At 40.6% G+C, this 288,358-nt stretch overlaps 4 protein-coding genes and 1 long non-coding RNA gene across 19 annotated transcripts in view; 2 read left to right on the forward strand and 3 right to left on the reverse strand.

The window, feature by feature from the left end:
* Positions 1-1,786: 1,786 nt before the first annotated feature.
* LOC113981928 (phosphoglucomutase-like protein 5) lies at positions 1,787-17,502 on the reverse strand. The gene is made up of 6 exons (XM_027709633.1): positions 17,194-17,502; positions 10,570-10,732; positions 7,917-8,063; positions 5,444-5,569; positions 2,840-3,030; positions 1,787-2,009 (listed from the first exon to the last, which is right to left on the reverse strand). Exons 1-6 carry the CDS (start codon positions 17,452-17,454, stop codon positions 1,851-1,853), a joined length of 1,047 nt encoding a protein of 348 aa, XP_027565434.1. The 5' UTR covers positions 17,455-17,502; the 3' UTR covers positions 1,787-1,850.
* A 20,163-nt stretch (positions 17,503-37,665) lies between these two features.
* LOC113981888 (COBW domain-containing protein 1-like) lies at positions 37,666-58,642 on the reverse strand. 5 transcript variants are annotated; one of them, XR_003538554.1, is made up of 15 exons: positions 58,473-58,642; positions 57,329-57,415; positions 56,341-56,437; positions 55,033-55,124; positions 53,280-53,339; positions 52,195-52,232; positions 49,228-49,274; positions 48,369-48,455; positions 47,536-47,580; positions 44,963-45,019; positions 42,975-43,026; positions 40,955-41,023; positions 40,799-40,864; positions 38,888-38,998; positions 37,666-38,197 (listed from the first exon to the last, which is right to left on the reverse strand). XR_003538554.1 is itself a non-coding variant. In XM_027709563.1 (15 exons), the coding sequence occupies exons 1-15, from the start codon at positions 58,576-58,578 to the stop codon at positions 38,124-38,126; spliced, it is 1,107 nt and encodes a 368-aa protein (XP_027565364.1). In that variant the 5' UTR covers positions 58,579-58,642; the 3' UTR covers positions 37,666-38,123. The 5 variants fall into 5 exon arrangements, 4 of the variants coding, with proteins under 4 accessions (XP_027565364.1, XP_027565367.1, XP_027565365.1 ...); XM_027709563.1 differs by having other exon boundaries at positions 38,888-39,017; XM_027709566.1 differs by having other exon boundaries at positions 38,888-39,017; positions 56,341-56,490; positions 58,473-58,492.
* Positions 58,643-66,193: 7,551 nt separating this feature from the next.
* Positions 66,194-154,353, forward strand: DOCK8 (dedicator of cytokinesis 8). 5 transcript variants are annotated; one of them, XM_027709558.1, is made up of 49 exons: positions 66,731-66,771; positions 79,889-79,977; positions 86,402-86,504; positions 90,026-90,201; positions 92,542-92,613; positions 95,818-95,941; positions 96,161-96,373; positions 96,907-96,992; positions 98,154-98,220; positions 98,471-98,620; positions 99,236-99,316; positions 100,030-100,189; positions 100,800-100,939; positions 101,169-101,262; positions 102,413-102,575; positions 107,338-107,455; positions 108,995-109,065; positions 109,628-109,766; positions 111,274-111,375; positions 112,102-112,197; positions 114,205-114,439; positions 115,385-115,549; positions 117,311-117,486; positions 119,328-119,423; positions 120,293-120,388; positions 121,176-121,325; positions 123,771-123,884; positions 124,883-125,038; positions 127,854-127,993; positions 128,570-128,739; positions 130,065-130,210; positions 130,914-131,096; positions 131,727-131,862; positions 132,451-132,538; positions 134,227-134,323; positions 135,613-135,747; positions 137,711-137,863; positions 138,963-139,121; positions 139,898-139,998; positions 140,446-140,638; positions 145,237-145,380; positions 146,234-146,365; positions 147,378-147,512; positions 147,696-147,785; positions 148,247-148,483; positions 149,101-149,244; positions 150,283-150,389; positions 151,258-151,425; positions 152,037-154,353. In XM_027709558.1, the coding sequence occupies exons 4-49, from the start codon at positions 90,074-90,076 to the stop codon at positions 152,098-152,100; spliced, it is 6,114 nt and encodes a 2,037-aa protein (XP_027565359.1). In that variant the 5' UTR covers positions 66,731-66,771; positions 79,889-79,977; positions 86,402-86,504; positions 90,026-90,073; the 3' UTR covers positions 152,101-154,353. The 5 variants fall into 5 exon arrangements, with proteins under 5 accessions (XP_027565358.1, XP_027565359.1, XP_027565360.1 ...); XM_027709557.1 differs by lacking the exon at positions 79,889-79,977 and having other exon boundaries at positions 66,194-66,771; XM_027709559.1 differs by lacking the exons at positions 66,731-66,771; positions 79,889-79,977 and adding an exon at positions 80,851-80,893.
* LOC113981889 lies at positions 79,448-80,689 on the reverse strand. Its single transcript, XR_003538555.1, has 3 exons — positions 80,465-80,689; positions 79,737-79,923; positions 79,448-79,637 (listed from the first exon to the last, which is right to left on the reverse strand). It is a non-coding gene; the product is annotated as an uncharacterized LOC113981889 (long non-coding RNA).
* Positions 154,354-173,219: 18,866 nt separating the features above from the next.
* The window catches only part of KANK1 (KN motif and ankyrin repeat domains 1), a 122,110-nt gene continuing 6,971 nt past the window's right edge, over positions 173,220-288,358 (forward strand). The window contains exons 1-9 of one of the 7 annotated variants that reach the window (XM_027709582.1): positions 173,220-173,293; positions 197,138-197,268; positions 244,085-244,201; positions 268,723-271,377; positions 281,043-281,261; positions 282,089-282,197; positions 283,218-283,427; positions 285,015-285,102; positions 287,809-288,040. In XM_027709582.1, coding sequence (XP_027565383.1) covers positions 244,165-244,201; positions 268,723-271,377; positions 281,043-281,261; positions 282,089-282,197; positions 283,218-283,427; positions 285,015-285,102; positions 287,809-288,040 — 3,550 coding nt within the window. In that variant the 5' untranslated portion in view covers positions 173,220-173,293; positions 197,138-197,268; positions 244,085-244,164. Of the gene's footprint in view, positions 173,294-189,086; positions 189,131-197,137; positions 197,269-244,084; positions 244,202-244,941; positions 244,997-267,645; positions 267,772-268,722; positions 271,378-281,042; positions 281,262-282,088; positions 282,198-283,217; positions 283,428-285,014; positions 285,103-287,808; positions 288,096-288,132 lie in introns of those variants that run through there. The other 6 variants (XM_027709581.1, XM_027709583.1, XM_027709584.1 and 3 more) reach the window with 6 other exon arrangements.

Below are 288,358 nucleotides of genomic sequence, written 5' to 3' on the forward strand. Positions count from 1 at the left end.
CAAGAGAGACTTCTAAGTCGCCTTCCAGCAACTAAGGGAGTCTACAAGAGAGCTGGAGAGGAACTTTTTTACAAGGGCATGTAGTGACAGGACGACGGGGATTGGCATCAAACTGAAAGAGAGTAGGTTTAGATCAGTTATCTGGAAGAAATTCTTTACTGTGAGGATGGTGAGGCACTGGAACAGGTTGTCGAGAGGAGCTGTAGGTGCCCCATCCCTGGAAGTGTTCAAGGCCAGGTTCGATGGGGCTCTGAGCAACCTGGTCTAGTGGTTAGGTGTCCCTCTCCATGGCAAGGGGTTTGGAACTAGGTGGTCTACAGTGAACTACATGACAACATGTAACTTTTAAAGCTTCAAGAAAACAAAGACAACCACAAAATGAAATAAAAAAAAAAATTCAAGTGTCCTGGACACAGACTGCAAACTTCATAACAATAAATATTTGTAAAAACAGATGGGAAAATATTTACATCCTTCCATCATTATCAATTGCTCGGTTTTATTTAATAATCAGGCTTAGCTCCACAGAACTAAATAAGGCAGTAATCACCACAGGATGATCTTTGCACCAGAAGGTCAAGTAAACATTGTAAAGAACATAATTCAAACAGTCACAGTGTTATTGAAGGGGACCTCAGTCCATGCTTTCTGACATATTTATCAAACTTCATGACAAGAAGACAGACTAAAATATATAAATGTCACTGTTCCTTCAAGTCTAACAGGAATTAAGATATGATGGTGTTCATATACAAAATGAACTCTATTTACTTTATATCATATTTCAATATAACATTATATTTGTCACTTAAACAATGAGATTTTTGGATCTCTGAGCTGAATAAACAAAATACATCATACACTGACCTAACAGTATTTGCTTAAACTAGATGATCTACCCACAAGCAAGGAACATTTTCCTGAAGACTCTGTCAAGTATTAGAGGATGTTGAAAGATCTGAATTTAGTAACTTTTTGAAACTTCCTGAATAGGCAAACTGTAGAGAGAGCAATCAACCCTTTCATACAAGCAACATTTAATTTTAAAATTACTGTTTCCTGATTAGACACATTTAATGGGGGCAGCAGATCACTCTTGTCTTAGTAAAGCTATGCAATCAGATCTACATTGAGACACAATGGATTTAGTGAATGCTTTTTTCACACAGAAAATATACAGCAATAATATTTAGCTTAGTCATCTTATCCTGATATTTACAGAAAATTGAGGCCTGGATGAGACTTGTTCCAAGTTCAGCTGCTAACACAAGATGCTCATCCAGCAAATCTTTAAAGAGTAGACCAGACTTATCAGAAACAGCTTTAGATATACTTTTAATCTGTCTTGAAACTGGGAATGGATTTCATGACTGCCTGCAGTCACCTCTGGGACATTCTGTATTCTAACAGATCATATATTTCAACAGCTTAAATGAGAGAGGGGGTTTGGTTTTTTTAATACTTGTTGAGTACTGAATTAGTAATTTATCTGTTTTAAACTTCCATGACTTTCATAAGAAGGGGTGCCTGATAAACTGTAAAACATTATTTACTAATAAAAAGACTCAAGTTTTTTGGAAAAGGAATAACCAGTCAAAGACTTGTACATTAGATTTAACCTATTTATTTCTTTTCCAGACTGAATTAAACTCTTTTCATCCAAGTTAAGATGGGAAAAATTAGTCTAGATAAAATCAAAATGTCATCAAACTAGTTAAAACCATAAAGCACATAAAGCTGGTGAAAATTAGAAGCTCTTATCAAAAGACTTCACAATGTTGGAATTGCTATGTAATAAAAATAGAGATAACTAAAGTAATGACCAAGGTGATACAAATAAATGTTTCATCTTACTTGTCCAGGGCTGTGCTGGTAGGCATGCTCCTGCCAAATCCTCGGACACCCATCTGACAAAAGTAAGGAATGCAAGGCAGATTGGCAGCAATTATAGCCAATGAATCTGACGCGTTCACAAAGAAACCATTTTGGCCAAGAATCATGTAGCGGTCCTGGAGAAGAAAAGACATTAAAAAAAGAAATTATAATTCCATGTATTGTGGAGATGTAATTTCTTTTACTATCCAATGCAGGTAGAGAAAAAAAGGAACAGGCTTTGGCTTACTCGCATCCCTCTTTGGGTAGAATAATTCATTATCATCATCCTGGCAGGTTTACAATCTCACTATCACACCATCACTCCCTCCTGCCTTGCAAATCAAAGCTCCAGATCAGTCTCTAGCTCCAGCCGCCTACATGTCACTTCAGTACTTCTGTTCCTGCCAAGGGAACGCTTGTGTAGGAGAATCTTTTTGCCAATGACACACACTACTAGGTGAGTAGGAGGGTGTTTTGTGTTTGCTGACAATAGAAAACAGATTCTGTTCTTCAGAACCTTTTCAACCTTCTCCCACTGTGTCAGGGCAAAAAGTTTCTGTAATACTTTGCTGTTTATAACGTTGATTATATGACATTAAAATTAAATAAACAGAGATTATGATTCAATGCTTTATTCAGCTAAAAATCCCTTAATTTATAATGCTAACCAAAATGGACTTAATGTCGTTAGGTCTTACTGTGACAAATCCATATTATGTATATATGCTGTCTCTTTCTAAATAATTCTGCCTTCAAATCCTGCTTGATTTGCAATCATCTGCAGAGGCAAATTGCAACATATGTGTCTGATTGATGGGTTGCAAATTCTACCATCTGTACCTGAAAGTAACACCACTTTCAGCTTAAATCCATTACTGAAAAGCAAATAAATTATACTTACATGTCCTATATCTGACCTCAGACAAAACAATAGTGAAACCTCAAGACAGATCAAAATACTTACTCCATCAGCATCAAAAGCTGCTCCAAATCCATACTCTCCACCTTTCATAGCCTCCAGCAAGGCAGTTGCATATGTTAAATTCGGATCAGGAGGCTGTCCACCAAAATCCTCCAGAGGAATACAGTTTATGGCAGAATTTGCAGGAGCTCCCAGCTCATCACACAAGATTCTTCTCACATAAGGTCCCATAACTGCAAAAACAGAAATCTGCCATGCAATCACAAAAGCGTATGCTTGACACTGGAATTTTTCACAGCACTATGGAGAGCTGATACAAAACATGCTTTACATAGCAACTCTATACATCTGTCCTAACAATAAAACCCAAACTCTTATTTCACAGAGAAGCATGTGATTGTTCTTCTAGTAAATAATTAATTTGTCATTCAGTATAAAACACATAGTTCACCTCTACAGGAAGTGAAAAAGTAATCACTGAATGGGGAAAGATGCAATTTTTATTTATCCATTATTAAGTAAAGAAATTATCATATGCATAAAGGGTTTTTTCTCACTAGCATGAAAATAAAACGCTATTCCATGATCCTGGGATGCAAACAACAGTTTAACACATAATAGCAAGAAAAGTAAACAGCAGGGGAATGCAAATGGGAAATACACCTACCTTAATGTTCCCATTCATGTGAAAATTGCAATAGATTTGGACATCAAAGAATTTTAGTATATTTTAGTTGCTACCATGCAGATAATGAATAAAAACTTTCTCAAAACTAACTCCAAAATACTTCTTTTCTTTTTTTTTTGTTAAAGATATGGCCAACTAAGACCCCAGTTTGTGCTATTATATATCATAATTATTGTACGCATTTGGTGACTAATCAGTCGCTAACTGAGCACTCTGTGAACAGGTGCCTCAGAGGTGAAAAAATATGAGTGACTGGTCTGTCTCTCATGCCCTCTCCTCCTCCTACCTTACTCCGAGATCTTGCTAACTGGAACTGTGACCAAAGGTAAAACTAAGTGAGAACCTTGTTTTCAAGAAAATTTAACTCTGTATAACATACCATGATTCAGCTTCTTATCAAAAGTAGACTCCTGACAAATTACTCTTTTTTTATGCCAGTGTTAAAATACCAATGTCTGCAGCATAAAAACATATTCCAGAGGCGCAAATCGAAAACAAATTTCTGAAGACAGCTTTTCAACATACATATGTGGTCCTCTCTAATGTTCACTACGCTGTGGCTAGTGACTCACTTTTGGCTAATGCATCTCATCCAGAAAGTCTTTTGATCACATGCCATCAAGAGAAGGGCAAACCCCAACTACCTTTGATAGATTGCTCCAATGGTTATTCACCGTTACCCACAAATATGTGAGCGACATTTCAATCTGGATTTGCCTGGACTCAACTTCTCTCTCTATTGATTCTTTTTGGTATTTTTGGGAATAACAGACCGAACAATAATTTTTCTGCAGAAAAAAAACCCAACAACTTTCTTTGTTGTACAAAGAAATAGTCTTGTATACACTTAATCTATGTGTACTTTATATTATAGTACAGATATTACTGCACCAAGATGCAAGGTCATAAAGCTTGTAAATAAAGGTCATTACCTTGTAAAAAAAGAAACAAACTCAACTTAAACAAACTTAGGCCTTTAAAATTTTTGTTTACATCAGTTTTTCTAACCCTAAGACAGACTATGCATCTCTTTGGCTGCAGGTAAAAATTTTTAACACTTAATAACAGCCTGGCAAAACAGGGTGTTCACACTGATTGGATGCAGACTATAATCCTTGGCCATGGCCTGTGAACTGGGTGTTCACACTGACTGTGAACCCACTATGATATTTTGAAGACTATCACACCGTATTAGAGGCCAAGACTAAAATGCTTTACATAAGTTTTCTAAGTCTATACAGCTCCCTTTATTGGCTGATTTTTGTAATCCCATTAAAGAATGAAACCTGTTTTGTTTGATGGAATTTGCTTTCCATAAGATGATGTTGAACATTCTTACTTATGCTCCTATCCTTCAACTCATTATCCGTAGAAATCTTTATTTACATTTTCATACTATAGCCTAAGATAGATCTCATGCTGATCTATGTCTTCCCAAGTGATACAGATTATATTTTTTTTAATACTGGTCCCCTTGCTGTTTTCTGTGACACTTTCAACTTGTCTGCAGTACACTGAAATCAGTGAGACAGAGGTCTCAGCCAACTCTTTAAGGGCTCCTGGGTGCAATTTATTCAGACTTATCTAGTTTTATAACATTTAGAATTTGCTCTTAGTAGAGGCTCCTTGGTCACTGGATACTGCAACATACTTCATCACCCTCTCATGGCAAGATTACCTCATCCTGCTTCCTTCCAAATGCAGAAAGAGAACTTTAATTGGACACATATGGCTTTGCTTATTTATGAAGTAAGATAAACTCCTTTGCCTAGTAAGGGATCTAACCCATTGTTAAGATTGCCTTTGTTGGTAGTATAAGGTTTAAATCCTTTCTTATTACCCTTAACATGAGATAAAAGTCTGACTTTTATATGCTGTACTGTTACTGAGAAACCATTGCTGTGTACCATTTTTTATCAGGAAATTATTTCTGTCCTGACAGCCACTTAAGTTCATACCTCCATTCATGGCATCAATCCTTATTTTAATCTGGTTGGGTCCAGTCAGCAAATTTCTGATCGCATTGAAGTCAAAAATACTTCGAAGGAGATTGAGGTAGATTTCCACAGAATCCACAATTTCCACTAGAAAAATTACACAGAAAAAAGTGATTACAGTTCACACATGGGAAAATCTCTCTTCCAGCACAGTTCCACCAGTCACGTAACTCAACTGATGTCAGAGCCCACAACCTCTACATAACGTGGATTTGCTCTGAAGCCCATAGAGGCAAAGTCAAAGACTCCTGCTGCCTTCAGTGTGGCGACCATTAAGCTGAAAAGATAAACAGCTTTGCCTGCTAAAAAAACGCAGAGATAATGTAAGTTGACAGTTTGTATTTCACTGAGAACATTAAATAGAGTACATTCTATCAAAGTAAACTCTTTATATATCATTCACTAAGCCGCTGAAAAACTTTCCAAGCTAAATAGGTTTATTCTCAGAGGATGAAGATGTCTGTGACAAATTGACACCAGACATTCTATTCTTCTAACAGCAGTATCCATCTGCATCATTCCATCAAGAGAGACATACAGCCTATTCTTCTAACTTCTGGCACCAGGAATACCTGTGTCCATTTTCTTGGCAATCTAACATTATACTTTTGCATTGTATGCCTCACATACAGTGAGGCTCAGATATAACATCTGTTTTTCGGTAAGGCCTTGATAACTTGAATTTTAAATTCATAAGCAGAGCACTACTAGTTCTTTTGGATGTAAAACATTAAACTGAAATGTACCAATGAAAAGAAGTCCATCATAATGAAAGCAGTTACTAAACAACTGTCAAAAGCCATGCTTCTCAGTCATCTTGGAATGAATTATTTTTCCTGATTAAATTAAAAAGCATATATTATAAAAATGTCCTTTCATCTGGTTAAATAAGTATCTTAAAATATTTTAGTTACAAGTTAAATTATTACTTAGAACATCAGCCAGTTTTGCTCAGAAACACTAACCTTGCCCTAATGCTCTTCTTTCAGGTAACATGAAAAGGACACAGACATTTTTTGAGCCTGAGTAAAACATTTAGAATAGATTGTGACAATATGCTTGAAGGAAGAAACAAAAAAGGCTCTCAAGAATGAAAAACAATCTCTAAAACCTACTTGAAAATTAGTCAGTTCTATGGTACATGTTGAAAGTCTTGAGCTTTCACTAAAATGATATCATTGTATATCTTCTATGCCCTGCTCCTAGCAGTATTTTAGTAGGCTCTAAGCTTTACACATATGAACAAATGTGCAACTGCAGTGGAGCTGCTCACACACGTCAAGACAAAGTGCATATAGGATTAAAGTCCAAAAAATTATTTTAGCTCTTGCCAAACCCAACTCAGTTGCTTCAACACCTCTGTAGGCTTTATTCACAGGAATTAGTTCACACAACAGAAAAAGTAGAAGTTTTAAATACATCAGATAGTACCTTAAATTACGTTTTAAATTACTTTCATTCTTTCTGCACTTTCAACCTGCATTCAAATCTGTGTAAACTACACTTACTCTTGCACTTATAGGCCAATTACATTGCTTCAGCAGGGTTCCCTGGTAGCTCTACTGTCTCAGGTTGATGTATTGTTGGAAGACAAGACTGGGAAATGTTTTTTTCATACAAAAACATACAGAAAAATTGCAACTATTTGTATGCACTTTTATACTAATGTGGGGGAGGGTTGTCTCATTTTCATTTAGAAACATACAATTTGGAGAGATTAAAAAGCTTGAAAAAAACAAAATTTAAAACTCTGGCAATTTTTTGATTCCAGGGTGGTGCTGGAGCTGAATTTTCTTTGTCTGCCTGAAAAACCCAAATGTGTTCTTTGCAATAAAATAAAAAAAACCAAAAAACACGAAACGCCATGAGGATTATCAGAGGGCTGGAGCACCTCTCCTATGATGTCAGGCTGAGAGAGAGAGGTAGGGTTGGTCAGCCTGGAGAAGAGAGGGCTCTGAGGAGACTCTATAGTAGCCTTCCAGCATCTTAAAGGAGGCTTATACAAAGACTTTCAACACAAGCAAATAGTGGTAGGACAAGATGGAAGGGTTTTAAAGTAAAGGAGGAGAAATTTAGATTACATTTGATGAAGAAATTCTTTACTGTGAGGGCAGTGATGCACTGCAATAAGTTGCCCAGAGATGTTCTGGATGACCCATCCCTGGCAGTGTGCAAGGCCAGGCTGGATGGAGCTCTGAGTAAGCTGTGGAAGATGTGCCGGCCCATGGCAGAGGTGGTCGGAACGAGATGATCTTTAAGGTACCTTCCAATAAAAACCATTTTATGATTCTATACTGACTTTTATTTTAATAACTTTTGGTAAGGCATTTTGAAGAACTAAAGTTTTGGGTTTGTAATTATGCATTATAATTCTGCAGCAATACTAATATTTAGACTCAATGTATTTAGCATTCATAAAAGCAGACATTGCTACCTCGGAAAGGCTTGAATTTGTTCTCCAGATCAAATTCTTGTCTTCCCAGACGTGATAAATCAACTCTGAGATCAGGACAAATTGCGTATTCCTCCAAAGTTTTGCTGATTTGATAGATTTTTTCTGAAACCATATCTGGAGCAGGTCCTAAAAGAGAAAATGATGTGGTGGGTCATTTCTGTTAAATGAAGGTTCCCTATTTTAAAAGTAAGTGCTATAGCAAACATTTTTCAGAATATATTGGAGTTAGTATGGAATAAACACAAAGTACTACAGTAAATACAACACAAGCTTAAAACATTTTTTGAAAAAATGAAACATGGAAATATAGTGCTTTACACACAACATTTTGATTTACATAGAGTATTTAAATCAATCATTACCCAGGAGCAGGGAGGATGAGGGAAGCAAAAAACACACAGTCATCTTTCTTTGGGTTTATTGCTCAATGACTGCCTTTTTTTTACTCTTCATAGAATCTCAATGTAGCTATTAAAGGAATGCCTGTGGTTCAGCAGCAGTTTCTGTTGTTTCATAGCACTTCCTGCAAATGCACACTTCTGAAGGTCTGCTAGTTTGGTGTTCTACGTTATTTCATTAGAAAAAATTATCACTTTTAAATGCCTTAGCAGTTTGACAGTGGTGCTGTATTACAGTTTTCCTCCAATAGCTTAATAAAATTTATCTCTGTCGGAATTTAAAATACCTTAATTGCTCAACAATTAGCAATCTCAACCTGAAATAATTATGTCATTCAGAAACAGAAAACATACCTTACTTGTGAATTACTTTCACTGCCAAAGCCTACTTTTAAAGATTTACTGTGAGCCAAATAAAAGTTGCAGGCTTGATGCAAAAGTTACTAGATGAATTATGCCACATGTAGTGCAAGTCCTTTCTGGCTTATCTGACTCTTCATAGCTTATCCTAAAGCCACACTTTCACTCTAAAAATTATTTCCTTTAGTCTCTTTTATGTGTTCTCTCTCCTACGCCAAAGTGCCTTTGAAGATTTTTTCAGTGCTAATTTCCCATTCCTTCAGCAATGCTGCTATATGCAGTGCAGCTTTGCCACGTAAATTAGTGTGTTCCATCTCAGATGCAGTGTACCAGATGTTCCAAACCAATACAATAAGTAACAGTCACTTAACTCTTCATTCAGCTTAGAATACTACTTCTTACTCATCTAATTCAAACCCATCCAAAGGGGGAGGACAGGTTTCATTAGCTCCAGATCATCCTTGATAGATGGATGTCTTGTCTATTGATATTTCCAGCTAAGGACATCCCACAGTGTCACCCTACGTTTTCTTCTACAGCTACAGAAATAAACCACTTCTGCTTGACCTGGATCTGCAAAATAGACTGAGAAATAATGTAGAGCAACGATAACCTTCCCTAGGACCTTGTTGCTGTGTCTAGCTATTCTCTTACTTCAAAAGCCTTACCTAATTGTCATCCCACATTTTCTCAGCTGTAACTTAAACTAATTGCTTTTCATTATGGCCCCAGTGATTAACATAAATACTTGAACCTTGTGATTTTTGTTTGAGGAATATTTCATATATAAAGCTTAATAGCCTTTTTGAATTCTCTTTCTTTAAAAAGGCAAAGCACACTAAAAAGACTTTCCCACCAACTGTTTCCCATTTATCATAGAGATTTTAGGTATATGTGGTGTTTTAAAATTTATAGAGTGCTAATGCATCTAACAGTTTGGCTCTGGTATGTGTGCGCTGTGACCCCGGCTTTCTCACTGGATGCCCTTATGCAGTCCCTCTAATCTCTCTGGGATACAAGCCTATTCTGTTTATAAAATCCCATTCATTTAACCATGGACATTTTTCAATTAAACAAGGGACAAGGGAGAAGCACCCTCTTCTCAAGTTCACCCACTTCCAAAATGGGGAAGGAAAGATTTTAAAAACACTTTCAGTTCAGTTTTTTCAGGCAGAAAACACTCTATATGTATGAGGTATACAAGGTGTCAGCACCTGCCACCATAATGTTTTATGGGTGTACACAGATATATAATATAAAACATACTGAATGTGTAACATACCTATGTGCGTTAGCTTATCAGTTTTGGAAAACAGGACATTAGCTATATACCCAAATTCCGTTATTCAGGGGTGGAACTGCAGTAGTTAAAATTGTACAACCCTCTCCCTGGGTAAGACCAGTTACTTCCTGGGTAAACATAAGAAGTGCTTTCTTCCATACAAGACAATGAGTTATACTGCTTACAGCATTTCTGAAATTACATGCTTTAAAGTAAATGCCAAGACAAGCAACACAAAATATGAGCAGAACAGAGCTCCCTCATAAGTATCTTTATGAAAGTATCTTTATACAGAACTGTTACAGTGATCTGGGAGACTACATAAAATACCGTAAAAACAGGATAGCAAACCTCTTGTTTATAGAAATCTTACAGCTACCACAAGGACTTCAGTAAGGATTTAATGCTTATTGTACAGACCCATGCAGACAAATACACTCCTATTACTGAAAAAAAAGAAAAAAGAGATGCCTATGTTCTTCACAGTTTTAACAGAGAAAGTGAAAAACACATAAAGGCAGCTAAGTTATCCTTGTCAGCATATTTTCAGCATACTAAGATGCAATGTTGTAGTATGTTGCTAAACCCATACCTCCATTGGCAACTTCAAACTTGACTCCAAATTCTCCTCCAGGTCCTCCAGGACTGTGGCTAGCTGTCAGAATAATTCCACCAGCTGCTTTGATCTTTCGGATGATACACGAAACAGCAGGTGTGGATAAGATACCATTCTGTCCAATAACTAATCTGCCGATCTAGGTGGAAAAAAAAGCCAAAGTACTCTGAATACATTTTTTAAAATTAATATATAAACACACACATATGGGCACTTATGTACAGAACAGAAACGGTAAAGTCCTAGTATGGAACATATTCTTTTGCAGAGAAATATACATACATGCGTTGGTTGCATGCTCATCTGACAAAAAACTGACAAAAAACATTGTATCCTGGCACATTTAACACCAGTGGTCTGTGTACTGACTGTAAAGCAAGAGCACAGTCATGACAGTGATCTGCAAAGCTCCCAAGCATAGCACTGGGCCATGATCCTGCTATCAAACCTTTCCAGGTATCCTCACAAATCAGCAAACCCCCTCAGATACCAATATAGTTTAGGGCTGACTGTGTCGATGCAGTTTTCAGGTCTGGGGCTTTAACCAGCATGAAAGAGAACAGCCTTTCAAAGAGCAGCCTTTCAGTGCAACCACAAGCATCACTACACACTAGGACTGGCAGTCTCTTGCAGTTACACCTCTATTGCCAAGGCACCGTTGGATGTCCTGCTCCATAAAAAGCATTGCTCCTCCTTCAGCCATCAGTAACTCCTGGGCTATTCCAAATGAACAGGGCGTGTTTCCCCGGGCAGAGCTGAGCAGGGGAAGTTCCCACCATTCTTAAAGTTAAAAAAGACCTTATAGGTGGTGTTATTAAACACTGACTCAATGTGTTTGGTATTATGTGCAGTTCCACTGCAAGGTTCCAATTTCAAAACCTTGCCTTCATCCCCTATACAGATACTACAGTTTCAGCTGAACATAAATAATCCAGAAGCCAACCAGAAATGTATTTACAAAGAAATACAAAAGAGTTCCAATTTCTGGGAAACAGGCAGACACAAAAAAGCCAAGAGAAGGGGAGGTTAGTGTCACAGATGAGAACTGATGCAGCTGCATATAGAGCTGAAAAGTGTATTGCTAATGTTTTTTAATAACATCACTATAAAAAATAACCCCACCCCCCACCACTACTGAGCAGCAGTTTGGGAAGGGGCAAGGAGTGGGTAGAGGGGGCAGAGGGAGAGGCAGAACACTGAATTCTTTCCACTCCCCATCTGAAAACAGACTGGGAGTTTAACTTCAGTTTTCATTCTCAAGTTTGAAGGAGATTTGATAGCTCTGTGTGGTAAAGCAGCAGTACACGAGGAGCTACTTTTCTCCTTTCCATAAAGAGCTGTTCCTTCACATACAGATGACCTTCCGGTCACTCATGTGAAGCACTTATTTACTCAGAAGTGCAGTTCCAAATAATTTCAGAAAAGCAAAGGATTAATAGATTATTTATTCAGCCTACTTTTGTGAACTATTTTAGTTAAAAAAAAATAGGATTTCTACAAAGAAATTATCAACTTCTAAAGTAAGCACAAGTTACTTTTTGATAGCTCTCACAAAGCACTGGCTATGGTTAGCCATTTCTCTTTCACCGAGAAGTAAAAGATCTGCTTTCAAATTTTATAAAAATGCACAGAAAATGCATTCTATTAACTGAGATTTCTACCTCAAGATCTGAGGATACAATGATTGATTGTCCACCTGGTTTTCTTTTCACAGTTTTTGCAGCTAATTTTGAAGCCTATGGATTGTTGCTGGAAAACAGGAGAGCTATCAAAATTATAAATACAGTTCACGTAAATCTTCAAGGTTCATTTGACTTGTTCTTACTACTATTAGAAAAATGTTTTGTTTTACTGTCTTTTTTTCTCCCAGGTTGGAACAAATCCAAAGGAGAGAGGAAAAAAAAGTTAAGAAACAAAAAAAAACCTATTTTGGAAAGAAAAACATGATGAAAATAAATACTAAAAATGTTTGGTTTGAATATTGTCTCTCCCTTTTTTAAACTATGAAGCATGTAGAAAGCTAGAGCAATGACTCAATCTTCCAAATACAGCTGTCGGAAATGGGTGCCAGCTCTTAAAACAGCATTGTGTATGGGTAAGCAAAAAGAATATGACAGTGATAACATTTTACATAATGCTTGAAAACCACAAAACTAAATCTATCCCAAGGTACTCAAGTATAAATGCTCTTATACTTGCCTACAGGCTTATCATGAGTACATTTTCTGTACCTCTAAACTAGTGAGTTTAAGTTTTTGCCTTTGTGCACATCAAAACTGTATTTTTATAAGTTAATACTTAGATTATTCAGAATGCATAAATTACCAAGCACCTACCATATTTCATTTTTCCTGTTCAACTGGAGTGACACAAACTAGTTTACCCATTTTTCTGGATGCCAAATATTTATATAAACATGAGTAATTTGATTTGCCCTCAGCATTTCTCAGAAGGCTATCATTTCTATACTACTTAGAAGTATTTATTATACTAATTTCTATACTATAGAAATACTGCAATACTTAGTATTTCAAATTAAGGATTTTGAAGTCAAATTACATGAATGATACACTGGTATTTTATTTGCAGTGACTACTATAAAGTTTCACCTTACATTAAGGTCTTCCGTGCTTTTACAAAACTCCCTGAGGACACTGCAGATCTTAGAGGTGTAAATGTGCTACCCATCTTCCTCTGCTTTCTTTGTTTTGGTGGCAAGAATGTAGAATGTCATCTTCTCTTGGCTCAGAAGCTCTTGATTTTGTCTCTGAACTAAATACTAAATGGACATTTAGTTAATTCTTTAATTAATTTAATTAATATCAGATTTTATAGACTTCTCACAATCTGGGCAAAACCAGTAACCAAATATTATCCACACACTGACTCACAATTAAGGTTTCAGTAACATTGTTCTGAAAAACTTGGACAGTTTCATAGCGTGGAAAGATTATCTTTGGAATTCAAAAACTTGCATGGCTACAAGATCACAGGCATGTAATGTCTCTTCTAATACTTTGTCCCTAAGCCACATTATAATTTGTCACTCTACGTTTAGTAGCAACAGCAGAAACAAAGATCCTCAGCAAATGGTTACGGCTGAAAGAATAAAATAACAAGTACTTTACAAGAACATTTTTATGCAATATTACCACTTGCAGCTGTGCATTTTCAGACAATTCCGTTGATTGTCATGGAGTCACTTAAAGCTTTTTTTAATTATTTTTTCAAGTAATCTCTCATATGCCTCAGTCAATTATACTTGAAAGAACATGAAGCAAGCAAACTACATCCTGAACAACATGGGGCTGTGTCTTCCTATCATTTACTATAGTACTCTAAAGATGACTGAGCACTACAATTAATGTAGAAGCAAATAAATCAATCACATGTGGCCAGGAAAGGAGGCCAAGATTCACATGGAAGGCCACGGAAAAATAAAAACAACACGGTATTATATAGAATACAACTGTAAAACTCAACTCTCTGCCATCTCAAACTTCTACAGCATTACTAGTAATATTCTGCAATCTCTCTAGCATGTCGTCATGACTTTCCATAGTCAGTGTATGATCATCAGCTTCTGATCTGAGACTCACAAATAGCAGCTTCTCATTTAAACCTATCCTAAACTTTGCATCAAAAATGAGACACCCTATACAGCTGGTGGGTCTAATGAAATATTTGCATCTAATTAGTTGAGGAACTGTATTGCAACTGCTGGAGCTTTTTACCTCAGTTCTTCCAGACATTAAGGCTGAAGGATGCTACTACTGGCAGGACACAGGTGAAAAGGGCAACAGAGCCTCAGATGCTGTCCTACCACTACTTTGTAAAACTGCTTGTTGTAACCCAGAATGGTACAGAATCTCTGTCTGGCCTTCCTCAGTCCGCCCCACCCTCCCATGACATGCAGTCCCTTACCCAAACGTGTTTGCTACAGCCCCAGCTGTGTGCCCCATTTAAGGGTGACCCTGATTAGCCACCTTCAGCTCTGAACAGAAAGATTTGTGGGCGCATGTGCTCCTTGCAACTGCAGAGCATGGACCAGTGGAAGTCTACACAGGCTATAGCTATGGAGCATGTACCTTCAGCCCCGAGCTGGAGGGCATGAGCCAGTGGGACTGAGGATGAGAAGAAGGCAGGCCAAGCACTGGCAGCTGACTGGGAAGGGGACCTCATCTCATTCCTTGTACTGGAGCCTATGCCAATTGTGCTAGGCTGTTAACGCAGGGGGAATGTGGGATGAGTCACCAAGTTAGAACAAGAGGAACCTAGCAACTCTAAAGGGCAATACATTTACAGTTGATAATAGAAAGCCATTTTTATTTTTGTACTCAGCAGGTACAACTAACAGTTACACTCAGTATGTGTCTCCCAGGAAGGAGATTCAAGTTCGGTTTCTCAGCAATATGTGGCTATCCCTCTCCTAGCACTCAGGGTGGCTTAAGGTTTTCAACGCAGCTTCAAGGCTTCCACATATTTCATCTAATCCTGCCTACATCAGTTCACTTCTTTCCCTGTGATAGGGCCTACATCCCTTCTAGTGACAATAACATGACCCAAAGGGAGAGATCTTTGCCCTCATGGGTCTTTCCTTCCTCTCTCCTGACTTATACAGCACAGCACTAAACAGTGCCATCAAGGAGGTTTAGATATTTTCCCACCAGGTGTATTTTAACAGCCAAAAAACAAAACACACAAATAGTACTCACTAAATAAATGTGAGGCTTATGCATTTACAGTGTGCTTGAGAGAAACAGAGGGTGAGCAGGGTGAAGATGTTAGAGAAGGAAAGAAGCATTAGCAGATGGAAATTGGAAGCCTTTTCAGTATCAGTAGCTCCCCACCAGCTGGCCTACAAAATTTGTGAGGACTGTGCCATTAGTAAGAGTATCATGAATGAATTCAAATATTTGTGGGAACTGTGAGCAGAAAAGTTTGGGGATTGGCTTCAGAAAACATTAGTGAGAAACTGTTTCCAAGAAACTTGCAATAAATTAAGAAAGTAGAATCATTATTATAGCAAGGTGCCAGAAACGTGAAACTGGAACTCTCCTGAGGTCAGAAAGATATTCAAGGAAGAAAGACCAAGATGGGAAATGTGACAGAAGCAGCAGGAAGGAGGCAGGCTGACAGAAAAAATTAGTCAGCATAACCTGGTTGAGAAGCCTCTGCTGTTCTAAACCCTAAATTTCTTTTCTTTTTCAGTACCTCAGTCCTTGTGGTCACCCTGCAGCTGTAACCCACTCTTGTAGCTCCTGCCAATGTGCAAGGACAGGTAAGGATCTCAGCCTCAGCAGGGCGGTTCTTACCGCCAGACTCTTGCTTTAATTGTTGCTGCACTTTATCCCATCTGTACTACCCTTGCCACTGTCCTCACTTTAACCAGTGTCCCCTGACAGCCCTTCTCACACCCGGGGCCACATAAACCCTGGCATCTGCACCAACTCCCTGTGTGAATGGCTGTTTTGCACAGGGAAGCCAGCATGTAACATAAACAGTCTCTCTGAAATCTCCAGTATCACTAAGCATCAGCTTGATACTATCAGTGTGTTGAGAACATGCTTTAGGAATAATTTTAAAATACTCATTATTTATATCAGACTGGGTAGTTTATATAGCTTGTATGTGACAACAAATCAGCAGGAAAAATTTGGACACATACAGAGATTCATTTCAAAGTTGAAAGAATGAGCTTTTGAAAAAAATTAAATTCCCTACCAAAAGAAGATCTATAAAACCATATCACTCCTTTTGCCAAATCTAGAGGATCAACTTAGCCATCATAACAAGCGATACTAGCTTCAGTTCTGCTTTGAAGTGGGAACTTCAAGCCTACATTATCTGGTATTTCCAGCTGTCTGTACATATATATCCACACACGAATGTGCATGTACCTAGGAGAAGACAACAGTTTTCTCCTCAAGTTCTTTCCTATTTTCAAAACTGCAGAAGAGAAATCTGTATCCCATGTGGCCACAGAGGTTTCTGCGACTGCTATCTTCTTGCATTTTGTAATTTGTTTGCAAGTGCACAACAGAAAAGAATGATTATTTTCTTAGGATGCAGCCAAAATGCTGAACTCCTCTTCCCTCAATAGTACCATTTTCCTTGAATATTTCTAAAATATCCTGAGCAGCAAATACATTTCTGATACCTTTGTTTCCCACGCACATATTTTTAACTCTTGCTACATTTTCTCCTTCAGAGTGAACCCTATGTTTCAACTGCCATTCCTTCCTCCTTCTAAAATAAAGTGAAACAGCACGGCACGGCTGGCAGTCCCCTGAGGGTGCCACCATCCCCACCGTCAAACCCCGACGGAGCCACCACCCATGCCAAAGCCCAGCAGAGGGGACACAGGAGCCGGCACGGGGCTGGTTCGGGCACCTGACGGGTAGAACGCCGAAACAGCCGGACGCGAAGTTCCTCCTGGTTTTATTTGTATATTGAGCGCTGTCCGGGTGACGACACTGGAAGGTTCTCCCCGTGCTCGGGGGCTGCCCCGCGCCTCCCGCTGCCAGGACCGCTGGTGCGGGCACAGCGCGGGTCCCGCTGCTGGGAGGGGGCGAAGGGGAGGGCGAGGGGGCCGCTTACCCCGTTGGCCGCGGCCATCTGAACGACGATCTCGATGGCCGTCTTGCTGAAGTACCTGCCGTCGCTGCCCACCACCATGGTGCAGCCCTGCCGGTCGCGAAGGTCGACGGAGGAGAGCAGGCTCTGTACGAAGTTGGGCAGGTAGTTGCGCTGGCTCTCGAAGAGCGCCGTGGGCCGCCGCAGCCCCCCGCCGCCCGTCGGCCGCTGGTCCTCGTAGGGCGCTGTCTGCACGGTCAGCACCGGGATGGGGGTCCGCTCCATGGCGGCCGCCGCCCGCCCGGCTGTGGCTCCGCTGGGGAGCGGCAGCCCTCGCACAGGGTGCCGAGCAGGCGGAGGGGAGCCCACAGACGTCTCCCCGGCGGGGGCGGGCCAGCTCAGCCCTCGGCGGCCCGTGGCGGGAGCCCGGCGCCGCGGGGGAGCCGGGGCGGGCGCGGGGTGCGCACCGCCCCTTCCCCGCCCGCCCCGCCGGGGCCCCCGCCGGCGCCTGGCCGACAGCGAGGGTGCTCGCGGCTCGAGAGGCCGCTGCCATCACCATGCGGCGGCCCCGGCCAAAAATAACCCTGGAAAGCGAAGCCGGGAGCTGCGTCTCCTGCCAGGGATGTAATTGGAGGCAGCGAGGAGCGGGAGAGCCAGCGCCACACACTTGCTCGGGGGGATCACGGTCTGTCAGCGCTGGGGCCGTCCCCCCGACCCCCGCCGGCCGCCGCCGGGCCGCAGGAGCCGCCTACCTCCGGGCATGGAGAGCAGCCGGCGGCAAAGCTTAGTTCAGTGACGTATGTGTTCATTCTGCTTTAATTAAATGCAGAGGTGGTGGCCCTAGTGATTGTGAGGATGCCTGACGTTTCCCTGTATAAAGGCTGTGTTTACAGCTATCTGTAACTGTCAAACAGCAACAGAATTTTGCCATCCAAAGGCTGTTTTCACACTGCACCCACACAGGATAACCCTGTTGGCTGGAGAGTTGGAAAAAATAAGTCATGTAACCTCCATGTCATTCTTGTGTTAAAGAAATCCCGTGTACACCTGCACCTGAGCAGGCAAAACCAATTTTGTAAGGCATTTTTCTACTCTCTACGAAAGAGACTGCTCATAAACTGCTTATAAGTCCAACAGATTGTCATGGCTCAAAAAGACGACACGTTAACTGTGTGACAGGAGGTGGCTGGGCAAACATGGGGTAAACTGCTTTTCTCTCTTACACAGACTAAGAGCTCACTAGGAATCAGTGAGCGTCACCTGATGAATGGTAACCAGAGGAATTCAGTCATGGTTTTGAACCCTATTTCTGCAGACTCTTTGGTGGTTCATAGCAGATAGAGTGTGACAGTTTCAGATACAATTGTCTGCTACACATCCATCCCTTTGCCAGGACCACTGCCGTCGCAGTAGAACACTATGCTTGCTACGGTAGGCAAGGCCCAACACTTTAAATAAAAATTTAAATAAAGTTTAAATAAATTAATCCACTGAAGCAGATACAGGAATTTTTAGCTCCGTTGACAGAACACTTTTATATGGGGCTGTATATTCTTGCAGAGAATCAGAGCACATACAGGGAAGACGTAATCTCTTCTCTTTGTTAGGCCTGTAGTTGTGATTCTGGCTTCCTGTACTGATTCAGAATGCATTATAAAAAGCCAAAGGAAACAAATTGGCCCTGTGGAAATGCCAGATCTCATATTTGTACTGTAAACAAGGCACAGCTATAGTTGAGATTGCTATATCTTAAATAATTTTGGGCACTGCCAGCAGTGAAACCATGACATATAGTCTGCATTAGTGAAAGCTGAAATAGAATCAGATAACTGCTATCTACCACAGCAAGTACCCAATAAGGAAACAGCAACAAAGATCAGAAACATTAGAAAGAAAAAATTATAAGATCCAAATGCGAAATAAAGGAAAACATATGACCAAAGTAAGAAGAAATACGATAGTCTTTGAATAAAGAGTAGACTGTATTTTTCATATGTATTGGGGAAATGTGTTCAGCATTTGAAAGAAAATATATCAGTTTGAATCAATGTTAAAAAATCTGCAAACATTCCCAGAATATACATTTAAAAGGGACAATCAGTGACAATTTTCCAGAACTGTTTGTCTCAACTCATATCACTTATGTAAACAATGCTGAAGAATAATGAAAAAGTGTGTTTTACAGTCTTTTCAAGCATTGTCTTGACAAGGGCTCTATCAGAAGTGTAATGGGTTTTTGAAATGAGCACTGTAACTTTTTTTAGTTCAGACTCAAGCTCTGCTTGAGATAAGCCCAAGCAAAAGTATATGTGACCCCTCTTTCACTGTGATTCCTGTAATACTTTGCAAAACTCAGTTTCATAAAGTCATGCTATTTCAGGAGGAGCTCAGATTTTGTTTTTTAAAAAAATTACCAGCTTTCACAGTAACAGTACAAAGCATGAAAAAGTTAGTGTAGAGAGCCTGAACATTTTAGTATAAAAGCTGAAAAAAAAAAAATTCTTACTTTTTAAAATAAATTCTTCAAGTTCCCAGTCTCCCATTATGTTGAGACATTTATCCATGTAAAAGTGCTTCAATTTCTCTTTTATATCAACACAAGTCCCACAAGCAGTTCTACTCTCAGCAGATTTCATTGAAAAGTGAAGGTCTCTGTAAATGGCCAGTATTGCAGTGCATTAAGTGATTACTGCTGTGTGTCTCTAACAAATGACTAATTATCAATGTGGGATGATATTAAAAGTCTGGAATGTCTTGTTGGAAAACAACAGCTAAATTTATTCTTCATATTACCGTAGTGTGTTGTGAGTTAGTTTTCGAGAGGTTATTAAAGTAAAAAATAACTTAATGTAGTGATAAGACACATGTTAAATTTGTTCATTTCCAAGTAAAAAATTAGCTTTCTGACTGCCAGTTTTAGAAACTTGCTGTCTAGTTCAGGAATATTTTCACCCCTTTTAATTCTTGAGCTTTAAAATGTTTACCATAACTCATTTGTCTTATGATAACAAGGCAATGTTAATTACTTTAAGAGCTATAATTTTTATGTTTGCTTATCTTTTTTTTTTTTTTTACCAGCACTGTACTGGTGTCTTTCTTTGTTCTGTTAGGTCCAATTTTTTCATGCACTGAACTGGGAATTGGGTTGTTGCCTGTGTTGACTCGAAGGAAAGAAGTCTGTCCCAGAGCAACAAAAACCCTTTATAGCCACACAATTCTGATTCAGTTATCTGGTGACCTGAGGTGTCTCCTCTGCAAAATGGCAGAAGATACTGATGGATCTTCTTAGATTATGGAAGCCAAGCCCAGCTCTGATTTGATGCTAATATAAGAGAACTTGCTGTGGAGCTGAAGCTTACTTTCTGTTAAGGAAGAATATTTTGTATCAGCTTGCAAATGTTACAGCAGAACTGAACTAGCACCATTAACTGAGCAAGTTAACTAAGCAAGCTCTTTCAGTTTAACCATTAAGCTCATAATGCATCACTAGTATAGTACACCTGAGTTTTAGATGAAAACATATTTTTACAGTTGTTTCATGTAAAATGTCTTTCAGATAGAAATATGGATACTCAAAATTAATTCAGCCGTTCCCCATGGTGCTGTATTTTGAAGTTCAAATTCTCATTCTACCACTGAACAGGATATTCCAGTTCCTCTTATAGTGCAGTTATCATTTGAAGAATGGCATACACTTACTATAAGATGACGATTGTTAACCTGAGCTATTGAAAAAAGCATTTTGCAAAAAATGCCTAAAAGTAAATTGACTTATCTAAACCACTCCAAGAATTACAATACAATTAATATATTGTTTTGCTAATAAAAGCAAAACCAGTTTTGAAACCAAGTACTTCTAAATGAGGCATTTCTACATGTGAATACTTTGTTTGCAATGACTTTGTTTCAAAATGTAAATTACTTAGACTTTAAAAAAAATCTAGAAGAGAACAAATTGAAAAATTTGTAGGTATTTTGACTGACTTGATCTGTCTTGTCTTTCAGCTCTCAGATAAAAGTCTTTCTATGCAAGCCTTTCTATTATGGTTAGAAAAGGCAGAGAAATTGTATTTTACATTTTTATAGGAAAGTTAGTTCCCTAGTAGTGGAGCTTTATTGAGAAGTATGATCTCATGGATACCACAACTCAGGTTGTTTTCTGGAAATTGTACTTAGTCACCACAGTTGTAAGTCTCTAATTACTGTGAAATTGTTCTAAGGAACATTTTCACAGAAACTTGCATGCAAATTGATTTACAAAACTCAAACAAGAAAAATTCCCTGAAAACATATTTCTGATAACTGATAATTGATTTACTGCTATGTCAACATCATTGCTATGTGATGTTGTATAAGTCAGGTCTGACTTACAAAATTGCCTGTTACTATTCATCTAATCAGGACAAACAAGGAAGGAAGGGACTGAGGAAGGGAAACTGGATAATCATCAATCATTAACCTAACAGAAAAAGCAACTGTTGTAAAAAGAACATCCTCCAAAATGTCCAAATACTGCAGAAAGTTTATTCAAATAATTTTGTGCATAGCAGAGAAAATCAAGACAAATTTCCACTTCAAAACTACAACAATATGCTCACTCAAATTAGATATCTTACAATCACTAACTAATTTTTTATTTTCCAGTGTTACTGACAGACCAGTCCCATCACTCTTGTTTTCAATAAGTAATTCCACAGAAATACTCATGCAAGGGCATTGAATGCTAGGCCAATGTGGGGAAGAAGCAGAATCTGAACATGGACCCAAGCCATGGTCTCTGTCCCCACTCTAGTCCTGCCATGAGTGGAGCAAGCAACTGACTCTTTAATTTGCCTTAACAGCAGCTTGGAATGTGACTCACCAACATGGGAGAGGAAACAAAATGTAGTTCCTAGGAGTCGAAGTAAGCTCATTCTCCAATCATGCAAGGGGGTATGCAATCCTTCTCCTCTGAGTATGTCACCTCATTAGGAAGAGCACCATTCTGCTTATTGACACAGCTTGCTTTGATCCACTACCTGTTATACATTCTTTGTAGATTAAGGAAAATAAAAACTGATAAGTTGAAGTCTTACTCCACGTGCTAGATTTGCTAGATGGCTGTGTGGACCAAACCAGGCACTGCTGTGCAATGACTTTTGCTGGATATCTGAACTCCAGGACATAGTGAATACGCTTCTGAACAACTTCTCATTAGGCAGCCCATCTGGATTGGCACAAGGGGATCAAGGGTGGAATAAATGCTTAATTGATAAAAATACTGTAAGTAATATATGGTTCAAGTTTTTCCTGGTATTGTTCAGTAACATTTGTTTAAGATCTGCTAGATTCAATCAGTCAAATGAGCTGTAAAATTCGTATAATTGTTTGGGCTCACACTAGCGACCAATAGAACTTAGGACATTTGCAGAGTGCATCTTCTGGGAAGAAAATCTGATTTTTCACTTGAGTTTATGTTGGGAATTATACACAGACAGGAGGGGTTTTTTTTAAATCTTTTTTTAGTGGGGATTAAAAATAAATTAATACCACAAATAGTAGCTTTATTTGGGAGTTTTTGGGGAAGACACGATATGTTTAAGTCCCTCAATTCGCCAATCAAGTTAACTGGCGTTTTAGAAAGCACTTTGAGACCTAGGGATTAAAAAGCCCTATTTTAAGCAGGGCTCCCAAACAGAATTCTAGTGATCCTTAAAAAGTGTCAATATTATGGTTTTGATCACTTTGCATAGTTGCTTAACGGTTTGCTTTGGGTGTTTTTGCACCCACTGAAAAATGAATAGTTAACTTCACTATATGGGCTGTGTCTGACCTGGACAAAGCACATGAGATTTTTCTCTTTTTAAGATTTCTCCTCTGCCTCATGTCAAGGGTCAAGTAATTTTTCAGCATACATAATCTAAATTCTACATGAGAAATCGATTTTGCCAGGGAACTTGTTGTATCCTCTGACAACAGCTGATGAAAAGAAGAAAAATTTCTCACAGCAACATACCATGTCTGCTAGATAACCTTTCCACATCCAAGTGAGTCTGATTGTTTCTTTGGCCACGAATGAGGTTAGACAGACATAAAAGCAGTGCTTTAAAATTATACAAATAATCCAAAAGGAACTACTGACTAAGGTTCAAACAAAAATCAGACAAAATGAGCCAAAGGTGTAATTTCCAGATACCTCAAGAGATTTGGGTCTGAGCCCTGGTTTGCAGCTGAAAACCCCATGTGGCTGCAGGTGCCACCGTGAGGTGTGGAAAGTGGTCGAGCAGAGCCTCCTTCTGTGGGGATATCTTCTCTGTCAACCTCTGTGAGGCTCTGCCTACAGGAAAAGGCTGATTTCATTTTCCCTTATGTAACGTACCATATCCTTTGGCTCATCTCTGAGAAGTTTGCTCTCACTTCTCACTACCTGCAAGCCAGGAATGGTGCTTGGTTAGGGATAACCATTTGAATGTTCACCTTTGGAAACTTTTGTCAGAAAAACTAACTTTTTGTTTTGGTGTGTCTTCCATTCCTGGTCTTGTCTAACCTTTCATGTAGTCTCAGATAAACCCAGGGTAACTTCAGATTTTCTTATTTATATTCTTATATTCCATGGAAGTGTAAGTGGAAAAAAAATTTGATGTGCTGTGGAAAATAAGTGTGGCTGTACTTGGCAGTTGCAATAAAAAGATAGCTAAAGTAAAATAATAAATTGCAGGTGTGAAGTAGGGCATTTCCTTTAGATTGCCAGAGACACTGAGTTAATGTATATATTTATACCTGTAGTCCACACCTGTGCCGAGGTCTTCAGTGCCTACTGCTGCAAAAATGAATCTGTCATGGAACTGGCTTGAACAAGTCTGTTGTGTTTAGACCACAATGCATTTAGAGAATTAACATTCTGGCTTACTTATTCTAGAATTACCAGTTCTTTTTCCCAGGATGCTCCTCTTGCCCAGAAGCGGAGGGTTTTTTCTACCTACCTCTTTTACCAAGGGTGCTGGTTTGACTTGCTCTTGTTGACCTTTTGTGGTGGCACATCCCCCACCCCACCCCACCCCTGTTGCCTGTCAGGTTTTACTTTGAATCAGATTATGTCAATGATGCCAATTCCCATCTAGTCTCTTCCATGGCCACATGATTAATCAGCAAACACCTACCAGAGTGGCAATGTCCTGGGGCTTCTAGACTTTCATTTTTAGGTTTTCTCCAGTGTTGAAGCTACCCCTGCCTTAAGACAAAATAATTCTTCTGGCATGATTTGGGCCAAAGTTTACAAGCTTGTCTTTCAGTATTCCTAAGATCACATTCAAGTGGAAGGTGCTGGAAGCATACTTAACAACATATGACAATTTCTTCTTTACAATAGCCATTGTTAGAAGAGGCTCACATAACTTTGGAATTGGGTCTTTGAGGACCCCATACACATTTTATTGGTGTTATCTCTAAATCAAGGGTGTATTATGGCAGAGCAAAATTTCTTACCCATCCTACCCTTTCCCAGCATCGCTGTATGCATCCTTTCCTGCATGCCAAACCTTGGGTAGAATGCGGCGTCCCAGGTTTAACATTTGTGATTTTCCTGATTCTGTCAGTGTAATTGCCTTTAACTGGTGCAAAGCAGGGGTGCTTTATTTGACAGTTCTTCGAAGAGCATAAGCTGATGCAGCTTTATTGATATATGCAGAGCTAAGACAAGCAACAGGAGCTGTAAACCTCTACACCATGAGTAGTATATTACAGATGAGAATATAGACGATTACACATCCTGTACATCCGGTAGCATCAGGAATAACTGGGGAGAGTGGGGAGAGCAATAAACTAAAAAGATGCTATAGAGAAAATACTCTGTCCAGTTTTTAAAGAACATGGTTAAAGTTATCCCTCTTCCTACAGTGGTGGGGGTGGAAAGCTAAAGCTTACCTTCTCGGGCACCTTTGACATCAAAATTCAATCTTGTAATGATGTCAGTGAAGTCCTTCAAAAAATGTAAAGTCAGTATTCTCTCTGTTTTAGAAGAAAGGGGAAAGAATTTGCAGGGAAAAAAAAATGTTACTGTGATTTTAGACTGAACCATCAGTAAAGGGATACAGGTTTTTTTAGTCTTCATAAGTCCTTTATTATCTAGAAAGGGCATAAAATTAAAATCAGACATAGAATTTCCTAGAAGACTAAATCCATATCATTGCAGAGCTAACAAACAGTTGCTGAAATAAATGTTACCACTAGATGACAGCAAATACCCGTTTACTGCGACATTTTCCTACCTGTGAGCAGATCGATTACTAGAAGGCAAAACCAGGCAAAGAAATGGAGGAGCTGGGATAAATCCCCTTTTGGAAACAAATTCTGTTTCTCATGGAGACAACAGTTCTTCATTGAGTAAAATTTACTTACTGGGTAGTAAATTCTTTATTTCAGCCCAAGTAACATGTGGATTACATGTGGATTTTGAGGAGTTGTCCTCTGAGATATTAGGCTTTCTGACAGTCTTGTTTGCAAACCAGAACTCCAGAAACTGTGTCAGTTTGGATTTTTACTCACCTTCCTCCAATTCCTTCTAAGGCAAATGCTGATCCCACAGGCATGTTTTTGGGAACAAGTAGCAGCATTTTTACAAAGAGGCAAATAAAAACATTATGATTTAAGCAGCTTTATTTATCCAGGCTACTATTTTTAAGCAACCTGACCTAGTTGAAGATGTCCCTGCTCAATGCAGGGGGTTGGACTAGATGACTTTTAAAGGTCCCTTCTGAACCAAACTCTTTTATGATTCTGTGATTCTATGGTTATAACTGAGTCCTCCTGGAAAATACAGTTTAAATGTCACATGAATGTCCAGCCTTGGTTCAGGTAGCCCCCCAATACATTGATGGCAGCAATATCAGTCTATGACAATCAGGTCCCTTCCCTGCCATTAGAATGGCATTAAGTTGTTATACAAACCACATTTTGGACCAATATTTATAAGTAAATACAAGCAGCAAGTGTTTTATGCATTTCTTAACAGGCAATACTCATCCTAGACTGCTTGATCTGTTACAGTTGCATTCTTTTCCCAAAATTTCTGTGGATGTCAGTGGATGCAGGACTGAGATCATGGTGCACTGGAGCCCTGATGCCTCGAGCAGGCTGTCTTGGTGAAGCTGCTGGCCACAGCCAGACTTGGACTTCCTCTTTGTTCTCTTTGCCTGCATGTTCACGGCTGGAAGAACAACAGACCACGTATAGGGCATTAGGGTGTAACTTTGTCGTCATGTAGTAAGTATGCCACTGCCACTGTCAGTAACAGGCCATAAGCTTTGAACTGAGTATGCAGCACCTCAGGGCTGACGTTTGTCACATCTGGTCTGGCAAATTTTTTCTTGACCTGCCTAAAGCTTTGTGTTCTTTGGTTTACCTGTGACAGCAGTTTCTCTAACTGGCCATTGATAAATTGCTAATGTGTTCTACTTTTTTATTCTTATGTTACAACCATAGTTTTTTACAGCTGCCATTCTGTGTAGGATGAGGTATTTATGGCTGTAATGCAATGAAGCAGGATAGAGAAACATGACTGATATAGTATCAGTGGCCTTGAGAAGTAGAGACAAGGACCTGCTGTAGAGTACAGGCATGGGGCGAGTAAAAAGGGGCACAGGCACTGGAATGCCACTGTTATAAACAATTCACCCACAAACAGTGGACGCTGGTGTTGTAGATGACGGGAAAAGATGACACAAACACAGTTTTCGTGTTACATCTAATCCAACATGTCGAGCTAAAGAAACGAGGTGCTGATCTAAAGAGACGGGGGAATCCACGGTTGGATGGCAAGGTGTCGGAGCCTTAAGCAGCGAGGCTGGTCAAAAAAGTCAGCATAAGGAGCGACTCGGACCTGGAACTGGTCAAAAAGGTCGGCATAAAGAGCGACTTCTTCGGACCCTTGAAGTGTCGTATAGGACGAGTTCCACCGTTACATGCTGCCGAACCCTGAGAGGCTGCAAGAGCGCGCTAAAAATAGGTATGGAGAGGGAAGCGGCATATAGTTTGTTTTCTGAATTTTTGCAGAAAAAAGGTATTAAAGACATAGATCTAAAAAAGGAATTACCAGGGTTACTTGCTTTCGGGTATGCTAAAGGCTGTTTTATCAACCCGCATACCGTACATTCGTTAGAAGAGTGGCGAAAGTTTGGAGATAAAATATGCGAGGCTGTCTTAGATGATGATAAAGTTGCAAAAAAGCTGGGAAAGCTTTGGAGGGTGGTAAATGATACATTGTTGCAACATGAGGCAGAGAAACGAGCTGCAGAGCAGGCTCGGGGTATGCAGCAACAAAACAAAGATTGGTTTTCTATTACCCCGGTTCCCCCTGCAGTTCAATCAGTTATGCTCCCAGCACAGCCGTCTGCTCCCCCTCCTAATGAAAACACTGTAGAAACTTTGTCTGCGACCTCTCCTGCCCCTGCCCCTGTAAAGCTTTCAAGCGAAAGCGCTGATCCATGGCTGGAGCCGCCCCCTCCTGCTATAGACGCTAAAGAGCCTGTCCCTGAGGCACTCAGTGACTTGGCGGAGGCCATAGCTAGAGAGCGGAGAGAAACTTGGACAGCGTTTGCTAAACATTGCCTGTCAGAAGGCGATTCTCAAGGATTGCAGGTGGCAGAAGGCATGGCATTTCCAGTGATTTATAATCAAGTGCCAGGGGAAGGAATAAATGTTACTATTACTCCTTTAGATTGGAAGCTTTTGGCACAGCTCCGGAGCACTGTGAGTGAATTTGGTTTGCACGGGGAACCTACTAAACAAATGTTAGATTATTTCTGGGGAACTCAACTTTTGCTACCCTCAGATCTCCGTTCCATGACGAGAATGATACTTACAGAACACCAACAACTTTTGTTTAATGCTTATTGGTAAGCGTATGTTAATGAAAGTGTCGCTGTAATCAGACAACAGGGAGATCCTTTGCATGGTGTTACAGTAGATGAATTGATGGGAACAGGTCTGTATACCCGGCCTGAAGCTCAGGTACATATTGGAGCCGATAAAATAAAAGAGGCAATGGACCTTATAAGGAAGGCATTAAATAGAGTTAAAGAGCCAGGGGGAGTACCATTATACATGAGTTTAAAACAAGGAAGGAATGAGTCTTTCGGTGAATATGTGGACAAATTGACAGCTGCTATCACTCGAGCAGGAGTACCAGATTACATGAAGGGAACTATGTTAAAGCAGTGTGTTTTGCAGAATGCTAACTCAACAGTTAAAAAAGTAATAAACACATTGGGTCCTTATTGGACTATCGAAGAATTATTAGACAAAGTATTACAAATACCTACAGGAGAGAATGCATTTGTAGTCAATGCTATTCAAGATTTAGCTAAGGGGCTTAAGGAACAGGCTCAAAGTTCCCAAGCTCAGGTTTTGGCAGCTCTTGCACCCCTTCAGGCAAAGGCTAATAACTCTACAGAAGGAAAAACTCGATTAAAATGCTATCGATGTGGAGCTATTGGACACATCCGAAAAGAATGCCAAGCGACAGGAGTTTGGTGCCAGCAGTGCCAAAACTCCACCCACAACACTTCTGCTTGTCGACGCCGTTCGGGAAACTTACGACGGAGCGCGAAGAATTGCAGTGGCCGCACGCGGACACAAGTCGTCGCTGCAGCACAGATAACCCCAGCCAACAGTTTTTCACCAAACAATCCATTTCACAGACAAGACAACAGCTGCAACCTGTCACAGCCAATGCCACAGCAAATACTCTCGGATTGCAACCTGCCACAGCTGGTAGCCTCGGATTGGATTTGGCCACAACAGTAGAAGTCACCTTGCTATCCACCCAGCCTCAAAAGATTCCCACCGGTATCTACGGGCCTTTGATAATAAATAAACAAGCGTTTGGTGCACTAATAATTGGAAGATCGTCAGCTAGCCTTGCTGGTTTATTTGTGCTGCCTGGACTCATTGATGCAGACTACACTGGACAGATAATGGTCATGGCATATACTATTTTTCCACCTTTGAGAATTCCTAAAGGACAACGTATTGCTCAACTAATACCTTTACCTCAGTTATCAAAACCTTTGACCAATGACCGACAACTAATGCAACGTGGAGATCGTGGATTTGGTTCTACAAGAGGACTTACCTTATTGACACTAGATTTAAGTGAGAGACCAAAACATAAAGTTGCAATTATTTGGAAAGATCAAACAAAAACACTAGATGCTCTACTAGACTCAGGAGCAGATTCTAGTATAATAGCACCTCATTGTTGGCCAAAACACTGGCCTCTGCAACCTGCTACTACAACAGTGACTGGCATTGGGGGTGCCTCAATTGCTATGCGAACTCCTACTGTAAATATAGAGGTGGAAGGTCGTGTGGCTAGTACTGTCCTGTCTGTTGTACAGCTTCCACCAACAGTACAATGCTTAATAGGGAGAGATGTCTTAACACAAATTGGAATGAAACTCTCCAACGATTACCCTTTGGGGGAATAGCCATTGCTTGGTCTTTCCCAATTCCTATTACTTGGGTTGTTGATACTCCAGTATGGGTTAAGCAATGGCCTTTAAAACGGGAAAGCCTGGAAGCTGCTCATAAATTAGTGCAAGAATAAATTGATCAAGGACATTTGAAACTTTCTACTAGTCCCTGGAACACACCCATATTTGTAATAAAGAAAAAGTCTGGAAAATATCGATTATTGCATGATCTGAGAGCAGTTAACTCACAAATGGAAGCCATGGGGGCTTTACAGCCTGGACTACCAAATCCTGCAATGCTTCCCATGGATTGGTCTTTACTGATCATAGACTTAAAAGATTGTTTCTTTACAATTCAATTGCACCCTCATGATACTAAACGTTTTGCTTTTACATTACCTGCTATCAATCGAGAAAGGCCTGATCAGCGATTTGAATAGACAGTATTACCACAAGGAATGAGAAACAGTCCTACTTTGTGTCAACTATATGTAGACAATGCATTACAAGCTTTACGACGTCGATGGCCTGATTGTATAATTTATCACTACGTAGATGATATATTGTTCTGCCAGCCTGAAGAGTTCGTACCCCAGCAAATACAAATAATTCGCAAACATTTGGAACAATTTAAATTAATAATAGCAGAAGAAAAAATTCAAATGACAGAACCATGGAGATATTTAGGTTGGACTATCTCTCGACATGCTGTTATCCCACAGAAACTGATATTTCAATCAAAATTGCGCACTGTAAATGATGCACAGAAACTTCTTGGTGATTTACAATGGCTACGTCCTGTTGTAGGAATCCCTGCTGACCTTTTGGCTGAATTGCGACCTCTATTAAAAGGAACAGACCCAGCAACCAAAATTACTGTAACAAAGCACCAACAAATCATACTCCAACAAATTTTAGACTGTGTCACTCAGGGCTGTGTTCAGAGACGGCAGTGGGATCTACCTTTAGAACTTACCTTTTGGGCTGATAAACGATATATTTTGGGTGCTATCACACAATCACAAACAGAAGCGGGGGAGGATATAGGGGTTTTAGAATGGTTATCAACTAGCATACAACAGTCTAAAACACTTTTACAAAAAATTGAAATGTTGGCAGCCCTGATAAAAAAGGGTAGAGAGCGTGTGTTACAGATCGATGCTCAAGAGCCTGCACGTATACGATTACCAATGCAGAAAAATGATCTTGATTGGTACCTACGTACTAATGAGGATCTTCAAGGAGCATTAATAGGACTGACATGTCCAATAATTACCAGTAGACTAAACAATGTCCCTATAGCATGGATTGGCTCCTGACAATGGATACTGAAGCCTAAGAAACAGGAACAGCCAATTCCACATGCACAAACAGTTTATACAGATGCTGGAAAGAAATCTCACACTGCTACCCTAACCTGGCTAGAGAAAGGAGAATGGAAGCATGAAATCATAACAGGAGAACCTACAGATTCATTGCAAACTCTAGAGTTGTTAGCAGTAGTCAGAGCATTAGCCAGCATGAATAGACCCCTTAATATTGTTACTGACTCTTTTTATGTAGCAGGGGTAGTTAACCGAATAGAAGGGGCCCTAATTAAAGAAGTCCAGAATAAGAGACTCTTCCAATTATTTTGCCAATTATGGTTAGCAGTAACTAACAGGGATTATGACTATGCTGTCATACATGTACGAAGCCATAAATGGGACATTGGTTTAGGTGAAGGAAATGCTAGGGTGGATAAACTAGTTTCTATGGCTACAGAGGATGAGGAAGAATTTATCAAAGTGCAGAAAGATCATGAACAATATCATCAAAATGCTAGAGGGCTAAAGAAGATGTATGATATCACCTTAAATGATGCTAAAAACATTGTTCGATCCTGTCCAATATGTAGTAACCATAATAGTGGGGTAGGATTAGGTATGGGAGTAAATCCTAGAGGGTTAAAGAGTAATGAGATCTGGCAAATGGATGTTACACATTATACACTTTTTGGGAGATTTAAATATATACATGTGTGTATTGACACATATAGTCATTTCATGTGGGCTACAGCTCAAACAGGGGAAAAGGCTTTACAAGTAGAGACATCTGTGTGAATGCTTTGCTGTAATGGGGAAACCACAACAGATAAAGACAGATAATGGACCTGCCTATGTGGGTACTAGAGTAGGCCAATTTTTGAAAAAGTGGAAAGTCACTCACCGCACAGGTATTGCTCACTCTCCCACAGGACAAGCAATCATAGAAAGGGCTCACTACACATTAAAAATGTATCTTGAAAAACATAAAAACATTACTGACATTAAGGAGAGATTAAGCAAGGTACTGTTTGTCCTGAATCATCTATGTATTTTTGGAGATCAAAAAGATCCTCCTGTAACAATTCATTATACATTAAAACAGGATACGAAGAAACCTGAAGAGGGGTGGGTCAGGTTTAAAGATCCACGTACAGGGATATGGCAAGATCCAGCAAAAGTACTCTATTGGGGAAGAGGTTATCTTTGTGTTTCTTCGCCACAGGGACCTCTCTGGATACCTGCTAAGTGGACGTGAGCTGCGTTGAACGTTTCGGATACCACAACTTCTAGCAGCGGAACGCACCAGGATAGAAAAGAAGATTGAGTGTCTCTTGTTGCCACACATAGAGACCATTGCGACCTGGGTGCCTAGAAGCTTGCGAAACCAGATATCACAAACACGAACTTATGAACAGTATCTGTTTCTATTGAATGACTTGAATAAGTATATAGAACGAAACTTTGGTAGACAGCATTGTTTTACTTGTAAAGAAGTAGGGTGTCTGGCCTGGATTGCGATACATTGCTCTACTTGTAATAGCAAATGGTGGCTGAGTCAATCACATCTGTCTGGTATTTGGTGTCCTGGTTGTGACTTTAGGACCTATATAGAGAGCTGGCACTATGACTTGCAAGAATTAACAGGCCTACAAGTTGAAGACGCTTTGCAATTATATGAAAGTAGAGAACAGAAGATATTAGGATATCTTCACTGGCATACGAAACATATTAAAAAACCCTTTTGCATTAGGAAAGGTATAAAAATAATAGCTTCGCACTGCTGTAAGAATATACCTTCTATAGTACGTCCTCCAGGTCGACCTTTCAAAGGACGACCACAGAGGTTTCTTACGCGACACATCAATACCTGGAGCTAAAATGTATTTGTGGGTAATTGTGGCTATCATAGTAACAATGACATCTGGACACGCTAGCATTCCTATTGGACCCAGAGAAAACATTTGGGTAACGTTTGCCAACCAAACAGGTCAAATGGATTTTTGTCTTAGTATGGCCAAAGCATCTGATCCTTTCCAAACATGTTTGATTGGCATCCCTTACCTTGATACAAGTGATTTTACAGGATGGGTTAATTCTAATCCCACCAAAATTGAGGTGGATCGTGCATGCAATGTAACCAAAGAATGCACAAACGGCACCAAAGGTATGACGTCTCTTTTGTTGGTAGCTAATCTAAACAGGACCATGATAGATAGCCCTAGTGAGTTACAACTATTTGGAGCTGTGTATGGAAATGACTCTTGTTTTAGACTCAATATGAAAAAGGAAAAGATCTTTTTACAATGGCAGCGAACGATTGGAAATGTATCCACCACAAACATAACAGCACAAAATCCTCCATATGACAATATGACCTGGTGCCAAGGCTACGTCAAAAGTGTGTCAGTCAGTGTGACAAAGCCAAAATATTTACCACCTGGTTATTTCCTGATTTGTGGAAATAGAGCATGGTCTGGCATTCCTAGGTATCCCATTGGTGGACCATGTTACTTGGGAAAATTGACAATGTTTACACCTACTATGAGACAAATAACGCAACTGAAAAGGAAAAATGTTCGGAACAAACGAGAAACTGAATTTGATAGATACTGCAAATCAGTAGAAAACCAACCCATTAAATTTTGGACGCCTACGGCAAACTTCTTTGCATCCATATTTGCCCCCATTGCAGCAAAAAAGGGCCTGGTTCTTGTCCAAAGAACAGCCTGTTGGGCAAGGAATCAAATGAATAGAACTTTGAAAATTCTAGGAGAATTGGCTCATGACTTTGATGAAATAAGACATGCTGTTTTACAAAACAGAGCAGCTATAGATTTTCTATTGCTGGCTCAGGGGCATGGATGTGAAGAATTTGAAGGCATGTGTTGCATGAATCTTTCTGATCACTCTCAGTCCATCTACCAAAAACTTAAAGAAATGCAAGGTCATCTGAATGACTTTGAAGTCCAAAAAGATCCTGTTAGGGAATGGTTAGTAAAATTAGGCTTAGGACCATGGCTCACTGAGATCGCTAAACAAGCTATTTCGCTTTTGCTAATACTGCTGGCTGCTTTATGTGTCGTTCCTTGTGTTTTCAAATGTATACAGAACATGCTAACGAAGGCAATGAATGATGTGTTTTTAACATTGTCAAAACAAAACGGGGGAAGTGTGGAAAATATTGCAGAAACCTGGTTATTAGAGAGAGGGCATGAGAAAGATTCTATAGCTCTGGTCTCACGCTAAAGCAAGGAAAACTATGAGAAGGTCACTGTTCACTGTGTTTGTGAAACTGCATTGTCTAAGAAACTGTGAAGCTGCATTGTCTGATGTGAAGCTGCATTGTCTATGAAAATGCATACGTGATAGAAAAATTAGAGCAACAGGATGGGAAAGGTAGAGAAAGTAGCAAAGTAGCAAATAAAGTAACTATAAGTATGAGAAAGAAGCAGCATTTGCGCAAATAAGATTTAGGTAATTAGAAGCCAATTATGAGCCTATGCTAGTAATATGTATGAGGCTAATTATTAACCTTTATAAGCACGAAGCCTATAGCAATAAAGTTGGATTAGATGTATCACAAAAACTGTGTTCGTGTCATCTTTTCCCGTCGTCTACAACACACTGGGACCTGTATATAGTGTATATAATGTATGTATAATTTATATAGTAAATTTGGATGCAGTGTGAAGCTGCAGAGCAGTGCAGGATCAGCACAGCATGGTAGCAAATATACAAAAAATGATGCCCAAGTGGATTTTAGGGAGAAAGAAGAAACAATGGACACTGCTTGGGCCAACACTCCTGGTAGCAGGAGTGCCCCACAAGGAGAGGCAGGTGCTGCTGCCGTGGGCTTTGCAGGGCACCTAGGCTGATCACAGCAGCAGAGAAACAGGGTGGCTCAAGGGGACAGCAAGAGGCTGGGACCCCAGCGCCATTTGTCCTGTCCCCTCTAGCCACATCCTGCCTACAGGGATTGGGATGGGACATGCACAACAACCTGCTCCAGTGCAATGAGAGGTTATACATAAGGATTAAAAAGTAAGAATCTAGTGGCAATCTACCAAATTCAGAACTGCTTAAATTTTAAAGGGCATAATAAAACAGAAAAATTAAACCTCATCCATCTCCTTGGGCAACTCCTGAAGATTAAAACCAACAGGTGATATAAACAAATGGCACAAGAGTTAGTGCAAGGGCAACATTTCTGTTAGTTTCACATTTAACAGAGGTTACAAAAACATGTGGAAGGTAGAATACTGTGGAGAAAAACACTGTTATGGAAAGTTGATTTCTGTAGACATTTGATATTCTTGAAAGCACAGTGGTGATCAAATCATTGCAATTTGCCTCTAGGACAGAAATGCCTCTGCTAAGCAACAAAATGTGTGGGATTTGTTGATAAGATCATTTTGTACCTATTACTTCATGTGTCTTGGTGGAGGGGCACGAACCGCTATTATCCTGGGAGATAGGTTCAGCCTGCTCCCTGCTACGACCCTCTTGGGACCTGCAAGGTGAGAAATGCTAATGCTTTTTTTCACCAGACTCCTCCTCATCCCATCTCGAGCATCCCTGAGCTGCCCCACCATCCATGCCACCACAACCTCAGGACAGGACTGAGTGGTGCCAGCCTGTCCCCTCCAGCCTCCTGCACACTCTCACCTTAAACCAATTCCAGTTCCTTGGAGAAGGGCATCCTTGACATAACTCCCAGTAACACAAATATTGCAATCAGTTCACTACAGGTAGCTTTTACTGCTGTCATTTACCTTTCCTCCTCTTTCTGTTTAGGCATGATGCAAAGCAAGACTTAGGACCCCAGGCTGGACATGAAGAACAGACCAGAAAACACTGGTAAACAAATATCCAAGAAAAGAAAACAGTGGTCTTCCTGGGAGAAGAGGATAAAGATGAGGCCTTTGGTTGTGACATCAGTATCATTATGTGTCAAGAGAATGGAAGACAAAGCACTGGGCCTCCTGTCAGCTAGCAAGTACAAGAGGTGTACATACTTCCACCCTGCCTGGGAGCTGCTTGCTCTCCATCCCAAGGGATCCCTGGAAATATGAAGGCAGTTTACAAGAGACAAGCAGAGACAAAGCTGTGCACATTGACTAAGGATTCTCTGACACTACCGCTTGCAAGGAAGGCAGGTAAAGTCCTAACGAGAAAGAGTAGCATCAAGATGAGCTTTACAGATTTCCGGCTGCAGAGATGCCCCACTACAGCAACAACAACAAAAAAACCAACCTAGTGTATTGACAGTCATTGTGGGAAATTTTAGAGTGTGTTGGAGTGTGGGACTGGTAAGTAAATAGTAAAATATAAGCATCTAAAATATGACAGTGGCATTTGCCCTTATGACTCATGGTTGAAGATCTTCTTATTAAATCTGAACTTTTTTTCAACAGAAAGTTAATGATAGCTGGGCATTTCAGAGACTAATCTTTCTAAAGAGAACAGAGTTCTTCAATTACATGAGGCATTGCTAAAGATAGAAGGTATTTGATTACTTTCCCTATGACAAATAGTAGAATTTAAAAAAGCAGCAAAAAACACAAATGCATTATCCATAATTATTCAATCAATAATACTGATGGCAATCATTTGACAAATTTTCATGCAGGACTGTGTCATTTATGCAGTCCAAAACATATATCAGTGTGAGAACACATATTAGTTTTCAAAATGAAGAGATGCAATTGTTAAGGTAAACTGCCACAGTATCACTCAGAAATATACCCACTTCACTCAAATGCCACCAAGCTCTGCTAAACAGAAAGGAACATTGTAAGCAGGTTGTTCTTTCTTTATACCTTGCTTTAGTTTAGAGAAAATAGTTTCTGGAAATTCCTTCAAGCTATCTAAAATTACTTTTAATGTGAGGAATGAAGTCATGCCTGCTAACATATCCACAGGGAGACTGAAGAGCTCTACCTTAGTTAAGAACATGACAAATATTTTAACCAAATGAAACACCAACTCCTGACAGCAAGAGACTATTGTCTCCTTCCGCAGCTCTTTCAAAAACAAACTCCGAAGTCATATATTTTAATAAAAGCAAAATGAAAAACTTCAAGACTGCTGATAAGGCAATGGCCCCCTTTCTTTTTTTTTCATGTTGGGTATGGGACAAGGAACAGATCTCTAGTACCTAAAACAAATTTCTACTTATTTAGACATCAGCAAGCATTCATGGAGAACTGTGTAGTAAGACTCCAATCTTCAGAATTGCATCTCCTAGTGTTTTGCTTAGAAACATTTTTAATTCCACATTATCTTTTTGCATTCACTCATTTTGCTTTCACTCAGCTGTAGTCAAAATATCTCTAAAGTTAATGGGGAAGGAAGAATACTGGAGATGGTACAGGGCAGGAAGTTCAACTCTAAATTGTAACGAGTACAGAGATAAAAAACATCAAACTAAGTTTTCAAAGCAGTGTCACAGAACCCCATAACAAATCACGCAGGGCAGCCTGGACAACACAGTGAAAATGTGCTGCTGCTGGTCCCCCAAATCCTGCAATGGGGGGGTCATGGCCTAGAAGATCTAAGAGTTCAGCTACATCCTTCAGCCCGTTGACTATCTGACCAAAAACTGCACTCACAGCTTTTATGCAGATAGCATATATTCCACGTGGTCTTGAGCCTCTGCTATCTATGTATTTTTAGTTTCATATACACAACAGGTTTAGTGGTACCTGGGATGAATATTCATTCAAAAATCACAATACAAGTGGAAAGAGATGGAAGACAGTTTAATAGTAAACACTAAATAAATTTTTCTGTGATTACATCACTGGCAATAATCACTATTGCTTTATTTCAAGTAGTAGAAGACAACTAGGGAAAGCACTAGGCTTCAAACACTTTTACCATATCGCTATTACAATATTTCATGTATAGCATAAACAACAGTCTTTTGCCTATCTGCACTTCTGCACAGGTGCATGATGTTACTGACATAACTTAAGCCAAATCCAAAATGGTAGAACTGTGTTTGATTCTAGACCATAGGAGCTAATGTTTAAAAGTAGTCAGTCAGCTTGGATTCTTAGGAAGACTTCAGGGTTTAACTGCTGTATAAACTGAAAAAGGACAAAGAAACTGCTATATCCCATGTCATTCAGTCTTCTCTGTCATAAACAGATTGTAGGATTAAGAACAGACATTAAATCTTTTTTGTAGTTTGATGTCAACTGTTTCCTTGTTTTTCTCTTACAGTGGCTATGAATACTTCTTTAATGGTCTCTTTGTCCAAGTTCCTGCCTGTAAAGAGAAATAAAATATCTAACTGTATTTTGAAGTGCATTAGAAAAAAACGCATGCAAGTAGCAACCTGCCAGTCTTCTCAGCAAACAAAATATTTATTATACGAATGAATGAGAACAGCAGTAATAAAATTAAGCTGCGGAAAACAAGATAACTTTGGATTTTACAGGCAACAGCAGACTTCAAGCTGTACAAGGGAAAGGAGGAAAAACTGGGTTATTTTTGATCATAAAACACTTTGCAAAGCAGAGACTAGTAAGTAGAAAATAGAACACAGCACATTATTATGAAGCTTTTGAGAAACAAAACTGATTTTACACATTTTAATGGCTATAATCACCTTCCTTACAGTTACTGAATATTTGATTCATTCAAACCATCCCAATCACCTAATTTATAATTACGGATTTTAAAAATAACATTAAAGATGCAAAAATAATTTATAACTACATAGAATTTTATTTTATTTTAATGTCACTAAAACAGACCATGTAGATCCATTTCATCTGGAATATTAAAACTGCAGGAAATTTTGATGGATAAATCTTTGACTGGAGGTTATGCTGAATATACTGCAATTATTCTGGCCAGTTTAATCTGGTTGCTTTTCATTGGACAAGTCACAGGACTGCCTGTGAAAAAACAGCTTCTTAAAGTCAAACAAGGAGATGTGTAATTTCCTCTTACCAATTAGAACCAGTCTATTTGTTCTCTTTTCATCTTCTTTCCAGGCTACTTTAGTCTCTTCCAGATCATAGAGCTCATGGACACCTTGGACAATCACCTGATGAGATTTGCCTTGAACAGATACCAGTCCCTTATCACAAAAATAACTGTTAGGATATATAAACAAACCTTTAAAAATAAAGTGTGTAAGAGGCAGGGGAAAAAAACCTTTGAAACTAGTCCCAGCAGGGAATAATATTTTTAGCAATATGCACCTGTTAGTCAAAATAACCATGTATTATCATCACATCTACTCATAACATACATTCTTACACCTCCTTATTTTGTTAGAGACTAATAACTACACTTCACCATACTGTGCCTTCTATCCCTCGTTTGGTCAGTACCTACCATGCTTGGGCAAAAATAAAATGTCATCAGCTACTACGCCACCTTGAGTATATATATGGTGTATGACATGGGAGCCCATGAAAGCCTGACTGACAGCAGTGATGTAAAATGAGCAAAATGCTTGATTTCAGATTATTCTGATTAAGCTCTTATGCTCAACTTTTCTGAAATACAGTCTTTGAATACTGGAGAAAGAAATGAAGTAAAACAACTAGTAAAAGAATTAGAAGAGATTACTGTCAGAGTGAGTCCATTAACCCCCATATCAACTGTTCTATTAAAGCAGTTTTCATCACTTCATAGTAAAACTTCCTGAAATATTCTAGTGGAACACATTCTGTAAAACACGTCTTATACTTCCCCTAAATAAAAAAAGGTTAAAAATATTTAATATATAAAGGTCTGCATTTGGCCTATCAGTTGGAATTCTATGTCTATTACTGCCAAAAGGACTATGACTGCAGATAAAATATAAATATAAAAGCAACAAACTTTGGAACCCATTCTGTAATTAATTACTTGGGGGTCATTTGCTTTGCCATATGGGACAGCTGGCTCTATGACAGAGCCAGCACACAGCTTATCACAGGTCTCAGATTTCCTAAAGAATTACTTTGATACCAATGCTCAGTACAACGAAAACGTACTTGCACATGGCATTACTATTTTCAGATGGCTTAAGATGCATCAGTGGCTATTTTCTTCTATTTATCAGGAAGGGGAAGGCAAGGATATTCTAATTTTGTTGCTGAAAGAGCAAGAAAACAACCTGCCTTCCAACGAAATGAAAATAATTATGTTGCTATCTATGATGCACAAGTCTTCTCAGGAAACAAATCAGAGCATACTTTCTTTTATTTCCTACAGCCTACCAAATGACTGAGTTGATTCTCATTTTTTAATTATTTACTTGGCTGCTTGGTATAAGGAAAATGATAATAAATCCTGAATTGTCATCTCTACTCTCAAAACCATGCAGGTGAGAAACTTATGAAGTGCCCACGAAGATGAATCTTTACGAGATGCATCTTTAAAACTACAGTCTGACAATATTGTAAGAAGTTGTTAAGTGTAGATCACAACTAGTATCGCACTCCTACGTTATGCCAAATTCAGCTTCTGCATATTATTGCAACAATAATAATTACACCTAGCAATCTATAGGACCAATCTATGGTATCCAAACCCTAGATATATGAGATGGATGGAATCTTTCAAAGGAATGGAGATGAAAAATGAAAAGTAATATAACCATGCAGTTATTAACTCTGCCACTGATGTTTGGGACTGTATGTCTGCTCTCTCTATCCAAAGCAAATAGGATCAATATTTGCTTTTATGCCAGCTGTCTCCTTCTGAGTTGTCCCTGGAACAATGACAACTAGCTATTCCCTACTTCATATGCTCTGCTACAGTGATCCAGTAACACCTTTGAAAGGTCTGGTACTGACAAAACATTGCAGCTTCAGTTTTTTAGTAAAGAGGAAAAGCAGAAAAAGCAGCTGATAATTTCTAACTAACCTTCAGTCTTATGACATCCATGGTGCGTCCAGTCTTATCTTTCACATTCTTTTCCCATAGAAGATTCTATGAAAAGAAATGTTGTTTCCATAAACAAAATGGCACTGGATGATATCTACAAAATGATTTTTGAGTTGCCAGTGATGTATTACTTACCTGAATAAAGAGATTTAAGTTTTCTTCTTTTATATTTCCTGGAACTTCAAATGTTACTGTAGTTATAGCCTGCAAATTGAAAGATCCACTTATTATTACCTATTAAACTGAATAAACATCTCCTTACAGTCATTTCAAAAGGTGTTCTTTGTAACTTGGCCTCATGAAAAATAGCAACTATATACCCCTGTCAAATTAAAAAAAAGAAATCTCTATCTCTGTTCTGCTCTAATTTTCTAAATTATGCTCTATCTTTTGTTATTTGTTTGGGTGTGCACTTAATGGCCATACACAATACTTTGAATAGTTTAATGTCATTAGCTTCTAAGATGCAATGTTTTGCTGTAGCTGATGTTTGTTCTCAAAGAAAGCCTAAGAATTTTAATTATTGGAGGCTAGTAAGCTCTATCTTTCAAATATGGATAAGAATGCTATTTTCTTGGCATACTGATCTTCATGACAATTCTGTCAGACAAAAAATAATCAAGATAGTTTTCATCCATCTGCACTTGCCTCTCATGAAAAGCTTTTTACAAATAGACTATGTAGGGATAGATTCGGAAAATAAACATATCTGAAGTTATGTTTTGTTCCAAAGCAACCACTGGCTTACTGCTCAGGACTAATTACTATCAAAAGAGAATATGAAAGTAAAACATATAGTTTAAAATTAACAATTTATTTAAAAAAGAAATAAAGTGTCTTATTTTTGTCACTATAACCTCTCAATGGCATGGAAGAATTAAGAATAACTTTCGGTACAACTTAAAATTCTTTCAAACAATTACTTTCAGCTGACTCACCTAATTTAAGGAAAAAAAATAAAAGCAACAAGCAGCCAATGTTTATCTAATGACCAAGTAAAGTAATCTAAACCACCAAAAGCCAACACAAGAGCAAACACAACAGAAGTTCACTTGCTCCACACATAATGTAGTTTGCTTCTGTTGACCTTCCACATGAAGATAATAAGCACACTCTATCAGCCAACAAGGACTTGCAGCCTACCATGAGAGGTGTTCTGCTCTCATTTATGCCTCCTCTGTCTCAACAATCATCTTGAATATGTGGGTGTTAAACTAAATAGAGATAGTAACAATAAACTCTCACTGTTTCCTACTGGTTGAATGGCTCCACACTACAAAACTAACAATAATCTCCTTAATAATACAAGGACGCTGTAACTTGTAACATTCAGGAAGGCTTCTACCTAACTTTTTTAACTACTTTAGGGATCTGTTAAGACTCTATAACTGAGCATAATTAAAGACTTTTAATGAAACAAAACTATGAACTTAAGACTGTCATAGCAATTATAGTTAAGCATGAAACTGATTTTATATTTAATTTTTAGTTCCAAAAGGAGATTAGATTTGCCTTTTCCTGTTTTCAAGACTAGTAACTTCACAGTCAAGATCTGCAGTTCAAAAAGAAAAATGCAGGCATTGCATGCATCATATTTTAACCTTAAAATTAAATTTAATCATAGCAAGTTTCCAGAAGGAAAGCACGCTTTTCTAAGATAATTTACAAAAATAAAAGTTTTTATTTTTTTGCAGTCCCTGAAGGAACTGTTACCTATGGGTGAACCCCACCCATCTGGGGATACCCCAGTGAGGACTGTGACCCACAACTGAACCACAAAGATTTTGTTTTGGACAGAAAACCTACAAGATGAAGACTGGCTATAAATTTAGGATTTGTTTCTACAAATATTAAAAACAGTAGTGCTATTTATTTCAGTAATATCCTCCATGTGAATCAGTGAATGATGTGACTGCCTGGAGCAGTAGAAGCCTCAAGCTATTTTTGAAAGTAAGACAATATAGCCATTTAGAATCTTGTCTAAAACAAAGCACATTCTTTTATGTATCCTAAGTAATCTTCCAAATATCTTAGAACACATTACTTCCTAACTGAAGCCTTCTGAAAAGGTATCATAATTAGCATGCAAAGCTTGCAATTACCTTGAACAACCTTGTTGTTACAGAAACATGGAAGGAGTATTTTTGGTAATTACCTTATCCAGATGCGCATGTGTTGTCTTTACATGCTCAAGCTTTTTCTGCAAACTGAAAATAAGTAAAGTTAAATGTCACATTTGAGTAAAGGCGGGCAAAGTGTCATTTCAAAATTTTAAAAACTCCAGTATTGCAGAGCAAAACTAAAGTATCAAAAATAGACTACATACTCAGAAAAAGCTTCAACTGTTAATTCCATTTTAATCTCAAAATAGAAATGTTTGATCATATTTGTTTCATATAGTTAACTATTTGTGTTAGAAAACTAGGTTCTTTTAAAACATAAGCAGAATCAGAGTCCTGATGTGCAGTATTTTTGGTATGAAAAATGTGTATACTTCAATGAGTACAGCACCATGGATGTTCCTTTGTGTAAGAAGATTGCCCATAAAAATGCCTCCTCCTAATTTGATGACTGTAAAATTTAAGAAGCCTTTAATGGTGGAGAAAAGAGGCATTCTCTGCTACTGAAGTAACATTTCACATTCCTACTTCTCCCATCTTCCTTGCTTTGCTGTCTTCTTCTCATACTGCCCTCCACGGAATCCAGAATTCTTGATCTGTTTCCTGTGACTTCAGGGGATGTACAGACTGCAAGGTTCAACCAGTACAAATATACTGATCAGATGTTATACCTGTCTGCTATGTTGGCAGAAATCCTTACTGCAGTATACAGCTAAAAGAACAATTTTATTAGTGTACTGGTTCTGTATTTATAAACTGATACCAGGGTAAGCAATTTTGCTGTACAGAGTTCAACCATAAAATAAATTGAACTTCATTTAAGCAGTCTACAACCTTCTTGGTGCTTTTAGAATGTGTCTTTAAATGTTGACATTTTAGAGTGTTTCCTTTGTTTTAATATCACATACCAAGAACCTCTAAAGGAACTATGAGTGAGATATGAGAGAAGACTAGACTGAGGAAAGCAAGAAAGGTTTGGTTTTGGTTTTTTTTGTCAGCTACTTAAGGACTTCCTCAGATTTGTAGAGTGCAGCATTTCCTAGTAAACCTTGCAGACCACCACCTAATATTACAGGTAATCAGATCCAGCTGTCAATTGACATTATCAAGAACAATTCTTTTCTGGTTCACATCTTCTTACTGCTTTATCCCTCTTGTGTGGCTCCAGGATGACTCAATTTAGTTAGCTGACATAATGAGTACTCAGGACATGGGTTTATGATCTGGCTTATGAACTAATATCTATCTATTGCCCTTAAAGGATATATTAGCCTTCCTTTCTTTTGGATGCCTAGTCTGTAACTTTCCTGATGTTGCCATTGGTACCAATCTCAGCGGGCCATTTAAGGAGCACAAAAGAAACAAACACTACTTTTCACTGATCAGACAAAAGCCAACGCCAGTAGAAAAAAAAAAAAAAGACTAGCACTTGGGATAATACTGCACCAGTTCACAGGGAAATCTCTAAGCACCTTATCTACTAGAGGTTACTAACTTGCATGTCCTGCAATTTCTCCCTTCTGCAAGTAAGGAAGTGGCTACGTTCCCTTACTGAAGTGAACAGTCTGCATCCAGGAAGAAAAATGAAGCTGATACTGCCCTCAGCTGCACATTCCTTCCTTTCCTTTATGATTACTCCAGTACTTCTCATTCTCTTTGCTGAACAACTTAACCACACAAAATGAACAGAAAACCCTTTTCCCTTGCTTCCAATTTTACTTTTGCACCCATCCAACATGCTGAAGCATGCAGTTGGCATTAAAAAAACCCAGGACCATGGAACATAGTACCCAGAATTTGCAGTGCCTTTGTTTGCTGTGGAACCTCAGTTCCTCATTCTTTTCTGTGAAATCTGAAGAGGCCTTCAGGTCATCAAGATGTCACTTTAAAAAGTGACTAAACTAGAATTTTTAACAAAAACTCAGATGTGAATTTGAGCCAGGATTTGAGGGTGTCTATTTCATACATGTATTTATACAATGGCTATTATTTCTCATAGAAGACAGCAAAATTATCACCCTACCTTATTCCAGATAAACTGTCAAAAGCATGTAGGTCCAAGACATTGGAGAGATCAACTCTAAACAGAGGGAAAAACGAAAGCTTTGTATTTTGGATGCATTTAAATATCATGTATACTTAAATAATAATTTTTAAAGGGTTTCACTGAAGCTTATGTTTGTTTTTCTGTCTATCAGACTAATTCCATACATAGTTAGCCCTATTGTTGGATGTAGGTGGTTGGTTCTGTTTCCTGCAAGGAAATGCTGTGTTTATTTACACAGTAAGTACAGAAACAAAATTTTTAAAAATACAGGAAAATATAAAATATTTCCAAGCAAGATGATAAAATCCCCTATACTGGATGCCTGAAAAAAACCCTGATTTTCCCTAAATGGGAAAAGGAACCCTGACGCTCTCAAGACAGACACAAACCCCTGGAATATATGTAGCTTATACTGACATGCTGTTAGCAAAGAAAACTGAAATAACTATGAGGCAAGTGCTCTTAAGTGGAATTTCAACTCTAAAATCTGAAGCAGACAAATGAAAAATGTAATACAGAACAGACAACTCTGATCATATTTGCTTGTAAGAACAGCTATGTATAAACTTGGATAAGAAACTTTTTTTTTTACAAAGAAATACAGACTACAGGTTTCACTGCCAAAAGGAACTGATAGCTTATCAAATGCAATTAGTGACATGTGGCTAAACAAAAAGAAGATGAGAGGTTTAAAAAAGCCACCTCCAGAGCACAGCCAGAATTATTAACCTTTTACATTCAACAGCAGTTTTACAAAGCAGTTTCTAAGATAAAAGATTTATAACGTAATACACATAAACAATTCCTGTGTAAAATTCATGACCAGCTCAGTGCCAGTTGTTTGTTCTCAGTAGCCTTCTGAAAAATCATACCAAAACTCTCAAGAAAGTGTTATGTTAGCCCCTTTTAAATGTGGGCTTTTGAGGGACAAACTCCCCTAATTAAAAAAGATGTGTTCTCAAATAACATTTCAATAAGTTAATTTTGTGCTTATTTCACTTTTGGAATGTTTAATCATGGAAGAGACATCATGTGTCATTTACTAAAGAATATTTACAAGTAACAAAGAGTCATCAATGAGGACTGAATCTGAGGCCCACTTAATCTCATATCCAAAATTTAGTGCTGGCTGGCATCAGATACCAGAGAATATGTTAAGACATCTCATACTGGATGTCTTCCTAACAGATATTTAAGACACAAAGCATGATACCTTCTTCAAAACTGGTCATTCCTGATCACTCAATAACTGCAAGTTCCTTTGCCTACATTTTCCAAGTACATTTGACACTAACTTTAAAAAGTGAAGTATATTTTATTATGTCTACGATTTTCCCTTTAAAAGTTGCTTGAATCAAGAACCTGTATTATGGAAATATTTATCACAATGTAGTCAAATAATTGATGTAAAAGTACACAAATCAGTCCTAGCAGTCTGAAAGATACACTGCTCTCGTAACATTCCTGGGAGTACAATATCCATTTAACTCCTTATTAAGGAAGAAATCTGAGTCAGAATTTCAATTAAAACAATTAAAACTGGTGCAATGATTTTCCTCATTCTTATAAACTTCCTTCCACTGTTTTCAAAGTAATTTTGCAGTAACAACTTATTTGCAGCAGCAATCATGAGAAAAATATTTAAGCCGACACAACAGAAAGAAAACACTATGTTGTGTATGACCCATTATTAGCTCATAGACACTGTGGCCTTGCAAGCTGCTCTTCAGTTATAAGACCTGGTTAACAGTGTGCCCTTGTGGCCAAGAAGGCCAATGGCATCCTGGGGTGCATCAGGAAGAGTGTTGCCAGCAGGCTGAAGGAAGTGACCCCAGCCCTACTGAGGCCACATCTGGAGTGCTGTGTCCAGTTCTGGGCTGCTCAGGACAAGAGAGACATGGAGTTCCTGCAGCAGGTCCAACAGAGGCTACAAAGATGATGAGGGGACTGGAGCATCTCTCTTACAAGGAAAGGCTGAGGGAGTTGAACCTGTTCAGCCTCAAGAACAGATGGCTGAGAGGGGCCTCATCAATGTATAAGAGTATCTGAAGGGAGGGTACCAAGAGGATGGAGCCGGGCTCTTCCTGGTGGTGCAAACAATAGGACAAGAGGCAACGGGCAGAAAAACTGATGCACAGGAAGTTTCACCTGAACATGAGGAAGAACTTCATTACTGATTCTTTACTGAGCACTGGAATAGGTTGCCCAGAGAGGCTCAAGAACCCTCTGGATACAATCCTGGGCCATGTGCTCTACGATGATCCTGTTTGATCAGGGAAGTGGGACCAGATGACCCACTGTGGTCCCTTCCAACCTGACCCATTCCATGAGTCTGCAATATGAAAACTAACAAAAAAAATATAAAAGAAAAATACATTTTTACTTATTTAAAAGAATTCTTTTATCTGGATGTTTATTCATAAAATGAATATTGAATTAAATATTTCTAATTCAATAGTTTTTCTTTAAGCAAGCTGATCTAATAGAACACTTAAAACTGTCACAAAAGAAGCAGGATCTAGTACCTAGTAATACTGGCCATTTAATACCTTGATCTTTGTGTCTCTAGAATTTTAACAAGTCCATTTATTGACCTAAAATAAAACAGAAAAACCATTAGTTAAATGAAAATACAACTGTGATATACTGCTTGAATATGTTAACAATGGACAGCACCATGCAAAATAGCACCCCAACTCTGTTATCAACTTGTAGGTCAAACCAAGACAATTGGTTTGACATAATTGGTTTCCCCTCAAAAGTTGGGAAACTACAAGTTCTGACAACAAGGTACTACCAGTGAGAATAGCATTTTCTTATCTAAGGCTCCTCAGGATATGCTGTGCTGGGTCTAAGCCTTTTTTCTTTCAGATTTCAAACAACTATACAGCTGTAAAGTATTTAAAAATTTAAATATTTTATTTGGGTTGTCATGGTATTGATAGAAAAGGGTCATGTCTTTGATTACTAATTTGATTCAGACTGGTTCAGTTTGGTTCCTCTGCTCCCATGACAATTGTTTGTGACTTCCTTGATATATCTTTGCACTTGCTAGTGAACTCTCATTTACCATCAGGTTTTTTTTCCCTGATGCTAATTCTGAAAAATGGCAACAGCTGCCCAGAAATGTAAAAGTACAGATACTTAAGACAAAGGCCTGTACTTAGTAAATAACATCAAATCGTAGCTAGAGAGACCAACTGCTAAGGCTGTGTAAGCTCACAGAAGTATTGAAATTCCATTAGAAAGAGACAGTCTTTTTTCCCTTACAAGCTAACAATTTGTGTCAATGTAATCATGAGATCTAATTTCTGTACCAACAGCAAGAAGTAACTATGTTTAAATTAAAATAACTGTTATGGTTATGCCAAAAGCTTCATACCTCACAGATGTTCTGACTTTATTCAATTCTTCCCCTGAAACCAAATCTGTTTTATTGATGATTATAAGATCAGCTAATGCAACCTGCCTGTGTATTAAGAAAAAAAGACAATATGAACAAACATTATATCTGTAAGGTAGAAACATCATCTCTCCCATGGCACCAAAAAATAAAATGAACTTTGTTAGTACAGAAGGGCAAGCATTAATCAAACTAGAACGTCATGGAGCATGATTAAAGTACTACTGGCTTCTCCTTAAGGTGTTATTCTATGTCCTAAGAGACCAAATCAAAGCTTGCTAGATTTTTTGTTTCAGGGTGTTTTTTTCAGGGTTTTTTGTTTGTTTGTTTGTTTGCTTAGAGGGTTTTTTTATGTCATCTAATCCAAAGTGCTTACTGATCTAACAACTTCAGAAGTTCCTATCTCTCTTGCATGCAGTCTTTGTAAAGTGATACTTTAAGTCTCTTTGCTTTATGAAAACTTCAGTTGTTACAATTATACTTAATTATTGTGGCTCCACATCTATCAAAAAATATTCCTCTATCTCCAGTTCTACTTTGAGCATCAGATAGATCCTAACATGAAATTTTTTCTCACCCCCCCACACACAGGTGTTTTCCCTTCACTTATGCAAAATCCCATCACTTCTGAAGTAGAAGAGTCAGATCTTGGCAGAAAGATCAAATGGAGCATGAAGTCACTTTTCTATATTCTACCTCATTACACCATAAACCAACTTTGGTTTAAAGCAAAGGAAGACAAAAAAGCCTTATAACAGAAAAAGAAGCCACTTCTGATGAACTTCTATACAGTGCAATTCCTAACTTTGATACATATAATTCATTTCTACATCCATACCGAGATGCTTCATTGACAAGGCCTTCTGGCTTCTCCTCTGTCAAGTGCTAGATAAAAAGTAAAACAATTGGATTAATCATATTCTAATTACATTTAAATTAATTTGAAACTGAGGGAGGTCAAACCCAATTCAGCTGAGGTTTTTCAACAAGGTATTGAGGAAGATGGCATCTATAATTTTCCTGAAAATTATGGTGAAAAAGTATATTTATACATTCACCAATACAGAAGCTTATAATTAATTTTATGAAAACTATTCTAATTAATTTTATTATTATAATGCAAAAGAGTTGAAAAACTGTATTATATTTTAATTATTTTTCAGCTTTATAATGCAGTAAAAAAGTCACCATAACATACAGTAACCATGAAAAAAATGAAAGTTCAGTAGTTTCACAAATGAGCGTGACCTCAACTATCTGTTAAAAATGGGTTAGGCTTGCAGTACAGTATTTCATATGCATAACTTTAATCACACTCCTTTTCTCTGAAAGAGCTGACAAACTTTACTTTGCCAGCAAAAACTGGTAACTCTTTTTCCAGGTTTGTATGAACAAACCACTACTCCTTGGCAAGTCTGCCTAATATGAGAAGCTTCTGGTCATGCCACACGAGTTAAGTATCATTTGCAGTTTCGTGCTCCACTTGTCTGCCCAAGGTAATGTCCTCACAGAAGAATCAGTGAAAGGGAGAAAAATTCCTGCATCTCAAGCAGTAGCCTGAAGTTTAGCAATATAAAGCCTTATTTAATTTAGCCACAGCAACAGACTATGCTGAAGCAGCAAAGGTTTAGCTTCAAGTTATCCTCTGCCCCTTAACATGGAGGCAGCAATCTACAGGAGAGAAATGTTGCAGACATCTGGAGGAAGTAAAACTTTAAACCAATGCTGTACCATTAGTAAGAACTCACCACTTACACCTCTGGGAAGACTAGAGTACTTGCGTTCCTTCATCAGCTATAAATGCACCAGGAATATTACTTTAAAATTTGACTTTCAAGATACAGAAATACCAAATTAAAGTGGAATTAATTGTCATGGAAGATATATAGACTAAAAGAAGAAACCCAGAAAACTGCTTTTTTTTCTTTGAGTGGAATTATCAGGTATCTAACAATATTTGACTTGAAAAACAAAAATAGATTATTGAGTGAGTCTGTCACCTTAAAACAAATTAAAATGTTTCCTGATTGTGCACAGCCTAAGCAGAGCATAACTACAAGATGTCTCTCAGGAAACTTCTCCTCTGACCTTTTCTTTGTATTCCTCTGTGTATTGATTCTATTGAATTAAATGTTGTCAGATTTGTTGTCCTGAAAAGAACAACGTCCATAGTCGAGATGTCAAGTCCCGGAAGTAGACAAATGCAACTTCAAGTTGTCCAGGTGTTTGCCCTCGATTAAAAAACTGAGTATTTCAGATTGCTGCGTGACAAATTCATTACAGTGATAACCCATGATATCAATTACCACTTCAGTTTCAATTTAGCTGACTGGTCACACGGCTATTTGTCAGCTTTTCTTTTGATGGGTTAGTTCTTCAAAGCATGACAACTTAAATTGCAGCCTATTATCTCAATATCATTACCTGTACGGCTTTCAAAATTCTTTGAATCACAAGCTGCTGTTGAGGTCAAGCTTTGCAACCAGAGGAATTGCTCAAGTTAGCACATCCTTTTTACAACGCAAAAGTTGTTTACTTGGTATATAACTGAGAAAATCTGGAATTCCTACTATTCTGAGTAAATGTCAGTGTTTTACAGGCTTCCTGACTAGATAATGTAAGAGGTTTCAGTGAGCTGTCAAAGATAATAGCACATCGAAAAACTGAATGTTTCTAAACATTTTTGTGTTGTTTCAGATATATTACTTGAAAGTTTAAATATTTTTTAAATTATTTTTCAAACAATAACAATGTAGTGCTGCTACGTGCAACATAATTATATTTGATTCAAGACAACAATTCAGCATTGCATGAAAAGAAAGACAAACAGAACAACATTTTTGCAAGTAAAAAAACACATCTGAATTAGTATGTGGGCACTCAGCTGAAATGGGGCTGACCTAAGACATGATATGATTTCTTGATTTCTTGTGATAGTTGAGCTGACTTAGAAGATGGTTCTTGCTTAAAAGGGCAAATCAGCCCTTTCCCCCATGTAAAATACAGAAATATTAAAAACACTTCCATAGCATGACAAACTTTTCATATCATGGAGGCATCTTTTCTTGTGGTTACTTTTATTTTGAATCCTGCAAAATTAATACCCAATCAAGACAGTAATTTCCAAAGTTATTATGTTGCTAATAACTATATTAACATGTACCTATTATAAAAAAAAAGCTGAACTATTTGATTTAATCATAATTTTTGTTGTTAATCAAGTTCACTGTTCTATATGTCTGTTTTTACACTATACTTTATATAGATTACTCTAATGCCTGCCCTTTTTGTCTGCTTCCGTAAAATGAAATAATCATTTCATACAACTCAGTACCAGGACACTGGTGCTCTCATGACCACAACTGGCATTACATCAACACCCTTCCCAGTCTAAGCCCTAACTCAATTGTTATCACATTGGTATGCCTGTCTCAGTCCTCCCCTTTCAACTAACATGGACCAAACGACACTCTGCAAGACCAATTTCTTCACTGTTTTTACAGTAAGTCAAATGCCTAATTGGAATAAAAGCAAGATTCCTGAGTGAAGTGACAGAACTAGAAGGAACCACGTACCTAGCAACCTGACAACTCTTAGCAAATATTAGTTGTGTCAGTAAGAATCTAAATTCCTATGAATATCAGTTATCCCTTGTTCCCATTCAAAACACAGTACTAATGAAACACATCCTCATTCACAGTAAGAATTACAGCTACTGTAAAAATTAATTCATCCACAGGAACATTATCGCAATAGATGTTCTAACGCTGCAGTTTTAAATCATGTAATAAATCCAGTAACTTACCTGCAATCCATGCTTTGCGTCAACAACACATAAAATTCCTAAAAGAAAATATTAAAATGGAATAGAAATTTGCTGAAAGCAGGTGATAGTTTTAACAATTTGTAAACTTCCTGTACAAAAGAAACAATACCAGCACATTTACAATTGGTTATAATAAAATGGAAGCATTGAAAATATCTGAACATTAGACTTGTCACCCAAACATTTTTTTATTTGTCACTCATATCTGTGGTAACAAAATGTCTACAAAACCAGGTGAGATAAATTCTCACAAAGTGGATGCCTCTTTTTCCACAACAGCAAATTGGCAAAGGTATGCTTTTACAGGATATTGAAACAAATTAAGAGGGCTGTCTGAGGTATGCAGATATTCTGATTCTAAGTGACCAGGAATTTGCAAGTCTCTGGCAGAACTTTAGGAAGCTCTTTCTTACTCAACTCAGTGTTTCCTTCCTTGGGTAAATGGGTATTTCACAGACTGACCAAAGCATTGGTAGGACACTTGTTGGAGCCAAAAATTAAATATTTTTTCCTATATTAAAAAAATGCCCTTTAACTACATATAGTGATGATTTATATTTCAGTAAATGCAGATTTTTATTGCAACACAGCAAATACTAGAGCTAACAAGAGTCCAGTAGGCAGAGAAAGCAAAAAACAAAAGGCAGAAGCATCCAGATGTTGACAAGTCACGAGTTCAGAAAAAAAGGAAACCACTTAGGAAACATAGTGGGGGGGGGGGAGAAAGAAAAAGGAAAAAAGCATGCTCTAATATTACTCATAAATAATGTTTTATAACATGTAGCTAATGAGGATCAAGAGACAATTAAGATCTCTCCATATCTGATCCCCTGGTAAAGCACTACAAAACTTTTGTTGGATTTAGCAAACTGAAACATCTTGTCAAGGAGACAAACAAGCATCAGAATAAGCAAGGGTATCTCTGTGGTCAAAACAGATGATATGAGAACCAAGTTCATGCATTTCAAACATTTTCTGAAACCTTGCCTTAAATGCTAAGACTATATTACACCAAACGCAGATATGGAATGCAAATACATGGGAAACCAGCTTGCACTTCTTACCATCAAGATAGATGTCACTTCCCAGTTCAGAATCAACCCAGAACATGGAGGCCACAGCTCCTAAGAAGTGCAGTATACACACAGTTGCAAAATTAAGATTTTCCAGTAAACTACCATCATGCAGACATTTAACAGAAAAACTGCATTTGTAGTGCTGTACTTGAAATCACTCTCTTCAAACTCAGAAAGCATCACACCCTGTGTCAAGCCACACATTTGACCTAACAAAAGCTACCAAAGCATTGCACTGGTGTGCACATCCACAGCTATGACTACAAAAAGCTTTAAAAATCTTTAAAGTCTTCCTCATTTCTAAATAGTCTGTACTTCCCCTCTTCATCTTTCAGCCACTGTTTATAGGTCATGGCACAGAGACACACACGTCCACTCCCACCCCACTAGCCGAAAAGGAGATATCCACTGAATTTCCATGAAGATGAGGTGCTTCTGAATAATGAAACACACAGTACTCTGTCTTTTTTTGTACAGTAAAATGGTTAATATTAAATTGACAAGTCAGGAGAAAAAAAACAATTAGCAAGTATTTGGACAAGAGGGACCACATCCTATCAAAGACCAGGAATCTGTGACCTGACACCTGTAGACTACACATGGCCTAGGAGTAGGCTACTCCTGTTTTCTGCTAAAATAGCCCTGTAAAACAGATTCTAGTTCCAACTCCTCTGCCATGGGCAGGGACACCTTCCACTAGACGAGGTTGCTCAATGCCCCATCAGGCTAAGACTCTTGAACATGTCAGAAGAAAAAAGAAATAAAATCAGCAACTAAAGTCATTCCAACACCTAAAATTGCCCACCTGAAGTGATAAGATGCAGTCCTCCAAACATCACTCTGTATCAACACAAATACCTGTCAGTTGTTCACAGTGCTTACTCATGCAAGATATAGCCAGGGCAACAACATGTAATGGTTTTCTGGTATCTATTGATTTTTTTTCCAAAATGCTTAATAGTTTTCCAATTTGATTCAAACAGAATTTGTGTGTAACATAGGCCAAATCAATGTCCTGTCTTTTGAAGAAAATTACTTTACCGTGACAACTATTTAGCTTTGAGCTGAAAAGCATCAGTCTCCTAAAGGGGAAACAACTGGATTTCTGATAAGAATTTCCTTCACTCTCCATCAACAACACATTTTTAATTGGGATGGTTTGGATAAAATAGTTTTAGATAGTTATTATTAACATGAGCTTAAGTTTAAACACTTTTTTATAATAAATATCACTAAAGAGTACACAAAGACCTGGTAAAATGTATTACTGCTCTGTAAGAAGAATGTATTGGTCTGTTTCACACTGTATTTTAGGACTTCACAAAATATAAGGCCTATCACAATCAGTGTAACAATACACTAGATGATAACAATTTATATTTTAAAAGGAGCAATGTAGAACATTAAAAGTCTACTGAAAACTACTAGTTTCAGAGGGTGCTCCGCTTCTCTAAGACCAGTGTCTTTTCTTGACAGAAATATATTTTAACTGGATTTCTGTTAACCTTTAAAGTCAATTAGGAGCAACTTCAACAAAACAAAACACAACTAAACAACCCATCCACAACCCCACATCTGCCCTTATCCAATTCATTGGAGTCTATACAGCAATCAAAGCATATATGCCTGACAACTCACCACTTTATGTTACATTTTGCAAAGTGAACTGACTGGTGAGCAAATGAACATTCCATAAAAATAGAATAATTATCATGGTTATTAAAGTCAGAATGTGAACTACCTGGATCTGCCAAACCAGTTGTTTCTAACAATATATAGTCAAATTTTCCTCTCCTTTGCATCAAGTTCTCAATAGCCTTCACACCGTTGTCCCTGTAAGAAGAAACAATTAAACCTGAGAACAGAGAAAACAAGCTAAAACATGCATTAACATGTATCTTCTGATGCAGAACACAGTGTTAGTATCATCAAAGCCAAAGTCCTGAGTCAGGACTTACAGTCTACAATGAAAATTTAGTCATCATACTGCTGCTCTAACATTAGGCAAATTTTAGTTTTCTATTTTATTTTAGTCCGAAAATAGTATTTGCCTACTCTCACCAGGCATAATAAAGGTGACTCAAATGAAGATTTATTTTCAAACACTGAATACTCTGTAAAGAACAGCAGGGACCTGTGTAGATATGTAATATATTTGGGTTGGCAGCTGAGATTACAGAAAAAAGGGATGGGGTGGAACTGAATCATGTTCCTCTTCCCACCTTTCCATCTCACCTACAGCAAAATTAAGATGTGCCATCTACTTAAATCACAGCTGATGAAGTCAGCCTGAAGCAGAAACGTATAGCATAAGAAACGATGTATACAGAACATAGTAGCAATGGTACCCTTCCTTACACTCCAGCAGAACACAAAGCAATAGGATCTTCTATTTTCCACTTATTATCTATTATTAGTTTAGGCACAGGACCAATTCTTCCAAATTTTTAAGACAAATATGCCATGACCTTTATTATAAGGTTAGCACAAACCATCTAGCATTCAAACAAACAGGGTTAAAAACATGCCAAAGAAACAAATACTTTCCTGCTTTTTAACATGACCATCAGTTTACAATTTTGAATATTGTGTTTCATTAGGTCGCAAAAGGTTCTCCATTCACCCCTTCTGATGTATACAATATGCAAGTATTAAGCACCATACAGAGAAAGAAACACAGAGTAAGTATTTAACGTGAAAACTGGAAAACCTGAGTCCTAATTCCAGCCTCCTTGAATCTTTAGCTCTCTATATATGCAAGCACATAATACTAACAGAAGAGGGATAGCTCTCTACTCTCCAATACCCCAATAGTGTATGCATCAGTATTTAGATTAGTTTTCTAGAAGACACTAACTCCACATCAGTAAGGCAACAAAAGGAAATAAATTTCTATCTCCCTAATTCCAATTCTTGTTTCATCTGACAAAAGAAGTCTTAATCAATACTACCTACCGTCAGTTTTAGGAACTAAATCCTGGATATCTTTTCCTTTCCTCAATTCTCCCCAAGACTCACTGTAAGAACTTGTACAACACTCATTCCTTACTTTACTGAACAGCACAGGCAGCCATTTCTGAGCTCCAGCCATTCTTCATAGAGTTCTCCCCCTTGACTGATTGCCAGAGATTTCTCCAAGGCACTTCCTGAAAATACAAGTAGTACTATATTTTTAATCTACAATCTTGCATGCCAATGCCTGTAAGAGAGAGAAAAAGATTCAAGTTGGTACACATTACTACTCTTGAATTATATTCTTTTCTTCTGAGACCACGTTTCTGACATGTGCTTCAGAAATTAGTATTTTCCATTTTATGACAAATTTAAAAGCCAAGGTAAATTTAGTTCTACAAAGATCAAAACTCACAGGATGATGGTACATCATAAGTGCCACAAACTTTGCTAAAAGAAAGGGAATTTAGCCAGTGCCTCCATATCAAATAAAGGATCTGTCTCTACATTTTATTTTAGGCTCCAGGACCAGAAAAACAGCATGCATCTTTGCTGATGAAAACGAAGAAACAAAGAGCCCAGCACCAACACAGAGCAAACTGTAAGCAACTCTAACTATGGCACAGATAGGAAATTATAGCCATAGCAATTAAAAATCCTGAAAGCAAAGAGTTCAAAGAACCATAGATACCAAGCACACATTTCCCTCCATTTCTTGGTCTAAGATAATTTGTGATCTGTAAATGCCTGAGGGGAAAGTAAATAAAAGAAAATATTATCTACAATCACATTATTTTAATTTCCATTTGCTTGAAACTGGGTTGGAAAAATGGAGGTATAGCACTTCCAACAGGGTGATATATTCATTTACTTTACTCTGAGAGCCTGAATTTAAGTGCAAAACAAATTAATGCATAGCACTGTTTTGGGAACACCAGCAAAAAGATTTTCTGCCCTTCTGAAGACTATGGGGTATATCAATAATTTCATTAATGGATTTCAAATTACAATGGTCTTGATTCCAGCAATTTTATATACTTGTCATTTTGTAGCAAAAAAAGAAGGGTTTCTACATGTTTACATACCTTCTCCAAATTCATTCAGGATAACTGCTATTCTTTTATTATGCTGTTCTGTCAGTATGTAATTTAGAAGAGTGGTTTTCCCAGCTCCTAGAACACAGACCATATTTCTATTAAAATGTAAAAAAAAAAAAAAGCTTAAATTTTCAAATAAAAAACAAATACTGTTATGCACATGAACACTCCAGGCAAATCTCTTCTGAAATATTAGTTCTCATTCTAGTATCCTACATTCTATTGTAAGGATGTAAAATTAATTCATAGTGATATTTGACCTCATGGACCCCATGGACCCCATTAAATCTCAGTCTTAAATCATGCATTGTGTTCCATTCACTAAGTGTCAGTGCTTGATAAACTTGAAGTCCCCTATGAGCTTGGCAGTCTTTTCCTAGAAAACTAACTTTTGTGTTTTTTCTTAACAAGAGGCACACTTTATCTTCTCCCTCCCATTGCCTTTTCTGACCAACTCCTCTGTCGTCAGCAACCACATATGTGCCACTGACTGCCTTTAAACAGAACACTGTTAAACACACAACCCATAACCTCTGCAATACCACTTTACCAACGGTTCCATCCCATGCACAAAAATCACAGAATTGTTACGTCTGGAAGGGACCTAGGCTAGATCATCTAGTTCAAACTGGATGATCATCTCATGTAGGGGAACTTGGTAAGGCAATCTTCTTTCCCTGCCCTTAGGGTTTTCCTGAAAGAGCTGGCGATCCTACATTTAACCAGATCCTTACCGTCCACAACTGTGACTGTGTAGCATACAGTAACCGTGTTGGTCTGAGGGAGAGACGCCGAACCTCACTTTTTCAGACTACAATTCAGTCTGCATTTAATCGAGCCAGACATGTTACACCATCCTGACGTTGAGTGGTCAAAAGCCATTTGCCAATCGTGACCCGAACGAGGCGAACCGTGAACACAAGGTGCTAAAAGCAGCGCTCAGAATCGTCCTGCAAACACACCTGTGGCGGTGGGAGGGCCCCGTGCTGCTCCCCCGGCCCGCGGAGGGGCGGAGGCGGCCGCGGGTCCCTCTCCCTCGCCGCCGCCGTACCGGCCGCGCTGCAGCCCCGGCCCCGCTCGAGGTTCCCCTGCCCGCACGCGGTCCCTGCCGTTCGCCCCTCACGCTGCTCACCCAGGTACCCCGTGATGATCGTCACCGGGATCCTCCTGCTGGGGCCCGGCTCGGTCTCCCCCGCGCCGCCGATCGGCACCAGGTCGGGGCACTCCTCGTCCTCCATGCAAGCGGAGCGGCCCGATCCAGCCAGGCCACCACGGCCGCGCCAGTGATGCCACCCGAGTGACGTCACGCCCCCTGCGGCGGCCCCGCCCCCGCCGGACTCTGCTGCGCAGGCGCAGTAGGGGGGCGGGGCGGTGCTGGGAAGAGAGATGTCGGCTTAGAGCCTCGGAACGGGTCGGGTCGGAAGGGGCTGCCGTGGGACGTCTGGTCCTGCTTCCCTGCTCGAGCACATGGCATGGGCTTGCATCCAGACAGTTCTTGGAGATCGCCAGTGAAGGAGAGTCCACAACCTTTCTGGGCAATCTGTTTAGTGCTTGGTCACCCGCACAGTAAAGTTGTTCTTCCTCATGTTTAGGTGGAACTTCCTGTGCATCAGTTTTTGCCCTGTGACTGCTCTCCTATTGTTTGCACCACTGAGAAGAGCCGGGCTCCATCCTCTTGGCACTATCCCTTCAGATACTTGCATATATTACCGTGGTCTGCTCTGAGTCACCTTTTCTCCAGGCTGAACATGCCCAGCTCTCTCAGCCTTCTCCAGTTGCTTAATTATCTTAGTAGGCCTCCACTGGACTTGCTCCAGGAAGTCCATGTCTCTCCTGTCCAGAGGAGCCCAGAAACTGGACACAGCACTCAAGGCCTCACCAGGGCTGAATAGAGGGGCAGAATCAGCTCCCTCGACCTCATGGCAATGCTCTTCCTAATGCATCCCAGGATACCATTGGCCTTCCAGGCCACAGGGGCACACTGCTGCTCATGGACAGCTTGTTGACTCCCAGGACACCCAGGTCCTTCTCTGCAGAGCTGCTTTCCAGCAGATCAGCCCCAAGCTTGGTTCAGACACACTAGGAGCACTGAAAGCACCAGCCCCCGTTGGATTAACAAACCTGGTACAGGTGCATGCGCTGTCTTTTATCTGTAATCAAATAAAGATAACCAATAAGTTTGCTGGCTTTCTCTGTTCTCCATTAGGGACCGTGAGGGGGCACATCCATGTATAAGATGTAGCTATTGCTAATTTTAACAGTGTTGTGCATTCCTCAGGTTTTTGTGGGCCATAGCTTCAGCCAATAGGTCACGTATCTTCCATTTCTCCATGTCAGAAGGTGTAAATGTAACAGCGTTGTGGGAGGCACAGAGGAGAGGTTGGCCTGGTGCATGCTGATACATGCATATGCCCCAAACCCCAGGTGGGGTTCTCTGCTCTCAAAATAAGGCCCAGTAGCCCTGGTTTGAGTATTGTTATGGTAACGTATGCAGGGCTTCATCATGTTTGTATGTTTATTGGCTTGTATGGCAGTAAATATACTTAGTATTTATCCTTGACTCTTCGTCTACTTGTGTAGGTTAAAATAGTTAAAACTGATAATTTTTTATGACATTCCACTCTAAATAGTTGGCCTCTACCTTAGTCATTCTAATAACAAGCATGTGAAAGTACGCTTTAAAAAACTGTAAAAATATCTTTTAAAAATTATAAAATAACTTATTTAATCCATTGATTCAGCTTGTCTTTGGAGATACAACTGCATTTATTCAACAGAAATGCCTATAGCTACATGACTGTGCAGATAATAAGTTCAAAAGCAAAGTATTAAAATCTCTATTTGTGGGAGAAATGGGATTTTTTTTTTTACATGGGTTGTGGTTGAAATAACTCATGTTGTCTTTCTGCCAGCTCTATGTCAGCAGTGGCACCAAGGTGAAACTTTTGAGTTTAGCAAGACAACAAGGTTAGGTGTCTTTAGTAAATAACGGTGACTGACAAGAATCAGCTGTGGAGTTCCTGTTCCCTTAACTGGAAGATGGTAAATCTCAATCATTCATTATAGGGTCTAAGTATATAGTCTGTTGATTTCTAGACTTTTAGGTCCAATACATGGTCACATTTCCCTTTTTGCATTCTTGTTTCAGCCACTCAGGTTATCCTCTTGTATGACACATCCTATTTTAAAGGAAAAATCTTATCAGCTTCTCAAAGCTGTATGTATTAGAACCCGGGCTGATGGTAGTTTTTGCTGTCTTGGGACTGCACAGCTTTACATAGTTCTATTATTAAGGAACTGATTATGGAAAATTACAAGATTTTCACTGCAAGAAGGCTATGGGGTAAAAGAGGAAAAACTCAGAAAGGCATTGAGAATGTGCAGTTTGGCATTGCAGAGCATATAAAAAGAAGGGTGTTGTAAGTTGTTTTAAAATTGAGACAAGTAATACTGAAATTTCAGTTACATGTCAGTGAAACGTTGGGTATTGGGAAAGAAAAAAGTGGTGAAACCTTTGTCATGGTTCTTTGAGCAGTTCTGCTTTTCATCGGCTCACATAGCACTGCTCAGTATTTTTATTTTTGAACAAAATTACCTAAAATAAATACTGGGTTTTTTGGGCTCCCTTTTGGTTTCTTTAAAGTTTATATTCAAATACTAGAATTTTGCTATTAGTATTAACTGTCATTTTATTCCTGCTGAACTGTGCAATGAAATCTACTTTGTAAATATAACTGTAAAACCTGCATATTTTCTTGTGGTGGTAGCTAAAATGAGCATAGCAAACTAAAATCTGGATGGCACAACTGAAGTGTCTTATGCCAAGATATTTGAAGACAAGACATACAATATCAAAAACCAGTAAAGTGTTGATGGGTACCAGGAAGTTGTATTTAATTATTATCTTAGATGGCTGCAATTGAAATAATCTAGCCCCTTCCCAAATACTGGAGGTCTGAGTGCAAGCAAAACCATTTGCTTCAGACTGATTTGGATGATGGACAAAAGAATTTAAGACTTTAGAGGAGAATTGGGGAAAATGGCTTTCACAAGAAAATAAGGAAGAGGATGCATTGAATGGCACCGCAACTTGCTGATTCCTGATATGGTAGCAAGGGGAGCATAATCACATCAAAACAGCAGGAGAAGAAAATCACTGGCATTTCAATATTACGTGGAATATCAGTCTTAAAGCATAATGGCTATGTGAGAAGAAGGTTCCTGTATGGTACATTGTACAAAATTCAGAGAAATGTTCCTCAGAGAAAGGAATTGCAAATTCATACAATGATACCAGTTAACCTGCAAAACAATGTGGAAACAGACATTAAGTTAAGTTTTGTGATCTCAAAATATAAGCTGGTAAAGAGAGGCATAACTTCAGTATGATTTGCATACTCCTTAGAGTAAATTTACTTCTTCCTTTTCTGTTATCTGTATTAACTATTCCTATATTAAACTATTTCTATTTTCTTATCTGTATTTCCACTGACAGTTTCTCCTGACAACTAGACTTTATTTTTCTTTGAAGAATGCAGACAATTCACATGTCATTTAAGAGAAAAAAGATCTTACTTCAGCCAGTGCACCTGCTTTTTAACACTGCTGCTTTTTAGGACTTATGTGCTCAATATGCTATTACAATGTGAAACTTAGTGAAACTGACAATATTAGAATAAAGGTATGGCTTACTGTAAAGATTTAAATATCATACATTATTTAGCAAGTTGCCTTGTACTTGAGAAGATGGTGACAGTAAGGGAAAATTTTGTTCTCTTGAGTTTTGTTCACTGTGAAGGTGAACAAAGAAACATTTCTGTTTGAGAAACTGTCTAACGTGAATCTGGCCAGTAACCTTTTTATTCCTCCAGAATTGTTTGCACAGACAAATGGAAAAAGAAGATATGCTTTCACATGGACTGTTTTTCCTCTTTTAGAGTTAAGTGTTTCATAAAAAAAACCCAGAAGCCTTCAAAATTATCTAAGTTCCTTTTCTTCTGTTTCACCAACACAAAAATGAAACTTAAACCTAGGAGTGACTTTTTAAGTCTATTTTTTTAAGGGAAGTTCTGTATTTCATTGTCAATCTATTTAAAACATTAATAGGAATAATGGAAAATTACACTTATTTTTCTGAGATTTAGTCTACCAAATTTCTTGTGATATTTTTTTAGTTAAAACAGTCTTGAACAAATCACTTAGATTTTACTAGATACATTATAAAAAATATTGAGAAAACTCCCATGGACCTAACTCAGTTGCTGGTCAAGCATCAAAGGTACATCCTCTACAAATAAGCAGGTGACTTTTAAAACTTAGGCAGGGCTTTGTTGGGATACAATCCATGAGTATGCTGAGACAGAATGTTGTGTTTAATGATGTGCATGGTGCTATGATAATCTTCCATGCAGTAGCATTCTTCGCAGGGATACCACTGCTAATTTTCTCTTTTAAGAAAAAAGATGTTTGGAAATGTGTGCCTAAACAGAAAAAAAAAATAACAATCCCCTGGTAGGTGGCATGTAGACATGGAAGTTATTGTCTCTTCCAGTGTTTCCTCTACCCCAGCCTGCAAATTCCTTCAAAACAATATGCAGCAGTAATCTTTCTGCCCAGGCACTCATACCCAACCTGTGCTGTCCTTACCACCACTCAGCGGCTCTTTGTGGCTGGGCCTGCGACTCCTCAGCCTGCCCAGGTACAGCAGCCAACTGGTCATGGAACCACCACCTCCAGGTCAGGTAGCAGAAGGAAGACCAAAGCATGGTGAAAGCAATTGAAGCCCAAGAGGAATTACAGAGAAGTGTAGCTTTATGACCGATTCTAGGGCTGAAGTGATGCAGTAAGTTTGGGACCATCATTTGGGACACGTGTGTGTGACAGAAGGATGGGGATGAGGAAATGGGGAATGTAAGCATGGTTTCCACTGTATTGTATACAAAACCTACCAACAGCTATTGACATCAAAGCACGCTAAGTTTGGAAAACCATGGCCTGTTCTGAATTGCACTGTTTTCTTTACTTTTGATTTTTTGCTGCCTTCACTGGAACCTGGTTTGATATCATTTTTAAATCTCCTGACTGTAAAGATCTTGTTCTACTTTTTGTTCTAAACGAGTGTTTAGACTTCATTACCTTGTATTTAGTAGGTTGGTTTGTTGCAGAAATTCAAACAATAGTGTTTGTTGAACAATAAACTGGAGCACTAGCATTGACAATATTTAATTGATTAAGATAGCTTAAAAAAAATCATTTCACCAACTTCTCATCTGGTAGTATTCCAATAAGTTAAAACCATGTAAACTTTCTTGATAAAATTCTTTCCTTTTTCTTCTTTTTTTTTTCCCTCCAAAAAAGGCAATGTAATTGCTGACATAATCGATGAAAAGGAGTATTTGATGACTTTAGCTGCTCATATGTTGAAGTAGGCTTCTGATAATTCGGTTCATCCAAAAAGATGAAAACATAAAATTATCTAAGTGTTTGTTCTATATTTGATGAATATATGTGCTGCTTTTGGCTATTTTGGGGGGGTTTGTTTTGTATTTGTTTGTTTGTAGAATTAATTTTCTTCATAGTAGCTGGTATGGGGCTGCTGGAAAAAGTGTTGATAACAAGGTGATGTTTTGTTATTGCTGAGCAGCACTTTTCTACTTCTCACCCCACCCCACCAGTGAGGAGGCTGGGGCTGCACAAGGGGTTGGGAGGGGAGACAGCTGGGATAGCTGACCCCAACTGACCACGGGGATATCCCAGACCATATGGCCTCATGCTCAGCCTACAAAGCTGGGGGAAGAAGAAGGAAGCGGGGGGCTGTTCAGAATGATGGCATTTGTCTTCCCAAGTCACCATTACATGTGATGGAGCCCAGCTTTCCTGGGGATGGCTGAACACCCACCTGCCCATGGGAAGCAGAGATTATTCCTTGTTTTGTTTTGCTTGCATGCACACCTTTTGCTTTTGCTATTAAACTGTCTTTATCTCAACCCACAGGTTTTCTCAGTTTTACCCTTCCAATTTTCTCCTCCCCTCCTCACCAGGGCAGAGTGCGCAAGAAGCTGTGTCAGACTTAGTTGCTGGCTGGGGTTAAACCACAACAATACACTCTACATACTAGCCAAAACTATAAAGTTTTGGAAACTACTTTTGTGTGTCTCCTCAGGCATGTTTTCCTGCATGTGGCAAAATATTTTTGAGGAATCTCTTTGTCCATGCTTACCAGGAATGCATGAAAGTGCAAAATAACAATTTGATCACTCCTAAATGGATGTATTTGTGCATGTTGGTATATTATCTGCATTGCTGCTAGCTCTATTTCTGAGGCAAGATTTAGCAATCAAGGAAAGTCCTATTTCATGCCACATGAGCTGCTGAAATGAAGCCCAAACTCTTTTTTATAGCTTCAATAAAAAATGAGGTAATGTCTTGCCACAGCCAACATTTATGACATTCAAAAGTTTTCTTGTCACCAATACACACGTCAAATCACAGCTACTGATTTAGCTACAAATCAGTGATTTGTAACTAAGTGATATTTGAGTTCAAATTACATGTAGGTAAGTGGCTTTAGCTTTATCTTGGTGACGTAAAGAAAGGATGGGTGTGGTAGATAAGCTCCATGAAATAAAGTGTCCAATTTATTCTTCCCAAAGCAAATATTTGTTAGTTAACAACATTCTATTAATAGTAGGTTTTAATATTTTCTTTCTGAAGTTTCTCTGAAGTATTTTAGGTCTTGTTCTGCTGTAGATCCTTGTGGGGGTTTTTCTATGAAAGATACCAATATTTATTTTAATTTTCAACTCTTTTTATTTAATTCTGGGTTTTTGTTAAGTCTTTTACCTCTTATGCCTCTCTACACTTCCCTAAGGGCTGTTAGCTACTGCTCTTCCAAGACTCTAGAGGTCAACATTCATGTTTGAGACCACACATACTTAACAGTGCTCTAAAGAATAGGGAATCCTACACAGTAAAAGGTAATTGTTAGTTGCACGATTTTAGGCCTTCACTCTTTGATAAGCTTCTGTTCCTTGCCTCATATACCGCTGTTTTCCTCTAGATACTCTTCAGTTTACAATGGAGATGTAAGCTATGCCTTCCAATAGGCAAATCCTAACGCTGTTGCTACCAAAGCCCAGATGTAAAACACGACAACCTAAAACTGAATTGCTTCTACTACCTCAGAATTCATCTGTAGAAACCATGTTTGGCTTCTGTTTCCCCTTTCAAATGAAGTCCGAGTTCTGCTTATCTGCGGCAGCAGTTAAATCTGCACCACGGCAGAAAGAAAAATACCAGTTAGGAAACATCACTTGGTAACCCAACCTCAAGATACTCAATAAAAATGACGTTTTTAAAAATCTGAGCAGAAAGTGCTGGTGAAGAGAGCAGCAGTGAGGCCAGCTATGTGCCAAGCTGAGCTGGTACCTGATGTTAGTACTGTGAGTTTTTCTTACACAGTTATGTGAAAGAAAACCATACACTCTGGATGCACCCATGTACTGGCAAAATATCGTCCCAGGTAAAGAGCTGACATATATTTACTTCTTACACCTTGCTGTCCCTACCTGCCCGAACAACTCCATCCCTCGGCCAGCGCAGCCAAAGGAAGGACCGTAGCGATCTCTCCTGCCTGAAGGGCGGTAGACGCGATTCTGCCCTGCTCCGAGCAGCCCTATTCAGGCCTGCCCTCCCCGATCCTGCTTAGCCCTGCCCGGCGGCCACGCCTGCTCCGCCTGGCAGGAGGGCTGGATCGGCGGCGCCCGGAGGCGGCGCGGGGCCGGTCTGGAGCCCGGCGGTGCCCGCTGCTTCCCCGCCTGCCGCCGGCGGGTGTGTGTGTGGGGGGGGGGGGGGGGGGGGGGTTGGAGGCCGAGGTGTCTGACACCCGCACTGCGGTTTCCAAAAGAAAAAGGGCTGGTGGGGATGCGTAGGGATTCCCGCAGCTGTGCGCGTCCAGAGGTACACGGCGCCTTCCCTTCCTGACCGTGCCTAAGCACTTGCCTTCTTCGCTGCTTCCCTCCAAAATGCCCACGGGCGGTTCGAAGTTCGCCTGTGTTAAAGAGGGAGGGGACGTTCCTCCTCCCTCCCAGTGCCCGTGGGCAGCCGGCAGGAGCCCCGGGGGCACAGGGTGCGCGGGATGTCGGGTGGGCGCTGCCGGCGGCGGGGCAGACGCGCTGGGGCAGAGCCCTCCCACTCCACCCGATTTCGGTGAGGAAGGTGAAATGCGGAAGTTGACACCCAGAACTGTCAGCAGATCGTCGGGTTTTTAGCCCGGAGCATGCAGCTAAGAAAAATAAATAAATGAAATAAAGCCGTCCTTCGTGCGTACAGCTGGACTCGGTCCTCATCGGCAGCCGACACCCGCGGCTGCTCGCCTGCATGGCGACGTTACCCGCCGCGGACAGGAGGGCGTTCGCCCTGAAAATCAACAGGTAAGGGGCTTTCACGATTCCTCGCCACTCTTAGCCCCGCCAAGGCAGGTGATCGGGTGGCGGGAGTAGAGGCGGAAAGGCTCCTCCCCTGGAGACCCCCGGGGCGGGAAGCCACCTGCCAGCTCCAGATAGCTGGGCTGGTCAGCCCTTGGGCAGCATCGCTCCGCTGCTGGGCTGCTCCTGCGGGGAGTTGCACCCTCGGGGTGCCCTTCTGCAGCAAGGTTTGCTCTGACGAAGCCGGCTGTGGGTCTGTGTCTTCCGACAGGGACGTGACTTGCAGTCTCACCCAGGAGTTTGTTCCCCATCTGTTCTGTCTGAGCAAGTCCCTGGAGGGGCTGCTCGCTGGCTATGAGGTGGGGCTTTGGCGTTCCCCCTCCGCAAGAAGTGGCAAAATGATCTGGTCTCTAAATTAGCACTCCTGAGAAAATGAGGGCTTTATGTAGAGCATCAATGCTGCAATGACATACATCCCCGGGTTGTTTTTTCCTTTTTTTTTCTTTTCATCCTTTTATCTGTGAAAAGAAAAAAATCCCCCGATGACTGAAAATATATCTACCTCCCCCCTTCCCTCCCTAAATCAAATAAATTAGAGCTCAGCTGTTGGAACACCATACTCTTGAGACTAAACTTGCTGTCTCATAGACTTTGGTGTCTTTTCCCAGGGAAGTGCTGACTCTCAGTTGGTCTGTGCTCTGTGGTGGCACTATGAAATCAAGACCATTATTTTGATATTGTTAGGTTAAAGGAAAAAACAGGCTTCCTTTTCAAGAGTCTTGTCATCTCGAGACAAAAACTGTGTTTCCAGGGTGTTGATGTAAGTACCAGGTATCTGAGTTTGCTGACACATAAAAGAACAAATAGCATAATGGTAATATAAACTGAGGATAAGTCTATGCCAGAGAGAAAAGTATGCAGAGAAACTCCACCTCCTCAGCAATTTGTTGGAAGACATGAGGTTTGCAGTCAGAGAGGATAAAATTAGCTCCTCTGTGATGTGCCTTTCCCATGGCAGAATATGCATCAGTGTACCTTTCTGTATCCTTTGGGAGTTATTTTTAAATCTATGGTGGAATATTCACAAGAGTGAGACCTCATATTTGGGAGCTGTCAGATGAACAGTTCCTACTACTACAGTATCCTGCCACAATTCCTGATCATTTGGAGACTTGCTTGAACAAAAAGCATAAGTAGCTGATATTTAAAGTGTTTGAGTTATTTTCTTTCTTCCTATTTTTAGGGTCAGCTTTCTGGCAGCTTTCCTGAGCTGTGGTGAGGGTCACAAAGCCTTACAAAGTAGTGGAATCATAACAGCTAGTCCAGCTTCGTTTCACAAAGGCTCACAGAAGTTTTGATAGTAAGAACTGTTGTGAAATTAAACTACTGTTATAATTTTTATAATTTCTTCTTCTTTTGAATCAATAGTGAAATATTCAGTAGTTTTCATGGCACGTTAAATATTGAAATATATTATCAGTGTGTTCTGAATATGATTCCGATTTAACCATATGCCTGTTTATTTTGCAAGTATGAATATTCTCTTTGACAGAGTATAGTAGAAAGTAAATATATTTGCTAGCAGAACATCATGTTTCCCTTTCTTCAAAAGGAGCAGGACATTTTTACGTGACTCTAATGCAGTTTGTTCTATAGAGTGATAGATCTTCGCAAGAAGCATTTTTAATGCGGTGGTTTAGATTTTTTTTAAGTAATCTTCAGAATCAAGGGAATAATAGGTCAATGTGTTAGCTTTCTTCCTATACACAAAAGACTATTTTACAGCTGTAAAATTTTGTTCCTTTCTCTTCAGAGTTCCTAACTCTACATCTTCAAAATGCAACTCTAAGTGAAAATTGAACGTTACTGGCAAGGCATCATTTACAGGAGTTAGTATATTGCCTGTATAATTACTCTGCATTCATTACAAATTTGCATGCAAACTCTCCTGGTTTTTTCCTCACCTTTTCTCTTGCCAGTGACTTAACTAAGCTATATAGTGTTTTTATGAGGAAAAACAGAATTTTAGGCTCTGTTCTGGTTCCTCAGTACAACATCATCAGCCTGCTAGTTACATAAGGTGTATGCTGTATCTCGGTGAGCTGTGATACATATCTGACCAACCTATGAACTATGCATAGCACTGTTCTGTAAAAAATTAGCAATGATGTAATCCATAATGTGTTAATGGTCTCATCATACTTTAAATTTAGTGTGTGTTATTGATCATGAGCACCAGCATTGCAGATGCTTCAGGAACAGCTGTTACATGACAAGCAACACGTTTGTTTAAAGCTAGGTCAAACTTTGAAAACAGGCCTTCAAATGCCTTCAAACTTGTGTATGCAGCCTGCCCACATAACCATGTCTTCCTATCACTTTATTCTTCCTTCCACCCATCTGATGTCTGTTGCCCCAACCTGTTGCTTCCTGCCTTTTTTAATCCTGCAAAGACTTGCACATATGTTTTTAATGCATATATGTGAGTAGTTCCTTCTGTTTTAATAGCATAGCTTTTATGAATAATGATGTTCATCTCATATGTAGAAGTGAAGGAGCAAACCTTTAGTGTCCCTCAAGTTAGGCAGCTGGAAGTCAGCATGGGGCGTGAAAAAACAGATCTTCCTTGCTGAGTTGAGTCCGAGATAGTAATTAGGTGTCTGAACTGTGTCGTGTAAATGTATCTACTTTCCAATCACAGTATTTTTACCCAGCAATCAGGAAAGTTGAAAAATAATTTTATAAACTGCTCAGAAAAAAAAACAAATCACCATTGCTAGAAGTGTGGGCTCTAACGTGTACCAGCTGAGCGGTTTGAGAGACCAGAAAAGATGAATTTTAATCAGTTTGTCTCAGCTGTGTGTTGAGATAAACACAACATTCACGGAAGAGATTATATATTTATTATTATTTTTATTATTACACTTTAGCTAGTGTAATTTACTGTCTTACCTTTTACATAGATTTTGTAGTAGTAGTTATTTGTTTTGACTTCAAGTGAAGAAAATTGTGCTTTAGGCACCTACATGGGGCACTGGTCACCAATGCTGTACATTCAAAACATTTCAACATGCAAATTCCAAAACAGAAAATTATCAAGAACAGTAATACAGCTCCCTAACATATTTAACTTCCAATCATGTGACTCCTGCAGTTAAAAACCCTCCCAACAGACATACTCCTCAACTGTCTCTATGGACAAGCATTGCCTGCATTTCACAAGTGTTATAAAACAAATTTTCAACATTTACTTCTATAATTTCATTTCCTTGTTCCTGAAATTGTCCAGTTGCCAAACAAAATTTTCTTTTCCTGTTCTAGTTTTAAGACGTGTACTTAAGGATGAGTTTATATGCATAGATTTATATTAAAAAGAACAATGATCCCACACTACCAATATTAAAGAAAACATTTAGCTAAAGATTTCAGATTCTAAGAAGCTTACATTAAAAGTCAAACTCGTACCAAATTCTCAAATTGTGCCATGAATAATTATTTCCATTAATGATGAAAATACATTTAAATTATTTCTACCTGAAATGAAAAGATGAGCTTAAATATTATATTGTACAAAGTTTCAGGTCCAAAGATTCACAAGAAATTACCCTAAATGATAAAGGCTGTTGCAAAGGAGTCAAGTACAGTGCAAGAATTGTCTCGGTGGCAGAACAGGCCATTTCCTATGTACTCTAATAGCAGATTTCTGTTCAGTGCAACCCCTTTACAGGGCTGAGGCCAGCACCTTTTGCTTGAATTTCAGTAAAATCCTAGTTATATAAATATAATAAAATGTGAATTACTTATAAGCATTGTCCAGACTCAATTGTATACACCAAGCTATTTCTGTTAATTATTTTTCTTTTCAAACTTTACGTATATTAAATAAGCTGCAGAGAGAACCTCAGTCTTTTGTACGTGTAATAAATTTATGTAGTAAGTATAAAAATCTAGTACACACACACATACATGTGTGGAATAGTAGTGGGTTTGTATTTGGTACAAATATTAAATGTAACAGATTAAAGAGAAAAAAGTAAGATGTACGTGTTTCATATGTTAGGTATAGCAATCTGTTAGTAATAGTTTATAGTAAATGGGCATTTTTCTTAGACTTCCACAAAAATAAATGAGACCATTTTTTTAAATCCTTTGGAGAATTACATGGAGTTCATGTGCACGGGATATAAAGATCGGGTTTACATCTTAGAACCCTAAAAAGGCTTGGGTTGGAAGGGACTTTCAATGATCACGTAGTTCCAAACCCCCTGCTATTGTAAGGGACATCTTTCACTAAATTGGATTGTTGAAAGCCCCAACAAGCGTAGGGCATCACAACTTCTCTGGGACACCTGTTCGAGTACCTACTCACCCTCACAGTAAAGAATTTCTTCTTAGTATCTAATCTAAACCTACCCACTTTCACTTTAAAGCCTTTCCTCCTTGTCCTATCACTACAGGCCCATGTAAAAAGACCCACCCCATATTTCCTGTAGGTCCCCTTTAGATTCTGGAAGGCTGCTATTGTGTCTTCCCAGAGCCTTCACTTTTCCAGGCTGAACAACCCCAGCTTTCTCAGCCCCTCTTCAGAGGAGGGATGCTCCAGCTCTCCTCTGGACTCACTTCACCAGGTCGATTTCCTTTGCTGTTCTGGGGACCCTAAAGCTGGATGCAGCACTCCAGGTGAGGTCTTACAAGAACGAAGTAGAGGGGCAGAATCCCCTCCCTCTACCTACTGCCCACACTGCTTTTGATGCAATCCAGGATGCTGTTGGCTTTCCAGGCTGTGAGTGCACAGGACCAGGTCATATCCAGCTTTTTATTCACCAGTACCCTCAATTTCTTTTCTGGATAACTGCTCTCAATCCATTCATTGCCTGTCTGTACATCTCTTGGGGGTTGACCTGACCCTGTTCAGTACCTTGCACTTGGCATTGTTGAACTTCACGAGGTTCACATGAACCCACTTCTCAAGTCTGTCAGGGTCCCTCCCTCTGGGCAGTATCCCTTCCATCATGTGAATCAACTGCTACGCTCAGCTTGATGTGCTGGTTGAAAAGTAAACCGGCAGGAGTAATTAACACAACTCAAGAGAGATTACAAGTCAGAGTTACAATTTACTAAAAAGATTACAAAAAATGCAGTGATACAGAATAAAACTGGTATTAAGCCACAAAGACAGATGTATAACCCCGCACCTGGGATAGGAACAGAGAACAATGTTTGTCAACCCCTGTGCTGAGCACCATGTGGCCTCCCTGGGTTCAAAGTAAAAGGAAGGGAAACCTGTCGGTCTGGACGATGGTTACAGTTCTGTTGAAGTAATGATCACAGTCTTATTGAGAGCGGCAGTCGCAGTCCTGTTGGAGTTCTGATCCTCCTCTGGATCTGATGAGTGGTACCAGAAGTCCCAAAACCCCAAAATTATATATGCTCAGGTTCAGGTGGGAATACCCTGTACCTCCCCCAGAGGGAGGAGTTTTGCAATGGGTGATTTAACTCTGTGAGTCATGGGATATTTTTGGAGTCTTTGATGGTCTAGGTCGTTGCAGCTGCCTATTATGCCAGTCCAGTAGTACCCATTAGCAGAGATGACCCCTCAGGCTGGTGTGAACTTGCTAACGCCTCTCCAGAGGGAGTTATCACAGCTGAGTCATTAGTGTGAAGACAAAGAAACACTCCTTGCAGAGTTCTTTAACACCCAGCTTGTAGCCTGAGCTGCCAGGTGTGCCCTGGGCAGCTGCTGCAAATGATCCATTGTTAACATTCCATCAGAAATGACATAGAGGGTATAGAATACACAGTTTTGGTTATACCCACATAGTGATAAACTGGTCCTGGCCCCTGTAACCAGAACATCTGCAAGCAAGTCGATGGTGCATTCAGTCCCACTGTTTATGTCATTAATGAAGATATTAATTAATATTGTTCCCTGTACTTACCCTTGAGGAACACCACTCATTACTGGTTCCCGTTTGGATATTGAACTGTTCACTGCAGATGAACCTATGAAGCGAGTTCTTTCTACTGCTAAGCCTCCATCGATCAAATACATGTCTCTCCAATTTAGAGATAAGAAAGTTATGGGGAATCATACAGAAATTCAGGTGGGTAACTTCAGTTGCTCTTCCCATGTCACTCCATTGTAGAAGGTCACTAGGGGAATCCAGTACTATTTGTCCTATTTGTTTGAGAATCTTTTAATTTGGCTATAGAAATACTGGAGTATACAGGAATATCACTATAATTTTCTTCACCTTTCATTAGCTTTTATATTTAATTTTATCAAGTTTTTCAGCTGAGTTCAACATGTGTTTCTTTCCAATTGCCAGAGTACGTATTTTCCATTTCTGGTTTATAGGGATAGATTATAAACTGACCAAAGTATCTGCTTATTTCTTCCACAGAATCATACAATAGTTGAGGTTGGAAGGGATCTCTGGAGGTTATCTTCTTGTCCAGCCCTCTGCTCAAGCAGGGTCACTTAGAGCTGGCTGCCTATGACCACATCCAGTTGGCTTTGAAGACCTCCCAGGAGTCAGACTCCACAGTTCCTATGGACAACTTTTGCCAGGGCTCAGTCACCCTCATGGGAAAAAATATTTCAGGTGGAATCTCCCATGTCTCAGGTTGTGCCCATTGCCTCTGGTGCTGTCACTGGGAGCCACTGAGAAGAGCCTGGCTCTGTCTTCTTTACTCTGCCCCTTCAGATATTCGTATACATTGATAAGACCCCTCCTGAGCCGAGCCTTCTCTAGGCCGAACAGTCCCAGCTCTCTCAGCCATTCCCCACTGGAGAGATGCTGTGGTCCCTTCATCACCTTCGTCACCCTTGACCAGCCTCTGTCCAGCACATCCATGTCTCTCTTGGGAGAGAGAGTCCAGACTTGGACACAGAACCTAGGCATGTCTCAGCAGCATTGAGCAGAGGGCAGGGATCATCTCCTTGAACCTGCTGTCAGTACTCTGCCTGCTGCACCCCAGGATAACATTTGGCTTCTTTGCCACCATGGCACATTGCTGGCTCATGCTCAACTTTGTTGAAGTTGTGGTCTCCTAGGACCAATGTGGTCATGGTCCTCTAGGACCTCTGGGTCCTTTCCTGCAAAGCGGCTTTCCAGCTGGGTGCCCCCCATCATATATTGGTGCATGGGGATGGTCCTGGTGCAGGGCTTTGCACTTGTTGAACTTTGCAAAGTCTCCATCAGTCCATTTCTCTAGCCCATTGAGGTCCCTCTGAATGGCAGCATGACCCTGTGGTGCATCAACCTCTCCTCCCATTTCTGTATCATCAGCAAACTTTTTGAGGGTACACTCTGCCCCATCATCCAGATCATTAATGAAGATATTAATCAGGATTGGACCCACTATTGACCCCTGAGGTTTACTGCTGTTTAATGGCCTCCAGCTACACTTCATGCCACTGATCATCACTAATCATCACCAGCTCTTCATGAAGTTTTCAGTCCAACTCATTGTCTGCTCATGCAGCTCATACTTCACCAGCTTTAAATATGATTTCTTTAGACAGATGAATGACCCAATCTCCTTCGCAGAAAAAGTTACTCCTGTCTTCCTGGCTTACTTCGAGCTGTTTTGTCCTAGCTTGTTACGGCATCACTGTTTTAGTGTCTTCTGGATTTGTATTGAGCAAAGGAATAGATTGTACCTGGCTCTAAAGCAGGTGTAGAGAAGGAAGAGAAGACAGGGAGCTGTGCTCCTTCATATGCCGCTCGTCAAGACCAATCCCCACTGATACCTCTGCACATGGATGCTTTACCTTCCCTCCCACCTCTATTTGGAATCAAGGCAATTTGAGTGAGCAGAAGACATAAGGAGGACTTCATACCATGGTTTCATCCCTGCTGTATCAGTTTACAAGCGCTCACTACATGTGAATGACTAAACAGCCATTAAAAGTCTCAGAAGGCTCTTATTAACCTGTCTCTCATCTTTTTGGACATTTTTACATGTGGTACTCCTCCACTTCAAGGGAGGATGTAAACTGCAAAAATAACAACTCTCTAAATCTACCACAAAGTCAAGAATTTTAAAGCACGCTAGGGATGGATCCAATCTATTCTAAATAACTCTAATATTAATAGAGGAGACTTCCTAATGCCTCTGAGGTTATCTTTTTGTTAGCCCTAGAGATAATTTGTTTGCCTTTGCTAGGGTGTTTCCAGTGAGCAGACAAATTAGATTAAATCTATGTCAGTGCAACACTTCTAAATATGTTTTATATGTTTTGAGCAAACAACAAACTTATGCAATATACATTCACTGGTCACTGTGTATAATTGAAACCAGTATCAGCTGATTTGCATCTCACATTCTGGCATTGGTAATTATTGCAGTTAAGATCAGCTATATCAAAGCCTGTCTGCATCTTCACAGCCTGTTGAATGGCACCTGAGAGCAAGCTGTGCTGTAGGCCATATGAGGTAGAATGTGTTTAGAAGCCACAAGAGAGACAATTACATGAAAGGAGGAACACTGCTGCAATATTTGTTGTGGCCTAGCCTCGGGTTGCAAGCTGTCATGTTTTACACAAGCACAAAAATAATAAAAAGAAAAGCAAACAACGTGCAAAGCCATGTTAGTCTGTGCAAGATTGTCCTTAAAATGTTTCTAATTCTGACTGGAAACTCTGTGAACATTGCTTCCTTCTCTAGCAGGGTGGATTGTAAATCAGTTCCAGGAGTAAGCTGAAGAAGAAAGCAATATCATATATCAAGATTATGCCATAGGTTATTACTTCATACTGTTGTTAGAGATTCCTGTATCTCCTCATTTTTCAAAGATAAAATTATCCAAGATGCTCTTACTACATTTGACATCGTAGTGCCCATCATGAAGATTTAATGCACAGATCTTTCCTTTGGCACACTTTGCAAAAGATTGTAACATTTCCTGCCTAAAATACAGCTAACTTTTAGGAAGTAGAAAAGAAACAGCAAGAAAATGTCCTCTTAATTACTTTTCAGAGGATACTAGTGCCTTTGATTATTCACAGTGACTTACTTTTGGTTTGTATTGCTTACCCCAAATTTTATGATTACTCTTTCCGGAGTGGTCTGCCTGCCACACAATCAGGGTGATAGTAGTCACATTTTTAAATAACGGGTTGAAGACAAACAGAGGCCCACCCAGCCATATCTGTGAAAAATTACAAGTGCAGGAAAGATAGGCTCCATAATATGAGTGTACACTTTATCGGCTGGTAGCCAGCTGTAGAAACAGTCTTTAAGAGAACAGTTGGTCATGCAAGCAGAATACTGTTGTTACAAGTGAGACAGATGTCAGTGACAGCTAGGAAGCTCTCTGACTGCATACTGCGTACTTACATAGTGTTCAAAATGTAACCCTCTATTTTCTATTACAGTTGTTAAAGACTGGTGTTATATAGTACTTGCATATCTGTGCAATCACTAGAATCAGACCTGATACATGATTAGAGAAATGAGATTTTTACTTTTTCTCTGGAAGATGGTTGGTGAGCAGGAAATAGACTTTAGGCTCTGAGCAGAAAAGCTGCATTCTAAAATCATTTTATAAGACATTTTGTCCCTCTTAGACTTCAGATATCTATCTACATGGTAAAGTTTAGGCCACAATTTAAGATTGTGAAGTTCTTTTTTTTTTTTTTTAGATGCAAATGAGAACCATTTTTATGTCCACCAAGTTCTGTGTATGGATATTTCTTATTCGTCATTCCAAACAGTTTCCATTTCTGACTATGAAGGGAAAACTAGCAAGGAAGAAATATTTAGTGTTGTATTTTATACCTTCTACCATTTTCGGATTTTAGGGTCATTAAAAATTACAGTTCATGAGCATAGGTCAGTATAGTTGTCCTTTTTTTCTGTTCTGACTTGATTTTTTTTAAATTTGATTTGAAAAACACACACCAGACTATACAGTGGTCTGTAGCAGTAGGAAAAAGGATAGTCTGTGAAAGTGCTTACTGATAACATAATTACACTGAATGCTTGCCATCATGAATTCAGTTACAGAAAAATAATTTCAGTAATTTCTAGGCTGATCCAGGCCTAGATCAGCTTTTGGGCCGAGTTCGTCCAAAAAGTCCACAATACTTTTCTTCATGACTTTTGTAGAATAATACTTGCATATGATGAATCACAGTTTTCTGAGCTTCAGTAATAATGACCTGGAGACTTCTTATAAGGGAGTCAGCACACCTGGACTTAATATTAGTATTTTTCTCCAAAGTCAAGCAAACTGGATTAGGTAAGAGCATATATTATTCCAGTTGTCACATGATCTGAGCTTTACAACCAGTATAGTACCAAAACTTCATGTTTATAACATTAGTAAAATGTAGCTTTTCTCCGAGCTTGAAATTTTCCAGATAAATCATTAAGTGAAATTCAGTTTATAACTTACGATGTAAAATGTTTTACATCATCCAAATATGTTTGTAAGGGTATGTATATAATTTCTATGAAATTTGTCCATGTAGTGATAGCCTGCAGATACAAAAATACATTCTTTTTAACAACATAATTGTTAGCATATGCCAGATTCTTTAGACATTCTTATTTTTAAAAGTGTGAGCAAAAGATCCAACTTTCAAATGTGTCTTAGTTATTACTCAGGCTCTCACTGAAGTTGAATCAAAATTCCCTGTTCTCGAATCATAGAATCATAGAATCAACTGGGTTGGAAAAGACCTCCAAAATCATCAAATCCAACTCTTGACCCAACACGACTGTGGTTACTAAAAAATAGCAGTATGTCCTCACATACTAGAAATTGGGCTAATTTTTCTTCAGGTATAATGCCTTAGTAAATTCTACTTTTGCTAGTTAAACTTACATCTCTGAATTAAAAAAAATGTTATTCTAGGAAGTAACTGGGAAAAAGAAAGAAGACAACCCTCATGGATTTCCCTTCACAGAAAGGTCACACTGAAGCTCTGCAAATTTGTGTTCTTAGGAAATGAGGGGCCAAATATTAACAGAAATTAGTTTTCTACTTCTGTCCCATTTGCATTATCTCCTCCTCTGGCTCTTCAAGTACTCAGTATTAAAGACCCATTTGTAAATTTATTGTGAATTTCTTTGAAGTTGACAGCCATGAAAGAGACAAAATAGACTTTTTTTTGATTGATAAAAATACCAACCTTAACCTTGATAAAAAAAAAAAACAGTCTTATAGGAACAAAAAGAAGAATTTCCTTAGAATAACAGTTACATGGTCTTTATTTTGGTATTTTTTATTGTTGTTATTAATGAAGACTTTTTTCACTTATCAATAGCTGTTTCTTATGAAAATAAGGCACAAGAACTATTAAACTTGGTATGGGTTTTACAAAATTATCAGCATTAGAGTAGCATTTTCTTAGTGAAGCCCTTTGAAGCTCAGATAATACATGTGAGCTGGAAGATAAGTCCTTGCACTTATTTAGTTATCACCATGTTGTGATATGGTGGAATAATTCAGAAAAAACAAAAGTCTAAAAGAGCAAACTGTTTTTTAAAATGTGTATTACTTTCAAAGGGCAGTATAAAAGAAGGATGGCACATGTAATCAGTAATGGTTTTGAAATTGCCATTATCGTTGTTGTAGAGAATCTAAGCTTTTGGAAGACTTTTAAACAGTTTAGCAAGGAACAAGGGGAAGGGGGAAAAAAAAGGAGGGGAGAAAAAATGCAAAGTTTTGCAATGGAATATAAACCTGTAGAATCATCTAGAGACTTTAGTGGCACATTTGTTAGAAAGCCTTTCTTCAGACATCTTGGTTGAAGAAAATAATGAGGCACTAATATGAGCTTTAGTACTTCAAGCAGAGAGTGTTCTGACCAACCACAGAAAATTATCCTCAGATAAACTGAGGTTTTTTAAGGCAGCAGGGACAACTAAAGAATTCTGATGTTTTCACACATTTATCTTCTATTAGGATGATTAATTAGCACACATGAGACATTAATTAGAAAGTTTGTATTGCATATCAGTTTAAGTCTGTAGTAGGATGACAGATAAGATTGATTTATACTCTCTGATTTCCAGAGGTACCACTAAACTATCATATGAAACATTATACCTAAAACCACTTTCATTGCAACAGCCATCCAGTCACCTTTGCATACACAGCATCTTCTCAAATAGCTTTTCCATGTTTTCCATATAGTGAATAAAAAGTGCATAAAAGCATTGTTCAACAGTACCAAATCATGTCTTCAGTTTCTCTGCATAGCCAGGATTTAAAAATTATTTTTTATGTGTGCTTATGTCTCTTCCTGAGGGAGAAACAGCAAAACTGAAAGGCATAGAAAACCAGTCACTTAATAAATGTCGTACATGACCTGGGACAAAAATAAAAATTGACCTCTTGCCCATTTTACTTTAAAGCATGTTGTTGACAGCATGATGATCTCAATGATTTCCTCTTGTAGATTTCTTTCTTTGTTCCTGCACCATTTCTTGTAGGAAGATTGTTGTTAAATTTCAACCATCTTGAATAGGATCTTTATTGCTTTAGCTGATACAGTCTTAATATGGTAGACCCCGAAGAAGGTGTGTGCCTGAGGTTGTACAGCCTGCTGGAACCATCAAGGAAACAGCAGCGAGTTCAGATCGACCACTGCTGTAAACAGTGACTAACAAAGCAGAGCTCTGGTGCTTTAAGGACTAATCAGAAACTTACAAGAAAAACAGGCAGTTCCACTGGCGGTAAGCAAAGGACTTCTAAGCAACATTCCCGTATTTGCTAGTTAAAGATCTGGATCATTGCCCAAAACTTTGTGTGTGTTTGCATGTAGGAGTGAAGGAGAGCAGTAGGTAATTGTTGTATTTTTCTCTTCCAGAGCTTTTTAGTTGCTTGTTTTCAGCTGTAACCGGAGCAGTTTCATCCTAGGGTCAGAAAAAGAACAAAAGTTAGTTGTGAATTTTCTGTGTCAGTGTCAGATGAAAGGGATTGTTCCTCAAGGTAGCCAAGACTGAATATTTTACCTGTTAAGTGAAAGTTTTCACTATTTTGCTTTATGATTCCACCATCTGTGTACATTTAAATGTGAATGTTTCTCTATCTTTGGGGATAGTTCTTGTACTCTCTTTTTATTCATTTTTTTCCATCTTTCCTTGCTGTCTAATTGTGTATGCAGCTTTTGCAGAAGACAACTCACTGTTCCTCAGTCTGCTGGAAGGGATTGTAAGGTTGTTAAGGATTACACTTCCTGACTCCCTTCTAATAGTAAGTAACTTTGGAGAATTTCATCCAATAGGCATGTGAAGCATACTTTTAAAATTAGGTTTTTTCTTATGAAGTTTGTGATTTGCAGTTAATAGGTGATCTTTAAAGCTGTTCTCTTTCTCTTTTATTTCTAAATTGCTGCTCTCTGTTTAAATTTTCATATTATATATACTAACAAAATACCCATTGTGCCTGCTTTTAAACTGCATATTTCAAAGACCTATATCATTGAGCAGAATTTCAATGAAACTGCAGAACCAGCTTATGTGTTATAAGCATTTATAGAATTTTAATTATAGAACCAGCAGTATTCAGCCACAGATCTAAGATATGTTAAAGGGAGAAAATAAATGGCTGTTTTATTTTCCTTTCCTGATACCTCATCTAGGCCCAACTAATAACCCAAATCTCCAAGTTCCCAATCCTTCAATGGGCTCTACCCTGAGAAACATCCCAGAATTTGACCTACTAGATGAATTTAAAGTACCTCCAGATGTAGTCTGTTGTTTTGGTTATACTGTTGTTTTAATATATTATGCAAACTCTACACTTTGCATTGGAGAGTATTTGTGAAATACTGACTCTGTTTCAACTTTTTGTTAGAAGTTGCTGAAGTTTTTCATCTACCTGTGGGACAGACACTGGTGAAATTTGGATTAAGCAGCACCAGTTTTGGTTTTGGATTTGGGGTTTGTTTTGGTTGGTTGGGGTTTTTTGGCTACCCTCCAATCCTATCTGGGTGGATCAGGAAGTCTGGTGAGTTCCAGCTTTTTCAATATTTGCATCAGAGAAGTATGTCATCGTCATTCAGGTAGGGTCATGACATCACAGAGTGGAACAATGAATTCCAGTTGATGTTATTTTGCTCCAACACCATGGTTCACACAAGGACCTAAAACCTCCAGAAGATCCATAGGTTGCTATCATCTCCCATCTTTCTACAGGCTTACAGTATTTTTCAACATGCCATGTGAATGGTGATGAACTGTGAATTCAGCAATGCCCTTTGTGAAAAAATCTTCACCAAATCTACACCTTTTTAGTTTCAGCTAGTGAAAAGGGACAGCTGTCAGTATAGATGGTCTGTAGAGCTATTGACGCTGCTGAGTCCCATTGCTGGTCTTAGAAAGGGTTGCAGTTGCCCAGATGCTACCGCTCCAGGTAGTTCAAAGACATGATTTACAACACCACTGTGCTCTTGTCACTGTGCATTCTTACTTAGCTACTTACTTGGCTACTTAGTATCCCAGAATTGTTCGGGCTGGAAAGTACCATAAAGATCATCTAGATCCAACCCTCCCCTTCATTGCAGGGATGCCACCAACTAGATCAGGTTGCTCAGAGCCCCATCCAATCTGGCCTTGAACACTTCCAGGGGTGGGGACATCCACAACTTCTCTGGGCAGCCTGTCCAGTGCATCCCCACCTTCACAGTAAAGAATTTCTTCCTTACATCTAATCTATATCTCTCCTCTATCAGTTTCAAACTGTTCCCCCTTTGTCCTATCACTATTTGCCCATGTGAAAAGTTGCTCCCCCTTCTTTTGACATGCTTCCTTTAGGTACTGAAAGGCTGCAATGAGGTCTCCCCAGAGATTTCTCTAGGCTGAACAATGCCAGCTCTCTCAATGTGTCTTTGGCTGGATAGGTGCTCCAGCCCTCTGATCATCTCCATTGCCCTCCTTTGGACCTGCTTCAACAGATCCATGTCTTTCTTCTGCTAAGGACCCCAGACCTGGATGCAGTAATAGAGGCAGGTCTCACAAGGGCATAGTAGAGTCAAAATCCCCTCCCTCAACTTGCTGACCATTTACCTTTTGATGCAGCCCAGGGTGTGGTTGGCATTCTGGGCTGTGAGCACGCATTGCCACCTCATGTCCAGGTTTTCATCCATGCGAATCCCCAATTCTTTCTCCATAGGACTGCTCTCAGTGAGTTCTTCTATCAGTTGTTACTTGTGACTGGAATTGTCCTGACCCAGGGGCAGCACTTTGCGCTTGGACTTGTTGAACTTCATGGGATTCTTGTGGGCCCACTTCTCAAGCTTGTCTGGGTCCATCTGGATGGCATCCCTTCCTTTTGTTGTGTCAACTGCACCACGCAGCTTCATGTCATCTGCAAACCTCCTGTTGATGTCCTTGATGAAGATACTGAAGAGAACTAGTCTGAGCCCTGAAAGACACCACTCCTCACTCACCTCCACCCAGAGGCTCCACAAGAGCCATCAACTGCAACTCTTTGGTGATGTCCCTCCAGCCAATTTCTTATCCACTGGATAGTCTATCCATCATAGCCATGTATCTCCAATTTGGAGATAAGATGTCATGTGGGACCACATCAAAGGCCTTACACAAACAAAAGTGTATGCCATCCATAGCTCTTTAGTTGTGGACCATTGCAGACACTCCATCATGGAAGGTTGCCAGATTGGCTAGGTACAATTTGCCCTTAGTAAAGCTGTGTTGGCAGCCCTGGATCACCTCCTTGTCTTGCATGTGCCTTAACATTGCTTTTATGAGGATCTACTCCATGATCTTCCTGGGCACAGAGGTGAGGCTTGCCAGTGTGCAGTTCCCCAGGTCTTCCTTTCTCCCCTTTTTAAAAAAAGAGAGCAATGTTTCCCTTTTTCCAGATAGCTGGTACTTCACCTGACCACTATGACTTTTCAAATATGATGGAAAATGGCTTGGCATCAACATCAGCCAGTTCCTTCCTGTTACAGTAGGAACTTTTTTCCTAGTAACTTATTAGCACTTTCTTGCTTCAATTTAAGCACGTTACTTTTTCTCTCCATGGACATGAATTACTCACTGTTTTCTTTACATATTGCTACCTTTCACATAGTCAAGGAAACTGCTGTCTCCCGTCAGTCATCTGTTTTATGACACATCTGTTTTTTCAGTCTTTCCTCATGGGTCATCCTTCCCAAAAGTTTTAGCATTCTGACTGCTGTCTTTTGAAGCCTTTTAGATTTTATTGTACCTCACTGTTATAAGAGTGTAAATCAGCCTAAGCACTGTCTCACTGGCTTAAATTAACAGAAATAACATCACTTTTTCATCGCTTGTGGTACTTTGTTAGTAAGTATCCCCATACACTTCCCAGTAAGTGGCATGCTATTTTTTTAAACAGTTAATTTTCCTTTTTGTATTTCTGCCTTTGATTTTTTTTCCTTCCTAAGTTTAGGGTTTTACATTTATTATTATTGAATCTAACTGTGCTGATTTCAGACTGTTTCTACAATACTTTAGAGAGTATTTTAGTGTGATGTGATCCCCAGCTTTTAGTCCTGTGTTATCTACATCATCATCCATGTTGTAAAATAAAGTATGTACTGGAACTAGACTGAGGAAAAATTAACTTGCTTCTCACAGTAAAATTTCTTCGTAATCTTCTTTTGAACATATGCCTTGAATATGTTTTATTAACCAGTTCTGGAAACAGCTGTGATGATTCCATGTAGCCACTATCTCTTTACTTTGCTTATAGGAATGTCATGAGGTATCAAGAGCCTTACTGAACCAGTTAAACTATCACAAGAAAAGCATTAGATTGGCTTTATGTGACTGCCCTTTGATAAATCCATATTGGCGGTTCATCATCTCCTAATAATTGCCAATAATACACCAATAATTGCCAAATTCTTTGGACCATAGTTTTCTACAATCCACATTGTCTAGTTGCACACCATGCACTTCATCATCAGACTATTAATAAACAGGCATGTCTAAGGTGATGTACATTTTAATGTTTAGTGCAATTTCATGCTCCCCTTGCTGTGGATGGAAACCATAGGGTTTTTCTCAGATTTTTTAGTGACTTGCCTTCATTTCTTATTGCCTTCTTTTCTTATGGCTTTTTAGCACATAGATAGACCTCGTTGCAGCTAAGGGTGACTGTAAAGCTCTCCTCAGAATCAGACAGGGCTGCTGTACAGACAAGGAGGGTAAAAGTATAGCCATGGCATAGATGTACTGCAGCCTCCACAAAAGCTAGGGCATGACATGCACTAGGTTAACATGGACCATGATTTTCCTGAAGGTACAAGGGACGGTGTCTAAGGTAGTTGTTTGGTCAGAAAACAGGCGTGTCACAGACAACAACCATTCTGGCATTATCAAAGAACCATCGAGAAGGACCTCTGTTTAGACTTCACTTCTCAAGTTTTCAAAAGTTTCCATGCTCGTCTCTGACTGTTACACCCACCTTTTCTCCATGTCTATGTACCTAACTTGTGCTTGTGGTTTAGTGTCTTTTAGCAGCTGTGTCTTTCAGTTGTATAATCCTAGCAGATCTAGCCAATCATTTCTGAATTGGTTCAAACAAATTTTACTGTCTTCTTATTGTATTTTGCTGTTATACTTACTCTATTTCTTCTCCCTTTCTTCCTTCACAGGAAAACTATGAAATCAATCAACTGAACTATTCCTATCTGAAAGTCACCATTATAGATTACAAAATTTGTTGTCCATTGGACTGATTTAGTTTGCAGGTTATTTGTACTGGTGAGACAGTGAAACTGATGTCAGTGCTCCTGAGAAATGTATTTGCTCTCAATTAGCTGGGCTTGCACAAGCTCTTACCAAACAGCAAATTTGGCGCTTCATCCATATTTGTGCTTCGTCTTGTGTAGTTGAAAGTTCATACAGTTTTCTCTTCAAAGGGTCTGATGACCCCATATCTGGTGTAATTCAGAGATGACATATAATTGTTTACAGCAGCAACTTCTGCAATAGACTTTTTTACATACATTAAGCCAACATCTGCTAGTGCATCCATTATTTTCATCAGCAACAGATACTTCTACACAAGGTAGAAACTGACTCTGTTTGCAGGAAATTAATAATTTTGAATAATTTGAGTTTTGTACATACATTCATTATCAGAGATTATTTGCAGTGGGAAAATGAGTAACAGTACCCCTAATATACAAGCAGGTTTGTTTCGTTTGGTTTGGTTTTTTTGATGGGTCAAAGATAATCTAAGGGCTGCACGGAATTTGTTACTTTCCCTACATGGCTTGTTGCTTATATAATTATTGAATACCCTTTTAAAAAAATCCCATTTTTGATTTTTGGTATGTCAGTGATGAGTAGAAAATTCTCTTCCAAATGGACCTTTTCTCTTTGTAACTCTGGCGTTGTTCTGTCTGCAATTACTGCTGCCTTCAGGTTGGAGTGATGTCCTGCTCACACCTGGCATGGTCTTTTGGCCTACAAGGAACTACTCTCATTTGTGCAACTTTTGTTTTCTCAGTCAGGCCTAATACCTTTAATACCTTTCATACAATACCTTCTGTGAGATGCCTGTCTCTTAACACGAGCAGAAATGCATTGAGCCAAGTTTAGATTTTTGTCATGCTTGCTAAGAAAAGCAGTAGTAAGTGTCACAGAATAGGTACATTAGTCATAGGAATCAAGAGGCCACAGAGGAGAGAAAGTGCAGACCAAGCAGCCAGACTGTCCAGTGGCATCTGGTACTTCTAAGATGTCTGTTAATGCTTCCTGGAGTTGGAAGAGTCTCATATGGCAGGGAATGTCTTTTTACCTCTCTATTTTCCTGTCTCCCATTTGACTGCCCTGGTGGGCTGCAGGCCATTATTTTTAATTGAAATCTGCTTAACTGCATTTTGTGTTAAAAGTCTTATCCTGAACACTCATGGTGAAATATGTTGTAGATGCTTTACCATTTCGTATCTGATCATTCTAAACCATATTAAATATTAATTTATTAGTTTTCATGAAAAATGACCGAGCTACTCTGATTACTGAATTTTCAGACTGGGTACATTATCATCAACCTGGGATTACTGAAGAATTCTATACTGGCCTCTTTCTGCTTCCAATGAGATTGGTTAATTAGAACTTAAGAAGACTTTCCCTCAAGTGTTCAGCTGATACAGTGTAGGCTGATTTTTAAATTCATTCTTTGGTTTGTCTTGGGCTTTTCACAGCAAGCTGCATTATTAGCCTAAGTCTGGGCTTACACTGTTCAGTGAGTGGTCTTGTCTTGTTTTTATCCCTTGATCAATTAAAATATTTGCCTCTGTGATGTTCGTTTTCCTTTCTCTGCTTTATTATCTTGTATTTCTGCTTTGCAGAAGTGAATCTTGCAAGTATTGCTCTCCAGGTTGGAGTCACACTTCACTTAAGGGCAAGGTTGTTCTTTCTTGCATAGCTTTTCCCAGTTATGAGGGTTGCAATATAATGATAGAAATCTGTTGGAAGAGTGACAGAATCTTAATTATATAGAACTGCAAATGTTTTTTAAGATTTGCATCAACTACACGATGAGAGGAGTCTAGACCATCACCAAAATACACTTCTGAACACTGGGACAGAAGACCAAATTGACTAAACTCTGGCATTTAGTATTTGTATGGGAATAATTGTAATTACAAGGATTTTTCTCTGCTTAATTAAAGGCACTCCTCTGCAGAAATAAGAAAGCAATTTACTCTCCAACCAGGCTTTACACAGTTCTGTCAACGAAGTTTAAGTACCCCTGGCTTTTCTGCACTTCATCTGGTAAGTTTTGCGTTTATCTTCTCTACACCAGTTTGGCATCTACATTGCTTGATGCTTTTAGGGTAAATAAAGTGATTTTCTGAAGTTGTCTTGCTTTCCTCTAGCTTCTGTCTGAAACTGGTAAAAAGTACTCCTTGGTGAGTTGAGGAAATTATGTATTTGAAAAAAATGAGAATGTTCCTTGGAGCCTGAAATAGATAGTCTTTCTGTATATTACTATAAATCAAAGTTAATTAGTAAATGTTGGAGTATGTTACGTTCTTTCCTTGTTAGAAACATTCAGGTTCATCAAATAAATGCTTTGTGTGGTGATCACAGGTGATTTGCAAAGGGAGGTTGTGTTGCCAGGCAGCAGGTAAGCTCCATGCAGCCTCTCACTCACACCACCGCTCTCTTCCTGGTGTGATCAGGGAGAGAATAGGAAAAGTGAGAAAACTCATGGGTTGAGGTAAAGACAATTTAATAGGTAAAGGAAAAGCCTTGTGCACAAGCAAAGCAAAAGAAGGAATTCAGTCACCACTTCCTACAGGCAGACAGGTATTTCGCCATCTCCAGGGGAGCAGGCCTCCAGCATGCAAATGGTGACTTGGGAAGACAAATACTATCATTCTGAACATTCCCCCCTTCCTCCTTCTTCCCCCGGTTTTATATACTGAGCATGATTCTATATGGTGTGAAATATCCCTGTGGTCAGTTGGGGTCAACTGTCCTGGCTGTGTCCTCTCCCAGCTTCTTGTACATCTCTGCACTGATGGGATGGTATGAGGAGCAGGAAAAGTCTTGGCTCTTTGTAAGCGCTGCTCAGCAATAATGAAAACATCGCTGTGTTATCAACACTATTTTCAGCATAAATCCAGAACACAGCCCCATAATATTTACTGTGAAGAAAATTATCTGTACCCTTGCCAAAACCCACATAGAGAGATAAGTGAATAAAGAGAAAAAAGAAGGGTAGAGGCTCAATTATCTTGACTTAATACACGGTTTGCAGGGCTAGCAGCAGGGACAGCACGCTGACTTTTTTTCAGTGCTGTAGAGGAATCATGTTAAGTGAGAAATGCCCTAATTGGCATAGATGTAATTGAGTCAACTGTTACATGTCTCCGAATCATCTCCAGCCCTATGACGCTGCCCTTATCACAAAGGGAAAAAATCCCAGATCTTTTTATTGCCTTTCAGTAGTATAAGTGTTCTACAAACATACTATGCCATAAATGAAACTAACTACAATTTTGGTACTCTTCCTCTCCCTACCCTTTTAATTTTTATTTCTTTTTGTGAGGCCTGGTAAGTAGAAGCAGGAAAAGTCTTAGTGCACCAATGAATGTGAAAGATGTAGAACACTAGATGTAAGCAGTTGCTTCCTGTGTGTTGGGGCCTCCCGCCACTACTCACTTCCTTAATCTGAAATGCTGTGATGTCTAACTTGTTCCTTGCGGTTAGAGGCTGGGTTCCTTCTTCTGCATGCAGACAACTGCTTTTGCTCCTGAGAAACTTGGTAATGTTGCGTTTACCAAGTATTGCACCGTAGACGCCATTTTGTGTGCTGTCACAATCTACATGCCTCTAATTCATCATCCTTAGAAAGGTATGTTTGCAGTAATGATTTATGGCATTTTCTGTATAAAATTGTTTTGCACACTTCTATGATGTGTGAATAGGAGTATTGGCTTCTTAGTTAAACCATTATCTCTGTTTCCTTTGAAAATTTACACCAATTGTTAGGGAGACCATTACCCTCCACCTGCATTTACTTTTTACACTATCTTTTTTACATTTGTGTATAATTTACAATAGTCAAAAGCACATATTACTAATGATTAAAGATTATTGTTAACACTTGAACTAGAAAAAGAAAACAATGAAATGCGATGGATTCGACTCATCAGAATGGAAAAGTGTGATTTCTGAAAGGGAGTGCAATGCTTAATTGAAAATTAGATTGAATTAAGCAAAAATATTTTGCATATAAAACATTACATCTTCAGCAACTGAAAAGATGTAGTATATGTACATTTTAAGCGGTTTTGCTTTAATCTTTTGGGATTTACTTTTTTAGTAGATATAAATATATACGATATATTTATTTTTGATATACTTTATATATTTTTTAATATATTTAGATCTGTAAATCTCTATATAGATTTATTTGTACATATATATACACTAACATGTAATGTTTTAGTCATTGGTAGTACAGTAGGAGAGCTTCAGGGATATTATGCTGATAATTAATTAAAAAAATAGCAGTAGCCACAGTATCATTAAATATAAAGGCAATTTTGATATCAGGGACTTCTTTTCCTCACTCTGCATCCACAGCACCACAGAGGTATTTTTTGCTACCAGCTTCAGAAGACAGCCTTGTGAAAGGTATTTGGGCTAATCAAAGTGCAAATGCAATGCAACCGTTGCTCTTTACAGACAAGGATGATTTGATAGCTAGTTTTTGCTAGAATTCTTCCTCCTAGTATAAAAGTTATTACAGTGCTATTATTCAAATGCTGTAACAAATTTTCTGTGCTCTTACTATGCTGAAGTATCATCAGCCTTTCTGGAACTCACAGAACATTAACTATACGTTTTCTAAAGCTGTAGTTTTTAGGTCTGTTTTTGACTTGTCAAGAAAATCATTGATAAGAGATTTTAGTCTCTGTACTCAACTGGACAGATGTTTTATTTCCTAAAGAGATACACGGTATTTTTTATTGGCTATATAGCAAGTAAAATAATTTTCAGTTTTATGTGAACACAGAATAACATACAGTTACATGAAGTCACATTTATGTGTATGTGGAACAACTCTAGGTACCAAATCAAACAAGATTTTCTGCCTCTGTTTTTGATACTAAAGAGATGAAAAGAACCAGACAGCTTAATAGCATGTGTGAGCGGTAGAGCTTGTACTTGTTTAACTTTGTTCTGATCAGACATTCTGTGTAAAAATGGCTAATTAAATGTAATGAGATACAACAATGCCATGTGGTGTAGAAATGGTGAATATCTCAGGTTTGCCGTAACAACTTTAGTAGCTCCATGTGATATTTTGCACAAGTACCACACAAACCCTTGACAAATACAATAAAATTAGAACTCCAATAGTATACAAACCAGTAACATTCAAAGATGTTACTGAAATAGTTAGAAAAAAAATAGAAATAATAATTTTTTCTGATTTTGAGTATACTCCTCAACTTTGTTGGCAGTTGAAAGCACACAGCATTTCTAATAGTGTCTTTAGTTGGTCCTTAACTCTGAAGAGTTAACTTCCTTGTTATTCACAGTGTGTTTTGTCTTCTCTCTTGTCCATCGGCAGCTCCCTGCCAGCTAGTGCTGCCTGTCACTGTCATTTTGGTCACCTGCCCTAATCCTTTTTTGTTCCTAGGTGAGAAGGTTAGAAGTTTGTTTCTGATGTTTAATACATAATGGGACAATCACAATAATTAAATAAATAAGCCTAAATTACACTATCAGGAAGAGCCATCTGTTGCTAAAATAAATGCCTCTTTATTTCTCATTAGCCTTCCTTTTATGACGCAGTAGACCCAGTAGATTTTGAAGGCTTCCTAATGACACAGCTGAACAACTTGGACTCAGAACTAGCACAAGAACTTGGGGATTTTCCTGAAGATGACCTGGATGTTCTCTTTACACCCAAAGAGTGCAGGACTTTGCAACCTTCTGTGCCAGAAGATGGGTAAGGAGAGTTTCTCTCCCTCTGAAATGCAGCAGGTGTAAAAATAGTTTTGAAGATGTTGATCCAAACGCCTCACTCTACCATCCATCCATCCACTTCACAGTTGATGAATGTTTGAACTTTGCCATTGATTCTGTTAGGCCTCTTTGCACGCTTAAAATTATGCAAGTGTTTACACAACTTCCTAAGCTTGCTGGTAGCAGCAGAAGTGAGGTAGGTGTAAACCAGAAATAAGAGTAAAGAAGGGCAAGAGAATAGTATGAAAAGTAATTTTTGCAGCTGTGATGCCAGAGACGGAAGTTGATTCTGATCATGTAGTAAGCACAGGATTGAGGGGTTTTACTTTTTTTTTCACTAACTCTTTCTCAGTAACTGTCTTGCTTAAATGGGGCGAAATAGTTCATACTTCTCAAGGTTTGGAGAGAAAAAAAGTGTTAATTTCTAGTGTGGAAGTCACTTTTGGTTTCAGGCTGACACTGATGAAATAATTCCACTGCTTTCAACAGATTAAATTAAATAGGTAGCATGCACTGACAGTAGCGCTCAACAGTCCTGCAAATATTTAAACTGGTTTGATAAACAGGCACATCATGGGCAACAGAATTTTTCAAAATAAGAAAATCCATAAGACAGTTTTCTGATGTGGTTTAAGCGAGGCTATCCTTTGTATACAAAATACTCTCCAAGGACTGTTTCATTGTAAATGGTACCTTTAAGTAGAACCTCAAAGGTCTATTGAATTTTGCAAGCAGTAACCATGAGATAAACTTGAACTCAGCACCAGTTTAGCTCCAAAATGTTATGTCTGCAAAAATGGCTAAGTGTGCAATGTGTTTGGGATGGGGGGCAGGCTCCTAGCAGTTTATTCAGGAAATGAACAGCACAGTCTATATTCTCTGCTGTGTTGAACCTGAACAATGAAGGGACAAACAGACTTAGTTTATGGTGTCTTGGCTCACAAGGTAGACCTGCATTCCCCTCTGTTCCTGCAAATGCTACAGGCTGCTCTAATTTATACCAGCCAGCTGTATAAATTAGAGACCTATACAACAGCAGTATTTGTTCTGTGTTTTCTGCCCAGTGTCCCAAATGCAATGAGGCTAAGCAGGAAACAAAGTTTGTATGATTTTTGCCAGCTGCATGTAAACTAGCTGAGAATCCCTCTCTAAACAAGGTCTCAGTCTGCAGGTTTCTTCTTGGCCCAGTGCATCTCTCAGGAAGTTCAGGAGAGCAAAGGCAGTAGAGATGAGGTGTCACACTAGGTCACCTGAGAATCATACAGTTCCTAGGGGATTGTCTAACCTTTGCAGAAAAGGTGATTTTCACCTGAATTTACTCATAGAAAAAGTTCCAATCTTTATAATGAATTCTTGTTTTCCTGTGCATTGGAGAGAGAGAATTGATGTGGGAGACAGTGAATATTTTGCTGCTTGAAGTTCCCATTTATTTAAATGATGAACAAAAATATTTTAAAAAGTATCCACCTTTTGAAATTAGATCTGAAATATTTTCCCTATTTCCAAGGTTACTTCCCAACATGCCTGATGTTTGAAACAGCAATTATCTGTTTGTTTTTCCAATAGGAGAACGTATAGGCTCATGCTGTACAATCAGTTTTAAGCCTGATTTACACCACAGAGACCTTAAGGGGTTTTTTTACACAGCAGCTTGCCATTTAGCTGTTCACATTGCTATCACAGATATTAGTGTTTTCACAGAAAATCCTGATCAAGGATGCGAGGATATGTTAGGGAAGATGAGAACACAGAAGGAGCATGCACCAAAGATTGCCCTACAGGCAGTGCAATCTTTTGATGTCTTTGTGCACTGAGAGCAGGAAGCAGATACCACTGACCGAACTGGGTTAACGTGCTGCCTTCTTGCAAACATACCTCCCACCTGAACCAGATACAGGAACCACGGTGGCAGGGGCACACAGCAGCCTGGCATCAGCCAAGGCTTTGTCCTGCACACATGAACCCACATCAGCTGTTACCCGATCTTAGTAATCAGTTGCAAATCTGTTACATGTTCTGTATGGAAAGTGTATTTTGCAGCAACATCAATATTATATTTATGAAATAAATAGTGTGGCACATGGTTACCTCTATAAATATAGGTTTGTGAATTTATAAACACAGTAACAAAAACATACATCAGGGAATTCATGCAGTACACAGAATTTTTTAAACCTCAAATGATAGTTTAGCAGTAAAATAAATACACAGAAGAGGACTAATAGAGAGTCCTTTTTCTGAATAGCATGTTTATATAAATTTCTTTGTCCTGAAAGTATGACTTAGGTGCTAAAATATTTACAATATGTTGCTTTTTCCACAGGGTTGAACTGGACTCACATGTCAAAGACTGTGTTCAGACATATATCCGTGAGTGGCTGATTGTGAATCGAAAGTAAGCTACATATAATTAAATAAAATCAAAAATACATTCCATCTTATTTATCAGAGAGGAGATCTTGCTGTTATAAGTAATCCTAAAGAATAATGATGTTAATCAGTGGTTGAAGACAAGAACTGACTTTTCTGTGAGCTATTGCTAAATACTGTTGCATCTGCTTCTTAATTATCAGGCACTCTGGGAATTAAGTAGGAAGAAATTCACATCAACTTATATAATGATGATTTATCTAAATCAGGAATACTAGTACTATGTGATCCCACTAAAAGGAAAGATAACAGGGATAAAGATTACATTTGCATGCTTTTCTCCTATCCATGCCCTGAAAAGTCAACATGATCTGATTTCTAATGGTGTCTGAAAACTCAAGGACTATGGGCTTTCCTAGCAGTGGCTGAGTGTATTCATGGGATTATTAGTGTTATAGCCTACTTTACTATTTTACGTAAGTAAAAAAAATTATTTCTGCATTTGAGGTCAGTGTAATTCAACACACAGAACTGCATCTGTAGTCTTTATAAGTGACTTAATTTCCTTTCATTTAGCATATTATATTATATTTTCCATTTCATATGTTAAATGTGAAAGGCACTCCCAGTCAGTGTTTTCAATGCAAGGTTGTCTGTCCCCAGACTCTTAGGGGAATCTGGGGAATGGGAATATCTCCCCTCCTTCCCCATCACCCCATCCTGTTCTTCAGAAAGAGGGTTTTGGAGCTCTATTGTTCTGTAACACTTCCGTTCATCCCCTCATGCACTCGTACCCTGTTCTCAAGAAGCAGTAGGAGCAGGTGATAGTGGAATGCTAGCACATTTGCTGCCACTGTGTTGTGCCCCTTCACCCGCCCTTGCTACTCTCTGTTTTTCTAACATAACGTACATCAGCAGTCAGTGCTGTATGGGTTGATTCCTGGTTATTGTAAAGGAATTGCATTGTTTGTACAGCTCGTGCTCCTCAGTGGAGCAGCTGCTGAGGGTTATCAAGATACTTCCTCCAGGGGTGCTGATGAAATTGATTGAATTCTCAGAACTGTTTCACAGTGAGTCACCAAAAATAGGCTCATGGGTTTTGTGGGCTCTCCATCTGTGCTGCTCTTTCACACAGCGTTGTTCTGACCACACTGTAAAGAGCCAGTGTGCAGCTTTGTTTGTGCACTTTGTTGAGTGAACAGTAAAGTAGGTAAGGTGAAAATAGAACATAGCTGGTTTTGCATTTAGGTGTACTGGTAAAAATGTGAATGGAGCCATAGAAATACACATACGTGGAAAGTTTTGTTGCGTGTTTTAGTATTTCATTCATTCAGATAAGGTAAATTTGCATTCAGAAACTTTATTTGCAGTTGACTCTGTGGTAAACATGATGATGGACTCTGCCAGAGAGCTGAGCTTTGATGGCTGTGGCTAACAATGCAAGCAAGTTATTAAAAATTGGAAAGAACAAGACAGTGTCAAATATGCTGCAGTGTCACATAAAAAAATTATAGATTGTTATTGGTAATCTCGTGTTAGTGCTTGGACACTATTCTCAGAACAGGAAGGAGAAGAAAAGATATCAAGAGAGGAGTGACAAAAAAGTAATTGTAGAAGGCTTTCCATTGTCTTGAGAAAGGCTGGAAAAACTGGAATTGCCTACATAGGAAACAGATTCATAGGATAGGTTGCTGAATGGTAAGCTATGGATGAGTGTGTGACTTTCATGCATTCATGAATGTGAAGGTTCAGAACAGGAGATTGAGGAGTCTTCAGTGGGTCGCGTGAGCAGAGGCGGTCCTTGTGCCCGAGAGCAGAGGTACGTGGCAGAGAAGCTGGACAGGTGGAGTCCATGTGTTTTTGCCAGAGGCTGCATTGGAGGCTTGTTCCTGTTTCTCCATTCAGTTGTCCTTTGTTCCTTTTCCTCACTCCATTTACTTAATTCAGTGTGTGGCCATTAAATTGACATGTGTGGTAAAAGCATGGTTTGCCACTTCGTGAGTTTTAATTGCTACCATGCTTTTCAAAATAAATAAACAATATAAATAAATTTTCCAGGAGTACTTTAGGGGAAAGGCATCTCTATTGTAGCTTGTAAACCAGAGGCAAAGTGTGAACTCAGGTACATAAATTTCTTGATTAATCATTTGCCACTGGAGATAGTGAGAAAATTATCTACACAACCTCTTTTGGATGCTTAAATATCTTAAAGTCATGCAGAATTCCTGTCCTCCATTCTGGATTATTGTGATGGCTCCAAAACAAGGTCACATCCAAGGAGAGCTGGGATTGTCTCTTTTATGACTTCAGTTTTCATTGCAGTGAACTGGTAAATGATTAAAATGCAAACAATTAAAATTAAAACACATCAGAGCATATAATTCAGTTACTCCCAAAATGTAATAAAAAAGGTGTCTCCTTGATCAATAATTGCTTATTGTGGCTTCTTTATGAAAGTACTCAAATGTATAGCCATCGCCTTGGAGTGTTATGGAAAGGAAAATGACCAAAGCAGGATCATGTAACTAAGGTGGCTGATTGCAAAAAGGCCATCAAAGGATTTAGCAAATTGTATACTAAAGTGAAAGAAACAGAACTGTGGGTGCATCTGGTATCTTTTTTTTCAGGATTTTCCATCTGCCTCAAAAATGGAACTTGAAATTGGTACCTCTCTTCAAAATTTTGCAAAGTTGCCAGCAGAGAGCGTTACATTGTGCCATAGTAATAGCCCTCTTCAAAAACGGGCATTGTTTGAAAGGTGTAGATTGTTGCCTGTGTTTAACTTGGGATGCTACCTAGGTCCAGGATAAGAGCACTAAGCTTTTGGATGTATAATTGCAGAAGCAGAGCCAGCCAAAAGATAAGTGATCCAAATCCATGTTCTTAAGGTCACTGAAATAATCACTGTGTCTAATGAGGAGATCAGGGCTGAATTTGTACCTAGGTCTGGTTTTGGTACTGTCTCAGACTCATGGTCTTTGCAAAAGTGATCTGAATGAATTTTCTTCCTTTTAAAACTGTTCTTAATATACATGATAGAGTTGCAGTGGTGCGTTAAAAGAAATTAAAGTTGTGAAATGTCACATTTTTGCATAAAAGCTGTGCTGTGTTGGTCTTTTGCAGAACAACGTTTACAATTCTTTAATATTTTTTTATTTGTCTTTTCTGTTTTATTTTCCCTTAACTCCTCCTCATGCTATCCTGAATTTCTTGGGCTTGTCCGAGAAAGGAACCAAGGGAATTCAGATACATGTAGCCTGAAAAATAGGGGATCCCGAAAAGATTTGCACAAGACGCTTCGAAAACAAACATTTGAATCAGAAACACTGGATTCTGGCGATGCAAGTTTCCAGGTACATTTTCTTAACTTTGGGAGAAGTAACCAAATACTGCAGCTTCCCTCAAAAGAATCATCCCAGGATCTCTGTAATGGCATCAAGCGGAGCACCATGCTCACCATTAGGCTTCATGGCAGAGATGGCGTTAAGATCCCCTCTGCCAGACCACCAAGAGTCGTTCCCTGACACCCTGGTGCTCAAGCCACAGCTTGCCATTTTGCTGTTTTCCAACAGGTGGGACCCCAACACGTCCATGCTCTCCCTGAGGAGGCCTCCAGGACGACCCTTGCCTCCTCTTACTTTGAGCTCCGCAGCCTGCAGCCAGACCCCCGCTTGGAGAATCTACTGCAGCACGTCAGCGCAGAGGAGTTTGAGAGGCAGAATGAGGAGGCACGGCGCACCGACAGGCACCCTGAGCTCCTCGCCCTCTACCCCTCTGTGGATGAGGTGAGCTGGGAGGCTGGCTGTCCTATTGGTCTTCCCCAGCTGGCTGTCCTGGCATGAGTCAGGTTAAAGCTGCACCACAACAGGGTTTGTGGCCTGGATAGGTGTCTCACTTGGATAATAACAGGGTGAAGGCATGTCACCATGGGCTTCTGTCAGCTGTCTTCAGTTTTTATGGGGGGGTTTGAACTTGGACTCGCAGTGTTGCCTGAGGCCCCATTATACCCCTCTCAGTGTGGGTCAAGCCACATGCTGGTGATAGGGCTATGTGACGGTGTTACCCTTCCCTGTAACTCTCACTGGGGGTCCAGAAGTGTAAATATTTGGTGTAAATGCCAGATGGGGGTCAAAATGTAAATATTTAGAAATAGTAAATCAATTATTTTTTGTCTCTGGAGAGATTAAATGCCCACTGAGTGGGGGAAGGTGCTAGTCTGTAGCAGCAGCCCAGCTACCATTACATAAAGGTTTTATCCAAGTATGTAAATTTACAGTTGTTTTGATGGAGTATGACTAGAATTACTGTGTAATTATAGGAAGATGCAGTGGAAATACGACCAGTGCCAGATCGCCCGAAGGAACATCTGGGCAACAGGATTTTGGTGAAGCTGCAGACTCTGAAGTAAGTGTCAAGCTTTGGTCACCAATTCTCAGAAATTCTCTGCCCACTGCGACACCACTGCAGGTGTCCTGTGCAGCAATTCACATGCTCACGTTTTCTTCCTCAGGGTAGCAGAGGACTATTTCTGTCCCTCTTTACAGAACTCTTTAACTTGTCAGGGTGAAAAGGAGTTGGGAGTGAGCCCAAATTATAGATTGGTTCCTACACACTACTGGACTTTTTTCATGGTTTCACCCCTGCTGGCAACCAAGCCCTACGTGACCACTCACTCCCCCACCAGTGATACTGGGGAGAGAATCAAAAAGCTAGAAAACTCATCGGTTAAGACACAGACAACTTAGTGGGAAATGCAAAAGCTTCATATACAAGCAAAGCAAAAAAAAAGGAATTAACTCCCTGCTTCCTGTGTGGGCAGGCATATCCAGGAGAGCAGGAACCCATCACATGTAACAGTTATGTGGGAAGACAAACACCATGACTCCAAATGTCCCCCCCTTTCCTCCTTCTCCCCACTTTTTATACTGAGCATGATGTCATACCTGGAATATGATGTGGAATATCCCTTTCATCGGTTGGGGTCATCTGTCCAGGCTGTGTCTCCTCCCAGCCTCCCATGCACCCCAGTCTCCTCACCATCATGGCAGTATGAAAAGCTGAAAAAAACCTTGGTTCTGTGCAAGCACTGCTCAGCAATAACAAAAACTTTCTGGTTTTGTTATTATATATTATATATATATAATATGTATAAAGTCCCTATATTATCAACTCTGTATTCAGCACAAATCCAAAACACAGCCCCACACCAAGCACTGTGAAGAAAATTAATTCTACCCCAGCCAAAACCAGCACAACTTCATACACAGAAAAAAAAGGCAAGAAAGATACAATAATTTTAACTGATATCTGAGATCAGTTTCTGTCAAATTTAGAAAATAAATGGAATGCAGTTTACTTCCATTCTTTTCCTCTTGAAATCTTATAATATAATGCACTAATAAAAAAATCCTTCACACTTTGAGAGAGCTGAGGTCTGGAACTAAGTATTTCTCCTTATTTTCTAACAAAAGTGCCAGTCAAAATATAGCCCTTTTATTTTTTTTTATTATACATAGCCACAGGAGTGCAGTATCAATCAGTGTCTTGTGTGTCTGTCCCTAACAGGTTTGATATAGAGATTGAACCTTTATTTGCATGCATAGCTCTCTATGACATAAAGGAAAGAAAAAAGGTAAGTGTGCATACAATATTTTTGTTGAGTTGTCTTGGGTTTTTATCTCTGGAGTAGTGATTTAGGAAACCGTACAAAAAAATCTGCAACTGTTTCACACATGCAGTCTGATCCAGGATTCCTTTTATTTAGTCAAGGTCACATGCTTGCAGTTTGTTTTGTAGTTCTAGATACTACTTTTAACTTGTTTTAAAATAAAATTTGAAGCACTTTTGCTCTGCAACATATTTTAATCCTTTTTCTTTTCAAGATCTCAGAAAATTTTCATTGCGACCTCAACTCTGACTCATTAAGAGGATTCTTGCGTTCTCATACACCCTCCATTGACTTGTCTACTCAGGCAAGATCAGCAGTATTTTCTGTCACCTATCCTTCATCAGATATATACCTGGTAATAAAGGTATGTTACAGTGCTGCTTCGATACTGTTCTTCCAGTTTTCAGCTGTGCCTGTTGTCTGAGTTCATGAAGCCGACAAACACAGGTTTCCTCTAGATGAGATGAATTCTGGTAGTTTTTAATAGTATGTGTGCAGGTGTCCACTTGGTATATCTCACTTTAAAGCTTAGAAGTTATATCGATACCCTGTCTTCTAGTTATTTAAATTACTTAGAATTTCCTATCTTTGCCAAAAGGAAATTAAAAGTATAGTGAAATAAGGCAGTTTTAAAAATTTTATTTACATTCTGTGGAAGTTTTTTGGCTTTGATTTATTTCTCTTTGCATCATTTTGTGTGTTTAATTCTGAAACTGATTTAACCTGAACCACTTAATTTGGAATGTGTTAATTTTCCTGATTTCAGTGAAAATGCAGTAGTAACTGATTAACAGTGTTGTCACATATATGTGTTCTACCCTCCAACAGATGGAAGACTAAGAGGTCTAGTATCAGTCACTCCATAAACATTCTGTGTTGTACATTTAGGCAGGCTCTTTCATATTGCTAGAGAAACAGTATGTTACTATTTGGGTGATATTTTTTATTTGTGAGTGTCTTATTTTCCTGGGTTTTGTAGATAGAAAAAGTGCTTCAGCAAGGAGAAATTGGAGACTGTGCAGAACCCTATATGGTTCTTAAAGAAAGTGAGGCTGGCAAGGTAAGTAAATAACTGTAAAGAATGTTTGGATGAAAAAATGCATGATCAAGGTGAAAAAAAAACAGATAAAGATCAGACCCTTTGAAATAGGACAGAATATCAGAAACACTGGAGGGGAAGCCAGTTAATGCATCCATGGTTCAAGCAGTTTGGTGTCTATGACCAACAGAAATCAGGAGAAGGGAAGGTGCATTTTCATTACTGAGCCCTTTGGAAATTAATGCTGGCAAAGTCTTGAGTCATGAAGCAGATAGGGGTGAGCAAAGGAGATGACTAGAACGTAGAATTCACAGAAATATTTGTACCTCAGAGACATGTTGCTGGTTTGGATGGTCAGACAATCTGTTGTGGTGTGTAATGGCTAGTTCAGTGCTGTCATTCATAGATAACGTGAGCTCTATTCAAGGAATTCATGGTCCATTACCTCCATGGAACAAGCTGAAACTGTTTGTTGGACTTCCATATGTCTCACCTTTAGAATATTGCTTTCAATAGCAGTAGAATATTTTTTCAGTATCTGATGAAAGACGTAGAACCTGCTAATGTTTCATGGTGATTGTTCATACTGGACTTGTGGGTCACTCCAAAAAGATCAGATGCAATAGCTGCAATTATTTACTGAACTGTAAATATGTAATTTACATTTTTATCTATGGTAACATTACAATAACTGATTGCTTTTTTTTTAACAGTCATTATTTTATTTGTCTTAGACAAAAGAAAAGATTGAAAAACTGAAAGCACAAGCTGAATCCTTTTGTCAGCGGTTGGGGAAATACAGAATGCCATTCGCCTGGATTCCCATAAGCCTAACTAATTTCTTCAACCTTTCAACACTTGAACGAGAAATACCTGACACTGAAGGTTTAAATGGTAATTGTCCAACTTTTCTAAGTAATGCGAAATGACTCTTCAGTAGGACTGAATATAGGAAACAATGTCATTCACTCTGGCATCGAGAGTGAACAACAGATTCAAAGTCACGTCTTCTCAATCTTCCTTGTCAGTGCTACAACCACTTACAAGTCAATGTCCTCACTGTTTCATCTCTGCATATTAATTTTTATGTCTGCTAAATATTCTTTATTGGTTTAGACCTGATTTTCATTGAACACTGGCTTTGTAGTAGTAAAACTCCCTTTACCACATGGAGTTCATTAGCTGTACTGGGAAATCAAAATACCTATCATCTTAGTTTCTAGGGTATTCAGGACCATTGTTCGACACTGTTGACTAATGTGCTTCATAACTCATGAACTAAAAATTTGAGTAAACTTGTGCTCTGCAGCAGAAATAATGTCACTTCTCTAGGTGTGTCCTGGCATTCCACTATTTCACATAGTCTGAAATAAAAGTGCAATGTTTTAGGTACTCTATCCTCTGATGTTGCTGGGAAGTTGTGGTTTTCTAGGTATTCTAGTAATCTTTGTACTGCAGCAAAAGCAAAAAGCAAGATGATGTTTCATTTAATTTCCATTTGAAGGGAAGGGATCCACTAGTGACAAGAGGGCAACACTGCTGCAGGCAAGAAGGCCTTCTGAGAGAAGTCTCGGCTCAGAGGACAGCTATCCAGCATCCAATTTCAAAACAATCTCTTTGACCCTTGGTACCTTCTTTAAACAGGTACTGGACTCTCTTTCTGTTTTCCTTAGAGATTTTTCATCTATGTAATGTGAATTGCGTTGGGAAAAATTACCAACTATATTTGTGTGGGGACAGAGGATAACTAGTGTCGAGTACACAGTAACGCACTTGCTTTGCATGCCTCAGGAACATGGTTCACTCACAAACCTTTTCTCAGTGCTATGGAGTATTGTTATAAAGGTACTGATTTTTGTCTTTCTCCTGGTAGGAGGGAGACAGGCTCAGTGATGAAGATCTGTTCAAATTTTTAGCTGATTTCAAAAGATCATCTTCCTTGCAAAGACGAATTAAGACTTTACCAGGTATGTAGTTAATTGTGGATGGAAAGGGTTATGTGTATTTTTCTCCCCTAAATTGTTCTGTAAATTCCAACCCCAAAATATATGTAACTTGGATTTAAAGCCAATAATGGGTGCCATTTAGGAACTTCCTGGGTTCCCAGTGTCGACCTGAACACAGATGCTTTTGAATTTTTTTTTCTGCGTGAATTAGTATGCAGAGTTATATTTAGCTTGATATTCTAAAATTATTTGCTTTCCTCACTAATTTACAGTGACATCTACTGGATGTCTTTTCTTACTGTTCAAACTGTTTGAAAACAGTACTTTAAAGCAAATTTCTAAGATCCTTGTCATTTCCCTTCAATATTTTGAAATGGCTCATATTTTGTAGAGAGATATTAAAATGTATACACCATTCATCTTAGTTTGGTATTTGGGTCAGTGTTAGTTAGCAAAGTAGAGAGGCAGAGACAGTGTTTGGCTACTGTCAAACACCTGATGAGCTTAATTTTTCATTTTATGTAAATTACAACTCAAGCACTTCTGGGTTACAGAGGAACCTTAAAAAATATGAACTGAGGGCAAAGCTGTTTTTCCTTTCCAACTGATTGCCAGAAATGACAAGTCTGAGCTCCACAAACGGTTTTCAGTTATCACAGCACAGAATTTAAACAGACAGTCTGTTGATACTTGGGTAAATGTTATCAGTATTAACTGTTTAACTGCTCACCACTTCAAGCCTGGCTGTCCTGGTGGGTGGTGTCTAATTTGGCAGAGATTAATCAGAGCAGAATCTGAGGGGAGCGGGTAAAGTGAGAGAGAACTGTATTAGACAGGAACCCTTTTATCTTTATTTGTCTCCCAGACAAATGTTGTATTATTTGTGTGTGAAAGATACTAGAATATCAACCCAGCATATAATATTCCTTCCTTTTTTCTATTTACTTGAAATAGGGTAGACATAAAAAGCCATATTTTGTCCTCATGTAAAGGGGTGTGTGTCGGCTTCTTCCTCTGTAGTCTTTCTACACTTATGCTTTCCTTCTCCCAAGATCCAGTTCTTATTTCTGCACTGTTGCTATGTAACCTCATATATTGTTTTCATCTTTCTTTTATTATACATTGATTATTTTTTATATTTTTGCTGAGATTTTGTGATTTAATTTTAAAGGAACACTTAAACTGGAGATTTCCCCAGCTCCAGAAAACCTTAGTTATTGTCTGACACCAGAACTTCTGCCAGTGAAGCCATTTCCAGAAAACCGTAATCGTCCCCACAAAGAGATTTTGGAATTTCCAATTAGAGAAGTGTATGTTCCCCATACCATTTATAGGTAAGAAAGAATGTATATTTTTTAAATTTCTTAAGATCTATTTTAAAAAATAATTGTGACTTAGATTTTTTTTCAGAAATAGAAACTAAAAATATATATAAAAAAGAAAGACTATGCATTAGGCTGACAATTTAATCTTATTAGCTATTTCAAGATAAAATACCTGCAGGATATTCCATAATGTATTTATTAATCTAATTGTGTTGTCCTTTGAAAATTTTTCTCTTTCACTTTTTCTGTCTTTCTCTCTTTCTCTTTTTCTCTCCTTCTCTTGGAGTCTGAGATTAAACTAAACTATGCAGAGTAACTCTGAATCTTAATAGAGCCACATATGAAGTGGTTTTGTTATTTTATTCCCTTTCCTCTAATCTGAAAAGTAGAATCATCCTGTCTTATTTAAGCAATTTGCTAGCATTTAATCATAACTGATTCTCATGGCCTTGTAGTGTGATACAGCTGATTTAATCTTTCCTAATTTTTTGATTGTAAGTTCTGCAAACCATTGCTATGCATGCAGACATTAAAAAGAATGAAAAATGAATAAAATAATTACCTGTTTTCTATCAACATTACCATGAATATAGAAATGTACTTGAATACTTGAATACTTGAAAACCTATAAAAATACAAACTGGCATAACAATACCTATGCAAATGTCCGGACAAATACTAGTGAAACACCTATCTTCAGTTTTTCTCCTGAATCTTTAGAAGAAATGCAAAGATTGTGTTTACTTCTTTGTTGGTTTTTTTTTTTCCAAAGTAAGGTATTTCAGAGGAAAAAGGTCTCCTTTTTTTTTAATAATAGCTTTTTCCTTTGTGATAGGAGAAGTGGAGTCTTGTGTTATAGTCTTTGAACTCAGCTCTTGCGAGCTTTTTTTACTGGTGTAATGCCATTATTTTAAATGATGCTATTTCTGATTTATGCTAGAGAGATCAGCCAGCCCACTGTCTTTGTGCTCTGTGAAACTGAGCACTTATTTTTGTTGTGTACTTATATTTCTTTAATAAAAATACTTCCCTGAAAATGTCAAAACATTCCAAGATTTATTTCTTTCATACCCTTCTATTTTTAATAGGAAAAATCATATAATTTAAAGGTTGTTTGTCATTTTATTTTCTCATTAAATATAAATGAAAATTATGCTGTTTATTGCCACTATGAAATGTTGGTGCTGAGGAAGAGGGATTTGTCACATCACTTCAGCAGTAACTCAGCTTAACCAGGCACAGGAAGTCCTCTCTTTAATGGGGAAGTGGCTAACACTTCGGGGATTTTTAGAGGAAGGGGGAAAAAACCCTTTCCTTTGCTGTTTTGTTTCATTTAGTTGCAAACCACTTAGTGCTGTGCTCAGACTTGCTGTAGTCTGCAATGTGAGCTGGAGGCCTTCTGCTTTGGTGGTAGTCATTCTACCCCATTCTTGACTAGTTTGGTATGAGGAAAGACTATTGGTGTATAATGGTCTCTCATTCCTCTTACTGCTGTCACAGCATTATCTTTTCTACCTCTCTGCCCATGGAATCCAGAGATAGGATAGTAGCCCTATGAGTCTTCTATGATCATCTCTTCAGGTGATTCAAAATTTTAGCAGCATGAGAAAAATCATTCAGATGTTTATCCAAATTATCTATAGTAAGATACAGAATATATGACACATACCCACCCTCTTGAATGTGATAAGTTGAAGTTCTGTCATTGTGCCAGGTTTCTAATCAATGGCTGACTAGAGCAGGTTTCCATATTTGGTTAACTATTTATGATGTGCATTTTAACTTTCAATTTTTTTTTCCCTGAAGATTCCTCACCAAAATTGTAGAGGAATCAGCGAATACTGAAAATTGTAACTAATGGATGTATCAGTTTTTGTTTCTAGTACCGTAAGTTTTACATGTCAATGTTAACCCATCCATCATTGTTCACCTGCAGGACATTTCTGGTTTGTATCGGTAGGGACTACTTGCACGTATGTTGTCTTTTGCTATGTTTGGAATTCTTGTCACAGTCATCAATGAACATGCCTACTATTCATTAGAAGTTTGAGATGCACTTGTTGATACCTCACACAAGGTGTAATCTAGCAAGGGGAAGAATTTTGTTATGTCACACGTATGAACAAGCAATATTTACAAATAGGAATATTCAATGAGAAGGGTCACAGACTTGAAACTCTGAATAGATTTTATTTTGGCAGAAGATAAGTCTGCATTGCTTTGCCCATGGGAAGTGATCAAATCACTGCTAAGTCCCATGAAAGTATAGGAAGGTCAGCAAATTTGAATGAGAATTATTGCATGGTGTCCTGTACGAGGCTGGGTGGGCCCTTAGCTTTCTCCGCAAGTAACTGATTCTGAAATAGCCTCTTATCTATCATACGTCTGCTGGGTCAGTCTCCAACCCACAGAAGCTGTCTGGATCTGTGTCTCACCCAGGACTCTGCTGGCCTTTGGGACTCTGTTCTCAGTGATGTTGGGTACTCTGCCATGGCTTTTGTAGACTCATGCTGACACCTGAATGGCTATTTTGCCTTTTAAGCACATCTAACTGTATCTGGAGGTAGAGCTCTGCACTTTCTGTGTGGGGACTGAGGGGAGAAATTTAATCACACTGAACAAAAGAAATTTCTGTGGCGTGTTGTTTGAATATTTCTGCTCAGCGAAGAACCTCAAGGGAAACACAATGCCTCCTGGAGCTCACTATATCCTTATGGGTATCCTAGCTGTCCTGTTATTTAAAAGACAGCAGTATTTGCTGCCCCAATGCCCCTACTAACTGCCATGTGAAATGCTCCTTGTCTTTGCTTCCTCTCATGCTTTTGGAGTTTATGGATGCTGGCAGGCAGTAGGACTTAAGCAGTGGTCAGCAGTAGGTCTACAATTCATGCCTGTGTCAGGGAACGTCTTTTGATCATTTCCTCACCTTTCTGCTTTAGAAGTCAGCCATCACTTTCATATTCAGGATATCCAGAGTCAGCATTTGTCTCTAGTCTTCTTCAGTGCTGATGTGTTTAATACACATGTAAGCAAAATCCTTAAAACTGCTTGAGCATAAATGGCACCAGCTTTAGCTTTTTAGTAGAGTACTTACTGGAATAATGCTTCCTTGGTTGTGTAGTCAGCAGAGAGCTCTCTGTGTTTTTACATATCTTTAATCTCAAGCCACGTCTAAAGGTAAAATCCAGTGCTCAGGTACATTATATGGATTTGTGACATCTTGTCCTAGGCTGCAGATTAATGAAGCAATGCCTGGATTATTCAGCCTCCCCTACATGTACTTCTTCACCTCTGGCAGATGTAATATTGACAATATCCTTCATTTAATATGTCATTCCCCCGAGTATAATTCAGTGGAGGTTACCGATATTTTTCTCTCTTTCACTTAGCTTTCCTTAACATAATCTTGGAGAGAGTTTGGCAAAGCAGAAATTGCACTTAAGATGGTAAGGAAGAAAGTACATTAGTGTGACAGGCAGAAGTACCATTCTGAAGGAAGGGAAAGGCAAGTTACATGCTAGTTTTTTTTGCTAAGGCATGCCATGGCCCATATAGGGTATGTTGGTTAAAAAAAGTAGCTTGGACTGTGTAGTATCCGTTGTGACACATTGCAATAAGGAGAATCAACAAGAGTTTTCCAGGTCTTGGGATACAATAAATGGAAAATGGACTGTCTGACTTAAGGGCAGTATTCTCCAAAGCTGCTCACCCTTGTCAGCTGACAACGGTGCTGAGGAGATGTCTGGGATAAGAACAGAGCGATTCTGTGTGCAGCTTCTGACTGTCACAAACAAAGAGAAAGCATGAAAATTCATGAGAAGTCCTCATCATTTCTCACTGAAAGCCAGCATACTTCCACCAACATTAGTCTTATTCCTTACACTTGGAGGACAGACAGTGAAAACCCTATACCAGACTGGGAAAACAAGACACTAAATAGACATAATCATGATTCCAGAATGTGTGTGTAATCGAGGCTTACCTGAAATCCCATATTTGCCATAAACTTTACTGGAGAAAAATCTTTCTATTAGCATTTTGACTCTTCTACTAGAATTGTTGGGTTTTGAACTTGGAAGACTATCTATGCTGCCAAATTCCCCACAGACATTTGAAGTGTAGTGATGTATTCACGTACAGAAGCTAGTAAACAGCAAAGTATGCTGTATTTCAAAGCATTATTCATATACATTACTTAAAAAAGGAAGTTTATAGAATTACAGTTCAAAATTTCCTATTTGTATTTACTCAGGTTCATTGATACTGCTTTTTGATTTGTATAATCTTGATATATATGCCTTTTTTTTTACTATAAGCTACAAATGTATACACTTCAGTTGTTGTTTTCCTTTTTTTTATCACCTCTGAGTGATTCCTTCTCCTTTCCAAAATCTGATTATTCACATCTCAGAAAGGAGCTGCTTTCTCGAAAGGTTCCTACTTTTCGTTACATGAAGCAAAGACAATAGTTCATTTGTAACAGGGAATTACATATTAAAAAAATAAAAAAAAGAGGGAGAGAGGAAGACTGCCTTCTCAAAGACATAGCTTACTGTATGAGAAATCTTAAACATAGAATGTTCTGTGTGTCACAGCAAGAACTTAGCTTTTCCTTGTGAACTTTTGAAATGAAATTCTGGCAAATCTCTCACTATGTAGGTGGAATTGAAGGACAGGGAGAGAAGTCAGCAAGATGCTAGTTTGTGCACTTAATTTTCAAACAGAAATGCTTGCCATTTACCCATTCTATTCTTCCTTATCTTTCTTTCAGAAATCTCCTCTATGTTTACCCTCAGAGACTGAATTTTGCTAACCGCCTGGCTTCTGCAAGAAACATTACCATCAAGATACAGTTTATGTGTGGTGAAGATCCTTCCTGTGCAATGCCGGTAATAAGTGCTGACATTTCTTAGCAGACTTTTGTTTACATGCGTTCCTGAGGGATCTCTTAAGAGAGGAATCATCATTCACCACAGTTTCCAGTGGGGCCCTAGGAAACCTTACATCAGAGAGCTTGTGAAGCTTTCCATTCTCATCAGAAAGCAGGGCTGTACTCCTTACCCACAACAAGAAAAACTCGTCATTCTAGTGGAACCAGAGGCATCTCTTTCTTAGATAAGTCTTCTTACCTTTTGACATCATATTGCATCAATATTCTGTTGGAAACTCTAATGGTAAAATTCACATTGCTTCAGAGACCTTTTAAGAATAGGTGCACAGTCAGGTGCACAGGTAGAGTTTTCCGTGTTTGAAACACACTGTGTTTGAAGACATAGGTGTACACTACTAGCAGAGCAGGCAGTACTCTCTATGTTTAGGTTATGCAACATCTCTTATTGTAACATCCTCTATTCGAATTTACCAAGCTGGAGATCTTCAGTTTGAAGTGTTTAAACCCAGATGTCTCTTCAGCCTGAATTTTTGGGGACATTTTCTGACAGTGTTGTTGGCTATTTGAGAATGACATTGAGAAAAAAGTCTTCTGTGATTTTATGTGTTAGAGAAGGAAAAAATGAGTGGAAATATTACTTTGAGGAGACTTCAGTCCAACAATTTGTTGGACCAAGGACTGTCACCCAACCAGCCTTTATCAATGTGCTGACGTTGCACAGTGCATACTTCACAGCCTTACTCCACATGACCTGTGGAACTGAAATCAGTGTTTTCCCAAGCCACACTTCTTCCAGAGTTGGAGCTATGCCTTTTGAGTGTCACACCTTTTACACAATACTGCATTATTAGTTTCCTTAGACTCTGGCCATGCTATGATTAGGTTTTTAACAAATGCTTGGGACAGACACAGTTCATCTGGCTTCCCTCTCCACTGTGAGCTTCATCTCAATACATATGGATTTGCACTGTACAGAGATTCTTGTCTAAGCTCATGTCTCAGAGCTCCCTTTAAAGTTACTGGGTTCCAGGACCTTACCATGGGCCTGGGTCTGAAATGAGGGAAGCAAATCTAGCACCAGAAATGCCTATTTCTCCTTATTGATTGTAAAGGAACTTTAGACCTCTAAGGTAAGATGACATGTATCTCACCCTAAATAAACAGACTACAACTGAAAAACAAAACTTTAAAAATACTTTTAATTTAAATTTTAACACTTAGTTAAAGGCAGCGTGACAATGTATAAGTGGCTTAGCATAACTTTTTTCCTACAATTTCTAACTTTTTAAGTGCATGACTGGAGAATGATGTGAGGGAGTCAATGACTCTGCAGATAACTCTGCTCCATTTTCCTGGTGTTTTACCCTGAATGGTTAGTGGGGAAGGTGCTTGGTAATAAGACATTTGTGCTAATGAGCTAAGATAAAATTGAGGAGTCATTTTAAGTCTTCAGATACCGTCTTAAAATTTATAGAAGATGATGGTGATTAAATACTTTAGTTCTGATTGCTGTTACTTTCTTTTCTTCATAATGTAGGTAATTTTTGGGAAATCTTCAGGTCCGGAATTTGTCCAAGAAATATACACGGCTATCACATATCATAATAAGTAAGTGTTGTTGCTATTCCTAGGACTTGAGAAGTATTAATCATTATCTCTTTACATAATTGTTAGCCTACTTAGTTCATCAAGGAATGCTGTTACTAATCCATTTTAAACAGTTACATTTTATGCGATTTATCATATCTAATTAGGTTAGCTACATGCATTTGCATAAGCAACCATTGCTTTTTTTGTTTGAAGCTTGTCAGTAGTTGAGAATATTCTTAATAAGAAGATTAATGAGCAGGAGCAGAAAGCAGCACAACTTTTAACATAATTCACTTCAGTGAATTCACAGATCTAAAAGAGCTGAAGGGACATTGTCATTCTCATTCTCATTAATGTGAACTTGGGATTTAGGATTTGCACAGCAGTAATTCTGGAATCCAAAATTAAGATTGAATGTTTTTGAAGTATAGAGATGGAGGTGAAGCTAAAACAGTCCAGCTGATACTATCTGTTCTCTTCCTGATTCAAAGCTGTACATAGTTCACAGCTGCTGGCAAATTTACCTCTTGTTCCGTCTCATGCTTACATTGGAAACATACTTGGCACTTTTTTTAAACAGGTCCCCTGATTTTTACGAAGAAGTGAAAATTAAGCTTCCAGCAAAACTCACAGAGAAACACCATCTATTGTTCACATTTTATCACATCAGCTGCCAACCAAAGCAAGGAGCATCTGTAGAAACCCTTCTAGGGTACTCAGTAAGTTCCATGTATTGCATAAGTGTGTGTGTGTGTGTGCATATCTACATCCTATGCAAACAGACTCTTTGCTTGTGAGGAATTTTGTCATTTTTTCTCTTTCTGGTTATGGCAATACATCAAAGCAAATGGAAGGTCTTAATGTGAATTCATAGAAACTAGATGCAACCTGAGCTAGGTTATATCCTCTTCCTATAATTTTACAATGTTAAATGTCTTTGAACTTAATGAATTCACCTGATTCAACTGAAGAATGTACCGAAACATTTGCAACAACAATGCTTTATAGCATATAACCTAATTCTGTTAGATTCTATTTACTGCAAAAAAAAAACCTTAAAACATACGCAATTACGTTTATTACTGGTATGTTCATACATGAGGCAATAGCTAATAGAATACTGTAATGAAGTTTTATACGGCATATAATTTCTGTTCTAAATTGTCTTTTATCCACATAAAAATTAAAAACCCAGAAAGAATCTAAAAACTAAAATGTAATTCCTTTGCATTCTTTATCTTCATGTTCAGACTAGCATGTTTTAGGTTTAGAAGTACATATTATAGCATTGTCTCTTTGACCTTTTTCTTTATCAATCAACATTTCTAACTGGAGAGATTTTAATATGAAAGGAAAGCATAGAAGATGATAATACTTCAGATTTGAAAATGTCCTAGAGCTGTGGTCAGCAATTGAGCTGTGGGGCCAGACAAGCGCTTTCCATGTGTTCCCACAATGAAGTTTGGGTGTTGTTTGTGTTTGTGGATTTTGTTTGGTTGTTGTTGGCTTTTGGTTTTTTTTAATCCCAGTACGGAAAATCCTTTCAAATTGGCTTTATTTTATGGACAGTTATAGTCCCACCAGTGTCAATGGGATTGTTAAGAAATAAATTAGTTTGTAGATGAGGAGCAAGACTTGACATAGGTGAGGACCTAATTTTCAACTTTCTGTTCACCTAAATACAAAATGTTTCTTCCCTGTGACATTCAAATGCACAACCTCTTTCAGACTTGACTAAGACAAAAATTAAATGCATCCAAATATGAATGCAGGGTCATATGAATATGAATGATAAGTCAGTCTGACTTTAATCTTCATGGTGACCACACTGAAGATGTTCAATTCGTGATAAGCAAAACTTCAACTCTGTTGCTTTGCTTCAAAACCAAGGATCAGTGTATTCAAGATACACAATTTTTATATAAAAACATGAACTCTGCTAAATCCTTCTGGTAGGATTTATTAGAAAAATGTATGTCACACATGAGAAGCTCTGTGTTTGTTTTCTTCAAAAGAGATGGTTTGTAAAGCAGCTTTTAACATTTTTGCGCAGTAGCTATCAGTGAATTTAAAATACAAAGAAATTACTGTGGAATACATTAGAGCAGTGAAGCTTGGGTCAATATCTCATTTGTTGTTTTGTTGACTGTACCTAACAAATTAGATAAATAGCTCTTATCATATATCATCCTGAATATTGCTGTGTTTTCTCTTCATTTGTTTCAGTGGCTGCCAGTTCTATTAAATGATCGTCTTCAAACTGGACATTATAGTCTTCCAGTTGCATTGGATAAGCTGCCATTACACTATTCAATTCACTCTCCTGAGGTAACAAATAAAATTATTAAGAGATAATATTTTCCTAATGTAAGTGTTTTACAAACTAACATTGCTGTCTGCTTGTAGGCAATGCCTGCTGTTTGTCCTTTAAAAGGAGAAAGGTCTGGAGAAAAATGTTGTTGTTATTATTGTCACTGGTGTTATTATTTTATGTTGTTATTTTTTTTTTTTTGAGTTAGTTATTCAAGCAAATTCTTGTAAATTGTCTAATCAGGGATACATTTGTTTAGAGAGTGTCAAGTCAATAATTGGATTTCTTCCATATGAGCATGATTTGCTCGGGTTTCTTTGTGACTGTGTGGAAGAGGGAATCAGGTGCTGTTACTGGAGGCGAAAACTGTGCCCTCTGAGTAAACACAGCAAATAGGAAACTGTCCAGAGGATTTAAACTGCACCACAGCACCATGGAGTGCGTTTGGCGGTTCGTTAACTGGGAAATTTTAGCCTTAACAATATCCCATCAGAAGATGTATATTCACACAGTCTGTGCTAGGCATCCCACTAAAATTCTCAAAATTTCCCTGATCAGTGCATCAACTTCTCTCCAACTACTGTATGAGACCAAGGTGATGCCTAGCTGTGGACCTCTGTGTGGCACTGAATTTGGACGTCTGAAGTGAAGTGAATAGTGTGAATAGACTATAGAACCCCATGTAAACAGACTTTCTATTTTGTTAAAAGGAAGATGACTCCCATATTTCTTTTCCGTCACAGAAAATGCCATCTCAGACACCACCTATTAAGTGGGTTGAAGGACACAAAGGCGTTTTCATTGTTGAAGTGCAAGCTGTTTCATCTGTTCATACTCAGGTAATCCATCAGAAGCAACACATAGCTATAGTTTCATTTCACAGAAAATTCAAATGTCCTAGGCCAACTTAGTAGGTTTATGAAATGAAGATGTTTAAGTTCACACAGGTTTAAAAAAACTTAAGAGCTTTAGAAATAACCTGATATCCTCAGTGACTGAAATCCTTCGGTGAAATGGAAGAGATACTAAGCAAGTTTAGAGATGACACAAAACTAGGAGGAGCTGTTGACTCCCTCGAAGGCAGGGAGGTCCTGCAGAGAGACCAAGACAAATTAGAGGACTGGGCAATCACCAACCATATGAAGTTAAACAGGGGAAAGTGCTGCATTCTGCACCTGAGATGAGGCAACCCTGGATATACATACTGACTGGGGAATGAGATGCTGGAAAGCAGTGCCATGGAAAGGGACCTGGGGGTCCTGGCTGATGGCAAGTTGAATCTGAGTCAGCAGTGCCCTGGCAGCCAGGAGGGCCAACTGTGTCCTGGGGGGCATCAGGCAAAGCATCGCCAACTGGTCGAGGGAGGGGATTGTCCCGCTCTGCTCTGCACTGGGGCAGCCTCACCTTGAATATTGTGTGCAGTTTTGGGCACCACAATATAAGAAAGATATTGATCTATTAGAGAATGTCCAAAGGAGAGCAACAAAGGTGGTGAAAGGCCTTGAGGGGAAGCTGTATGAGGAGCAGCTAAGGTCACTTGGTGTGTTCAACCTGGACAAGAGGAGACTGAGGGGAGACCTCACTGCAGTCTCCAACTTCCTTGTGAGGGGAAGAGGAGGGGCAGGCACTGATCTCTTCTCTGTGGTGACCAGAGACAGGATGCCAGGGAATGGCCTGAAGTTGTGTCAGGGAAGCTCTAGATTGGATATCAGGAAGAGGTTCTTCACCCAGAGGGTGGTTGGGCACTGGAACAGGCTCCTCAGGGAAGTGGTCGCAGCACCAAGCCTTACAGAGTTCGAGAAGTGTTTGGATGATACTCTCAGGCATATGGTGTGATTCTTGGGGATGGTCCAATGCAGGGTTAAAGGTTGGACTCAATAATCCTTAGGGGTCCCTTCCAACTCAGCATATTCTGTGATTCTGTGAAATCTATTGATAGAAGTGAACAAATGAGCACTCTCAGCAGCAAGTCACATCAAGCAATAGGGGATCCTGGTGTCCTCTCAGCTCAGCAGGAGTCTGCTTAAGCTGTGCTTGAAAGACACTGGCAGGGCACAGTGCCAGTTTCTTCAGTCTGCATCTTCTATTCTGCAAGGCTAGTTCAGATACTGTGTCCACATCTCCAGAGACATAGCACCTCCCTGCCTTCATGAACAGGTTCTACACTGCCAGGATGCATTAGGCAGCTCACTTGTCAAAGCCACATCGTGTGGGAACACAAGCTTAGTTTTGGATGAGGACGCAGTGATTCTGGTCATTCAGGACATTGGATCTTTGCCCATTTCATTGAAATACTGGTTTGAGGCAGAGCAGCCTTATTTTATTTCTACTGCTTTTTAGTGTCTCTTACCCATCATTACATTCTAGTTAATCCCGATAGCTACGTCCTATCAGCTAGAGCCCTGTGTCTGATGCAGGTCCATCACCTCTTTGCAGCATGCTTTTTAAATAAATACAAGTAGGGCATACTCATAGGGTACATAAATTATATGCAGCTGGAACTTAGATGTGAGTTGCAGGGGGACTATAGACATATGATGTGACAGAGTTTTATCTGATAGAAGGAACAGTCTTTTCAATAAATGAAGCAATCACTTTAGTAAGGGCTATAACTTTTCTGCCTTTAAGTTGATCTAACCACAGTCTGCAGTTGAGCCAGATGAAAAGGAGCAAACAAAAGGCTGTGACAGCTGCTTTACAGATTGATCACAAAGAGCAGCCACCACTGAAAGCCAGGTTGAAAATCTTTTCTTTCATCCCATCAGATGGTACAATAAGGCTTTGCTTAGCTACCAGTAGCCCAAACTGTATCAACTTTGTTAACTGTGAGTGCACTGTATTTGCAGGACAACCACCTGGAGAAGTTCTTCACTTTGTGCCATTCTCTGGAAAGTCAAGTGACATTCCCCATTCGACTAATGGATCAGAAGATTACAGAGGCTTCACTGGAACATGAATTGAAACTCAGCATTATTTGTTTGAATTCTTCACGCCTTGAACCTCTTGTCTTGTTTTTGCATTTGGTACTAGATAAACTTTTCCAGCTGGCTGTGCAGCCCATGGTTATAGCAGGCCAGACAGGTATTTACTGGTTCATGGCCTTCAAGTGGCAGTGCAAGCAACCTAGAAATGTGGGGGAAATGATTGCTAAATATCCAGGCTCAGATTTAATATTTGGGGCGGTCCACTGCAGAAAGAGTCGTGCTTCTCAAGACACAGTTTCGCTGCACAATTTAATCAGATTTAGCCAAGTTCCTGACTTCTCTCCTTTTCCCCTAACATATAAGACTTTCAGACTCTAACTGGGAGATACATTAAACTGTAGTAGTTTACTTACCTGAAAATACAGGTCAGAAAGTGGTTGCGGTTCAACTTTGTATGGAATTCAATTGTTTTGCAAGTAAAACGGTAGCAAAATCATTATCCTACAGCTGACACTTGGTGTCTGCACCATATCTTCTGTCCAAATATCTTTAGAGAGTGTTGAATGAGCACGAAAACAGAGGGTATAGTAGTGCACACTGATTTTTCTGTTACTGAGGGTGGTAGTTACCTATCACCTATGTCTCTGGAGGGAAGGCATACTTGGAGACAGTGGTGCAGTTCGTTTCCTATCTCATTTTGGTAATCAATGCTTGTCATCCACTACAATATTTGTGCAAAAGCTTGCTACCTTGTATTTGTCGGCTGGAGAACAATGAGTCTTAGTGTTCTTCAGGTAGGTAGTTTTTAGAAAATGTGTGAAGGCTGCCAGAAATTATAATTAACATTTAGAATCTGCTTTTATGTAGCACAGAGTGACAGAATAGCAGTGATTGTGTTGAAAGTCAGTGGATCTGCTGAAGAGTATTTATTGGCCTATGTAGACTTTGGGTCTGGTCAGATATAGCACTTACTGTCTAGAACTCTGAATTTTTAAAGGATTGAATTGAAGCTTATAGGATTAGTTGCTGGTGCAAAGAATGCCCTCACCTAATTACATTATACCCTTCAGTGCTGACACTAATTCTTGTCTTTGTTTCACAGCCAACTTCTCACAGTTTGCCTTTGAATCTGTGGTTGCAATAGTGAACAGTCTTCACAACAGCAAAGAGCTGAGCAAAGATCAGCATGGGAGAAATTGCCTCCTGGCATCTTATGTGTACTATGTATTTCGTCTGCCAGAACCTCAAAGGGAAGTCGTCAAACCAGGTATTATTGGTGCAAGGGTTGCAAAAGTATTCTTTTTTCTTGATAAATCCTATTCAGCATGATACTTGTAAGAGGAGGACCTAAGGAACTGATCTGTAAGATAGCAAACAACTTCTCAGACCCAGAATGCATACTGTTTAAGCACTGTACTGTTCTGATGTATCATTCTTCTCAGAGGTAGCTCAGGAATATCAACGCTGCAAAGAGCAACATGGACTTGCCACTCATGATCTCCATCTCTCAGTTGTTCATTTAAAATGCAGGGTTGAGGTGGGAAAACTCCACAGCTTCAGGCAATGTTGTAGCTTAATGAAGATGAAAGCAAAAGATGTTGCCTAAACTGAAGCTTTCTCTAGAGGAATTTCCTTCATAAATTAAAATGGCCTTAAGATGCCAATTTCTTACTGACTTGTACATTGGTAAATTACTTTCTGTGCAAACTAACTTACTGCCAAGTGGTATAGGGCCAAGCTCAACCAATTTCTCCACTGTATTAAGGATGTCATGAGAGGATAAAATGCTCTATGCTGGCCAGCTGGTTGAGACAGATGATCCTTCTCTTCTCAGCCCTGCTGAGGCTGTACCTAGGGTGCTGTGTACAGTTCTGGACTCCCCAGTACAAGAAACACATGAACATGTTGGACAGAGACCAGCCAAGGGCAACAAAGGTGACAAAGGGACTGGAGTGTCTCTTCAGTGAAGAAAGGCTAAGAGAGCTGGGGCTGTTCAGCCTAGAGAAGAGAATGCTCAGGGCGGATCTTCAGCGTACACAAGATGCTGAAGGGAGAGTGCAAGAAAGACAGAACGTGGCTGTTTCCAGTAGCACCTAGTGACAAGATCAGAGGCAATGGGCACATACCGAAACACAGTGAACATGAGGAAGCACTTCTTTCCTGTGAGGGTGTCTGAGCACTGGCACAGGTTGCCCAGAGAGGTTGCCAAAGTCTCTCATCTTGGAGATAGCAGAAAGCCGTTTAGACATGGTCCTGGGCAGCTGACTGAAGGTGACCTTGCTAGAGCGGAGGAGTTGGACCAGATGGCCTTCAGAGGACCCTTCCAACCTCAACCATTCTATTATTCTGCTGCAGTCATTGTCCTAAAGCCTACAGGATTCATTTAATCAATTGGTATATATTAGATGACTTACCACCAAGCAGCTGTGCCGTGGGAGCTAAAGAGATGTAGGCCTTTTTCTCTTGCAAGTATTCATTTAAATCCCTCTTGAGGGACATTTAGGCTGATGTTAGGATGTGCTAAAATCTCTGAGCTTGCATACACTTGGAAATTCTTTATCCTGGAAAAATAAGGTCCATAGTGAAACTGAAAACTAGATAATCATTTAGTGAAATTCCTGATGGCAGTGCTCCCTGCCTCCTTGGACACTTTGCACGTGGTATTAAATGTTATATGTTGAAGGTGGTATTTTGTGTTTAGGCCTGTGAATATTGTCTTAATCTACAGCAAATTAAAAGGATCTGAAGGGAAGAAAGAGCTATTGTAATAGTGCTGCTGCTCAGGTAGCCCTGTTAATCTGTTGTTACTACTTGTGCAATCACCCTGTGAGCTGTCAACTGGGATAATATCTGCACCTTGTCATTCAATGCCTATGTAATTTGTTAATGAAGCAGTTGGTGGTGGGATTTTCAGGAGCTTTCATCTTTCCAAAATGCTATAACAGCACTGAGCAAAACTGGCTTGAATCTCATGTTTGTCTCATATATATATCCTTTAGTCTTAATTCAAACATCTCCCTATGGGCAGGTGCAGGCAGCAGTACCATTTCGACGGAATCTCGTTATTACACATTTGGACGCACTTCCGCAACGTCTGTTGGAAGTAAACTCCTGCAGAGCCGCGTGATCAGCTGCAGCAATCCTGACATCACTGTTACACAAACTGCTACTGATGAGGAGGTCAAAAACATCATGACATCCAAGGTAAGAGAACAAAGTCAAATATCAGGAGAGTGGTATGGTCCAAAACTTAATAATCTAGTTTTTGTCTTTGAGGGTTGGATTTGCGTCTTGTAAATGTACTGTCTGTATCACCAGAAGCATTTACTGTTTATCTGATGTGTCATAGACCCATGTTAAATCCCAGTGCTAAATTCTGATGTCTCTTATCAGTGGAGAGCAAGAGGTAGGAACTCTGTCTCTTGTTTGTGGCTCAGACCTCCCACTGAGGGATTTGTTTTTTTGACATGCCTCACTCTCCTGTTATTCCAGACATTTAGGTTCTGTTCGTATCTGCTGACCTGGTCTGCTTCAAGTTGCACAGAGTCAGTGCAGCCACTGACCTTCTTTCTTTCTTTTTTTCTCTTTTTCCTTCTTCTATTTTTTTATTTACATATTTATTTTTATGTTTGGTGTTAAATAGTTTCCTGTTTAAAAAAAAAAGTAGGCAATTATATGACACTGGCCCTATAATTTTATATTGGCTATAGTACAGGTGCCATGTACATAGTTTGTAACTGGTGTTTTCAAACTACTTCACTCAACCACAGAATGAAGCACAAGCTTCTTCTGCTTTTCTCATCTGCAACTACATATACCACCAACAGCTTGCAGGACGGAAAGGTTGATGACATCTGAGAAACGGGATTTTGCTTCCCTGTTTGGTACCTGGTGCTTCCTGGTCTGCAGCATCACAGGCTCATCTCAGAGCTTTATGAAGATGGTTATGCTCAGCTCTCTGGGGAACCAAAATCTAGAGCTTCCCGTTCAGGTGAAGCTGGGAAGCTGTGCCTCTGACAAAAACAGGATTTTTTTGCCCTGTGCAAGGAGCCTGCTGCTAGCTGCAGCCCTGGCAGTGCTCTACAGTAGCAGGTCTGATGAGCTCTGAACCCTACCCCACCTGGCTTTTTTTTGAGTGTTACATTTGTAAAATACTGCTTCTCAAGTAGGTTATTTTCAGAAACATTTTGAAGTCTTTTCTCCATGAATGACCATGTGTCTTTCTGGTTAAAGTGAATGGGTGCCTGTCTTCAGCAAACGAAAACAGAACTAGTAAGATGCATAGGCTTTGACAGTTTATTTGGTTTGTTCATATGGGCATATGTATTCACCCATAGCAGCTTTTAATAACATAGACTTGAATTTAATAGCTTTATGACTTTTACTCTAATGTACTGTGTCCTGGAGGAGCGAGGGTAAACCCAAACCCCAGAGCTCAAGGCATACTTCCAAATTAACACAAAATTAAAATGTTTCATATTACAGCTTCATCACATTGATAAATGTGGCAATTTACAATTGGCTACTGCTGTTTCACTGCCTTTTTAATTTGCGTTGCTTTTAATGGAAGGAAGACTAATTAATTTCAGATGTAGCACCAGAGGATAAATTTACACCTTTTCAAGGGTGAATCGTGTCTTCCAAAGTACAGCTGCAGTGCTGCCATTGGGCACGAGATGGCAGTGCTGGCATTTGCACCCTCCTGTGGCTCGTGCTCTCAGGGGGTCTTCAGCCTCCAGTGGGAAGGGGGACGGGGAGAAGGAAAGAAAAGAACTGTTTAGGTGAACATCTGTGCATACCTTAAAAAAACCCAACAAACTAGAAACAAAAAAACCAAATCAAAACAAAAGCCTCCAAAACCCAAAAACCAAAAGCCAAAACAAAACAAAACAAACAAACAAAAAAAAAACAAAACCAAAAAAAAAAAAACCCAAAGAAAAAAAACAACCAACAAACAACCCACTGCTGCTGATTTCTTCTCTGTTAATGAGCTTAAGTCATCTATTAACTTACTATTATGTTTTTCTTCTGACTGTGTCCCCCAGCCTATGGATCACAGCTCCAGTCGGATGTCTTACTATGTTGAAGGGACAAATGACATGTCAAGTATTTGTGCAAACCCAAGACCATCCAATAAAAAGGTAAGCTAAAAAGGTACCACTGTGTGTGAGGGAACTCATTAACAGAATATGGAGCATCCTGTGGCAGTGCTGGCAATTGGCATTTCTAAATGAGGAGAGGGGAGAAACAGAACAGAATAACAACCAGTTTTATCAAACAAGGCATTTGTGGTGGAATATTGAATCATTGGGTAAATATTACTCAAACTTTTCTGCTTCTGCTCCAGAGTCTTTAAACTGTTTTTCCAGGACAGATTTAGACAAGTAGCAGCCTGTTTGGATCCTACTTTGCTCTCTTTCTCAAGATCTTAGAGCTTTTCCACTGCTGTTTATCCTTGGATACTTGCCTTTACATGCTACAGTAAACTCCATTCAGAAGTATTTGCCACCTCTTTCTTCTGTAAAGAGTGTTTTTCTTTGTCCCTTTTTGTAGCTTTTAGAACCAAGAAATTCCATCCTAACCTCTATACAAGGTTTGCTGTGGTTATTGCTGTATCCTTCCCTCCCACCACAGACTCAGTCTTACTTCTACCTCCTCTCAAAAACACATGGATGTGCTAAATGAAAACACTTAGCGGGTAGTGAGAAACATGACGGCTCTCTGTCAAACACACAGCCAATGGCCTGAGGATAGACCAAAGGCATTTCCCTGTTCAGTTATCCAGAGTTCTGGCTCAACAGAAAAATGGGTCCCATGCATGCCACCAACATTCTTTAAATGTCATTTTGGTCAAATCTGCCTTCTTATCCTACAAGGACATCCACACGTCCCCATCCAGCTGCAGACTCCCCAGTATGGAGGAGTTTCCCACAGGAAGATGGGGGATGTTGAAAATGGAAGACGAGTTGATTGAGAAGCCATTTTCCAACAATCTGTGTTTATTATCTAGCATTTCCATGAGGAGCTGGCACTGCAGATGGTGGTCAGCACAGGCATGGTGAGGGAAGCTGTCTTCAAGTATGCCTGGTTCTTCTTTGAGCTCCTGGTAAGATTTGATAGTGATATTTCACAGTTAGTTAATGGTGAAATGCAGTAGGTACTTCAGGCACAGATTTAGTTGGGTGATGACCTCTTTAGTTATTCAGCCCCACTGCATAAAGGAAGGTCTCAAATAATGGAAATACAACTAAAGAATTCTTCATATTCACCCCCATTCCACACTGATGGCAGTGGTGCCTAAGTTCTGCATGAACTACATGAGCAGTGGTCCACAGCTTGCAAGAGACTGAGAGACACTCAGCAAACCAAGCCCTTCCTTTTCTGTGAATACCTGTTCCTGTCTTTTCCATTTTGTTAATAACATGGGAGCAGCGACAAAGCTCCACAAACAGTTTTACAGAGCCCTGAGGTGATGTATGTCAGTGGAAATTGCATACTGATTTCCACTGGCAGCATATATGTAACCCAACATTAGGTCAAAAAATAAGAATTCCACACATGTCACTCCCTGTCCATCATGGAGGGAAAAAGATGCAAACAGCAGCATTTCAGAATTGCAGATGTAAGGGTCTGGGGGAGGGCGATTCTGATTTCAGGTGCTGAGACTAGCCAACTGCATGAATATGGACAGAAATCAATGTCTGTCTGTGTTTGAGTCTTAATCTCTCTGTTGTCATTACCACTACAAGTAGGATTTATCACAACAGCTCTGAGAAGACAAGTGATTACATTCAGGGAAAAAGAAGTAGGAAATCTTACTTCCATGAACAAACTTAAAGCAGTATTTTACCCCTGGTTTGGGCATTTTTTTGGTATTTTTTTCTGCTTTACAGATAAAAAGTATGGCTCAGTATGTTCATAACATAGAGAAGCAAGACAACCCACGAAGAACTCGGTTCTCCGATCGCTTCAAAGATGATATTACCACTATAGTTAGTGTGATTACATCAGAGATTGCTGCACTTTTAGCCAAACCACCAAAAGTAAGTGCATGAAATAATCAGCATGGATCCTTGCTACTGACCTTGTGTTACCCTGAGCTACATTTAATCCCATTTAAACTTCAGCAGTCTTGCTAGAATTAGGCCAATACTGAGGCAATATTTTCACACGGATCTTAAGCTAGAGTTGCAGCAAGGCAAAGGTCAGCCTTGCACTCCTTTGGCAGATCGTTTGTTTTTCTTCAGCTCAGTTCCCCAGCTTGATTCTCAGTGTGGCTGCAATGTACAGGGAGAAAACTCCCTTTCCCATTGACAGGAAAGGCTGAACATCCATTTTCAGTGGCAGTGAAGCTTTATGCCAGGTTAACCAGAGCATCAAACAGACTGCAGCCCAAGTAGGGCTTCTTGCTCTTATCCCCCTTTACAGTCACCCTCATTCCTACTGCATTGTGTTTTATTCCTCATTTGAGTTCTCTGTAGCAGTGGACTCTGCAATATTAAGGCAGAGTTCCTCATGGGGGTTGCAAAAGCAAGTGATCTAACCCCTGATCTCTATAAAGAGGCACTGGCTACTTGAAAATTAAAGACAAAAAATAAGCCCTAACTCCCATGAAATTCTTTCTCTTTTTAATGAGTTGCACTGATATGACAGATTATAAAGTGGAAGGGATCACAAATTGCAATTTATATTTTAACATTACTACTGTCAGCTTATACCACTGATACCACTCCACACTGGCCTGTAGACAAAATTTAGGCTACAGATAGGCATTGAATCACTGTGTGTTCAGTTGTTGCAACCAACTTGTTTTCATGCCCCAGAGCTGCCAAATGCACTGTGCTAGCCCAGCAGAGTACTCTGCCACAGAGCAGAGCAGGCTGGAGAGCTGGCCTGCCACATCACTTATCAACCAGCTCAGTTTCCTGATCCACTTTCTCCAAGTGTGCGTTGCCATGCTGTTGAGGAGCAGAAACTGGGAAAGGGGCAAGACCAGACGAATGGAAGCAGAGAACGGCAGAAGGGGTTGTCACTGTCCACCAAAAAGTTGTTCCTGAAGCTTTACCCTTTGCTCAGTCCTTTGGTGTGCTTCCATGATAGCCACGTGCAGAGAAATCATTTCCACATAAATGTTTACTTAAGGCACCAGTGACTTTTTTTTAAAATACATTATGAAATAAAAATTTGTTACATTAAAAAAATTTTAACAGAACTGTAGTCTCTGCCAACACACTAGTATTTATTGCTTCCTTACAAGAAATACACAAGTTTTTGTGGCCTGTTAATTCAATTTGATTTTGATAGAGTGAGTTTGATAGAACCTGCTTATGTGTGAAAATCCCACTGCAGTGTTTTCAGAATTAGGGCCATTGGTTAGTTGTACAAGCAGTAGGTAATGTGTGTCTGATTTTTAAATCCAAGCAGTAATAATCAATGTTACGATACATGGTTGAGCATGTCAGATTGCCCTGGATTTCTACAGTTATATGTCTGGCATATGCTAACCTACCCAATAAGGTAGTGGAAACTAGTTTTTTCTTCACAATAGAAAAATATTTTGCTATGTAAATTCTGTACTGTGTATTCCTGAAGAGCAACAAAAACGTTGAAAAATGAAGAATTAAATTATGACCACCCTGAGGTGAGGCACACCTGTTCTCACTAGTCAGAGGTGCCAGTAGGGGCAATATTTTTCTCAGTCGTCTCCTCTGTCAGTTTTGAGTGAGCTCACTTGAAGGCTCTGAACATTAAATGAGTGCAGATCCCTCAGGCATCTCCACTAATTCCTCTTGGAAAACTACATACGCTTCTGAGATTTTATGATTTAAATTGGTATGTTTGAAGTAACTGTAGCCTCATTTTAGAGGCCACATTAAGTTCTTTGTGATTGTTACTTGAGGCTGTGTATCTCTGGTAATCAGGCCAATTCTAAGCATGCAACAGCTTAGCTGCTGAATGATAAACCTCTCAAGATTTATCTTAGCAGTGTTTTGTTACTGTAAGTTTTACACTTAGAATTTCTAAACAAAATACTTGGCATTCCATCAGCAAAGACAGCACAGGTTTTTATTAATATTTTAGAGCAATATTTTATGTTTTAAGTACCTAAACCAGCATTGTCTGAGGCTCAACAGACCGGGGGGGGGGGAAAGTCATATGCAGGATTGCAGCTAATGGGGAATTCAGAACAGGTCTCACATTCCATTTGATTGTTGTCACCCCAAAGGTTTGCATAGATGAACTTATTTATTCATCCCATGATGTTGCTCTGTGAAAGCTACAAGACTTGAAATAATTTACAGAAGTGATTCTGTGCAATTTTAATAAGATCATGTGAACTGGAGAGCTGAAACAATCTTGTTCTGTATGTCCCATGAGATGAGGGGAGCTGACCCCTATGCTACTTTTTCATTACTCTAAAAAGTCTTCCACCTTTATGTAAGTTTTATACATCATAACTGATTTTTTTTCTTTTTTTTTTTCCCAAGGAAAGTGAACAAGCAGAAAAAATTAATATCAGCCTGGCATTTTTCTTGTATGATCTTCTTTCTTTAATGGACCGAGGATTTGTGTTCAGTCTCATCAAACATTACTGCAATCAGGTAGGCACCATGCATGATTGGGATTGCATTTGGCTTATGGCCAGTCCTGTATTCTGTTCTGTTTGATTAGTTTATCCATCAAGATCCTTTGAGTCGTGTTAAAGGTCCAGGTAAATTTCCTATTTCCTATTGCATATGCAGTGAGTTTAAACCTCTTTTGATTTGTAGTCTGCAGGAAAAACAATTGAGTGGAGGTGAAGACTCTTTTAGAAATGTCATACTTTGCACTGCTGCAGAGCATCCATGGAACCACTTTTCTTCCCTTACTTTTTTACATCGCTTAGCAGTAGGGTCTGCAGGCCATACAGATCAAGTTTTAGTCTCTGACTCCTCCACTGCAGTGAGGACAGTATTTAGATTTGGGGTAGTCAACCAAAATGATACATCTCTGTCTTCTCCAAAAAAGTTAGAAATAGATGATGATGCAGGATGTTGTGACGAGATTATTTCTTGTATTTGAACGGGAACGTTTCCTTCTGTTTTGTGAACTCTTACACCTGCTGTAGTTTTCTGCCAAAGGAAGGCCCTCTGTCAGCTGATGGTAGGAGAATGCAAGGTGGCTACCACCTCATTTTCTACAGTATGTACAATACTTCACTGATGTCACTGCTGATATGAAGAGACATGACAAGACCCCTGTGTTGCTTAGCAGGACTTTATATGAGTTTGCCGCAGACTCAGAAAAGTTTAGTTTGTTTTTCATTTTTGTGTTATGCAAAAGAGAAAAATATTGTCTGTTTTTCTTTTGGGACGAAAAAGGAAAGAAACAATTTATTGTCTCTTGGGAACTTGGGAAGTCAGCTGGGGAGCGGGGAGAGAGACACCATCACTGTGAAACGAAGAGCAGCTAATGTATGGAAGCTAGTTAGGTACAGTGAACATTTTAATGTATGCTGGGCTATATGTCTATTTCCTTTTCAGGGAGCAGGATATTTCACTGCATGGTAATTTAGATGGTACATGCTCATCGCTTTGCACTTTTTTGTTTGTTTTTCTAGCTTTCAAACAAGCTGAATTCACTCTCCACCCTGATTTCCATGAGACTTGAGTTCCTGAGAATTCTCTGCAGCCATGAGCATTACCTCAATCTGAACTTTTTCTTCATGACATCTGCATCTGCTCCAGCATCTCCTTCTCCCTCCTTATCCTCCCAGGTAGTCATCCATTTGATCATATTGTATGAATGTCACATGAAGCACACATGTAGAGAAAGACTTCTGTTGCTCTGCATTCAAATATTTAGTTTCAAATTAGGCGCTGTTGGATCAAGGAGAAAAACTTCCCTCTTGAAAGAAGAAGGAGGAATAGGAAGGAGTGCTACTGCAAAACTGCATCTACACAAGTTAGAACTTAACATGACACAGATACGTGCTCCTCTAGAAACATGCACACAGAAAATGACTATTAAGGTAGACATAGCAGGTCGAAAAGGAACATAGCTCTGAAGGCTAATTTACAGGCACACCTTTATCCCATCCATACACAACCACAAATTTGGTTACAGCGTGGTGCTAATAACACCAAGATTGGGGGTTTGATCCCTGTATGGGCCATTTAGTTAAGAACTGGACTTGATGATCCTTGTGGGTCCCTTCCAACTTTGAATATTCTCTGAATTCTGTGAATTTCATTATCTGTTTTGGAGAATTATGGCATGCAGCAGTGCACAGAAAACTTTCTGTGTGTTTGCCTTCTAACTGATCTTCTAATTCTCGAAGTGGATGTGGATGTTACTATTAAGTTAGTGACTAATACACTGCATTTTTCAATATCCTGGAATAGTGAATTTCTGTTGAACCTTCCTGTTGCTTAGAGCAGGATTATCATACTTTCTTTTTCCAGTAGCAGCATTCTTTGTTCTGGGTTCCTTCCCCTCTGCAGTAGTACACGTGATGCTATGACTTTGTCCATGATTTCTCTGTGTTTGGACAGTGCTTTCCTTTTTATTTTTAGCTTCATGATTTTCTGTGTGGAAACACTCAGGTATCCTGAGTAGACCTCTCCAAGCAGTATCCGTCATTTCTCATTTCTCCCAGGATGTCGTCCCCAGTACACGCACATTTTTCCAGACTTGGCCTGATACTGACACAACTCTAGTCCTAAATATCAGGACTTCCCATCCATCTTCCTGACCATGGAGTTCATGAACAAATTCGAAAGAGAAATTGTTGACTGGCATGCCACACACTCTTTTGCCAGTCTTGTGCTCTTCTCCTCTACATTTTACTTAGATGGTATCTTGCTTTTTTTACTATGGGGCAAACCCTCTATTGAAGGGTGCTAGCCTGTCTGTTTTCCATGTCAGTGGTTTTGCAGGGGTCGGGACGGATGAAGCAATTCAGTGCAATGCTCCATAACTGCCATAACCCTTGGAGGCAGGGGAATGGAATTGAAACTAAAAACGATGGGAAGTACAAAAACACTCAGAGTAATGGAGCAGTTAAAATTCACGGGGTTTTTTTCAAGTATCATTGCCAAAGAATTGATTGGATGCTACATCTCATACCTTAAGGGTTCTCACAGGTCGATAACAGTATACAGTATTTTCTTGAAGTTTTTCCTGGTCTTAAAAGTAAAGCTTGAAGGTCTTAGAGTTGAGGTTTCCCAATACATTTGGTTGATGCTAATCCCAGGTGCCAAAGAACTAGAAATGTGACTCTTCTGTTTATGAGGCAAAAAAAGATCAGCACAGCTTTTGTAACTAGTTCTAGCAAGTCAGAGCTGGGAAGACACCAGTTTAATCAATCTTTCCTTCAAGTAACATCCTCAACTTTTTTTTCTCCTTTAGGAGTAACCCATGAAGTGCAACCTGCACAAATCAGTAGGGTTTTTGTGGCCCTTGGATGATTTAATATGTTAGCTGACCACCCTTGCAGTAATTTTCATCTGTCTGCAGGAGTGCTGCCCAGCTGGAGTGAGATTTTAAGTAGAAATATGGCCTTGTGAATAAATCTTTTTAAATTCTTGGAGAGAAGCCAAATGCACTTAACTGGGTGCTCTACACTTTAGTGTTATTCCACACAAACATAGTGCAGCCATAGTACAGTCTGCTTGAGGTTGAATTTGAGTGGGTTGAAGCACAAATATGGGGCTGTTCAGAGACATGCGTCTTATTTGACCCAATATGCTGGAAGACAGCTGCCACTGTGTGGTATACTGATACTTTATGTGTTTGTGTTCTGGGACTATTCTTAGGTGACTGGCAGAAATATTGGGGAAGAATATTGAAGAGTATAAATTAAAAGCAAAATCTGGACTCTAATAACCAAGAAGTTGCAGTGGGAAATAGTGATCAGGTGACAAAAACATTCCAGGTGACCTGTGGCACACACCTGTGATGGGAGAAGCTAAGAAGTTCACAATACATATAAAGCAGCAACTTTCCGTTCCTGGGCTGGCTGTATATCAATCAAAGCTCTAAGTTACAGCAGTTTGAAAGCTGTTCTAAATTATGCCAGCTGCCAGCAAACTCAGCCAAGGATTTCCAGGCTGAAAGGAAACACTGTTCACATCTTTCCTGGCCTTACTTCTGTGCTAGGCATCATGGATGCTGAAGACACCAAAGTCCCACTTAATGTACAGGCAGCCTCTTGCTGTATGATACACAATGGCTGCTCTGCAATAGTAAGAGCAATATTACGAATTGTAAACATGGAGAAAATTTTCACTTCGCATCCTTTCCAAGTGAGTGAATACAGGGTAGGAATTTTACATCTCAAAGAATGTCAAGTGAGTTGCTGGCACAGAATGAAAAGGATGAGATTGCATCCTAGCAAGCGACTCATTTGAAATTAGGTGGTTTTTATTTCACACCCAGTTGTTTTCCTCCAAAATGTCCAACCTTCCTTCAAGTCTGCGGTTTTCCTCTGGTAGAGATTTTCTGTTAGCTACATGGACTGTGACTACAACCTCTTTAAGAAGCCTTGATTTTGGTGATCGTGCTTTAACACTTCAAATATACTTCTGCAGAACTCCAGCTCCTGCTCTAGTTTCCAGGACCAGAAAATCACTGGTATGTTTGACCTCTCAGCCGAATATCGCCAGCAACACTTTCTGACTGGCTTACTTTTCACTGAATTGGCAGCAGCGCTGGACGCAGACAGCGAAGGGTGTGTATCTCAATTTGCAGATTTTAGAATGGAATCGAGTCACATTGTTATTCTTGGCAAGGTCGCAGTTTGATTCCAGTGCAGTCCTGTTTCCCCCACTCTTTTCAATGAGTCACTCTGTAACACAGCAATGACCCAGTCATTGTTTAATCTGCTCCCAGTGAATAAAAATATGCTATTTGTCGTCATAGTATTGGCTAAGTATGTGAATTGAGAACACAAAATTTCAGTTGCTCTTCTCTCTGAAACACTTATGCCTTTGTCTGAGCTTAAGAGTTTAACCAAACCTTCACCAGAGTTTGATGCTTTTCTTTAAGCACCTCTCTTCACCATATTGAATTTTTATGAAAGTTTGAAAGACATAGGTGCTCCTTGATTGTGGTAAAGGAGCTTGGAGATTTAAGATACCTATCATTTGAAGGGAACATGAATCTCTGCTCAGAATGGAAGGAATTATCCAATGAATATTGGTGTATTAATTTGTTTCTTTCATCTCCACTCTATTACATCTTTGATTTATAAGTGATTTGTGCATAACCCATAAATGGAGCTTATGGATGGTTTCTATGTTAACAGGATTAGCAAGGTGCAAAGAAAAGCTGTCAGTGCTATCCTTAGCCTGCTGAGTTCCCATGACCTAGATCCACGTTGCTCCAAAAAAGAGGTGAAGATTAAAATTGCAGCTCTTTACCTCCCTTTGGTTGGTATAATTTTGGATTCACTACCACAACTCCATGATTTTACAAGTAAGATCTTTTTCCCTTTGGATTTTTTAGCTTTTTAGTGCGACTTGTCTAAGCAGTTTATCAAACACAAAAGAGATCACGCTAAGTGCAGAAATTCCCTACAGTCTAGTAAAGCTGAATAATTATTTACTTAGAAGTAAACTGGATTTTTACAGACAGGAAAAGCTTTGGTGTCCTCATCATGAGCAAATGGTAGACCAGAGATGAATCTGTAAGTACTCCTACATATCTCTTAGTGTAAATTTTATGATCTTGCAAATAAAGCCTACAAGGTCTGCATAAATATTGAGATCTAGGTAGGCTTAACAGACAGTAGGGAAGAAAACAATAGTGATACTGGCATCCTGTTATATCACAATTAAAGAAATTGGATTGTATTCTTTCTGTCTTTTTCTGTTGCTCCTTAGTGCTATTAACATGACACAAAAATTAATTAATTAAAGGTATAAACTCTGAAGAATATATTTTTGTCACTGTCCTGAAAATATTTTGTGTTTAGACATCTGAACAAAAAACTTACTAATATGAAAGTATTATTTAGCACTTTCAGTTTGATAAGGTCAAAGCATTTAGTCTACGCTATCTAATCAGATCTCACGTCATTCATCTAATCTAAGTATTATCCTCATACCATAGACGAAAAGAGATATGAGGAAGCCCAGGTGTACCCATATGGCTAAGTTTTTGTGTGTCCTTCTTCTTGAGTATCTGTCACAAGAGGCTGCTGATCTCATTCTGAACACACGGGGTCCAGCTGATCACTCAATTTCACTGAAAAACAGGACTTGCAAAACACAAAATGGATGCTTAGAATCAGAGGAGATTTTTACAAAACTTAGGTATAAGTAACTTTATTTGCTGGTAGTGATGTCAAGACTAGTAGGGAATAGAAGCAGCTAGATGCTTGAAATTAAACTTTTTCTTTAGTCATCAGGCAATACTGGCTCTGTCACCTGTTAGTACTGACTTTCGTACTTTGTTAAGTATCACCGAATCCATGTATGGCTTCTATGTTTATTCTTTTCTTGGAACTTGATGGTTCCACGTCTTACAAAGCACTTAGCTTTGGCTTAGCTTTGAATTTCGGAGACAACCTCACATTTGCTACCACCTTTTATTTATTTGAATAATTTGGCAATCTTTGCAGATAGCTACAATCTGTCTTGCTAATGCTGTGCCTCTTTTACTGCTGGGTACATCAGCCAAACACTCTCAGGGATGGAGGTACTAATTGTTTTGTTAGGTTACAGACCAATGGAAAACTGTGACGTGAGCAGCAACAACTGGATTGCTCCTGAAGTTCCAATGGGATATTTCAAATCTAGTTTCAGATATCCGCAGTGGAAAGGGACGCACAGGAAGCCCAGAAGAGGAACAAGAGTCTGCAGGTGCAATCAACCAAAACGTGGCCCTTGCCATTGCAGGGAATCAGTTCAACATCAGGAACTCTGGAATACCTCTGGTGTCCCTGGTATGTCCACTGCTCTGTCAGTCTCCTTTCTTGTATCTGTTTTCCTCTTTCTTTTTTTTCTCCTTTTATCCTTTCTTGTCACTAATAACTACAGTCATGAGAAACTGCATTTTTGTTTCCTCCAGCCCCAAAGAATCCCTCGTATTCCGCCTGTCATCTTCTCCTCTTCTCTTCTAGTCATTTAATTACTGCTTTACCATACAAAGTTCTCTTTTTCTCCCACATCTATTTCGATTTCCACACCCAGCCTAGACTCATTTCCAGATCAGCAAATGAGTGCCATGCTGCTTCCCAGTTCCAACCTCACCTGAATACGTGGATCTAGGACTCAGATCCTTCTTTTTCTCTCTCTATCTCTTTCCTCATTGTTTTTTTAATCTACTGTGCAATTTGACACAACTAGATGGCAGGAGGAAACCAAACACTTAAAGAATCTTCTTCTACATTATTCCAGAGAAATTAAAATACAAATATCTAGCAAACAATGCTCTTGTGCCTCCCCCGGTCTTTCAGATGTATTCAGCTGCTCCTTTCTCTAATGATACATACATTCAAAAAATACAATAATTATAACCTGGAAGAGGTCAAACTTACTGAAGTCCAGTTCTGAGATTTGACTTGACTATCATTTAAATAACATTATTTCATCTGAATGACCTTTCTCTCCTTTTTCTTCTTTCAACTGACATTTATCTGCTTCTAGCCCTACAGACAGAGTGCCACATTAGGTCCTGAAACTACTCGCAATCTTTTGATCTGTTTCCTCTGGATCATGAAGAATGCTGATCAGAATCTAATACAGAAATGGATTGCAGACCTTCCACCCATGCAGTTGAACAGAATTTTAGACCTTCTCTTCATTTGTGTCTCATGCTTTGAGTACAAGGTAAGTGAAACATGGCGTGGTTTTGTGGTCCTGCTTTGGTTCAGGTTTTTTTCCATAAATTCCAGCTGTCTGGGGTAAATTTGTTATTAGCAGTGGTTAGATTAGCACTTTTCTAATCTATACTGCAAATGGGCAAATTAATTGAGATAAAATAACTGACACTAGCCTTCAAGCAAAATACAGCCAAAACCTTCAAGGAAGTCCTATGACTTTGGCTTAAGCTGTTTTATTATTTTCCTTTACCTGGGTATTTGAGGGCTGTTTTTGGTGGGAAGTATATTGACAGCTCCTGTAAGTACTGAACAGGACACTAAGGATGACTCTTTAATTAAGAGCTGGAACTTGATTTCAGGACTCTCTGAGAGGGCCTGTCTGAAACTGATCAAATAACCTTCTCTCTGATTTCTCTCTCTGTAGTACTGACCTACATCTTTGTGTCTCTTAGTGGTACATATGCTACCTCTTTCCTTATTTGCAGCATTTATTAGCCTTTATATGTTAGTCAGTCATATTCATTGCTTTCTGCCCCTTCTACAGGTCTCTCCTCTTGTGTCTCATTCTGGGGATGTAGTTTGGACTCAGGTCCAAAGATGGAGGCATTGGTAGCAACTGGTTTGACTTTACTTTCAGGGCAAGCAAACCTCAGATAAAGTTAGCACCCAAGCACTCCAGAAGTCCAGAGATGTTAAAGCCCGACTAGAAGAGGCTTTACTGAGAGGTGAAGGAGCCAGAGGAGAAATGATGAAGCGCTGCAGAATACCAGCTGGTACTTCATACCCCTCTTTTCCTATGTCTTTTGAGAGGAACTCAAATGGTGGTAGACATAAATGAGTTTATTGGGTTTTATGCACACTACCCATTTTCATCCTTATATTTTTTACCCACAGTCCTTTGTCTTGCAAACCATTGTTGGTTTTGTGTGGATAAAAATATCTTTAACTTTCAACTATCCAAGGTGTAGCTAGGACTGAACTCTTTTCATGTGAAGAATATGATCCAAGAAAGAAGTTTTAAGACGTTCTGAAAAATTGTCCTGGTGTCTAATCAAGAGCCAAGAAATGGTGTCAAAACTATCAGTAAGAACAAATTGTTCATAGCAAAAAAGGTTGTTTCATTTAATAAATGGAATAATCTGTGGCTTGATTTTTGAAGACATTAAGCAAGCTAATGTTCTAAAAATCCTCAATGAAATAAGTTATGAGGTCCTGTCTTTACTAGAGCCTTGAAGCTGTAAAGTTGAATGGTTTTCATTCTGACAGTATGCTACAGAAATATATCTCCTTCCCTTGGTGAGTTATCAGACTTTAGGTGTTGCTTTTTGCTTAAATCTCACTGACATATGTTGCACTCTTAGGGAATGACAGATCAGCGGGGCTAAATGAAAACCTGCGCTGGAGAAAGGAGCAGACTCAGTGGCGGCAGGCAAATGAGAGGCAAGATAAGTAAGTAATTTAATAAAGACATATTGCTTTTATTAGAGCCAAGCTGTTTGGGGATTTTATGTTTTATTCTTTCTCTTAGGATATTTTATTACAAAATCAGCAGTTTCAATCCTTTCCCTCTTCTGTCAAAGAGTACAAAATAGAAAATGTTAATGTAGCTGTTGCTATGACACAACAAAGAGGTCACAAATACGTGAATGAGAAGTTTAAATAGCTATCTATGCATTTTTTCCCTTCTTCTTAACAGTGTGGTAAACACTAGTTAGTGATACAAGTTGTATCAAGTACTCCACAGGGGCTTGCTATGACGTTTATTTTGGTGTTGCTATACTACAGTACTGTAGTATATGCTTTGCCACATAAAATCAGCTAAGCTGAGTCTGACATGCTGTGTTAATATCACGAAGCACTGTCAGCAGGAGTCAGGGAGGATAATGTTTTGGGATTGTAGTACTGGCTGTAAACTTTGTGTCATGTCAGGGAAGATCTAGTCAGCATGGTCAATATGCAAGGCTCCATGGTTGCTGGAAATGGTTCAAACAGCTATGCTGTTCACTCAATTTGTTCAGTTCTTACTCATGTTTAGTGATCTCTGGCTTGATTAGAGCACCATCCTTTTGGCATTTCCTTCTGTTCTTTGTTGCTTTGAGTCAGTCATTGTAAATAGTAACCATATTACTGCCCTGACTTCCTTTCCTAGCCCTCAGCAGAATTATCTGTTTGTGCCCTAAAGGATGGCTCTACTTTTTTGGTTTTATTTTTGGGTAAATGAACGAAGCAGAGCTGCTACAGATTTCGAAGTTGCTCAGAAGTGTGATTGTAAGAGTGTTGCTCCAACCACAGAAATGCATCTTAGGAAATTTGGCCCAAGTCAGAGGATCTCTAATCTCAAGCTTTAGGCAGCCTCTGGCCAGGCAACATTTTTTTTGAGCAGTTTAGGAAAAAGAACAAAGCCTCCTCTTTGTGTTTCTGGCATAAAAGGGATGTCTGAAAATGCACTTTTGTTAGGAGCTTCACCTGTGCTTAGAATATTCAGCTGCACAGGAGCTATGTTCCAGACATTGTCCTTAAGTCTCAATGAAGAAGGTATTATCCATTGCCTTAACCACCATTTTCTATATCTTTTATACATATTTCAGTTCTCTCTTAAATGGCCTGAGGCACTGCTCTATTGACCCCAGTGGACCTGCTGTCTCAAGAATCAACATTTTAAAATGCCTACATTAAACACTGCTTCTGTGGCACTGAAGCAATTTCTACTTTGTCCTAGTCTGCCATTTTTACTTTTTTTCTTCTGAAATTGTCAGAACAGTTACCCCTATTCCATTTCAGGGTTTTGTGTCCTGCTACAGGCAATGTATTGAGAAATTACAGCGCAGTTTATTGAACAATTGAACGTGATATTGAGTAGCCATTACCCAGGGGACAATTAAGGAAGCAAAAGCATCTGTTTGAGCTATCTAGAGGCCTAGTTTTGGATGTCCCCTCTGAGACTTCCCTTCTACAATATCAGCTTTCCTCAACTGACTCTATCGTTTTGAAGAAACACTGTTGAACACTATTGTCATTGTTTGCTCTTACAGGATCATTCAGAATGGTATCATTTCTATTTTGGCTTTGTTTAAACAGCGGGTCATCTAACCCTTGGAGTACTGTCTGCATGCTTAAATTAGGACATCTTTTTGCAGGACCAAAGCTGAGCTGGATCAAGAAGCCCTGATCAGTGGAAACCTGGCAACTGAAGCTAACTTGATCATTCTCGATATGCAAGAGAACATCATCCAGGTGAGAAACGGCAGAGCTGGCTTGGTACCAATCCCTGCTCCCTCAGAAGGCAGTGGAAGCAAGATTCATTTTTTCTTTTGTTTCTTAGACAATGCAAAATATTTTAATTCGAGATCTTCTGTAAACTTGTATAGTCTTGAAGAGAAAAAAAAAGAAGATAAGAAAAATATGAATAAGAATGAATCCAAAGATTAAATTGTCGCCTGTCTTATGCTGTCGCTACAAGGCCTTTCTCCTATAGGTATTGCACTACTGTGAATGAAAGGGAAATCTACCACCTTGTCTTCAGTAGATGTTTTTGAAAGCCATTTCCACTGTCTTACTATGATCCTGGAGTTAGGAGAGGACGAGAGAAGAAAAACCTTCATTTATGCCAGGAATGTAGCTGAAGATATTAGAAATTTAGAACTGTAGAGCTGGATGGCCTTTGGCCTTACTCACATGTATAATCCTAGACATAAGGATTTAAAAGACAAACAGATTTAACCTTGAATGCTCTGTGCAGGAAAGTATCTCCCACCTACCTGGAGTCCTGAAAAGAGATGTACCCTCCTAAGCAATGTAATGTGCAGAACGTATTTAACAGCTAGGAGTCAGATGCAGTAAAATTTCACAGGTCCTTTGACCACTGTGAAAAGTGATAGTTGACTCTGCTTAGGCATAACCTCCCGGTTTAGGAGAGACAATCCAAATTCATGGATGTGGGAATACTACTGTGGGACCCACACACATAGATAGTGAGGAGAAAACCTGGTGCTTGAAAACATATTAGTAGAAGAGCATTTAGCTACTAGACTGTTGTTGTACTGGGCATTATTTTCACATGACACCACTCACAGCACCTAGTCTGCCCAGTATTTGGGTTGTGGATTGGATCAGAACATACCAGTATGCCTATTAGCCTAGATGCCCAGGAAATCAGAGCATGAGGAGACAAGGGAAAGGATGGTGCTTGCCTATCACAGGATCAGTTCCTAATACAAGGTACATGAAGGATTGGACAAAATGTGAACAGAGCTTCAAGAATCACTGGAGAAACTGGCTGAGCTTAAAAATGCATTGGAGGGGCTGCAGAAATTGGGAAATGTTTGGGACATTTTCCACTCTGTCTTCCTGATCACTACAGAATTGTTTTGAAATTCCTCTGAAGCAGATGTTAACAAGTGAAAAAACTGCAAATTCTAAACTCCTGGATGTCTCATGGACTGGAAAGCAGAACTTCAGCTCCTATGTTCTAGTTCCTTGCTGAACTATCTCATACAGTTATTGTTTTTCTCCTCCATATGTAGGCAAGCTTTGCGGTAGAGTGCAGAGATAATCTTTTGGGAGGAGTTTTGAAGGTCCTGGTAAATTCTCTTGGCTTCGATCAGAGCACCACTTACCTGACTCATTGCTTTGCTACACTCAGAGCACTCATTGCCAAGGTATGCTCCTGACATATTTTTGTTTTCTTGCTTCCAATCAAATTATTAGAGCAGCATTTCTAGAGCAGAGCTGTGTGCACTTATTACTTTTCTTTGGCATTCATTAAATGTATTTTGCATATGTAAATACAAATTACTGTCTGTAGGGTTGTTACGGGATTTCTACAGCTATTGTAAGGTATTTCACAGAGCATACATGATGGAATAACTGAGTCAGAATAATCTTGTGGGTTTAGCAGTCTACTCTGAAATATAGAAGATTTACTAATAGAAAGATAGAAGATTCCACCCATTTTATTTCAAATGCATTCTGATTTTAATTAGGAATCTTAATGCCAGGGTTTGCAAAATTTCCATAATTTAAGTTATTATATCATCAGGACTTGTTTCCAACCAGTTGGGCAGCAGAGAAATCAAAGATCATGAGAGACCTGGGGCATCATGCTAGGTTTCTACTTCTGAAATATGTTCCAGAATTCTAAGTAAATTCTAAAATGTTGACAGATTTCATCTTTGTTCTACCTGAAAACTAGGCCAAATCCTAGTCTCCCTTTTATTTCTCTATCACCAATTAAAGAAAACAAAACAAAACAAAACAAAACCCACAAAACAAAACAAACAAACAAAAACAAACCCACAAAACAACAAACAAACAAACAAACAAAACACCAAAAAACAAAACACAAAAAAAACCCCATGAACTTCAAAATGTATATGGGGATAGAAATTGACCCAATGTTTCATAATGTAGGTCAAAATGGGTTGGGTGCTTCATGGAGATTCTAAAATCTTTTTAAGATTCATTCTCCGACAAAGAAAAGCAATTCCACAAAGGAAGAATCCATGAAATCCCTGATTTTCTTCTAAACTATTCTGAAATGCAAATAAGAAACAGGATACTCCTGTCCAATTAATGCCTGTCTGCTCTCAAGTGCAGATTGGGTGACCAAGTCTAATTACAGGGTAGATATCTGAGTAGTTATGAAACTAATAATTATGTTTTCATTGTACTTTATCTTTAAAAGCTAACTTCCAATTACAATAATGAATTTTGTGAAACAATCATTATTCTCATTGAAATAGATCTTCTAGTTAAGCTGACTCAGTTCTGTATTTTCTGAAGCAATCATTGTAATTATTTCTATTACTTCTATTACACTGTAGGCATATAGATGTTATTTTACAAATAAAAATGGTAAAACCCTGTGCCACTGGGCTTGTAATATAAATTAGACATAAAACAGTGAGATAATGAACTGAAAAAAGTTGAGAACTGGAAAATGGATCTGCAAATTACACCCACATAATAATATCTTGAGTTCACTCACCCACCTTTATCAGTCCTCTGTGTGTGTATATGGTACTGATGCATCTGTGCTTCTATGGTGAGAGTTTCTTAGGACAGATATCTTACCCCCTCAGCTTATTTTCTGCTTTGTGCATTGTGAAGATGCTGTAAAGGAGAGTCTTGCACGAAAGCTGGGCAGTGGAAGTTTTGTGGCACGCTGTAGGTGGAAGAACATGCTGGAGGCCTGGGGAAGGGTAGGGCGTTGGTGTAAAAAGCTAGTAATTGCTCCATATGCTTAAGGAAGTATTTGCATGTTTCATCAACTATGATGTATTCTGAAAATAGCAACTCTCCAGGCTTCTAAGAATTTTACAATATTTTATGTTTTCGAAAGCACCTGGGGCCATCCCACTCTGAGAAATGTTGTCATTCTGACTCATTCTCTCTTTTTCAAAACACAAAGACTATTTCCAAACCCTTATTTTCTGTAGAAAAGCTTAAAAATTGAACCTGTAGCATCACAGGAATCAGAAGTCTAAATTTAAAAAAAAAATAAAATGTTGGTTTTGAAAAGTTTAGTCTTTTGCTGAATTCTGTGATTTTTGTGCACTAAGCTAATGATGTTTTAATGCTAGAAATGAGAGTAATGAATGTTTTCTTCTCTGTCTCCCTTAGTTTGGAGATTTGCTGTTTGAAGAGGAGGTTGAACAGTGTGCTGACCTGTGTCAAAGAGTTCTCCATCACTGCAGCAGCAGCATAGATATTACACGGACTCAAGCCTGTGCCACTCTCTATCTCCTCATGAGATACAGTTTCAGCTCTACCAGTGTAAGATTTTTAGAAAGCAGTATGTTTTGTGACCCTTTTTGTGATCAATTGAAACAGACTGCAGTTGCCATAGCAAATAGAATGCATCTGCAGACAATCACATGGTCTGCTGTTTCACACATTTGAGCCAGGAGAAGTGCTAGAAGTGTAGAGGGAAAGTAGTTTTAATTATTGTTCATTGCCTTGTTTAGGAAAATGTGACTTTTTCCTGCAACATCTGTAAATGCAACTTCAAACGGAACAGCATTAGGCCTCTGACATCAAAGCCTATACAATGTTTAAGCAATACTTTTCATTCTCTCACTTCTGTTTTCAGTTCTGTGTCAGCACTACTCAGTCTAGTTCTATTCTAATGCAATTACAATCTCAGTAGTACTGCATACATATATTAATGGGAATTCTTCGCCAAGTGCTTGGTCTTTGGACTGGACTCTGATTTTTGCCACACATATGAAATAAAAATGTGTAGATTATGCATGTAGGTTCATAATGTTCTAGCATGAAAGTACATACATTAGCATTTTGGACAGCATCAGACCTCACACAATCTAAACTGTTAACAATCTTTAACAGTTGTTAAAGTAATAACTCCACTAGTTGTTAGTTTAAAGGCTTTGGATACGTAAAAAGTGCTAGGTTTGCAGAAGAAAAATGTACTGTGGAGACACTGTGATTAGCAAGGTGTAGTGCACCACCGCTTGAAGCCCTCAGAGGCCTTTTGCTTCCTGGACTTGTTTCCAGAATGTTTTCCCAGTCATGCTTCCTCTTCTTCTCCTCTATGGGTGATCTGATCGTCACACCCACTGGCCTGTGCAGAGAGGGGAAGGGGTGCTTCTGACTTCCCTTTGTCTCAAGCAAGCGTGTGTATTCCAAGGAACACTCTAGTCCCAGAGTACAGACATGTCAGAATTAGAGAACTTTGGCTTAAGTGGGTAAAACAGGACTGGATTTGAGGTACCACAGGCCACTTGTATGAGTGGTGAGTTTAATGCACTCAGTGTGGGCAGGAGAAAGTGGGTTTGTTTTAAAGAGTAGACAGAGATACGCATGATGCAGTGCAGCCATCATTCTTTCATGTTGTTGTTTTGTCTTCTGAAAGAATTTTGCAAGAGTGAAGATGCAGGTGACCATGTCACTAGCTTCTCTGGTTGGAAAATCACCAGAGTTTAATGAGGAATTCCTTCGACGGTCCTTACGAACCATCCTAGCCTATGCAGAGGAAGATATGGATATGCAGGCAACTCCATTTCCCATCCAGGTAAAATCTTCTTTAACATGTGTGTCTTCTATCAAAAGCTTTCACATAGGAGTGTGCTTGAAGCAAGTTCTAGATTTTGTTCTTTCAAAGCAACAAAAATAAGGATGCACTGGTTATTGCATGAGTTTACACAACAGTAAGCAGGGAAGAAGTGGATGACTTAATTCCTTAGTATAAACTCTTGAGAATGTCCTCTGAAATCACATTACAGGAGAATCATCTCTTAGTTTTGAGTACAGCTTTCTTCTGGACCCAAGTAGGAACTGTAAGAATATCCCAAGGTGGAATTTGATTCATTATGTTTTCAGACAAGCACCAGAGAAACTTCTCTCTCTTTGCCAACTCATAAGGTGTCAGCAGCAATAATGAAAAACATTTCAAGCAATTGTCAGATGATTTGCTAAAATTCTTACAGTTACTCAGCTTGTGCTGAAGACTTACAAAAACATCTGGTTTATTATCAGATCAAAGATAACCAAAGCTGAACTCCATTAGCACATATGTTTGATTTTTTTTCATTCAGAAATAAATAGATCAAAGGATTTCAACTCATTTTGATTAATAAAAATATGTGTATAAGATTTGCTATGTCAGCAGTCTTTACTGTATTGAATATAGCTGAAAAAAAACATATCTTGCAGCAATTCAGCATCCTGACATTCCCTTGGGTAAAAGAGACTTAAGAGAATAACATCAGCTGGTACATATGCTGTTATTTTTCCAGAAGGAAAAAATGAACCCCTGAGAAATGCACATTGATCTTTGTATTACTGCAGGTAGAGGAGCTACTGTGTAATCTGAACAGCATCCTGTCAGATACGGTGAAAATGAGGGAATTTCAGGAAGACCCGGAGATGCTGATGGACCTCATGTACAGGTGAATCTGTTTAGAATTGCAACTGAGAGAATTCTGCATTGAGGTGAACACAAGAACTGTGCATTTTAGGGACACGCTGTGGACAAACCCTCTAGCTGTTCTGGATTTGTACATTCCCTCTTTAGCACGGCGGATCTGTCACAGGGAGCCCAGGCTGCAGCAGTGAGCACATTGCAGTAGAGCCACTGGGAGGTCGGCATATATTTGAGCAAGGATGGAGTCAGGGACTGGTAAATACTGAAGAGTGTTAGGTGCAGCAGTTTTACTATCCTCATAGGCCCTGGGTATCCTGCCTACACTGCCTAACCATTTCGTTTGCATCGTGTTTAGTGAATTATACAGAATAAAGACAGGCTTCCTCCATTTCACGCAGGTGAAGAATTATAAAGGTATTTCTGTTATTTGAGGAGTGATTGTTCACAGCTCCTTTCTGCCCTCTGTTGTTAGAATTGCAAAAGGATACCAGACATCACCAGACTTGCGGCTGACTTGGCTGCAGAACATGGCAGAGAAGCACACCAAGAGGAAGTGCTACACAGAAGCAGCCATGTGCTTGGTCCATGCTGCAGCACTGGTGGCAGAGTACCTGAGCATGCTTGAGGATCGAAACTATCTCCCAGTGGGCAGTGTCAGCTTTCAGGTAAAAAGTTTTGACCACATAAGACTGGGATGGTGTGTTCTGATGTGTGTATTCCTTCTTGTGTTAAGTAAAGTAGAAATGCACGTATGAGGGGGAAAAGTTACAATGGCAGTGTAGCAACACTACTCTTGGTAGGTTATTCCAATGATTTCTGCTGATAAAGCCTAGTCTTTTAGTATCCAGCTGTTTCTAACTTCTATTTCCAGCATTTCAATACTGTAATCTCTGACTTGCTAAGTAGAGCCCCTCTATTTTCACATGCCTTTTCTTAGGGCTGTTACTTGTCAACTGTGACAGATGCATCTTTCAAACTCCTTTCTTATAATCTGGGTAATTGGAGCTACTCAGTTCTTTTAGGCATATTCTCCAATCCTTTGATGGTCCTCGAGTTACTAACCAGCCCTTTTTGACTGATGAATAACACAATCACTGTAGTCTATACACAGTACATCCAAGTCCAATAAAAACGTCCCATGAATTCTTTCAGTGTGAGAAGTAGCTCTCAGATTATCTCTCCAAAGACTCCACTGGTTCTTTTGGGGTTGTTGAGCTCTTTACTAGGTGATACGTTGATCTTTTCCAGACAGTTTTTTTGTGTTCTGTTTTTCACCTTGCTCTTCTACATCACACAGATGAAAGCATAACTCTTGATTGTTAAAGTTAGACATTTTGAAATACAGATATATATACTTTTTTATCAGGTTATGCATTTTTTGTTACTCTTAACTGAACTGTCTTCATATGCAAAGTCAATGATTTTACTACTTTTTTTTCACATACTATTAAAAATAGTCAAACCTTTAATATATTCCCATGTGTTAATAATTCCTCATTTATCATTATTTGCTAAGACCAGTGGAGACCATTGTTAATTTATAGAGTGTTGGCTGCAATGATTATAAATCATTTCAACTAATTAGTGGAAATATTTTGCAGAATCAGCTTAGATGTTGTATGGATATCTATTATTACCTTTATGAGATTGTAATCTCTTTTTTTAGAAAGTATCAGGTTTCTGTAGTCTAGTGTTGATTCAGACTAACTACAATCCCTTAAATGTTTTCTTTAGTAATTTTGTATCAGTATTTCCACCATTTTGTCCTGGTGCAGTCTGGTAAACCTACCACTATCTGCTGCATCTTGTACACTTTTAACAAAATGTGGCCCCAAAGGGTATTTCCTCTTCTGGAACTTCTCCAGTTTTCTAAAACATGGCAAGTCTGTATTCATTGCTTGATTACTCTTTTGCTGAGCTCTTTTGAACAGTTAAAGAGCACATTTTATTGTCAAGATGATTTTGAAATGGCTAATTCCAAGGTTGGTACATTCATCATCCCTTGATATTACTATACCACCTGGGGTTTTTTCTCTTCAGAATAGTAAATGTGAACATGATTGAACCACTTTGCATTTTGCATTGAATTTAGTTTGTTGGGCATTAATATTTGCATTTCTCCTTAGCAATCAGGTGATGGACTAGTGTTATTCTTGATTTTCTTCAATATCAGAATATCTGTTTGTACTCTTTTTATTGGCTAAACTTCCGGCCATAGATTTATACTTCTACCATTTTGCATCCCTTATCAGTTTTGTATATCTTCTTACTTCCATTCATTACTTCTATTTACTTCTTTTCTCTCTACTTGTTACATACTATCATTATGTAGATATAAGTAAACTCTGCATTCCCTTCCCAATGTCACTCTGCTCCCAGGCTGCCTTGAGTACTTGTAAACTCAACACATTTGACCAGAATGCAATTCCTCCCTCCATTGCTCCTAGATTATGCAGATTGCCACGAATGGATATGTTTTCATTTATTTTAGACATCTGAAGTCTATTCTACAAGGCACTAGGAAAGCAAAAATGTAGGAGTTTAGAAGCAGCAAATCAATCTCTCTCATCAAAATGCTTGTGTAAATACATGTTTGCCAAAGGAACGGTTGCCCCATAGGAGAGAGGTAGTAAAATGCCTTAATAACCAGAAACTGATTGCACAAGTCTTCATCTGACAGCATAATTTTGAATTTCGGTTTGCTCAATAACAATAATTAACTATAATAACACTTTGCATTTTTACATAGGCTTTCAAGAAAAGAGCTCCCATTCTCTACAAATAGGTTTGTGTTTTGTAGCACCTGTGAAGTTCTTACTCAGGTGACCTCGTTAAAAGAGAGAAAGACTACGCAGATTGCCTTGGCTTTACCTGGAGTTACAGATCTCTGTCCTAGACTCTTTCTGTGATCATTTCTTCATTTGGCTCAGATATGAAATTAATTAATATCAGTGATATATATTTAGTTGTGGAATTGAGGATGATAATAATGTGTATAAAAATATTATTCTGGATGAGTGGAAGTGTTATCTTCTTTTTACAGATGAGTAAAATAAGGCAGCAAAGGATCAAATCAGTTGACCTAGGTCTTCTGCAGTGAGTCTGTTAGCATTCAGAAAACTGATTATCACTAGACTAACACTTTTCCTTTTGTGCCAGACAAAACTATCCCTCAAAATCAGAATGGAGTCGCTTTCAGTGAAATTCCCTTTGAGCTTAATTCATGTTTTCACTAAATCCCCTTTGCAAGTGATAAAGCAAAATTAGTGAGAGTATGAATTGCATATGAAATGATTTTAAAGTCATTTTATATTACCACAGATAAGTACTTAGTGTGTGTGTGTCTACCTCCTGAGGCAGAGCTGACTAGTCATGGCTCAGCAGTAGCCTAATTGGACTTTGCTGTTTTGGGGATCTAGGTTGCAGGTTACCATGGCCACATTTAACATAGTGATATGGGCTGGGGATCACAGGTTTTTTTGAGTTTACATAAGTGGTTCTTTTTCTTAAAGAAAACTAGGCTTGTGAAGTCCAAAATAATTGCTGATGAAATACATGGCAATTTATGTATTGCCTTTATTATATAAGGGACATATAAAATTCTTCAATATGAAAGGTAGATCAAGGCTAAAGTTGGTGAGGCATGCCCACTTTGCAAAAGATCACACAAGCACTAGGAGTACATCATGAAGGCTCTCTCCTGCTAGAGTGCCCAGAAGTAAAATGCCTGACATTAGTTAAAGGTGAATAAGGAGTAATTGGTGTCTGTGACTTTCTCGTTACCTTCATAAATAAATCACTTCTCTGGACTCTTTTCCATTTGCTATAGAGGGCGAGGGGGGGAAAGGCCACCAGAGGTCACATGAAAATAGTCCTTAATGGCCACTGTTAAAGAAAGGAAAACCAGAAATTGATCTGCAGCATGGGTTGCGAGTTGCCATAGGTATGTGAGGCTAAATCTGGTTGAAGCCACTATCTTCAATGAGACTGGTAGGTAAAAAGTGGCATGGGTGTGCTACATGTGCTGCAGTTTTCCCTCTGGCCAAAATTCAGACATATTCTTAACTCCTGCAAATACTGTCCTGAGGTTTATGCTCACCCTTCCAGTGGAGCTGACAGGATGTGCAGATCAGGCACTGTGATGGCAGCATGGTTGGAGTAAATTTCACCCATGGAGAAATAAATACGTCCACAAAACCCAGGGGGGAAGTCCAGTGTTGCTAGTGATGTGTGGTGCCAATTCTTAATCTGAATCTGATCAATAGTAACAGCCCTCAGTGTCTCTGCCATTTTATAAAGATGTCTTTAAGGACTCAGCTAGCTAGCCAGCTGGCATCCATCTTGCACTCAGACAGATTGTCATTGCTAGTTTCTGCTGAAGTGAGACACTATGACACTAATATAACTCCTTTTAATTAATAGCAAATCGAAGCTTAGCATTTCTGCTGCTGTTGAAAGTTACATATGCCAGTCCCATGCACACATATTTTGGTGTTAATGTACATGTACTTCTATGTATTATAAAATTTTTAACGTTGATGCTACCCAGTGTCATTTATTCAAAGGAATCCTGAAGAACAATAGACGTGTTATTTCATGGTTTAGAATCCCAAAACAGTGACTGACACTGTGTACTTTATTTAGTTCTATTTAAATGCATGATAACTTTAACAAGAAACCAAGTAAATTCTGCAGGATCAAAGTGTAATATGTCAGAGGATGAAACAAGAAGCAGCATTCAGTTATTTGGGATTTTAGAGCTATATTGTCTGTGTCCTACTTCTCCTCTGCTTGCAGAAGTCTAATCAAAACTTGAAAGCTCAAGTCAAGCAGTAAAGTTAAGTTCAAGCAGGTGGCAGGAGGTCCAGAGTGCAGCTTGGAATTTTCCACTCCCAGGTGCCAGCAGCAGGAAGGGCACATTGGTTGTGACCGCAGAGGCATTGGAGATTGAGCTCACTGTAGCTCCATGGAAATCCAGCCACCAGAGGAGAGCTAGTTTGAGACCCACAGGAGACTGCCTTTTAAACCTTAGACAAGAAAAAAAATTCATGATTCTTGTAGCAAAACTCATGATCTGCCATTTATGGAGATTTATGATGTTATATTCACTTCTAAAAGGAATTGAACTGTGTGTCCCCTGGCTGCACTTGTATAACCTTATTCTTCTTCCTGTCATGTAAATATGTTGAAACTGTTTCTGCCTCGATCTTTATGATATACTGTTGATCTAGGTTTCTGATTTCTGTGCTCTGTTGTATTTTAGAACATTTCAACCAATGTGCTGGAGGAATCTGCTGTTTCAGATGATGTTTTGTCTCCAGATGAAGATGGCATATGTTCTGGAAGGTATTTCTCAGAAAGTGGACTGGTAGGGCTGCTGGAACAAGCTGCAGAACTCTTCAGCACGGTGAGTGAGGGCCAAAATCACCAGGAGGGCATAGTGGACTACTTGGGCCACATCCATATTTTCTCATGCATGAGGAAACAAAGTCTTACTGCTAAACCAAGTGCTACAGATCTGCCACACTCCAAATAACAAGAGGCCACATCTTATAGCCATCCCAGTCCTGCTTCAGTCAGATCAATGAAGCTAGGCTTTTCAGGTAGCCTAGTTTAGCCATATATCTACCTCTGCTGTGCAGACTACAGGCAGCATCAAGAGAAAGTGATTGTCTCAGGCATGAACGAAGCTTTTTGGTTAATATTTTCACAGGATAGTACATTTAAGAAAAAAATCTTGCTTAAACTATCATTTTTACAAACCATGTGAGAGTTACTCCTATGTTTTTGCACAGTATACAACCACCAGTCTCATAGTTTCCACTTACCATGTAAAGAGTCATGATGTTAATACTGAAGTTGCTCATCATTTTAACATTGTGCTAAAGAAGATGTGTGATTTAGCACCTCTAAAGATATCAGTTGGGCTCCTTTTGTCCAGACACAGCTCTGGTTGTCCTGCATTTCTAACTCTTCTAATCCTGAAGTAGAAACCATGTGCCTTACACAGGAGTTTAGGCTTGAGAGCCCAACAGATCAGAAATCCCAAATACATCCATATTGTTGTTTGCTATTCAAAACTACCCATTTACTATTACTAGTTTTTAGAAAGCTAAAACAAGCAACATAGCAGATTAACAGATGAGTCCCATAAATTCTCTTTCAGCCAAGGCATTAATGGAGATGTAATTTCTTTTCAGACTGCATGGGAACTAATTTCTTTTCTTCTTTTTTTCCTTTTTTTTTTATTTTCTCCCAAGGGAGGATTGTATGAAACTGTGAATGAGGTGTACAAAATCGTCATTCCCATACTGGAGGCACATCGAGACTTCAGGAAGCTTACCTTGACACACAGCAAGCTACAGAAAGCCTTTGACAGCATAATTAATAAGGTACCTGTGAGGCAAAGCAGTGCTAGCAAGAGACATTGCTGGGTCACACTGTTTTTTAATAAAACTGTTCACATGTGTATTGGGTTTGTGTAGCCAGCTTTTGGTAGCGGAGGGGGAGGGTTACAGGGATGGCTTTTATTAGAAGCTTTCCCTGTGTCCAACAAAGCCAATGCCAGCCGGCTCCATGATGAACCTGCTGCTGGCCAAGGCCGAGACCATCAGAGAAGGTAGTAGCACCTCTGTGACATTATATTTAAGAACAGAAAACAAGTTATTGAAGAGATGTAATTGCACTCAGAGAAGAAAGCAGTGAAAATATGTGAGAGGAGCAACTGTGCAGACACCAAGGTCAGAGGAGATGGAAAAGGGAGGAGATGCTCCAGGCACTGGAGCTGAGATTCCCCTGCAGCCCATGGTGAAGACCATGGTGAGGCAGCTGTGACCCTGCAGCTCATGGAGGTCAGTGGGAGAGCAGATATCCACCTGCAGCCCATGCAGACCCCACGTGGGAGCAGGTGGATGCCTGAAAGAGGATGTGATGCCATGGGAAACCGACACTGGAGCCGGCTCCTGGCAGGGACCTGCAGGCCCATGGGGAGAGGAGCCCATGCTGGAGCAAGTTTCCTTGTAGGACTTGTGACTGTGTCGAGGACTCACTCAGGAGCTGGCTGTGCCTGAAAGACTGCACCCCCTGGAAAGGGACCCATGTTGGAGCAGTTATGTAGAGAACCATGGGAAGTCATGTAGCCCATTGGAAGGACTCACGCTGGGGAAGTTTGTGGAGAACTGTCTCCCATGGGAGAGACACCACAGTGCCATGATGTAATGGTTTGTGATCTCTGTGCTTGTAATCCATCTGCACTGTTGATATATAGAAGTGGCTTTGAAATGGGGAAAATGTAGGACTAGTGGGTTTTCTTATACATCAATTGGGAAAAAATGGCATCCAAATACTACAACGTTCACATAAAAAAACCTGATTGTAAATTTCCTCTTTCTTTTTAATAATTAGGGTCAAAAACGAATGTTTGGAACTTACTTCCGTGTTGGTTTCTATGGATCCAAATTTGGGGACTTGGATGAACAGGAATTTGTTTATAAGGAACCTGCAATTACCAAGCTTCCTGAGATTTCTCACAGATTAGAGGTAAAGATAAAAACAATATGTTAAGATGGTCTCAAATATTATGTTATACTTTCCAATGAACCCACACACTCCTAATAGTATTATTGCTATATAAAAAATCAGTAACTAACTGATTTGTATCATAAGATACAATAAAAACATTCTAAATAAAAACATTTTGGGATAATTCTGTTCCCTTTCCAGGGATTTTATGGCCAGTGTTTTGGGGAGGATGCTGTGGAAGTTATTAAGGACTCTGCTCCTGTCGACAGAAGAAAGCTGGATCCCAATAAGGTAGGGAAAGTACTATCAAGAGTGTTGAGTGCTTTGTCACAGAAGAGAAAGGAGGAGAGGGGGCCCGCCTTGCAACTTTTATGCTTAAACATTAAGGCACCAAAAAAAACCCAAAAAACCACAACCAAAACAAAACCAAAAAAACACCTGACTGTATCTCTGTGCCCAGGAATGTTAAAGCCTCTGTGACAGGCTTTGCTTTGTATCTTATCACAGAGTATGAAAATTAGAAGATCTGATCTCTGGTCTCTGCTCTGGTCCTGATCCCCAGGGTTAAGCTGTACCCTCCTAGATGCAAGTTTTGTTAGCTCTGAATAAGAGAAGGATCCCTTAAGGATTTGCAGCTCTGTGCTCTTCCAGACCATCCTTAGCCAATGCGAACTACAGGATATTTCATGTACCATTCCTTTTACACTCCTTGAGCTGTAAAGTAGTGTAATGGTTCTTCCCTCTTTTCGTAGGCATACATACAAATTACTTTTGTGGAGCCATATTTTGATGAGTACGAAATGAAGGACAGAGTTACCTATTTTGAGAAGAACTTCAACATCTGTCGGTTCATGTACACTACACCTTTCACCAAGGATGGGCGCCCCCGAGGAGAGCTTAGTGAGCAATACAAGAGGAACACCATCCTAACCACAATGCATGCTTTCCCCTATATCAAAACTAGAATCAATGTCCTTGAAAGAGAAGAGGTAATTGGGTTTTGAAGACAAGATCTAATTTCTCAGGGGCTGGGTATTTCTGGGTAGGAAGACTTTCAAATTCTATGCTTGGCAGAACAAAAAGAATGCTGAATTTCTCAGATGTTGCTCTCATAAACAGGACTGTTACAGAAAGGTAGAAAAATGCAAAATAGATACTTGCTATGGAGAAGAAAGGATGGTAATGGTACATTCTTCTGGCCTCCTAGTTGTAATGCAATGTAGGAGGACGAGTAGAGTTCTGTTTATAGCTGATGAAGTAGCTAGAAGTACAGTCAGAGAACTAGATTGGGATCAGAGCTGGTTTAGAGATGGGAAGCTTTATACTGTAGAAAGGGCAATTTCAGACGTGAAGTCAGCAGAATAATAATGAATTTATGCAAACAGGGAGTCTGATTCACACCCTATTATTGCAAATGATAAGATGGGAAAGAGCTTTGGATCAGATGCAGTATCTTCCAAGATGACATTTAGATCAAACAGTCTTCCTGAGTTTTGCAACTATTGTTTTTGACATGGAAGAATGATAGTGATGTTGTCAGATTTAGAACAGGTCAACTCCATGCATGATTCAGGTAATGAAGCATCTTTTTTTCCATTTCCATTAGTTTGTTTTAACCCCAATTGAAGTTGCTATTGAAGATATGCGTAAAAAAACACAGGAACTAACTGCAGCCACCAACCAAGAACCACCAGATGCCAAAATGCTCCAGATGGTTTTGCAGGGCTCAGTTGGAGCCACTGTAAACCAGGTAAGGGATCCAAATAAGCCAGATGAAAAGCTTCTGCATACTTCTCTCATTGTTTCTTTTTTGCTGTTATCTCTTGCACTGGAAGAAGTACATCTAGTCAGATACGTTTAGTCACAATGTGCATTTAAACTTCATCCCTTGATATTTAGTCATTGTATACTGTTCATTAGGTATGCTTTTGGTGAAAGTGCTCGTGGAAACGCCGCCTTGATTGTAGGTGCAGACACTCACAGAAACCTTGTGAATGCAACCAAGTATTTTCCATTTCTAACACGCTAGCCATCTCAGCCATTTTGTTCAGTCCAGATATATCCTTGGGCAATGGGAATAATAGTAACAATTCTGCTGTGGGACCACTGCAAACTCAGTTTCACAGAAATTAAGTCAATAAATGAAGTCAAGACCTGAGTGCCCAAAAAGAAAGCTGAGATGCAGTAACTATAACATAAATATATATGCTAACAAAAAACCCCAGGCAATTAAAATTTTTTTAATGAAAGAATGGAGACATAACTGAGCAAAAACTTGGTATTATGCGCAATTGCACAGAGCTTGGTTTCTTTGCTAAAAGCCTAAATACTCTCAGTTTCTCCAGATTCTTCATCAACCAAAGTGTCTAGTCTGAAATAACATGTTCCTATAAGCTTTGGAAAGAGTGGTCCTTTTCTGTGCTGGGCTTATTTAATACCCTTGAGGTCTTGTAATACCACACATAGGAGCTGTGTTTCTCTAACCTAACCAGTTTGTCAGTATCCCAGCTCTTCTCTGTTGAGCAGGATTTGTCTATTCCCTTTGCTGTGGGGCTGGAGGAGAAATAAAAACAGGACAGGATAAGATATGATGGGCAAAAACTCTGCTTGTGAAAGGAAATATCGGGGGTAAGGGAGCAAAAACCCATCCTGTTATGGTAACTGTGCGTGGTTTTCTTTTCTTTCATAATCCCACTCATGAAATAACAAACAGCTTGAACAAACGTCTGTTTATCTGTTTTCAGTCTAAGCAAGCGTTTTTAACATTTTCGTCTGTTATTCCTGTAAGGGACCGCTAGAGGTAGCACAAGTGTTCCTGGCCGAAATTCCAGCAGACCCCAAACTTTATCGACATCACAACAAGCTGAGGTTGTGTTTCAAAGAGTTTATAATGAGGTCAGTAAAACAAAATTGAAATGCTGAATTGCATCAATAAAGTCAATAATAGCAATAATTCAACGATAATATAACTAGTTATTAATTATACAACTTAGCATCATGAATCCTGGCATCTCACACTTTAGACACTTGGGCCAGACTTGTTATCTCTGCTTCGTGGCAAATGCTTAGGTAGACATTGCATCCCAAATGGGAGAAAATTTTAACACTTCAAACAAATAATGTATAAATTAAGATGTTCCATTTGTTTTATCTTTTGACATTTTTACAGAAAGCAAGCATTTCAGACTACAGCCTTGATTTTACTTTCAATGAAGTGACATTTAGAAGATATAAAGAAAGGTGTTCATAAGAAAACCTTTGACCCTATCTGTCAAACCTACACAGTGGTAGTGGCAGACATATATGTCCTTTGCTTCAGATATGCTGGTAAATCTTAACAAGCATACTCTTATACCAAAATACTCCTCTTCATAGTCCAAACAAGGCATAATCGCTGAAGCATAAGCTTGAGTTAAAAAATGAGTCTTATGCAACAGATACAGCTTCTGCTTTCTGCTATTGTCACTGCATCTGTTTACGCTAAGTAGGCAGCTAGCTCAGTATTCTGCAGTCATTAAATTTGTTTTTACTAGGTCTGTCATGCTTTTCTGGTGTTTAAAAAATATAATCTCAATTTGTGTACTTGGAAAAGACAGAGGTTTCTTATTAATTCATTATCACTTTGGTCTTGACGAGTTACCAGGGGAGTGCTTATCAAAAGACCTGTATCCTTGTCCGTTCAAAATACCTAATACGAAATGAATGAGTTTAACAGAAGTAGAGATGATACATGACATGCCTTTTTGATTTTTCTTTTGCCCAGGTGTGGTGAAGCAGTGGAGAAAAATAAGCAACTTATTACTGCTGACCAGCGGGAATATCATCAAGAGCTCAAAAGGAACTACATGAAGCTGAAAGAGAACCTTAGGCCCATGATTGAGAGGAAGATTCCAGAGCTGTACAAACCTGTAGTGAAAGTCCATAGCACAAGGTACAATTAGGGCAGGGTTATCTGTGGTGGGTATACAAAAATATGCTATTTTTTGCAAGGAAGAAAGGGAGTTTCACTGTCTGCTAAAACCAGGCCATAATATACACTGCCAACTCCATTCCTGATTAAAGAAATTTGCTGACTTCCATTGGAGCTGATTGTAGTGTTAACTGTGTTTCTCAAGCTGCTTATTCCTGGCGTAGAGGATTTATATAATTTTAATGCATCATTAGATAAGACTCCCACCTTACCCTAATGGAAAGGTATTGGAAACATTTTGTGATTTCTTCTACATTTGAAGGTAGAAGTAGATAGAACAGGTATGGCACCGTGTGGTATTAGTTAGCATGAACTAAGAATGATCCTTTCATTCCAAGAAAACATAGCTCTTTTTAGTCACATGACTGAGACAGAATAGTCTAATGTTCTTATGAATATATGCTTCTTCACAAAGCCACTGTGCCCAGTGTGGAGTGAGAGGAGAAGAAGGAATGACAACTTGGACTTGCCAGCACATAACATGTTTCAGCTGAAGATTTGTCAGCTGCTCTTTTTCACAAGGCAGGTATTTCTTGGACTGTTTTTCATCTGCCAACTTTATTTCATTGCAGGGAATCTTTTCGTAACCACAGTTTTAGGAAATACGATGCCCAGACTTCTTCACAAAGCACCTAAGAACCAGCTGCTTTGGCCAAGGAAGAGCTTCATGCTGCAAGCCAGAAGTGATGGAGTATTTTATTCCACATCTATGAAATCAGAAAACTCTCACAGGACAGCATGTGCACTTTCTGGGCAGCATGCAGAAAAGCATTTACACAAGATTACTGAATGAAAACTAGGGGATAATTCCTAATCAAGCACAAAGCATGAGGGCTTGGAACGAAGGGGATGCTTTTTAGATACTTGTGTATATATTGTAAAATAATCACTTACTGCAGAAGGGGTGGACATTAGAGTGGTCAGTGGCATGAAGTCAGTCATCACTAACTAACAGATGTAGAACTGGGAATGGTTTGGTTGAGGTGAATGCAAATAACATGTCTAAGGAATGACAAGTTGTATGTGTTTGTGGTCCTTTTCCAAGGCATGTGCTTTTGGCAATGCTGCACATGCTGCAAGTTAATCACATGCTTAAATGTTGTCTTAATGAGGATAAACATGGTCCCCTGCTCTGTGTTTGCTGAGCTGACACTTTAGGAAAGAATAATTTCCTCAGTCAGTTTCTGTCACCAGATTCTATCATGATCCTTAACTCTAGGGAGTTCTGCACAAGTTTTCTCAACCAAAGCTTGAAAAGCAAGAATTAGTAATAAATAATTCTTATAGATCTTCAAAATTTTTTTCTAAGCATAGGGACTATACAGTTGCGTTTCCTAATAATCTGTGACATATTTAGCAGAGAAGCTAACATATAATAGTTTAAAAAGAAGATGCTAAGCTATGAGTGATTGTTTTATTATACAATGCTTTTATGTAGATAGCCTTATCCAAAATTAACTACAGGAGCTCACAGTGGGGATTTCCTGCAAAGTACTTAGCTCAGACTTTACTGCAGCCCAAGAGAAATTAGCACATAATTTATAATACCTAATAGTTAGTATTTTCTGAGCCATAAGCAAACATTTTGCTAAATAACCTTTAGAGCGCTTCTCTGAAGTATGGAAATGTTATTACAATTTTGCAGATGAGGATGCTGAGAGAGATTAGAACTCATTTAGTGAGGCCATGACAGAGCCACAATTTGTATTGTGACTGTGCTTACCACATAATATTTGTATTTTGAAACCAAGTTCCATAAAAGCATCCCTCAATATTACTTCTTCTCATGCATGTTTTCAGTGTTTTGGAAATTATAGTTTAATGCTGATTACAGAAACCAATTCCATTTCCTCAAACACAGAATTTAATGTTAAATTAAATGGTGGAATTTTTCCTTTATATTTCATTTTAGAAAATGACAGTGAATTTTCTGTGAGCTGATCTATGTGTTTCTAAAGGCAAGGCCTATTTGCTCTGAAAGTGTAAGGGAGATTGAGGCTGTTGATTTTAGGGGAAACATTTTGACTTTTTACAGTCACCTGCAGCCTTGCCATTTGGTAATAGGAATATTCCAAGCACTTCATTGACATTTGTGTCAGATTTTGAATGTGCTATGCAGAAGATTCACAAGGATGATCAAAAAAGATGAGACGTGGAAATAGGCAAAATAAACCATACTTACGTGGCACTTGGAGTGTAAGAAAAGAATTTCCCACCTTATTAACAATAGTATTGTTAAATGCACTAATCAGGAATAAGTACTCTCTGATTTTGAAGGGAACACATCCAAAGTACATAAGCAAATGGTATAAAAAGCTCAGAGCAAAAGATGCCTCCATGGCAGAGTGGTTTCTCTATATTCAAGTTGGTTTGAAACAGCTTTAAATTAAAAAGTTTACTAATTTCCCAAAGTTTTGAAGCTATAGATGTCTGCCTATCAAAACCTAGCCCCTTATCTATCACTTTTAACAGCCAGTTGAGGAGAAAGGTCAGAATACTGTAATCTATCAACCCCATAGTGCAACCTCATTGTTTACAAGATGCTTATACTTTACAGCCTAATTAACAGAAACCTCAAGTAAACAAAATCCCTTACTGGTGTACAATATACTAGGTAAAAGTAATGAAGTGTTTCCACAAAGTGAAATAACACTCAAGATAGTATGAATACTGAAGCACTCTTCACTCACATTTTACAAGCTGAGCACCCCTCAGTCAGTTGGCCAGTCTTGCTCTCAGTTTGTATTTCATGTTGTCCCTTCTACAAATGGAACATGGCTTGTACATTTCTTTCAAAAGCTGAATTATGTCAAATGTAAATTTTCTACCTTATGATACTCATTTTGCAATAAAGTGACTGTTACACAGGATATTCAGAAGTTCCTTTGTGTTGCACCTTATACTTCAACAGAACACAGCTAGAAAGAAAATTTCAGTAGCAATCTTTTCTTGTAGAAGCACCATTTTGCAAAAAATACAAAAATCTGGGCAGATAATGTGTTGGTCAGTCTTTAGGATAAATTGTGTCTATTGCAGCAATGACAGGTAACAAGTTGCTTCCTGTTTTTTCATTCAGTGTTCATGAAAAATGTCAGTAGGACAATCAGTGACAGGAGAGCCCTCCTTTCTTCTTCTGGTCTGTAGCTGTAGAGCAGAAATATTCCTGATTCCTGAATTCAGTGTGTAGGTGATTCAAGACTAGGTTGAGTTTTGTCCACACTAGGTCCAGGGCTAAACTGCTGAGGCTGTCTAAGGGGAACCAGCACATGAGGCACAGAATTACACCATCGTGGCCTAGACATGCCCGGAGCTCGCCACAGCTCTCTTACTCCTTGCATTTAGCATCAGCAAGCACCAGTTTTAGGGAGCATGGTGCTGGTTATGGGGCAGGAATCCTCTGGCTCAGCATGGGTGCCTCTCTGTTGGCCACACTATCCATGCCCCATCCTCCTGCAGTGCACAGGGGCAAGCAGTGACCAGCAGTGAAAACCGGTGTTATCACTCAAAACTGGTAGGTCTGGGTTACATGTCCGCTTCCTGGAAGCTGAATGCTTGCTGATTTGGTTTCTTACCAGCTGTGAAGGTTTGGAAAAGTGAAAGCAGACATTTAAACTTTTTTTGTTGTTCTTTTCCTTTTTGTCTGTTTGAAGTATCATCTCAAATATTTCATGTAAGGGAATTAAAGCTTAGCAGAGAGCCTGCCACAGAGCCAGCTAGGGATTTTTTAGGTACTACAATCTCTCAAAGCAATGCTTGTTATGAAAAGGAAGTGCACAATAATAGTGTTTTACTGGAGTTTACTGCGCTACAGTGCAGATGCCTTCTGGTAGAAAGATACACATACAAGGAGTGTTCATAGGGTGTTGCCACTAGGACTGAATTTCGGAGTGGGGCAACTCAGGGAGTAGCTTGGCTGACTATGTTTTAACCGTCTTTTAAACCAGTTAAACAGAGTGATTAAAAAATAATCAACAGGTCTTGAATAAGTCATCTCAGGTTGGGTAATGCTCCAGTCTAATCAGTGCACTGAAAGGAGAAGGGCCCCTCTGAAAAAAGTTGTTTATGATTACATGAATAAAGGCAATACACTCTCACAGTAGAATCCAGTTAGTGTTTGGGAAGGTTACAGTGAATTCTGGCATTTATTGAGCACTTGACAGTGAATTGAATATGTTTCTGTGACTCTTCATGTTCTTAGTGAGGTTTAAATGACTCATTTTTTGTTCAAAACCAGACTGTTTTCCAAGTGTTCAAGAATCAAAAAACTAACCTTGAAAAAGTTTTTTACAAACAAAGTCATCATTCAATAATGCTCAGTAAAAAATCCTGAAAACATCAAACTAAGTGTTTAGCTAATCAAAACAAGCAAACTAAACCTCCAAAGATCCCCAATAGTAATTTTTCTAGGAATACTTTAGAAAGCTTTGGAAGTTGTAACATTTTGTTCTGCTTCTCTGTTCTAAGCAATCTCCTGCTTTGCACCCTTCAAAACAAATTCTTCCCTTTAGAAAAAAAAAGGAAAGTTGAATTCTACTTTTATTTTTCTTTTAAATTTCACTTAACGAACTTAAAAGATACCTAAATCATTATACAGCATTTTTTGTATGCTATAAAATTGATTTAATATTTCTGTCTCTGGATCTAATACTTCTTTTAGAACTATGTCTTTTTACAGGAATAAGGTTTTTCCGTATCATCCTCTATTAATGGAATATTTCTGAACATGCACTGGATGCCTACTACTCATGAAATCCAAATTGCAAAGAAAGTTAAACCCTAATAATCAGAGGGACAAGGTATTTCAGCTGGATGAAAGGAGGACTATGTCTTGTGTATTTAAAAGACACTTGCAAAACAACTGGAAGGGAAGATTTTCTATCACACATTTCCAGCTTTCCCAAATGTGAACATCTGTGGAAATTTCTGTTCGCCTATGAGAGCTCAGTGGGGAAAAAAAAAAAAAAGCAAAAAAGAAGAAAGCGCAAGGTTAGCATTGGTGATAAATCTAGAATTTGAAAGTGACACAAAGCTATCTTAAAACCTCGAGCAAACAAGTTTTTCTGGACTTAATGACGAAAGGAAGTAGCCACAAAACCATATCCTTTCCTTTGTTTGCAGCTCAACTTTTAGGGAGAAGAACCCCTTCTCAGGTATCAAAGTAAGGTTGGAAATGCTCCCAAAGGAGTGTGTTCCTTCTTGAGTTAAGGCATAAAATCCTGAACTTAAATGTAAATCCTTGGGGTGGCATTTTTCCCAGTGGGGGAAGGGGAAGGGAAAGGGAAGAGGCTGCCAGCAAGAACAGCTTTACAAAAATTAAGTCCACAGTGCTTGCCTCAGAGGCTGGAGATTTCTTGGCAGCCTAGAAGGATGGCATTTTCACTGTACTTCATCCTGCCAGCTTTTAACATTGTGAGAATAACATTAAATCAATAGTGTCTCAAAGATTTCAAAGAGGTTGGTTTAGGTAAGAGGCTTCAACAATTGATTAAATTAGGAAGAACAAAACTCTTGTAATCTGTGGCAGGTTAAACACTATTAAAGTCACTCCTCCATGACCGTGTAGAAAGGATTGCTCAGCTCAGGTTGTAGGGAAACCCAGTTGCCCCCAAGGTCTGCTGCAGCCTAGGGCAAAGGCTGCAGCTGAGTGAAAGAAATCCATCCATAAAGAAATTAATAAGCAATTAGAGAGCAAAATATCAAAAACCCAATGCACTGATGGGAACAAAAGAAGTAGTACTTTAATTCTATGGAAATGGAATTAAAGGCAGGATAAAGTGCTGAATGCATCTTACTTTCTAGACCATGTGGGGCACTTAGCACCAAACCAAGGACTGTTGTGCTTTAATGAAAGCTGGCAGGCAAAAAGTAATCACAAAAGAGCTAAATAAAGAAATAAATACAATAGAGAAAACTCTATTTTTTCCTAATAAAAATATTTTTAGCTTTTGTGGATTTGGTGGGTTTGGGGGTTTTTTTGGTCTTGTTTTTTTAATGCTGACTGCCTGGATTTTGCGAGTTTCCACCAAGAACTGGCAAAGTGCAAAAGCAACAAACAAAAGGCACACTGTGCCTTCCCTTTGCTCCTTTGAAGGAGGCAGACTAAGCATTGGGATTGTTGCTTCCAGTGCAAGATCCAGGCTGTCTAGGAGCAGTGGCATGGCCCTGCAAGTCTCCTGCAGTAACAGATGCCAAGAGTGACTACTTGTTCCATGTCCTGTGTGCAAAAGGGATGCTATGGATGGAAATTATAAAGCTTGGAAATACAGTCATAAACAGGCATAGTTTGAGGAAACAGAGGACAAAGGCAACATGTCCTGTTATTCCCACTAGTTTTGGTTCACTGATAATTTTATGTATTACTAATTGGTGGTAGATGCACCCAAATGTACCCACCAGTGGCTTTGCAGTTACTGGGATCCTGCTCACAAGCCAGGTACAATCACTGGGGCACTGGCCCTGCAGCACCAGCTGTGTTTCACTGATAGAGGAAATCTTCCTAGAAAGGCCATCTGAGCCTTCCTACAATGCTGATCATTCCCACAGCCTGGTAAGGAAAAACATTTAACATAAGGAAAAGCATTTAACACCAGGTATTCATGGCTTCAAAACTGGAGCTTGTTTAATCCTCTGTTTAGCTTCAGCAGTTCACTTTCAAACAGTTCCCATCCCTGCTCTCCATGACGCTGCTGTAACTCACCCCCTGCCCAAGATCCCTTTACTGGACTTCTGTGAGCATACGTATGGTTGGGTAGGACAGTCCAGTGTAGGAGGGAGCATCCACAGGAATGGTGGTGTGGCTCACAAGTCTGCAGGCTTGGCTGCAGGAGAGCACTATGGGGACTGCGCAGAAGAGCCAGGACACGCCAGCACATGCCACTGAGGGGGCTGCTCCATGCCACTGCTGGAAGGAGAGTGGAGAACTGCCCAAACTCAAAAAATGCTTTGGGGATTAACTCATTTTTTTGAATCCTCAGCAGTGCTCTGCATTAGTAAAGTACCGAAGTGCACTCCCTGCATCCAGAGAGGAGAATTGCACACCATTGTGTTTGAAACGGGGACTCTTCATATGTTCCAGGGCGGTCTGAAACAGTGAGGGAATGCCTGAAACAGTGAGAAAACCTGTATCCATACAACTGCCAGGTCCCAGATAAACCATCTGGCTACCAAAAATAAACTGATGAGTTAGCTTAATGGAGGAATCTGCACATTGTCAGAAGGTACATTTGAAGGCTGAAGGCTTACACTGATAGTCATGAGTTTGCTGAAACACAAATATGTTGTTACTAGACCAGGCATGTTGTACCCCTACTGGTGCAGAGCCAGTATTGGATGCTTCAGGATGAAGAATCTCTGTGAGTTATGAGAGCAAATCTAAATTCACATCCAGCGCTATAAATCACAGATTAATCAGTATGGCATACATTTTAAGAACATCTCAAACTGTCACCAGTCTCTGCAAAGCAGCTTCACACTGATGTCTGTGAAACACGGACAAAGGACCTGTTCTCTTCTTCAGCTTGATCTCTAGTCAAGGCAAGACCTTTAGTGCTCAGAGTCGTCCCTAAATGACCACCAGATGGGCCCTTAGTTGTTAAGTCAGTCAGCAGATAAGAAAAACAGAAGATATCTCCACCACCCTTCTAAAAAAATGCCCAAGTACATCAAGGGTTTTTTCTTGCACTTTTATGGGCCCTCGATATCCCAATCACATTTTTTTAAAACTGATACCATGCCTCTAAGTTTAAATCCTCTAGTGAATTTGGAACTAGAATGAAGGTTGAGAAACCCCATTCGAAGAGCACAACTGGCTAATGAATTTGATGAAATCAAAATACCATCACAGGAATCAAGTCATCATTTGTACAAAGTAAATAAAGCTGTCTGTGCATAAGAGCAGTCCTTGCTCACCCAGTTCTGGCACAGAGCACATTTTAATCTGAGAATTTGCAGTGTACAAAGATAGAAAACTCCAAATGAATTTACTCATATGTAAAATGCAGGGGTCCTCCAAAATGTCCCTCAGGGCCTGCCTATCTCCTGATGTGGAGCCAGCATGAGGGAGGAACTCCTCCAATGACCCATGCATCAGGAAAACAAATGCTGGGGTCATTAGTTTCCCAATTCTGCCATTCCTTAGGGTGAACGTGCACAAATTTATGATCGTGCCAACTGAGTCTAACTTTGGGAGTTAATTTTACAAATTCCTTGCTCCAACAAGAAATTGCCAAAGCTTTTTATTTCCTACTTTCTTCCTGTAGTTGTTGCTTTTGCCTTTTACTATGGGTCTCAAGTTTGCTGTCAGGGTGCTGTGAAATATTTTCTGCTTGCCCTGGCATGTAAGACAGGTGTCCTGTGAACTCAGTCAAACCAACTCTGCCTCTCATGAGCTGGCATGTGGACCTGCTCAAGTCTCCTAGCACAGGCATCCAAAAAGACTTTTGATGAGAACTTTAGTATGATTTCCCAATGTACTTCAAGACCCCAGTTGCTGTATGCACATACCCATTAAGGAAATTATTATATTAATCTCTCAGACAACTCATGATAGACATTAAGTCCCAGTAAAGCTTTTTGCAGAGACTAAGCTTGGTAATACAACTTCATTACAGGTTGATACAACTACATTAAACTGCAGTGGCCTCTTCACCCTGCTCAAAAATAAGGGTCTGGAAGCTCTGGAGAATCAACCATTCTTTAAAATATTTCAGGGATAAAAGGTTGATAAAATCTAGAAAGTAAAGTTGTGGCAACTTTTCCTCTATCTTATTAGAGTGGTCATACCTTGCGGAATGTATTTTGACACTGCTCCTTTAAAGATAAGGGGAAAGACAAGTGCTACATTTCATCTAGTAAATAATTTCTGGAGTCACATTCCTGTGCATTCATGCACAAATCAAGAACACTGTCGTGCCTCAAATATCCATAGGCCTAATGGTGAAATCCAAGACCATGTGTGGCAAACAGCAACACATACCCTCCAGCACTGAAAACTGTGATGATGGAAATTCAGGAGTGCTGCTGCTGTATTCTTTCATTTCACTGTGGACTGTCAGGCAAGCATATGGTACTGTTTCCCTGCTGCCACCGATGTGAGCCCTGAACCAGGGAAGAAAAAATGCCTTGCCTTCTTTTGTGTTTGTGTAACATCCCTCCTTTGCAGATGGGGCTCAGAAACCAGCCATGCAGTGTGAATTGCCACTGATGTGCTGTGCTGAGGCAGGAGAGTTAGAATGTACACCTACTGAAACTGCTGCATCCCTAAAAGCAAGTCAGAACAGCAGGTGTAGAGAGAAAGAAAAAGCTGGGCTTTTACAGACTTGCCAGAGGAAAAGATTACTGTGTTTCTCAGCTGCCATGCCCACTGTGTGGGGTCATTCACACCAGTGCAATGTATTACTCCTGCTTTTCACTATAGTGTGCAGAATATTCAGGTCCAGTACTTTTAATATTGAGTTTTACTTAATTCCTTAGGTTCCTACTCAGCTTTGGCATTGACAGCTGCTTGGCAAAGATCAGCACTTCAAAATGTCCTTCAGAGGCCAAGGTGCAAAGCCCCTGATAGGGAATACTCCCAGCAGCACAGCCTTGCTCTGCTCAGCCCCTCTCTGTGTGAGACACCACAAAGGCAGGGAGGATTTGTGGGGGCAAGGACAGGGAGTCACAAGGACTTTATTAATTTCTTGTCAGGCTTAGGCAGGTGCTGCGAACACCACTTCCTACATGCCAAAGCTTCTTTTTGTGTAAAAAAATACTGATTTTTTTCAGGTAAGTGGTTTTTTTTCTAGAAGGGACAAAATAAGGCACAGGAAAGCATTACCATTTCCTATGGAATGAACATTTCAAATTTTGTTTTGTTTGGCAAAACCAGAATGGTTCTTTTTATAAAATTTTAATAGGATTGATTTGGTTACAGGGCGGGGCTGTTTCCATTACCCCAACAAATCAAGTGAAGTTTGCTGTGGTTTCAAGGGCTTCCCTGGAACTGTAGGCCTTGTAGGACTGACAGCATCTCAGATTTTCTGAGTGCTGCGGAAAGGTGGGAGAAGGGAACATTATACAACATGTGAGTTAGCCTGCTGAGTAGCTGCTTGGTGTGGAGCCATAGGCATACATCCCAGTTCACCGAAGACCTAAGGCAACTCATCTAAGATAACTGTGGCCACTCATGCTCCCGTACGGTGGCAGCAACGCAAAAAATTGCTGTCAAATACAGCAGCAGAGGGAATATCTATTCCCTCCCCTTCCCACTCTTCCAAAAAGGCCATGGGCCACAGCTGGGAGCAGGGTTGGTGCAACCTGCCTCTAAATTTATCCCCAGGTCACATGCACTCAGGTGCACTTCCAGCAACCCAGAATGCCGATGTGATTGACCTTCATGTTCTAGCAGCCCAGTGGCTCCTGAGTAAGCTGTGTGGGATGTCCAACACAAAACAGGTTTCAGGCATGGTAATTGTTAAAACTCAGAGGGATGGGGCCTGAGAGTCCATGGGAACTCCATTCTGCCTAAGCCTCTGCTCAATGCACAGCAGAAGGGTGGGATGACTTCTCTTAAGTCTTGTATTTAACGTATGTGCTATGTGTGCAGAGGGTTTATCTGTATTGTGGCAACCTGAAATCTCACTGAAAACTCTGCCAAAGCATACACGATATTTATCTGGACCAGATCCAGATCACAGAAAAATGCAACATGTTCTCTCTCTTCAAAGTATTACCTTTACTTACTTCTAGACATGCCACTTATCATTTCCTACTCACAGAGACAGGGCACCTGGCTTTTTGAAGGAAATACGTGGGTTTGGGTTTTTTTGGGGTGGCAAGAGCTGTTTTTTTCTAAATGGTTAATAGTTCAGACTTCCTACCTGCCAGAGAAGGTCCCAAATAAAAAACACTCCAGGGAGCTAGAAAAACCCTGCAAAAGCACCTATTCCTGCTCAGTGTCTCTTGCTGGTGCCTAGGCTGAACAAAGCAAACTCACTCCCACAGCCCCAGGTAGATGGTGGGGGCATCTCCGAGGGTGACAAGGCCAGTGCCAGTGCCCCAGCCAGGGCAAACCCAGCTGCGGAGGAGCACCCCGCTCCTCACGGCTCACACCTGTGGAAGGGTAGCAACATACTGACATCCTCATCCTCCACTATTCTTGAGGCTTTGCCTGGGTTAATTTAGACTGAAGCTAGTTTCTTTTTTGGTGCTCTACGGGGTGGGGTCTATGTCTCCTCTCCCAACTTTCCCTGTGTGCATGTGCTTGGGAGACCAGGGCAGATGGAGCAGGTTGGCAGGTGCTTACTGGCCCTCCTCACTTTGTGCTCCCTTATATGCCACTCTGCCCCACGTGGCAGATCTCCAGGTTCCCCTCTCTGCACTCTGCAAGATCTCTGCAATGCCAGACAAGCCCCAAGTAGCTGAAGGGTGGACAAAGACCTGCTGGTTTTAATTGCACCATCAAAGGAAAAAGTCCCATCCACTGCATGACCACACTGAGAGTCTTTCCCTGTCACTGTTACATAGGTAATGCAACAATTGACTTCTTTATTTAATTTCAGTTGTTTTAACTGTCAAGAGCTGGCAGCTCCTGAAAGAAAGGATTAAGTGGGAGAAGTGGAAAGAGTCCTATCTGCTTGCTCTGTTCATTGCCATCGTTTGGAGTGCTTTCATTCTGTGTTTGTACAGTTTCTGCTATGACAAGGTCCTGACCCAACTATTCGGATGAATAAGCTGATGGTAAGGAGTTGTTTGCTGGCCTGAGTATACTTTCTTTTTGGTTGTTAATATAAATAATGGTAAGTGGTGTTTACTGTTGTTTCAACTACTTCTTTCATCAGTACCACATTTTTTCTAGAGCTGGTAACTCAGCCATAAAAAATAGTCTCTGGATGGAAAGTTAGCAGTCAGGATTAATAATTATTAGCATCTTAAGGAGCTGCAGGGCAGGGTCTGTTTGCAGATTTGGACTGCAAATATTTCTAAAAATATATGAGTTTGAATTAAAATGTATAAAAGCTTATGTTTTTAATAAAAGCTCAGTTTTTAATGTCACAGGAGCTTTACTTACAAAAAACTTGATGTGATTTGATCTGTAAAATGTTCTAGTGGCTTCAGAGATTTCAGGAGAAATACTGGAAACTATTTAGATGGAAATGTCACTGAGCCTGTTAGCTTTTTATAGAACAAGAAAACCCTAATATTTGTTGCTTACCATTACTCACATGAGGTCCACTGGAAAAAACAGAAAGATTTTCAAATTTCCTTAATATACTCCTTACTCTATTCTGGAATCAATATTCTTTAAGAGAAACTTTGCTGGTCTCCATTCATGAGCTTCAGGTATCACGTCTGAAAAAAAACAAATCTGGAAATATGCATAGCTTCTGGAAAATTAACCAGGGAAAAGAAGAAGAAAAGCAGAGGAATGACAGAAAGAAGGAAATGAGAAGGGAGGATCAGGAGGTGCCGGCATTTCACAGCACACTACAGGGAAAATCAGAAGAAGCAAGGAGAGATACACGACAGCTCTGTCCTTTTGCACTGCAAAGTAACAATAATCATCTTGCAGGGTCTCATATCCAGAGCTGGAAAAGAAGACCAGGTGTTTTCACACTCCTGACTTTGATGAGTCTCCTGCATCTTGCTTACTCCTAACCTGTGGATTCACTTTCTGACCTGTATTTGGGACAGACTGTCCTACTCTGTGCTATGAAACCCTTCCTGGCAGCACCACAAAGCTTCTGAATCATTTGTTCCTGGAGACCTTGGAGCCCTGGAGCAATGAAGATAGCACCTGAGATAAGAGAAGGAGGGGTGAAACAAACAATTCTGAATATTCAAGCCCTTAAGGGAAAAAATTCAAGGCACACAAAACCAGGGACTTCCATCATTTCACAGCCAAAAAGGCTTTAGAAATGGCCTCTTCTGGCCAGTAAATGTGGGAGGGGGCTATATATAGCCCTTGGGGACCAATCACAGGTGAGGGGTCACAATCAAGGTAAGGGGTTTACAGCCAATAAGGAAGGGGTTAACAAAGGACCAATGAGAACACCTTGGGACATCTTCCCAGGACACTCCTGCCCGAGAGATAAGGGATTTACAGGGGAGGTATAGGGGAAAACGCAGTGGCTCTGTAAAGAGCCCTCTTAACATGAGTTTAAACAACATTAAAAACTTCTGATTCATCAGTCCACCTTTGGCAGGACTCTTTCCAAACATCCATTGCCACATCAAGTAAAGATCAAGGTACAAGTTTAAAAACTTTGCTTCTAAACTGAGGTTCACAAAGCAGTGCAGAGGGTATGATGGTAACTGGTGCTGATGGTAAGTGGTGCTCTTTTTGAAGGCCTTGGCTGAGGATCCTGTCCAGCCCTGCACAGAATAGCTGGCACCCGGAGGGCACATTCTGCCGAGGCTCTGACACCGACAAAAGCACTTCACATGACAGCCTTCAGTGGGGAATCCCAGTCCCTTGGCGCTGGGCCATACCAGCCTTGGCCAGGTAGTGGCTTCGACCCCAATCCTGCTGAGGCCAACGCTCCCTTCGTGGGCTTCGAACGATTACCTCCAACAGAGCAGACTTCAGCTGGGTTAGCTCCAGGCAGATTTTCCCGAGGATGCTGCATTTCCAGGCGCAGCCCCGACGGCAACCCTGCTCTCCCTGGCAGGGAGCTCCTGCATCCCGGCGAGCCGCTGGCCCAGGCTCTCAGACGGGAGGCAAGAACGCTTCTCTCTGACGCCGCCGGCGGCCCCTGCACTCCACCACATCTCCCGGGCTTCAGGGGGGTACACGCCGCGGCCACCCACGCCGTGCCGTGCGCCCACCTAACCTGTCCAAAACCCTCCCCACACCCGCGGCGGGGAAGAAGGGTTGGATGGGTTGGATGCACGAAGGCGCGGAGAGACCGCACTGTCCGAGCACTGGGGGTTGTATTGCTAGGGTATGGGAGGGTTTGCGCGGTCGGGGGGTGCCCCGGGCGAACACACGTCCCTGCCAGGGCGGGCGGGTCGCGAGTCCCTGGAGGCGCCGTGTTGATTTTGGCACAGCGCGCAGTCGCAGTGCGGCCGCCGGCGGGTACAAAGCGGCGGCCGGAGGAGTTTGCGGAGTCCCAGCGGTGCGGGCTGCCGGGAGGTTGGGGCTGAAGTTTTGCGGAGGTCCCGAGCGCCCCCACCACTACCATCCCGCCACCACCTACTCGCCGGGGCGAGGAGGCCGGAGGTGAGCGGCGGGCGGGGGATGGGGTGGGATGGGGCGGGAGAGAGGCGCTCGGGCGAGGCGGGGAGGCAGCGGCAAGGGCGCTGCTGCCGCCCCTCTCGTCGGACGGAGCAGCATCGTCGCGGGGAGCGGACGGTGTGCCGCGGCGCTGCCCCGCTGCCAGAGAGGCGGCGGTCCCGGCGGACCGGTATGTGAGCGTGTCGCGGGGAATTGTTGATATCCATCCCCGTTTTGAGTAAAAACGCTTGATTTTGCCAAGCGGGGCACGGCTGCGCGTGTTCGGTGCATCGCTGCATCCCGGCGGCTCTCGGAACAGCGGAGGCGCGTCCCAGCCCCGCGCGGGCCTCCGCCGGCCCCCAGCGCTGGCTGCCCATGCAAGTGCTGCCATGGAAGCACCTGGGCGGGGGAGAGGAGGGAGACCGGGTACCGCCGTGGGGGGAATGGGTCACGTGTGGGAGCTGTGTTCACCGGTGCTTTGTTCAAACGGACCGTCACTAACTTATGAGCTGGCACTTCAGAAAGAGTAGAGACTTTTTTTTTGGGGGGGGGGGGGGGGGGGGGGGAGGGGACAAGGGCAAGGCTTTGATGCTCAGCCTTAACTTTGGTTTCTATTCACAGATCTCAAAAAAAAAAACCAAAAAACCCCACAAATTCTTACAGACACCCTGAAGTGTTTGAAAACTGTTTTATTCTTTTTGAAGCAACATTGTGAGACCCAATAGCTTGATACACACTTATGTGTAAAATCTAATTCAGGCAATTACAAGCTTCAGTAATGACTGTGGCTTTCTTGTGACTGCTTTGTCCCTGAGTTACACATAAGACCAATTTTTCTTGTACTGCTGTTAAGGTCAGGTGTGCTTTTTGTTAAGTCAAAACTCTCAAACATTTAAATAACGGCAGAGTCCATCTGGCAGTTCTGTAGCATAATTGACAACATTGCATCTTGGCAAGCCATAAAAGGTACCATGACAAGTTGCTGATTAAAAATATCGGGTGTGTCTTACCCTTTTATTTCACCGTTTCTGGCAAGATGACTGAGTCTGACTAAAGGTTGTGCAGGTGTGGGTTGTGAAGAAAGGAGAATATGAGAAAAGTGAGAGGAGGCTGATTGGGTTAATGTGAGTTTTAGAAAGGTCAAACTAATTTAATAAGTGCTCAAGGTGTGCGAAGAAGGCCGTGACATTTTTGTTCAGGTGGAGTTTCAAGCCCTTAGAAATGCTGCTTAGGTCTTCAGGTCAGGAATTAGTTTTTCAAAGGGAGTGGGTACCAGCAGGGCACAGTGGACTGTTTGGTTGGAGTCAGGCTGCACCCAATCCATGCTGCAAGCAGCATCTTTGAAGTCTTGTCTCTCTCCTGGCTGGGAACATCTGCTAGACGTTAGTGATTAAGTGAAATGGGATCCTACCCAAAAACTGCATCCTCAGCAGGAGATGGGGTGGTGTTGTATGGCAGGGAAGCCTGGGTCCTTCCTCCATTGGTTTTGAGTGAGAGAGGTTGCAGTTCTGGTGCATGAAGGTGTGGGGAAGATTGGGTGTGGAAACTTGTTGTGTGAGCATTCCACAAATGCTGGGTGTGGGTCATACCAGCGCTGGGGGCAGCAGCCCTGAGCAGCAGCACAACCCCAGCTGCCAGAGTGCAGCTTGGGCTGAAGTGTGGGTGCACCTCAAAATCTGTGACTTTGATGATGGTTTGCTTGGTGGGATTTCATACTATGTTGAACTCTGTTTCATTTATCTGACATCACAGTGCAATTTATCCCTTTTTATTGCTAAAGATCTAACTAGGTCGAAATTCATACCAAGGTGGATGTTCCTCTAGTATCAAACAGGATACTGCCATTAAATAGATTATTGTTGACCACTCTGTGTAATTTAGTGACAACTTCTGTACCATTCCAGCCCATATAGGAGTCCCTAGTGTCTTAGTTTTTAAATTTGTATGCATCTGCTTTCATTTAAGATTAGGCTTTACTTTGAAATTGCATTGGTTAAACTGTGAATAAAACTGGGTCCTTAGATTGAAAACTGAATATGGACTGGTTTTATGTGGCAGTTTAGTGTGTCTCTAAAAATCCCACCTCCTTCGGAGAAGCAGCAGTGAAGGTATTTCTCGTACAACAAATGACCTCTGTGTGAGATGAGTTGGTTCATTTGCTCCCTCTCAGTATCTGTTTGCCTTTTCCCACTCTGGAAGTTTTCTCAGGTTTGTAAGCTTCTGGTACAGCTTGTGGTCTCAATTTCTGCAGTGCCCTGCATGTCTAAATAATAGATGCTGAAAGTGAAATGAAAACGTCTAAATGAAGAGTCTATTTTGCAAATGATGCAGAGCCACTGTGAAGAGCTGCCAGGAATGGGCATCTGATCATGCTTTTAGTTGCTAAAACATTAGTTGTTAATTGAGGACAGTTGCAGATTTTCTTGTGGTGTCAGCACCTGTTGTAGCCGTAGGTCAGGGAGAAAGAGGGCTTTTTTCCTAGTCATTTAGCTAATGGAATTGACTAATGGGCCAGAGGAGGTGTTTCGGGCATCACTGCTCATGCTGTCCAATTCTAAAGCCTGTATGCTCTAGAAAAGGAAGTGGCTTGAAAGCCTGTGTGACTGTAGGTGCAGGGGTATGAATTTTATCTAAAATTTTTGTGGGTTGTGGCAAGATGACAAGTACTAAGCTAACAACTAGATTTTCATGTCATAATGATGTAGAGAAGTTCAGGTGGAATTGGAACACAAAATAGCAGTGAACAACTTGCAAAGTTTTGATTCCACTTAACTTCCTAAAGTTGCAATACATGTAGTATAACAGTGACTTGAAATGCCAGCTGTAATTTTTTTACAGGATTTACTTGAAAAGTTTTCTGTTTGAGCTATACAAAAATATATCTAAAAATCACAGTATCTTTTTATGAACCATATGCATATAATCTTATGAAATAAGGCTTTACAAAATAAAAAAATTTAGGAGCATTATGAAATAAGTTTATCTTGACTACAGATTGAGGTCTATGATGAGATTTATAGTGTGCTTGGTTCTAGTGGAAAATGATTAATTTTAAATATCTTTTAAGTATCTTAATAGTATCAGCTTGCATGATACTACTGAATAATTGGCGGTGCTGTAAAAGGCATTTAGGCATCTCATGGAGAAACAGGGGAAACAACTTAGGCTTGTCAACTCTGATATGTCACAGTTGTGTCTTGCTCCCATTATGGAAGCTATATATCGAGGGGAAATAACATGAAATTATGTGACTGTTCCCAGCTGTCAAAAGACTAGTACCTGAAGAGAAATAAATATGTGTTAGGAATGAACAGTCAGCTAATTGATTTTTTTTTTCCCCCAGATTATATATTTTATGCAGACTACTTACATATACAGCAGTGTTATATTATGAATTATACTCTAATGTCTATCTAACTCTGAATGCTGCCTGTGTATTTTACCTTGGGAAACTGTGTCTGCAATCATGACAATAGTGTTGAGACTTATGGTCAAATCTGAATACTGATTTAGGCCATTTTTACATTTTTATTTTGCCAAAGGTTCCCTGTCAAAGTCCGCATAGCAGAAAGATGTATGTGGTGATAGTCACTTTTTCACCATTAAAGATATACTTGTCTGTGATAAGAAAAAGGGGAAATTACATACAAGGTGCTGTAGGGAGTACTGGAAATGTTTTCTGAGCTTTGCTAGTAGTGAAAAAATTTGTCATTTCAGAGGAGGTGGCAAAGGCATCTGATCTTTCTTCCAGGCTGCCACAGGCTCTGGGCTCTTAACCTTGTATTAAGCCCAATAACTATTTTGGCTAAAGCACAACTTAGAAGGTGGCATCCTGTTAGACTTAAAACGCACCCACAGGCTTCCCTTGTCAGTAAATGCCATTTTTTTGGTGTCTTTCTGAGCTCAAAAATTTGTTTCTGATTTCTAATTAGAGCCGTACTGAGGAAGTATAGCTGACAATTAAACATGAGTCACGAAAACATGTTTTCAATGTCCCTTTAATTCTTTTTTTATAAGACAAACTGCTGTTCACATACTTTTCTGGTGTATGGGCTCCCTTTTGCACCCAGGAGCCAAAACTAGACCTGGATATCTGCCCTGACGGGTTTGGTTGGTCTTTCTCTGAAAAAGGCATCTCCACAAAATGTTCTGGTGAGGGTGATGGTACGAGGGAGGATATTGGCCAGTGAGAGTGTCTCAGCCTGTATTTTAGGACTTGGGGATGGTGCCTCTGTTCCATTCCACACACAAATGGAGATGTCTGTGCTGTCCTGGAGCACTGGGGTGTTGCTGCATGACACACAGAGCTCAGGAGGAAGAAATATCAGTGAGAGAAGTCTCCTACATGCAAAACATGGACTGTTTCTCCATCTCCTCTACAGCTGTGCGTGCCATGAGCTACAGGCATCTTTGGTGTTTGGAGGTGGTTGGTGTCCAGGAGGGCAGTGGAGGCACCTTGTTGGGGTTCTTGGGCAAATGTTTATAGCACCACACTTTCTGGGATGGGTCGCTGGTCTGCTCTGGGTTAGCGGTATCTTGAACCTGCTTTATCGTGTGCTAGTGCTCACGCTAAAGTAGCAGGATGTCCTTCCTGGCTGTAGATGCCCTGCTGTTGGTTGCGGAAATCCAAAAGGATTTACCGTTGAGTTTTTCTCTGCACAAATTGTACCCACTCCTCATCCCAAGGACTTGAGGTTTTCTTACTGGTCTACCATCTTCTGTGCCCAAAGGGTCCGATATATTTACGTGAAGCAGTATTGCCCTGGCAGGAGTGGACTGTGCTGCTGCTGAGTTTTCCAAGGAGATGCAAGCAGTCCAAATGTTGGTTACCGGACAAGGTGATAGCTCTAGTAAAGTTGCTTTGTGTTGAGAGATTTTTTACCAGAGGCCTTTAACAAAATTGAGGTAGCCATACATGTAAGACTGATGAGGTATAATCTATTCCTTATGTCTCGTACGTGTTTGTGATTAGTAAACATTGACTTTTAAACCCTAAGTTCCCGGACTCTTTTTTTTCCCTGAATACTTCAGGTAGTGTTCCTAAGTTTAGCTCCGGACAGGGCTGTTACCCACACAAGTGACCAATCCTTCTCATGGTCTCACTGAGCTGGTAGCCTTCATGGCTGCTATGCACTGATAATGACTTCTGTAGTGTGTGCATGCACACATTTCAACCTCCTAATTGCGTAGCTTGATCATCCCTTCTTGACATAAGGACAAACACTGATTTAGCTTTTATGCACCATTCATTATTTTGCATAATCCACCACCCACTTCCAAATAATGTCTGTTTGTTCTGCAAAAAACTGAAGGGTTTTTTTGAAGCCTCTTTCATGATTTATATGTATTTCTGATCCCTTCCTAATTCTGCAGTGTCATTAAGGGGGAGGATGCTGCCCAGCTTGACTCAGATCATTTTGCACCACGAACTTCTAAGTGGTGCCAGAACTGTTTCTGTTTTATTTGGTATCCATACGGATCTCCACATCTCCTGGCTCTTTCCTGTTAACTGCAGCTGCCTGTGCCACAGGTGCAAACCTGTGCCTGGCTGAAAGCAGCGAGCCCTCCCCTTGCACTTCTGCTGCCAGCCTCTTTGTGGTGTTGCTAATATTTATGTGGCTCCGTGACAAAACAGATTGGAACACTGATCTGGCTGGAAACAAACGTGCTAAAATATGCACCCCCCCACCCCGGCTCTTTGCTGTCCCATGTGCTGTGCCAGCATAGCATGAGAGGGTGGGAAGCCTCAGCAGTAGTACACGGTTGGGTCAGAAATTAACAGGCATGAAATCATGGTGCTATGATTGCCTCCCGAGCCTGCAAGCTGTTGGAAACTCATGTGATGTGTTCTAAAGTTTGGTCCATTGGAATCTTCTTGGCAGATGCTGATCAGAAGCACCCTGCTCTGTGGGTGGGACTGGGAAAGTTCCTTGCCTTGCATTTCCTACTCAGCATGCCACCAGCCTGCAACCTGTTACTCTTAAAGGTAGAAGAGTTTAGTTTTAAACAGTTATTTCCCCTGAGTTATTCTGATTCTTTTTTTTTTAACTGCAAATCTTTTCCCGGTTAACAGCTGGAAGTCTTCCCTGACTTGAGAATGTCAGAGGTTGAATGTGTTTGTTTAGGTGCATAAACATGGCTGTGCATGGTGGGGCTTCCATCAGTGTTTTCATTCACTTTGTGAGCTGTTAAATGAGAAAAGGATGGTGCTCATTCCTGAGCTGTTTTGGAACAGCTGTGTCAAAAAGCCCCAAGGACCTCGGACAATAGTGAACTCTCTGCAAATGATGCTCTTTTCATCCCTGTCTCAGCCGCATGGTGATGCAGAGGATCTCTAAGAGTTATACCAAACTAATCTATTTTGGACAGTGACAGAAAGATACATGAGTGTTTTATGTGGCTCTTCTTCTCCAGAGAGTATTTGCCAAGTAGTGCACTGATTGGGGAACATAATATTTGGATTCAGACTAGAGAGCCTTTCTATTTGTGGCTTTTGAGTGTTTTAAAATTGCTGATACCATCCAAAGAGTCTTTCTGCTGTGCCTTTTGCAGCTGGATTTGTCTATCTTGCATTGGCCTCTTTGACCACCAGTGCGCTTGTAGTGAATGTGGGTAGAGTCCTTCCCAAATCTTCATTCGAGAAGCCTAGCCATGATGATGATAAAAAACAGCAAAGGACAGTCAAGATGTTGATTGTGAGACAAAAGTATGGGCACTTGACCCATGCATAGTTATTAAATGAAACAATATTGCAGAATTTTTCTCCCGATTTCCTGACTTCCAACAGAAGAGAAATTGGAATGAAAGAGTCTCTGTTTTGCAGCTTGGCAAATGAAATTTAAGCCTTTGGGTGTTTTCTCACCAGTGCTTTGTTATTAACCCTACTGCTAGTAGGGTGGTATTGTTTAAACTCCTCCTCTTCAGAATCCTTGCAATGTTAATAGATTGATACATTAAGACATAATCTACTCCACTTCAGTCCAACTTTTGCAGGGCTGCATTAGAGCAGAGCCTTGCTTTTTTCTTGGTTTTTTCCTTTTTTTTTTCGGCGTGTATTTACCTCAATAGACAAAGCAAAATACCTGCTGAGAGAAGATGCTTAGTTTAGCTGAATCTTTCTTCAGAGTAGAAACTGATGCTGGGGTCAACCCTACTGTGGTGGGTTTTTTTGCTTGGTTGGTTTGTTTGTTTGTTTTAGCAGAGTGCTTCAATGGATAATGGCTCATATATTGGAATTTGACTTTTCACTCCAATTAGCCACAGATACACCAAGATGTATCTGCCATTCTGCAATAGATAACTTCAGTGTGCATTGTTTACATTCAGATACCAAACCAGGGTGAAAATCAGGCTGTTCATTCATTGCGACATGTCATGTAGCTGAGTGCGAGTGCACATCCCTTCAGGCTCCATTAGCATGACTTAACTTTGTAATTGGGTTTCTGGGGCAAACAGGGACAGGAAGCAGAAGTAATTTGGCAGGCGAGGCTTAGCATTTTGTTCTGGGTGGTGTAGGTGCACAAGAGAGCAGAAGTAAAAGATGGGTGCAGAATGGCTGGAGAAACCCTAACAAAGTGGAAGACAGTTGTGTAAACTTCATATGGATATTATGGAATATCATGCAGCTATACCAAGGTGGGATTTTACAGCTATCTTAAAGCACGATTTCTGTAGCTCCCATGCTTCTCTTGCTGCTCTATTTTTCAGCTTGATATCTGTGTGGCAGTAGCACCTTGTTTTGTAGAGTCTAGCAACCAAAAATGAGTTTGCTGAATGAAAAGCAGTTGTCACTGAAACTGCTTAACTGTGAAAGTTAAAGAACTGTAAATTTTGAAGTTGCTCTTAAACTCTGTTCATAATCTCTAGTTTTCATAATCTCTAGTTTTCCATGACCAAATCAAAAAGCAGAAAGGGGGGGAAAAAATCCAGCCCATACTGTAAATTGTTAGCGTCTTGGGCAGGGGAGTCAGGGGTTTTTTTCTTTTTTTTTTTTTCCAGGGCATTGAGCGTCATCTGGCTCTTTTCAGGTGTTCAGTCTGGATTTACGTGAGTGTGATTAGAATTAAGCTGCTTTATGGTATTTTTTTTAAAATCACACTTAACATTTTTCAATAAATAACTTCACTTTTAAAACAATAGCCTTTATCCCAGACTAATCTTAAGACTTAAGCTAAAAATCTCTTCTTGTATTGCTTTTTCCAAGTCTTAAGATTCCATTAAGATCTGTTCCTTCCTGACATGCGGGGCTGAACTTGTTCTTAAACTTTTAACTTTCTAGTTGTTTTTTTATTTTCCCCTAATGATAAACTCCTGAAGGGTTTTCTTTCCTCGGATGAATGTTAGTCTTACTCTGGCATCACTGGCCATTTTCTCAATGTGTTCTACCAGCAGTCTGCTCAGACTGCTTTCTGTGCATGGCAAGTCGGTAACATTCACAGATGATATAAAATCACCTTCGAGAAGACCAGGATTGAATCTCTCTGAAACCTGGAGGTGCTGGAAACGATGTAGGCATGATTAGCTGCAGTTTATGTATCGTCAACATTGTTTAACCGGGCTGACAAACTTGATGCATACTTATTACTTTGTTCTTGTGGTGCTGCTTTACTCATGATTTTTTTACCAGTAGACAAGAGCTCTGATGTGTACCCATGAGTGGAGTGAGAGTTGCCTTAGTCTTGATCCTGATCCCATCTGTGATTTTTCACTGTCTTTGTCTCCTTTGTGTTTTTCTTGCAGTTTCTCACCATATCACTGTTGGTGCTTGTGCCCGCTGTCATGTTTTTAGGAAATGTTGGGAGATCACATCAACAAAAGTACTAGTGGTTGCCGGGAGCCTTCTCACTGGGGAAATTTAAGGAAAACAAGCCCTTCTTTGTGTCGGTGCACACATCATGACTGTCACGAGTTATGTGGTAGGCGTGCTAAGGAGATGCAGTCGGTGCTCATTCCGGCGAGACCTGACCCGGCTGCTGGCATGAGCCCCTTCTGGGTAGCTGCTTCTCCAGCCAGATAGGCAGTGCTCAGTGGTTGGACGAGGACCAGGGGATCAAAAAAATGTGGTAGAAATAAAATGGAGTTCTTCAAGAACCTTAAAAATAAGCAGGTGACTGAATGTTTTTCATGTTATAAGAGATTGTTGGTTTTGGCTGAAGCAGCTGAAGAGGGTTTCAGGTCTCTTATCTGTAGCAACTCCATCTTTTGTTAGCCTGGGGGAGGAGAAGGTTTGTTCTTGTGCAGCTGAATATTAAATCTCTGGCTCAGGAAGTGTTAAGTGTATGTGTTTATTACTCTTAATGCTGGTATGTTTTTCATGTCAGTAACTAGCCAAAAACTGGGGAGATTTATGCAGTTTTTTTCAGCTGGCAGAAATTAATGACACACAGATTTATTGCAAAGCTACATGTGAAATTTTGTTTCCGCAAGTATAGGGTGAGTGGGACAAAAAGGGACCCTTGCTGGTTTGCAGCCTGTAGTTGAGCCTTGTGACCCCTCCACAGGGAGCCCCATAATTCTGCAGCAACCCCAGCTGCCTCTTAGTCTTTCTGTGTTGTTTCCCTAGTACCCACTCCCATCCCTCTCTCCCGGGCAGCAAAGCCCCCTGGCCCCCAGTCCACATTGCTCACATTCCCAAGCTCTGCGTGCACATCCGTGGGGCAGCTAAGCTGGTCTTCTGCTCTGGCTAGGAAACGGCTGTTGTGAAGCAGCCTGCCTGCTCCTGTCCTCCCTTCATATCCATCAGAGCCCCCGCTGCCCACATACCTCGCATTCCTGAGCCGCGTTTTATTTGGGGTGGTGTTTTGCTTTGGAGGCTGTTACTGCTTGGTAAAGAGGTTTCCTTGTAGCTACATCTTCATGGAAGGGCAGTGATTTATATGCCCCGGTTTAACACATTTGGTGCCCGTTCTGGGTGGTTCAAGGTCTGTTCGGTGACTGCAGGTGAGCGAGATGGCAGATGCATACAGCAGTGAGGAGAGTGCAATCGGGGGCCAGAGGTTTGGCTGTGCACAGACTGAAGGAAAGCAGTAGAGTCCTGGAGGAGGCTCCATAGGAGCTGGTGTCTGTGGCTGTTGTATAGGGAGGAAGTTTCATTGTAATTTCGGTTAAAAGACTTTTCCCCCCTCACCTCTTCCTCCAAGCAACTTGCTAATTTGCATCACAAAAGTGAGCCAGGGTTGTCTCCTTACTGTGTAGCAGAAAATATCATCTCTTCAGCTCTTTGGGTGACAGTGAGACAATTTGTGGGTTGCTTTATGCATAGTGCTGCATTCAAGTGCAACTGTTAATATCATTTTACCATAATGTCCAGTTATGGCCATTCTTGCATCAGTGTTGAGAGAGTCTCATTGCAAGGAGGAGACCTGGCTGGCCTCTGATACTGTTGTTGCCGTGTAGAAGAACCAGCTGGGTATATAAGGCACATCCAGTCTTTAGAAACAGTGGGCTGATACTCTCCATTTCTTACTAAAGCTCTGCCAGAGATTCTTTGAGCAAATAAAAAATAGCAATAATGTATTTATACACAGCTAGGGGCACAGTACTGCTGCTACTAACAATTTTCTGTCGTCCAACAGCCATTTTGTAACTATATTAAAGCTTAGTCAAATTGACTTTGGTGGAGCTGGAGCATCTCATCACTTTGATTTCAGTGCAGAAGTTGTCAAGCCACAAAGGTGTTCTGATATTCCTGCCTGGAGTTTCTGTAAATAGGTGTGTGACCAGTGTACATATATCGTAGGTCAGAGGCAGTAGTTACTCTGTTATGTGCCTTTTCTCTCTCCTTTGTATAAATCTCTGGACGTCTACGTAAAACCCAGAGTAGTACAGAGACTACAGGAGGGACCAGAGCTAAGGGATGGAGTCTGTGTTCTGCATTGGCTCAAGATTCATGTTTCTGTGCTGTGTTGCAAAATTGTCATGTTTAATGCTCTTGCTCTGAACGGAAAGCCTCTTGTGGCTGGCTAAACTTTGGAAAAGCAGTAGGTTCAAGGAGGAACATTTTCCTTCCTTCCTTCCCCTGGTAAAATCTTCTCTTATACTGATGCTTGAATGCTTACGTTCGGCTGTCTTTGCCCTGTCAAAATCCAACTGTTTTTCTTTGCCAAAACTGAGGTAAGCTCCAGATAAAACTTCACATGTAATGAGTTATCTAATTCCTTTAAGAACTGTGTTCTCTCTCAATGAATTACTCACATAAAAGCACTTGCTAAACCACGTCTAGACTGCAAAGACCTGGATTTGACTGAATCTAATTAAAGCAATGGTGGCTTTCAGGTGCGGATTTAACTGCAGTATGTTATCCTGGCTTTTGCTAGAAAGAGATTGACCTTAGCTGAGGTGGGTTTGACTTGCATGCAGAGGTAAATTGAAGTCACCTACCTGAAATGGTACTTCTTCCCACCTGCTTAGCCTGCCCCATGTAGAGCATCATCTGCCCACAGAAGGATGGCTGAGCAGCTCATGGAGATATGGGTTTCAGCACACTCTGAGAAAAATTGAAATCAACTTCCTGCTGGTTTTGGAGAGTTAGTTGAATATTTTTGAGAGTTACCAGGAAGTTTCTGATTGCACTGGAGAGATAGGAGGAGGCTTAAAATATCGCTTCTAGAAAGACTGGTTTTGATACTGGAGGTTAAACATGCTCAGTGCACACAGCTCTAATTGGTCCATGCTGGCCAGCCACCCTCATGGCTAGGCTTATGAGTTCATTGTCCCATCTGTGCCCATCGCCTCATCTTGACTACTTAAGCCAGGGTGATGACCAGCTGCCTATTGATTAAGAGGGATTAGAGGAGGCCTGGATGTTTAACACAGCTGGTTTCTCTGTCTCTGAATAAGATGCTGTATTGGAAGTTGCAGGGTTGTCCGTGGATCCTTCCTGGGAGATATTCAGGGTAGGTTTTACTGCAGTATGAAGAAGCACAATTTAACTCCAGGCTTCTGGTAGTTTTACCTCGCAGCCTTGAACATTTGCCCAGACTTGTCTGTGAAGCATCTTGGCTGTTCTCATGCTTTTGCTATTCCTCTGTCTCGGCTCTCTGGACTCCTTTTATTTCCTGTAACTTCTCTATCTAGCGCACACTTTGTTCACTGTCCATCAAGTTGTGCCTGTTCCTCTTCTTTCACCCTGCCCCTGAATGCTTGCTCTGTTTATTCAAAGTCTCTAAGACAATATAGAAAAGGGAGGCAACAAGAAGAAAATGGAAGAAATAAAAGGGAGAAGTGAAAGAGCTGTCTCTGACAGAATTCAGTCTCCTCTGTCTAATCTGACAAGTAAAACTTTTTCTTGAGAAACTGTCCTTTGCTTCACATTTTCAGCCTGTCATCAAATTTCTGCCAGTTTTAAACTTTGTCTCACGGGGCTATTGCAGGAGCAGAAGTAATGAGCCAGTAGTGCAATTCCTTTTCTCCTCACTGGAAGTGTGTGTGTGGGGAAATACACAGCTGCCTCTCACTGTAACACAGCAGTAGTGTGTGACTACCATGACTTTTCAGGCTGCTACAGTCTTACAAGATGTTCTAGTTTGGAAATGGAAAAAGAATACATACTGGACTATTCTTGGTACAAAGTTCAAGGCTCAGCATCACAAAGAAAATTTATGTGTGGCTAATAAAAGATACACATACTACTTCATGGCAGTGTGCAGAGAGGAAATTTTTCCTGGCAAGTAATGTTGGCCTGACCTTGTCTTGTCCGTGGGTGTCTTGAGAACTTGCATTTTTGTCATCTTCTCAGCAAGAGAACAGAATCCAAGATGGGATAAACCACATAAGGGCCAGGGGTCATAACACAAATACTTAGAGGTACCACAGTTGCTTTAGTGAGTACTCCCTAGCCTCAGTTGTTTGCAGCTGGGTAGTGGGGGCTGTGGACTAGCCCCCTTGCTGCCCTCTCCTCTGGCCACGGGCTGTGACCAGCTGTGCCTGTGGCACAAAGCATGTGCTTGCTCTGCCAGCTGCTCTCTTAAGCTCTTCCTGCTTTCTGCAGGAATCTGGTGTTTTCTTAGCTGTGAACACTCCTCCAGCCTGAGTTATGCATGATTTTTTGAACTGACTTTTTGATTTCCTTTCACTATTAATGTGCTAATTGAGAGCTTGTTGTTACAGGGCATACGTTCTGGGTGAAAAATAGCCCCAAATTGTGTTGTACATTCCTGTATTTTGTTTTGTTACTGTGGAAAGAAGGCTGTTGTGCTGCATGACTGGTTTATAATGCCTGTTGGATGGCCCGATCAGGACTGAAGTTGGATGAAGTGAATGGTGGCTAGTGCTGATGTTGAAGATGGAGTTACAGGCAAAGAAGCTCCAAGTTATCTTTCTTACCATGAAAAAAGGGATAGTCTTCATTTGCTAGACTAGCAAAGATGCTGAGCTTCTCTCTGATCTAGAACGTCTCCACTAGCTCTGTCCATTTCCTCAATAGTTTCTTGAAAATTTCATTTTAAATCATGGTGCTTTTTTTTGGGGGGGGGGGTTTGTAGATCAGTTTGTCTTCTTTGTGGCTCTGGCATTCATCAGTTCTGTTCATGATAGAAGTTGCAGGTCATTGAGATATTTTAACTCCTGACCTAATACCATGTGAGTGTTTTCTCTGCTCTTGCCCAGTTTGCTCAATTCTCTGTTTGGTCAGCAGCTGGGGAGCTGCTGGGAGCTTGGCTGGAGATGGGCTGGTTCTTGGCTCCAGGTCACACACAGAGCTGGCTTGTTGCTTGTTGCTGGTATTAGCCTGTCTGCCGGCCGGTGTGACTGGCGGGCTGAGCAGAAGGCTGCAAAGTTAAAATGCTGTCAGCGCTCGCAGCCCACGCGCAGGGCTGGGTGACAGTCTGTTAGGCTTTTGGGGGGGAAAGGGTGACGTGGGTGCACACCTCATAGTGGGGAAGCAAAGCCAGCTGAGCCTGCGGTCGTCATACCTGTGTTTCCTTACGTTTGCTGAAGTGTAATTCTAAACAGCTGTTTCCTATTTTCTTTGTAGATCTTTCTTTGATGTTCCTGTTAACCCGGATTTTTCCTTCAGCTTGCCAGTTACTTGTAACTCCTAATTCCAGTTTAATGACTTTTTTGTGTCTGGGGATTGTACATTATTTGCATCACAACAGAGCCCCATGAAAGGCTTGGAGTAATGTCAGCTCTGAATCTGGTGTTAGGCAGTTCAAAGTGCCGAGCATGAGTTTTGTCAAGTTGGTCCCTTTGTGCTGCTAAGTGTAAAGGCACTGATCTCGTTGGAAGTAGACAGGTGGCAGGTCAAGCAGCACATCTGAGAGTTGCCTGAAAAGTAATAGGTTTGTCATAAGGAGAACTTTCAGGAGTTCTATTTTATGACATCTCTAGTAAAAATAAGCTAATAAACATCAAGAGATCAAGAGCGTCTCAAGGGTTAGTCAGCCTCCTCTTTTTCATTTTGTGTATTATGGCCTATCGATTTAATGGGATTGTAGAATCAATTTCTCAAAGGCTGGTGATAAAACACATCAGTTAAAAAGAGAGTGAGGCTGAAGTTCGGAAGGAACTACATAGTTCTGTGGACTGTTTCTTTCAACACTTTGAATTAATTTTTTTTTTAATTAAGAGTTCATCATACTAGAACTATGTAGCAAAATATGTTTCTAATGTGCTTCCCCCCAAGCTGCATTTCTTTTTAATTGTCAAGTGCTCTATTTGCCAGTAGAAGTACAGGGAAATATTAATATATCTGTACTGAGAATATTTGAAGGATAATGTTGAAGTCTGCTAGCATCAGGATTTTTTTTAAGGTATGAGTGTGTGAATGCTTCATTTTAAACAGGACGAAAGGAGGTCTGCTTTCACTTTTCCCAAGTACTGTCTCAGATTTTGTTAAGCTCATTTCTTGTTTTCCTCACTCAGCTCAGGCTCAAAGGTTGCAAATGGATCATTGCGTTTTGAAATCTTTTTCTATTCAATTTCTAAGCATCCTTTGGAGAGCAAAGCAAAAAACCCCCATCTCTAGCTCACAACATCCCCAGCTGTAGTATATCCAACAAGTTTTGCAGTACTTCAGTACTGTCAAAGTGTAGTGCAGCTACTTACTTTCTGTTGGTGAGTTTTGATGGATCCCCGTTCTTTCAGCTTGCTTCAGATAGGTAGCAAAAGCAGGAATCGCCTCTCCAGAAGGAATTTCTCACATGCTGTGAATGCAAAGGGACCATTTAGTCTCCTCTCACCACCTAAATCTTTCCTCTCCTCTCGGTTGTATGGGATTTAGTGCCAGCTCACAACACAAGTGTGACAGCTGGTTGGTGTCCAAATCCTTTGTACTGTTCCATCTTTAATGTTTTGTCAGAGGATCAAAATACTCTTGGGTGAATTAACTTTTTTTTTCCAAACTGTGGTTTTGACACATATGTAAATATTGTCTAATATTTATAGAAAGTACCAGTACTCCTGGCACAGGAGTCATTTTTGGCTATCACCCAAATAATACTGGGGCTTACACTGCTCATTTCACAGAGTAGCCTGCATGGACTGTTAGAGATCACATCTGGAAATAAGATCAGGTGTGCCAGTAAGTTGCATGCAGATGGACAGGTGAAGGTCTCCTAGCTTGTCTCATGATACAACTCTGAAAGCAGCAAACAAGTTTCCATTGTCAACTGTGACTTGTCTCTTTGCCTCCTCTTCTACTGTTTCTGAAAGACAGTTGCATGTCACTTGGCACTTGGCACTGCCCCGGCCTTTGGAGACTTTGTGAAGCTATGGAGATGTGACTTCACGCCTGCTTCTCTGCGAATTGCAGGGTTTTATGAGTGTTCCTTGTGCAAAAATGCAGCAAAGGAAGACCCCTTGAGCAGGACTTTGAAAACACAGAAGCTGTGAACACTGCAGTATTTTATTGGAAATGCCACATTGTGGAAGTAGAGTGAGAGAAGGGGTGAGATCCTGTGCCTGGGATTCCCTTGTTCCCCAGGATACCGGTAGGGTGCTGCTCTTGGGACAGGTGTGTGCATGCCAGTGGATGTGTCAGTGCTGGTGGGAGAAGCATGAGCTGCAGGCACAGATGGAGGTGGTCTCCAGCTCAGGGCTGTGTGCTGAGAGGAAATGAAGCTGAATAAGGTTGTGTTGATGCCTGGGGAGAAGGTGGGAGTGGAGAGGTCAGGTTGCAAGGCAGTGAGGCCTGGGTAATGCCACTTTTCAGACTTTTCAGCAGCTGTTACTGGAAAACTTCTTGGGGGCGTGATGCCTTTTGTCCATGCCAGCACATAGCTTTAGATGACCGTTCAAGAGAGCAGTCCCATTACGAAAGATAGACACCTTCTCTTCAATATTTAGGAATAGGTTGATTTTTTTTTCTATAAAAATTGAATTTGGGTGAAATAGACCCAAAACTGAAGTATGCTGTTTTTCCCTGGTCTCTGATTTGAAGTATCATGTTTATCAGTCACCCTGAAGTAGTTCCCCTCCACGTACAAGCACACACACACATTCTCTGGGCAGGAGGCCCCGGCCCCGCTCTCCAGAAACAAACGGATGATACATTGCATGGTGGTTCAGCTGCCGGTATCTATGAGGTATCTGCACGTACCATCCTCTGACACCTCTCCTTCACATCTTATGCGTGGAAATCTGGGATGGCAGTACTGTTCTGCTGCCTGCAGTGCCTTTGGGGATGTGAAAGGCTTGTGCTGCAGGACTGTGTAGTTGCAAGGAGGTGGGGTTTGTCCTCTGGAGGGGGGGGGAGAAAACTGCTGGTACATGGTGAACTCTGGGCTATTGAGTTAGTATTTGTCTGATACACCTGAGGGCAAAATCGTAAGAAATGCATGGTGTCGGGATGCCTGACTGATGTGAGAAGAGTTATACTGAGGCACGCAGAAAAGACTTGGAGTGAGATGTTAATCAGTAACAAACTGAGTCATCCTGCAACAGCTTGCAATGCCAAGTAGAGATGTACACAGTATAAAAGGAAGGAATGTGCACAAGTGTGTTTATTCCAAGTAGGAGAGGACTCTCCAGCTCAAAACCAGGGCATTTGATTGCTTTTGAAAAGAAATAATAGAGTTCAGTAGGAAACGTGTCCCTATACCTTTTGTTCTCTGTAATGTTCTCCAGATCTGACAGCCTTGGTGTGAAATGCCTGGTAATCACCCAGAGGGTAGCTGTGTTATTCCTCCTTACCCAGTCTGAGTCCTGGCCACCAGCATTCCTGATCCAGCCTGCTGCACCTTCTGGGTCCTTTAGCTGACCTCTTACTGGTTACCTGTCCAAAGAAGGGCTTGAAGCCAGTCAGTTTGTCAGAGAGAGGAGCTGGTACAGGGGAACTCATTAACCTACAGTGGTGTATCCTGCAGTGGAGCATTTCTGCATTAAAAGGAAAGAAGCTAAAATAAATAGTATGCCTATTGTTTGCCTGGCACAAAGTCTGGTTTGTTTTAAGAAAATATCTGGTCCTTGACATTTTCATTCTCCTGCTGTTGGCTCTGAATTACACACCTGAGACTGAAATGCAGGTGTCTTCAGGTTAAAACGAAGTAAAACATGCTTGCTTCTCAAATTTCAGTGAAATTTGTGTGCTGTGGTAAGGCCAGAAACTATAACCCTTTTTTTCAGGGGAAGATAGGTGGCTGAGATTGCTGTGTGGGTGAGTAGAAAGAAAAGGATGGGGACAAAGGGATGAAAAATTTCTGTGAGAAAACACAGCTGGCTAGGCTGCACATCTCCTGTGCTTTGAGCAAGCACTCTGTGTACCCAGAGGGTGATAACACAGAAAAAAAAATCCTTTCCATTGCCTGTGTTTATCCACTTGGCCTATTGCCCACTTGCACTTATGCATTTGTGAAGAGGTGGTCTTGATGCTCCTGCTTCACCCCAGGTAGCAGCAGTAGTGAAGAGAAATAGTGCTAGGAGCATTTAAATGTAACTGGAAAAGGGTGGTGAGATTAGAGCTACTTTGGGTATGGCACAAGTTTATAGCCTGTCGTGCCTCATCAAAAAAAACCCAAACAAAATATTAATTTAAATAATTCCATGGTTTTTGTCCCAGCTAAGATGAGGGACATCTCAGTCTTAAATAAAGTGAGAAGAAGGAAAATATTTTGGATTATTAAGTCTTTGCTCATGCAGGAGGATTGTTCTTCAAATTTTTAATGACTGTGGTGTCTCTTTGGCACTCCAAAAGGCTACAGCTGAGCTGCAGATGTTTCAGATGATATTTAACTTTGGGCTATATCTGCCTAATGACAGCCAGGAGTTTTGACTCTTGTTATTGAGTGTTCTTTTGTTTCTACTGTGATAGTACTAGTAGTGCAGCCTTGGTATGCAAAATGTTCCTAGTTGCAGAATGCTGGAGGTCCTCAGTGCTAAAAGTGTGCTGAACTCTTTTTGTTGGGTCCATTGGTGTTTTTCCATTATTATTCTGTCTGACTCATCTCTTGTTTTAGTGCTATATCCAAGGAGCTTTTTATAGCCTTTAATCCAAGATAACTGAGCACCTAAGACAACAGGCTTGCTTCCTTTAGCTGCCCATGTCTTAAATTGGCATGTCACTTGCAATTGCACTCTGGTTCTGCCCTTATGGCAAAGCATCTCTATGCTGTTCCAACTTGTTCAGAAATAGTTTATTTCAGGGAAGCTTGTTCAACTAAGAGATGATACGAAAACTCTTCCTCGTGTAAAGTTACACTTTTGAAAGCATCTATGCCTGTGGCGTGCTGACCTCCCATCAAAATCACTGTGCATGGTAAGTTGGTGCTCTGAAAACTAATCAAGCAACAGTAATGTTGCTTTTCATTCACATTTTCTCACTGCTGATAGGGAAAATCATCTTGTGAGGTGATTTAGTCTCTTAATGGCATTTTTCAGAACTATTGAAGCTTCTTTTTTGATGCTGTCAAGTGCTATTCCTACATGAGCAGATACTTGGCAGCTAGAAGCTTTGCCTGGGTGAGGAGGAATTAATTAGCAGCCTTCTTGCTAGATGGTGTCCTCTTTCAGTCTTCTCAGATTGCAAAGGTTAAGAATGAAGAGAAAAAAACCCTTCCGATTATCTGTTTTCATGACTTGATGCTGGCCAACCTGAGACAGTTTACACCAAGCATGCTGAGTAGGGTTCAGTTAAATTTTCCACCAGCCAGAGCCTTTGCAGAGCTGGGCTGTTGCCATTCCCACCTCGCACACCTCTCCTGCCCATGCTGCCCTTCCCCTGGAGCAGTCCTTGTTACTCACTGCTGAGAAGTGCTGGGGAAGGAGACCATGGCTGCTGTGGTATGAAGGGCAAGTAGCAGCATTGTCACTGCAGGCTGCAGCTTTGTGCTCATGAGATTTCACCAGGGATTTACTGTGATGTGGCCCAAAGGCTAAAAAACCCAACACTTTTTCTCCAAACTCTCCCTCTATCTGCTTAGCACTTCACTGTCAGAGCAATAAGTAGCCTTTCCCTTGGCTTCATTCTGTTCACTAATAATTGCTCTAAGAAAACAAGTCTTTAATTCATTACTACTTTGATAGGGTCTGGATATTTGTTGAGAATAAAACATGAAAGTGAATCTAAATTTTTTTCCACCTGCAGAGTAAAAATGAAATATCTGCAACTGCCTTCAGAAAAACAACTTTTAATTTATGGTTATGTATAAGCTGTTGCGTGGCAGTCTTTGAGTGTATCTGCATGTCCCCCCCTTACCTCCCTAAAACTTGTTGGCCCTATTGTTAGAGAAGGGTTTTGCTGATAGTACAGATATATTAGCTTTGTAGCAGGACACACACAAGCTGCTACTCTTGACCCCTAAGGTTTTTGTGGAAGGTCACAATGAAGAGGCTGGAATTCCTGCCTTAATTGTGTTGAAGCAGAATATCCATGCTGGTTTTCCCAAAAGAATGATACTGCATTGCTTTGAAATGTGATCTCTGAGCATTTAGCTCTCAGGACAGCTTCTCTCATGTTTAACGCATGCATGGATTTTGTGTATTTTTAAATGTAATTACTACTCATTGGAATAAAATGTGAAGGGTAGTTTATCACACTGGTCGTCTGCTATTGTCTTTGTCTTTCTTGCCAGAAGCTTTAGGTGCTCTCCTGTGGTGCAGCAGTGAAGCAGAAGACTTTGTTTCCCTGGTTTTATGGAGGGAATATTTTAAGGTAGCTAAGCTACACCTATTATGCAGTTACTGTAATATGCAGGAAGGTACAGCTCTACAGGTTTGAAAAATAAACACGCAAAGAATTGCTCAGTGGTTACGCTTGATAGACTGCAAAGATGCCTGCAGGACTGCAGCTAAACAGAAGGCACTGGTGTTGCTGTTCTAGGACTTTGTGGAAAGTATACTAGAGAGAACTGTGTGCCATTCCCTCCTTATATATAGATTGGCTCACACAGCAAGTAGATTCTTGCCTCCAATCCAGCTATGTTGTGAAATGTGGTATCAAAGTATCTGCTGCATGGTGAGCAACTGGTTTTATTAATTGTGGGCCTTTGCATGGTCAACAGAGTTTTTGCGTCTTCATCTTAACTTCTGGATGTCAAGAGCACTTCCAAACCAGGCTGTATCTCCATACATATTTTCGCTGCTTTTTCCCCCCAAAAGCAGTCTAGTCTCCAACCATTCTGGAAATAGTCTCTTTTTAATAATGATACAAGGTTCACTCTTTCTCAGAAGTTAAGAACTGATAAAGAAGATTGGAAAACTTGTTTGTGCACCTGAATTACCCCTCTTCCCTTTCACCCCAAACCCTTGTGTACATATAGACAAGCTACAGATGACAACAGTTTTTGGATGGAAGCCCACAATAATCCTGTTTTCTTTTTGTCACTGTTGATGAAACAGTGTCATGAAGATGCTGTAGGGCAGAAGGAGGGAGGTATTGGAGGTTCTCCTGGGTACTCCAGATGTTTATGTAATGTGCCTAAGCTTGCAGTGGAATACAAACTATTTGTGAAAGGCCTCCAGGTCTATCCATGGATAAGCTATTTGTCTAGGTTTTCTGAGCAGAGCAGGAGAAAGAGCTTAACTGACAAGCCCTAATTAGCTCTGTGCTCTAGCAACTCTTTCCCAGGAAAATGACTTGAGGAAGGCTGTTACCAAACCACTAAACTGAAATTTAAAACTCTAACATTGACTTTTCCCTTCTTTTGTGTTTATTGGAATAGCAAATACTGAAATGGACTGGAGAAATTCCTGCTTTTACATAGTGGCAATTAAATTATTCCAACCAGGACTTGATGCAAACTTGGATCTTTACTCTGTTTCCTCTTTTTTCACCACAAGCCACTTTTGTTTGACTTAAAGCATTTTCATCACATTGCTCAGGCATTCTGAATAGATATTTTAAGTAGGGCTTAAGATGGTTGCTCTGTCACCTTTTAATTCTTTTTTAGGTTATGTGGAAGAAGGAAATAACATTCAAAATAAAGCTATCTGCAGTTTTCACAAGTATGTATGAAAGAACGCAGGGTTTAAACTCTGCATAAACCATTATTTGCAAAAACAGATTTAAAACTCACAAAAAAATTCTTCAGCAAGTTCTGTTTATATGGTCATAATAATTTGACAATGACCAATTTTTATATCTTGAGATTTCAAATAGATGTGGAAAATAGTCCCTGAAGTATTACCTTCTTTCTACATGGTCACTGTGGTAACTTGTGTTCCCTGAGATACATAGTTATCCTGCTTAAAGGGAAAACACAGGTCATTGAAACTACAAAATCTGACTTGGGGAAGTACGTCTCAATATTCTATGTGCATTGTTATGAATTCCAAAGTTTTTGAAGTATATAAAGAAGGGCAAGAAATACAGGCAGTTGGGCTGCTTGAAAAACAGCAGAAGAATGAATCTAGAATTATTCATGTGTCTTTGCTGGAGCAGTGTTCCAGATGCATGCATTGTCCTAGTGCATGGGGAATAAATAATAATAATAATGGCCCATCTTTGCGAACGAAGATTTGGGGAAAGGTCTTTTACCTTTCCAGCCTGCGCAATGGATTTTTTAGGTGAGACACAGCCTGCGCTGAACTGAGCCCACCCTTTAATCCTAAGGTTCATCTGCCGGGGCCAAGCAAGCTTGGACAATGGCAGTGAGGTCCTCAGGACGTAGGTTTGTTTAGAGTGTCCTTCTCATAGATGGATGGCCACACAGGGCTAACGACCTCCATCAGGCCAGGAGACCGGGGACTCGAACCCGTGGTCGCAGCAGTGAAAGTCCTGCACGCTAACCACTAGGCCACCAGGGGTCTCAGTGCATGGGGAATCAGTTGAAATAAATACCTTGTATTACACGTGTTTGTACAAAGCACCAAGAATGAAATGAGCTGAATCAAGAATGCTGGAGTTTCCATCATAGAAAGGGGATACTCAGGTTGGTTGCCCAGAGCAGCAACATATGGATGCTAGTATCAAAATAAGTTCAGGGGCAACTGGGATCTCAACAGCTATAGATCACAGCTATAGATACTGTTGCATCTCACTTGTCAGGAGTGCAGATAGGTCTTGGTTTTGAGGAATATGAAAACTTAATATTACAGAAGACTGCAGTTTGACATGTGTATGCAGTTCTTCTCTTGTTTGAACTGCATTTTCTCCCTCTGAGGAAAAAAACTGCATTTTTATGTTGTCTTCTAGCCTTAAAAGTTCTGAAAGTTTTGTGTATTTCACTAGGTTTCACCTGTGAATACTGGCTTGTGGTATTTCACTTATCTTCTGCTGCCCAAAACTTGAAAGGTGAATGCTGTTTTCTTCTAAGGGAAGAGAAGGCTACGTGCAGAGGGCTACATGCAGAGGGCACTCTGTATGCTTGGTGAGAAGGGGTACTGCCATAGGCATAAGCAGCTATGAAGTGAGTTGTGGATGCTGGTGGAGTTAGGAGCAACCATGGTCTCTTCTCTTCATGCATCTGCCCTGTTTGCCCTCCCAGTGGGTCCCATCCAGTCCTGTGGATGGTCTGATTCTGCCAGAAGTCCTTTGGTTGTGCTGAGGAGCAGGCAGGCACCACACAGGGGTGCGAGAGGCATCACGGTGCAGGAACAGGTGGATGGTGAATGATGGGATGTGGCTGGTGCTGTGGCAGGCATCCTCACAAGTGCTGCATGAATGGTTCGTGGGGTCAGAGGAAAACAGTGACACTGTGTTATCACTGGTGGGCAAAAAGCTCAACATCCATAGTTTAGCCCACTTGGCTTTGTGCTTCAGCAGTGACATTTTGTCTTTGTAATGTATGTACAGTTAAGTCCAGAGAAAATTTCTCCTGCCCAAAAAATTTTGTTATCTCGGGAGCTCACGAAAAACCTTCTTAATTGATGGTTTGGACATAATCTAAGCCCGGAGTGTCAGTCTGACTTTTCCATTCATATTGGTTCACGGATGAAAGAATGTGTGGCAAATACCCAGCGTAATTATGCATGTTTCTAATGTTTCAGCTTGAATAATACCGCCCACCTTCCCAGAGAGGTCAAGTTACTGTTTCAGGCATTGCAGTTAAATAATGTACATTTTGGTGTGCCAGAGAAAAACGGTGGACTAGCAGACCTGTAAGTTTAGTATTTTATTTCTTGCTCTTTAAAGAAATAGTGAAAGCTGATCTGGTTTGTGTCACTGAGTAGGTTTTGGTGTTGCAATCTAATGGAATATTTAAAATATATCTAAATGAGAGAGTACTTGTAGCTTGAAGTGGTGATTTGTTTTTGAAAGGCAGTACTTAATGTCGAAGGTGTATTAGAGAGTGTGTGTGTGTGTGCAAGAGCATGCAAAATCCCCTGGTTGGTATCTCTTTCTGGTGGACAAACTGTTTGCAAACTGCTGCAACAAGCCGGATAGTCCTGCACAAATCAAAGTCAGCTCGACAGAAGCTGTGGTGGGACAACAATTAAACTGGTAATTTTTCATCCACAGTGACCCTGAGTACCCGCAAGCATGCTGAGCCCTCACACTGACATGATAAAGCAGTACTGCAAAGCTTGTGCTGGCATTTTCATCTGCTTTTCCATTCTGTCCTCTCCCTCCCCTGCCTTTTGTTGGCTGCCCTCACAAGGGAGAGCCTGCAACTTTTCAGGAAGAATCGTTTGAGGTTGCTTGGCTCAGTGACCTTCATGTTTTATGCATTGTGTGAGTAGAGGGGACTTTTGCAATTTTATATGGCATATTTTTTTAGCTGTTCAGGAGAAATATATGTTGAAAATCACACTGTACATGTGTGTTTTCCCCAGTCTAGTTTGAGAGATTATGTTGTTAGACTACAACCTTAATGTCTGTGAGCTAGAGCACGAAAATCTAGTGTTTAATGTATTTATTTTTTTTCTGTATGTGGAGAGAGAGAGAGAGTACTAATATTGTTATGAATCTCACTACTTATTTTTTGGCAGAAAGGATGGGAATATTAGTGGACGAGAGGCTGGACATGAGCCAGCAATGTGTGCTCACAGCTCAGAAAGCCAATTGTATCCTGGGCTGCATCAAAAGCAGCATGGGCAGCAGGTCGAGGGAGGGGATTCTGCCCCTGTACTCTGATGAGACCCCGCCTGGAGTGCTGCATCCAGCTCTGGTGTCCTCAGCACAGGAATGACCCAGAGGAGTGAGTCCAGAGGAGGGACACCAAGATGATTAGAGGGTTGGAGCACACCTCCTATGAGGAAAAGCTGAGAGAATTGAGTTTGTTCAGCATGGAAAACAGAAGGCTTAGGGGTGACCTAATTGTGATCTTTCAGTACCTGAAGGGAGCCTACAAGAAAGGTGGAGAGGGACTTTTTACAGTGGCATGTAGTGACAGGACAAGGGGGAATAGATTCAAACTGAGAGTAGGTTTAAATTAGATATTAGGAAAAAATTTTTTACTGTGAGGGTTCTGTGCACTGGGACAGGTTGCCCAGAGAAGTTGTGGGTGCTCCATCCCTGGGAATGTTCAAGGCAAGGCTGGACAACTCATGACAACAACCTGGTCTAGTGAAAGATGTCCCTGCCTAGAGTATGGGGAACAAGATGATCTTTAAGGTCCCTTCCAACCCAAACCATTCTATGAATATTGCCATTTGTGTATGCCTTTTGCGGAGTTCCCAATCAGTAGTAGTATGGCCAGTCTTCGCGAACGAAGATTTTGGGAAAGGTCTTTTACCTTTCCAGCCTGCGCAATGGATTTTTTAGGTGAGACACAGCCTGCGCTGACCTGAGCCCATCCTTTAATCCTAAGGTTCATCTGCCGGGGCCAAGCGAGCTTGGACAATGGCAGTGAGGTCCTCAGGACGTAGGTTTGTTTAGAGTGACCTTCTCGTAGATGGATGGCCTTACAGGGCTGACGAGCTCCATCTGCCCGGGAGAGTATCCCTGACCGGGAATCGAACCCGGGCCGCGGCGGTGAGAGCGCCGCATCCTAACCACTAGACCACCAGGGGTCCCCAGTTCCCAATCAATGGCATTGCTAAATATGCTATTCATGATAACCATTTCAGCAGAGAAGAACATCCTGACCAGCACTGCCTGTGCCCTGTTTGTCCTCCCCTTGCTAATCCTTCTTGCTTATGCTAGGACTCGCTACTGTCCTGCTTTGTTTCTGAAGGACACTGACACATGTCTTAGAGTGATAGGACTTGAAGTTTAATTGGAGAAAGCTGTTCTCTTAGGAGCTACTAGTGGAACTCTGAGGAATAATATGTCCTTTTCCTTGGAGGCCACATGTTTGGTTATTTAATTTTCCTGGTCATGGAATCCCTGGAAATGCTTGTTTTTGTCTACCACCCCTCATCCAAAATGTCTTTTTTACTGTTTTGTCTAGAACATGGTGCTCTTGAAGGAGTAAGAACATACAGTGTTATTCTGGATTAGCTTGCTTCACAGGAAGTAAATTCAGAATGACCTTATTATTAGTTCTTCTTGTTCAAATAATTGATTCAGAACATCAGATGAGACAGTTGTCATATTTGGTTGTTATTAGCTTTTGCACAAGGGAAACAGTATTGCCATAAGAGTGGCCCTCAGTGATATGTGACTTTTGAAGATCCTTCTTCTTGCAGCCTCGTGTAGCAAGGAACATACCACTCAATGGCACTGGGCAGTTTGGGGTTCATCAGTTCATTGCGTTTTCAAAGCGGTCTGCCAGCTGAAGATCTGTTTTGCAGTGGTAGTTGTGTCATGGCACTGTCCTACCAAGTAAAGTTCTCCTTTCACAAAGCCCACGGTGAACTCCACAGTTTGTATAGGGAAGGCACTGGAGGAGAAAGTGGGACATCTATCTGACCTGAGTGTACAATGAATGGTGAGTCAGCTTCACCTGACTTGGCAGCTAAAGGCATTGAGATTCAGCACATCTGTTTGTATGGCTTGCTGGGTTTTACTGTATTGTCACAATCTTGACCAGTTTTTATTGTTTGGAGACTGAAGTGTTTACCTATCTTGTTACTTTTACTGGGTACCATTCACAGTCAGACTTTGGGTAAAAAAAATTTGAAGGAAACAGCCCTTTATTAGGTAGTTGTAAACTTACATGTACACCCGACGTTTTGATGCCTTAATATTTTTGAAAGTGATTGGATAGCAAATGTGTCTTACACCATCTTCCTATTTTTCATGAGCTGAAGTATTTGGGTCTAAGTGTGAGAACTACTTCTTTAACACCTACTTATCAAATGCAATTTAATATCTCATAAGTGAACGATGATGCTTTTTACAGGAGTGTAGGATTTGTATTCGTCCATGCTGGATCTGGCAGACTTACTTGAATATTTGTCTGCTCTGCTGAGACTGTGATAGTCTCAAGGGGTCTTTTGATACTGCTTAATTGACATGACTTCTCCTTGTCTCAGTGCAGCACACTTTATGCTAGATAGTTGTCCCTGTGCTTTTGCCACAAGAAACAGCCTACGTGTTGGACCAGTCACCAACTTCTGAACACTATAGTACAAGCCCTGGACCAAAGCAAAGCTGCCCTTTCTGGTGCTGTGACCTCTGCCTGTGCAAAACTGACTGACACGTGAGAAGCCAGCCTTGCCTGCCAGGTTCTAGCTGAGCTGGGGTATCGCATTTACCAGCAACATGAGTCACCTTGCTCAGGTAACTCCTGCTAAATTCATGGGGCTGTGCTTTGCAGAAGGTCTGTTTTTACTGAGAGGCCATAAGAACAGGATTGTCTCAGAAATACCTTAGTCTTAGATATGTATTTGTGGGGAGGAGGAAGAGGGGACTAGACAGGGACACTTCAGAATCTGAAATTATCTGTTCTGCTTGTCAGTAAAACACTTCCCTGGCTTTGGCTTGTTTGTGCCCTTCTGCGCCTTTCTATCCTGTGGTACGGGCAGGCTGTGAGGCTTTGTTCTGCTGCAGGTTGTAATGTGTGTGTTCCTCTTCTCTTGCTCTCTGGTTGCTCAAAACCAGTTCCTATCGGGACAAGCACTTCAAGGTACTACCTTATTCCTTAATGTATGTGTTTTAATAAGTCATAAGAAGCTCAAAGTCCATTTGTAGTACGTGAAGAGCAGGCCTCTCTACCAAGAGGTAGCATCAAGTACAGCAGATAAAATGTTCTGGCTTTAGCCCAGGGCTTGTTTTATCACGAGAATGTTGAAAGGAAAAAGTCGCTTTGGCAACACTTTAACTTTTTCTACCGTGCTAACAACCACACTATTATCTGCTACTTGGAGCTGACTAGGTGGAGAACAATTATACTAGTGCTAGAGGGTCTCTCCTTGCTTTATTTTGAGACCAGGCAAGAAATTTAAATGTGGCGTGAATTGCCTCAGGTGATTGTCAAACAATCGCCATTATCATTATACATAGCTCCTCTGAGGTACTGTCCTGGACCTTTCCTCCTGGGGCCCAGTAGAGTGTCCATAGGTATACCCTGTCACATTTGTCCTCCTAGCAGCCAAGGATCCTCAGTAATACCTGTCGATTATTTTACTGTTTGTTGAGAATTGGTGCAACGTACAGTTTTGACTGCTGAAGGTCATAGACCTCAATAAAAATGAGCAGTGCCACAGCTTCCGAGAGGAAACACCCCTCCATGAAGGGTTCATCCTAGGTGGAAGACCCTTCTTTCATGTGAAAGAGACTGCTTGGGGTGGGAGGTGGGGTATCCAAATGGCAGGAAGGATGCATCACCATGGGGAGATTCCCTATGCAGAGTAGTCATGTTACTGTGGCGCCCTGCCGAGATTAATTAGTGTCTCTGCAGGGTTAATTAGTATGGTGCTTTGTGCTGCACAGACATAGCCTTAGTTATTTCCTTTAGCCATTATGAGAACTTATGCCAGTGAAGTGTACAAAGGCTGAATAGTGCTTTTGACTACTTGAAAGCTTTCTGTCCAAAAATGTAGAATATATTCACCAAGAAATAGTGTTTTTACCACTGGAGGTGTTATCTTCAAATTTATTTTAAAATAATGTCTTCTTCACACCAAAAGTTTAAATATCTTCTGGTGCTACGCAGGATGTCTTTAATTAACTTAGAAGTGTTTGTTGGTCACAACATCTGAGGCATATCTCAATAAGTTATCCAGCCATATCCTTTCAGTTGAGGGGGCTGGTGTTTTTTTCAGGCCAGCATAAATTCCTCTTTAGATAAGTGAATCAGGCTGCAGGAGAGAGGTGGGTGTGTTGGAGGAACGTGTGGGAGGAGGTGTTAAACAATGTTAAAATGGAAAAGGAGAGAGGATGGAATACAGTGTGTTAGCTGCCTATAGTGAACTTGTCAAGCTAGTGAAGTATGCTGTGAAATATGTGGACTCTCCATTAAATGTTGGTGACAGCATGTCCTTGGGAATTTAAGGAGTATCTGTTGCATAGCAAGCTTTGCTTAAATCTAAAATTTTATGAAGGTTAGAACTTTCTGTAAAAATTACAACTTTATCAGCAAATAGACTCCTTTTGTATACGCAATATCTCTGCTTAACTGTTTGCCCATGTTTGTTTTCATTTCTGCTTTTCTTTCCTTCTAGTTAGGACTTGGTCGTGCTAATCACTGAGTAAGTTTCTGTCTGGAAATGAAATCAGATTGCCATTTGTGAAGCAGTTTACAAGAACAATTACTTTTTTATGTGAGAAACATACATCCATTTTATACAGATTAAAATTTTGCTTACAGTACTACATATATTTTTTTAAATCCCTATTGGAACAGAATGTTTTCTTATGTTTAGTGTTTTTGTTAATACCTGTTAGGTGTGGTTTGTTCTCCCCTTAAGGGAAAAAATGGGTGTGCATTGTAATGTTTTTTGTTTTGGTTGTGCTTGGATGTGTAGGAGTCAGGTGATTGTGTATACATGTATGCTTTGATTTGTTTGGGATAAAAAGCAAAAGTGAAGCATTGTTTCCATCTGGCATGGAAAATATTAAGGTATGTGATAAATCTTAGCTCCCAAAGGATTTCCGACTTTTGATCACTCCTCTTTGATAAAAATGTGCAATTCGCACAAAGTTCTCACTAGTTCATCTTGTGGCTCAAGCTGTGTCCTCGTTCTGGCTTTTGGTGTTGCACAGTTACTGTGTTTTCAAGCTTATCTGGACCAGGTTGGGGCATAAGCTCTCTTCAGCTGAATTACAGAGAGTGCCTGGTACAGAGTTTTGGTAGCTGTGGGGAAATGTGCAAAATGTGAAATCTGCCGGAGAAAAATTAACCTATGCAGAATACCTGAATGATCATGACACCATGGTATGGGGACACATAGCACCAGGGGTTTGAAAATCAGGTTTTTATGTCCTTGAACAGTAGCCGAGGATGTGTGACCATTGATTGAATATCTGGAAGCTTCTGTACCACTTTATACAGAAGTGTGGTGCAGAGGTTATACAGAAATGCAATGATCGTGGTATTTCCTATTATCTGTGAATATATAGATCCAAGGATATAATTTGTTTTCTGTAATCTCAAGTTCCCTAATGCATTACAGTTTTTAATATTATGTAAATGGAGATACTTGTAATCAGTTTAGAATGTACCCCTATTCTAAGAAAGGCATTTTGAAGGTATCATGGATAGGTAACATGCTGCATAAAACATTCATATTTTACATAAATAGCTAAAAGTATAACTAAATGTATTGAGAAAGTGTTAGAGAGGGGAAGAAGTTGACTGCCATTTCCTTGGGGTAACTTTAGAACACTGAAGACTTGTTTAAAGCTCATCTAAGCTTGGGGCTTTTGCATTTCTGGGTTTGTAACAGATGTTACCTTTCTAGAACCTAAGGTGTCCCAACTTATTTTCCCCTCCCAACCTCACAAAAACAGACCCTTGTAATTTCCTTCAAATGCTACTTGTTATTTTGGTTTAATGAAGACAACCCTTAGGAGGCTGTTTAAGGGATTTGTAAGCAGTGTATGACCAGAACAATGCATGTATATCTATGTAGGGACATGGGTCTGTAACATGCTTTTGGTGCTGTTTTTTTAATTAATTTATAATAAAAATTCTTTAATTCTTAACTGGTATGATTCTCTTGCATTCCATGAAGGTCCCATCTCTGTAGTTTTACAAACTGGGACAGCAATCACCCTGTATGTTCATACCAAAGCTTTAGGAAAGTATTTAGTAACCTGGATGATAAGTGTCTTTTACCTGAAAATGATCTTTAAAATTGTCCTGAGTAACCATACTAGATATAGGTAAGTTGTTCTGCTGGCCCATCCCTCCATTGCTGTCAAATGTCAAAGCAGCGTCATTGTGTAACTGTTCAACATCAGCGCTGCCTTGGGGTGGAGCTGACTCCCACTGTACCTGTGAGTGGTTGTGTGATGGGATATCTCAGAGCAAGGAACCGTGTCTGTGTGTGTATGTGCACATGCTTGCACTTTTGGAAGTTTGCTCGTTTGAGGATTAAACACAGCAAATGAGTTGGAGCTGAAAACCAAATGACTAACTCTTCGTGATGGAACATCTTCGCTGAATTGCTGTGGGGGAAGAGAGCTGCCTTATGTGCTATATTGGTGCAGGCATGAACTCTGCTGCCGTTGGAGTGTCTTTATGCATTATGGGTCGAGATTCATAAGTACGAGTCCTTACAAGCTGAGAATTTTGAAAAAAGCCTGTTCAGGAAAATGAGACATGTCTGTAGATGTCCCTCCTTTTCCTATAGTCTATAAAGTACTTCGATGTGTCTTCCATGTACACCAACATCCTGGCTTATGTAGTGCTAATACTTAGCTCACATGGGCTTCTGATGCATTTCCCAGTTCAAACTAGTACTGGGTTACAAAAATTTACTCTTGTGTTTCTGTAACTGGCATGGCTGGTGTATCCTGACATGCCTGGAGCTTTGTTTCTGTTCATTCACATGGACTGTTGTTTGAACAAAGAAGATTTAAATTGGGAAGGCAGTGCATGGTGACCTAGCTATTGCAAGATGCATGCTTTCTTTCCAGGGTGCTGTAGCCAAAATGTGGCTTGTGCATTTCACCTTGGAAACAAAAAATGCCTCAGCTTTTCATATTTATGATTGTTGGTAACTTCTTTATTGTTTAGCAGCATGGCTCTACTGAGCATCAGGGGTTTTAAGCATGAGATATAATGCCCAGCGTGTGCAATGATTAACTGGTGCTTTTCATTTCTCTTCTTGTAGGATGACTCTCAGATTCCTGAATGTGCTGTCAACTACTATTGACACATTGCATTAGGTGAATCTGCTGCATTATGTCTGATGCCTAAAAAGTCCTAAAGGAGAGACTGGCACTTCCATTACAATCTTTTAAGGTAAGATATGATTTCTTTTGCTGGGAGCAGAGGGAAGAAGATAGACATGGTCGCATAGACTGTCCTAGCCCCACCTCTTGCTCTGTAATCCACCTGTCATGGTTTTAACCCCATAGAGCTGCTCACTCACTCCCTCACCAGCAGGATGGAGGAGAGAACTGGAAGGGTTAAAAGTGAGAAAATTCGTGCATTGAGACAAAAACAGTTTAATGGGAAAGCAAAAGCCATGCACACAAGCAAAGTAAACCAGGGAATTAATTCACTCCTTCCTGTGAGCAGGCAGGTGTTCAGCCCTCCCCAGAAAAGCAGGATCCCATCTCACGTAATAGTGTGACTTGGGAAGACAAATACCATCATTCCAAATGTTCCCTCTTCCTTCTTTTCCTAGCTTTATATGCTGAGCATGATGCCATATGGTTTGAAATATCTCTGGGATCAGCTATCCTGGTTGTATCCCCTCCCAACTCCTTGTGCACCCCCACCCTCCTCTGATGGGGTGTTATGAGGAGCATAAAAGGCCGTGACTTGTGCGTGCACTGCTCAGCAGTAACTAAAAGGTCCCTGCACATATCTAAAGCACAGCTCTTTATCAACTACTGTAAAGAAAATTAACTCTACCCTAGCCAAAATTGGCACAGAACTGTATGAACCTCAAGCCATGTACTGAACCAACTGTCAGTATTTTCTTAGTTATAAGTAAATTCGCTGACTTCAGTAAGGCAAAATTGATGCAGTGAAGAAACAATTTATTTTCTTTTCCTAAATCACAAATTCTACACTCTTAAGTGCTTGTATACCTTCCCATTAGAATGCCTTAGTCTTTTGATCTGTGTATTAATAATATTTTAGTAGTAAAAAGATGTAGTCTTCATTCTCTGAGATGCCAGCCTGAGATTCTCCACCAGGAAAAATATGGATAAGAAGTTAAACATAACTGCAGCTAGAAGAGTGACCATTCTGCTTTGACTAGAGCTGCTGCTGCAATCTTTCATTAATTACCCCTGTTTGTACCCATATACTGTATCCAGAACTAGATTGTCGGCTGCACTGCAGTGCTGCTGCATTTTCTCAGGAGCACAGCAGACTAGCCAAAGACTAGACTAACAGAGCATGTTTGTGTAGTGCCCAGTGCACAGCATGGCCTCTTATCACTGCAGAATTGTTTCAGTGACCAGAGACTGGGGGTGTAAGTTTCCCAGCAGGACAGAGTTATATAGATTTTTATTTTTTTTAATAATGTGCAAAGATCAGGTTACGAGCAACACAAAAAGGAGGGCCTAAGTTTAAATCAGTAATAAATGAAACCCAGATGGGTAAAGGCTGTGTTAAAGGCTCTTTGCTACAGACTCCTGGATTCCCTCAGGTTTGACAGCTGCTGTTTGAGGTGGCGGCTGAATCCTGTTTATACTTTCTTTTGGTGAATATCACTGTCTGCCCACCTTGTTACATGCACTGCAGTGTGCTGCAGGTTCAGATGAGAGATAAGACACCTAAAACATCTCTTGAAGAGCAAACATTTTGTCTCTGGACAGTTCTGACTATTTAGGATAGCTAATTGCAGGTTAACTCTTGTCTAGTGCTGCTTTTGCTGCTTTAATCAGTGTGCAACCAAGCAGTGGGGACAGTCTGTTTGGCTTTTGGGCGTGAAGTAAATCCTGTGCTTACAGATGTGGCCTTGAATTGCTGACAGCTTTTTGGGCAGGTAGAGGGCTCCTGAATCTAGTGATTCCAAAAATGCAGGGGCACCAGTTTTTTCCCCAAACTGTGAAACTCATTAAGTGTGGAAAAGCAGATCTCCTACCTTTCTTCATTACTCTCTGAACTTGCCATTTGGATTGGGGGGACGCTTGGGGGGTTGTGTATGTGCATGCACGCGGACTCCACTGACTCTCCCTTTGGCTATCTTGTTCAAAATCAGTTCAGAGAGGGGACAGAGGGTACTGCAATGCACCTGGAGCAAGCTGCTGTGATTGGGAAGCTTGTATGCACTTCTACTGCAGACCTCACACCAGCACGTTTTGGATTGGGCCTGGGCTCTTGCTTATAGAGCAGTGTCTGTTCCTCCTTGCAGGATGCTGTTATTTACTTGGGTGTACCAGGGCTCTCACTCTTCTGGGGATGATTCTTTTTGCCAGGAAAAGCATCTGTAGGTGAATTTTTCTTTTCTGGTGGCAAAGAAATGGTTTGTTACAGGAGTTGGGGGGAAAAGCATGACTGCTTCTAGGCCTTGAGGCAGGGCTGTAGCTGGCAGGGAAGATGAATGCTCAGAAAAGGCTAAATAAGGAAACTTACTATCACTGTGACTAGGCTTGTCCCAGTTCCTGTGTGGCTGTGTGCCACAGCCATGTCCTGGCTGTAGAAGTGAATAGCCTCAGCCAAGCATGGGCTTCTAAAATGAAGGAAATGTGTGTTTGTGCCTAGAGGGGGTGCTCAGGTTGCCCTTGGGGGTCCCCAGACCTGGCTGCCCAATGCACTGCAGCAGGTGCCAGTAACGTAGGGCAGTCACAGCCTGGATTTCCAGGGGGGTGCAGCGGATGCCCTGCAAGGTACAGGGCTAGGGTTAGGGTTAAGTGAGGGTGCTGTAAGGAAACATATGCAGACAGAGAGGAAGAGTATGATTGCAGAAAGGCTGGAAAACCCAGAGCAGGCTTGTGTCTGCTGTCGGGGAGCTGACATCAGGGATGATGGCTGACTGCCTGGTGGCCCGTCAGAAAGCACAGGATCACTGTGTACAATTGCTAAGAAATGGACACTAAGGGCAAGTCTCGTGTCAGCTCTTGTCACAAGACTATTGATATGGAGAGGAGCAGGGGGAAAAGATTTGCTTCTCAGGTGCTCTGAATTTAAGTACTCTTCAAGTTATATAGATACATACGTATCTTTGCTTGTCCTTAATTGAGTGGCATAGTGAGCTCTCCCATTCTATATTTCAGTAGTGCTGGGTTGTAACTTGGTGTTACAGAGGGTGGGAAAAGTGCAGGCACTAGTGGCAACAGCCATCAGTGTAGAGAGGTACTCCAAATTAATGTCAGTACACTAGGGGTACTAATTTAGCAAGTCTTTGGAGAAGTGGGCTTAATTTCTTTCCATAAAATACTGTATTTGAAGACAGTGTGTGCCATTGTTGCATGTAACACAATAATATTTCATTGTGCTCAAGACATTTTGCATATATACAGTTAACTGATACCTTGAAATACTAATGTTACCACCTCCGTGGTTTTTGCTTATGAGTTCTAAAGCCAGAATCCCACTAATGTGACACTCCATGGAGAGGGCCCAAGAATATTTTGTCTGTCTTTGAACTTCACTGAATTTGACCCCTGTGCAGGTCATTAAAGCACTGCACTTCTAATTGGATCACAGACTTTGGCAATGTGAGATGAGCAATGGACTTATTAAAATTAATTTCCACTTATAAAGCCATGGTTGCTTCACTGGCATTGCCTAGGGTTTCTCAAAGCTGTGTCCTGTAGCCTTGATTTAGCCAAAGGTTTTATTGCAATATCATCAGACTATAAAACAGCAGTTTCACTTTTCACAGCAGAAACTCAACCTATTTAACAGAAAAAAAAATCAACAAAAAATGACAACCAACCTTCTGAAGAAAAGCTAGCACTTCTGACAGATTAAAATACAAATGGTCAGCAGTTGCTTTGCTTAGCTAATTCTTAAGCCGTAGGTTTCTTACACTTCTGCTTACCTTGTAATCTGGCTCTTCACTTTCTGAATTTTCTAGGCTTGATGGAGCAGTTAAATAGGAGTTTTACACATTGATTAGTTGGCTTTAGAGGTCCATGAGCTACTTTCATGTGCAAAGGAGATCTGATTTTTGAGAAACCGTGTGTATTGTAAATGAAGTTAAACTTTGCTCAAATTCAAATACCACTGAACAGAGTTGATTTTCTTCTCTCAACACCTGCACAATAAATGCAGTAATGTTTTTTTTATTTGGCCAGATATTTCCACTTGACCAACTTAAAACAGATGTGGCTCAAGCTCTGGCTCTTGCATCCTTCCTGCTCTTATTTGTGGTTGTGCTTAGATATACCACAAAGCCATTGAGTGTGCAGCCATGCTGTTCTACATCTTCCATGTTCCCATGTTGTACAAAAGCGTTTTTTCCAGACACAGATGTCATCTTGTCATACTAGTTGCCAGAGACACCTGCTCCCACCTGGAGTGGTGCTCTGGGTATAAAAAGGTTGTCACAAACTTCATGCTTGCCAATACGTTTTATAGGGAAACTGTGCAGCGTGACTGTAAAAGAAACAGGAGTAGAAGTCTGCAAGTGATCCAAACCCACCTCCTGGTGGTGCTGCCATCCATGTTCTGGCTGCTTACACCTGACTGCACATCAGAAACCAGGCTAGCGAGGGCTCAGGTGGCATGTTGGTCACTGCCAGAGCAGAACCCTAGTGAAACTGTTGGATTATGCAGGCCTGGCACCTGCATCCTTTTGCTGCTGGTGGCCAGCATGTGCACTCCAAGTTCCTTGATGCTTTCTTGCATTTCAGGCATTCAAGTGCTGGAACTGCTATTGTAGGAAGCAGTGGCACTGACCAAAAGCATCCACCTTGTGCCATATCGTATTTTGGTTAATTTGACCTCTGGAAGACACTTCTCACTTGTTTACTGGTGCCATAAATGTTGCTGAGACTATTTCGGTACAATAACTAGTTTTTTATCTTGATGAAAGCTTTGTATGCTTTTCTGATTTATATGACTTGTAAAGGATTAAAAAAAGAAGTCTTTAGAGCTACCTAAATGTAAAAAAAATCCTGTCAAACCATCTTTGTTTTTTAGCTGTTTTGCTGTCAGAACCTGACTGGTTCAGCACCTCTCAGGATTTTCTGAGACTGACAATCATTTTCTAGTATAGAAAATAAATTCTCTTGCTTCATGTTTTAAACTTAACAAGGTCAGGGGTTTGTTGTCTATATATTTTTTATTTTCCCTTTTGCTTTTTCTCTACATGTAAGGCACAAGAGTAACTCTTCTCTCTTTCTGCTTAAATATACTTTTACTTCTTCAAAGGAGGTGCTTTGTCCACTAGGAACTGTGTCCCAGCATGCTAATAAAACTCACTTTATGCCTTTAAAATGTTTATTCAAGTGGCCTGGCTGGCTTACAGTAGCTGTGTGGGTGGACTGTCCTTGAATTTTGTAGACTTAATTTAGTACTGCACAATACCCAGTGATGGAAAACAGCTATAAATTGTCTGTGCGCAGCCATGCATTATTGATAAAGGGTAGAATAAGCTCTACAATTTCTTTATTTGATGTTGTTAGTGCAACAGCTGGCTGATTTGTAAAGACGTTTTTCCCCCTATTGGCAGTAAAATATCTCTTCATTTTGAACTCTGAATTTTCTCCTGAATTTTGATTTGTATGGGGGTGAAAACTGCTTTTTCTCCAGTGCTACTAGATGTAATGGAAATGTTTTCACAGACTAGAAACAAACTGAAGGCCAGGGAGAGCTAAGCAAACAATAAGTTTGACTGCATGCAGAAGACAGCACTTTTCTATCTCAAATATTTAGAAATAGAAAATGAAGCAAAAAGTCCTGTAGTACTTCTAGAAGAAAAAAAATCCTTTAATATACTTCACTTGGCACATGCTTAGAAGAAAATGCATTACAGTGAGTTCAGCATGCTTTGTAATTTCAGTGTTCCTTCAAAAGTTTATGAAAAAATCTCAAGTCTTAAATCTGTCTTGCTTTTTTTCCTATTGACACTTATGATGAATCTCTACTGAACATAATTTGCATATAAAACTGTGCTGTAAACTAAACAGTTCTTTCCCTGTAGTTGAACAAAGGTACAATGAACTGCTGAAAACACTGTAATTAATAAATATATAGAAAAAATAAACTGCCGGCAAAATTACAAAATGCTTAGTATTCCCAACAAGTTTCCAGCACTGAAACTTCTTTTAAGCTATAATTTTTGGATTCATAGCTTCCCACAGGTTCTATTACAGCCAAGGGATGTACAATTTGCGGCAAGCAAAGATTGTATTGAAGTATGGAATTCTTTCTTTCCCTCCTTTATGTATGTACATACATACTGTTCGGTAGAAGCATTCTAGACCTCTATAGATTTTTACTTTTTTTTTGTCTTTGTAAAAGTGTTAGGGTAGTAAATTCACAAGCTATACTGATGTTCATAATGGTTTCCTCTATTCTATGGAGAATGGTTATGTATTGGTTTAACTTTCTGTATTTACAGTCTTTTAAGGTTAGAAGTCACTAAGTAATAGAGCAATTAAACTGGTTGTGTAGTTTCAATCAGGAGGCAGAAAAAACTACCAGGAAAAAGACTGACAGAGGCTTGCTAGAGATTTACATTGAGAATAACTCATTCTTCAAAACTTTTTCATTTTCTGATAGAAATTGTGGAGTAAATCAAATACAGTGGCTATGAGTGATTAAAATGCGAAACTTATGACTTCTTACTGACTTTGTAAATCTGACTCCTTCACTGTTAATATAAAATCATTTATCTTAAAGGGGTCTTGAGGCTGGGAAGATTTAAATGAAAACTTCAACTCCTGAAGAAGGTTATTTTGATATTCAAGATCATTAATTTTGTGGCATGCAGAGAAAGCTGTTTTAGAAGGGGAAACGGGAGATTATCCATAGGTCATTTGGTAGGTCTGTGGTAATTCACTTGATAAATCAAAGTGGCAAATTTTACAGCAGTTTAATATTTATTCAATTCAGATATTACATCTAAAAAGTCTGTGCTGGTTGAAGAGGATACCTTTGGTTTGATCCTACAGCAAATACAAACAAGTGGACATTGACTTGCCTGTGATTTTGTTTTTGAAGCTCGCGTGCAGCTGTTTGTGGTTTTTTTACAGAAGGGCAGACTTCAGCCATGTTATTTCAATTCTGTCTTTGTTACAAGGTTATTCTGTTCAGACAAGTTTGGGAGTATGAGTGTGTGTGTGCGTAATTTTTGTCTGAAACAAGTATACTTTGGTGGTGGAATACAATTTTGAAAATCCTTTGTTCCTGGTGTTTCTTTGAAAGAGCATCTTTGACTGGCAATGTTTACAGCTACTGTAATGAAAAAACTGTAAGATAAGGATAAGATAAGGAAATATGTTGGATTCTCCTCTGTATCTGTGCACTCTCTTCAGGCAGTGCATGGATGAAGTTACTCAGACCTCTTCATTTACCCGCCTGGAAGTCAATCAGAAGTAGTCTGAAAAACATTAAAGAGCTTTAATGCAATTTGACATTTTTTATTTTCTTCATGCTGACAAAATATGGCTTAGTCCAGAAAGGCTGAGTGACTTTCAAAAAGTTACCTAGATTAAAAATGTACTGTGCAAATGACCTGAGTGTTGCTTGCTACCACGCAGAATTCTTTACCCTTGTGAAAGCCATTGAGGAGGAGAGTGGGATGGATGAGGTGGTAAGAGATCAGCTTTGCGTGACTGATCTCTGCAGCTAATGTTCAAAACACAAGGAGAGCTGCAGCAAAATCTTGATTGTAATCCCATACAACCAGTGCAGATGTTGCAGGAATGACATGATGCAAAACAAAGTGAAAGTAGTTGATTTAAAAACAAGTAAATAAAATATAAAAATATTAGTTTTCCCAAGGGGGATCACAGAGACTTTTCCTAGCAGTCAGTATATATGAAAAAGTCGCAGGGGATCAGTGAGGCAGGTGGGCTTGGCTTGTGAACAGAAGTTCTCTGGAAACCTTCCATTATTTTTAAGGTAGTATTTCCAGTTCCTTTTCAACTGCATCAAAATAGAATGTTAAATTTTTTTCCTTCCACTATAGGAATTAAGGTGTGTATGGACATCCTTCAATTATTTCTGAAAGGTACTGCCTAAAATATTCTCTTTTTGAGAGCATAGGGCAGGAGGGTAAAACGTGTGTGGTTGCATCCATCCACACCCAGGTGTAACACCAAATGCTTTGTCTCTGACAAGCTGTGGCATGCCCTACTCTAAGGGAGAGAAAACTGCTCTCCCTTGTCTTAGTACAAAAAAAAAAGTATAAAACTTGTTTGGGTGGAACAAACTTCAGAAGCTTCTTCCATGTTTGATTAGTACTACAAAACCTGTCTTGGTTATAACACAGATGCCTTGTGCTCAGATTAGCTCACATTTTCCTGTGAATCACAGGGACATCATCATGGACAAAATCTCTTTTCTTCCTTTTGTTGTTACACTATATTGTCCTCCACTAATTTGAAAGAGATGGGGAGCACAATGAATTATCCACTGCTTTTGGCGAATTACTATTTCAACAATGCAGTTATCTGCTCTTAGAGGTTCTGCTGTCCCAGAAACTGATTCTTAATGAGACCATCCAGAACTTTCAGCTGTAGAAGTAATGAATTTTCTGCAAAACTTGCTTTAAGTAGAGAGCTATGTCCTTGCCTAGTGTCTGTAACCTGATAACTCATCATGTATTGTCCTTCTAGAGGACTCTATTGATTATCTTTCCACAATGAAGTTGGTAAGTCCTTTGTTTTTTGCAGAGTGCAGAGCACTTTTTAACCCTTTTTCTCCCAACCCTTTCACTGGTTTGGCTGCACTTCCGTGCAGTTTCCATGAAATGTGGTGGTCAAGGCATGTTACCCATCTGCTATGCATAAAGCACAGATAGCTGCAAGTTGCTTTCCTGTTTTCCTTCTGTTCCTCTTTTCCTCCTCCCTTCTGTGCTGCTCTTAATGAGGTACTAAGTGATGGCTGCACAGATTTTCCCAGTATGCATCAATACAAACACATCTAAGCTGTATGCAGTATAAACATACTCCATAAAAATGTTAGATATGGCAGAAGAAGTGCTGGCTAGGTAGAAACTGAGTTATGTTGTCTGGGAAAATTATTGAGCCTCTGACTAATTACAAAATAATTGAATAAGTGTTTGTGTGTTGCCTCACTGCAAGCTTTAAGTATCTGAAACATGATCTGTTTTTTAGTGCTGAAGTTTGATTTGCAATGGAAAATTGAGTAAATAAGTTTTGGATCCAGCATGATCCTCTGCTGTTCTTCAAGATTTCTCACCCTCCTCCTTCTGGTTTAACCCAGGATATTCTTGCGCACCTGGAAAACTGTGCTATAAAAATATAGAGTTTTGTTTGTAAAGTTTTAGTTATTTTGTGCTAGAGAAATTACATTCCTGAAAGCTTTCTGCAGTGTGCCTATTGGAAAGGTAGGTGAGGTTTAAAAATACAGAATAGGCTGAAGAATTCCATTTTAAAGGGACATCATGAATGACAGGGCTTAGTGTGTCTTACACCCAAGGAATTTCCTCCCCTAACAGTTTTAAGGTAAGTACCACTTTAAGGAGCCTCTGGCTACTTTGGAGTGAAATCACAAGTGACTTCAGGTTTTGTTCCAGCTTTCTCTGTTTTCTTTGCCTTGGCCTAAAATGTTTTGACACATTCTGCTGCCTTGCTTCCAAATAGGGGCCGCAGCTGCCTCAGTCGAGATGCAACAGCAATGATAAGTTATCTTCCACAATAAAGAAGGATGCAAGGGAAAGACTGCACACTGTTCCTTCCCAAAGATCAGAGTGACGCTTCAGATGCTAACAATGTCATGAGTGTGTGAGACAGATCTGGGCACAGGCGCTAAGGAGTTACTAAGCTGAATGTAGCTGTTAGTCTGAGTGTGTAAAAGAAAAATTTGTCCTTGACTTTTTTGAAAGACTAGTTCCTACCATGCTTGAAAGATTGGTCAAAAGCTTCAAAGTTGATTCCCTGAGAGGTAAACCTGTAATGTTACATTGTTGATTTTCTGAATCAATTTGTAAACTTCAGAATAACTTAAAAAGGACTGATGAAAAATAAATTTTTCATTCCACTGCTGGAATGTGTCCATGAATCCCAAAGGGTAAAAGAGTTCCTGTGCCAAATTCAAAAGAGTAGCAAGAGATCTCATTTTAAGTCTGTCCTCTGTGAAGGATGAATTATGGCTTGTTCTGACCAAATTAAAAAGTGTAGGAAAGAAGAAAGTGTTTTCTGACAGGTTATGCCTCATTTGTGAGAAATGCTACTATCCTAAGCTTGTTTCTCTATTATGTTCAGGTTAACGACTCACTTCAAATTAATTAAGTACCAACTTCCCTCTGCTTAACAAGGAAAAAAAAAGGGCATATTTCAGAAAGATGCATGTTTTAAAGAGAGATGGAGAATCCAGGTGACTGTCTTTCAAAGACAGTAATTGATGGGATTTCTATTCAGGGAGGAGTTTGGCTTATTTAATGTAACTTTGCAGCAGAAGTATGCATGTCATTATGTGTCTATATTTATTTAACTTTTGGCTGTGTATTTTAAGGTACTTGTAAAGTTTCTTTTACTTATGACCGAGAGCAGACTGACCAGGTGAGCATGGGTTTATATGCATAATATTGTGCCTTGGCTGAAGTTGGTTAACTGGGCTTGTCTTCTAATTGAAAATCATAGACATAACAATCAGTTATGTATTTAAAATAGAAATCTCCTTTTGGATAGCACAAGCAAGTTTTCTTTATGATAAAAAGAAAGGGGGCTACTGGGCATTTCTAGGTATCTGAAACAATGTATGATCTATCAGTGGTCAATGAGTAATTATTTGAACTTTACTGGACATAGATTTTCTCTTTAGACACCTAAAAAGAAAAAGGCTCAGAAGTTCAAGGAATTTTGAAGGCAAAGATCTCTTACAAAATCAAGAGAACTTAAAAGAAATGCATTGGCAATTAACTGTGGTCTGAAGAAGTTGAGAGAGAAAAAGCAATTTTCTTCTGCTGGTTCACTCTGCAGCCATGACCAACTCTTCTTTCCTGAGAAGAAAAGTGATCTGCTTAACTCGTTCTAGCCCAGCACTAGCTGTGGTGCTAACCTGCCTTTACAGCATTTTTTGAACATGTAAAGTAACTTAATTATGTAAGGATTTGTGCATGTGCTTTAGAGATGGGTAATTGTTTTGGTTTTCTTTCTTTTTTTTTTTAATTTCAAGATTGCTAATCCATTGAGCAACAAAAGCTTTAAACCTAGATTTTGAAAGGAATATTATAAACATTATTTCAGCTCTGAAGAGCTTCAGAGGTTGACTTTCATGCTTCTCTTGCGTAGATGATTAAGGGTTGCCTAATAGAGTACTATGAAATCTTCTGTTCTTGGCTAGAGCACTCTGAAAAGGCTCTCTGAGAGTGATGGTACAGGTGATTCATTTAAGTCAGATATGAGCTGATGACAGCAGTTGTTACCCAGGGAATTCTACACTCTGAGCCTGGTCTCCAAGTGCACGTGCCCTTTATATAAGAAAATGAATATACAGACAGAACCTCATAACAGGACAAGGTGAGAGCCTGTGAAAAGAGGATAGGAAGCACGTGTAGGACTTAACATACAGAATATCTCAGCGACAAGTAGTCTGTAAGGAGACCGAGAAGAAAGAGATAAGGATCTGAAAGTTAAAATTCTTCATAGCATTTTAATCCAAATAAACATGAAATAGGTCATAATCCATTAATTTCCCATTCCATTTGTTGAAAAAACAAAGTCAAAAGTAGTTTTCAGTACAGTATCACTCTGTGTCTAGGGAGTGACTTTCCCCCTTCCCCTTACATTTCTGGTAAGGGTTTGTTTAATGGACTTTTTCCCTGCCTCTTGCTCTGTGGAACAATTTTCAGACAAAACTGGAGAAATAGATTCTAGTGAGGTAGATGCAGTACATCATAAGTTTTTGTCGTTTTTTAAAAAGTAAAATAGACCAAAACAGAAATGATGGTGTCTTTTCTGTTAGTTATTAGCAATGGGTAAGACTCCTCCTCAGACAGGGAACTGCTGTCTCTGATCAGGCCAGGGAGGAATAGGAAAAAAAAAAATGAAAAAAGTGTTTACAAATGTAAGTTGTGAGTTTCTTTTTAGTAATTATGTGGTTAAAACTAGTTTACAGTAGGGAATGTGTTGATATTCACTTAATCTGTACAGCCTACAGCTGTTCTTTTTTGTAAACCGTAAAAAAATACCACAGTGGTACTAGAGGAATGGATAACTAGGAAAGCAAAAATAGCTTCAGTAAGAACACAAAAACTTTACAGTAGATTTTATTGGTTGTTTTTCTGCAGATGGGTTCTGCTTCATGAGAAAGTAAATGATTGGTTTTTTTCTATGTTCTGTAATTTTTTCTTCTGTTTTCCCTGTATATACTAAAATCTCACGGTCTTCCTTGTATTTTTTGAGTAGTTTGGAAAGGCATTCTGATTCAATAATTGTATTTTATCATTAATATTGCTGCACCATGATATTTTGCAGGTGTTCTCTATAGAGCATTGAGAAGTAGTGGCTGTTAAGTGGATTAAATAAGTTAAAGGAGCTGTCATTCTAAGAGCTGTATTAATGTTCTTTCTCTATTAGTACCCTGTATCACAAAAGAGGTGCAGGAAAGCAAGAGATGCAGATTTTAAGCAATTTCCTGACATTTAGTAGAATTTTTCCTAAATTGGTCATCCCTTTGCAGCATCATGCTGAGGTTTACTGAGCTTCTTCAGCCATGTGTGCTGCAGAGACAGGGCAGCTCTCATCTCAGAGGTCAGCCTTGGTTGTGAGCTTTTCAGTGAGTAGGGGGGTGAGTGACCTCAGGTGGCCAGTGATCACAACTCTTACAAGGCTCTTCTGTGTTCTTGAGCTTATCAATGAGACCTAACAGTTGTATATCCTACCCTGACAACCTCATAGTTACTGAGGTTATAAAACATACACCTTTCTTTAGCACTGAATTTTAAAACTGGCCCTGTAAATATTTAGTGTTTGTTTTAAAGTTGTGTTTTTGGACAGAGTAGGTATTGGTGTTATTGAGCGAAGGACTCTAGTGCAGGAAGTGCATGTTTGTATTGCACTGTGATTTTGAAAGGCATAGATTGGGTTGGGGGGACATCACAGGAAGACAGGAGTACTAGGAAAAAGCTCTTCTTTAGGGAAAACAGGAAAAGGAGGTGCATGTGTGAATTCTGCATACAGCAGGCTGTCCTCCAGCAGATTGTTCAGCTGGAAAGGTTTCCTAGTCTGAGTCAAGGCTGGACAGTTGTGCCCTGGAAAGACAGGGAGGGCAAGATAAATGCACGGTTGGGAAAGTGGGCAACGCTAATTCAGCATGCTGCTCAGAAACCTAACCTGACAAAAGAAAGATTTCTACTGTGTTAGTGAAATGAATCAATTGAGTAAGATTTAGATGGAGAACCTGGCTAATGAATAGGAGAGAACTGTGTGACAGTGGTAATTTATCTGAATTGTTTTCTGTTTTGGTGTTCACTCGTTTGGTTGGGTTTTTTTCCTTCACACAGAAGAAATCAGGGAAATACTGAGTGCTGGGTTTCAGTGTGCAGTTGCAAAATGATTCTTAAGCAATGGAGAGTGAAATGTAAAATTACTCAGTTTCATTTTGGGAGGCAGTAGTTGTTAATGCTTCAGTCCATAAAAATAGTCTCTTAGAGAAATGACCTTCAGGTGTGTCAAAGACCATGGGTGCATTCTAGGATCATAAATATCAGCCAATAAAAATCGGCCAATAAAAGCTGTTTTCATCTGACTACTGTTAATCTTGGGCACCTGTGATCTTTTCTTCTCTGTGATCAGGAAAAGTTAAATCCCTACAGAGGTTTTGCAAGCAAGATATACCCATAGTCTTACTGCTTTCCCTCTTTTTTTGGGAAGCAAGGGATTATTTTGTTCTTGAATCTAAGCCACTGCATATAAAAATGTGCATGTTTACAAAGAAAATCAACTTTTTCCCAGGAGACTACTGGTATGCTTTCGTTGCTTAGTCTGTATGAGTTTGTTTCCCAAAATGGTATATATTGTTGTGGAATTCAGGAGATTTTGAGGTGTCACAGTTCCCAGTCATGAACCCAGTGACAACTTTGCAGGAGCAGGGTGCTATTCTATGTGTGTTGTAAAAAGATAATTTCAAGGCTTGGACTTGTGCTTGGGGCAGATGTGGCAGTGTCCATTAGGTGGCTCTCAGTTATGGTACGTACCTTTTAAACTACATGCAGGCTAATGTTAAAAGGTATTAGATGTGTTTGTGTCCTGTCAGGCAGTTGGAACACATCAAGAAGCCAAAAATTCAGACTTTCTTGAAAGTTGGTATCCTGAACAGCTCTGCAAATACTGCCCTGTCTTTGCCTGCTTCTGTTGTTTGTAAACTGTTCTCTGTTGCAGATTCCACAAGTGAGATAAGATGGAGATAGCATTACTGTCTGTTACAAGGCACTGGAAAATATTATGCTGCTTAATTATGAAAAATGCCCCTTTCATTAGAAACTGAAAAGGGAACAAAAGCACTAAGGGGATTATGATTCCTTTCTAAGTGGAGCAAGGCTGCTACAAAATTCAAGCTGCTTTCTTGTTTGCTCTTTGAATTCAAATCTGGTACAAAAATGAGGAAGCAGGTGATACTCATGCCTTAGAATGTGCAGACATGCTGGAGTAACCACTGAGTGGACTAATCTGTCCCTTTCCATTCCTTGGGCAATTAATGTTGGAAAATAAGAATTACAATTCAAATACTGGTAATTAGTGCATGGACAGTTACATGTTTTGTCCCTGATGGTTAGACTGATCTTTAGATGCTGTTCTCCATGCAAAGCAGACACTGCTGAAAGTGCCTGTCACAGCACTGTGAGTACTGCCACAGGTGCTGCTCTGAAGGGTAGTGAGAGAAAGCCGTAAAATAATGGCTGTATATGACAGTTCCCTGATTCTTGAGACTGCAGCAATATGGCAAAGCCATAAGCTTTATTTCTACATCTTAAAGATCCCTCCATATTTTGTATATCTCTGCATCGCAGAGAGAAACCTCGGAAGCATTGACTTGCCTTGACTGTGCTTTGCAAGAAGGACAAACTCTTTTGGGGAACATTGGAGGGTGAAAGAGCACAGGTTTCTTGCTGCATCCTCACCATCATCCTGACAGTAGGCATATGGCAGAGTAGATGGGAGCTCTAGCTGTCTGCCTGCCTGATGAGCTTGCAGTGAGGAACCCAGGGAGCCACTGGATCCAGATAGAATGGTGGGGCTGGAAAGACTTCTCCTTTCCATAGCAGGCTAGGTCAGCTGAGGTGTGTGTAGGACTCTGGGGTTAAGGACTGCTGCTGGCTGTCTTCAGGGGGATGCCTTGCTGTCTGCTCTGTTCTCTGCCTTGTCCAGGGAGCAGAGGTGGTGGTTTACCTAGCAACTCATATACCTTGTGCGCACAGGGCCGCATTTTTTTGAAGGAGGAAGTTGTGGAGGAAATGGGGCCTTTTTTTCCTTTTGGTCTATTTGTATCAAATAGCTTTCTGGGGGAAAGTAGGGTTGCTGACTTGGGTTTCTATAAGGGAGGAGATAAGCTTTAGAGAAACTGAGTTCCTGTGAACTGTGTATCAGTAACAAAGTAGAGAAAAACTACAAGGAATAATGTTACATATTGTGGAGTTTGAGGCCTTTACCAAGAGATAGTATGGATATAAATTTAACTTTTTTTTATTTCAGCAAGTATACACAGTTTATATTACATCTGTTATGCATGATTATTCCCTATGTGTCTTCTGTGATAGTATACACACAAGGGCTAGGCAGCACTGCCAGAATGGTTTAATTACTGAAAGACAGCTTGTATACTCTGTTCTTATTTGATACTCTACATAGGATATATGGAAGTATAGTAAGAATTCACTGTACAGCTTCAGTCATTGCAGGTTAGTAATCAACAACTGTTCTGCTGGTGGAATGTTCTTTTGTTATGAGAATTTAGTGTTAATTCCAGCAGTGTGGTACTTCATGCTTGAGAGCGTTTTTATGAATCTGTGTTACAAGCCTGTCACCAGATACATGTAATGTATGAAGGAAACAGAAGACTGTTCACATATAGATCATGGGAAAACTAGTCTAAACTCTTGTCTAAACAGGAAAGACAATTTGCCAGCTCTAATGTGCTTGGGTAAATTGAAACTCATGGTTTCTTCTGTGTTTACTACAGACTGTCCTTAATAAAGAGAATTATCTTGGCAGTCTTGTTGTAGGTTTTAGATGACAGCAACAGATATCAGAGAAATCTCCTTGTTTAGTTTTTTTTTTAAATTAGGTTTTGCATATATGTTTGCCTGTCTAAGTTTTGAGTAATAATAATGTTAAAAGTTGCATCCAAGCACTGTCTCCATGTGTGTATATTGGCTTATTGATTAATTTTGTCAGTCTTTCTATTTTCTCCTAGTATTTATGCATAAAAGCACAACTTCCCTCCAAAATAAGTCACAAGTTTTGAAACTTGGCTGTAAGGTTTCCGAAGCGTGGTTCACTTCACACTGAAAACATTAAAGGCAGTGATATATAGTGGGACAGTTCCCAGGGATTCTAAGGCATCCATATCAATGCTGCCAAAAATCTTCTTGCTAGGGGGAAGAGGGGAGTGGGTGGACCTTAGCATTCATTATGAGACTTACAGCCTGGAACTGAAAGGAAATCAGAGGTATGCAGTATTTGCCCTCAGTCCAGGACCACCTGAGCAGTCTGGATCCAATCCCTGGAGTTAGACAAAGCTCCTTCTGGCACACATGCACTGTAGCAGAGCTGGTGCCATCATGCTGCTTCAATACCTCTCCTAATTCCTGGTGTCTTCAGTGCTCTGAACAAAGGCATACTTCAACGAGCACAACAGCCACTCACTGATAGGCAGTTTGAATGATGTGTCATCCTAGAGTCCTCTTCTGTGCTTGCCTGTGGAACAAATCTGGGCACCTGAGGAGAGGAAGTGTAGCTTTTATCAACTGTGTGGTATTTGCTGTTAAGTGCCATGTCTCTGTGAACACAGTAGTTCGTGGTCTCTCCATGGGTCAGCCGTCCTCCTTTGGCTGCAGTGGGGCATTGCCTATGCTGTTACACTCAGCAGCAGCTTCTCTACATGGTGCTACCCACCCAGCACCCAGGGGTGCTCCACACATACTCCCTTCTGTCTCCTTAGGGTTTTCCACAACTCACAGCTGTGTCTGTTCTATAGGATAGAGTGTCCTTGGTCAGTCTTCCCAAAATTATTAGAATGAGTCTTTAGGTCCCAAAGATACTGTACATAAACTGATCTGTATTAGCTGTCAGATGCCCTGCAGGACTGACAGTTTTGACCAATGTGAAAATAGGATTCTTCTTAATCTAATCTGCATTGGATTGTTTAAAAAAAAATTAATATTGCACAGTATTACTACTATACAAATCATTCTGCATCAGCTTCAATATCATATGCAAGAGAATTAGTATAAGGGTTTGGATGTGACTCATTAATCAGTCTCCTGTTAGCCTCCTTGTCTCCTAGTAGAGAAACCACAAGGGGTGAGTCTGGCAGAAAAGTGTGAGTACAGATGGATTTCATAGGTTTGTACAGTAAGTGCAGTTACTGAAACACGGAGATTTGTCCATGGCATCTGTGACAGGGACACAACTGATGTCTGGATGAGAACTGTGCACTGTGCATATGAGTCTGCTGCCCCTCTGCCTTTGAATGGAAGATAATGCAGTTTGGGATTCATGTGTGCTCATGATAAACCTGTGTGAACAGTCTTTTTAAAAAATGCATTAGAAGCTTTGCTTTTTAATTGTTAGCACATTCTGGGCAGAAAACTGCTCCAGAGGCTTGGCTTCCTTTTAGGGCTGTGCCCATCCCTTACTGAAAGTCCTGGTGTGTGCAGTAGGCAGCTCAGCAAAGAATAAGGTGCTGCGTGAAGTAATCGAGATATACAACTTACAGTGAGGAAGAGCAAAGCAACCTTCAGAGGTTCCAAGGAGTCTATGTACCAGTTGTGAGGAGAGTGAGCAGCCTCAGCAGTTTGGCAGCAGGTGCCTGTTTTTCTCAAGAGCCAGACTGCTTTAGGACTAAGCTATCAGGTAATATCTGTGTAAATCTGCATGAGTATGCCCTGAAGGATGTTCTCTCTCTCTGTTCAACAGGATGGCCTCCTTTGCAAACACTGTTTTTCATAACGTGCTGTGTATATAAATAAATCATGATAATTAGAAAGGTGAGCAGATTTTCCTCTCCATCTGAGAAGAACAAATTTGCAGCACAGCATGCTGTGGGAGTGAAAAGAACCTTTATTTTCTACTTGGTGATAATCCCTAGATTTGCCAGGCTTCTCTCAAATGTCTAACTTAGGTTAGGCATTCCTTAGCAATATGCCCTATTTGTAGATGAACAACACCCCTACAAACAAGTCCTGTCTGTGGGCACTCACGCAACCTGATGGAGAGCTAGTAAAATATTTCCATGCCTTTGAAATTTACTTAGCAATTATGGGTAAGTTTTGGCATGTGTCTGTGGAGATGCGATACAGAGCTTATGCCTCCTTTGAAATGTTGTTCCAAATTGCTTGGAAATGCTAAGCATTGATTTAAAAAAAAAAAACACAAACCAAATCAAACAACAACAACAAAAAAACCAAACACAAAACCACCAAAACAAACCAAAAAAACACCACCAGGAAGCCAACTGTCTGGAAAGCTTTCAGAGAAGTGCAGGTTTGCTACACTATCTTTAGGCTCTTTCTGTAGTTACAGAGTTCAGCATGCATTTGTCCATAAAAAGATAAGGTTCAATACTTCAAAATTACACAGTCGCTTCAAACCACTTCTGTGAAGGCTGCCACTAGTAGAAGAAAAGATCTGAAGTGTTGCTTTCCCTTTCTGATTTTATTCTATTTTATTTATACAGGTCTGTCTGTACTGGATCAGGTCAAGGTCCACAGGGTTCAATCTTTTCCCTAGCAGTGACCAGAGAAAAGTGCCCAAGGAATATAACATAAGAACAGGGCAGGCACATAGTGCATTCCTTCAATATACCACTAATCTCTAACAATTTGTGGTTCAGCACTTTCTCAAGCCACAAGTAGGCCTTTCTTTGTTTCAATAGCTTTTGGTGGGCAAATACATTGTATTTTTCTTTCATCTAGTGTTTTTAAATACAGGTGACTTTTAGCACAGTCAACATCCTGTGGCAAGGAGTTTCATGGACTACTTCGCTTGCATGAATGCACCTCATTTTTATTTTCTCCTTTTATCCTGCCTGACATCCTCTGGTTTTTGCAAACGTGGGAAACATTTGCACCCTGCGAATCTGTTCATAAATCTGCTTTTAAGCCACATATTCAATGTCTTTTTATTAATGGAAGTTCATAGAATACCGTGAGCTGGAAGGGACCCACACGGGTCACTGAGTCCAGCTCCTGGCCTTGCACAGGACCACCCCAAGAATCACACCATGTGCCTGAGAGCATTTTCCCAATGTTCCTTGAACTCTGACAGGCTTGGTGTTGTGACCACTGGCCTGGGAAGCCTGTTCCAGTAATTAACCACCCTATTGGTGCAGAACCTTCTCCTGATATCTAACCTCCCCTTACACAGATTCAGGCCATTTCCTTGACACATGTCACTGGTCACCACAGAGAAGAGATCAGTGCCTGCCCCTCCTCTTCCCCTCACAAGGAAGTTGGAGACTGCAATGAGGTCTCCCCTCAACCTCCTTTTCTGCAGGCTGAACACACCAAGTGACCTCAGCCACTCCTCCTATGGCTTCCCCTCAAAGCCCTTCCACCATCTTCATTGCCCTCCTTTGGACACTCTCTAATTGCTCAATATCTTTCTTATATTGTGGTGCCCAAAACTGCACACAATATTCAAGCGCAGAGCAGAGCAGGACAATCCCCTCCCTCGACCAGCTGGCAATGCTTTGCCTGATGCCCCCCAGGACACGGTTGGCCCTCCTGGCTGCCAGGGCACTGCTGACTCATATTCAACTTGCCATTAACCAGGACCCCCAGGTCTCTTTCCACACTGCTGCTCTCCCAACCTTTTGTATCCCAGTCTGTACATGCATCCAGGTTTGCCCCGTCCCAGCAGCAGGCTGTGGCACTTGTCTTCATTAAACTTCATGTGGTTGGTGATTGCCCAGCCCTGCAATTTGTCTTGGTCTCTCTGCTGGCCTCTCTGCCTTCAATAGCTTCTCCCAGTTTAGCGCTGTCCCCAAACTTGCTTAGTATACCTTTGAGTCTAGGTTGACTGTGAAGATGTTGGAAGAGCACAGGGCCCAAGATGGAGCCCTGTGGAACCCCACTAGTGAGTAGTCACCAGCCTGATGTTACCTCAGTTACTGTAACCCTTTGTGCCTGGCGCATCAGCCCGTTGCTCACCCATTGCATGATGTGTTTATCCAGCTGTGTGCTGGACATTTTGTCTGGAAGGATCCTGTGAGAGACAGTATTGAAAATTTACTGAAATCCAAAAAATTTACATCACCTGGCTTCCTCTCGATCAACTAGGTGGATGGTCATAAAAGGAAGTTAAGTTTGACAAGCAGGACTTTTCTGTCATGAAGCTGTGCTGACTCTGACCAATGACTGTGTTGTCCTTCAGGTGTTTTTCAATGCCTTCCAGAAAAATCTTCTCTGTAATTTTGCCAGTCACTGAAGTGAGACTGACAGGCCTGTAGTTTCCAGGATCATCCTTGCCCTTCTTGAAAACTGGGACAATGTTAGGCAGCTTCCAGTCAACTGGGACCTCTCTAGATTCTCAAGACTTCAAAAATCACTGAGAGAGGCCTCATGGTGACATCAGCCAGTTTTAAGTATTTCTGAATGAATCCCATCAGGCCCCATAGACTTACAGGGATCCAGCTGGAGCAGCAGATCCCACAGAAGCTCATGTCCCTGTTTGTGAGGTGACCATCCTTATCTTGTAACGGGCTACTGTTATTACTGCACTGCCTTTTGCTAGTAATGTATTTTAAAAAAACTCTTTTTTGTTTTCCCCCACAGTACTGGCCAGCTTCAAATCCTGTTGAGCTATGGCCACACAAATTTTCTCCATTAAGTGGCAAGCAGCATCTTTGTATCTCAAATAATAATTTAAAAAAAATACTAAAATAAAAAAATTAAAAATAGTTAAAATGGAGGGTGGGAAGGTATATTGGTATTTTACACAATTTTTCCTTCCTGCCTAATCTTGTTTTGATAGCTGAATACTGGGAAAAATACCTAGTTTTCCTTGCTACTGTCGAAGACTTGTTTAACTGTAAAAAGATGATTGCAGAGCTTCCAGATGTATTTCTTTTGTCCTGCATTTTAAACTATTTTGAGTATTTCTAGCATAGTACAAGGAGGAGAGGGGGGCAGGAATCAAGGAGATCTTATTTTACTTGTGCATACAGTCACAGAGATTAGGTGTTTTACATATTTAATGAAGACTTGCTTCTTATTTCATAGCATTTGGTAGTCACTGTTTTAGTGTGAGAGGAGGAAACACTCTCTGTCAGTGCAATTCCTCTCCTTCCTTGCAGCTCAGGTTTGGTCTCTCAATTGCCATATCAGTTGCATCACCACTCCTCAGCTCTGCCTGCAGATGGTGAGACCTGAGTTGCCAATCTGGTGAGCTGGCCAAGGAGTTACCAAATCCTTCTCCCTCCCAGAGCAAAAGACTGTTTTCCTTCCTGTCAGCTTTATGGCTGATCAACAGCAGAAAGATAGATAGAAGCGACTGGTGCCTTGTCCACACACAACAAGTCATAGTCTGTTGGTCACAAAGGTGACAGGTTTTACCAGGCAGCTGTTTGTACCATGGACTAGTTTACTTTTCTCTGCAGTGCCATCCACACCCCTCAAGCAAACACTTTCCTATTACCAAACAAAAAGCTTTGTAATTCCACTTGAAAGAAAGGTGCCAGACTGGGGCACATCCACTGATAGCTCATCTCACTTCTCTGGGCTGTTCAGCAGTGTAGGTAAGCTAAGTGGCACAGAAAGCAACCACTTCCCATGATGTACAAATGCACATGGACTCCATTGGATCCTCTCCAATGTTTTTTAGGGCATAACAGAGAAAACCTCTCATATCTGATTAAAGTGCAGAGTCTCCTTCAGACTGTGCCTGTAAGTTAGCAAAGTATTTGTTTTCTTTTAAGAAACTTTAGACTCCACACCTGTATATTTTTTGTAAACTAGTGGACCTTATTTCTTCATAACAAACCCAAAAAACTTGCCATTCTTTTCTGGGATGCTATTGAGAGAGTAAGTATCACTGGATCACTGCTCGCAAAGTCTCCAGCCCCAAGGTGGAAAATAAACTCATGCAGAAGGCTTGGTCTAGGGAGAGCCATCCTTTCACAGCAGGAAAACCACTCTGATCTCACACAGGTGCTGAGCAAAGTCAGTGTCCTGCCTGAGAACCATGGGTAGGGAGGCGTATTTGGTCACCAGATCTCCTGGTATAATTTTTGATGACCAATTCAGCACATAATAAAAATGATAAGTGAACAGGCTGCTGATTTAAGGAGTTTTTTCACTGTTACAGGTGGTTTATTTTAGATGCCATACTAGAGGAGGGCATTACAGTTTGTGCACAAACAGTCCTGCTTTTCATCTAGAAAAACTCGAAATGCTGGAACGCAGATGCATTCTGGGCCCTACAGAGGCATCACTTTACCCAAAATGAAGTGCAAGCATCATGGTTTATAAACATCATGTACCTTGGCCTTATAATCAAAGAAATGGGTTTCATCATTTTGCACTTTATGAGTTGATGGAGAAAGCACTGCTCCTGCAGTGAACATCTTAGAGCATTCAGATAGTTTTGACCCTGGCTCTTGGAAGGGTCTTCATCTTTGCCTTCCCTGGACAGAGGTAGGCCTCCATGCTTAACCATGTAAATGGGGAGCTAAATGTTAGAGACATGAAAATGGAAACAGCCAATACTAACAATACTTTTTTAGGATACTAGACAGTGATGCTTGTCTCGATACCTCATTGGCAATATGATCTCCTTATTCATCTTGCTGCTCAGAAAGGTGGCTAAATAGCCCTCAGCATCCCATGATGATCTGCTCTGGTAGGGTGTGGAGCACTAAGTGACCAGAGCCATGTCCCACAGCTCTGCCTTGCCCATGGCAGGTAGCTGGGCAGAAATGGGCCCAAGGTGTGGCTTGCTGCCTTAACCTGCTCATTCCTGTCTCTCTGTCCCCTTGGCAGCAGTGGCTCACAAACCACTCCAGGAAGTGGCAGATCCCATGTTGAGTTTTTCCACATTGCAGCTGTGTAACCCTCATCCTGTGCAGTTTACTTTTGGCAGCAACGACAGCCAGCAGAGCTTTGGCTTCAGATGTAGCGCAACGATTAGTGTAACACGCAAATAATAATTTTGTTGTAACATCTGCCATCCTCTCGGGGTGAGGCTGTATGTTTTACCCGTGGGCTGACAGTTGCTGGATGCATTTCATTAGGTTCCCAGACACACCCTGGTTTCTGTATAATTTATGTGCTTATTAAAAAGGGTACAGAAAAACCTCTTCTGTTCCCAATACTTGATTTAATAATAAACTCTCCTTTCTGTCTGTGAACAAGTCTTTTTTCCCAACCCTCATCTCACAGCTTTGGCTGTTGTGGTCTGCAGTTGCAACAGCAGGAGATAATCTGTGTTGGACACTGAAAATATAGAAGAGAGTTTTGCAATTTTTATATCTCTTTGCTGTTTTGTATAGGAGAAACACACTGAAAACCTACTCCCTTAACACTAGCAGTTTCATCTTTTTCAGAAAATAAAACAAACAAAAACCCCCCCCCACACACACAAAAAAAACCCCAAGCAGCTCTTTGCACTAGATGGCAGTATGGATAGTTCAATGGGAAAGTTGTTTTATTTCAGAAAATCGTAAGAATGATGATAAACAGTATTCAGTATAAAAAAATCACTTTCTGGTGATGACAAAATCACTTTTCACTGCTTATCCACCACACATTTGTGTTGAGGAAGATTGTGTATTCCAGATCTGAAAAGCTCGGGTAGGAGGTGCCAGTTCTCAGAGTTGCAAATAATTCCATTTTTCTCCTTTTCATTTCCTCCTCTAATATCTCAAAAGAGCTAAGGTCCTATAGGGCTGAGTGTTCATCTACTCACTTTTAAAGATGGGTTGCTGGTGTCCCACAGACCGTAACCATGAGGAGGATTCTGAGGAATGAAGAAAGACAATTGCTAAATATTGAGAAGTAAGCTAAAATTGCTGGCCATGACTAGACATTACTGGCCAAGGATTAGCAATGGATAAACAGGTGTCTCAAGTGCAGAGATCTGGAAGGAATTACCAACATTAAGCTATAATTAAGAAAAACATGGCATCCTTCTATATATAAAAATATTAAGCCCAATAGATAAACTTAGTTAAATAACAGGATGTTCGCCCTATATCTAAGTGACAATGTGAAAGTAAAATCCTGGTGAACATTGGCATTCTTTTATTGAAATTCAGTAGTGCTACTTTACATTGAAATAATAAATTGAAGGGCAGACCTGGACTGCAACATGGTTTCTAAAGTTCTCCTCTGACGAGCTGGCCATGAACCTTTTGGATGCTGGAAAAAGTAAAGGGTCCTCATTCTGAGCCACTCATACCAAGGCATGTCTGGCTGTGAGATGGTGGGGTTTGTGGTCCCGCTTTTGCTCTTAAGAGCAAGACCTGTCTACCAGAAGGGAGAAGGGATCCACCTGGAAAGGAAGTCTAGATAATCAATGACAAATGCACTTGCATTTATTTTGAGTTAGGAAAAAAGTTGCCATAAGGTGTAGGAAACTTTTTCTGCTCAACCTACCTCTTGTGCATTATTAAAAAAAGTACCATGCAGGCACCTCTGCAAAAAACTTGCATTTGTCTTAGATGTGTAAAAGTGTATTTTCACCAAGTGTTTTGTGGTATGTCCTTAAGCTCTCATGCATAATGCAAATAAGAAATTAAGATTAGTGATTTGCAACTGATTATCAAAGGGTTTTAAGGTTAAGATAATTATGTTGTTAGGGCAGAGAATTATGAAACTTTTAATTGTGAATAGGTATCCAATAAATAAGTATCCACCGTATGCAGTACTCAGATGCTCTTACGCTGAAGTAACAGCATCTTTTCATGGCTTGTGCTATCTGCATGAGGTAAAAGATAAAATAATTTTAAAAAAAAGGGCAGGCAATCAACAGTAGGAATAAATCTCGGTTTACAGACTATCAAACCTGACATCTATTAAGCAAAAGCTAATTATAACACCTGTAATGTTGTGCGTTTCTATATAACAAAAGCTTTCAAGTAAAAATGCTCCTTGTTTTTGTAAAAATACTGAGAAGAAAGGAAGCAGGTTTGGGAAAAAGAAAAGTATTTAATTGATGTTCTTGACCTGGCCAATGTATTTAATGAAAAAATGTTTTGATCTGTAAGGCCAGTTAAGTAGAAATGAAATGGTCAGAATGCTGATTTTAAGAAGCTTAATTTTTGTATTTACAGGGTCCATATTCTTTCCCTGTCTTATTCAGATGTCTGCTAGTTAACGCACTGGATTATTCATTAATTTGAATACAATTCAAAGTTTGTCCACAAATGTATGCTATTGGAATGAGTAGTTATTCTCTGTTGCCCATTGCTCTTATTAAGCTTCTTAATACAAAGTTTCTTAATCAGGCAGAAATTGCTGTGTGATGTAGACACATAGATGCAGATTGCATTTCTTTCAAGTGAAGAGAGCAAATTGGATGACATTTATCTGCATTCTCTAAATGATTGTAAGGGGCACTGCTGAGAAATGGTCTATATTTCAGCGCTTTGAATGAAAATTTGCAAAATGCTGGTGCTCTGTCACAGCTCTGTCTTCCTGGGCAGTGACTTAAAGTATATCTGTTGGAAGACATGACAGGCAAAGAAGGACCCCAGATGTTATAAAGGAACTTCTCATGTAGTTGCTCTGCTTTGACTGAGTAGCAAAGCTAGAGGACTGTGTAAAATGATTAGTGCTTGAATGTGAAACTCCTACCTTGCTACTCCAGGAAATCTTTGCATTTTAAAAAAGCCCTCTTGTAACTACAAGTTAACTGAAAACACAAAGATTAGGCACTTGCTGAAGAAGCATGTCATATCTAAGCACAGCTTGTGATTGCAGTCTCAGCTAACCTTTTCTGCAGGCTGCTGGACAGACAGCTGGTACTAGTCTGTGGTTCTGCTGGTACCTGCTAGTTTCCTCATCCTCTGCTTAATTCCCCTCTTAAATGTGTCTCTGTCACAATTCACAGCCATGCAGAAAGTTGCCATCCTTCATGCTACTAATAAAATTGGGCTAGAGACACATAGGGAATGTCACTTTTTGTTTAACTGTTAAACTAATTGATGTTATGGTCTAGTCAAGGGTGCAATTTATTCAGCTGTCATCATGAAAAGATACTGCATTGTTTACTTTAAATGTCTAGGATTTTGCTTAAATACAAAATAAAACAATCTATAACCTTATCACTTTGTTCTGAGATAGATAACGAGGTTAGAGCCACAACGTATTTTGAGATCAGATCAGTGTACATTTATATATGTGTCCAGCTGTCCTTCTGAAGTGAATAAACAGTGACCGGTTTCATAGAAACAGTTAGGAAAGATATTCTGAGTAAAGAGAATGCAGTTGGTTTTTTCCATAAACTCTGCAACGTGTCCAAGTTAAAAAAAATAAATGAGGAGAAAAGATGCTTCAGTTTTCACCTCATACAAACCTTCTCTTTTCTCTGCCTGTATTGTATTGGAAAAGGATAACAAAACTAGTATGTGTTACTTTTTCTTCTCTCCTTTTTTAAATAAAAATCTGTTACAGCAGGCAGACCCCCTGGGAGTTTCTCAGTGTCCCCTCCCTACCTATGCATCAATTCATGGAATTCCCACATATTTGTATCTTGAATATAGAGAATGAATTAATTTAAGACATTACGAAGAAGAGAAAAATAACTCAGACCCGAGAAAACTTTACTTGTTTTGGAAACTCTAAAAAAAGCTCTTTTTGAAATAATACATGATGAGTGATATGTCACTTCAGAAATACATATTATCAAAAGCATATGAAACCTATCTTCTATTTAAAAATCACCCACACCCTCTCTGCTCTGTTTCTCTTTCATGATCTCTTCCACCAATACATAATTTGCACTGTATCCAGTATAGGGGAATATTACTGGACAGCTGTTTCCCTAGGGGTGCTTATGAAGAGTCATTGCTGTTTATTTCACTCTGCAGTACTAAACAAACAGAAAACTCAACCCCTCCTTCCAATTTAGAGTTACAGATGACATTAAAAGAGAGCTAGCAGTGCCAATGAAAAGATTGTGGTCTACCAAAGATAAATGGAAATGCATACATGCTATAATATAAAAGTTACAGAAAATTGGGTAATAACTGGTTTATGTTATGCTGTAACCACTGAGCTGAGTGTGCTCGAAGTCAAGTATATTTCTGTGAGCAAGAGAGAAAGAATTTGTTGACAGGAACAATTGTTAAATGCCAGTGCTTTGACCTGGGGCAAAAGGAAGCTTGATTTGCACAGCTGTGTCTCACTGATAGGACATCTCCTGCAGAACTGAAGCCTCTGTAGGAAAAGATTGGGCTATTCCAAAGAAAACTCTACGCAGTACTCTCTGCACATTTTTTTAGAAAATTGTCTTGATTTGATACTGACTGAATTAGTTTGAACTGAAAGGAACATACAGTTTCCTGAAGAAGCAGACACAATGCTGGGAAATGAGATTTGTGGTCCTTTTATCTGTTGATTATTCACCATCGATCAGTAAATAAGATTTATATTACCACCAGGTTTTACACTGCCTTAGCTAGTTCAGCCCTCAGTAGTTTAAATTGTGCTGAAAAACTTATATTTTCCAGGTAGAGCAGAGAATAAATATGTATGTATATGTGTATAGATAGCCTTTTATTTTTGTGTGTTTGAGTCTTGGACTACTTAGTGGAAAATGGTCACACCTTTCAAAATATTAGAGGCATCTGCAGCTGAAAGGGCTGGTCATAATTTTGAATGCTTTGCCCAGAGATGTTGACCAAGCTTAGAAAGGTAGTAGCAAAGTGAGGGTTTACAACTTTGGGGACTTCTCCGTCTGAGAGAAATTTTGTCTGAAAATTTTTCCTTCACTTAATGAAGTTCAATCCTTCAGTGAATTATTGGGCAGTTAAACCATTTTCAGAGAGGGCAACACACCAAGAAACAGAACCCTGTGAGGTCAGCCACACTGTTCACATAGGAGCTCTGATCTCAGCAGAGTGTGTTGTGTACACGGCAACTGCTTTGAACCTGGGCTCGACTCCACTGTGAGTTTACTGAAACAGCTGCTTATCAGTTGGCATGGGTCACTGCTTTCACATTTTTACCACTAATGCCTGGGAAAGTTGGGTGTTTGTGCATCGTGTACTTGCCTATTGTTAAAATTTCCTATGACATTCTGTGAAATAGGTGGGAATAGTAAGTAATACCTGGGCACTTGCTGTTAGCTTTTAGTTATCAGCTCCCAGTATCCCCTGGCTTAAGCTAAAAGAAATGGCTGGGCTGGAGGGCAGGATGGGGGCAGCCCAGGCTTCGGTTTGGGGCCTATGCATATGCACGCTGCCTTCAGCAGTGCTGCCCACTGCTGCAGGCTGGGCTGGGAAATGAATTACGAAATTGGCAGTGTCTCCTTGTGGGTGTTTTTCCTCCTGTTCTCACTCTCTGAATGCACCTGCTGCAGAATCTTAACCATCTTCCAAGAGTGAAGACAATATACTGCAAACTATTAGCAGTGCAGATCACCGGCAAGCTGTGGGGAGCAGCCACTATGTCCCGTGAAACTTACAAGACCCTAAAGCTAGGGAGGCTTACAGGTATTTGGGTCAAAATTCAGAGGTTTTTAGGACTGTTAAAGTGTAGTGTGCACACATAGTGTTTTACTAGCCTAACTGCTTTAGTGAATTCCTACCCTTTGAAAATCAAACAGAGTCTTCATAATTCCATTAAATCTTGCCATTGTTAGCTGAGGAGTCTCCATATTTGGATAGAAAATGTTCCTGGCAGAAATGTCATGTGTCTCTTGGCTTGAACCACATCTCCCTATCCTGTTTTGCTTTGAATTGTGTTGGTTGGGAATATTAGGTAGTCTATTGCAGCACCTGTGGTATGGGGGCAGGAGCTACAGGCCCTGCCAAATGTAGAGGTACTTTCCTGTTTACACGAATAGAGAGACTTAGGAATTTTCTGTTGAAAGTTTGCTAAAACTAGCACAAGGCTGCCACAAGTTATTGTGATGCACTTTGATTTTGTAATATACATAAATAACTGTCATTTAATCAGCAGATCTGGCAAGGTCAAGAATAGGACTGACTAGAACATAAAGTATAGACAATAAATAAAATTAATAAACAATCTCATCTAGAATTAGAGGTTGGTGTGAGAGAGTGGGCAGGAAATAATTAAAACACATTCACTAGGAGATTTGCTTATCTGTTATTCCTCCTACTTTTCACTGAGGCAAATTTCTACCGGTGCTGTAAGTACAAGCAGGTGCAAAACACAGCTGGCCCTGAGGGATAATGAGAAGCCTGATGCCTGTTCCCTCCCATAGTCCCTTTAGTGGTTGCTCTGTAGAGGTATGCACTGCTATGCCCACTGATGATTTTGGCAAATTTTGGAATGACCTGTGTAGGTTTCACCTGATGGGGAGCAGAAACCACCTGCCTTCACCAAAGCTGAAAAAAAGAAGTAATTGCTTCATAGTTTTAAGTGTTGTGGTTTGAAGTTAAAAGTGAATTTTTGCTGCCATTAATCACTGTTTTAATGCTGAAGAGGGTGACATGGTAAACATTTTGTGAGGTCACTTTCTTGAACTGTGAAACTTTGTTTAAAAAGAAAAAAAGCTAATTTTTATAGAAAGTGCGATCACCATTGGGTGCTTTGGACATAACTTTTGTTCTTGTGGAAACAATTGTTTGTTCTGAAATACTCTGCTCTGGTACTCTGAAATCTCACTCTGAGATGCAATTTTTCTTTGGGGTCAGGTTTTTCCAAGTTCCTTTATACACAGACAAGGCTGTGCAGCTGCCACTTGGTGATATCACGTAGAACTGCAAGTGCATTGTGGAGAGTGTGTCCCATTTGTGGAGAGAAGATGGCGTTCAGTAGCCTGACAGGATTTTGTTAAGATGAGCTCTAATCAGTACTGCATTGTGCAGCAGTTTGTATTGGCAAGACCAGTGCTTCTCAGTGCTGTAAAGAGCTCAAGAATCTGTCATCTTCCTCACAGGTGATAATACAGATGAGTACAGTGAATCACTGAACACGTTTTCCTACAGTACTTTGCTCTGCATAATGAACGGATGAAACTAAAAATGTTTCTGAAGGACTGTTCAAGTATCTTTGTGCCGCTTGTTGTGTCTCTGATTTTATTTTGTCCTCATTTCAGACAGAGGCAAACAGATTAATGTCTAATTTCTAAGTAAGTATAAAATGCAGCCTGCAATATTTACTTTTCTGGAACTAAGGCCTTGAAAGTTGTTCCCAGGGAAAAATTAATTATGTCTTTAGACAGCAGTTGTCTCTTTCCATCATGAGTCAACTCTAACTTTCAGTATTTATCAACACTTTTTAATACAATGAAATTTATACTTACAGATAATATTCGTATGCATAGAGTAGCAGTGTTTCCTAGGGATTTTTTATTTTTAAAATGTGTTATCATCGTTGCAGCTTTGAATGCTATTTTGTTATTGCAGCAAGGTAAATACATACTAATCTCACGTCTTCTGGGAGGGGCTGGATGGTGTCTTCACAGGTCTAGAGAGTATAGGGAGCAATTTCTGCTGTTCTGTCCCACCTTGCCTCAACAACCTGCGTGCTGCTGAGAATGAACAAAATGTTCTCCCCATGGTCGCATTCCTTCTGCCACTATTCACTGCTGCAAGTCAATAAAACAAAGTGGAATTTCTTAGAGCTGCCTTTTTTTTTTTTTTTGAAAACCTGTAATGCTTTTTGCTTTGCAAGTAAAGAACTGCTGACGCCAAATGTTACATGTCTCCAGGTTTTGCCTTCCCACGTATTTGCTAATTGGCACTTCTGGGAAGGATTGTTTCTGCAGCTTCTTTTGAGCATAGCAGCCGCATGTAAAATCTTTCAGGAGCGGCAATGGTGGAGCCACATTCACATGCACAGCAGTGTTTATTTCGATATGAGCTAAAAACTGCCCAACTCCAAAATACACTGGCCATAAGGGAGCACCACCAGAGCAACTGTAGGTCACCTTATATAGGGAGTCAGGGTTTATGTGTCTGCCCTGCAGCAAGGCCAGCTACCTCAAGCTCTCAGCAGAGAGAAGTAAGCACCATGAAGAGCAGTGCATTTGTGGGTGTCACTGAGCTGATGGGAGATAATGGTGGGAGGCACTTTGAAAATTGATGCATTTCTATAGCTCTTGTGTGAAAGGCCAACTCCTACTTGAGACAAAAATCCCATTAGTTATGCAACAAGAAATCTTGCTGTTAACACTGATGCTAAGAAATTTGTTTTGACTGCTTTTTATGCTACTCCTTTCCCTGCACCTGGGAGCAGACTAGATCACATCTCTTGCAGCTTGGGAAGTCCCTGCTGTAATTTGATTATCAGCAGTTCTCTGAGTAAGCTTTGAAAGTTCTTTGCTGCTTCTGCAAGTCCTGGATGAGCTCCGTAAGGAAAATGAAGGACCAAATACCTCTTGAAGATCTGCAGTTTACTTTTTGTAGCTACTAAGTTAACATTTTCTGTTTCTATCACACTTTTTCAAGAAGGTGTTCTGGTATCTGAGTTATAATACAAGGTGACTTTGTTGTGTTACTCTGAAGCTCCCACCTATTTCTAAAAAAAACCCAACCAAAACAGCCAACCACTACAAATTTTGGCAGTAATCTAGTACCTAGTTACTATTCTAAAGCAATTGTTTATGTGTGATTTATGCACCAAAATATACCATGATTCTCTTAAAACTAGCTGAAAGCTGGTTCTACTTAAGCAAATAGATGTATGCAAAATTTTGGGGCTTTATGCTGCAGCTACTTCAGCTAAGGATGAAGTATGCAATCATCTGTTTCTTTATTCCCTCTCAGCCGTGAGCATAGTTCACAGTGAAGAATGTGGTGTGACTTGGCATATCAATTTGAGAGGTGCATGGTGCCCAGTAAAGCTTGACCAACTGTCCACATTTAACATTTAACATTTGCTTTCCTAATTTTGGTGGGAGTCGAGACAATGTAAACTGAAGAAGTTTCCATAGGAGTTTTGATTTTTAAGTGCCATTTACCTTTTTTAAAATTGGCCCTTTAAGAGCATGCCTTACTTGACAGTTGATGATGAAAATAGTGCTCATCTATGTGTCCTTAAAGGATCACGTGCCTGAGCTATCATATGATGAATTTTAGCTATATTTACAAGGAAATTATTGCTGGTTTTCACTCTTTAAGAACTTCATTTCAATGTGTGACCTAGCTAGCCTTTTCTTTCTTGGAAAGGTCTTATTTTCATAGCAATCATTGTTCAGCGTAATGGCAGCAGGTAAGAATCATACCAATGTCCTCAGATAACTGAAAATAACTTTCATCTGGTTTTGTATTTTTTCCCAATTATAAATATGCTGTAAAATAATTATTATATTGCAAGAATAAGCACTTGAATTGTAATTGTGACATACATAAGTATAATCTGCTTCTTAAATCAGAGTTTTAAAATAATAATAATAATAATAATAACAGTAATTCATGGAGCGTTCAGCATTTCAGTTCTTAAGGTTTGTCTTCTGCAAACTTTGTCTTAGCATTGTTTGCCTGATATTTCTTCTCTCTTCTCCTTACACTTCTCTGGTGAAGCAGATGCCCCTTTTACTATGTTGGAAATATTGTTGACCTGTTTACAAGCAAGTATTTTGTACTGCTAATTCTGTTCTGGTAGAGGTAAGCTGTAGCAGTTCTTGTACCTGTACTTGTGTAGTCTCTGAAAATCAGATCATGTTCTTCTCAACAAGGTGTTTTCTTGGTTTAAACGATTGCAGAAAGCTTCCACCTTAATGGCAGCCTTCCTCCCTGAAAGAGGAACTGCTTCTCTAAGTAGGGAAATGGAGAATATTTCTAAATACTATGCAATCTAATATCTTAAATCTTTTATTTACTGTATTGCTCAATGGCAAAGGGATATGCCATATGTGTAAATATGTAGATACAAGACGTGATGGCATTTAAAAATAGGAAATGGAAAATGAAATGCTTACTTAAGGAAAATTTTGCCTGCTTACACCTTTTCAGCTTTTGAAACTTCACTGCAGGCTAACATCAGCACGCTGCCTTCATTTTAATTGTCTTGGCAACATTTTGATACTGGTTGCACATTTTCAGAAAGAAAGGGCAAAACATGGATTAATCATTTGCAATAAATGTGCCCACAGAATTTCAGCTGTAACTTCTGTGGTTGCTTTTGTTATTGTAGTGAGAAGAGGGAAAAAAAGCCATTCCAGTATAGCAGAGAGGAGCAAAAAGTAAACGTTAGTTTATCATATGGTGATTAAATAGCTTTAGAAACTTAAGAAGTTAAAAGCAGGAGGAGGGTCTTTCTTTAATCCTGTCATGCAGTGCTGCTTTGTTACAGTTTTGGTTGTCTATTGTATTCCCTTGCAGTAAAAAAGTACAGAAGTGTAACAATTCCCATTGCTTGCTTTTTGGCACTGGACCTGTTGCTCCCAGGAATGGGAGCAGGTGAAAATTAGGGCTGATTAGCCCAAATGAGGTGCATATATCCTTGGTGACAGAACAGTGAAAATAAAGTAGTTCCTCCAAATAAGTATGCTGGGGAAAATGAACTTCAGCACTTCTAAGAAAAAGACTAGGGAGAGAACATCTGTTGTAACAGTGCTGTCCCATAAAAACTTTTCTCAAGATTTAAAATCACTAAAATATTATCTGTATTGCTAAAAAGGGCTATTTTTAGACTTGTTAAGGAAATTACAGTGGCTGCAGAAGGGACCCTTAAGTTTTGCTCTGACCCAGAAAACCAGAATCTAAATCTTAAAAACTTTTCTTTTTTTATCGGACTGCGTCAGACCTTGTTCAAATTCAGCTACCCTCTTCTGGATTATGCATGGAATGAGGGAAAAGGAGGACAGGTATAAATAAATTGTGTATTTTCTGTTTTGCAGTTCTTCCAAGAAGACAGATGGATGTGCTTTTAGCTCTGTATTGTTTTGTTTACTGTGGCCAGGTGTTTATCACATATCTGTGGGCACTGGGGCTGGGGAGAGCTCAAAATACAGCTTAGCTTCCCGGGGAAGTGGGATGTGCATAGGAATCATCTAAACAAAAGAAGTGCCCCTCTGCTAGGACCTTTGTAGTATGGTTTGAGGAGGGCATTGATAATTGTGCAGCAGCTTATTCTGCTCTCCAGATAATGTGAGTGAATATGAAAGCCGTTCTTTTGGTACTAAGAACATCTGAATTAGTTTTATATGCACATAGTTTCCTGCTTAGGAATTGCTTTCTGTGAAGAAAGAGATCACATTGAAGATGCATTGTTTCATTGACAGTCCTGCTGTGTTGCTCTTCAGAGCAACAAGTTCTTGCGTTCCTTTTTTTCCTGGAATTTGGTTCATTGTGCAAGACACATTGCCGTCTGTTTGTCTGTTTGCTCACACGGTGACTGATAAAGATACATCTTATTTTGCTATTTCTTTATTAATGTTCTGCTATTTAATAATAGATCATTTGAAAAGACTTTAAAGGTAACTTATTTATGGCTTGCTGTAGAAAGGAATTGGTTTTGCAGTTTGTGCTGGACTCAATCCACAGAGTTATAAGAAGGTGAGTTTCACATCCATACATCATTTGGGGAATTACAAATTAGATTCTAACTTAACGTGCTCTGTAAGATCTAGATGGCTCCTTCTCTGTAGAGTGTATCGGCTCGTGTCAGCGCTGAGATGTAGTTTTGGCTGACTGACAATGTGAATGAAAGCTGAGTTTATTGGGATGTGACTGACAGGTGCAGAAATGAGTGTCAGCACTGCCGGACTCAACACTGCACATGGCAGTCATACCACACACATCTCAACAGCTGGATCCCCACTTGCTTATCAGCACCTCTCCTTCCTGGCGCTCTGTGGCAGAGCAGTGGTGTGCCTCATGCCAGCAACCAGATGCAGGGCCTTAGAATAGAATTTTCAGGTAACGTACATAATTCACCAAGTTTTAAGTACTGTCTCCCTAAGGTGAAAATTTCTTGTGCAGTAAGTTGATGGGCACACACTGGCACTCTCAGATCTTGCCACTATACATCTGTTTTAAAAAGATAGGAACTGTGAGCATGAGAAGATGCTGTGAATAATTAATACAAGTGTTAGCTCATCTTCTCACTGAGAAGGAGGAAGACAGGTTATGTGAACTCTGTGCTGACTTAAATTACTTGGATTAAGTGACAAAGTCCGTGAGCATTAGAACAGATTGTTTTAATGTTGGTTTGACTAGGCGGCAGAGAGGAACACCGCCTGTGAGGGACAAGTGTGTTGCCTCAACTTGTGGTCCCCTCCTTTGGGTGGGTAAATTCTCTGCAGGTGGCCACATGCAGTTTTTGGTCCTATGCAATGCAGAGGCTGTGTGGCACTTGTCTGACAAGCCGACAAGGCTTTCTTCATGAGCTGATGAGCAGGAAGAGTCTGGAGATACCCGGCTATCCTGGCGCCGCCATGCTCTGCTGCAGGTGCTGCCTCGTGGTCTCCAGTTGATTCATGCCAGCTCCAAATCAAAGTGCTGGCAAGGTTTGGTGACCCTTTTCATGCTCACTTACGAGAGGCCGTGGGTGTGGTGGAGTGGCTGGCAGGTTTTTGCTGCTGTGATACCCCATCTCCCTCTTGCCAGAGTGTGCAGGCTTGCAGTCCATAGACTGTGGTGTAGAGATATGGAGGCTTTGGAGGCAGGACCAGAGAAACCTGCTCATGCCGGGATCAATGTGAAAAGCCTCACAAGAGAGGGTTGTGGCTGAGGGAGGAGGCAAGAAAAATTGTGCACATGCTAGCTGTTCTTGAGGGATGTGGTGTGATGGGGTAGGAAGGTAGAGCAGTCTGGAGGATGTCTGGAGTGTGTTCCCTGGCCAAGCTGAAGCTGTGGGGTTGTGGTCCCAGTCCAGCGGGAAGGTTGTGGTAAGTGGGGTTCCCCTGCATATCTGAAGGGCCAAATCAACTTAAAGGGAAGTGTGCCTGTGTTAATATTGAGGCTGTAGTTACAGTCTAGCACTTGGGGATGGATGTTGGCAGTGTGTGCTATAGAGTTTAATGGAGAGTAGGTGTTCACAGTCCTCTGTTGTAAACTGTGATAGATGAAAAGTGAGAGCCCAACCCTTGCAATATTGTCTTCTTGCCCCTAGAATTTTCCACTTTCACTGTGGAAAAAGCCTATAATTTCTCTGTTCATGTAAAGTTGATACCCACGTCCACAGTACCCTTATTAGTAGTACAAAAAGCAAAAGATATACCAGGATTTGGATATTATTGTGGGGAAGGAAGCAGCATTTAGGGCTAGATGAGGACAAAGCTGATCTGGTGAAGCTGTCTCAGGCAAAGATATACCTTCAGATGGGGTCACCACTGAATAGTTATATGGGTAAATGCTGCTAGACAAAACTCTTTGAACTTGCCAACTGTCCCCTATCATCGCCCTTTTGTCATATCCGATTTATGGTTGCTCTGTATGTATAGCATGTATAGCATGCTATGTATAGCATCTCAGACCTAAAATCAGAAAAAGAGATAGACTGAGATTTGGCCGTCTGCCTTTAAATATGTTTCATGCTTATGCTACTATGTATGAAATGTCACCAAAGACTAAATACTTAGACGCTTTATAGAAGAGTTAAATTTGTCTGTTTACCAGAGTTTGTGCCTTAAAATCCTTGCAGCTTATCTTAGATGCAAAGTCTAAATGAGATCACAGTGCATTCCATAAACCGTTTATAAACATCCTTGATTGGTTTGGTCATCTCAGCCTTCAACTTTATCTGCCTTTAAATTCACTTTAAATAAGTGAATTAATTTTAAAGTACTGGGATCTGCTATGTGTTTTTACACCTGTTGTTCAGCTTCTAATGTTTAAAGATAGAGTGAAAATGATGCTGTATTTTGTCCTGCCCCACTGAGTGAACAGATGTGATGGGCAGTTTATGTACATGCTACAGAGGAGAAGGTGGAAATGCTTCTTGTCCCAAGCAGAACAATTCCAGGGTTGTCAGCACTGGGAGGCAGCTGGCACTCATGCATCATCCCCAACGTGCATTTGTTCCTCTCCTAACTTTTTGGAAGCCTTTTCATTTTGTTGTTGGTGCTGGACTTCAGTCTTTGGATGAAGTCTCATCTCTCCTGCTTTTCCACAAAAAAAAATGTGAATAACCCAGTTGCATCCTTTGGGCTCCCTGTCACAGCAAGCATTACAACCCATAGCAATATCATACTGGCTTGAGTTCTTGTACTTTCATGTGACTCATTATTCACTTGCATAAACAAAAGGGAGTGTCTTCTACGTCACCCATTAGGAATTTCAGGTATAAAAAAAAGCTTGTTTTTTTCCTACCTTGGATTGTGTTTCTTTTTCTAGTTGATTTCCCCCCCCCCAATATAAACAGGAATTGGTTTCTGAGTTGCAAAACCATGCAACCTTCTGAAGCTTTTTTTAATTCTGTAATGTAACATGATGACAGTGATGTTGTCAGGAATTATTTCCAAAAGAGATGGGTGGTCTGAAATGCTTGCAGGGTGTGAGGGACTTTGCAGCACTGTTTCATAGGTGTCATCCAAACATACCTGTCCCTGTTTAGGCTCACAGCCTGTAAGCAAAAATCATGATCTTGCATATTAGACAAGGGCCACCAAGTCATCACACTGGAGAAAGCAAGAAGATTTTAGCCCAGTTCTATATAGGTGGAGTGTTCTCCTTATCACGAGTGACAAAAGCAGGCCAACTATGATGTACAGAATCTGTGCAAAAACTTCCTTTTACCAATGAATGTTGAACCTGATACTGAGAAATAGCAAGAGCTGCTACTCCTGGCTGACAGTGAATCTGCTGCATCTCAGAGAACAGCTATGGTTACTAAAAGTCCATTAGGCTGACCTGATGTCTTTTGGGTGAGCTGTGTCCAATTTCTGGTGTATACTAGGGAAAGCTGCTTGTGCTACAGGTAAGGTCTGTTTTGGCTTCACTTGCTCAACAAAAATCGCTAGAACTGAGATTTTTCTTTCCCTGTATTAGCTGGTTGTTAGAGCCAAGCTTGGTTACACTGAGAAAAATATTGAATGTACTTTACCCCACTTTGTAAGATCATTCTTGCAGGCAACTTTTTAGTAAGATGATGTTCATGACAATGGTCTTCCACATGGTGAATATACATGGAAGAGTACAAAAAGGGCAAGTAAAATGATTTGGAAAATGGAGTTGCCTACGAGCTGGGAAAGAACATTAAGGTTTATAAAATCACAAAGGGTGTAGATAAGCTGAATCTGCACTGATTTTCACTAAGCCCTGCAATGCAAGAATTTGGTTGCAGTAAAATTTGTCAGACATCAGTTTAAAACAAAAAAAGTACGCAGTGGATATTGACAGCTTGGGACTTCCTGCCCCAGAAGGCAGCAGAGGCAGGTGGCTTCAGCAGGGTCAGAAAGAGGCTAGTCAAATCCACAGGTAATTTATGTGGATATTAAAATGACATAATAAGGACATACCTTTAAATATTCCCAATCCAATCATTGTTGATGCTGGGAGAACACAGAAGCATGGACACATCATCAGACATGTGTACTCTCCTTAAATGGTATCTCTTGTTGCCAGTATTGAAAACAACGTAAGTCTAGGTGGATCATTTGTCTGGCTCCACAGAATGCTTGTATGTTTGTTTCTGCTGGGTCCTATTTTGAAATCCTTTCCCGTTTCTTGGTACCAACAAGCCAATGAGTGATTTGTGTAGGACACCGATTTCTCTTCTGGATCCGTCAGACACAGATAGGATTAACTCCATGTGGAAGGGAAACTAAAATCCAGCAGAGCACTTCTGCCATTGCTAGCAAATGTGACAAAGCAATGTGTGAAGAAATTCAGAAAATTGCTGGGTTATTTAGAGTAGCTAGAAGGATCTGGTGCCTTTGAAAGATTTTCATATATGTCCATTTTCTGAGGCATTTTCTGTAGTGAAAGTTGCCCAGTAAACCCAGTTCCTGTCCAGTAGATAGGTGGCTTGGGAGAGTGAAGTAGAAGCTTTGTAGAAGCTCAGCTCAGGAGATGAGAAGACTATTTTCAAGTATGCAGAAGAAAACCCCTCAGACCCCTACATTACTGAAGGTTGTACATTTATTCTCTGCTTGCAGAAAGAACAAGGTAGGCAGCTTCATGCAAGTCTGCTTAAGATGGGGGTGGAGGGACTGGGGGAGAGGACAGTTGAGGACATTCCCATGAAAGTCACTAATGTTTAAGTCCAACCTAACTTGAAAATTGGAGCCTGGCATTACAGTATTTAGGAGTTTAGGGTTCAAAAGCAACAAAGCTCAGCATTGGGTCTGACTTTTTTTTGTTGTGTTTTGGCAGAAGGGAAGCATGTGCCCTGGCTGGGAGCATACTGACTGTTCTTTACTTCAGCTTGCTGACTCAGGTCCCAGAGTTTCTGAGCCATCACTCTCTTCTTAACAGAGCTTAGCTCAGCTTTTGCCTGGAGCTCTGCTGTAAAAAAAGACCTTTTACAGGCCAGTGCCATAAGTGGAGGGAGTGAGGAAGGCAGGCAGGTAAATTAATGCTGACCGTAGCCATATCTTGTTAATTAACTTGCTTGTTGAAAGGATTTACAAGGCTTCTTTTGCTCTCATCATGCAGATTCTGCAGAAAAAAAAACATAGTGAGAGGTGGCTTGTTTTGGTTGATTGCTTAAATACAGTCTGAAATAAATTGCCTGTCATATTGCTTATAGTGAGAATCGTCTCTGTATCATCTCTGTAATAGCAAGACTGAATCACAAGTGACTGCTGCCTGAGAGATGCTGAAGGAAACACTGTCCCAAGGAGTTTTTACTTCTGCATTTTAGGGTGGCCTAGACAAACAGCCTGTGCTACTGATTTATTTTGTTCAGTTAGTGAGTCTTTAGCAGAAACTTGCATAGTTTTGCATCTGATTTGGCTGCAACATTAAAAAGACATTTGCTTTAGAAAGTATGTGAATGGATGAATTGTTACATAGTTAAATAATTAAGTGAAATTTAAAATCATTCACAGTTCACCCTTATCTCAAAGTTGATTACTCTGTGACTGACCTGAAAAAATCCTCATATGCCTGCATTCTTACTTGATTTTTTACCTTTAATTCTAAAAAAGCACATATCAAAAAAGATATTTCTCCCTTACAAATGTTGTCTCTCAGTTTATTGGCTACTTGTTTTGAGAAGTGTAAAGATAAGAGGAACACAACCACAGGAGGGGTAAGATTGAAAAGAAAGCATCGGTGAGATACTGTCATTATCCCAGGGTAGATATCAACCGCAGAGCAACTCCCCCCATACTTTCTTTTTTGCTGTTGTTGGCTTCAGCCCTTCTTCATTTAAATTGCACCTGGTATATTTGGTTGACTGTACAAATTAGGTTGCAGACATTCCTGTTTCCTGTAGAGAAGCACAAGTTTGGAAAATGCTTGCCACTCTAGCAGGAGCAGGAGGAGGGATTCCCAGTACCAGTTTCTTCTTGCAGGTAGAGAAATTACCATCCGTGTGCTTGGATGGGTTTTGCATGCATCTTGGCTCTTGTTTGCAAATGTTATCAGTGTCTTGCAGAATGAAACTGGGCAAGTTCTACTGCCAGGACGACCCACATGTGAGCATGAAGTCTGAGGCAGAAGTCTTGTTGCACTAATGTATAATAGGAATGGAGCAGTACCAGTTCTTCTTGAGTGTTGCATCTCATAGGTCGACTTGCTCTGTCAAGCCCCTCTGTCCTAGACCTGCTTAATCACTGCTTTACACTTGCTGGACAGGATTGCAGAGCTGGTTTCTCTCCTGGGACCATCCCCTGACTGAATCCGTCTGAACAATTAGGAGTCAGTACCTTTGAATCCTTCACAGTTCCACCCCACAATGCTCTCACTTTTAGTCCAGATCTTAAGCAATGGAATCTTAGTGTCTGAGCCATAGTCACCCTGTCAGTGGTTCAAGATATCTTCAGATCTAGAGCTTGTGTTGAGTGGTTGACATGACTGTTTACTCTGAAAAGTCTGTGCGTGCCATGAGAAAAAAAGAAGTTAAATGCATATCTACTTAGCCTAAAGCCTTGTTGCCTGAGAAGCCAAAGCCTGTCTTCTTAAATCCCACAAACAACTGTGTGTTCATCACCATTTCCCACATGTGACTGCAGCTTCTGGACAGAAGGACTGTCATGATTGCTTTTCTGGGTTAAGAGCTGAGTTATATTTCTCTTCTAATTACTGTCTTGCCAACATGCCGTTCCAAAACTGCTCTTAGAAAACCTCAGCTGTTTTCTCTCTCTTAAGTATGTCTTGGAAACATCACATTAAAGTGTGAGACTGGATTTTCTGCAAGGTCTGTGCCTCTTAAGGCTACATCTGTGCTGTGTGGATGCCAGAACTGATGTATTTATACTCAGATACTTCTGGTGCTGAAACACTAGCACCTGACACAGTGACCTGACAATATGAAGCACAAAGGAGGAGTAGGATTCTTGTCTCTTGTGACTTGGACAGGATTAGGACATTGTCTTTATGTTTTGCCTAAAAAATCACCATTCTGGAAAAACCTGTAAAAGCTGGGGTGTCATGAAAGTTTGTAGAAACTGAGGATCATGTGTGTTTAAGGTTTCTGCTATTGAACCTCAGGGCAGAAGAGAGTTTGAATATCTAATTCAAAACACTTTAAACAACTGCTTCATTGAGCAATAACTTGTCATATAGCTAGTCTCTGCTTGTTTTGCATTTGCCCTAGAATCTGTAAATCACAGTATTCACAGTCAGGCATGGGGTGAATGTAAAAACACATGGGCAGAAAGTTGAAGAGTTGGGAATGGAATATCACAGAATCACAGAAGATGCTGAGTTGGAAGGGACCCCTACGGATCATCAAGTCCAACTCCTAGCCCTGCACAGGACCATGCCCAAAAGTCACACCATGTGCCTGAGAGTATCATCAAATGCTTCTTGAACTCTGTCAGGCTTGCTGCTGTGACCGCTTTCCTGTTCCAGCATCCACAGCTACCCCCTGGGTGAAGAACCCTTTTCTAATATCCAACATAAATCTCCCATGACACAGCTTCAGGCCATTCCCTTGGGTTCTGTCACTGATCACCACAGAGAAGAGATCAGTGCCTGCCCCTCCTCTTCCCCTCACAAGGAAGTTGGAGACTGCAATGAGGTCTCCCCTCAGTCTCCTCTTGTCCAGGCTGAACACACCAAGTGACCTCAGCCACTCCTCATACAGCCTCCCCTCAAGGCCCTTCACTGTCTCTATTGCTCTCCTTTGCACACTTTCTAATAGATCAATATCTTTCTTATATTGTGGTGCCCAAAACTGCACACAATATTCAAGGTGAGGCCACCCCAGTGCAGAGCAGAGCGGGACAATCCCCTCCCTCGACCGGCTGGTGATGCTTTGCCTGATGCCCTCCAGGACACAGTTGGCCCTCCTGGCTGCCAGGGCACTGCTGACTCAGATTCAACTTGCCATTGACCAGGACCCCCGGGTCCCTTTCCATGGCACTGCTTTCCAGCATCTCATTCCCCAGTCAGTATGTATATCCAGGGTTGCCTCATCTCAGGTGCAGAATGCAGCACTTTCCCCTGTTTAACTTCATATGGTTGGTGATTGCCCAGTCCACTAATTTGTCTTGGTCTCTCTGCGGAGCCTCCCTGCCTTTGAGGGAGTCAACAGCTCCTCCCAGTTTTGTGTCACCTGCAAGCTTGCTTAGTATCCCTTCCAGTCCTGCATCCACATCATTTATAAAGATGTTGAAGAGCACAGGGCCTAAGATAGAGCCCTGTGGAATCCCACTAGTGACAGATCACCAGTCTGATGTCACCCTATTCACTATTACCCTCCGTATCTGACCTGTGAGCCGATTGCTCACCCACCATGGGATGTGTTTATTCAGCTGTGTGCTGGACATTTTGTCCAGAAGGATCCTGTGAGAGACAGTATCAACAGCTTTACTGAAATCCAAAAGCCATCAAGGCTTCCCTTGATCAACAAGGGAACAAGGGTTATCTTGTCATAGAAGGAAATCCGGTTTGATAAGCATTACTTTCCTCTCATGAAGCCATGCTGGCTGTGACTGATGACTGCATTATCTTTCAGATGTTTTTAATACTTCCAGAATAATCTTCTCTATAACTTTCCCAGGCACTGAAGTGAGACTGACAGGCCTGTAGTTTCCAGGGCCCTCCTTCTTGAAAACCAGGACAATGTTCACCCGCTTCCAGTCATCTGGGACCTCTCCAGATTCCCAAGACTGCTCAAAAAGTTTTGCAATGACATCAGCCAACTCTTTGTGGCTTCTTGGATGAATCCTATCAGACCCCACAGATTTTTAGGGATCCACCTGGAGCAGCAGATCCCACACAATTTCAGGGTCAGCTGAGAGTTGATCATTCTCACAGTCATGATCCTCCAGCTCAGGGCATGAGACCCCCTTGGTCTGTCATCTGTGTTGAAGACAGACATAAAGAAAGCACTAAACACCTCTGCCTTGTCTCTGTCCCTCTTTGGGAGATACCATCCTCATCCTGGAATGGGCCAATGATATTTCTATACTGGTCATTAATGTATTTGAAAAAACTCTTTTCATTGTCTCCCACATTTCTGACCAGCTACAACTCCAGTTGGGCTTTGGCCACACGAATTTTCTCCCTACAACAGCAAGTAGCATCTCTGAATTCTTCCCATATAAGCGATATATAAGCTTATATGTATAAAAATATATAATATATAAGAGCATATAAGCTCCTTTACTAATCTTCTTTTCTAAGATGTCTCTACTGGAGAATACAGTTTGCTGTAGAGCAGGCTAAGTCTTTCTTCTCTGTGTATTCTAGCTGGCTTCTGGTATTGTCCTGCACCTCACCCACACATGAAAGACTTCTGTCCAAGTGCAGCTACTGGGGTGTGTGTTGCTAGGAATTACACATGACACCTTTCTAAAAATGATCATGTATGTGTTAGTGCAATTTCAGAAATTTAGTTCCCAGTGTATTATTGTGGCTCAAAACAGTCTGAATTCCCTTCCTCCGTGCGTCTGCTGAGCTAGATCAGACTTCTTCTGTAAAGGGCAGATTGTCAATTCTGGTTACATTTAATTAAAAAAAAAACAAAAAACCACCAAATCAATTCTTCCACTTAGCTGGCAAATTATTACATCCTAATTAGATCTTACGTTTTTGGTTTGTTTTTTTTTCTTTTCTCCTATCTATTGAACTGAATTTGCCTCCTGAATTATTTTATTAATCCTCATTTAAGCTCAGAAGCATCATTATTTTAACTAAAAGTGAGTTTGCTTGAGGTACTTAAGCCTGATTAGCTTCAAAACTAGTAGAAGTGTACACATAAGCGAGTTTGTACCAGGTCAATTACATCTCTTTAAGTCACAACAAAATGTAGGTCTTAGGCCCTGTTTTGGCTTTCAGCAGTGTCTCTATTAACTTAATGTCAATTCTCACCTCAATTATATTTGCTTTTTGCTATTAGGAAGCTCTCTTCATGTGTGCCCATGAATGCTGACTAGTGTTTGTAACAGTTTTTGTTTCAAACCCATGAGGAGTTTCCAGGCACACCATAGTCAGGGCTCATTTTTATCATTGACACACTCATAATTTGGGATTGCACTGGACCTGAAAGAGGTGGGTCCCCCCCAGGGTCCCCTCCCACTCATCTGCCTGTACCCATCCCTGGGTGCATGCTCTCAGGTCTCCCCTTGTACAATGCATATAAGGGAAGCACACCTTTTACAGTGCTACTGAGAAAGCACAGAGCTGTGATGAACAAATTAGGAGTAAATTAATTCAGTTGTCTTTACCTTTGGGTGCATTGCTGGTAGAGTCTGACACAGTGGCTGTTCTGAGAAACTTGACATGGAGATGGACGATAATTTTTCAGTAAGCATGTATTATGGCTCAGTAAAAATTGCCTGTCTTCAACTTAAAGCATAACTTTATATTCTGATGGCAGCGGCTGAGGTGGGAGTGATGCTTTAAAATTTCTCCCTTTGAAAGGAAGTGGTTAATATTTTCCTAAAAGCTCACAAATTTAAAACTTCTATCCTGGCTGCAAACTCTGCCAGCAACGTGTTTTTCTATTTTTTTCTTGCCGTGCTTCATTGTTTCAGAAATCTGATAACTATTGTTATGCCTGGACTCTTGTGATGGGCATCTGCATCATGGCCTGTGGTGGTATTTTGTTGTTTGTAGCCTTTTGCTTGTACAGTCTTTCTGGCAGCTTCATGTCCTGCCCTCCACTGAACAAGAGATCATAAAGTTAAGGGTATATGGCAGAGCTAGTGGAGGAGGAGTTACAGTGAAAGTCTTTCTGCATTCTTGGAAAACTGATGTCAGGATTGTACTAAAATTAAAGGGATTTGTGCTTGTGTTCCTTGAAGGGGGAAACAAAGCTGTATTAGCTTGTGTGATGGAGCTCTATCAGTTTTAATAGACAGCTAGTTTCTCTATCACTCAGTCTAGCTTTGACTCAAATCCACATGGTCCTTGCACTCATTAATTTCTCAATTTTTCTTTTCCTTTGCTAATCTGCTTAGCTTTTAAATACTTCCATGCACATACTGTCAGACCCAAATCCAATATGATTGGAAAAATGTGACTGGTTTGTTGAGGAGCTGTCAGCCCAAGTCAGACAGGGGTCAGCAAAGCAGGGCGATCTTCACACACCTAAGCTCCACCTATCTGAGTCAACAAAATGAAATGCTGTTTGAACTTTAGAAAACTTGAAGAGAAAGAATCTCTGCAGCCCCAGATGAGTCAGATCTGTTGCTCTGAGGATGAGGATTGTGATCAGGCTGCCCCCATGGTGGGCAGGGAAGGAGGAACAGGAGCCCTGTTGCAGAGCAAACGAGGCTAGCTTTGCAGAGCCAGCCAGCAGGCAACTAGCCACAAAACTGCTGTCTTACCTTCTGCCTCTCACTTGGCTTCTGCTCAGCAGCCACCCACCCAGGGCATCAGCATCCTTTTTCTGTACCCACAGCCTGAGCTTCAGACTTCTGAACCTGCCTCTCGATTCAGTCTGCCACATGTTGGAAGAAAACCTCACACCCAGAAAACCTGTTGCTGCTGGGACTTGCTTTGGAGAGGTCTTGAAGTCAGACACACACCATCCCTGACAGTGTCCGGGCCATCTCTGTCCCCCTACCCTGCCAACTCCCACAGAGTAGCTGTCAGTGTCTGGGTTTGTCAGGCAGTGGGATACATGTGCCTGCTCTGGCTGCCTCTGTGATGGGGTTCTTCTGCCCTCAGCTTCCCTGAGGGACAGCTGAGGTCAGAAATTACAACTTGTCCCCCACTCGCGGGTACAGCTCTTCTGTAGGTGCTCTTCACCTAAAAATCCTCTAACCCTGCCTAAGTAAGCTGCTGGGTAATCTAAAACTTTATATATGTGCCAGCAAATGTAAGGAAGCTGTGGTGGTACAGGAGGAGTTAGAGGCATGCTGCAAAAAGCTAAGGGCAGGTGAGAAAAAAAAAAATAAGGCCAATTGCAAATTCAGCTAGTTACATCCTCACTGAAGGCAGCTCTGGAGGCTGTCAGAGAACGTAGTTCAGCTTCAGTCATTAGGACAGCTGGAGGTTTGTGATAGCTAGGATGCTGATTAAGGGGAGCATGTTACTGCTTTGGTGAAGTTTGCACGGAAGATGAGACTTTAAACATTCAGAAATGCCTATTGCTTATTGTACCCAACTTCTTAAAACTGTATCTTTTTAACTGCTTTTTACTTGTCTATTCCAGGTTGCATGTCTGGTTGGACTTGATGCATGGCATTTGCATGACACCAAACAGCCTAGCTCTGGATGTATCACTGAGCAAACATGGCCTACCCAGCAAATACTAACGGCAGTGCTACAGGTAACTAAGCGGGAACACTTTCCTCCTTTGAATTATTAATTAAAAAAAAAAAGTCTAAAATTGTGAGAGCAGGAAAAGGAAGTAGTGGAAGTTTAAATACTAAAAACTAGTTTCCTGGTAGATCAGAGCCTTTCTGTTTCCCCCATCCCCTGCCCTGATAATCTTTTAAATATTTAAAGCATGGAAAGTTGTTTGGGGAGGCTTAAGGGCTGGCACTCAGTTATTCAGCATGCAGTGCTCTGCTCTCAAGGGCCTACACAGGCTTACTGCAGACTCTGGGAGGCCTAGGGCTTTGCTGCAGAGAGTCATGTGGTTGTTATCCTGTGTCTGTAATTAACTTGTGAGATTAACCACCTCTTACACATCAAATCTGCAGCCCTTCCTGGTCACCCTTACTGGCCAGTCTGATTTTTGTTGCTTGCTTGTCAACAAAGCATAAAAGCGTTTTTCAAGCAGTATCAAGAGGAGGTGTTCATTTCACTTTTTCATTATTTTTAAGAAGCTCCCAAAGTGGCTGTTTTGGTTGTGTGATACTCTGTGAAATAGATTGCTTGGCATGTTCAAAGGTTGCTGAGGACGACTGGCAGGTCAGGAGGGGGCAGAGATTGCAGAAAGACTGATAACAGCACAGCAGCAGTGTTACTCCTGTGCTTGTGTCAATATTTTCCTCTTCTGATTACTGCACAAACATAGTTTTAACCCACTAAAGCTGAGGCTGCTACAGTGGGATTACATGGAAAATTTCAAGTGCATGGCAGGAACTTGTGTATGCTCTTTTGAGACCTCCTAATGTAGGTATGATGGAAAATGGATTAATCAGTCAAGACTGGAGTGGTTTCGAGAACTTTGAATATCCTGGGAAGGGACATGACATATCTCTTTTATTATCCATGTAGACAGAAATGTCATCTATTTTTCCCCTCCTAAGGCTCATGTACTTGTGTTCAAATGCTACCTGCTAGATCATGACATACACATATTGAGATTTGGTTTATATGGTGGATTTTAGCACCAACCTCCTTTGCAAGTATGCTTTAGTATGGAGAGAAATATTAAGTTGCTCACTGTGCTTCCTGTAGAATTATTCTAATTAGAGTGTGGGATTAAAACTTTTTGTGTGCAGGAAATTTGAAATACGGAGTGTCATTATCTGCAATTTATGCAAAACAAGAAGTCTTTTTTAAAGGCTAGTGAAAATTACATTAAGTCATTGGAATTACTATTATCTGTTGATGATTTAACCATCAACAGATGGTTAAATTTACCACTCTTGTTAAATCTTGAGATGGCTGAAATAGGATATTTTCTATTTCCCTCCTCCACCCCCTTTTTATATAATTAGGCATATATAAGATAGAAACCATATCCTTTTGTAACCTTGTGTAATCCTTTTGAGAAGGCGGACTGCAAAACTTCTGCTGTGTGATTTGAGTGTAGCTGTTTGCTGCCTAAACCCCCCATGTAACTTGACTTTTCTTAGTAATATGCCTTTAACTGAAGTCATGCAGAACAATTTTCTCTGCTTACAAGGAAAGAAAAATTGTGCATAGAGTGTTACTGATTGGTTTACTAAATTTTTTTCTCCCTGCAGTAGAACTGTCTACTGAAAAAGTTGGCGGGTTGACATGTAAGCCTAAAAGAAGCTAAGTGCTTGTACTGGGGGATGTGTTAATGCAAGATGAAGTTTTAATTTCAGGTTTGTTATGCAAACAAGGCTTCTTGCAGGGTAAAGCCGTTTGTTCGTAGAAAGACGCTATAATAAATTGCAATTATTTAATTCAAAACTAAATTGGACAACATTTTGCAGAGACTGTCTGGACTTGTTGGCTTTGCAAACCCTTGAGGCCGGCGTTCTAACATGCAGCTATGTACGCCTGTGTCTCCAAATCCTCAGCAGTTCATAACAGACAGAATACTGGGCTGCAAATACCTGTGATTTGTTGTGCTGCTATGCTGCCTGGGAGAGAATCCTTTTGGATGAGCAGGAACTGATTTGGGCGTTGAAGGTATTGAAGCAAGTTTTTTAATTGCATGGAGCTCCAAGAGTGAAAAGACAAACTTGAGGGGTGGTGTTTTTCTGCACCCTCTGCATCAATCGGCAACAGGAAAAAGAACTAGAAAGACTTGTTAGGGACTACTAAACTGCGTTTACGTTACTTGAATATTTTGGCAAGTCTCACCACATGTTCAGCTTCATTCAAGTATGAAGTGACTAAGAAGCAGTGGTTTGCTTTGGTTAACTCGAGAATGTGAGTACTTGTACTATTAAATGATTATGTCTATGTGCCATTTCGGTAATTTTTTCAGAATACAAGCCTATATGTACTATTATTGCTGCAGATAAAATCTGTAGAGGAATGCTTGAATTTGGAACTTGTTTCCAGGAAAGGATCTAGCTATTTTGCGTTTGTATAGAGTGTTGGGGTTTTTTTTAAAGGATATTTATGGGAAGAACATTTGCTGTAAATTTTTTCAGTGAGTGTGTATTCGAGATAACCTACAAAGCAAGTAAGGACTTTATCATGAAAGCACCTATCATAAATTTCTCTGTTTCTTGCCTATCTCAGTAAAGACCTGAACTTTAAAATGTGGCGAATAAATAACAGAGACTGTGATTTATGCTTCAGTACTGTTTGTCAATAGTTTTTTTTGCTGCCGACTTACAAGTTTTATCACTCTGTTCATGTTTTCATTGCACAGAGGTCTTTAATGAACTATATTTCTGTGATCCGCAAGCTTATTTGTTCATTTTTACATATTTTGGAAGTTGGTTTGGCAACTTGGTACTGATTTTGGACTAGACTTCAAAGTTGTGCCATCTGCTCAGAAACAGCTGAAGTCTCTCTAGCACTAACAATAGATAAATTGGTGCTCGCAGAAAAATTTGCTTTATTTTATCAGTCGAGTGCTGGGTAGTCACAACTGTTTGCTGTTTAGAGTGTGCCCTGGTGGCATGTGAGCTTACTGCTCAGTCCAGTAAACTCACCATTATTAAGGAGTGCAGTGCAAGTCCAGACTGTGCTGTGCCACCATTTATGCTTTGAGGAGTCTGCCTCAGGAGCTAGGAAATATCCTGCATCTGTGGGGAGCTACTGGGAGGCTGAAGTTGATTTGGTACATGGTACAAATTAATTTCTTTTTGCATAGTACAAGAGAAAAAAAAATAAATAAGGTGATTGTTTCTCTAAATAGTATTAGTGTCTCCATTAACTGCTGGGTGAAACTTCCAGCAATTGTTAGCTTCTGTGCTTGCCAGGACTGATGCATAATTCATCTATTTACTGAGGCTCTGCTAATATTTCTGTAGTGATATCTGTAGAAACATCTTCCAGTCAGCAAAAAAATGCAGAGTGTGCACCAGTGGAAAACTTACAGGGCAGTTTGGAAATTGTTTTGGACGGATTTTCATTCTTTTCACTAGTAACTGATTTGCAGAAACTTTCTTTTCAAAATATGTGTTCTGAAAAGCATGGGATGGAGTAAAATTCCAGTCCAATTCCGTTTATTCTGATGTGGAAAACAAGGAAGCATCAAAACAAATATAGGAGACTGATTTAAGAAGATAAAGGATTTAAAGCTGTATTTGTTAGTAACCGTAACAGAAACATCTGTTTTATTTGACTTCCCTAAGCACCTCATGCTCTGTATCCAGAAACCACAGAATTGTCAGTCATCTCTTTAATAGACATAAGAAAGTGTTTTTAACAAAAAAGCTTTTCCAATTTTCCTGAGTAGGATGGACTGCAGGGGTCAGTATAGCAAGGCTGTTGCACAAACCCATGCTTTACTTTGCTGTAAAGCAAATGCATATTGTTCTCTGTACATAGTGTCTGAGATTTTCCTGATCCTTTCTCTTTCCACCCTTCTGTCTGTGCCTCCTCCTCAGTCTTGTTTATGGATTTATGTTTTCATGTCTTCCCATTCCATTTTTAACATGCTTCTACATACAGGAGCACTACATCTTACACAGATTCATTTGAACTGTTCCCCTGCGTGTTTCACTCCTCTCTGTGCTTTACATCTTTCAGATTCCTGCACAGCTCTTAAAGCAGTGGCATCATAGCACCTGAACATAATTTTTACTCTTAGTCTTCTTCCACTCATACAACAAGGAACTGTTGCTGTAATAGCCAGCCTGCAGCTGTCACATGTCTTTGCTCCCCGTTACTCTTTTCACTCCCAGCAGATCTGGGCATCCACCTCCATTCTTCAGACCGTGCCATGGCTGTGGGACCGCAGGTGGTTTGATGACAGATACCAACTGTATCTGGACCGCTGTTTCCTCTGCAGCAGCCTGGCACCCCTCCGGTTATTTTATATATGCACGGTTACTCTGCAGCACCCCGTGGGCCTCTGGAAAGATTTTTTCTGTATCTGAGCAGTTTTCTTGTCTCCTAAGTGAAGTTATAACTACATATCAGTCAGTCAGAGAATGAGGCCATTACAAGAGGCTGCTGCCTGAATGAATGTTTTTTAAGATATTAACGTCACCATGACTCAAAGACCAAATGTTTAATAAATGTGTTTTCCGTCTGCTGGTATATAAATGCTTAAGCAACTGTTGAAAAGTATTATGAAAAGCCCTGTTGACTTATTAACCCTTTTATTGAAGCCAATAAATAGAACACACATTTACTTAAAGCAAATGTTTTTATCATACACATCCTCAGCATTACTTTGTAACAACTCTTACCAAACATTTGTAGACATACTTTTCTTTCAATTACTGTATTACTGGAGTTAAGAGTCTCTCCTATGATTCAGTTTTCCTGATTCATATAATCTTAGGCAATATGCACGGAGTTTTGCATGATTTCCAGCCTAATGATGTGAAGTATAGTCTAAGAAGAAATTGCTGTGCACCAGAATATTACTACGATTACTAACTTCAGCAGAATATCCACCATTTTTCATTACAGACTATCACTCAATAAATGGGAACTTACAGACCTGAAGGAACTGGCAGTAGAAAGTGTTTGATTGCTGGGTAGTAATCAGTCTGATGGAACCTTTACTCCTGAGTATTGCAGATGCCTGCCCCGAGAGCCCAGCTGACAACCACTCTCCACTGCTTTCCTGCAGGGTAGATGCCACTGAGGTATCACTGCGGTGCTACTGACACCCCAAGCTCTGAACTCGGCAGCCTCTGAGTTTGCTTAGGGTAGCAGATGCAAATGACCAGGAATAAGTGAGTTGTATTTTTAGCAAATCAGCCTTGTGAGCAAGGGTAATTTGTTTGAGACAGGACTGTGTGATGAGAGACTATTTACACCTAGCCTTGTTCCCCTGCCATGCTCCCTGCTCCAAGCCCGCTTCCAGTAACCTTCAGAATTAAAGCAGATGGGTGTGTGCCCAAGGTGTACTTTGGCAGCTCATGGGAGACTCTTGCCATCAGGAGACCCTGCTGAATTTCCATGTAGTCTTGTGCTTTCTGGATGGGCAGATGGCATGCAGGGCTGTCACTGGGATCCAGCTGCTGCCTCAACCAAGAGTGATCTTGTGAGTCACTCTGGTGGTGCCCAGTATTTAAAAACAAGCTAGGGTGGGACCCTGAAACCTGTAGGGTGAAGGGTGAGTGAGCCTCCAGTGATTTCACATAATCTCTGTCATAAGGCATATCAAAACTTTCATCAGCATGCTGTAGTACACTCAGCTGATGCCAGATCTGCCTTAAGGACAGGTGGCTGGAGCTGAAGCACACGATCTCACAGCCAATGCCAACTTTTTACTTGAATTAATAATTGTTTCTGCAATTGCTAGTTGATACCTGTAATATAAGGGTGCGTTTGCCACAGCAGCAGAAAGCTTGAAAATGCATTGACTTGCATTTGCCCAACCTAGAGGCCTTTACCAGACTGCAGAGGACCAGGGACTATGCATTCTATTTTACACAGGACTTGTTGCATGAAGAATGCCCTACAGGTCTGATTTTGAAATCTGCTGGAAAGGGAAGGGGCAGGAGGAAGTTAAAAAGGATACAGTAATTACAGTGTCATTGGGAGCTTGAGGACATAGCAGTCTGGCCTGAATAGCCCAGTCCTTAGAAATGGAAATTGGATGTGGTGGAAAGCAGATATAAGCCATATAAGATGCTGATGCTCTGCAGAAGGACAAAGTGCCACAGGAAAAGTAACAGATTTAATTGTTCTGTCTTTTGTTCAGAGATTACTGCAATTGTGTCTTGTTCGGGATTATTTTTTGCAGCTGCCCAGAAGCTTCTTACATCTCACCTGACAGAGGACTGTGTTCATTCTCTCTGACGCAAGGTTGCTCATGGAGCAATGCACGCTTTCCTTCTCTGAGCTGTTGCCATGCACTTGCCTGGGCAGCACCTGGACCTTCTAATGTGGCCTGCTGCTGCTTCCTGTGGAAATACATGCCCTGTACACCCTGGGAGGCAGCTAAGGGTGCTCATCTTGTACTTTTAAGCCAGTAGTGTTCTAGGGACTCATCAGGCATGCCTTGCTTTTAATGGTACCCTGCAGCCTTACTGAACTGGTGGAGATTAACAGTGATAAAACCCCTAGGTTCTTATGATCGAAGTCACGGCTTTACACAGTCTGGTGGCAGCTGGGTGAGGTGCCTCTGTGGAGGAGCAGCCTTTGGGACTGGGTAAGAGACAAGCACCAGTAGCAGGGCAGGCACATGTCAAGGGAAAAATGCAGATAATAAACTTTTTCTAGACTTGAAAAATTATTCTCTCTGCATTGTCTTCCTTCCCCTCACTTTTCAAGATACACAACTCAGTAAATCTTCCCCAAACCTATTCTACAGTATTCCTCACTTCACAGATTCTTCTGCAGAAAGCAGTTTATGAATAATGCGTATGAATCTCCTCCCTGTGGGAAGCAAGGGTATTTTGTTGCCTTTAAAAAAAAGACTACGATCCCTCAGGAAAATTACTTGGACTGAAATTGCCTGATTACAGTTAGTTGTCTTTGTGTGAACACTGAGTGCCTACATTTAAATATATTCCTTACAGAATGGTTACTACTGGAGCAAAAGTCCTTGAGAGGCTTTTTGTAATGGCCACCTCTCCCCTCCCCCTCCTCTTCAAGCCATTTCTAAGGATTTGGATTAGAGATGACAGAAGGGCAGCCCTTCCCGTATCATGTTTTCACAGCACTTTTAGGGGCTAAGGGAGCACTTGGGCTGCCCACGTGTGCATTGCTTCTGTATCTCCATTTCCTTCCTTGTGAAACATGACTCCCCTTGATGGCAGAGTACAGATTCCTGCCAGGATGTCCCTGTGTGACCAGCTCTGAGCTTTGTGAGAGAAGCATGCTTGTGTCCATCCTCCCCATTTTCTCTGCCATTCCCTCCTCTGATTTCAACCGGAAATCACACTTACTACATTGGCTGAAAGCAGTGGTTGACCTCTGCTGTGGGATGAGGGTTGCAGTCTCGGGGGTGAATTAGCAGATCAACCAGGTCCAAAATGGGCTCTCCCCCTCCCAGTCTCTAACTCTTTGAAACCTTTCCTGGCATATGCTCAGTCTCTTGAGAATTTTCTTCATCTGACTCTTCACACAGATTTTGACAAAAATAAGGGCTCAGGCACTTGAAGGGTAGGTGAGTGTCATATTCTTTCATGCTTTCAGTCTATCCTTCTCTACTTTTGCAAAGTGTTCTTACCTGTAGAAGTAGGTAATGTGACCATTACCCCTTCTGACATCCCATCCCTGTATTTTGCTCAATTTCTCCTCCCTAGTTACCTTGTGCTGTAATGAATGTTTTATGTAATTGCCTTCTCTTTTTTTTAATTAATATATTCCTGTATGTTTTTTCTTTATAACAATATGTTGCTTTCCTTCAATATGCAGGATTTATCTGTGATATTTTTGTATTGCCCTTTGCTATTTGATTGAAAGCAGGAAATGGACGGCTAGAGAGAAGGGGTGGAAACTCTTTTAATATTTGGGTTTGAAGGTTTGGTCAGATTAGGAGGAGGATCAGATTAACTGATAATTGGGAACAGATTGTACTCCCTATGTAAACCAGACATCTCTAGTCTGGAGTAGTCTCTTACTGCTGAGGGGCATGTTTGTTGATGTACTCCTAGCCCCTTCCCTACCCTCGTTTCACACAACCAACCCCTCTGCCTGGAGCACTGCCATATGGTTTGCAGAAGGTCAAATAATAGAAAGGAAACACTTGTACAACTTAGCTGCTGTTACTGAAATTTCAGGTCTAATCCTAGCAAATAGGTCAAGTTTTAACACTTCATGTACACTGCTTGGTAAATCGAAAGTGTGTAGCTTAAAAAAAAAAAGTACAGTGTAAAAAAATGCAGTAAAATGTATGGCCATGACTGAAAAAGTGGACTAATATTTCTATATGATAGAAGCATAAAGACAAGATCAGGGCAGTCAGGTTTCAAGGACTTACAAGGATCAACAAGTTTTTTCACTTCGAGAAGTCCGTGGCTAAGTCCTTTCTCCCCCTCCCTCCAGCAGAACTGATTCTTAAATTTTACATATCTTTTTACATATCTTTTTCCATATCTTAAGTTAAAAAGTTAAGAAAAAAGGGTGTATCCTACAATCATTCTCTTCTGCTCCTGTTCTCTGGTTTTTGTTCATGTAGACAGATGGCTGTTACATAGCTTTTAGAATTGTTATGACTTGAATGTGCTCACAAGGCTATGCATCCACTGTATTGCCCTTTAGACTTTCACGACTCTCCCTTTCTATCATTATTACAGTTCTCTTCCCTTCCTCTCTCTCAGACAGTGTTTGCCATTCAGGAAGCTCACCCTTCTCTTTTTGTTCCCTGATACTCCTCTCAGCGCCTATTTCCAGTGCTTGGTCTCACCCTAGGGACACACACAAGGACTTCTCCATGCCTGTAGTCCCTGAAGAGCCCTTCTCTGTCCCTGCTCTGCCTGTTAATACTCAGAGGCTTCCTGGCAACCCATCTGCAGCACTATGGAAAATGCACTGTTGACAATTATGGAAAATTACTTACCTATCCCCTTACAGGGAAAAGTTGTAAGGCTACAACTCTACAAGCACATGCATGGCTCAGCCAGATCATCTCAGCCCATAGAACAAGACACCCGAAACAGCCTGCTCCACAGCAGCAGGAGAGACATCTTTTTGAGAAACTGAGTGTAGCATCTCCTGCTCCACTCCAGCTTTACTGTCCTTCTCCGATCCTGCTACTGTGTGAAGTACTGCATGCACTTGTATCAGTTACATTAATAGGGCGTGTATTCTTGCCCATGGATCCCATTAGGCAGGTCCTGCTTATCTGACCTGATCTCCTTCTATGACAAGGGGACTTGCTTAGTGGATGAGGGAAAGGTTGTGGATGTTACTACCTGGACTTTAGGAAAGCCTTTGACACCGTTTCCCATAGCATTCTCCTGGAGAAACTGGGTGCTCTGCACTGTTCACTGGGTAAAAGCTGATGAATGGTCTGGAGCACATATCTGATGAAGAGCAGCTGAGGGGGCTTGGGTTGTTAAGTCTGGAGAAAAGAAGAATGAGGGGGAGGACCTTCTCACTCTCTACAACTACCTGAAAGGAGGCTGTAGATGGGGAGGGGGTGTTTCTTCTCCCAGGTAGCAAGTGACAGGATGAGAGGAAAAGGTCTCAAGTTGTGCTAGGGGAGGTTTAGATTGGATATTAGGGAAAATTTTTTCACCAAAAGGGTTGTCAAGCTTTGGAACAGGCCTCCCAGGGAATTGGTGGAATCACCATCCCTGGAGGGATTTAAAAGACATGTAGACATGGTGCTTGGGGAGAGATATGTTCTAGTGGTGAACTTGGCAGTGCTGGATTAACAGCTGATGATCTCAAAAGTCTTTTCCAACCTAAACATTTCTACAATTCTATGATTATAAGAAAAAAAAATATTTCACCAGATTTGAAGACTTGAATGGTTTACTTGCTCCCACAACAAGACTTCTGACCATAAGCTTTGCAGCAGTCATGTTGGGAGAACAGTAGGGATCATTACTTGCCTAAGGACACACAAAATACCAACTTGTTGAATTTCCTTCTGTGGGAAGCTAAACTATACAGACACCTAACGATGATACGCAGTGCATTTTCAACAGTGGTATGGGGTCCATTTTTCAGTTGCATCCTCTCTCTGGTTAGATGCTAAGTGGTGAGGGACCCAATTGTAGCATGCAAAGTCTCTTTTATGAAGGTTTTTAATGTTATGTAGTCATTGGGTCGGATTAATCATCCATAACTGTATATCCAGGCACTTGACCAGTAGATCTCCTTACAGTACGAACACATCAGCTGCAGTCTGACAGTTTGAACAAATTTATTGAATACCTCCCAGCTACCCTGAAGACATACATTTGACACTGTGACTTAGAAAGCATCCTGGCCCATCCCAGCTCAGGAAGTCTTCTGGGTTGCAGGTTCCTGGAAGCTGAGAGGAGAAATGTTGCTGTATGTTTGCTTTCTTCTTATGCACTTCCAGAGGCATCTGCTAGGGAGGAGAAGATGGGTAGGCCAGATCAGTTTCAGGTCCAGCCTGAATGGCTAGCAGGTTTTAAATCATTCTGTGGAAACCAGCTGCCAGATTCTGGAAGGCTGTAAAGAAAAACAAACAAACAAACAAAACCCACAGCAATGCCACTCCTCTCTCACAAATTAAAACTGAGAAGAACCCCATATCCAACCTTCATTAAAATGCAGCAGCTGTTTCGAAATATATACCTGACAGTGGTGGGTAAGGCCAAGCTCTGTGCCCCTCTGGACTGGATCATTGTAGTCAGGTGGCTTAGCTAATTCTTTCCAAGCTGAGCTACTCCATTGCTGAGGAAAGCATGTGTTTTAAAGAGCTGTGTTTCATCCATTGCCTTTCACAGATCCATTGTGCCTTTTGTTTTCAAAAGGGGTGTCAACTTGCTCTTTAGATAAGAATTTATCAGCTGGATGGCTGCCATGCACCAAACCTTATATTCACCCTGCTTTAGACCAAATCAGGTTTTTTGGTCACTGGGGAGCTGTGCTCTGACCTCAGTTTTGTTTCTACTGCAAACAGTAGCTGAATGAGTTTATTTGACACTGTAAAGGTCTCAAAGGCCAAGAGAATAAATATGCATGTGCTCTATACCTTTAGGTTTTACTGGTGCCAACCCAGACATGTGCCTCCATATTTGAATTGCTGGACAAGGGATGAAGTGCTGATACCCCTTACAGGTTATTACATGCACTCGTGGCAGGTCTTTTTCAGCCTGCTGAGTTAACAGAGCTTTGAGTAGAGTCCACTCAAGGTGCAGGACTTGATGCAGTGCTCATTCAAATGTCGAGCCCTTGAAACCACAGAGTAATGATAAAGACATGGAGCATGTGGAGACAGCTGCTGAAATCTGTTCTTCTCTAAACCAGATATCATGCTGTCTTTTTTTTAAAAAAATGAAATCATATAATGTTTAGAGAATTTTTTTATTTCTTCTGAGCAGAATCCTAACTCTTGAGAAGAATGTTCTGGCATACCTTTGTCTCCTCATATTCTATTCCAGATGTCATGTTTGTTTTCACAACAGAAAACTAGATGGGTCTTTTCATGTTCTCCCCTGCCTGGTGTGATGAACCTGCTGATGGAGCTAAAGATGCCCACCAGTAACACCCAGTGCTGCTGTACTTTGCTTGTCCCCACCTGGCTGGTTGAAAGACAGGGCTTGAAGGCCAGTGAGCACAAAGTGGTGGCTGCAGGCTCCACACAATGTTTCAAGGGCTGAATTTTTGCTTTTTTCCTGAACTGAAAGCACGGGTTGGGTTTCAGCTGCCCTAGAGTTTTTCTGTCTTCTAGGGGAAACTTCAAAACATGGTTAGAAGCTGTTCCCAAAAAAATTTTTATGGAGAGCTGCCTTTTTTAGTGGATGGTGTGATTAGAGCAGAGATTAAACCAAATTCACCTAAAATTCAGTACCTTTGTGGTCCATACATGCAATGAGTTGGCTACATCTACAGACCTTCTTCGGATTTTTTTGGGAGCTCATGTTTTATACTGTACACATAAGTGACTTGTAATTCAAGGAAATTAATTTAAAATTATCTAGAGGGCAGGACCTACTTTATAGTCCAAAAGCTGATGCCTAGAAGTATTATATATTACTTTGCTTCATACTAAATACCACTGAAGCCATTACACATATTCAGGAAACACTTTTATTGGAAGTCTGCGCCATTTTTGCTGAAGGCATTATGGAGTTCTTGGACTTCTCTCCTGTTATTTCAGCAGAAGATCCTGCTTCTGCTTGAAGCACAGCTCTTCTAATCTGCAGTGATCTTGGAAATTGTTTTGACATTGTTTCTTTTTTAACTTTTCTTGGGAATCTGCATGGAAGGCATCATAATAAAGTTCTTTTCCTTTAGTCCTGTGAAGTCTTAGGACCTTTATCCTTGTTAAATTAGTCTGTACCCTTGTCTGTTTACTTTTAGAGTCCTTGTTTGGCTGTACTACAGCAACTGTTACTGTATGCAGAAGTGAAGAGAGATGGAGCTGAGGGCTTTGAGGGTCTTTTTATGATGCTGAGAAGTGACTCTTCTTGCATCTGAAATCCCAATTATCCTTACTTCTAACATCTATACTTGGTGTTATGTGGAAACAAGAAAATTGAATATGAAAAAATCAGATATGTTTGTCCATTGTTTTGAAAGTGCTTGTACTAGCACCAAGTATATCTTGTGCATTTTGGCTGTTTCGGGAAAAAAAAAAAGAAAACATATACTGAAAGTTTTTTATTTTTATCCCTCAAATTATAAGCTGCATTTGAGAACCATAAATAAAACACAGACAGAATTGCAAGCAGTGGTAGTTACAACAGAGGTAATTGTTCTCCCCAAATTATATCAATGAACCTTTCTGTGCTCTTAGTCCACATGTGGGAGTGAGAAATAAGAGGTGAGGGTGAAGGGCTTAGGGAGGAAGGGTGGAAGAGAAGTGACCTGAACTTATAATTGCCTTTTGGAAATTAAATCTGTCTTCTTCAGAGAGAAAACAAACAAACAAACAAACTCTTTTTAGTGTGTCATTTGGTATGGTTCCTTTTGCCCTGCTGCCCATTTCATGTATTTTAACCCTTGGGGAGCCAAAGGCGTTGCACAGCATGTGAAGTGCTGTGAAGGAAATCACTGGCGCTGCACTGGGCTGGCTGCCAGGCTGGGACTGTCTCAGGAAATTCCAAATGAGTATAAATAAATGCGCTGTAGCAACCACTGGGCTCCCTGCCTGCTGATGTGTCAGGAATACGCACTCCCTTTAAGGCAAAGGAAAGTGTGCTTCAGACTTAATTTCCTGAAAAACTAAACGTGGCAACGTCGAGGGGTTCGCTTCTCGGTGGATCGGTGAGTGAGACCCTTGAACAGGGTTCAAGGGGGAAGTGGCTGGCTCTGCTAGTGCTGCAGGATGGGGAGCACCCTGGGACAGCATAGCTGAAACCAGCCAGCCCTTGATGTTCTTATAGGATATTGAGTTGAGATGGGTAGAGATTTTTTTCTGTATTTAAACAGTGCCAGTTTAGCTGGGTTGTCTCACAAGTGCTACCATCTGAAGGGAGTTTGCAGTTGGGGTTTCATGCACCTCTGGTAGCCTCTTTGGTTTTGTCCTTACATACTGAGGAGTTTGTTTCCTTCAACAAGCACAAGTTTTCTAGTGGAAGATTGGTGTTGTGAAAACTCCAGTGAAGGGAGCAGAATGCTGCACTTATTTGCTGCAACGCAGTGGTTCAAAAGCAGAAAGGTAGCTGTTATTCTCAGAGTTACTAATTTTGAATATTTTTCCACAGACTTTCAATTATAAGCCACTGGTTTTAGCTATTTAGAATGTACATAAAGAAAAAATTCTAATAATGACCTTTTCCATATTTTCTCTGATGATTGCTTTTTAAACTCTTTTGAGAAAATCAATTTGTTCGTCTAAACTATTTTAAATGCAGAAAAAAAGCTTTCAGGTTCTTTTGGCAAATGCAAATAGCTTATGCTTTTGAAGTTTGGAAAGCAGCACATGTCTTATCTCATAGAAGGAATCAGTACTAGATTAATATAAAAAAGGGTAGGAGGGAACAATTCCTGGTATTTGAAATATCATGCTGATTATGCAGCATAAACCATATTCCTTACAGAGGCAAGCATGTAACAAAATAATGTCTTTCCAGGACTTATACATACAAATATTTGTTGAACCATTCTTGCAGAAGAAAATTCTCCCATTTTTTCCATTCTGTGCACAGCTGTAAGACCAAACTGAAACTGTAAATCAGTTTTAATATTCCAAGGCAGGTTTATATCCCAAGAGTCCAGGTTCTTTCCTGATGGTTACTCCTATTACAATAGCCCTACATATCTGTTCTCCACTTCTCACCTCTTCACAGATTTACAGACACATAAGAGTAATGACATTATAAATCTAAATATTTTGGGTTTGTGATTCAGTTGTTCTTGGCTAGAAAGCAAATACAACCTTCTTTGCTTGTGCTTCAGCATGTAACACTGATGCACCTTTGTGTCAAAAGACATTTTCGGGCAAACACCCAGCCTGCATCTGTGACTCCTTTGTCCCCCACAGGGAGATGATTTGGATGAGTGAGGAAGGAAGAGAAAAAATTGGGGGTTTGCTCCTCTTTTGCTTTGCCAAACTTCTGTCTGAGTTTTGGGAAGCCCATGTGCATGCAAGCCCTGGACTTTGTAACTGTTTTTTCCTATGTCACTTTTATTGTGACAATGCAGTGATGTAAAACAACAAGGGATAATGTACTGTTGGAAGAGCGAGGCAGGTATGCCACATTTTCAAGCGCTGGCAAGGGAGGGAGGGGAGCTTTGGGGTTTCTCCTGTGACACAGAGGATTGCAAGGTTGTTCTTTACTAACACTGGGAGTCAGCCTCGTGTTCATCATCACCACTGGCTGACACGGTTAGCCCAGATCTGTTGGGATGTATTTACAGAAAGGAGGACTCTGGTGATCTGAAGCTCAGATCTAATGAGATGCCTTTTTATAAAGGAGGACCATGGTGGTCTGAAACTGAACTGCTCTCCTACTGTATTCTGTAGATCACTTTGCATCTCTTTCTCCCAGGCTGCAAGGAACTTGAAATTGGTATCTACTGTTTGCCATAACTTACATTATTTTGCCAGGCCTGAGTTAGTCTGATTTAGAAAGTGTCTTTAAATTGAATGCACTTCCTTTGTCACAAATGTGCATGGAGGCAAAAAGCATGCACACGGTAGTAAGTGAATGAAATAAATACTCCAGGGAATGACGAAGGACAGTTCTCAAGCAGACAAATACTTCAAGATGAAAAAAAGTGCACATGGAATCAGGTGCTTGGAAAGAATAAATTCATACTGGTTTGAACTTGCCATGTTGGCATCTAGTTTCCCAGCATAAGTAAAGAGGATGGAGATGGACATAAAGGATGACTGTTGACACCTCACTGCTCCTCCCAGTGATAAGTGAGAGAGCGGGAGGATGACTTTACTATGAGGAGATGTACATCTTTCAGGGAAGAGCATTTTCTGTGTCTGAGCCTGTCACCATTTCAGTGGTTTGCTTTCAGTGTAAGGTTAGCTCTTTCTTCCTCCGGTACATTTCTTTATATGGAACATTACTTAAAGTGGCATTGTCGAAGAATGATTTGGGAAGTGCAACAGTGAAATGCAACTGAAGCTGCTTCTGTCTTGCTTGATAGTGGACCTGCTGGTCATGCTCAAAGCCACAGGACACTCACAGGCTGATTTGTGACAACAATTTGCCCAAGTTGCCACTATTTTTAGAGTCGTTTCTACCAGAGGTGTCAGTGCTGTTGGTAACAGCAGCAGCCCCACCATGGTTTCTGCTCTGCTCTTACTTGCAGCTTGTGGGGCACTTAACACAGTACACTAATGACTATATCCCTTCCCACCCATGCCTTGCTTCCTGCCACCCGTAGTTTGATTTCCCTTCGTACCTGTGAGTCAGAAACTGGGATGGAGGCAAAACAGACTAGCCTCTTAGTTTTCAGTTTCTGTGGTTAACAGCCTTGAGCTGGTGCACACACAAGACATCCCAGCACAGAACTGCCGGATCTAGAGCTATTCCTAGAATGTGAGAGCAGTTGAAAAGGAGATTTATTATTGGCCCCAAATAAGGGAAGATAAGAATATAAAGCAGATTTTGTGAACTTTGATAAGGGGGCATATTGCAGTCATTCTCAAGACAATTGTGCTTTTTATTTTCCCCCAGGAACATATTTATCATAAAAAAATTAATTCTTTATTCAAGGTTAATTAATTTGCACAATTTTCTTATAGTATGTATTTTCTAGTTTAAATGAACTTCTGTTTGAGCTGTACCTTTTCAGTTCAGACATCCTAGAAGTAAAAGTTTTATACATCAAAAAGAGGGTTAAGAGGTGTATTTTTTTGAAAGGTAGTTTTTGCTTTCAGCTCACAGAAATAATTTTTAGTTGTGGTTATATGACATTCAGATATAAATTCTGTAGGTAATTCTTTTTGTACCATGTGAAAGAAAACATTTAATGGTGTAAAAAAAAAGGCAATGTGACCTTGAAAGACCCTCCCCTAACATCAAAAAGGCTATTCATTACATATATGCTCCTTTGAGCAGCTGGCTGGCGAGCATTCTGAGCATTTTCTATGTGATACCAAAATATTCTGGTTGTCACAGCATGTAGCAAAGGGTGAAGAATAAGAAAAGCCAGAGTCTCTTCTGCAAGGTTAAGAAATAGTTCTGTGGTTGAGAAATTGACCCCTGAGGAGGAGGTGAGAGTGGGACATCCAGATTAGTGCATCCATCTGATCACCAGTACCAAGGTGAGAGCTGGACTCGTTGTTTTTGCTGTAATGCTAAACTCAGGGAACTACAGGCCAGCCAGTCTCACCTTCAAGCCCAGCAAGATCATGGAGCAGATACTCCTGGAAATTATGTACATGGAAAATGAGGAGGTGATTGCTGAGAGTCATTCAGTATGGCTTCACTAAGGACAAACCAATTTGTCTGACAAATCTGGGGGCCTTCTACTATGGGGTTACAGGGGATGGTGGGATGAGGGAAGATTGACTGACATCACCTACCTGGACTTGTGCAAAGTATTTGACACTGTCCCGCAGAAAACCCTGGTCTCTAAACTGAAGAGACATGGATAGAATTGACTGGAAGGTTGGAGTCAAAGAGTTGCGGTCAACAGCTCCATGTCTAAGTGAAGATCAGTGATGACTGGCATTCCTTGGGGGTCAATATTGGGACTGGTGTTTTTTAATGTCTTTATTAATGACATGGTCAGTGGGACCATCCTCAGCAAGTTGCCGATAACACCAAGCTGTGTGGGCAGGAGGGCAGGAATACCATCCAGAGGGACCTGGACAGGCTGGAGAGATAGGCCTGTGCAAACCTCATGAAGTTCAGCAAGGCCAAATATAAGGTCCTGTGTCAGGGCAATCCCAAGCTCAAATACAGGCTGGGCAGAGAATGGATTGAGGGAAGCTTGGGGGAGAAGGACTTGGGGATGTTGTTTGGCAAGAAGCTCAAAATGACCCAGCAATGTGTGTTTGCAGCCCAGAAAGCCAACCACATCCTGGGCCGCATCCATAGAAGTGTGATCAGCAGGTCAAATGAGGTGATTCTTCCCCTTTTCTCCACTCTTGTGAGACCCCACCCTGGAGTACTGTGTCCAAGTCTGGAACCCCCAGCATAAGAAGGATGTGGACCTGCTGGAGCGAGTTCAGAGGATCATGAAGATGATCAGAGGACTGGAGTATCTCTCCTGTGAAGACAGGCTGAGAGAGTTCACTTGTTGAGCCTGGAAAAGTGAAGGCTCCATGGGGACCTTCTAACAGCCTTCCAGTACCTAGAGGGGGCCTGTAAGAGAGCTCGAGAGACACTTTTTACAAGGGCACGTAGTGATGCTTTTAATGTCATTTGCATTGTGGCTGTGATTGTTTTGAGCTTTTCTCCTCATGCTGTAATCATCCTACTTCTAAAAAGAGCATGGTAATAAGACAGCGTATTGATTCTTTAAATTCCTCCTTTTACCAGTGCTGCATGGTAAATGTGCCATCTTAGCCCAGTGCCCTAGTGTTTGCATTTCACAGAGCAAGCAAAACACAGCAGCCACATGAACCATTTCTCTTCAACTTTGATGCTACTTATGTTCATTTACTTCAGGTACTGTCCTTAATTCACATCTCTAAGGCTTACCGCTGCACATATCTGAGCTGGAGCATCTACATCATGAAATAAAACCGTATTTATTATACAGTGATGTAGCTTCAGCCCTTCTCTGTTGTTATTATCAGGGAAGTTGCTGTTCTCTATTTTCTGATTACAACTCCCACCCTAAGCACTATTTAGATGTTAGATTTAAAAGTCAGGTCCCCCGTTGGTGTATTGACACATAAATTTTTGAAAGTAATCTAAGAACAATATATAAATTTTTTCCCAGTTTTCTGCTACTCATTTTTCTTTTCAGCTACTCATTTTTTAAATTTACAGAGAACATTTTACACTGGAGATTTATTTCTTCAGTAAAATGTGCAGTAAATGGAATTTCTCTGTAATAGGAGAATCCACTGCACCTGTAACTGCAGGTTTGGTAGCAGGGTCTGTCATCCCTCTCTGGCTGGGGAGTTCTGATTTGGATTACACCACAGCCTCTGGTGCATCAGGAATCAAATCCCGTTTGCTCCAGGCATAGCTGTAGCTGGCAATAGCAAAACAGATTATCTTTCTTACCAGGTGGTATTTATTGATTGTTTTTCCATAGCAGAAAAAGAGAGGGAAGTGTTACCAGCCACATCCAGAGTATAGTGTAGTGTTCTGGGCAATTGTGCCATTGCTTGTACAAGCAGAGCAAGGTCATCCAGGCACCACAGCCTGATGCTGCAGGAGGCCAGCACCCAGCATCAGGGTGTGATCATGGGCAGCTTGGTGGCTTGACTGCTTTGCTACAGTGGCTTTCCTCCTTTTGGAAGATGAGCACACACCGCAGGCAGTGTGTGCTCTACACCTGTGGCGTGCTTCACAGTGCCACTCTGTGCCTTAACTGCAAGGGGAAAAATAAAACACTCAATGCTTCTACTATGTCTGGCAAAGTACAGAAATTTCTGTAAGTTTTCCTCTCTCTGTTCTTGGAATAAAATAAAACCAAATCTGTTAGGTTGATTGTTTGGGTTTTGGACTTTATTAACCCCTCAACCCCCTTGGAAAACAATGGAGAGCTAGGCTGAATTGTTGGGGAGCTAGAAGCATCTTCTATATATTGTTATATGGACTAGAAAGCTGGTCAATTGAGTGTGGAAGTTTAAAGTCTACTTTCCAAGAGGTTTTGCTGTTGTTGTTTTGTTTAACTTACATTCAAACATCCCAAAACTTGAAAAGGTGAATGAAAGAAAAGTAGTCAATTATTCTATTCTGCTTTTTCTTTTTAAAAAAGTGCTTGGCCTCATGAGTTTTGGATCTTTCAAAAGGTGAGGCTGATACTCATTTATATATGCAGAAGAACAGAAAAAGAAAAGAACAAAAGTAGTATTGGAGATGGAAGGAGGAGAAACCCCATCAATTTATTCTCTAGTAAGGAATCAAAAAGTCAGAAGTTTTTTTTTTTAATATCTTCTTTTCCTGCCCCAGATAACCTTTCAAACTGAAGTTAAGCATATAAAAATACTGATCTGACTCCATTTATGCAAACTATTGCCTCTGTATTTTTCCTTTGCAGCATTCCTTAAGAATTGTCTTAGACCATAACTCTGGAAAGAGACTCTGTTATTCATAACAGTATTTCAATGGAAAAGACTTCTTTAATAGCAGTGAGATCCAAGATAAAAATGCCTTAGAGCAGAAACCACAATCAGATGGGGAGAGAAGGCTTTAGATGTGATGTCTCTATTTATCAAGGCACTCTTGGACTTTTAGCTTTGGAAATACATCTTCATTTGCTTCTCTTTGCTCTTTTTGGACCTTCCAAGGCAGCTCTACAATAGTTTTTCTAACCTCCAGAACCAAAACTCAATGTGTGCCCACATTTTCCCTTCTTTCATCTTCCTCAGAAGTCTTGAAGCACATCAACTAAATATTCTATTTTTTTTCCAGTTCTCCTGGTCTGAAAGCAGACATGATTAGTGTGGACTCAGGTAGGGCTGACTCAATATTTTAATATACTGATGTTTTTGTGTAGTGCATTGGATAGGATATGATTTAATAGAAGTTGGTAAGACTGGAATGTTTGGACAGAGCCAGTCCCAGCAGTGCAGAAGGTGAGAATTGAACAGAGCATTTTTTAAATGCTGCTTGTGTCCTGCCCATGGTTATCCTGTAGCAGGGAGAGGGAAATGAAGTCTTTGCATACTTCTGGAGAAACACATTAATAATGACAGTACCACAATGAGGTCTCTGTGCTTCACAGAGTGTTCAGAGTGTTTTATTTTACAGGTACTGGCTTAAAAACATGATGTATTTGTGTCCATTGCATTTGAACTAGATGACCTTAAACGTCTTTTCCAACTCAAATTATTCCATGAAAGCAAGAGTGTCTGCAGCATTTTCACAGACAAAAGTGTATGTGTTTGTGCATCTGCACACGTGATTAATATTTGCCTGATCTACTACAGAGCTAGGGAATAGTTTTTTTTAATTTTAGCAGTGTCCATGATCAGCTGGCCAAGGATGAGACAAGGCGCCTAACAACAGTGTTTGTCATCATCATCATCATGGCTAGGCTTCGCGAACGAAGATTTGGGAAGGGCTCTACCCATGTTTGTTGCAAGCGCATCGGTGGCTAAAAAGGCCAATACGAGAGAGGCATACGGTTGCAAAAGGCACAGCAGAAGGACTCCTTAAATGGTATATTCTGCAAGGCACGATTCTTTCTGCGTTGTCTTTTCTCCTCAAGAGTGATCCTGTGTGCTTTCTCAAAGGCATCAGCAGCGTTATAGATGGTGTGTCTCCAGACCTCCCAATTGGAAGCCAAAGTAGACCAGTTATGGTGGTCAATATGGCCAAGGCTGAGATGTTGTTTCAGGGAGTCCTTGTATCTTTTCTTCGGGGCTCCTCTCTTGCGGCAGCCGGTGGCAAGTTCACCATAAAGCAAGATCTTAGGGAGGCGGTGATCTTTCATCCTGGAGACGCGTCCTGCCCAGCGCAGCTGTGTTCTCAGTAACATGGCCTCAATACTTGTGACTGCTGCCTGTTCAAGAACAGATGTATTGGTCACATAATCTGACCTGTGGATGTTTAGGATTGTACGGAGGCAACATTGATGGAAGCAGAGTGTTTGTACTGCCTGGTATTTTCTGCAATATTTCTCTGTGTGTTGGGATAGAAATCTTTTGCTTACTTGAGGTCTCTGGGCATGAAGGGAAATGGACACAGCTACCTCTGAAGTTAGTCTGGGGTACCTGCTGGTGTAGCACTTGGTACCCACCCATCATATCTAGGGAGTAAGCGCATCCATGGTTCATCCAGAACCTAAGGGCTGAGAAGAAGGAGAGCTGCTTATTTATTTCATTTTTATTAGATTTTTTTCTTTTTGGAACCAGTAAAACCATTTTTATTGCTTCAAAACAGCCATCCATTTTGCTTTGTTTCACATTTAGCAGGCACACCCATTTTGGCCCTTTCTCTGAGACAGCAAAATGCACAAAGGCTTGGCACAGCTCCTGCATGCTGCATCAGTGTTGTGTTGGTGGTAGTGGATTGCATGCCTGATCCTCGTTTGTCTTCACATACCAAGAAAAGACTTGAGAGATCAGCTCATAATACTGGGATTGTGATGGTGGAATGCTCACTGTGTTGTTTTAAGGAGAAGCAGTAGGCAGTCAGCTCCATGCACTGTCTTGTGCTTGTGCTACAGCAGATACAAACTTGTGTCCTGGCAGTGCTGCCAGCTTAAGCTGAGAACCAAAGAGATTTCATTGTCAAGACATTGAACTGCCTGTGTGTGTTGTGGAGAGGTTTAGTGAGGGCTTCAATGTCACTGTAGTTATTTTTTTATTATTTATTTTTTATACATTTCTGTTAAGCAATCTTAATTCCATTCCCTGAAGAAAAAAAAGACATCTGAGATCCAGTTTGGCTCTCATGACTGAAGATGAAATTTGCATGTCTTTTTAGAGATTTCATGAATATTTTTTCAAAGATGCATTAATTCTTAAGCTCTGTGACTTTCAAAGAGTCTGTTCTTCCCACCCCCATTGAACACTTATGCATTGTGCCTGAGGACAGTTTAGAGCAGCTGCCTTACTTCAGTGGTGTAGTGATGGGAGAATCGGAGATGTTGCTGGATGGGAAGACAAGGACCAAGACAAACAAAGGAGGAAACTGAGGGAAATGGGACAACAGGTAGAACTGATGTAGCTTGAATTTACATGGGCTGGGTGAAGTGACTAAAACCACGTCTGGGATGAGGGGTGAGAGGTAACCCGATTTTGGTGTGGATTGGTAGAGCAAGCAAATGCATGTAAGTAAAGAAAACGGTCAAGAAATCCAAAGCATGGGAAGAAGGCAGAAAGAGCCCAGATGAGGGACAGTGAGAAAGTGGGGACAAAGCCAGGGTGCAGGAGGGACCAGTCTAGGGTATGGAGCTGTGGAGTGCGGAAAGAAGAGTTGCTTGGCTTTGGGGAATGGAGCCAGGATGAGAATCTGGGAACAGTGCACTGAAGAGGAGTACTTCAGAGAAGTTCTCTCCTTGTCAGTGAGAGTCCTGGAGACTTTTTCCCTGCCTGACAATGAGACAGTCCTGCTGGAAGGAGCCAAGCAGCGTGTCCTTATGTGTTTGAAGTGTCTCTGTATGCATGTATTTTTGCTTCCACTCTGGTATTCAGATGGCTATTTTGGGTGTATCTGTAAGTAAATACCACAGCATACTGAGACTCCAGTCTTTCAGCTGAATCATGTGGTCTGGGGGGGTTGTTTGTGTCTGTCGAACCGTCTGTCTTCACTGCAGAACGGAGGTAATAAGGTGCTCCGGTCGGCGCCACCGTTGTGGCTATCACACACGTGCATGTCTGTGTCTGTGCCTCCATCCTATTCTTCTCCCGAACTGATGAAGGTTCTTTCTGAGCAGCGTCCTCCTCCCATCGGCTTCTCGGGATGTCGTGTGGTAGCCCGAAGTATGACGGATCGCCATGAAAGCAGTTACACTGTCTGTAGGCAAAGATTTTCTTAAGTATGCCAAGGAAACTGGAAAAACAGGAGCTCCCGCCCCCCCCCCCCAAGCCTTTTTAGTACAATATTAAGTCACTTCCTGTAGTTGCAGTAAGTCGAGAGTTTCTTTTTTTTTATTATTTTTTTATTTTGTTCTCTCCAACCCCCTCCGCCTTCCCCGAGGCTTATATTCCTTTAAGAAGACACGGCTTCCAAGCCTCGCCTTTCAAAAACGAAACGCAGAGCTGAGTCCGCGTCCAGCACGGCACATCGCGGTGCTCCCTGCGGAGGGCGGAGGGCAGCGCGGGGGCGGGAGCGCGGGGGCGGACGGCGCTTCCTTATGGGGAGAAGCAGGAGCGAGCTGGAGGGAGGCAGGGCTCCGCCGTGTGACACATGAATCTGGGACAGCCATACGTGGCTGGAAAATTTGCAGTGTGGGGGCAGAGGCATGTGGCTAAGTCAGGTAACCGGAAAGCTGGCTTTTATTATTTCTCCAGCGAATAACTCGCAGCAGTTGGTTTTGGCTTTTTATTTCTTCTTTTTTTATTATTTTTTTTATTTTTCTCCTGCCAAGTGGGCCTGGAGGAACAGGTTGTATAGCAGTGCTGCATATAAATACGCAGCCTGAGAAAACCCGGGGGATCTGTTGAAGTTTTATTTAGATTGCTTCGCAGACAGGTGAGTCCTGCATCTGGAGGGCAGGTGGGTGCTCCTCTTATGCGAGGCTACAGCCTTCCTCAGCAGTGGGATTTGGGACCCTGCTGAAAGGGGGTCCCACCACCTGTCGTGGTGATGGGGGCTTCATGCAGTTTAAAATGAAAGAGGCAGAGGCACTGGTGGAAGTAATACGAGCTGAGGTGAGAGCAAACTGGTGTTTCTGCTCTTGCAGCAGCACTTCCCACAGCCATAAAACAGCTGCAGAGCTGTGTAAAGTCTACTGGCATCAGTTGCATAAGGAGCAGGGTCAGAGTTCCCTTCGCCTGCTCTAATGCACCCTCTAGAGAATTTTGTCTCTGGATGATTTGTGTACCTTGTGATCCTACGGTCTTTACTTAATAACATAGTGTGTGTGAAAGCTTGGTTTGAGACAGGAAGAGTGGAAGGATTTGGGAAAGGACAGCTTTGAGCTGCTGGCTCTGCTCCTTCATTAACAGGCGCTATCTGTGCGCTATCTGTGCGTATGCGTGTGTACACATTTATGTGGGTATGCACTTCTCAGCATTTGAAAACCTACTGATTAACGTCTAAAAAGTTAATCAGGATTTAGTGTTGAGGGTCAGTCAGCGGAAAGTTGGTCTGCTCGCTGAGCTGCAGCAGCAATTTCTGCCTCTGGCGTGCTGTGAGGACCCATCTTTATATGCTTGTGTGTTAGTGTGTAGTTTACTGAATGCTGATTTTGTTTCTTCTTTTCCAGAAAAAGAGGAAGTTATTATAAATGGAGAAGATGAAAAAGAACGGAAAGACCCGTATTTTGTGGAAACACCTTACGGCTACCAGCTAGACTTAGATTTTCTAAAGTATGTGGATGATATACAAAAGGGGAATACCATTAAGAAACTAAATATCCGAAAGAGGAGGAAAGCTGTACCAGTTTCTGTGAGCACTAAGAACTCTAGTGGCCAGTGCAGTGGCTGGACCTCTGCAGAGTCTCTCTCTTCATCAAACAGTGATGAGAACAAGCAGTCTTCTTTGGCAGCGAGGAGTCAAGTAACCTTGTCCGTCCCTGCAAGACCCTCGGTTTCCTTTGAAGTATCTCCTACCTACTTAACTGTCCCTGAGAATAAACAGCTTCCTCCTCCCTCCCCCCAGCCTCCTCGGCACAACCTCCTTGTAACCAAAACTCTCATGGAAACACGGAGGCGACTGGAGCAGGAGAGGATGATGCAAGTCACGCCTGGAGACGTTCGCAGGCCCCGGCTTTCCAGCTTTGGAGGCATGGGCTCCACAAGCTCCCTCCCCTCTTTTGTGGGGTCCAGTGGGTACAGTCACATGTCTCAGCAGCTGCAGAATGGATATCAGGGTAATGGTGACTACAATGCCTGTTTCAGCTCCTCCTTGGGCAGTTCTATTCGTCACAGCCCCATGAGCTCAGGAATATCCACGCCAGTCACCAACGTGAGCCCGGTACATCTGCAGCACATCAGGGAGCAAATGGCAGTTGCCCTCAAGCGTCTCAAGGAGCTCGAGGAGCAAGTCAAGACTATTCCTGTGCTACAGGTCAAAATTTCAGTGTTGCAGGAGGAGAAGAGGCACATGATGGCTGAACTCAAAAACCACAGGAAAGCCACTCAAAATGACACATATGGTTTCAGAAAACGGTCCTACAGTGCTGGAAATGCAGAGCAGTGGGAACACATGTCTCAGGTGAGAAGAGGTGGAGAACTGTATATAGATTGTGAGGAAGAGATGGAGAGCGTGGAGCAGAGCTCTCAGAGGATAGAGGAATTCAGGCAGCTGACTGCTGAGATGCAAGCCCTGGAGAAAAAAATCCAGGATAGCAACTATGAAAGTCCAGCAAACCTTCAGGTGAACCGAGAAAGTCTGACAAAAGAAGCCCGATCCATTGCTGTGGGTGCTGATGAGAACATGAATGATGTGGTTATATACAGCAGATCTGCAAGGCAACACAAAGAAGTTGCTGTGGGGACAGAGAAAGAAATGAGGGAGTGTGGGGTTGGGGTGACAGAGGCCATGCTCGGATTGTCTACAGAGGTTGAGAAAGAGATAGAACTTCAGCAGCAGACCATCGAAGCCCTTAAGGAGAAGATTTACAGACTAGAGGTTCAGTTAAAGGAAACTACCCATGACAGGGAAATGACCAAATTAAAACAGGAGTTGCAGGCAGCTGGTTCTAGAAAAAAGGTGGATAAAGCCATGATGGCTCAGCCCCATGTCATCAGTAGGATGGTGGAGGCTGTCATAGAAACGAGAGACCAAATGGTGGGAGACCATGTGGATGTTGCCGATTCGTCAGTGGGAAACCACCTGCAGACAAGCAGCGTCGGCTCCTCCTGCATACCTGCCATGCGGAGCACAGCTGTGGGCCCTGAGCTGCTGATGAGCCAGTGGCTGGTGAGGGAGAGGGCAGAGGTGCAAGATCAGGGTACAGGGAGGTCTGTGGAGCTGCATGATAAGGCAGTGGGCACAGAGGCAAGTGTCTGTGAGGCAGGCGTCAACACAGAGGAGCCAGCAGATGTGCCAAGCCCCTGCCAGAGGGCACAGGCGGTTGGAGCAGTGAGATCCGTGGGCTGCGGGGACTGCTTGGTGGATGTGGTGGTTTGCGTGCCCAAGGAGTGCGTGTCCCGTGAAATGTCCACAGAAGCTGTGCCCAGGGCAGAGGCGATGGTGATGGCTGTGCCTTCCATGGCTAGCCAGCAAACCAGCACTGCTTTGGAGATGGTGAGCCAGTGCACCAGCACGGAGGTGGCCTGCCTGGCTGACTGTGGGACTAACACCGCTCTGAGCAGCTGTGATAAACAGACCAGCACAGACAGTGTGGAGATGCGGAGCGTGGCAGTGGGGGATGGCCGGGTAAAGGATATACATGCATCTGCTAAAATGCGTTCAGTTGGAGTGGGCACTGTGCTTTCTAGCCATCCTTGCTTTGAGAAGCCCTCTGCAATAAAAACCAAAGACTGCGGCATTGGACAGATAGGTGTTCATGAGAACTACCTGGTTGGTCTGAAAATGAGGAGCATTGCCTGCGGACCCCCTCCATTGCCAGTTGTGCCAACTGGCACCAGGAGCATCGGTGTTGGTGTAGAGTCTGTGTACGAGCCGGTCAGTGGTCAGTTGGAAAGCCCTCTGCCTCCGCCTGAGCTGAGGACGGGCTTGGACCACTACATCGAACGTGTGCAGAAGCTGCTGCAGGAACAGCAGATGCTGCTTGCTGAAAATTACAGTGAATTGGCAGAAGCCTTTGGGGAGCCCCACTCCCAGATTGGATCTCTCAATTCACAGCTCATCAGCACCCTCACCTCCATCAACTCTGTCATGAAATACGCCAGCACAGAGGAGCTGCGGAGCCTGGACCTTCAGAAGCAGTGCATGGAGAGAAGCGCCACATCAGGTAAGCCCAGCGTCCGGGCACACCTTTGGTCTGCTCCTTCCCGGAGCTGCAGGTCAGTTGCTTGCTAAGCTCTCTTAAGTCTGAAAGCCACTGTGTAATCCTCCCCAAGGAAGCACAGAGCATAACATTGTTGCTGAATGTGGCCATTGGGTATCTGTCCAGCCCCTTGCTGGTAGTCGAAGAGCCAGAGGTGGCTTTATCTTTCCCAGTCCAGCAGACTCTGAAGGTCTTAATAATGATGGTGCTATGGCTCTGACCATGCAGGAGTGGTGCCTAAAACTATGAAGGGTTTAATCACCCTGCAAGGTGTTGACTTCATTTTATAACTTTAAGAGTATTTGAGGTTAGTGCCTGTGAGTTTGGAATTTTAAACTTGGCATGCAATTTTTAAAAACTTCAGTGTCAGATTTGACGGAGTTGAAAGTCATATATAGTGTCTGTATCAAAATGACTTGCTTCCACAGACATTTCCGTAGTGTTTCTTTCATTACCTTTGTTCCTTGTGCTGCTCAGAGCGAGCTGTGGGGTGCTTTCCCCATTCCAGCCAGCAGGGCTGATTGCTTTATAATAGGCAACTCCAGAGCACTTCACAGAAACCACATCTTGCATCTTCTCTGTTCCAGTAACTGTCGTAATGCCTAATTACAGCCTCATGTTTGAAGGGCATAATTACTGCTGAAGGTTTTGTGATACTGAAGAAAGGCGAGAACTGAGATTTAAATACTCCTTGCTTTTTATTTATTAATTTTAAAATATAGACAATTAGTTTGAGGGATTCTTTATTCCCTGGGGTAAAGTTGATTACTTCTTAAATTATTATTATGACTATTATTATTATTAGTGTGTCTGATAGTCTAGTTTAAAAATTAGCCAATTTTTTCTAGTATCTTATTGGTGAAGCCAATCACATTACTATTAAATTTATAAACAGTGGCTTGCTGGAAACCACTGTGTAATGCCTAGCAGTGACTGTTGGATACTACCTTCTTGGTCCTGCTGTACAGTGACTGAAACAAGAGATTAAGGGAATGGGAAAAACTGGTGCAAATTCATCTGTATTGTGGATGCTGAATTGGGAAAAAAACCCTGAGTAAATACCATTTAATGTCAGCATAATATTATTGGCTAATTCACAGCTATATAAAGCTCTTGCAGCTTATTTACTGTCTTAAAATTTACCTATTTTTGTTAAAATGTAGCTTGGTAAATCTGATTCTTTTCAGTGCATGTGCTAAATAGAACCATCCATTTTAAATGAGCTGAAGTAAGAGGTTTGGCTTCCCATAGTAAAGCAATCAGCAACACTAGTGTAGTGGTAAAGAAAATGTATTATATTCTATCTGTACACATGCAGTATGACACTGTGTATGTAATATTATTATCTTTCTGGTATGCACTTTATATTTTGGTCTTCTTACAAGTAGTGATATAATAGTAAGGGTATCTAGCAGACACCAAAAGTGTCCGTAAAAGCATGAACCAGAATTATCACTAGCTGTAACTCCATAATTCCATTCCCAGCTTTTACTGCACAGTATCAGATGTGTAGTCTAGGGACTTGAAAGTATTCAGACACAGGTGGAGCAATGGATCATATTTTACTAAAAATGTTTGTAGTTGGATTCAGATTTCACATTCTTGATAAAATTATTCCGGAATAATTTTAACTTGTAATGCCATTATCTTTAGCTGTGGATGCTGAGTGTAAAATTTCTTTATTTTTAGTCCCTGGTGAGAACTATATGCCTGCATTGCATACATAAATCAAGTGCTAGGCTCTAACAGTTTAGACCCATGGAGGATTGGAGTGGAAAAGAGGTCTTAAGCCTGAAATGTTACCCCATCTCTTTCTATTAATCTTGAAAATATTGTCTTTACTACATTTATGTGCTGGTCCTGCTGCCTGTTCCTGTGGTTTTACAGATCATGTGTTACATATTTCTGTAGCAGGATTTTTGCTGAATGAAGCATTAACTTAAATGATCTGTAAACACTGGAACTAATAAAGCCTTTTTTTCCCCATGCATCAGTATCTCGTGATAGCTTGTGAGATCTTAATAAGTCTTTCTTCACATTTAGGTCTCTTGGATGTAGCTTTTCAGGTGCCTTATGTGGACTAGGCCAATGCCCTTTCTCCAGGCCTGGCATCTCAGGCTGATTTCTGTAAAGCTTGTATAAGCACAAAAATCTTTCAGAGCACTGAGTCTCTATTCTGGTTTGGCTAAAATAAGCAATCAAGTTTAAGTTATTGAGAGAAGTGTGATCTCACAAGGCTCATTTTCTTAGAAAAACAGGCTCAAAATAGAGGCAGAATTGTCTAGTTTCCAATTAGCATCAGTAGCATTAATGTTTTATTCAAAGAGCATCCTTAGGAAGCATCTCTTAGATGCCAGTTCCTTTTAGGGCAAAAATACCTGAGCTGGCTTTGAGGCATGTGATTTGGGTACTAGTTTGCTTTGTTAATGGCTTAGTGGTCTGTTCCACTTCTGAGGAGGACCATCAATCAAATTCTCAGCTTTACAGATTTTTCTTTCTGTTAGTGCTGGGGAGAGGGTGTGCTGCAGGGGCCTCTGCCATCTCACACCTTCTGACACAGCTTGCGGCAGGTGATGGAGATGCAGGCAGGAGAGCTGGAGCCTGCTGAGTGGGACATGGGTTGGCAGTTTTTGTTTCTAGACACCTGTGACCTCTGAGATGATCTCTGAAACAAGTCCATTAGCAATTAGTATTTTGCTTGTTGCAAAATAATCACTTTCACTTCTGTAATTAGGCAACTTGTATTTACATATGCACTGTCTTTCAGAAGCCCTAGTGACCTCAGGGAAATCGAACCCACTGGCCAGACGAGATGATTTCCACTCTGCAAAGTCATGTTAGTTGGCATTGGCAGCCTGTGTGTCCAGCTGGATGTGGGCCACAAACCTAGGTGCTAACTGATCCCTATTCTTAGACCAGACAGCATATAGAAGGACTAAGAGAGGCGAGTGCATTCAGCTTCTCTGTTTGTTGCATGGATTTTTAAAGAAGTTTCAGAATGTTGCATTTGAATGTGCATGTGATGTGTTTTGCAAAATACCAGCCAGAGGCCTACTGTCACTTGTAGGGGTTTTAACTACATGGACATTTCACAAGTCTTGTAGATGAATGTCTTTCACTGTCAAGGAGTTTTTAAGGATGGTATTTAAAAACAACTTATCTACCATTGCCCTGAAAAATTGTTTGAGCATATTTGACCTGAAGATGCATAGTTATTTTGCCTCAGTGCTCTCTGGATATCAGTTTTATGGTTGCTTTTCAGAGCAATCCTGATTGAGCACCTCAGTGGAAACATTACACTAGTTAATCATCATGAGGAAGGAGGCAATTTCTCGAGTTAATATTTGAGGGAGTGAAAGGAAGTGGGAAACAAATGGTATCAAAAAGTCTCGAGGGTAAGGAAATCTTGATGTGCCATCTGGTGGAAAGATCTTCCAAAGTTTTTAAGACTTAAGTTTCAGCCAGAGCAGGGGAGGCAGGCTGAGGGACAATGAAAAGACCAAAGGACTGATGGTGGTCTGAGAAGCCTCTGGTTGTCCAAAATTGGTGTGTAGGACTAATTAAGTATTGTGGCTATGGTTGTCTCTATGTTGTCATTTGTAATGCAGGAAATTGGACAAAGTTGGGTTTCTTTCTTTACAGCTCTTCTGTTTGGCAGTTCTTTCTCTCAAAGTCTGTGTAGCTTGATGGATTGGTAGCTCCTCTCCTGGCAGCATGGACCACACTATTGAAGTTGAAGACCTGGGGCTTGCCTGAGGCTCAGGAGCCAGGGCTGATATGGTGCAGGCATGTTGGGAAAAGCTGTGGGCTGCTACAAATCACACTGGTTGTCTGCATCTGTGCAAGTGAAGGAAGCCCTCAGCTTCAGCTCTGCCACAGATGCATGCCTTAAATCACCAGTTGAAGTTTCTGTACAGATGTGTTTTTTCATGTAACAAACAGGATCTATCCATCTGTCTGGTGGGAAGAAGGTGACTGGCATGAAGCATTTTCCATATTCCCTGGAAGGCAGTGCATGATACAAAACAGCCATACAGATGGTCCCACCTGTGTGCCAAATGAGTACTGTTTATTTACGTGTGTCTGGTAGGCATCTTGGAGTATGCAGTGCCTCCTCTGCTTTCTTCATATAGTGGGTGGTGTTTCTTGACCTGCTAGTTGTGACAACATGGAAAGCTTAAAAGGATATGTTGTTAAAAAATGGTAGCAACCTCCATATTAGGAGCCAAGGTGTTTAGCAGGGTTTTTTTGGTTTTAAATATCCATACAGTTATACCAAAAGAGAAGCAGAGACCTGATCAGTCATTGTCCTATAACGGCATTATTCAAATTAAACTCCATAAACCTCCTTTACAGACGTTTCACATACCTCCCCTGGTCATGTGTTAACAGAAACTTACTACTATTGTCATTATTATCGTTACAATATTTGCTGTTTTCATTCTGTGGCAGCACTAAATGCAGAGTTTGAATCTGAAACCTGCTCTATCCCCTCATTTCTGCTTCAGTTAATAAAGAGCATAATTTGCCACAGTATAAATTATTTTTCCCTTCAAATCTATTGCTGCTGAGAGAGTGGCAAGCTGCAGCCTGCTATGCTGTTAGATAAAACCCCAGTTCCCTCCCTATGCTGTGGCACAGGTTCATAATGATCAGGCACTGAGCTTTGTTTAGTGTTCAACTCCCATGGTAACAGGCACATCTATGAATATTTAATGAAAGGAGATTCCCATTTTCCCAAGGAAGCATTGTCATATTTCAGCAACAATAAAGCATCATCTGAGAAGATCAAATTCTCATGAATGAGAAAGAAAGTACTCTGAGATGACCTTCCTGCTGTGCATCATGAGGTACTTTGATCCACCACTCATCAGGGAAATGAAGGATGGCTTTCACCAAGCTTCACACACAGTTGTCTTGGGAAAGACAGCATTTCATAAATAAGATTATTTGCTGCTTCACAAATGTGTGATTATTTTTTTTTTGTGGTCCAGTTAAAGGAATTGGTTTTAACTTACAGTTTCAACAAACTGGATTCACAATTTAATTTGGGGATGGAAAGCAGCTTCTCAACACAGAAAAAACAGTTAAAGTGAGAGTGAAAATGAGATTGTTCTTGCAGTCCTCTCAAAGGAGCCCTCATCCTGTTAGAAGGAGTGTTTTCCCTGGAGCCAAATGGTAGTTCAGCATTTGCCTCTGCCTAGGCCCTGGGTGACTCTGCCTTCAGCCGGTTTATTGTATAAAAAGCACGTGTGGCAGGTTTTTGTTCTGAAATTTTAAATTGGCTGACTTTTAACCAGGAATGGCTCAAAAGTACCTTTTAAAATGAAACTAAGCTCTAGTCTTCTGAAGGTAACATATTTATCAGTTGGATGGGTTACTATAAATTGTTGTAAATGTTTAAATGTAACGTTTGCTCATCTCTGCCTTTTTATTTACCTTAATGGAATGGGCTTTTTCTTCAATAGTTCTGATTTGTATACCACATAGAAAGTGGATTAAAAATATTTTTATGCAACAATAACTTTTTAAGCATAAAGCAAAATAAGATTTAAAACCACTGGAGAAGACTTTGGGTTCTTCAGTTACAATAATTTCCTAAGTAGCTTATTGCTACCATGAAGAAATCATGCAGTGTGAAAGAGAAGTATTTCCTTGCTGTAAGTGCTCCAGACAATATTTATACACTTTCTTTATTCCCTACACTCTCTGAGGAATGTATAACTTTTATCATTGATCATTATAAATATATTGTGGAAATAAATGCTTGCACTGATCAACAGCTTAAAAATAAAATCTTTGTGCAGTTACTACATAGGCAGTAACCTCTTGCTCTTTTTTAAGCTAGAGGCCTGTGATGTTTCAGCCAGAGAGCTAGATTCTCATCCTGAGGCTGTTTAATTCCCTGGCCTTGTTTGCACTTCTCGTGATTTTCAGTGGTATGAAAGTATTGTCAAACTAAATTAGTTTTATAATAATACTTAGATTTGTTTCCGTCAGACTAAATGGAAATCTTCAGAAGTAGGTAAAGGCCAGACTTCTGTTACCATGAATTCATCACAAATTCAAGGGAATCCAAATGAGTTCCCTGAACCAGCTTATGCTGCCATAAATGGGAAGAAAGGTCTGCAGTTAGGAAGGGAAATTGCATCTTAATAACAATAAACAGATTTTATATGTACTAGAAATGGCATGGTAATCTGCTCCTGCTCTATAGTAGTTTTGCAGTCACCCTGGTTTAAATTGGTGAGATTTTCAAAAGAAGCACAAGTGATTGATGAGAGGAGGTTCCTTCTAAAAAATTAAACCCAGGTGCTCTTATTCCCTCAAACCACTGAAGATGCTTCAGTCACTTTTTTCCCTCTGAAACTGATGAGACCATCTTTCTGTGTGTTTATGAGCAGTTGAAGTCTATAAGTTTTTTGTTTTGTCTTGTTATACTTCTGCCTCTAAATTACTCCTGAAATTTTCCAAGATCCCCTGCTATGTTGCAAAATACATTCATAAATTCTTGGCAGCTCCATGCTGTGCTGTAGTTAGCTATGCTATATCAGTACTTGGAAACTTGTGTCAAGTTTGCAGTATTTGCCCACAACAGTAGACTAAGGAAAAGCAGCAGGGCAAGTCTTTCCGATAGGCTCTGTCTGGAGGCAGTGTCTAGCTAAGCATTGAACCTGTTGGCTGATTTGCACAGTGACCTGGAGAAGGATTCTGCTCAAGCATACTTTAGATTTCTGTGAGGTGAGAGGAAGTGTCTGTTTTAAGATCTGTGTAGACTAATGGTAATCTTCAGCCAGGGTTTTGTTTCCCCTCTGGAGAGGTGCCTCCAGCCCCAACAGCAACCCTGCAGTCCTGTTGGAGGAAGAGGGAACTTGGCTCATTTGGCTTTTTGGTTTGCACAGCAGTAGATTAGTCTATTAAATCACTGACTGTAAGGTTGAATGGCGCACCTCCTTCCTTCATCTTTTTTCCTGAGTGATCAGCCTTGGTTGGTGCTCTCCAAGCATCTTTACATTGGCTGTTTTGAAAAGGGGAAGGCCTGGGAGCTAACATTAAATGCTAATTAAAGGCTTGCAGTTTAATGCTGAGTTGGACCCAAAGCTCTCTTTCCCTCATCATTGGGTACTGTGGATGAAGTAAGTGTAGAGTAACAGCATTACTGGGACAATGAGAGTACTGACCGGTTTATCTAATGCACACTTGTCTGCTTGCCCTCAAGCCTTGATGTCATCTTCTTTTGTCCAGCTGAGAAGGACCCCTTTTCTTTTTCATTGGAAGGCATAGATGTCATGCCCTAGATCCTGAACTCAGTGTGGTGCCCCTCAGCCACTGATGCATGAACCAGAGGAGGGGACCTACAGGGGTCTTTTTGCGTTGGTGGCAGGTTTAGCTAATAGAGAGGCTGTGAGTCTGGGGAGAGAAGGCTGCTACTGTCCCTCTCCTTTCTCTCTGTCCTACCCTGCAGCTCCATCTCGCGTGTGTCCCAGGGCAGGAGGGAGACACCTGGGGAAATTCATGCTTTGGGGGGATGACAGGGCACACTAAGGTACTGTTGGTTTACCTCAAGCTGGAGCCCCACTCTGTCCTGCTGGAGTCCTGCCAGCTGCCCTCAGCTCTGGCACACACAAGCCCACCTGACCTGCCACGGTTGTCACAGCTGCTTTTGTAGGAGAACTGTGATGCATGACAGAGGATGCAGAGAGTTCTGCTGAAAGCAAACCTGAGCACCTTTGGAAGCTTTGCATATCCCTGATGCTTCAGAGCAGGTTTCTTCTGCTCCCTCCCACGTTCTCGGAGGCAAGGCTGGAGCAGAAGGGGTGACCTGGTAAAACCACCCCAGGCAGCCCCACCACCAGCTGCAGCTGGATGTGGTTACTGTGTTTGGTACTCTTTCATTGTAGCTGTCATAGTTCCAAGCAAGTAGAGGGAGAGACAGTTCCCCTGTTTTTCAGCTAAGGGAATTTAAAAATTCTTGGGTTTGGCTCGGGGCTCCACCAACTTGGCAGCCCTCTTCTCCTTGGCTTTTGGATAAGGGATGATGCTTACCGTTGGGAAGAGGCCCAACCAAAGTCAGTTGCAAAATGGGGAAAGGTGAGGGAACAAGGGATTCCCCTCTTGCTTCATATGTGTGTCCATTTTGTCCCAAGTGCACAGACGTGTCTCTAGGAGAGTTGCTTCTCCCCAGGAGGCCCTGGGGTAGCTGTCACCTTCAACACACACAAACACCACCCCCTCTTTCCACTTAAGTAGAAGCTTTTTGACTATACCTGTAGTGATATATGGCTGTTGATACCCTGCTGTGTGCCTTTCCCTGCAGACGGCTTCCCACTGTAGCTTGGAGGAGCTATAAGCTTTGGTGGAAGTTTGCAATAGGTCTCACTTCTGGAGAAGGTGCCTTGGGAAATGCATGTAGGGTGAGATGAGACTCAGCTGGGAACTCAAAGACTTGGCTGGAAATGGGAGCAACTGGGAGGAAACTGCTGGGAAGTGACAATGTTTGGAAAAATCAGCTTCAATAGGAAAAAAATTACTGAGGTGAAGTAGGAAGTGGGAAAGGCAGTCCAGCAAGAACAGCTTGCTAGACAAAGATGTAGCTGTGTTTCTAAAAATTAATGTTTGGAATTTACCTTACTACAGTAGATTAGCACACTGTACAGTGTCATTCATGTGGATGCCAATGTGGAGGCTGTGGCTTAATTCTTGATAAATACAAAGGCAGAAAAATATGGAGGCACATGTGATTGAATGCTAACAAGATCACTTAGGGAGGAATATGTGTGTAAAAAAACCCCAGTGTGTTCCACAAACAAAAGCATTTGTGCAGATTTGTAGAGCATTTGTAATAGCACAGCTGGAGGAACTCCAGGGGAATCTGTAAAAGTCTGTGCGTAATTAGCACTGCCTTTTAAATACACAAAGGGAAAAAATGAGTGAATGCCAGCAAATCAGCGAGGGGAAAAAATATAACCCAAACATTTGGAATTTGATTTAAATACAACTACTAGCTCAGTACAATCCTGTCAAAAAAAAAGGAAAAAAAAAAAAGGAAAGAAAGAAATGTAGTGTGTGCGAGTTTACTGCAGTTGTCTCAGTAACTTGGTTAAGCATATAAGTTTCAGAATTAGTCAGAGTGATGGCAAAAAGGAAAATTTCTGAAAAATTTCTGGTTTCATGGAAAATTACATTCCCTAAAAAACAAGTGCAATAAAAAGCTTACTTCTCTTGGAGAAAGACTGTTCAGAGGAGATGTGAATGTGCTGTTCAGGCATGTCAGTGAGGAGCAGCTCAGTGAGCCCACCCTGAGCCAGGGTGGCAGGAGCTGGGGTCATTGTTCATACTGAAAGAGAAGGAAAAGGAAGCACCATTCCTTTTGTGCATTTTAAAGCCCATATCTTTATAGTTTTTCCTTGTATTGCATATTTTCACCAAAAGAAGAACTCACAGCTATTTTTTGCATTTTCTGAAAGCAATCACGGTCTTTTTCATATCAGGTCCTAGAAAAGAGTATTTTAAAGCACAAGGGGTGCCCTTTCTTTTCCAGTTTGGGGTTTTTTCCACCTGTTGATTACAATATTGGCAGAAATACTTTGTTCTGACTCCTCCATGATGCCTACTGTCTTCTCTGGCAGGTGCTACTTTGGAGTACATCCCACACAGTCAACTTGCAAACACCCACTTAACTTCAAATTTGCGAACGCTGAAATTGGAGCAGGACACTGTACCTGCTCAGCAGGAGAGGAAGACTCCCCTGGTGGAAACTGTTCGGGGAAGGAAGTCCTTTTCTTCTCAGGATAAAACTCTTGCTCCAAGTAACCTGACAGATGACCAGCTTGCCTCAGGCCTTTATGGTAATAACTGACTCACATTCACCTTTCATCATTCTGGTGGAGTCCGAATATGAAATGCAGTTAAAAAAGCTTTTCAGTATTACCAAAAATGTAAAAGCAGGAAAAGATGCAGCTACAGGGAAAGTCACAGTTTGAGACCCTGTGTCAGCAGATAGTGGTTAGATGGCAGATTGTAGCATCAGCGAAATGTCATTTAGTGTCTTCATAAGAAAAATGTACTGAAAGAGTTAATTTTTTTTTAAATACTTAAATTTGTATGAATGTTTTACCTGTCTTATGCTTAGAGATTGCTTAAAAAGTTGTTTCAATGAATACTCCAGTCTAAAAGACTAGCCTTGATTGAGCCTCCCCACCCTGTTGAATAGTTTATTGTTAAATATGCTTTCTGTGTTGTTTAAGTATGCTGTCTGTACTAATGCATTCATTCTGGCAAAGAGCTGCTGCTCTCTGACACCAAGAATTAAGATTTTCTTAATAGAGCAGAGTAACCCATTTCAGCATTAGAAGTTTTTCACAAATAGCGAAGAAAAACAAAAAGGTTATGTCTTTTCCTAAAGTTTTCTAAAGCATCATAAAGATTAGCAGCATGTTGGAAGATGGGAAAGCTAGGCTACACTAGTTTCCAGAGCTGATTTTGAAACTGTTCTTCAGTATTTCCAATATGCATCTCACACCATGACTGTATGTATAAAAATATTAGAAAACTCAGCTTCAGTTGGTAAATTAAACAGAGAGCTGTTTGTTATGAAAAATTGTCTAAAGCTGCTGCAGTCAAAGCTGGCTACAGATTTGTACTAGTATGTGTGCTTTGTCTCCCTTTTTAACAGTATGTACTAATAATGAAAACACGCTTAAATCTATCATGAAGAAAAGGGATGGGAAGAAGGATTTGAGCAACACCAAGAAGAACCTGCAGTTTGTTGGCATTAATGGCGGGTAAGAGACCTGTCTCCAAAACATCTGTCACTATAGCACTGTACTGCTCTCACAGCAGGTAGGACAGGAAGAACCCAGGAGCACATGCATAGCTTTGGCCCGTCCTTCAGGCTCACGTGCATCTGCTGAGAGTAGGTATCAGAAGGAAGAATGAGACAGCTGAGCTCCTCTTAGTCCTCTTGTGCATTCAAGTGATATATGGCATTAGTCTCAAGTACCTGTACATGAGATTGCTGCCAAATTTAACTCAGGAAAATGAAATGAGTTCAGCCATGGGGACATTCCTCAGGCAATGCTTTATTAAGGAAAACTTGTAAATATGTTTGGCAGCTGACAAGCACAACACTGTAAAATTAAACAATACAGCAAGAGATGGCATTGCCCAAAAATTAATTTTTCTGGCTTTGTGTTAGATAAATACAGAAACTTTACTACACAAGTACAGAAAACAGTATGGAAAATTTTCATATTTTAAAATACCTTGCCCTTGCAGAATGTTGCAAAGAACTTGAAAATGGTTTCATCAAATTGTTTTATATAGCTTTTCTAGCTCTTTCCTCAGATTAGTTTTTCTTTAGTACAAATGCTTTGTGCAGTATATAGCCTAAATATCCCAATTACTTGATTTCATACATATTGACTGAAAGTATCATTACTTATAGTGGGGGAATGTTACCACAGGTTTGTTACCTTCTGCTTATACCTGACTAGTAAGGCAACAACACAATTTACTCTGAACAAAGTAATTTCATTTTGGGGATAAGACAATGTCTGACAGAGTGTTAAGACTTTTGTTTAAAAAAGGTTGTTCTTCTTTCATTACACACTGTGTACATACTAATGATCAGTTATCAGTTAGCCTTGACACTGAGTTCAGTGAGTAGAAAAGGTCTCTGAATGGAAAACAGGAGGACTAAGCCTTTGCAAGACATTTTTCCACTTGCACCAGTGCAAGCAGATACTGTCCACTGCTGAATGGCACTGAGCAAGCACCCCTGCCCCTGCCCATTCTTCCCACAGGTATGAGACCACATCCAGTGATGACTCCAGCTCGGAGGAGAGCTCCTCCTCAGATTCAGAAGAGGAGTGCGAGGGCCATGAGTACCCCTGCGACCGGCACACAGAGGAGAAGCAGCCCGCCCCACACACTGCGGAGGTCTGTGCCGTGGGGGCAGAGAAGGACAGTCCTCTCCCAGAGTGTGAGGCCGAGGAGGTGGAAATCAGAGAGAGGTAGGCTGCTCGCCCCCTCCAGAGTGCCTCTGAGGAGGTCACTGCTGCCTCGTGGCATGGGGTAAGCAGTGGGCTGTGCTCATGCTGGTGGAGAAAACATCAGCCCTATCGTTGTTTGACTGCTGCCCAATTCCCTCCTGCTCGAGTGGATAGTCAGAGGCAGTTTCATGGCAAAACGACCTTGTGTGAGCAGGGAGAAGGTGTCAGAGGGTATCCTTTCCAGCAGCTGATCCTATTGACTTTAAATGGTCCATTAATGGTGAGACCCAGGTGGCTTATCCAGCCGAGGCTCTCCCAGGACACAAATGGCACTTGTTTGGGAGCTGGCAATGCCTTGTGAATGGCCTGGTCTGTAAAACGAGCAAGCAAATGAGTCTGGAGCCATGCACACCAGCCTCCTGGGAGTACATCTTGCATTTGCACCTTCCACGGCATCTCAGCCATGGCTGGTAGTGCTCAGTAAGAGGATGGGCTACAGAAGCAAGGACATTGTCCAGCCCTCAGATCATATGCTTCATGTGAGATCATATACTGTACTACACTTCTAAGGTCACTATCACACACTTCTTCAGCATTTCATGTCTTAAGCTGCTTTTCAAATTGCTGGTAATGGACTGTGTAAGAGGATTTGACAGACAAGACTTTTCTGTTTTGTATACGGAAAGCAATTGTGTCATGAGTTTTTACTGATTCTTCTTTAGTAAATGGTAAAAGGAAGTATAAACATAGACAGGGAAGGGATATTTTATAGACAATGGTTTTGCCAGTGGTTTACAAGTGTGCTAGCTTGGAAAATTATGTAGGTGGAATAATAACAGTAAAAGAGCTAAAACAAAATTAACGTCATGTTTCACTGAAGGTGTAGCTTAGCATCAAGTTCTCTGTAATTGTCAGCTGCTAAATAAAAGAGATGCAGAAATTAATAATTAAGAGCTTGGAGGCCTTGGAGCTGTGTCTTCTGAAGTACTCTGAGCTTGCTTTATACAATACTGTAGGATAGCTTGTTATTTTACAGGTGGCATAAAAAGATGGGCAGTTTCTCAAAAGAGCTCTCTAATTTACATTTATCCTAGCAGGGGGTGGTTGTGAAGAGTAGCAGGACAGCTTAGATAGCCATGTGTACTTGAGGAACATGTTCTTTGCAAGCTGACTGCCCTGGCAATGCCCTTTGAGGGGAAGGGGCAGGGCACATGGCTATGCATGGACATGGTCCATGCTGTGGTGGAGCATTTCATTGCTCTGGAAGCACTAGCAGCTGGCGTGTAACCCAGGAGGGCTAAAATGCCCACCTTACACACAGAGTGTCCTAGCTTCTCTGCTTTCTGGGAGAATTTTCCTAAAATTGCCATCATCCTCTCTGCAGGTTATAGGCAGAGATGGTTGGCCACAGTGACATGTGAGACAGGCACAGACCTTATGAGTAGGCACTACTATGAGTAGAGAAGAGCTGCCAGAGTGGCTTCTGAATGGCAGATTGCTTGCCTGGAAACATTAATTCCTAGAGAACTTTCAGAAAGATAAATGTTTCTATGCTGAAACGTTAAGAGAAAAATTGAAACATGCAGTATATGTTGCTGTCTCCCTCAGATACGAGCTAAGTGAAAAGATGCTTTCTGCCTGTCACTTGCTGAGAAACAACATTGATGACCCCAAGACATTAACCAACAAAGATGTGGTAAGCAATACAGGGCAAAATTCTCTGTCAGATGCAATAGAAAACTTCAGAGAAAGATAACTTGTGGTTTTGCAGGACCAGCATTGCAGCGGGTAAGCAGAAGAGGATTTCGTCTTTCCTGCGATGGTCACAAAGCTCTTTCTATCAGGAGACTTTTGTCCAGAGAATGTACTTGTGCTTTGTGCACTTGGGTGTTGTCACGCAAGGCACACACATAAAAGTAGTAACATGAAAGTGCAGTTTCAACACATCTGTGTATTCCTGTGTTATTTTTGTAAGTGTTGCTTTAGCACTGCTGTGGGCAGCTCTTAGGCCTCACATTAGGAGACTGTATGCCGTAAGAAGACTGTTACTTCCTGTGACAAAAGCTCATAGTCTGTTCTGAAGCTGAGGTGATCTGCCTCCTTCTAAGCACAGGGGTGTTGTTTGTCTGACTTACTGCACTGGTGGTTTTATCAGTGCTGCAGAGAGTAAGGAGTATTCATTGTTAATACTCATTCTCAAGAAATGAAATTGTATTTGCCTCATATAGAAATTGCCTATACTGCCTTGTGAGGGCAATCTGAAAGCAAAGGAACACTGCTTAGTGATATGAAACTGAATTTTGCATTTCTTACAGTTGTGTGGTGATGTAAAAGGCAACAATCCACTGATCTCCTCTACTGCAACTTCTTAAAGACAGTTATGTTGTGTGTATGACACAGTAGTATTGTCTGTGTCCAGTTCTGACATTTGTGGTCCAGGGAATGTTTCGAAAGGTTGTTTAATACAGTTGTGACAGATCGTTTTTAATCATGTATCTGTCTTTCAGGAGTAGTTTAGGCATTCAAACAACAAATGCTTTAGGCCCTGTTGGAGTTGTAAGTGTCAAAAATGGCATAACCACATGATGATCTCTGCCTTGGAAGTGTAATTTGAATTTACGTTTTTCTTTCTTGTGCTTAAAGTGTCTTCCAGCACAAGTAGTGCTTTGTAGGTGGAAACTACAGACTCATCAGCTCTTGTTCTCTGTCTATCTGCTGATAAAGGAGTCTTGTCCAAACAGGTTAAATGTCAGTACAGCTAAGGATCTATATAAGTTGTCCCAACCTCTTCCAGCATACTCAGCTCTTATGGCTTCTGATTACACCAGGAGGAGCTGCGGATTGCTTATTTTGGAATGTGGATTACGTGAATAAAAAGAAGTGTGCTATTTACTTAATAATGTGTGTGATGCTGTGACTAAAAATAACTTCTTAGTGGTATTTTGCACTCAGTAGCGCTTAAAATTAAAAAAAAAATATATTGTGTTGCTTTATGATCACTTTTTTGTTCAATTCTGTATGTTCGCAATACATGTGGTCCAACTCAAATAGTTGGACCTTGTCAGTTTTCATTCTGTAAATGTGTTTCTGTAGTACAGTTATACAGGTAGTACTGATGTATGTAGAATATTCTCTCTTTACCGGACACGCGCCACCTCTAGAGCTACTGCAGTGTTTTCCCCAGAGGCTAGATAAGCTTTTTGAGTCTCTTCTCTGCAAAATTGTCCTTGAATTTACTGGCCTCCTTGCACATGGGGGGTTATGAGGAGGATATGGTGTTCCTTCCAGGTTACAGAAACTGCCTCTCAAAGTCAGAACTGGTGGTGACTGTGGAAGCCTCCTTGGCTCACAGCAAGATCTGCTCTACCTACATTTTTCCCAACAGATAAGTTACCTGGCCTAAGAGGCTCATACTCCTTCACCCTTAGTCAATACCAATGTGAAAGTTTATCCTGAGTGTGTAGCCTGCATCTTCTCATTGCAGCTAAAATCTCTTGCTACGACAGCCAGCCATGCTTCAGGTAAAGAACAGGTTCTTTCTTTTCTTACTGCAACAGTCTTTTTTGCCTGTGAAAATGTTACAGCAGTTCTTTCAGCACAGCATCTCCAGTCCTTCCTGTCTGTCCCATAGGTCAGATTTCCTTGACTTCTTATCATTCTTGCTGTTCACCTTTGAAATTGTTTCAGCCAAATCTTTTGTGTCATTCAGTGATCAGACCAGACAAAGTAGTCCAGATGTTGCCTTTACAGCAATAGGCAGAGACTGCATCACATGCTGTGCAAGCTATAAATATGTTTATTCACCACAAAACAGTATTTGCCTTTTTCATTACACTACGATGTTGTTGTCTTGGGTTCAGCTTGTAATCATCTGTAATACCCAGCTCTTCTCCTGCAGAACTGCTGTCCCGCCAGTTCTCATATACTTGATGCATTTGATAATTTGTGCCTCAAAACTGGACCTAATTGACTTAGCATGCTGTTGTTTTAAGTCCAGTCAGAAATGTGCATTTTCCCTGCTCTCTGTCTTGTGTTTATTAGTGATTCATAAACTTAGTTAAGAATTTGATGGAAATGGTTACTCCAAGTCTTTTTTTCTGTTCACCAGTATTTGATAACCATTAATTCTGAGACGATGAGATTAATTCTGGGAGTAATCTCATCCATGTCCTCAGAGGGGAATAATTCCTGAAAATCAGGTGAAGTGAGAGGAAGTAAACAATTGGTTTTAAAGAAGGCTTTAGTCAGAGGGGAAGCTTCAGTCTGTCATCTTGTTTGTGAGCTGAATGCTTTCTTCCCACATTGGACTAAAAAAGGCTTGACCTGTGTTGTTGACTTGTGGGATGGAAAATCCTTTAAATAGATGGCCCATATGTAAAGTTTTCTGGTTTGGTTTTGGCAGAGGTTTTGTTTAAATACCATCCAGCATGAGTGGTTTCGTGTCTCAAGTCAGAAGTCTGCTGTCCCTGAAATGGTTGGAGACTACATAACTGCTTTTGAAGAGATTTCTCCTGCTGTCCTCAGACATATCATCAATATGGCAGATGGAAATGGAAACACAGCTCTGCATTACAGTGTCTCACATTCTAACTTTGAAATTGTAAAGCTTCTTCTGGATGCAAGTAGGTTAACAGGTTTGCTTTTTTTTTTTAATTATTATTGGGTTTTGCAATTCTCACAGGTGAAATTCTTGATGAACAAGAGATCAAGTTTGGGCTTTTTCCAGCAATTGTTTTAACTGTTAACAGTTATATGGTGAGTCACTTGAGTAATCTGGAATCTTTGTTTTTAGCATTAGCTTTTGAGATGATGTTTCTTGAAAAAGTTATAAAAACACTCAGGTAAATTATACAGAATTGGCCAGTGCCTGAGACTTACAGTTAGATCCCTGAATTTTGGACTGTAGTTCCAAGCTCAGCAACACCAGGCTCTAGCACTGGATTTCTCTGGAG

The sequence above is a fragment of the Neopelma chrysocephalum genome, unplaced genomic scaffold (assembly GCF_003984885.1).
Source record: "Neopelma chrysocephalum unplaced genomic scaffold, ASM398488v2 Primary Assembly neopelma1_96814, whole genome shotgun sequence".
Classification (NCBI taxonomy): Eukaryota; Metazoa; Chordata; class Aves; order Passeriformes; family Pipridae; genus Neopelma; species Neopelma chrysocephalum.

Excerpts from the sequence above, each read along its gene's own strand:
- LOC113981928 (XM_027709633.1), bottom strand. The coding sequence starts at position 17,454 with ATGGAGCGGACCCCCATCCCGGTGCTGACCGTGCAGACAGCGCCCTAC. Across the intron at positions 8,064-10,569 it reads GTTTGAAGTTGCCAATGGAG|GACCTGCTCCAGATATGGTT; the intron begins GTATGGGTTTAG and ends TTTCTCTTTTAG. Across the intron at positions 5,570-7,916 it reads CAAATTCAAGCCTTTCCGAG|TGGAAATTGTGGATTCTGTG; the intron begins GTAGCAATGTCT and ends TAATTTTTCTAG.
- LOC113981888 (XM_027709563.1), bottom strand. The coding sequence starts at position 58,578 with ATGGAGGACGAGGAGTGCCCCGACCTGGTGCCGATCGGCGGCGCGGGG. Across the intron at positions 57,416-58,472 it reads GATCATCACGGGGTACCTGG|GAGCTGGGAAAACCACTCTT; the intron begins GTGAGCAGCGTG and ends TCTGTGTTCTAG. Across the intron at positions 43,027-44,962 it reads GACAGTTTATCTGGAATAAG|TTTGCAGAAAAAGCTTGAGC; the intron begins GTAGGGTGATAA and ends ACTTATTTTCAG.
- DOCK8 (XM_027709557.1), top strand. The coding sequence starts at position 66,719 with ATGGCGACGTTACCCGCCGCGGACAGGAGGGCGTTCGCCCTGAAAATC. Across the intron at positions 132,539-134,226 it reads GCAAATGAGAGGCAAGATAA|GACCAAAGCTGAGCTGGATC; the intron begins GTAAGTAATTTA and ends ATCTTTTTGCAG. Across the intron at positions 148,484-149,100 it reads ATGTCCTTGAAAGAGAAGAG|TTTGTTTTAACCCCAATTGA; the intron begins GTAATTGGGTTT and ends CATTTCCATTAG.